At 42.7% G+C, this 288,358-nt stretch overlaps 2 protein-coding genes across 11 annotated transcripts; one reads left to right on the plus strand and one right to left on the minus strand.

Annotated features, from left to right (window-relative positions):
- Window positions 1-8,948: 8,948 nt before the first annotated feature.
- GADL1 (glutamate decarboxylase like 1) lies at window positions 8,949-134,445 on the plus strand. 7 transcript variants are annotated; one of them, XM_043508991.1, is made up of 16 exons: window positions 8,949-9,310; window positions 10,625-10,792; window positions 43,164-43,336; window positions 44,232-44,358; window positions 46,772-46,862; window positions 48,494-48,600; window positions 50,696-50,811; window positions 57,276-57,355; window positions 57,467-57,521; window positions 61,236-61,352; window positions 66,447-66,511; window positions 66,773-66,854; window positions 75,827-76,026; window positions 85,636-85,687; window positions 88,909-88,998; window positions 131,120-134,445. In XM_043508991.1, the coding sequence occupies exons 1-16, from the start codon at window positions 9,304-9,306 to the stop codon at window positions 131,291-131,293; spliced, it is 1,704 nt and encodes a 567-aa protein (XP_043364926.1). In that variant the 5' UTR covers window positions 8,949-9,303; the 3' UTR covers window positions 131,294-134,445. The 7 variants fall into 7 exon arrangements, with proteins under 7 accessions (XP_043364926.1, XP_038248245.1, XP_043364928.1 ...); XM_043508993.1 differs by lacking the exon at window positions 131,120-134,445 and adding an exon at window positions 127,443-127,550 and having other exon boundaries at window positions 9,064-9,310; XM_043508992.1 differs by lacking the exon at window positions 131,120-134,445 and adding an exon at window positions 125,615-125,711 and having other exon boundaries at window positions 9,064-9,310.
- Window positions 134,446-141,734: 7,289 nt separating this feature from the next.
- TGFBR2 (transforming growth factor beta receptor 2) lies at window positions 141,735-219,386 on the minus strand. Of its 4 annotated transcripts, none has more exons than XM_038391372.2 (8): window positions 218,970-219,386; window positions 211,068-211,187; window positions 188,550-188,721; window positions 186,402-186,592; window positions 161,349-162,139; window positions 157,106-157,247; window positions 146,857-146,984; window positions 141,735-144,232 (listed from the first exon to the last, which is right to left on the minus strand). In XM_038391372.2, the coding sequence occupies exons 1-8, from the start codon at window positions 219,064-219,066 to the stop codon at window positions 144,053-144,055; spliced, it is 1,821 nt and encodes a 606-aa protein (XP_038247300.1). In that variant the 5' UTR covers window positions 219,067-219,386; the 3' UTR covers window positions 141,735-144,052. The 4 variants fall into 4 exon arrangements, with proteins under 4 accessions (XP_038247300.1, XP_038247301.1, XP_038247302.1 ...); XM_038391373.2 differs by having other exon boundaries at window positions 161,349-162,136; window positions 218,970-219,355; XM_038391374.2 differs by lacking the exon at window positions 211,068-211,187 and having other exon boundaries at window positions 218,970-219,383.
- Window positions 219,387-288,358: the final 68,972 nt, after the last annotated feature.

The following is a 288,358-nucleotide window of genomic DNA, read 5'->3' on the forward strand; positions in this document are numbered from 1 at the left end:
ATTTAAAAATTCCCAGTTTTAATTCAAATTTTCCTATCTAAATTTTTTCCTCCCTGTCATGTTCACTCATAATTTTCCTCATCTTTGGTAATTAAGCCTTTTGAAGCACCAAGTACATATATTACTGGTTGGGACTGTCCTCTGTTTACCTACATTGAATGTACTCAAATCACAATCACTGGTCTCTAAGCAACAACTTGCTTCCAGTCCAGTGATTAATTCCTCTTTATCCAACATAGTAAGGTCCAAAATCATTACCTTGTGCTGGATACCTTTTGTGTTAGAAAATTATCATCTATAACTTAGAAATTTTAAGGACATTTTACTATTGGGTACATTGAAGCTAGGCAATGGTTATATTATTTTGGGTTTTTTTAGCAATGCAAATTAGGATACTGTATATGAATAAATGTGCAATTCACCTCTGGAGATCTAAAGAACATCTGAAAAATCTTTGCCAAAGTTTAATTCAGCATGAATTTTAGTGAAAAACATCAACTGGTAGGGGATTTACCAGTTAAGTGTTTAGATACTGTTCCTGCCTCCTTACTACCACAGTTCTAATAGCCTGTACCAGACATAGCTTGTTTTTATTTTTTTGGAAAGGTGGCAATTCTTATGGAATTAAAAAGATAAGTTTACATGAATTCACATGTAGGGAAGAATGGGATCAGTGGCCTGAAAGGAACTAGAGTAATGTGGTCAGACACAGTTCACTCAGCAAGGGCCTTAAAATAGCCCTAATGGCTGAGCAGAGTATGCCATGGCATTTTTTAGGCTGCTGTCCCCTGAACATATTGGCATTTATCTCACTCCATTACAACTTCATGCAGCAGTGGCTTCATCTTTCCAGAAAATCACAAAGTGGAATCACTCCCCAATGTCATGCAATCTAGACTCATTTAAATGGAAAAATTTTTCATTTTGGATCAGCGTTAAAGGCATTTAAAAAAAAATCTCCCTATTATGAGGAAAGCTTTTGCTCTGAGCATGTGTGCATCCTGGAGACACTGAACATCTCCCTCTGAAGTTTTTTGAAATCTCCTTGATGTACACTGTCACAGTTTGGAATAATGCCCTAAGTGCCATATTCCCAATTTTCCACCCCTTTGTGCCTGCTATTTATACCCACAAAGTCTGATTTTTCTCACTTCCCATATCACTCCATTGATTCAAATGGAGTTACTCTGGCGTTACCTTGGTGCAATTCACAGCAGATCTGACCCTGCAGTAGCTCAACCCGCCCAGGCCTATTTATATTTTCCTTCCTTCCTACAAACATCATCAAACTTAATTGCTTTCGCTTTCATTTAGGGAGCTCTACTCATTTTGCAATATTATTTAGGTGGCTAAAGAACCACACACAAAACAACAACCCACAACCAACCAACCAACCAACCCAGTGTTTTCCCCAGTAATTGAAATTAGGGGGGGGCTGTTTGAATTTATGGGGGAAGGGGGGTCAGGACCGATGAGGGGTGAGACCATGAGGGTGAAAGTGGGCTGTGTGGCACAACAGTAAAAACTGAAAAATGTTTCATGACCATTTTATTAGATTTAACTGATGTTTTTAAATTATCACACAAATTAAAGTTGGGTACTCAAGCCCTTCTATGAAGCACTACATCTACATCCTTCTTGGTTTCTTGTTATAATTTTGCACAACTCTGTTAATTAACTTTTTGAATGCAATGTGTTCATCTTTGGTGGCTTCTCGTGTATCCAGTACTTCCATTCCTTCAATTGATATGCTCATTAGTTCATTCACATGATCAGGCAGAAAACAACATCTTTCAAAAGACAAAATTCTATTCAATGACGAAAAGAACGTTCAACTGTAGTTGTTGTGACTGCGGAGTAGCAAGAGATGAATTTCTACTTCTTTCATCACAGGAAACATAGCACAACGATCGGGTCGAGCCACGAGTGATGATAAAAAAGAAGTTGAAATCAAATCTTCATTCATTCATCATATCATATTCCACTCTGTGTTCAAATTCTCTATTCTGTCCTGAGCACATGGCAGCCCCATTGTTGGTAGTGCCTCCCTCCACTTAACTGTCGGTGTTTTATAGGACAGTGATCTGTAAAAGCTACATAGAGGTTGAGTAGAATCTAGAAGTCGCTGTTGTAGATTTTTAAGAATCAAGTCTGTGTACTTTTTCAGTTGTCTTAACAAACACTTCTTGTTCTCTTCACTTAAGGATTCAGTACAAACACCTTCATTAGTCAACTACCGGACTGAAGTCTTTGCTTCTTCCAGTACTTTTTCAATGGATAGCTCTCTGATCCAAATGTAGCTTCTATTGCTGGACAAAGATCTACTGTTGTAGCAGATACCTGGATGGCATTGTTTAATGACCCAAGTGGTTTCAACAGTAGACTTAAAAGAGAGAGAATGGCAATAGTCTTCTCTGAACATAGTAGCAAAAGTAATCCACCAGCCTCACTACTTAGATCCATCCTATCTTGGTAGATACTTTCCAAAGCTAGTAATAATGGCTGGAGTAATTTTAAGACAACAGCCAAGGATTGCTCATGAGAAAGCCAGAGGGTTTTCCCAGGTTGGACTAATTTGAACTTCAGTCCCAGTGTATCTTCTATATTTTCCACGATATTCAGTCTTTTTGGACTCTTGCTGAAAAAAGAATATAAGGAATACATTAAATTTATAGCTGTTTAAATGTCTTTTGAAGAGTCTGCAGCTCATACTAGCGCTAGTTGGAGTAGATGGCCTCTGCAGAGCATATAGGAAAGATTAGGGTTACACTTTTCTCTGAGCAAATCTTGTACTCCACTATCTCTTCCAGAGAAGTTTACAGCTCCATCAAATGCACAAGCAGCCATCTGTTTGAGGTCCAATTGACAAGCATTTAACTCTAAGATGAGGGTTGTGACAGATGCAGCTGATGTGTCTTCTAGAAATGCATCTACTGGCCTACCAGTGACATCAAGATAATGTACACCATGACTTAATACTTGATGCCTATTTGCACTGGTGCATTCATCAGCCATGTATGCAAATTTTCTGAATGCAGTGAGAGAGTTCTTCACTTTTTCAATTATTGAGTCTTTCACTGTTGCACCACATGCTTCTAGCCAGTCAGTTGAGTTTCTTGCAGAAAGATAGTGAGCATTTGCCGGTCTTGTTCGGAACCGGTGTTCAACTTCAGGATGAACAAATGACAATGCACTTAACATTGGCCTCCAGTTTGTAGTGTGTGGTATCTCTTGCTTAAATAGAAAGTATGATACCACAGCCATGTTTGTTCACATGAACTGTGTTGTGTCTCCAGCATTCTTAACAGCCTCATTAACGCTCACTGGTGTTATCCTTGGACAGTGGAGACTCAGAGTTCAGAAGTGCTTTCACATGAGTTCACCTCCCAGTTAGGGGGCAAGAAGGCACCTTGCTCATTCCTCCAGGTGCTCACTGTTCGCTCTGGCCACTGTTGTTCATTGTTTCAGAGTAGCAGCCGTGTTAGTCTGTATTCGCAAAAAGAAAAGGAGTACTGGTGGCACCTTAGAGACTAACAAATTTATTAGAGCATAAGCTTTCGTGAGCTACAGCTCACTTCATCGGATGCATTTGGTGGAAAAAACAGAGGAGAGATTTATATACACACACACAGAGAACATGAAACAATGGGTTTATCATACACACTGTAAGGAGAGTGATCACTTAAGATAAGCCATCACCAGCAGCGGGGGGGGGGGGGGAAGGAGGAAAACCTTTCATGGTGACAAGCAAGGTAGGCTAATTCCAGCAGTTAACAAGAATATCAGAGGAACAGTGGGGGGTGGGGTGGGAGGGAGAAATACCATGGGGAAATAGTTTTACTTTGTGTAATGACTCATCCATTCCCAGTCTCTATTCAAGCCTAAGTTAATTGTATCCAGTTTGCAAATTAATTCCAATTCAGCAGTCTCTCGTTGGAGTCTGTTTTTGAAGCTTTTTTGTTGAAGTATAGCCACTCTTAGGTCTGTGATCGAGTGACCAGAGAGATTGAAGTGTTCTCCAACTGGTTTTTGAATGTTATAATTCTTGACGTCTGATTTGTGTCCATTCATTCTTTTACGTAGAGACTGTCCAGTTTGGCCAATGTACATGGCAGAGGGGCATTGCTGGCACATGATGGCATATATCACATTGGTAGATGCGCAGGTGAACGAGCCTCTGATAGTGTGGCTGATGGACACTAAGCTATCTAAACTACTATATGCCACAAGGGGCCACAACAATGGTTCCCGTAACCCACCCAGCAATATTGTTAATCTATCCAACTATAGTCTTAGCCAGCAGAAGAATCTGTCCTATCTCGGGGCCTCTCCTTTTGCCCCTCCACCCCCACGAACATGATACAGTTCTGTGGTGACCTAGAATCCTATTTTCGACGTCTCAGACTCAAGGAATATTTCCAACACACCTCTGACCAACATATTAACCCACAGAGACCTTCCTGCCAACACTACAAAAAGAAGGATTCTGGGTGGACTCCTCCTGAAGGTCGAAACAGCAGCCTGGATTTCTACATAGACTGCTTCCGCCGACGTGCACGAGCTGAAATTGTGGAAAAGCAGCATCGCTTACCCCATAACCTCAGCCATGCAGAACACAGTGCCATCCACAGCCTCAGAAACAACTCTGACATCATAATCAAAAAGGCTGACAAAGGAGGTGCTGTCGTCATCATGAATAGGTCGGAGTATGAACAAGAGGCTACTAGGCAGCTCTCCAACACCACTTTCTACAAGCCTTTACTCTCTGATCCCACTGAGAGTTACCAAAAGAAACTACAGCATTTGCTCAAGAAACTCCCTGAAAAAGCACAAGAACAAATCCGCACAGACATACCCCTGGAGCCCCGACCTGGGGTATCTATCTGCTACCCAAGATCCATAAACCTGGAATCCTGGACGCCCCATCGTCTCAGGCATTGGCACCCTGGCAGCAGGATTGTCTGGCTATGTAGACTCCCTCCTCAGGCCCTTCGTTACCAGCACTCCCAGCTATCTTCGAGACACCACCGATTTCCTGAGGAAACTACAGTCCATTGGTGATCTTCCTAAAAACACCATCCTAGCCACTATGGATGTAGAAGCCCTCTACACCAACATTCCACACAAAGATGGACTACGAGCCGTCAGGAACAGTATCCCCGATACTGTCACGGCAAACCTGGTGGCTGAACTTTGTGACTTTGTCCTGACCCATAACTATTTCACATTTGGTGACAATGTATACCTTCAAATCAGCGGCACTGCGATGGGTACCCGCATGGCCCCACAGTATGCCAACATTTTTATGGCTGACTTAGAACAACGCTTCCTCAGCTCTCGTCCCCTAATGCCCCTACTCTACTTGCGCTACATTGATGACATCTTCATCATCTGGACCCATGGAAAAGAAGCTCTTGAGGAATTCCACCATGATTTCAACAATTTCCATCCCACCATCAACCTCAGCCTGGACCAGTCCACACAAGAGATCCACTTCCTGGACACTACGGTGCTAATAAGCGATGGTCACATAAACACCACCCTATATCGGAAACCTACTGACCGCTATTCCTACCTACATGCCTCTAGCTTTCATCCAGATCATACCACTCGATCCATTGTCTACAGCCAAGCGCTACGATATAACCGCATTTGCTCCAACCCCTCAGACAGAGACAAACACCTACAAGATCTCTATCATGCATTCCTACAACTACAGTACCCACCTGCTGAAGTGAAGAAACAGATTGACAGAGCCAGAAGAGTACCCAGAAGTCACCTACTACAGGACAGGCCCAACAAAGAAAACAACAGAACGCCACTAGCCATCACCTTCAGCCCCCAACTAAAACCTCTCCAACGCATCATCAAGGATCTACAACCTATCCTGAAGGACGAGCCATCACTCTCACAGATCTTGGGAGACAGACCAGTCCTTGCTTACAGACAGCCCCCCAATCTGAAGCAAATACTCACCAGCAACCACACACCACACAACAGAACCACTAACCCAGGAACCTATCCTTGCAACAAAGCCCATTGCCAACTCTGTCCACATATCTATTCAGGGGAAACCATCATAGGGCCTAACCACATCAGCCACACTATCAGAGGCTCGTTCACCTGCGCATCTACCAATGTGATATATGCCATCATGTGCCAGCAATGCCCCTCTGCCATGTACATTGGCCAAACTGGACAGTCTCTAAGTAAAAGAATGAATGGACACAAATCAGACGTCAAGAATTATAACATTCAAAAACCAGTTGGAGAACACTTCAATCTCTCTGGTCACTCGATCACAGACCTAAGAGTGGCTATACTTCAACAAAAAAGCTTCAAAAACAGACTCCAACGAGAGACTGCTGAATTGGAATTAATTTGCAAACTGGATACAATTAACTTAGGCTTGAATAGAGACTGGGAATGGATGAGTCATTACACAAAGTAAAACTATTTCCCCATTGTATTTCTCCCTCCCACCCCACCCCCCACTGTTCCTCTGATATTCTTGTTAACTGCTGGAATTAGCTTACCTTGCTTGTCACCATGAAAGGTTTTCCTCCTTTCCCCCCCCCCCCCACTGCTGGTGATGGCTTATCTTAAGTGATCACTCTCCTTACAGTGTGTATGATAAACCCATTGTTTCATGTTCTCTGTGTGTGTGTATATAAATCTCTCCTCTGTTTTTTCCACCAAATGCATCCGATGAAGTGAGCTGTAGCTCACGAAAGCTTATGCTCTAATAAATTTGTTAGTCTCTAGGGTGCCAGCAGTACTCCTTTTCTTTTTGTTGTTCATTGTGCCACCGTTCACTCCATCACTCTGTTGACAATGGCCTTGCACCGTCACCTTCTGCTGCCACCGTGACCTCTGCGAGTTGGTGTCTCGAGGTTCCACCCAGCTCTCAGTGATTTCAGTTGAGCTCTCAGTGGGGGAACCTTGCTGCTAGTGCAGACTAGGTGGTCTCTTCTACAGAAATACTGTCCCACAGCAGGTCTAAGCACTTAGACCTGATTATCAGTGATTTCAGCTGTAGTGGTCACTTAACAAAACAAAAGACTATCTATGGAGCCTAATCAGCTCTGTCTTTAAACAGTGAAAAGGGGCAGGTGAAATAGTACTTGTAACTCAGGCAGACCATCAAGCAAAACACCTGTCCCCACCCTCTCTCTTGATGCCCTCAATTAGCACAGGCTAAGTACAGTTTTACTGCCCTTTTCTCCTACAAGAACAACATCCGATGAAGTGAGCTGTAGCTCACGAAAGCTTATGCTCTAATAAATTTGTTAGTCTCTAAGGTGCCACAAGTACTCCTTTTCTTTTTGCGAATACAGACTAACACGGCTGCTACTCTGAAACCTAAGAACAACAACATTTCATTCCCCCCTCCTCCCCCGCATTCAAGTAATTTGTAACCCAACCCCAGCCAAAATCTATTACTTGGGCAACACAGTTCTGGTTGCTGGATTCCTAGGTAGATTAGGTGTGAATTAAATATAATTTGGTTCTGAAGCCTTTCCCCCCAGGCCATCACTATCTGTCAGGGAGACCTCTTTTAGACTTTGCTTACAAATCATAATTTGAAATTATTAGGTTGGCCAACGTCACTGAAATGAATGCACTGACATTGTAATAAAAACAACATTATAAGGAAGCTTGTCTATGTTCATACTTTTCACATCTATTATACTTTTTCAGATATATACATTTTATCATACACTTTATATGCTTTTAACGTGTGTATTAATGTTTCAACTTCAATTCAAATTTCCAAACAATCACTAAATGGGCAACACTGCATGTAACTAGTTCACAAAACTCAGGGAGGGGAGGGTGTTGGGGAAATTCAGGGGGGGCTGCAGGGAAATCCCTGGTGTAACACAACCCAAATATACAAAACACAAACTCTCCTCCCACCCCACTTTAGGCTGAAGGATTTTGCAGCACGCCATTCCCTGAGGCTGTTAAAACCTCCCAGACAAGGCGAGAAAAGGAGGACTTGTGGCGCCTTAGAGACCAACAAATTTATGTGAGCATAAGCTTTCGTGAGCTACAGCTCACTTCATCGGATGCATTCAGTGGAGCTGTAGCTCGCGAAAGCTTATGCTCACATAAATTTGTTAGGTTTCAGAGTAGCAGCCGTGTTAGTCTGTATTCGCAAAAAGAAAAAAGAAAAGGAGTACTTGTGGCACCTTAGAGACTAACAAATTTATTAGAGCATAAGCTTTCGTGAGCTACAGCTCACTTCATCGGATGCATCCCGAGCACTGTAGCTCACGAAAGCTTATGCTCTAATAAATTTGTTAGTCTCTAAGGTGCCACAAGTACTCCTTTTCTTTTTATAAATTTGTTAGTCTCCAAGGTGCCCCAAGTCCTCCTGTTCTTTCTGCGAATACAGACTAACAGGGCTGCTGCTCTGAAACCAGACAAGGAGGTAGCTCCCCACCCCGGGGATTAATTGAAAGACAATCGCTCTCTTCCCCAGGCAGGGTTTTGCGGTGTGTGTTTCCAGCAAATGCATCCGATGAAGTGAGCTGTAGCTCACGAAAGCTCATGCTCTAATAAATGTGTTAGTCTCCGAGGTGCCCCAAGTCCTCCTGCGAATACAGACCAACACGGCTGCTGCTCTGAAACCTCTCTCCAGTGAGTAACTCCCATCTCGCTCCCTTATTCAAATGCTTCCTGCCCCTCTCCGCATCCCGTCACTGCTGCTCATCAGTAACCGAGCGGCAACACCGAGGACTGGGCCCGGAAACCCCCTTCCCGTTGCGCGTGAGAGGGACCCCAGCAAAGCCTGGGGAATTGGAGCAAAGCGCGTGCGGGGCAGGGGGCGGCGTGAACAGCCCCGCGCTTTCAACACCTCCCCTGCCCCAGCCCCAGCCCCAGGGCCAGGCGCGCCCCGCCCCGCCCCCGCGGGGATTTATCGCTCTAGGGGACGGGGGCCCGCTCCGTGCGCTGCGTCTCCTCGCGGCGCCAGCAGCTCCCCGCCTCGGCCAAGTAGCGGGCAGGGAGCCAGCAGCGCCGAAGTTATTAACGAGGGGCCGGGCGAGGAGCGGCGGCGGCAGCTGCTGCTGTTGCTGCGGGGGGAGGGGGGCAGGTCAGGGCTGCGGAGGCTGCGCGACGGGAGCCGCTCGCCTCGCCGCCTTCCAGCTGCAGCCATTTGCCGAGGGCGGGCTGCGGCGCCGGGCGAGAGACCCCCCCCCCCCCCGAGCCGCCGCCGCCGCCGCCGCCGGGAGAGCGCTTGGGTCGCGCTCCGCACGGGGCGCGTCCGTGAAGAGCAGCGCCGACGCCGGAGGCGAGATGGAGGGTAAAGGCGACCTGGGCAGCGCCTGAGTTCTGGCTCGTCCCTGTGGCGGGAGCAGGGCCGGCTTCTGCCTCTCCGCGAGCGCGCGCGCGCGGGGCTGGGGGTCCGCTCGCTGGCCACCCCTCGCCCCTTTCAGGCCGGTCCTCGGCTCGGTGGAGCTGGGGTTCCCCGGGGGGCGGGAAAGGTGGGGGAGGGGGTGTAGCTGCTGGGGGCGGGGCTTTGCCACGCGTGCCCTCTGCCCTGGGGAAGGCTTCTTGCCCCGGCTCTCAGCACAGTGGCTTCCTTAGGTTGCCAGGGCTCAAGCAATATTTTTTGCATTCATAACTGATGCGGCAAGCGCAGGGGTGCCGGGGCTATGCAGTGCTGAGGCTACCAGGTGCCCGGGCTCAGGGTGACACCTAACTGTGGAGAGTGGCGGGGGGGGGGGGTAATTGAAAGTTTCTATGGGGACACGCGACCGCCCCACCTGTTGCCTCTGTCTCCGCTCCCTGAAACTTAATATATAGGGAGACAACAGGCACGAACAACTACCTCCTCTTGTTCTCTGGCTGCCCAGCCCCTCGCAGAGCTTGTGGGCATCGCTCCTTGCTGGAACTATCCTCTGTCCATTAGCAAGTGTCAAAACAGGACAAACAAAAGGGGCAACATGGCTGGGGTGCACAGTCCTCCATGTGCCATCAGGCTGGGCGTAGGTGGTGACTGCATGGGTGCTCCGGGCCTGGAGCACCCACGGGGAAAACTTAGTGGGTGCTCTGCACCCACCGGCAGCCAAGCTCCCCCCGCCTCCTCCCTTGAGCGTGCCACATTCCTGCTCTTCTCCCTCCCAGCACTTCTGCCTGCCGCCTTGAAGGTGTTCCAGGAGGGAGGAGGAGGGCTAGGGACACAGCGCACTCAAGGGAGGAGGCGGGGTGGGGACTTGAGGACAGGATGGAGGCGGAGCAGGGGTAGGAAGAAGTAGGCCGGGGGGTGGGGACTTGGGAGAAGGGGTGGGGTGGGGGTGGGGGGCAGAGGGGGGTTGAGCACCCCCTGGTGGGAGCGGAAGTCAGCACCTATGAGGGTGGGTGGCACCACAGTGGGATGGCGCTCGGGGTTTGAGCATCTCAGTTAGGAAGACACTTTTTATTGGAGGGGGGGGAATATGATGCCCCCACAACACTTACTTGATAGGCACATTGGAGGCTGCAGGGTCTGCATCTCCCTTTACCTACTCTTTCTCCCCCACCCCCAGCCTGCTCCCTGGGGCTCTCTGGCTGGATGGGGCTCCACCTGAGCTGCCTGGCGTTGAGTATTATGTAGCAGGTCCTTTTCCCAATCTAGAAGATGCTCGCCTGACTCACTTCAGTGGATGGTCTGCAAAGCCGGCAGCGGGAAGCACTGGGACTCCAGCTGCAGGGAAGGGGAAGCAGTCCCAAGTAGCAGCAGGGAGCTCAGCCCCCAGCCAGCTGCCCTGCTGCTTCCTCCCTCCCTGTGTTGTACAGACACATGGTGAGTGCTGCCACCAGGCGGAGCCACTACCTCCTCATTGCTGGGTATCCCAGAAATCGGGGGGGGGGGGAGGGAGGGAGAGAGAGAGAGACAGACAGACACATGACCCTGTCTGTTCCCCACCATACATTGCCTCTGGATTAATCTTTAATTAAAGATTGTCAGGTGATGAAACCTCCACAAATATGTCCAACCAAAATTGGCAACCCTACTGAGTGCACCTTTCCCTGCCTACCCACACTGAAATATCATCTGCCTTTGGAGCTGGGGGGCAGTGCCTGGAATGAAGGCATCTTTGGGATGTCACGGGGGGGGGGGGAAAGCTGGGAGCGTTCTGAGGCATTTCCTTGGGATAATGCTGTGAAAGGGGGTTTGCTGTTCTCCTTGATGTATTCCTCCTATAGCAGGAACTTTCAAATCAATTTATGGAACCCATCAAAATGAATGGGTATTGGATATAAATAACCTCCCTTTATAAAAGTGCTCCAGTAATGTACGGAAAACCCTTTAAGATGCTATAGTGTTTTGAACAAGTACTATAGAATATTGTAATATAGTATTTTTGTTAAAATAAGTGCTCTTTAAAGAATAATACGTAGCCCCTCCAACCATCCCTTGCTCTGGACATAAGTATGCACAGAAACATAATGATGCTCTTTGAAGCAAGTATCTTAGGAAAAGAAAAATAAACCTATTTTATAAATGCATTAGTTATTACACCTGAAAGTTATTACAGTAGTACACTGAGCTATATTAAAAGGAAGAAAGCTTAAAACGTAAGTTTATAAAAGTTAGGAATGAGACCTGCTTTTCATATAATTGTGGTACCATTAGTGAGGTTTGACAGGATAACTGTCAAGAGCATATAATTTGGTGCATTTATACATTTAGCTTACTGCTATACCATTAACTTGTAAAAATTTAGAAATGTGCAACTTACTGGTTTCTTGAGTGGAAAAAACTATTCATCATCATCCTTTCCTTTCCCCAGTGCTGAGGTTGGATAGGGCCAAGGTTATGAGCAGATTCCATCCACATCTGTTTTGAACCACTGTTTGAGCCTGATTGTTCTGAAAATCAGGTGCTGCCTGGATGGTTTTGAATATGCAAGTTATACCACTGTCTCATTGACGCCTAGCAACATGGCCAAACAATTGTAGTTGGTGCCTTTTGATGATTGTAATCATGTTCTGTACTTTTAGTCTTCTATAGAGGGCTAGAATGCGTAAAGGCAGATCTTTACAACCTGCCAGATCGGCGGGTAGTGATCGATCTATTGGGGATCGATTTATCGTGTCTCGTCTAGACGCGATAAATCAATCCCCGAATGCACTCCCCATCGACTCCGGAACTCCAGCTTGCAAGAGGCGGAAGCGAAGTTGACGGGGGAGTGGCAGTGGTCGACTTGCCGCCGTCCTTATGGCCAGGTAAGTCGACGTAAGATACGCCGACTTCAGCTATGCTATTCACATAGTTGAAGTTGCGTATCTTAGGTCGACACCTCCCTAGTGTAGACCAGGGCTAAGAAATGCTATATCACATCTATGAAATAGTGCAGACACCTCATTTCAGATGTTTACAGCTTTTGCTTCAGATACTTTTTGTCAGTACCCATGTTTCACAACCATTAAGTAATGTGGGTACAATGACCATTGTGTATTTATCTGTTGTAGACACTGATTTAAGGTTTGAAACTCTTTTATTCAGGCACATGAATGTTCTGCGGACAGTAGCTATCTGCTTGTTCATGTCATCTTCATAGCGATTGTCCCATGTTATGATGGAACCCAAGTAGCAGAAGCTATCTACTTGTTTGATGTCTACAACATTAATGTCTAGGCTAGTCTGTTTCTTGATTTTTTACATTACCATTAGTTTGGTCTTTTGTTCATTCATTTTTAATTCCCATTGGCCCTGATTCTATTCTATTCTGTTCTAATCAATAAGCTGTGTTTGCAAGAAATCAGATAGTGTAGAATAAAGTTGTTGTACACAAATATGTTTATACTTCATTTAAAAAAAATGGGGGAAACTACTGCTAGTCTGGAAATTTTAAAAAAAGGTACTTCCCATAAACTCAAGAAGAATATTCTAGGTCAATGCAATTTTTTTTCATACCATGACCCTGTTACAGCAGAAAAAAGGTTTTGGAGCCCCCTTCCTTCCAGTCATAAAGTAAGGGTTGCTGAGACCCCCGAGACCTGGTTGCAACCCACAAGTTGAGAGTTTGTGGCCTAGATTCCCACCTCCCAGGATCTCAACTTTTTTACATTGTTTTGGGGTTTAAATCTTGAGCATTTTATTTGTGGGGAAAAATTGTAAATTAGCAAAAATACCAATAAAATATACTTTTAAATGAAAGCTCTGGATTCTTATTATTTAAGAACCATGATTTTTTTTTGTTTAGATTCCCATAAGTTAAACGAACGTCATAAAGCTGCATGACATTTCTGGTATGTTATGAAATATGCTGTAGTGTACACTGTAATTCCAGACATCCTACTATGTGAGAGATACCCACATGGGACTGAGCATCCTTGAAAATTACTGATCTCAAACAAATTTTTAATTTTCTTTACCGAGACAAAACTCCAAAAAAACTTTTAGTGAACACTGATTTATGTGTCAGACTCAGTCAAATGCACAGCTAGCAGGCCCTGTGTTCCCTTCTGCTGTGCAATGATGTTGGTGTTTATAAAAAAATTTAAATAAGGGGCTCCCTCTAAAATGATGGGCCTAGTCAACAGTGCACATGACATTCCTTGTGTAAGATACTTCTGTGCTCTCTCCCCACCTCTCTCCTCAAAAAATATCTGCAACTTTCATATTTTTTCCCTATATCCAAGAATCATTCCATCCTTCATCCCTCCACCATCTTGCATAGTACTTTTTGACCAGCTATGTGTCCCTCTGCCCATTACTTCACTGAAGGTCCTCTAAGTGGTTTCCCTATCTGGCAGGTGTTCTTCACAACAGCAGTGGTGGTGCTAGGTGGGTGGCTCTGTGACTTCTGCTGGTGGCAGTGGTTTGCAGGCATGTTGTCCTGCCGACTTAGGTAGTTGGGGTTGGTCAGGTGGGCAGTGGGCCCCGCAGTGATGGGTTGGGTAGTCAGTTGGGGAATGGGTCCTCTCCAGTTCTTGAGGTGGGCAGATCTCCCCTGACTGCTGGAGGTCTCCTGTAGCATATGTGAGTTTTGAGAGCTGATCTTTGGGCTGATGCATGGGTCGTTCTCCTCTGGCTAGTGGGAAACGGCTCCATGTTCCTTTCCAGTACCAGCTCTTAATACTCCTAGTAGGGCATGTGCAAGCACAAGTGGGAGGAGAAGTGGGGTGCAGTGACTACAGGACTCTCACTCAGTGCAGCAGTAGTATGGCTTTCATTTTGCACTACTGCGGTGCTTGGCAAAGTGGAAAGAGTTGCAGGGGTGACATTGGTTCATCCCTGGTATGTATCTAGAGCTCTCGCAGCAGCTACTGCAGTCACAGCAATAGTGGGAGCTCTCAGAAGGGGCTGAAAATTTTAACAAGCAGGGCCACACTTAGCATTTTTTTGGACAGGCTGTGAAACAAGTTCAAACCACTTGCTGTCAGTTGTAGCCCAATTTTTCTCCATAAATTATGACCCATTATGAACAGGGCCAACTTAATGCTTGTGGGGAGGATCCGCAAGATGATTCTTTGGGATACACCCCTACTTCAGATAACAAGTTGTATGTAAAAACTAAATGTTTATGTGTGCGTGCATGCTCACATCAATTAACTTTTCACAGTCCATCTTGGCAAGGAACAGGCCCAGAAACTTACATATTTTTAATAACATAAAAGCTGAGATCTTCCTTCATAGACTCAGCCTTTAGAGCCCATTCAGAAGAGTCTCATACGAACCGCTTCTAGCTCATCAAATAGAGCAGAATAGAATCGGTGCCAAAAATTACAGGGGACAGGGAGCACAATTTATACAATATGCTCTCTTTTAATTTTAAACTGCTGGCTGCTCTTCTATGTGAATAGTGCATGATTGGGGAACTACACTGTAGCTGCTACAGGCAGAATGGAGAGATGAGCCAGAGAGCATCTATTTCATGCAGGATGCTTCCACCTAAAATTGTGTAATGTACAACCTAGCAAATGCAGCAGAAATTAAGGTTGCCTAGTAGTTTGACCAGAGTAAGGACTGCAGGATAAATCCCTTTCTGTGTCTTAAAATCTCATTTGACAAGAGAGACATGCCATCGTATGTTAATATCAGTTACTTACAAGAAAAGAAACCTGTTTGGAAAAAATCAAGATAGCATAGAATAAAGCTGTTATACACAAGTGCATGCAAACTTAATTAAAATTACAAAGATTTTTCTCGGCATTTAGAGAGTGTTTAGTAAAATAGCTTAACCTGACATTTGAGAAGTATGATAAATAATGTCTTATTTAATTAAGATACCTTGTCAATTACATAGCTAAAAATTGTCACATTATAATGCACTGGGAATCTTATTGCACATTAACTCTGTCCTTATTGCTTATTTGACAATTTATATTTCATATGCCTAAATTCCTTCCTGCTTAATGTAAGCTGTCATCTTATTTGAAGGGCATTTAGATTTCCATCAACATTTACAGTATGTTTAAACCTGAAGCATGGAAAAATTGAAATACAGACAAGCATTTGTGTTCCTTTTAAATATTCAAATGTAGGACAGTAGCTTTTTAACATATGTCCAAAATATACATCAAAAACATTTTTGCTTGCAACTTTACAATAACAAAAAAAGTTAACTTTCCAGCAACTCTTTTTGTTTGATCATTTGCAGTCACGGACTGCAGAGGTTGTTGGAGGCAATTTAAAAAAAATTGGCTGGACACAGTCAAGTTGTGCCAATATTTCTGTTTGGGTTTTTTTTTTGCCCTCTGTGCACATGGGCATCTCTTATTAGCAATAATGGGGTTTATGTGTGTACATGGAGGGAATCTTAGCGGTCTATACACAAATGCAAGGAGAAGGGAGAGTAAACAGGAAGAACTGAAAGTATTAGTACATAAGCTAAATTATGACTTAATTGGTGTCCAGTCTCATGACTGGAATATTGGTATAGAGAGATTCAGGAAGAACGGGCAAGATAAAAAGGGAGGTGGTGTTGGATTATGCATCAAGAACATATACGCTTGTTCTCAGGTCCCGAAGGAGGGGTGAGAGAGACCACATGAAAGTCTCTGGGTAAAGATAAGGGGTGGGTGGGAAGTAAGGGTGACATCATGGACCACCAAATCAGGAAGAGGAGGTGGATGAGGCATTTCTGGAACAAATAGCCTAAATATCCAAAACACAAGTCCTGATATACTGGGGGACTTTAACTACTCAGACATCTGTTGGAAAAGTAATATGGCAAAACACAAAATTTCCAATACGTTTGTGGAATGTATTGGGGACAATTTTTTGTTTCAGAAAGTGGAGGAAGTAACCAGGGTCACAGCCATTTTAGATTTGATTCTGACCAAGAGGGAGGAATTGGTAGTGAAGATGGAAGGCAGTTTGAGGGAATGTGATCATAAAATGATTAATTCCTTATAATCACAAAATCTAAGGGGTCTAATTCTACTTTGAATGCACATGCATCACTGAGTTAAGTGCATGGGTAAAAAGAGAAATACACCTCTGAAAATGTAATGAGATCCAAACAAACAAGAAGTAAATATTTAAAGAGACATTTTTAGTGTCCCCAGTTTTAAAAATATGCTTGTAGAAAATTCAAATTTTTTTTAGTAAGGAACCATCTTATCAAACCTAGAGTAGGCACATTTGTAGCTAACTAGCTGTTTTTCAGTAAATGTTTTTGATTATTACTAAGGCTGTCAAGCAATTACAAAAATTTATTGCGATTAATCTTGCCATTAATTGCACTGTCAAACAATAATAGAATACAATATAATTTAAATATTTTTAGATGTTTTCTACATTTTCAAATGTATTGATTTCAGTTACAACACAGAATACGAAGTGTATGGTCCTCGCTTTGTTTTTATTACAAATATTTTCACTGTAAAAAACACAGAAATCGCATTTTTCAGTTCACCGAATACATGTACTATAGTGCAATCTCTTTATCATTAAAGTTGAATTTACAGATGTAGAATTAGGTACAAAAAACCTGCATTCAAAAGTAAAAGTGTAAAACTTTAAAGCCTACAAGTCCACTCAGTCCTATTTCTTGTTCAGCCAATCACTTAGACAAACAAGTTTGTTTGTTTACAGGAGATAATGCTGCCCGCTTCTTGTTTACAGTGTAACCTGAAAGTGAGAACAGGCATTTGCATGGGACTTTTGTAGCCGGCGTTGCAAGATATTTACATGCAGATGCGCTAAAGGTTCATATGTCCCTTTATGCTTCAACCACCATTTCAGAGGACATGCATCCATGCTGATGATGGGTTCTGCTTGATAACAACCTAAAGCAGTGTGGACTGACGCATGTTCATTTTCATCATTTGAGTCGGATGCCACCAGAGTGTTGCTCTTAAGACTTCTGAAAGCATGATCCACACCTCGTACCTTTCAGAATTTGGAAGGCAGTTCAGATTCTTAAACCTTGGTTTGAGTGCTGTCACTGCCTTTAGAAATCTCACATTGGTACCTTGTTTGTTTTTTGTCAAATCTGTTCTTAAAATGAACATGTGCTGAGTCATCATCCAAGACTACTATAACATGAAATATATGGCAGAATGCAGGTAAAACAGAGCCAGAGACATGCAGTTCTCCACCAAAGAGTTCAGTCACAAATTTAATTAACACATTATTTTTTTAATGAGCGTCATCAGCATGGAAGCATGTCCTCTGGAATGGTGGCCGAAGCATGAAGGGACAAATGAATCTTTAGTGCATCTGGCATGTAAAAATATCTTGTGACACTGGCGACAAAAGTCCCATGCAAATAGGGTGACCAGATGTCCCGATTTTATAGGGACAGTCCCAATTTTGGGGGTCTTTTTCTTATGGAGGCTCCTATTACCCCCGCACCCCGTCCCGATTTTTCTCACTTGCTGTCTGGTCACCCTACATGCAAATGCCTGTTCTTATTTACAGTGTCACCAGAAAGCGAGAAGTGGGCAGCATTATCTCCTGCAAATGTAAATAAACTTGTTTGTCTTAATGATTGGCTGGACAAGAAATAGGACTGAATGGACTTGTAGGCTCTAAAGTTTTGCATTGTTTTGTTTTTGAGTGCAGTTATGTAACACAAAAAAATCTGAATTTGTAAGTTGCACTTTCACAATAAAGAGATTGCACTACAGTAATTGTATGAGGTGAATTGAAAAATACTATTTCTTTTTATCATTTTTACAGTGTAAATATTTGTAATAAAAATAATATATAAAGTGAGCACTGTACGCTTTATAGTCTGTGTTGTAATTGAAATCAATATATTTGAAAATGTAGAAAAACATTTAAAATATTTAATAAATTTCAATTGGTATTCTATTTAACACTGATTAAAACGGTAATACATAATTTTTTTAATCACGATTAATTTTTTTGAGTTAATCACGTGAGTTAACTGCGATTAATCAACAGCCTTTATTATTATTATTATGATGATGAAAAAATTACTAAATACAGGCAAGCAACAATAAAAGATTTTTTTTTTTTAAAACTAAGGATCATATGTTTTTGCACACCATCAAAATTACTAGGTGTTGGTAGTCCTTGCTGAGCAAAAAAATTATTTATTTATTCAGATAGCAATAACTCTATGGAGGGATCAGCTAAGTGCTGGTTTGTTAATGACTCTGCTATCTCAGAATATCCCTCTGCTTGCCCTAGGTTTGTGTGCGCTACTCTTTGCCTTATCTCCGTAGCCCAGTCTTATGCAACATTGGGCATCAGTCATAGATGTGATTTCCCCTTTACTAAAAAATGGCAGGGTCTTACCAGGCACGGTTCTCTCCTTTGATGCTTCCTCCCCACCCCTGACTATGTGAGCTGTTTTGCCAATGTGCGTCTCCCGCGTTGACTCTGTCAGTCTTCTGAAACCTCTTTTTCTGTCAAGAACTACTCAGTCATACAGTATTGTTGCTGTCTTTGATGCAAACATATGGTATTACAGAGCTAGGAAATTTGGCAAAATGAGACACAGCAGGCAACACGCACATATAACTGACATTCATCTAGTCCAATGCAGAAGCTGACCTGAAATGACAAATTATGCAAGGAAAGCAATCGGAATGGAAAAGAAAAGCCTGCACTCATCCTGCCCAGGGGCAGCTGGGAAAAATGTGAAAGGTAGGTCACAAGTACAGGGTGGGAAATGCTGAGTATCAGATGTTTTAGAAATGTGTACCAAGTAATGGAAAAGAACAGTACAAGAGGCGGGGCTGCGGGTAACAAGTTGAAAGACAAGGCCAGAAGATTTTGGCTGGACTGAGGACTAAACTTTGGCTGAGCTAAGGACTAATGATATAAGCGGCACCTGAGAGTCTTTACCACCACAAGATAATGGAACCCAAAGATAAGAATGATGAGAACATTGGGTGATAAACAACAGAAAAGGAATAAACAAGTGCTGTGTATATATATGGCTGTGGGAAGGGAAATAAAGTGCTTTTTACCAGCAACTGTTTCAGTTGTCCTGTAAGCCAGCCTGCTAACAGCAACAAATGGTGACCCCGAATTCTGATAGTGGTGATAGAATTCTGTGAATTTGGTACCACGGACAGAGGAAGAAATAGCAGGGACCGCCGCTGCCGGTGTCCTCCGTTTGGGTGAGGAACCGGGACGCCCAACTGAGGCGGGGGGAGCTCCCACTGAAAGATGAGCGGCGGGGAATATCTCTCATAATGGGAGCGGCAGCATCGGCAGATGAGCAGGCCGTGTTTAAGGTCTTAAGCAATCTGCTTAATAACCAGGGAGAAAAATTTTCCCCAGAAGCTCTGCAAAAATTGCTTCGGTGGGGAAAGCGACGGGGTTTCCTGGTTAATGCAAAGAATGTGTTTGACTCTTCGGTGTGGAAAACATTGGAGGAAGACCTGTGGGACTCTGTGAGGGTCGGAAATAAAGAAGCTACTGCCTTGAGCCCTATCTGGCGGACTGTTCATCGAGCCGTTACCACCGCAGCGGCTCAGGCAGGGGCGCGTATTGCCTTACGCGAGGCATTAGAATCATCAGCGAAAGGGGCCTTCACGGTAGGAGCGAAAGACTTTTTTGGTAAAACAACGCCTATGATTCCTTTGGCGCCGTTGGACCCCAGTGAGGTACCGTTGCCCTTGGAGGATGACGACTCAGATCAGGGCGAACCGATGGCCGTGGATCAGCCGGTGTCGGGGGAATCGTCATCGGGCAATCCAAAGAACCCGTTACAAGGGGGGTCAGGATTGCCGCCCGCGGTTGTGCCACCAGCCCCTCCCCGACACGTTCGGATTACTGACTTGCCTAAAACTGGAGAGTTTGATAACTTGACGCAGGACCAGATAATTCGGTGGTTATATAAGGAAGGTATTGCAGCTCAACAGATGATGGATGAGCTGGATAGAAAGGAAAACAGACCGCAAGGATCCTCACGATCGCATCTGCTACAACAGCTTCAAGAGCACGGCATACCTGACCCCTCACATTTGCCCCATATTTGTAGGTTGTGTGGGTATTATGGTTGTACGGAGCACCTCACTCCCGAGGGAGAGTTGCGACCGACAGCAGAGGAAGAATATCGCAAAATTTATGCCCCCGTTATGCAACCGGTTCGACCAAAAGTGAAACCTCCGCCACCTACGTGTTCTTCAATTGGACAAGGGCAAGAAGAACGGGGGACAGGGGTGATTTGGAGGGATGGGGGGGAGGAGCGGGATCTCCTGACCCAATTAAGCGCTGGCATGGATTGATAAAGGATGCTATAATTGAAGGGGAATTTTTGGATGCCATGCCGGCTACTTTCCCGGTATCGGTATCAAGGGAGGGGGTTAAATCTTGGGTGCCGTTAGACTGGAAATTGATGAGGGAGGCTCAGAAAGCTATTGTGGCATACGGCTTGAAAAATCCGTATGTACAAGCGTTATTAGAACAAATATTCTCGGGGCAAGCGATGTGTCCCTTTGACGCCCAGAAAGTTGCAGATATGTTGTTAACACCTACACAGAGATTATTATGGAAGGATTCATGGAGAAAAAAGGCTGAGCACGCGGCAGTGCTTAATTTAGATAGACCCCAGGACGACCCTCTCCATGTAGCAAATATAGACATGTTGTTGGGACAGGGGCGATTTGAAGAACCTCAGCTACAGGCGCGATTGGTACCCCAAATATTACAACAGTCTCAGCTTCTAGCATTGGAGGCATTCAAAGAGCTCCCTGATTGGGCGCCCCGTCACCTCCCTATTTAAAAGTCACGCAGGGAGTGAGCGAATCTTTTGCCCTCTTTTTGGACCGCCTAAGGACGGCATTGGATAGGGCCTCTAATTTAACACCAGACGCCAGATCAGCACTGGGGGTAGATTTAGCCCTTCAAAATGCTAACCCCACGTGTAAGAAGATTTTGGTGACTTTACCAAAATTGGCCTTCCTAGTCGACATGATTGAAGCCTGCACTCGTGCTCCTTTGGTGGAGGAGGAGGATAAGGCAAAGATTCATGCACGCGCCTTGGCGGTAGCCTTGAATACCTCCAAGTCGAATTGGCGTAGAGGAAGGGAGGGGGCGTGTTATCAGTGTGGAAAGATGGGTCATTTAAAACGGGATTGCCCCAAGAAAAGAGGTCAGCCACAAAACAATGCACTACCCTCCCCATTTTCCGGGACATGTAATCGATGTGAAAAATTCGATCATAAAGCTACTGAATGTCACTCCCGGTTTAAAAAAGATGGGACCCCTTTGTCGGGGTCGGGAAACGCCTCGCGGAGCACCAGCCGGCAGGGTGTGAGGACAAACAATACGCCGGCTGCTTGGACAGCCTCCGCGGGGCAACTTCCGGCAGTGCCGGAGTTGATTTGGCCACCGCCGCCGACGTCTCCCTAGAGAATGATAGGGTGATGCTCATTCCATCGGTGGCATCTGGACCGTTGGGGCATGGGTTAAGCGCATTGTTAATAGGTAGATCATCCGCCTCCTTACAGGGGCTTTTTGTGCTTCCAGGGCTAATTGATGCTGATTATAGAGGGAACATTGGGATTATGGTACGAGCTATATGCCCGCCTATTACAATAATGGCCGGAACCAAAATTGCACAATTAATACCCTTTCGTGCGAATGTTCCTGTGAAGTCATCCCAGATAAGAGGGACTGGAGGCTTCGGGTCGTCCAGTCAGGTAGACCCCACACCACTAACAACGGCATTTGTTTTGTCAGTGGGACAAGATCGTCCCACTAGATTAGTTCAATTTAAGGGCCCAGATGGTGATTCTTTCGAGCATCAGGTCCTTATCGATACTGGGGCAGATGTGACGGTGTTGCCCCTGCAGGGTTGGCCAGTGACATGGCCACTTCGACCATTAACCACACCTCTTCAGGGCATTGGCGGACAGTGTGAGCCCATGCTAAGTGACTTTTTTATTGACATTATTGATGCTGCCGATAATGCATTGAAGGGGTCAGTTCGCCCTTACCTTGTCGATACAACTATTTGGCTGTTGGGGAGGGATTGCTTGAGTCAATGGGGGGTGGTGATCAGCTCCCCCCCTTTGTAGTAGCGGCCACTGAGGAGCGGCCAACCCTGGCATTGGAATGGAAATCCGATGAGCCGATTTGGGTTGCTCAGTGGCCGCTGCCAACAGAAAAACTTGCCGCATTGACAAAACTAGTAGAGGAGCAAGTACGTCTTGACCATCTAGAACCCTCAGTTAGTCCATGGAATACACCTGTATTCACTATCCTAAAGAAATCAGGAAAATGGCGCTTGCTCCAAGATCTGCGTGCCATTAATGCTATTATGGTCGACATGGGTGCTTTACAGCCCGGTTTACCTGCCCCATCCATGCTCCCATCGGGGTGGCCATTACTAATCATTGACCTGAAGGATTGTTATTTTACTATTCCATTACATCCGAGAGACAGAGAGCGCATTGCTTTCTCTATTCCGATGGTAAATCGTGAAGCACCTTCCGTACGGTATCAGTGGAAGGTTTTGCCCCAAGGAATGAAAAATTCCCCTACCATCTGCCAGCTCTTCGTTGCATGGGCAATACGCCCAATCCGAGTGAAATATCCCCAATGGAAAATATATCATTACATGGATGATCTTTTATTTGCGGCACCAGTAGCCTTTGAACCCATGATTATAACACAGATCACCTCCACGTTAGCAGAAGCTGGTCTGTTTGTGGCCCCAGAAAAGGTTCAAACTAAAGCCTCTTTTTTGTATTTGGGACTTCGGATCACTGACTGCACCGTACGCCCCCAGCAGTTGAAAATCTCTCCTCATGTTCGCACACTGTATTATGCACAGAAACTGCTAGGTGAACTGCAATGGCTTCGCCTCCTTTGTGGCATCACAAATCAGGATATAACTCCTCTTCTTCCTTTATTAGAAGGGGGGAGAGCCCCTGGAGATAAACGACAACTGTCGGTACTACAGAAGCAAGCATTACAACGAATAGGATAGGAGGTGGGGGAGGGTTATTCCGGGAGATATCGGGAAAACTTACCCTTCGTGGTAGCGGTCTTTAGCCTAGATGCAGTATTGGAAGCGCTATTATTTCAGTGGGATACAAGGGATAAAGACCCCCTAGTCGGTTTGGAATGGATATTTCCACCGTGTAAAAATGTGCGTACGGTAACTTCCAGAATTGAAGCAATAGCCATGCTAATAGTGCAAGCGCGGAAAAGAGTAACTGTAATGACAGGAATTGATCCGCATCAGATTTTGTTGCCATTTTCAAAAACGATGATTACACATCTGTTGATGTATGACACTGTGTTTGCTGTTGCCCTAGCAAATTATCAGGGACAATTGAGTTGTCATTACCCTCCCCACCGCCTGTTTTCTTCCCCGTTGCAGTTGGAAAAACACCTTATGAGACAGAAGAATCCAGTGACAGGAATAACAGTATTTACCGATGCGGCGGGGCGAACAGGGAGAGCAGAGGTAGTCTGGTGGGATGGACATACTTGGGCCCATAAGAAGGTTATTAGTGAGGGGTCGGTACAGATATTAGAACTCCTAGCTATACTTTTGGCATTCGATCACTGGAACCAAGAAGCGCTCAACGTGATGAGCAATTCTAAGTATGCCGTGGGGTTAGTAAACAGGCTGGAGAGAGCTATGCTGGGAAAGGTTCATAATCCAGCATTGCAACAGATACTCTTGCGCCTTTGGCATCGACTCAATGAAAGAAAGTATCCATATTTTGTAGGCCATATAAGGAGCCATACTGGCCTGCCTGGATACTTAAGCACGGGCAATGATCAGGCGGATGCACTGGTGGGATCTGAAGTAGTAACCAATCGATTTGAGCAAGCTCGCCTGTCTCATGGATTTTTCCATCAATCAGCGAAAGCTCTAGCGCGACAATTCTCTCTACCTATATCCCAAACCCTAAGTATTGTAACCTCTTGCTCAGAATGTAATAGGTTGACACCCACCTTTCCCGCCGGGGTTAATCCCCGAGGTCTAGAGGCTTTAACATTATGGCAGTCAGATGTCACCCAATATAACCAATTCGGAAAGCAGAAATACATCCATGTGTCAGTAGACACCTTCTCTGGAGTTATCTGGGCTACACCCCACGTGTCCACGGGCAGTAAGGATGTGATAAAACATTGGCAGGCATGTTTTGCTGCATTAGGGGTGCCCCGATCGATAAAAACAGACAATGGAGCTGGGTATGTGGCCAGGCGCACCGCAACCTTTTTGCAAATGTGGGGGATAATACACAAAACAGGAGAGCCAGGCAATTCGACAGGCCAGGCCATCATTGAACGATCTCATGGTACTTTGAAAGGAATGTTGGATAAGCAGGCACAAACTGGACAGGATGCAGTAGTTCAGACACCAGCTGGGCGATTAGCTAAAGCGGTATATGTCCTTAATTGGTTGCAACCTAGTAGTGCTGATAACAATCATGTTCCAATGCAAAGACATCTAGGAAGTATTGGGATAGAACATGAGCAGAAGAAACCTAAGGTGAAATGGTTTGATTATGCGCCTCAACAATGGAAGGGGCCAGCACAATTGCTAACCTGGGGACGGGGTTATGCTTGTGTCTCCCTTGATGAGGGTCCTCGGTGGATACCTGCTAAGTGGGTGCGGCCGTGGCTACAGCAACCTCGCTCGCCCTTGAACCCGGCGCCTGGAGAACAAGATCCCGCGCTTGGAGGGGAAGCATCAGAGGAGGTTGTGCTTGTGGCCATATCCTGTTTATTTCCAGAATGAGGATGTGGGTTATCGATATTGTTATAGTGTTATTGCTTGGGTTACAGGGTGGTTGCCTTCTTTGGGGTGGCTTCGGCAATTATTTGGAATTATAGTTTTTGTATGTATTGGCCTTATTTGCCTATGTTGCTGTTTGCAATGTCTCCCCTCCTTGTTCAATATGTTCCGTGAAATGCATCGCTCCGGGCCTGTTGGGTCGCCCCTGCTGATGAATGAAAATTGGATGGAACTATGCAAGTAGCCGGTGGTTCGTGTGTCATGTAATAATAAGGGGGGAGATGTGGGAAGTTGGGAGCACGGTGAATTTTTAATGAACTTTTGGTGAACTATTGAGATGTAGCTACAGGCTGACCCATTTGCAGCGTTTTTTGCCTTTGGTGTTGCTATTACGGAAAATGCTTTTAATTTAGAGAAGTTAGTGTGTTGGAGTATTAAACAGTTTAATCTAACTTTTGAAATATTAACTGAGTTATTAATCAATGTAGATAGTATTTGCCATGCAATTTTATATAATAGTGCTGCAATTGAATTTTTGTTATTAGCACATGGACACGGATGTGAAGATTTTGAGGGTATGTGTTGTGTTAATTTGTCAGATCATTCTCACTCTGTTCATGAGTTACTTGCAATATTAGAACAAAATATGAATAACATCATTATAGCACACTCTTTTATTAATTGGTATCTGTATTGGTATAATTTGTTTGTGTGGTCCATATATAGTTCAATGTATGAGTTGGGGAATGTCACGGATGATTCAAGCTGCTTTTAAACAAAAAGGGGGAGATGTGGGAAATGCTGAGTATCAGATGTTTTAGAAATGTGTACCAAGTAATGGAAAAGAACAGTACAAGAGGCGGGGCTGCGGGTAACAAGTTGAAGGACAAGGCCAGAAGATTTTGGCTGGACTGAGGACTAAACTTTGGCTGAACTAAGGACTAATGATATAAGCAGCACCTGAGAGTCTTTACCACCACAAGATAATGGAACCCAAAGATAAGAATGATGAGAACATTGGGTGATAAACAACAGAAAAGGAATAAACAAGTGCTGTATATATATGGCTGTGGGAAGGGAAATAAAGTGCTTTTTACCAGCAACTGTTTCAGTTGTCCTGTAAGCCAGCCTGCTAACAGCAACAGTACAGGAGAGTTGAAAGCTGTGTCCTGCCTTTACCTGTGGCTGCATTTTCCGCTGTCTTGAACCATGTGATCTCTGTCCAGCCAGTTGGTGATTTTAGCATGTGTGACTCTCCTGGTTCTAGGCTACTATGACCCTGAATATCTCTCCCTTGAGGGTTGTCTGGGTCTGGCTGGGAGCCATTCATGTGCACGGTCACTCACCATTCCTGCCTCTTGAAGTTCGGGGAGGGGTACTGCAAAAAACACACATGTATGCTAAATAACTTAAAAGCATAGCTGGCCCTATGCAGAGTAAGATCTATGGAGTCCAACTGGGGTCCCAAACCATGATTGTGCCCTGCTTGTCAGACTAGCAGTGTTGCTAATGGTGCATGGAATGTGGGGCTTCCCCTAGTTGTGCCCAAAACTTTATTTGACAAGAGTCTGGCGTAATGAAGCTGGAAGACTGAAGTTGTGAATTCTAATCCTGGCTCTGCTATGGACCTGCTTGTGTGACATTGTCTCTCTGTGCCTCTCTTCCCATTTCCAAAAATAGGAACAGCTACACTATGATTATTTGTATACAGCGGCCACAACTGAAATCTGGGCCCTATTGTGGGTTAGGCACTCTACATATACACAGGAGAGATGGTCCCTGCCACCAAGAGTTTATAGTCTATGTAGATATTATAGGTAAAGGTAAAAAGGATAGATATTATCATCCCCATTTTACACGTGGGATATTGAAGCAGAGAGATGAAGTCATTTGTCCAAGGTCAAGCAGGAAGTCTGGTAGAGCTGATAGACTTCCATTCCTTACAGGAATTTAGGGAAGGTAATGTGATAAATGTAGTTAGCATAAGGACTAAGATTACCGCTGTTAAAATGTGCTTTGTTGCAGCAGAAATTTTGTAAAATGTACAGTATGAATTTTTTAAAATATCAGGAAACAGTTATTTTGGCTGCAAGTAAATTAATAAAAAATAACCACATAGAGAAGTAATGTGAAGTTTCCTTTTTAATTATATACTTCTACGTTTGAACTTGTGTTGATTCATGAGTGCTGTTTTACTAAATGACTGCTTCCTCAGCTGAATTTGCAAAGATTGCTGTTTAAATATTTTAATGTTTTTAAATGACCAAAACAAGAATACAACACTTGTATAAAATTAAAGGCTGTCATGCATTGTTTTAAAATCATGTAGGAAGACCTCCATTTAAAAGGACCTACGTCCAGTTTTTCTCATGATGTTCTAGTGAATAGCATAGGAGTCTAGGTGATTTGGGACCAATGGATAGGAACCACCAATCAAATTTTAGCTATTTGAACATCTTATGGACCTGAAAATATCATATGCAGTACTTTTCTTTAATCACATCTGATAAATATATATCTGCTTTTCTACAAAAAGGAAAGAGGACAACACTGGTTGCTCAGCATAGGGTGACCAGACAGCAAATGTGAAAAATTGGGACAGGGTGGGGGGTAATAGGAGCCTATATAAGAAAAAGATCCAAAAATCAGGATTGTCCCTATAAAATTGGGATATCTGGTCACCCTAGTTCAGCATAAAATATTCATTATTTTATGGAGCGCTTTTCTTGACCTGCTGCTCACAAACCGGGTAGAATTAGTGGGGGAAGCAAAAGTGGATGGGAATCTGGGAGGCAGTGACCATGAGTTGGTTGAGTTCAGGATCCTGACGCAGGGAAGAAAGGTAAGCAGCAGGATACGGACCCTGGACTTCAGGAAAGCAGACTTTGACTCCCTCAGGGAACAGATGGCCAGGATCCCCTGGGGGACTAACATGAAAGGGAAGGGAGTCCAGGAGAGCTGGCTGTATTTCAAGGAATCCCTGTTGAGGTTACAGGGACAAACCATCCCGATGAGTCGAAAGAATAGTAAATATGGCAGGCGACCAGCTTGGCTTAATGGTGAAATCCTAGCGGATCTTAAACATAAAAAAGAAGCTTACAAGAAGTGGAAGGTTGGACATATGACCAGGGAAGAGTATAAAAATATTGCTCGGGCATGTAGGAAAGATATCAGGAGGGCCAAATCGCACCTGGAGCTGCAGCTAGCAAGAGATGTCAAGAGTAACAAGAAGGGTTTCTTCAGGTATGTTGGCAACAAGAAGAAAGCCAAGGAAAGTGTGGGCCCCTTACTGAATGAGGGAGGCAAGCTAGTGACAGAGGATGTGGAAAAAGCTAATGTACTCAATGCTTTTTTTGCCTCTGTTTTCACTAACAAGGTCAGCTCCCAGACTGCTGTGCTGGGCAACACAAAACGGGGAAGAGATGGCCAGCCCTCTGTAGAGATAGAGGTGGTTAGGGACTATTTAGAAAAGCTGGACGTGCACAAGTCCATGGGGCCGGACGAATTGCATCCGAGAGTGCTGAAGGAATTGGCGGCTGTGATTGCAGAGCCCTTGGCCATTATCTTTGAAAACTCGTGGCGAACGGGGGAAGTCCCGGATGACTGGAAAAAGGCTAATGTAGTGCCCATCTTTAAAAAAGGGAAGAAGGAGGATCCTGGGAACTACAGGCCGGTCAGCCTCACCTCAGTCCCTGGAAAAATCATGGAGCAGGTCCTCAAAGAATCAATCCTGAAGCACTTAGAGGAGAGGAAAGTGATCAGGAACAGTCAGCATGGATTCACCAAGGGAAGGTCATGTCTGACTAATCTAATCGCCTTTTATGATGAGATTACTGGTTCTGTGGATGAAGGGAAAGCAGTGGATGTATTGTTCCTTGACTTTAGCAAAGCTTTTGACACGGTCTCCCACAGCATTCTTGTCAGCAAGTTAAGGAAGTATGGGCTGGATGAATGCACTATAAGGTGGGTAGAAAGCTGGCTAGATTGTCGGGCTCAACGGGTAGTGATCAATGGCTCCATGTCTAGTTGGCAGCCGGTGTCAAGTGGAGTGCCCCAGGGGTCGGTCCTGGGGCCCGTTTTGTTCAATATCTTCATAAATGATCTGGAGGATGGTGTGGATTGCACTCTCAGCAAATTTGCGGATGATACTAAACTGGGAGGAGTGGTAGATACGATGGAGGGGAGGGATAGGATACAGAAGGACCTAGACAAATTGGAGGATTGGGCCAAAAGAAATCTAATGAGGTTCAATAAGGATAAGTGCAGGGTCCTGCACTTAGGATGGAAGAATCCAATGCACCGCTACAGACTAGGGACCGAATGGCTCGGCAGCAGTTCTGCGGAAAAGGACCTAGGGGTGACAGTGGACGAGAAGCTGGATATGAGTCAGCAGTGTGCCCTTGTTGCCAAGAAGGCCAATGGCATTTTGGGATGTATAAGTAGGGGCATAGCGAGCAGATCGAGGGACGTGATCGTTCCCCTCTATTCGACACTGGTGAGGCCTCATCTGGAGTACTGTGTCCAGTTTTGGGCCCCACACTACAGGAAGGATGTGGATAAATTGGAAAGAGTACAGCGAAGGGCAACAAAAATGATTAGGGGTCTAGAGCACATGACTTATGAGGAGAGGCTGAGGGAGCTGGGATTGTTTAGTCTGCAGAAGAGAAGAATGAGGGGGGATTTGATAGCTGCTTTCAACTACCTGAAAGGGGGTTTCAAAGAGGATGGCTCTAGACTGTTCTCAATGGTAGCAGATGACAGAACGAGGAGTAATGGTCTCAAGTTGCAATGGGGGAGGTTTAGATTGGATATTAGGAAAAACTTTTTCACTAAGAGGGTGGTGAAACACTGGAATGCGTTACCTAGGGAGGTGGTAGAATCTCCTTCCTTAGAGGTTTTTAAGGTCAGGCTTGACAAAGCCCTGGCTGGGATGATTTAACTGGGACTTGGTCCTGCTTTGAGCAGGGGGTTGGACTAGATGACCTTCTGGGGTCCCTTCCAACCCTGATATTCTATGATTCTATGATTCTATGATTCTAATGTGACCATTTTTAATTTAAATAAGAACCATTTTGTGTCTGATACGCTCGTTAGATCATTTGCGACTGTTAAATGTTAGAACATATAGGCAGGCTGCATCTCATTGGGGTCATGGAGTTAGGATTTCTATTTCATACTCCACACCTGCCATTTCTTAGTTTCAAATTAAGATGAATTCCAATTTTCTTCAGCCTCTTTTCCTAATTGGAAATATTATAGCATGAATCACTCTTTCAGTTACTTGGTTGGGACATCAAAATGTCATTCTTAAATATTAACATCCACTCCTGAGCTCTGGCTACAGTGTAGAACCCTGCAATTTTGTTTTTGGTTGGTTGTTTTTATTTCATTTTTAAAATGTCCTGCTTGATCCCCCCCCTGCTGTTGGTGATGGCTTATCTTAAGTGATCACTCTCCTTACAGTGTGTATGATAAACCCATTGTTTCATGTTCTCTGTGTGTGTGTATATAAATCTCTCCTCTGTTTTTTCCACCAAATGCATCCGATGAAGTGAGCTGTAGCTCACGAAAGCTTATGCTCTAATAAATTTGTTAGTCTCTAAGGTGCCACAAGTACTCCTTTTCTTTTTGCGAATACAGACTAACACGGCTGCTACTCTGAAACCTGCTTGATACTGTCATGTTTAGTAAGCACTCAGTGAGCAGGGTGGTTGGGCAGAGGCATAATGCTTTGTAAGCACTCAGACTGCATCTGTTCAGGATTCTGGAAACAACGAGGGGCAGGACGTGGCTCCTGATGAGGTTGCTTCGTGTCGGTCTGCCACTTTAGCTGCCTGACAACAGATTACCCAGCAGAGAGGAATCTTTGTGAGGCATATGGCTGGCATAGCCATGTCCATGCTACTTCCTCCTAACCCTTCCTGTCATACAGGGCAAATCAGGTATGTCTGAGGGTAAAAAGGCTTGTTTAAAGCATAGTCCAACTTCAGTGATTCCTGTCTACTGGAACAGGGACTGTTGCAGCCAGGCACAACTTAGCATAGTCTAGAGGCTGCATTATCCTACATCTTGGGCCTAGGTGGCTTCTTGCCAACTCTGGGATTTGTATGTGTTTGGTAAAAGGTCCTCTGCACCATAAGGTTCACCTTTGCACTGTTACAATCGTGGGGCTGCTGTGTGCAGGGATGGTCTTTAGATATAAGTTAGAGCATTCCAACAGCAAGCACTCTGTCCATGCCCCCTTTCCTCAGGCCATGTCCCCTTATAGAATCATAGAATCATAGAATATCAGGGTTGGAAGGGACCCCAGAAGGTCATCTAGTCCAACCCCCTGCTCAAAGCAGGACCAAGTCCCAGTTAAATCATCCCAGCCAGGGCTTTGTCAAGCCTGACCTTAAAAACCTCTAAGGAAGGAGATTCTACCACCTCCCTAGGTAACGCATTCCAGTGTTTCACCACCCTCTTAGTGAAAAAGTTTTTCCTAATATCCAATCTAAACCTCCCCCATTGCAACTTGAGACCATTACTCCTCGTTCTGTCATCTGCTACCATTGAGAACAGTCTAGAGCCATCCTCTTTGAAACCCCCTTTCAGGTAGTTGAAAGCAGCTATCAAATCCCCCCTCATTCTTCTCTTCTGCAGACTAAACAATCCCAGCTCCCTCAGCCTCTCCTCATAAGTCATGTGCTCTAGACCCCTAATCATTTTTGTTGCCCTTCGTTGTACTCTTTCCAATTTATCCACATCCTTCCTGTAGTGTGGGGCCCAAAACTGGACACAGTACTCCAGATGAGGCCTCACCAGTGTCGAATAGAGGGGAACGATCACGTCCCTCGATCTGCTCGCTATGCCCCTACTTATACATCCCAAAATGCCATTGGCCTTCTTGGCAACAAGGGCACACTGCTGACTCATATCCAGCTTCTCGTCCACTGTCACCCCTAGGTCCTTTTCCGCAGAACTGCTGCCGAGCCATTCGGTCCCTAGTCTGTAGCGGTGCATTGGATTCTTCCATCCTAAGTGCAGGACCCTGCACTTATCCTTATTGAACCTCATTAGATTTCTTTTGGCCCAATCCTCCAATTTGTCTAGGTCCTTCTGTATCCTATCCCTCCCCTCCAGCGTATCTACCACTCCTCCCAGTTTAGTATCATCCGCAAATTTGCTGAGAGTGCAATCCACACCATCCTCCAGATCATTTATGAAGATATTGAACAAAACGGGCCCCAGGACCGACCCCTGGGGCACTCCACTTGACACCGGCTGCCAACTAGACATGGAGCCATTGATCACTACCCGTTGAGCCCGACAATCTAGCCAGCTTTCTACCCACCTTATAGTGCATTCATCCAGCCCATACTTCCTTAACTTGCTGACAAGAATGCTGTGGGAGACCGTGTCAAAAGCTTTGCTAAAGTCAAGAAACAATACATCCACTGCTTTCCCTTCATCCACAGAACCAGTAATCTCATCATAAAAGGCGATTAGATTAGTCAGGCATGACCTTCCCTTGGTGAATCCATGCTGACTGTTCCTGATCACTTTCCTCTCCTCTAAGTGCTTCAGGATTGATTCTTTGAGGACCTGCTCCATGATTTTTCCAGGGACTGAGGTGAGGCTGACTGGCCTGTAGTTCCCAGGATCCTCCTTCTTCCCTTTTTTAAAGATGGGCACTACATTAGCCTTTTTCCAGTCATCCGGGACTTCCCCCGTTCGCCACGAGTTTTCAAAGATAATGGCCAAGGGCTCTGCAATCACAGCCGCCAATTCCTTCAGCACTCTCGGATGCAATTCGTCCGGCCCCATGGACTTGTGCACGTCCAGCTTTTCTAAATAGTCCCTAACCACCTCTGTCTCTACAGAGGGCTGGCCATCTCTTCCCCATTTTGTGTTGCCCAGCACAGCAGTCTGGGAGCTGACCTTGTTAGTGAAAACAGAGGCAAAAAAAGCATTGAGTACATCAGCTTTTTCCACATCCTCTGTCACTAGCTTGCCTCCCTCATTCAGTAAGGGGCCCACACTTTCCTTGGCTTTCTTCTTGTTGCCAACATACCTGAAGAAACCCTTCCTGTTACTCTTGACATCTCTTGCCAGCTGCAGCTCCAGGTGCGATTTGGCCCTCCTGATATCTTTCCTACATGCCCGAGCAATATTTTTATACTCTTCCCTGGTCATATGTCCAACCTTCCACTTCTTGTAAGCTTCTTTTTTATGTTTAAGATCCGCTAGGATTTCACCATTAAGCCAAGCTGGTCGCCTGCCATATTTACTATTCTTTCGACTCATCGGGATGGTTTGTCCCTGTAACCTCAACAGGGATTCCTTGAAATACAGCCAGCTCTCCTGGACTCCCTTCCCTTTCATGTTAGTCCCCCAGGGGATCCTGGCCATCTGTTCCCTGAGGGAGTTAAAGTCTGCTTTCCTGAAGTCCAGGGTCCGTATCCTGCTGCTTACCTTTCTTCCCTGCGTCAGGATCCTGAACTCAACCAACTCATGGTCACTGCCTCCCAGATTCCCATCCACTTTTGCTTCCCCCACTAATTCTACCCGGTTTGTGAGCAGCAGGTCAAGAAAAGCGCTCCCCCTAGTTGGCTCCCCTAGCACTTGCACCAGGAAATTGTCCCCTACGCTTTCCAAAAACTTCCTGGATTGTCTATGCACCGCTGTATTGCTCTCCCAGCAGATATCAGGAAAATTAAAGTCACCCATGAGAATCAGGGCATGCGATCTAGTAGCTTCCGTGAGTTGCCGGAAGAAAGCCTCATCCACCTCATCCCCCTGGTCCGGTGGTCTATAGCAGACTCCCACCATGACATCACTCTTGTTGCACACACTTCTAAACTTAATCCAGAGACACTCAGGTTTTTCCACAGTTTCGTACCGGAGCTCTGAGCAGTCATACTGCTCCCTTACATACAGTGCTACTCCCCCACCTTTTCTGCCCTGCCTGTCCTTCCTGAACAGTTTATAACCATCCATGACTGTACTCCAGTCATGTGAGTTATCCCACCAAGTCTCTGTTATTCCAATCACGTCATAATTCCTTGACATCACCAGGACCTCCAGTTCTCCCTGCTTGTTTCCAAGGCTTTGTGCATTTGTATATAAGCACTTGAGATAACCTGTTGATCGCCCCTCATTCCCAGTATGAGGCAGGAGCCCTCCCCTCTCAGACATTCCTGCCTGTGCTTCCTCCCGGTATCCCGCTTTCCCACTTACCTCAGGGCTTTGGTCTCCTTCCCCCGGTGAACCTAGTTTAAAGCCCTCCTCACTAGGTTAGCCAGCCTGCTGGCAAAGATGTTCTTCCCTCTCTTCGTAAGATGGAGCCCGTCTCTGCCCAGCACTCCTCCTTCATGGAACACCATCCCATGGTCAAAGAATCCAAAGCCTTCTCTCCGACACCACCTGCGTAGCCATTCGTTGACCTCCACGATTCGACGGTCCCTACCCAGGCCTTTTCCTTCCACGGGGAGGATGGACGAGAACACCACTTGCGCCTCCAACTCCTTTATCCTTCTTCCCAGAGCCACGTAGTCCGCAGTGATCCGCTCAAGGTCATTCTTGGCAGTATCATTGGTGCCCACGTGGAGAAGCAGGAAGGGGTAGCGATCCGAGGGCTTGATGAGCATCCTTCATCAGCAGCAGGGAGGAGATGTGGTGTAGGAGCCACTATGCCAACTCTGCAATGCTTGAGGATTTTTTTTGCACTTGGGTGATCCACCCAGGGCACCAAAGCAGCTGTATTACACCATTCCGACCCCATAACATTGCAACTTTGAGAATTGTATGATCCATTCTAGCAAACTTTTCGTCTTTCGTCTCTAGCTGTTCCTTAGTAGCAGGCCTGAGAAATGGGTTTGCTATAAAACAATATATTTTGTCATATCACCAGACCAGCTTTATTTTAATCATGGACATTTACAAAGCAATTATTTTTTGAAAAAAATCTATATCATGATTGAATTCCCTGGCATACATAACAATGATCACATAGCCCAGCACAGATTAAGTTTTAATATTATAACGTGCAGCATGACAATAACAACAAAAGAGTGTACACTGGAGGGTGGACAGTTCAAAATTGAATTTGTCCATTTGTTTTTAATTCACTTGATACAAAAGATGCAGAATACTTTTAGTATTTAATACAAGAAAGAATTTTTACAATTTTGAGAGGTTGAATCCATGATTTAAAATTAAAATCTATTTAGGATGAATGCAGATGAAGTTAGTGAAATTAATTTGTTACAATTTGTGATTTACTCTTTTGGGTCAAATCCCGCTCTTCTTACTCACTTAGTCATGAGACTATTTCATGAGTAATCTGAGCAGGATTTGGCGCTTTATATTTAGACAATCTTTGTCCCTTACAGTGCAACCTCTTACCCATCCCCCTCTTGTTCTGTGCCTCCTGTAAGTAGTAAATCTCCCCATGGCATTTTATTCTACTCAAATAAATGCTGTTAGAATGTGTCAAGCACAAGGCTCTAGTTTAGTTTTGCAAAGTAAGAATATAGCAGCAAAGGTTTTTCTATTTTATGCAAACACAGAATCACATATTTCACTGTTAGTAAGGCTTGTATAGTGAAAAAGATGGTAACATCAGAGTATTTTGTTTTTGTGTGTATTGTTTCAACTTTAGGTGCTCAAATTTTATGCTTGCATTTCAGGAGAATAATATTGATTGTAAAAATGGAATGCTGGTTTGAAAATATTAAGGTTTTGAGATAGAATATTGTACTTTCAGAATTATGTACTTGATATGGCTCCCACTGAAGCTAATGGCTAAATCCCCATTTGCCTTGAATGGGAGCTGGATCAGGCCCTCTGTTTGTCACAGGCCATCTTGAACAGTCAGTAATCCTTAATCTCAGATTTAGAGCACTTCCATTTGCTAATGTTTTAGTATTGCTTCTATGCTTGAGCCATTTACCTGAAATTGCACTTGCTGGTGCACTTTCTGTGTGTGCCTTCTCTCTGACTCTGCTTAGAATGCCGCTTCTAGCTTTTAAAATGCAAAACAAAGAATTTTGTCGCTATCGCACCATCTGTAGATCATGTGCCTATTATTACATAAGACATGTATGGGAGAAGATGCTGTTTTAGCATGTGGGCTACTTGTGAAACACAAAGGGCTTTCTTAGACCCAATGTGTGTGTTTTTAAAACTCAGTTGTTTAGAAGGGGTTTTGAAAGCCCACTAGAAATAGAGAATAAAGTAATGCTATTTTGACCATGATGTTTGGAATAGTTTTTAAAAGGAAAAGTACAGTTAAAAGCTTTGGGTCTTCATACAGTTTTAAATTACATAGTTGGCTCTGGGGCTTGGAAAAACAGGTATTAAGAGCACACAATTTAAACCAGCTACCATGTCATTTAAAAGTGAAGACTAAAGGTTGCTTCAAGTCCAGTATTGCCAATCCAGAACATTTAAAAAAAACAAAACAAAACAAACCACCACCATGAGTTGGGCCCCCAGAAGTGAGGCCCTACTAAATTCACAGTCCATTTTTGTCAATTTCACAGCCCAGCTCTGAAGGCAGAGCCACTGCCAGCAGCAGCACAGAAGTAAAGATGGGGCATGGTATGGTATTGCCACCCTTACTTCTGTGCTGGTGTGCTGCGGCCTTCAGAAGTGTTTGCCCAGCCAACAACCGCTGCTCTCCGGCTGCCCAGCTCTGAAGTTAGCACAGAAGTAAGGTACCAGTACCGCAACCCTCCTACAATAACCTTGTGACCCCCCCAGGACCCCCAAATTGAGAAACGCTGGTCTCCCCCTGTTAAATCTGTATACTAGTGGGTAAAAGCACACAAAAGACTAGATTGCATGAGGGGGGACCAGATTTCAGTCTGTGACACATTTTTCATAGCCGTGAATTTGGTGGGCCCTAGTTATAAGCTTTGCTTAAAAATTGTGAGATTTAAAAAAAATAAGTTTTGGGGTTTTCCTGGCCTTCTGTCTTTTGAACTTTTAGAGTACATTCTGGTCATGTTTTCAAGCTTTGTTCTGTAACCATGAGGGATACAATTTACTATAAAAAATATTAAAAAATGAAATCTCAGATTCTCATGTAAGAGTAGCAAATGGGGCTTGAAGTAAAACAGCAAAGTTTTACAGCAAATCTTGTGATATTTTTAAGAGTCACAGTACTTTAAGTCCACATTTTGGTCTGCAAAACTCAAACCCAGCCAACACAGAAAATTCATGTACTTAGGGCCAAATTCTGCTTTTGGATGCAAAAATTTGTAGTTCCTATTAATTTCCATTGAAGCCACATCCATATGGTATATTCCAGGCTAGAATTTGGCTCACAGGCCAACATGGAAGTCTATAGCCAAAAGCTACTGAAAAATTGATTGAGTAAATGGAGAGCATGTTGTTCTTCTGACTAATTTAAGAATGTACCGAGGGCCAAGTCCTACCTTCCTTATTAAGTCCTTAAACAAGTAAACTCCCATTTAAATGAATGGGAGCTTACCTGAATAAGGACTGAATAAAAACTAAGGGCCAGATGTCCCCTGTGATCTGCACACAAATGTAATCTTTTCTGTGGGGTTGGGGGGACAAGCAGGAAAGAATCAGCTGTCTCCACAGTGTTCTTCTCTGCCCCAGGATCTGCAAATATCTGTTTGGGGGCTAGTAACCTGTCTTTGCAAAAAGGCAAGGCTGGGAAAGGGAAGGTTGTTACCCTACAACCAACCCCATGGGAAAGTTGGTGCAGAACAAGGCTGCACTAACTTTTCCACAGAGTCCCATGAGGGTTTGTTCTATGGGCAATAGAAGAGGAGGAAGTCCTGGCAGCAAGTCTCCATTTGAGCTAGGAGATCTGAGGTAGGACTGGTTCAGTGACACAAGGGTAGCCTTATGGCTTTGGCACAGCCTCTGTCATCCAGGCCTATCGAGACAAATTTTGGGCCCCCGTACATCATGTTTGCTGGGGCCCCAACCCTCCCTTTTCACCCCAGTCACAGATTGTTTGAGGGGCCTCAATACAATTGTCCGCCCCCTTTCCCCACAGCTCATCCACCCTGCTGACATCTGCAGGTTCTGGGAACAGAATAGGAACTGCCCTCGCATTCCCTGGCTCCATTTTTTTTTCTCCATGGATAAAATCCTGTTCTCCCAAAAGAGCAATCGGGACAACTTTGCAACAGCTGGCATCTGAGCTATACTGGTGGTGTGCATCCCTTTTGTGGCCTCCTCAGATCCTCGCCCTAGTCCCATTCCCTGCTCTGTAGATCTAAATGAATGGTGCTGCATGTGAAGCTCTCATCTGTAGAAGAGAGAGGGACAGTATTTTCCCTTGTGTGTGCAAATTCTGTTAACATTTATGGGAGGTCAGACGTACATCAAAGGGAGAACTGAATCTAAATCCTGAAGTAATCCCTAATTCACTGTTCAGTGTGCCCAAAGAGCAGGTAGGTGTCTTCCCGTTCCTCACTAAACCCAGGTCCTGCAAATCTTCTGAAATCTATCTACTTTGTTTTCATAGAGAAAACCCCCTGAGATTTTTCAAAGCTGGAAATTGTGTACAATGCTTCTGCTGAGTTGTACTCTAAGGCAAGATGGGAATTGACCTATGTGGATTTCAGTTGAAGAAGGGATGGAATATTACTTGCCTGTTAGTGAGGTTCTATGTTGGATCTACAAAAGAACGTGTATCTTTTTAATTAAGATTAAAAAGCTTAGTACATTAAGTTTGGTACAAGAGGCTATGCTATCAACATAAATTTACAATTAAGAGTCATATTCTTCTCTCAGACAATATTAATAGTAAAAATAATAGTTTTATAGATGCGCATACTAGCTTCCATTAAAGTTGGTAGTTCATGGGAGGACTAACTGGCCACTTCAGGTCAGAATTTGATCTTATTTGTCCTAATAATGAGAGGAAAATTGAGTAGCTATTTTGTGCCTGCAGAAAGTTAACGTCATGGGATTGAAAAGATTTTTTTTTTTTTTTTTAAAAGGACCTACAAACTGCATCCGTATTTCTAGGCTATATTTTGTATGTCTTTTGCTTCCTCCATGTGGGAATGTGGATTGTGACTGATATCCAAAGTGAATGTGCTTCATGCTGTCAGGCAGCATGCTGGAAATAGGCAGTCATTTATTTAGGCCAACATAAAGGGTCACCTATTTGCTTCTGCTAGGAAGTGCAGAGAGGAGCAAAAAATTTAAAAATTGACCAGAGAGTTAAAAAGAATGTGAAGAGGGAGAGTGGTGCTTCCACAGTTTTTTTTTTCCCCACTCCACCGAAGCCTAGACAAGCCCTTCTATGGCAACAATGCAGGATCCTGGCTAGAAAACTCTTGACCATGCCAGGGTGAGACCAGTGAACAGCCACTGCTTGTAACCCAGTGAATATTGGCACATAAGTTAATGTTGCCCCTTGCAGCATTCACTTTTGTGCCATGCCTTTAGTTTCCTTGTCACTTTGGAGAGGATTTTTTGATTTTACAGCCACAATCAAGAGAGCCAGTGATAGCACTGCTCCTTAAAGAGCCAAACTGTTGATGGGATCACGGAGCAACATGTAGGAATAGCTCCTTTGTGGAGCCAGAGCTTTCTTTTCTACAGATTCCTTCAGTAATATGTAGTGATCTAATACCTCTGAACACTGGTCTGAATTAATAGATCTCTGATTTTAAACCAGTGTTTCTCAATTTATGTCCGTGGAATTACTCCTGCTTTATATAGATTCAAGATCAAAATCAAGTCCAGATTGACAGACTTGACCTTGGATTTTCTTGCTTTTTTGTTTTGTATGATTGGAGACAAAATAATCATAAGGGATCATAGAGTAATGATTTATCCTAATACATCATGAGCAGGCTTGGAAGGATTGATTTTTATTGGTAAATGCTGGTAAACGTTGATTTCACTGTACACACACAAAATCACGAAAAAATATATTTGATAATAAAAATTTACAGATAGGCAAAATAAGAAAAATGCTGCTTGCAAACTTACTGGAGTTTGATTTAAGGATATTTACTTTGTATATTTTGATGTGATGTTGTCAGCCCATTTGTGTTTTAAGGATGACAAAGCTTTAACTTTTTTTGAATCTTCTAGTTTACTGTAATTAAATAATTATTGTCTAACACCCCTTAATTTCTCAAAATTGTGAATATTGAAATTAATAAAAATAGTGAAAAAAGTTTAAAAATAAACATCCAATATTACCTGTTGAAATTATAAAAAAAAAATAAAAATTGAATTTTGTCAAGACTAATAATGGAATATTGTTGCATAAATCAACTTCATGCCCTACCATTCCTTCTCATGGTAAAGTCAATAGTGGAAGGGATAATGAACTCGGAAAACCTGGCAGAATTTTTCTCAATGCTTCCTACATGTGAAAGAGTGCTGGGTGCAAAGGGTGAAGACGCTATATTTTGCCTGTCTCTCTGACTACCCCTCCTCCCCTCATCCCTTTTCCCCCTTCACCTTCAAACTCATAGAATGTGCAGTCTACAATCTTTACCCCGAGTTCCTCTCCCCCAACTTCATCTTGGATCCCTCTCAAACCAGATTTCTGTCCTCTCCATTCGACCAAAACTGTTTTAATCAGCGTCTCTTATGACTTCTTCCTACTCAAATCTCAGGGTCTCCGCTTCATTCTCATTTTCCTTGACCTCCTGGCTGCATTTTGATACTGCTGACCACTCCCTCCTGCTTGAGATGTTGTCCCCTCTTGCCCTATTGAAGTACCAGGTTGCTTGCCACATTTCTGGCTGTACTGTGTGTCTCTCTTGTTTGGTAATATTCCCCTTCATCACTTTCCAATGGGAGTTCCTACAGGGCTCTGTCCTAGAACCTCTCTTCACTTCATGCTCCCTATCTACGGGTAACCTTATCCACTCACATGGCTTTAACTACCACTTCTGCACCCACGAATAGCCGCAGAACTACCTCTCCACTTCTAGCCTGTCTTTGTTCAAATCTCACATCTCAGCCTATTTCTCTGACATTTCCTCTTGAATGTCTCACCCTCCACTTTATGCTCCTCTCAGCCAAAATTGGACTCCTGGTCTTCTCTCATGAGATAAATAAGTGAAGTAGGTAAGTAGATGTCTTAGTCAGCTAGTTTCCTAATGATATAAAAGCAGTGTGGCTTCAGGAAGAATCTATGTGAGGGGATGATGAGAAGGGCTTTGTGGCCACCTCAGGAAGTGCATCCAATGCATAGGGTGGTAGGGAAGAAAACATTGAGATGATTGTGGGAGAAGTGGACAAGCAAGATGAGGCATCATTGGAGAGCAGATCAGATGTGGGGTGAAATGATGAGACCAGGGCAGAAAGTAGGGAGGAGTAGAGTTGGGAAGGGGCTTTGACAGCAATTGTGAGAAGCTTGAACTTAATGCAGTGGAGAAGGGGGAGCCAGTGGAAGAATTGAAGGAGAGGGACAAAGGTGGTATGGTCAGAACAATCAGGCTAGATGTTGGGATGGAGGGAGGGAGTTAAGGGCATAAGGACGCTGGAAATGATGCTGGAAATTGTTCCATGAGGAAAGAAAAAGGGCTGAATGGTGGAGGAAGGGTCAGAGGACAAAGAAACCTAGTGTGCTTAATATGGAGCTAATAAGCCAGGTGCTTGTCACCTCCCACATCTTTTTTTTTTTTATTTCAGGCTGTGTGCTCTTCAGGCCTGGGACCATGTCTTCCTCTGTATTTGGAAGGTCCCTAGCATGTTTTTGGATGTTACTACTTATCTAAATATTCTGCAAAAGATTTGGGTGTTGTGATGGATAATCAGCTGAATGTGAGCTTCCAGTGTGACGCTGTGGCCAAAAGAGCTAATGTGATCCTTAGATACAAAACGGGTGACTCTTGAGTAGAAGTAGGGAAGTTATTTGGCGCCGGTGTGACTGTTGCTGGAATATTGTGACCAGTTCTGGAGCCCATAATTCAAGAAGCATGTTGATTATTTGGAGAGGGTTCAGAAAAGAGCCGCGAGAATGATTAAAGGATTAGAAAATACGCCTTATAGTGACACACTCAAAGAGTTCGATCTATTTAGCTTCACAAAGAAAGGGTTAAGAGCTGAGTTGATCAACTTATAAGTACCTACATGGGGAACAAATAATTAATAATGGGCTCTTCAATGGGCAGAAAAATGTATAACATAATCCAAAGGCTGAAAGTTGAAGCTAGTCAAATTCAGACTTGAAATAAGGCGTAAATTTTCAGTGGTGAGAGGACTTAATCATTGGACCAATTTACCAAAGATTGTGGTGGCTTCTCTATCGCCGACCATTTTAAAATGAAGATTGGATGTGTTTCTAAAAGATCTACTCTAGGGGAAGTTCAATGGTCTGTGTTATACAGGTGGTCAGATCAGATGATCATAATGGTCCCTTCTGGCTGGCCTATATATTGATCTATCTAAAAATTAATGAAATTAGATAATTTCTATTTTTAAAGCTGTTTCCTTCCTATTCTAGGGTTTAATTCTGCATTCTTAATGCATGCAAAGATCCATGGCAATTGTTTCCCTAAGGACTTCATTAATTACACTGGGCTGTGTGTACAGAGTTTAATATATTGTTAGCAGTGAGAGAGTGCTTTTTTCCACCTTACGATTTAGCTCAGTGGGTCTCAACCTTTCCAGACTACTGTATCCTTTCAAGAGTCTGATTTGTCTTGTGTACCCCCACATTTTACCTCACTTAAAAACTTACAAAATCAAACATAAAAATACAAAAGCGTCACAGCACACTATTAATGAAAAAGGCTTACTTTATAATTTTTTACCATATAATTATAAAATAAATCAATTGGAATATAAATATTGTACTTACATAGTATACAGAGCAGTATAAACAAATCATTGTCTGAAACTTTAGTTTGTACTGATTTCAGTAGTGCTTTTTATGTAGCCTGTTGTAAAACTAGGCAAATATCTGGATGAGTCGATAACCCCCCTGGAAGATGTCTACGTATCACCAGGGATACATGTACCCCTGGTTGAGAACCACTGATTTAGCTGATCAAGCATCACTTTAACCAAGTCATATTTCTTTTACAGTTGATAGTAACAAACAGGAAATATTCCAGAGGAAGAAGAATGCTGTCTTGGTGAATGGTGTCATTCTGAACGGCCCGATAACAGATTCAAAAGCTGGAGAGAAATTTGTAGAAGAGGCCTGTAAGATCATAATGGAGGAGGTCATACAGAAAGCTGCTGATGTAACAGAGAAGGTAAAGCCTTGGAATCAGTTTGAAAATATATGGTAATAGATATGAGTGATTAAAAACTTCAGCTTTCCAAGTTAGCTGAGTTTTATAGCACATAAAGGGCACAATTTGCTTTTAGCATGTGGTTAGGTTTTGAAATAAAATATAGCTGTCTGGATTTAAAAATGTGGCTTCATGAAACCTTTTAATAGCATAATTAAATTAAAATATACATTTGCAAGAAAATGTTCCCTACATTACTTTGAAATGCCTTTTTGGGGGGGGGGGTCTTGGGGCCAAATTTACCCTTGAGCTTGCTGAGCCTGCAGGAGCATCTGTGCCAGAGGCAGATTCAACCCTGAGGAAGGGTGGCTATGTTACCACTGGAGGAGGGCAGCATTACAGACTTGTCTAGGTTCCATAGCACCCTTATTTGCAGAGGCTATTTGAGAGAGGTGCTGGACAGGTAGGCCTTGTCCATTTGTGGGCTGCATGAGCCATCTCCTTGCCCTTGGCACAACAGCATTTGAAGACACTGGGATATCATGGGGGTTGCTGAAGGCAGAATTTGGCTTACAGGTTTATTACGCCTAATAAAGATATACAAACCAGAAGCAACTCATCTTGGTTTCCAGATTCCAGGATGAGTTTGCAGCTCTGGCAGTTAGAAAAATAATCTTTTTGCTTTTAACCAGAACAAGTTTGAGCAGGGAATCCCTGAGACACAATAAAAATAGGATCCCATGAGGCCATTTTTACAGTCGCTGTTCAGAGTAGTGCTGCACTTTTAAGTGCAATTTTCTTACTTTGAAAACCATTACATTACAGAATCCATTGCTGAGTGAGATTTTATTACCATAACATTTTGTCTTCACCTCAGCCAACATGTATTCATTGCTGGCATTTCCCCCATCATTAGGTTTGTGAATGGCAGCCTCCTGAAAAACTGAAAAAACTTCTCGATCTGGAAATGAGGGATACCGGAGAGCCCCATCAGAGACTCTTGCAACTTTGCCAGGACATTATACGATACAGCGTCAAAACTAGTAGGAATTTGAGTTCTAATTGTGTTACCTTATTACCATCAAAAACTCTGAAGTCAGGGTATTTTCTCCTAAACTTTGTTACCCTTCAGGAAACAAGGTGATATTTTGCTACGTCAACATTTTCTACCTGCCTGTAACTATATGAAGGCATATGAATGCTTTAATTGGCTGTTCTATAGCTGTTTGAGTAAATGCTGGCATAAGTAATTCTTCTCTCCTTCATATCTAGTCCTTATTGTAAAATGAGAGTATCATGCCTGCCAAGCTACCTGGATCCTCACAGTGATCAGATGGATTTCTGAGGGGGACTAAAATCTGTATGATGACATTAAAAAAATTCCTGCGAGGGATTACCATTGATGTTAATGGGAGACTCTGCTATTCTAAAGTCTCCTGAAAGACACCTTTGGCCTCTAGACAGGTATGGAATATGATATAACAATTTACCAAATCAGGCAGGAGAAAGACCTTTATGAATCCCCAAGACCTTTGCATAGGACTTCCTGCTGTCTGGTTGGTGAGTAGTGATGTCATAGTCACTGCCATTTAATGCAAATAAGGCAAGGATAAGTCAGGCTGTTGGTCAAGAATGGCACTGCGTTTACTGTTAACGTATAGCAAACAGTCTGTTTGCAAAAGGAAAATCAAAACCTTAATGCATGCTTTAAATCACTTTTTAAATGTAATCAGGTGACTGAGTGAGGTATATACTGGCTTTTTTCACAAGTGGATACAAATGTCACCTGGAGCATAATCCTGATACGTGCTGAGTATCCCCTTGTAAAATGCTGATCAGCCAGAATTCCTGCTTAAGACAATGGGGAATGAGTGCTCAGCATCTCAGAAAAGGCACCCAGCACCTTGTAGAATTGGCCCCATGCAGGTAACTGTGATGAAAAGCATTCTGTATAACCAAATATCAACAGAAAGAAATGAATAACATCTGTTTAGGAAATAGGGCGGTGTATCAAAAGCCTAGTTAGAATTTTAGAAGCATAGCTACATATCTTATACTCACAGTGTATTTGAGAAGGTGTGAAGGGCATTTGATATAAATTACTGGGTATGTTTCCTGCTAAAGATGCTGTTGCTACAGAATAAAAAAAATAATTTTGAGAGTGAGCATATGTTTTTGAAGAACACAGAAATTAGCAGTGCTTATCTGAAGAGTCCCAGGCAATATTAATATGCAGATGTCATTACAATGTCAGTGGAATATATCTTCATTTTGTAATTTTTCTTTACATTTTCATTTGTTGCACTGTGCCACCCTAGAAAAGGAATTAAATACAAAAGCAAGATGCACAGATAATGTTACCCTAACTATAAAAACTAGCAAAAGCTTCAGATTTAAGGCTTCTAGTCTGTCATGAATTCACCCAGTTTTATAATATGTAGTTACAATGTGATGAACTATAGTCCAGATGGTAGAGGACCCTGAATTGAATTGATTTTATGATGAGAACTTTTAGATTACTTTAACATAATTTCTCATTATTGTTATTTATTTAATAGTGCAGAACCCCAAAATGGTGCCGCTTATATTAAGGTAATAGGGTAAAAGACGGTTTCTCTTTTTCTCGGTATCTCAGACATTCTGGTAAAGGAAAGAAACACAATTTTAAAGAAGAAACATTTAGAAAAGCATTTCCAGAGAGGTTGGTTCTTTAAAGTAATTTAACAGGGAAATTTAAAAAACAAAAAACTTCCTCTCAACTTGGCAGGGAGGGATATGAAAGAAGAACACTGGGATAGATGAAAGTTAAGTGCGGGGTTAAAATGGAAAGTGAAATTTAGGAAGCCAAATGTAGAGTGCAGAGTCAGACTGCCCTCAACTCCTGCCTCGCACGATGAGGCTGTATATTCTGGTCTGAACTGGTCTGAAAATGGTGGGGGAGTTTTCAGCAGAAAATATAAATGAAAATGAGAAAAATTGTGTTTTGTTAAAATTTTCAGTGGAAATTTTTTGGGGATCAAAACTGAATTATTTATTTATTTATTTATTTATTTGGTTTTCAACAAAAAGCTTTCAGTTTTCCAATAAAAAATTGAAAATGTTTGAGGAAAAAACTTGTACTTTCTATGAAAGTTTTTGTTTAAACTAAACCAAATTTTCCTTCAAAAGTTTCAGCAGGAAGTTTTCAAGCAGCCTTAATAAATTCACCCCTATGAAGAGGCTATTTAAGTCCCAGTTGTGAATTTCACCCTTTGTGAGAAGTTTGGCCAATCTGGGGAAAGAAGAGAGTCACATGGACACAAAAGGGATAATAAAGTAAAATGCTGCTGTTTGACCATGTAGAATGTTTTAATCCTATGTACCTGCATCCTGTGGTCATGCAGTAGAGATGCTGTTGTGTTTATTTTCACTTGTGACATATACTGGAGTACTTACGTTTCATTTTTAAATCTGCAGATCATCCAAGATTTTTCAATCAGTTGTATGCCGGTATTGATTATTACTCTTTAGTGGCTCGTTTCATTACAGAAGCATTAAACCCAAGTGTGTAAGTATCTCTCTTTTTTTGTACTCATTGAGATGACCCTGGAACACTATTATTATTAATCCAGATTTTTAAAAAATTATGAATACCCACTTCAGGTTTCTCTTTACATTAACACAGAGGACTTTTAGCAGTAACCTGGGGATAATAACAGAGTTTGGTTCTGCATCACATAACCATATACTTCAACAGAAATTTGGCTAAGCTGTTGGAGCCTTTTTCAGTCTGTGGGTCTTAATTTTGGAGTAAAGATTCCCCACTGAAGGGCTTTTGTTTGTCATCCCTTTTACCTGTAAATTTGTTCTTATTTAGGGGATCTAGATATGTTATTTAGATATGCTTTTAAAAACAAACTTATTCAGATAAACGTTGTGCTCTCAATGAGCAAGACTTTGATCGCACTTTCACCAATGTAAATCCAAGGTAACTTCAGTGGTGTTTGGGATTTATGTCATTATAACAGAGATTCAGTCTGCTCCTGGGTGTTCAAGGTGCAGCTTGTACAAATGTTATTTTTTTGTTTTCATTGTGTTTGTTTGGTATGAAGTGTTAAATTGTTCCATTTTTCTTTCTTGTCCATGGCATTCCAAAGTTATATGCCCTTAAATAAACTTTTTCCATTTTGGGACTGGTATTTTAAAGTTGATCCAAAGTTAGGACTGATGTTAGCTGAACTCTTGTAAGCATGCCCAATGGAGTTCTTCAGCCACCTTCAGGATTTGCCCCACATAGTATTAAGTATGAGCACCACAATGAATTTGAACAAATGTTGTATAGGTATATATACAAGCAATATGGGAAAGATAGAACTGAAGTCTAGGGTCCAAGTACAATTGCTTTAGGTAGGGAGAGCCTGTAGTGTTTTGGGTGCCAAACTATAGAAGCAACAAGAGCTCCTACAGTTCAGCACCCACAAAAAATTGACTAGTTACATTCATGGATGTTATATTTTCATACACATTTTCAACCTGAGTGACTTTTGTTTTTGATGAAGAGAACAATACAATAAAAATGAACAAAAGTAAAGTCTCCATGAGAGAGCACAGTGTGTATATCTCCTCTAAAACAGTCTGCACTGAACTGAACACAAATGGCTTCCTGGTTGGGCAGGCAGATGTAAAGGTGTAGTAAACAAAAGGATAACTTGCATAAAATGGGTAATTTTTCCCAGGAGCATATGGTTTTATTAGCTGTTATTCACTTAATCTAAATCACATGACTGAAATCCCTATGTATTGCTTTGAAAATGTAAAGGTCAGTATTATGATGCTGTTAGGAACAGAGGAAATTGCCATACTGGATTAGACCTTTGGTATATTGAAATCCAGCACCAGATGCGTCAGAGGAAGGTGCAAGAAATTGCACAGTAGATTCATGTGGGATAAACTGCCACCGAGGGAAGTTTCCTCCTAAACCCTAATAGTTAGAGATTGGCATAAACCCAGAAGCATGAGATTTTATCTTCCTCCCAAAACTTTTTTTTATCATTAACATTATAAACTCTGGATATTCTTGTTATCCATATAAATCTCCAGTCCCTCTTTGAATCTTGCTAAATTCTTAGTATCTATGACATCCTGTGACCATAAGTTCTGCAGTCTATTGCCAATCATGATACTTTTATATTTATTCAGATATACATATGAGGTGTCCCCCGTGTTTTTGTTAGTGGAAGAAGCAGTTCTGAAGAGAATGATTGAATTTGTCGGCTGGAAAGAAGGTGATGGCATATTTAATCCAGGTAAGAAAACAGCCTTCCATCTTCTGAATTTCAAACTAATCTATAGAAACTGCAGAGAGCTACAGATTAAGAATTTTGTGATTATTTAACTTGTATAGTGTACTCAAAAAAGCATACAAAATCAGATGACGCAAGGACTTTTGGCTTTAATAAAGTTATTTTACCCAAGCTTCTAGACCATCATAATAAAAATCCTATGAATCTGTATGGTCACATGAAACGAAAGCAGCTGTATGGATCAATTAACAAAAAAATTACACAGAACAAATTCTAGAGTCCCTGGAATTGGAGCCCACCCAGTTCTCATTAATATCAATAGTAAGATCACCTTTAGTGACCTGAGTGGGCAGCAGTCTCAGGCTCCAGTTCTACGAGTATGAGCTAATTAACTCAGACTGAATTTGGAGTGAGATTGCGTCATTTAAAGTGGTCATAGTTTGAGGCCCACAAGTGCTTTACAAAATACATTGCAGGAAGCCTCCAAGCAATGTAGTAGCTGTTATGGGCCACATTGTGTAGTTTACATAGAGCCCGGCGCTGAGATGTGGGGTGAAATTGTACTACCTCAGAGGGTGATTGTGTCTCTGGAGCATGTAGGAGGGGTGCATATACTGCAGTACCCTGCAGTGCTCCCTTCTGTACTGCTAGCCAGCTCCACTGACTGCTATGAACGGGACAGCCTTTGAGCTGGTTGTCAATCTTTAGCACAGGGCTGTGATTGTGCCTGTCCCTTGTGCAAGATGCCTGACCCATGCACCCACACTAGGGTCAGCCGCAATGCACCCCTGCACTTTACATCTTTATATCAGTGTGTATCACATGTACAACTTGTGCTCACCATTCCCGGTTACTCTTCTCTTCTGTCAGCATCTTTGTAACTGTATGCATGAAAGCCAGTCAATGATGTGACAGGGTACACCTCTGTGTACACTGTCTACATTTTGGGTGTCCATGTTTATCTTAGTAGGAATGACTTGAGCAAACTCCTTTTGGTGTGATACTGTTTTGAAATGATATGAGCAGGTAGCCCATGAAATATTTCTGGGTTAATTTTTTTTAAAGGCTACATTTTAATACTTTATTTTTTTTTAAAGTAGCAATATTGTCAATATATTTCAGCTGCAGGTGCACAGGGAGAATGGAATGTAACAGTTTAGCCCCAAAGTCTTTCTGTACCGAATTATTAGCATCAAGAAACCAAGCTGTAAGATTCTCCAACCTGCTTCCTGTGAAAGAGAAGCAAATGTTAAAATATAGTTAGTGGAGGGGGTGAGAAATAGTTAATGTATCCCACCAATAAGTGGTAGAAAAGTAAATTAACCATAATTAAAGACATGGGAAATTGTACCAAATTTGTGGATTTTTTTTTTTTTTTTGGTTGTCCTAGATTCTGTGCATATTTTTAGAAAAACCTCTGCATATTCGGCAGATTTTTTTTTAAAGAAAATTTACTCAAAAATATCTGAGGACACTAAAAGGTTCTTTAGTACATTAATTGTATCTTTATTTTCTAGCTTCCATAAAACTGATTTTTTTTATATAAGCCAATCTTGCCTTAAAAAAATCCCATTTGTCTCCTTGAGCTCTTCCATTTCCCTTCCATATCTTCTCCTAGAGATCTTCTACTCCTTCCAGTTCCTCCTCGTTGTCTCTTTTTCCCTTTCTTCCCTAAATGGATTGAGACCTGGTGGCCTAAGGGACCATCTCTCTCTTTCTCCGTGGTGTACTGCCACAATTGAGATCAGCAGAGGCCCTGGAGATCCCACAATGTATACCAGAAGGAACTGGTGCCCAGGCATTCTCTTTGGGGACTTCTTAGTTTCCGGAATCATTCCCCTGCCATTTGGCCCACTACAGCCCAGATCTGTTAACCTTCCAAGCAAGCAGCAAAGCCTCCTTTTCTTCTCTCATCTCTCAGGCTGTTGAGTAAGGACTGGGCTATGATGGATGTAGTTACAGGCTAGTTTTGTGGTTTTAATTTATGAGCTAGGCGCCAACAGCACAAGATGAGTGCCAAGAGTTACTTGTTTGTTTGAATTTCTAAAATATAATAAATGAATATGTTGTTTTGTATGGTTTTTTTGTTTTTTTACAGGTGGCTCTGTTTCTAATATGTATGCTATGAACTTAGCTAGGTATAAATATTGTCCTGACATAAAGGAAAAGGGGCTTTCAGGGTTGCCAAGACTGGTCCTGTTTACATCGGAAGAGGTAAAGAAATTGCACCCATATTCATTATAGACTTTTAACTAATGAACTTTTTTTTTTCTTCTGCATATGCTGGTACGTTTCCATTGTTTGATTGTGTGTTGAATGCTGTTTCAAGCATAATAAAAGGGTCATCTTCATACAGTGGGGAACATGGTGTGTGGAGATGACTGGTGGTGAATTCCCCCTGCACAGAGAAACTCTCCACCTCCTGCCTATCTCTGGCATTGGGAGAAGAGGAGGTTGTGTCGGGGGCAGGATGGGGAAGGGTTGTGGTGAAAAAGAGCTCCACTACGTCTGATTTCCCACTGACATAAGGTCTAGCAGGAACATCCATCAGTAATGTAAGTTAAAGCTACTATCCTGCATCTTAAGCTTACGCTGGGGCCAGGCAGTCAATAGTCAGAAAGCTACAACTGGCTCCCTGCAGCCCCCCTTCTCCATTGGCTCTGAGTATAGCTTGGCTGGAGTGGAGAATCAAATCCAACAAAGAGAATCCTAGCAAAACCTTTCACTGAAGCTCTCTAAACAACGCTGCTTTAATAACCTACTTTAAAGAATCTAAAAACTTCTTCCTGTTTTAAAGCTTTCAGACATAACATATGCAAAACTCAGGTAGGAGACTGGAGTAGGAGGGATGCCCATGGGCACTTCAGAGCTTCAGCCTTTAATTAGAGCCTATTTTCTCCCACCTACATCTCTGCCCCTTGGGCTTTGTGACATTCACAACCCTTTAAATAAACTAGGTTTAGTATAGTTGTGTTTGAGATTAGATTGGCACAGGTGGTGGGTATTATTATTACTTCTGTTACAATAGTAGCTAGATGCCCCAATGGAGATCTGGGCTGCATTTTGCTTGGAAATGTACACAAATACAGTATTAGTACAGTCCTTGCCCTTAAGTGCTTACAGCGCCCAAAAGCTTACAATGTAAATGAACAAGGCAAAGACTTATCATTCCATTTTTTCAAATGGGAACCTGGACACAGGAAGATCACATGGCTTGCCCAAGATCAGAGAAAAATTCTATGGCAGTGCCATGCACTGAACCCAGCTGTCCTGAATCCCTCTTTATTGCCTTAACCACAAGACCATCCTTCCTCTCTCTCGTTGGTACCTACATACCCAGTACTTCTACCTGTGCCCCTAGCATTTGTTGTAATATTTTTAGTTATTTTAATTAGCATTGTACAGAAGTGCTAGAATTTTTGTCAGTTTAAGAGGGAGGAGACATACATTTGTAGAGATTCTAATTTTTGAACCATGTTTACTTCTGTTCCACCCAGATTTGGCATTATCTCACTTCTGTTTTTCAAAATAGTTTGCCTCAGATATGATTTGATTATTGAGGTTATATGAAAAACTGCTTAAACTCAAGATACACCATAATTCCAACTTTGTTATTATTTATCATGTTTTGTTTATTTGCATTGAACAGTACCTAAGGGCCAGAGACCCATTGTGATGTACAAACCTACAATAAAGAGATGGTCTCTGCCCTGCAGATCTTACCATCTAAATAGAGACAAGAAGTGAATAAGACAAAGAGATGGGGGAGCACAAGGAGACAATGAGCTGATACTGCTCAGCATCAGCAGTGGTCAGAGCATACTGACCGTTATATGGCCCTCATTTTATGGCTTAGTCTCAAAACCATATCTTATATTTGAGCTTCTAGCACTGTAGGAGGTGGTCTGTTAGTGTTGCCCAGCAGTGGTGTTCTCAGGCAGGCACTCAGTGTCAATGTGGTACTGTTTTTCAGGAGGTGTTAGACTGAGGGCAGGTCTGTACTCCCGCTTAAGTTGACCTAACTTACATCGCTCAGGGGTGTGATAAGACACCCTCCGAGTGATGCAGGCTACAGTGACCTAAGCGCTGTCTCCCGCTGACATAGCTTCTGCCTCTTGCAGAGGTAGAGTAATTATGCCTATTTACCAGACTGCGCTGATGTAGCACTTCTAATATAGACCTACTCTCAGACGTTAAGGCCAGAAGGGACCATCATGATCATCTAGTCTGACCTCCTGCACATTGCAGTGCACAGAACCTCACCCACCCACTCCTGTAATAGACCAGTAATTCAGCTAGAGATTAGGAAAGTCCTCAAATCATGGGTTAAACACTTAAAGTTACAAAGAATTCACCATTTACACTAGTTTAAACCTGCAAGTGACCTGTGCCCCCTGCTGCAGAGGAAGGAGAACCCCCCCCCCAGGGTCTTTGCCAATCTGACCCAGGGGAAATTCCTTCCCAACCCCAAATGTGGCGATCAGATAGACTCTGAGCATGTGGGCAAGACTTGCCAGCCAGATACCTAGGAAAGAATTCTCTGTAGTAACTCAGAGCGCTCCCCATATAGTGTCCCATCACCAATGGTTGGTGATGGGACATTTGCTGCTAGCAGTCACAGGTTGGCTACATGCCATTGTAGGCAGTCTCTGCTCTTTTGCTGTAAGGTAAAGTAAGTTTAGATAACATACACTCTAACTCAAGAAGATACAAAATCCTTTGATACTTGAAAAAATGGTGGTTTATGGAGGAAACTGCACATACCTTTGCTGGACAGTTCCTCGGTGACACCTGAGGCAGCAGCAGCCACAGAAAAATTATTAGTATCCTGCCTTCCTGAGTTTTAGTTGGTGTTTCTGAACCTATAATACATAACTGAGTACAACTCAAGCTACAGTCATTAACCACATTTTTATCACTTTCCTTTTCATTATATTTGAGTCTTATCTGATTTTGTTCGGGAATAAGAACATTGTGGTGGACCAGAAAGATGAGAATGCAGTGAAACTGAGAATAAGAGAAGAAAAGAAATGCATGAGAAATTGCAATGGAATACTTTAATGCTGGTAGTTTTTTGGTGTGATGAAATGGAACCCCTCCGATGTGACTTGATCATACACGTAAAAAAGGGGTGGGCAAACTTTTTGGCCCAAGGGCCACATCTGGGTGGGGAAATTGCATGCAGGGCCATGAATGTAGGACTGGGGTTGGGGTGTGGGAGGGGGGTGCAGGGTGTATTCGGGGGCTTGGGGCAGAGGGTTGGGGGGCAGAAGGGGGTGCAGGGTGAGGCACGGGGTTGGGGCTCAGGGCAGGGGGTTGGGCTGTGCGAGGATGTGCAGGGTGCTAGAGGAGGGGGCTCAGGGCAGGGGGTTGGGAGCAGGAGGGATGCGGGGTGCTGGAGGGGGCTCAGGGCAGGGAGTTGGGGGGCAGGGTGCAGGGGGGGCTCAGGGCAGGGAGTTGGGGGGCAGGAGCGGTGCGGGGTACTGGAGGGGGCTCAGGTCAGGGGGTTAGGGTGTAGGAGGGATTCGGGGTGCGGGATCCGGCCCAGCACCGCTTACCTGGAGAGGCTCCAGGGTGCCAGTGGCATGCACCGGGGCTAAGGCAGGCTCCCTGCCTGCCCTGGCCCTGCGCCGCTCTGGCACCATGTCCCTTTGGCCCCTGGGGGAGGTTGGGGAAGAGAGCTCCAAGCGCTGCCCTCGCCTGTGGATACCTCCCCCGAAGCTCCCATTGGCCACGGTTCCCTGTTCCTTTGTCAATGGGACCTGCGGGGCATGGCGCCTGCAGGCGAGGGCAGCACATGGAGCCCTTGGTGCCCCCCAGGGGCCACAGGGATGTGGTGCGGGAGCGGTACGGGGCCCGCAGTGCCATGGGGGTGGCAATCCCGGGGGCTGGATCAAAAGCCCTGATGGGCTGGATCCAGCCTGCGGGCCGTAATTTGCCCACCCCGATGTAAACTAAGTATGAGAGTATGATATTAAGCAACTCCTCTGATCTGCTACTGAGATTACAATAGACATAATGAGTAATAAAGCCATCTCATAATAACATAGTTGCTTTATGTGCTCGGTTTCCAGAAAACTTCAAAAACAAGAAAATATTAATTTTTTTATTCTGTCTTCATGAGTGCAGGACAAGGTTACATTGTGTTTGGAATTATAAAAAAAATACTAACTTTCATTTCCTAGTCAAAATAATCTCATATATTCTCCCCACACCCCATTTTAAATGTACCGTATTCAGTTTGGTCTTGTGCTTTGAAAAGGTTTCTTTTTTCAACTGGAATGATTACAGATATTATATCTTCCTCAAAAGAAGATTGCAAAAAGCTTACTTAAAATGGGAACTCTAAGCACTGTTATAAATGGATTGACACTGTAGATTGACTCTAGTTTCTGTAAATACCTGTGTATCTCTTGCTAAAATGGTGCTATGTAACTTATTACATTAGAGTGTTTGGGAAATAATAAGAGAGATCTTTGAAGCCAGTATATTTTGGAGACTACTTTTTCTTTTAGTCCAGTGATGGAAGCACTCCAAAGCTATGCTTTAGCACAACTCTTATCCTTTTTACAGTGATAGCTTCTGGCCATACACTTAAGGCCTGTTTTTGCTCCCATTGAAATCGATGGCACAACTCCTATTTCAATGGAGCAGATTGGATTTAAAGTCCAGAAATGACACATCTACATGTTGTTTTTCTTGGGGATTCAGTCAGTTCCCATTTTTTTTTGATGTCTCTCAGTATCTCAAATGCTGAAGCTGTACTTATGTTCTTCTTCCTTGCCCTTGTCCACTGTGATTCGGTGATCTGCTTTTATCTACCAACTTCGAGACTTTGCAGATCCATTGCTTTCTGGAGCAATTTGATTATTCCCAGTGATTCAGGGGATGCTTTTCATTTGAACCTAGTGGTAAAAGTCAGTGGTATAAGCTAGCTTTTTTTAAATTGCTGGTATTAATTATTTATTTAATCATTCAGAAGTAATTTGAAACTCTCTGTTGCTGGAGTCTGAATCTCGCATGAACAAAAAACATTTCAGATCTATAATATATTACCAGTTAGTGATGTAATTTGATGTAACACGACTAATTGTCCACCTATATATATACTGCTGTTCTTGCAATAGTCTAAATGAATGAATCCTAAAGGTTTTGTGAATATGTCATGTTAGAAAATTAAACATTTTTAAGATTGACTGACTGATATCAGCTGTTAGTATTTTGTGTTCATTTAGTTGAAAGGAAAAAAATCTTCCTGGTTTAAAGAAAAAAGAAAAGAAAACCCTTTTAGATGATCCATCTCATCAAAATAAGCACGACAGGCTTGAATACCCTTAATATATTCATACCCACACATTAAAGTGCTGTACATTTTTCATAATTATGTTCTTCTGTAACTGCATTTGTGTGAACCCTCTGGAAGAAAATGGAATTAATTAACCACCTGGCTTCATCTCCTGTATGCAAAGAAACAATTCTAGATGTCTTCAGGGTTGTTGGAATGTATGTTATTATAACCCCTAAAATAATAACATGAAGGATTTGCTTCTGTTTTCCAACAAGAGCAATTTTAAAATATCCTTTCAGATTTAGGGCAAGCCTTAATGCTGCAAGGTACTGAGAGCTTGTGTGAGATGCTAAGGACCCATCAGTATCCACTAGCTTCTATGGGAGACGAATGCATTTAGCGTCTTGCAGGTGCTTCTCAGTACCTTGCAGGATCGAATCCTCAAGGCTTGTCTAAACTTGAAGGTTAATTTGGATTAAGGCAGGGTGTGAATTTAAAGTGCAATAGCTAACTGTGACTGTGAACTAAAATAAACCAGAACAAGGCACTCTTATTTTGGAGTAAGTGTCTTCACATGGAGTTACTTTAGAATAACTCCATGAGTAGTCAAGCCCTAGGTCACAAATACGAAATTTAGAAATATGGTAAAATATGAAACTTTGAATCTTTGCATTAAACAGAAGAAAAACTGCAAACTACAGTGCAGAGATTGTTAACTTGATTCTTATTCACACTAAGGCCACTTTATACCACTCTCATAATGTAAATACCCACCTTAAAGCCCTTTCACACTGCTAGAGTGGTGTAAAGTGGACTAGTGTATGTTTACTTCTACTTTTATGGCCCCTTTGTGCTGAGTACAGTGGTTCTCAAAGTTTTGTATTGGTGACCCCTTTCACATAGCACACCTATGAGTGCGACCCCCCCACTTATAAATTAAAAACACTTTTTATATATTTAACACCATTATAAATGCTGGAGGCAAAGCAGGGTTTGGGGTGGAGGCTGACCGCTCGCGACCCCCCATATAATAATCTTGTGACCCCCCCTGAGAGGTCCTGACCCCCAGTTTGAGAATCCCTGCTTTAGTATAAATGAGAAGCAGGTTTTTTGTGTTCACATTTGTGTGAAGATATTGTTATGGTATCTTTTTATCAGTATCTTAAATGTCAACCACATTACTCTTTGCCTCATTATCTACTGTACCATTCAGTGCATGTCATTTGACTTTAGCTATCTTGTTTCTGCACAGCATTCACAATTTGTTGTTTGTATTATGAAATATAGTCAGTGTTGTGACCCTGGTCAAATATTGATGTCATTATGCGCCATGTCAAGCTTTTTTAAAAATTGCTTGTTTACTTTTTTGATGCCTTTTTCATTTACTCAGTGTCATTACTCCATGAACAAGGCAGCTTCTTTCCTGGGCATTGGCACGCAGAATGTTTACTTCATCACAACAGATGAAAGGTAAAGAAACTGAGCCACTGCCATGGTCTGATCCTTTTAAAATGCAGTAGTGCTGTAAGTAAGTAACCTCTTTGAACATAACTGAAATAGTTTTAAATCTGTGTCCCTTAGAGGTAAGATGATACCTGAGGAACTGGAGAAACAAGTCCAGCGGGCCAGGAAAGAGGTGAGAGGTGGGGAAAGAGCGAGCATGCAGGCTGCGCACTTGTGCATTTGAATGAAAGAAAGGGGAATAAGAGTGAGCGAAAGTTACAATAGGGCAGTTCATATACACATGTTCTTATGCGTGCAACCTGCTTGCCACAAATTGTTCAGTAAGCCAGGAATTCCGGGGGATTTGCTGTACAAGGCCATTAACGTTTCCCAAGGCCTTTGCTCGTGTTAATCTTAAGATTAAGTAATGCTGCTCTGAAGGACTCTAGTACATCTTTTCCGCTCACAATATTCCGTTTGCCCTCAAGCCTTCGTAAATTGACATGATGAATGTATTGCTTTAAACTGTTGCTGCTTTCTTGATTATAATGTAACAATCTTAACTGTAGCAAAAGCTATAAGAGAAGAATCAGCAAATGTTAGGAAGCATGTGGAATAAAGGCCTGTTGTCTTAGCATGAAGTACCACGTTCCACCCCGCTCATTGCAGTGACAGGGATCAGAGACTCCATCCAGTGTTTGTTCCTCCAGGGATCCTGCCATCCAGGAAGGTGGGTGGAGGTAGCATTTGCAGGGATAGGGTAATGCACCGTGGGATGTATTTTGCTGCTCCTTTGAGCAGCAGCAAAGTGTGTGCTGACAATTTGCCAGCTAGCACTTGTTACTGACAGTAGCTTATGAACTTGCTAGCTTGGGGGCCGGAACATGATTCTTAAAATGCAGATCATCTCTCCTTGGGTTGGCTAGCTGGGCCTTCCTCTGTGCACCCAACTTGTGCATCAAAGCAGCAAGGGCTGGGATTGAGCCCTTAGTCCTCAATCTGGGAATTGCATACGGACAGCTGGTGTGTCATCTAGGATGTTAATGTGCTGGACCACACACAATGGGGCTGACACTTACACCTACTTTGCAATGAAGTCAGAAGTGACAGTCCCATCCTGCTTTGCACCATCCTACCTTGCACACTGAGTAAATGAAAAAGACACTGAGCTTTCAATAAGGGCTGACTTACAGGTATATCCTTAACCAAACCTAACAGTTATTTCCCCACCGTGTACCATATTTAGTTGACTGACTACTGATTTACTGTGGGCCTAATTGCATAGCAAAACAAATTCCTCCTCCCCCCCACTCTCCCAGACAGCTGAAGGAGAAGAGCTACACTTCACTCATTTTGAGCAGGTAGGAGAAAGCAGAAGTGAAAATAAAACTGGGTAACTAAAAAGCATACATTAGCTGGGCTAATAGGGAAAAATTCCTTGCTCAGGTAAGAAAAGGACTTTCCTTTCTTGGCCTGTGAATGAGCTGTTGATGGATTTCTTTTTGGATGATTTTAAAGAAAAGCACCTAAAATAAGAGTGGGCTAGATCCATTTGTTTTGCTCTGATTTTTATAGGAAAGAAAACCTTTTCCATATTAAAAATGTTCTGGTTACAGATTTGCTTTCTTTGATGAATGTTTATTATTGTTTCATTTGCCTTGAAATGGGAACGACAAGCACTTTGAAAGGTTCTCTCATTTCAGTTTAGGTTCTGTAAGTACCTCTCTTCTTGATTAAATGCCATTTTATACTTTTTCCACAGCAATATGTCTCAGTGAATCTCAGTAAATATTCTTAACACACCAGAGGACTATTTTTTCTTATTCTGCAGTGGTGGAACTGCATGAGTGTTCTATAAAGCATAACAAAGAGACAAAGTGGGTGAGGGTAATATCTTCTGTTGGACCAGCTTCTGTTGGTGAGAGAGACGAGCTTTTGAGCTTCCATAGAGTCCAGACGTGAAGAAGAGCATTGTGTAAGCTTGAAAACTTGTCTCTCACCAACAGCAGTTGGTTCAAAAAAAAGATATGATCTTGCCCACCTTGTCTATCTAATATACTGGGACTAACACTGCATAAGGCATAATAGACAAAAACTCTAGGCCTCTTTACTAACAAGATACAACTATACCTGGTACTTAGAGCAAAAAGGAAAAAACTCAGAAAAGAAGATTTGCTTAAATATAGTGGCAAGCAGAATAAAAACATGCTTCCCTTACGAACTAAAAATGTTATGGTCATTATCAAGAATTCATAGAGGACCCAATCCTGTTGGCCTAATTCAGGCAAACCCCTTGTTGGCTTCAGTGGGAGTTTTGCCTTTGCCTGTCCATTTACTGTGGGAGCAGACCAGCAGGGATTCTTTAATTATTTTTTGTTAAATGTAATCAATACATAGAGTTATTGCCATGGCGGAAGTGTTGCTTCACTTGGTACTTTAGTTTCAGGCTCTTTTGTTGTGTTTCAGATTAGTTGACTTGTTTTAGACTGTGAGAGGAATGAACAAAAGTTCAGAGGGACATTACAGACTGAGATTTTTGTGAACATATGGGCCTGAGTCTCATTTACACTAAGGCCACTTTACACTGCTCTGGAAGTGTAAGTAAAATTGACTCCCCCGCAAGGCCCTTTGACATGGTTAGGTGTAAGGTTGTTTTAGTGTAATTGTGAATGAAGCCTATATGTCTTCAATAGATGTTTAAAAGTAAGTGATAGTTATTTAAAATTGGTCTGGATTTCATTCGAAATAAAACATCACATTGCCAGATTGTCAGCTGCTATAAATTGAAATGAATGGAGCTGCGCTGATTTACATCAGCTGAGGATCTGGCCCTAAAAATAAATCAGAGAGAAGTCCCTCTTGTTAGCCTAAAATTAAGCATGTAGTTGATGAAATCCCAAATTTAACAGTTTTAATACCAGTTTGGGCATGACCTTGAGTGGTGCAGAGGACTAACCGCTCCCATTGACCTGAGAATTCCATCGCTCAGTGCTGCTTGGGATGAATTTACCTTCTCTAAGTAATTGCAAACCTGGTTGCATGTGCAAGTCTCACTGACATCAGTAAGAGCTACAAGCTCGTATCGGAGGGTGGAATTCCGTCTACTATTGTAATCACCCTGCTAGGATTAACTAAACAGGAAAACTTTGCCGCTGAGGCCAAAAGGGAAAGAGAGAATTGCCTGAGATCTCAAAGCTGCCAAAAGTTTCACTACTCAATCTATCTAATGTGTCTGAGAGAGAGATGGAAGAAGATCTCACTATATGTTTAACCACTGCCTATAATCCTTACTATTTTTAGAAGAGTAGGACAGACACAGTGACTTGCTGTGGGCCACTGACATTAGGGTTAGTGATAATTGTTCCAGCTTTAGAATATGCTGGCACCTGCTAAGGCAGAAAGTGTTACCAAGCTGTCTTCCTCTGCACTAAGCAGGGTGAAGAATACAAGCACTGCAGGGATAATGCAGGTGGGATCCCCTGATAGATGAGGAGTCACTTACTTGCCTGATAGTTGAGCTAATGGTGCCACCAATATTGGGCAGAACTGCAGCAAACACAGTAGTGAGAGGGAAAGGATTGTGAAATGACAATTAGAGTAAAAAAAAAGAGAGATGTCAACTATCCAACATGCTTTCATCTTTACAGGGCTCAGAGCTGTCAAAATATAGTCTGCATCTAGTGGCTTCCAGCCCATAACAATATGTCATCCAGGAATGCTGGTTTTTGAAAGTCAGCACTTTAAAATACAGTACCTCATATGTTAGCCTTTTACAGCTGAGAAACTAAAATGTAGACACTGTTATACCTGCCCTATTTTTCTAGACCTTGTTATATTTTAGCTCAGCATGCATATTAGAGGATGTGAACGGTGCAAATGACATTTCTTGTTTTGGATCATTTCACAGGGGGCAGCACCATTTCTTGTCTGTGCCACAGCTGGTACAACTGTGTTGGGAGCATTTGATCCTCTGGATAAAATAGCTGATATCTGTGAAAAACATGGCCTTTGGCTGCATGTGGATGTAAGTTAGTTTATATACCATGTAGTTTGTTAGTATTGCTTCAGCACTGTTGATGCTTTCTTCGGCTGCTGTGATATGTCCATGCACTCAGAAATTAGACAGGAGTTTAATTCCATTTGCCATTCTTTGCATGTGCAGCAGAAATGCAGCCACTTTCTCTCCTAAGTTCTGGTTGTTGAAAATCAGCAAACAAGTGGGTTTTGAAACCTGGTCAAAGTCTTTTTGCAGATTGCCAGATTGTACTTTAAGAATGCTTCTAAACAGCCTCCCACTCCTTCCTCCCACCCAAAAGACACAACAAAACCCCATGCAGTTTTGAAGAGGAGAATTGTATAGAAATATTCCTTCAAATTCTTTCAATTTCTTAATATGGGCTGGCTATAGCATAATTGCTGTTAGTTGGGTCAAAGTCAAATGTTCCCAGTGAGACTAGCAAGACGTGTAGTCAATGAGTTTATAGTGGTCTAAATGAGAGCAAAATCTGCCTTGATCGCAATAACTGATGGCTGTCTTGCATTCGTGGATTTGGCTTTCCTGTTGACCTGCTTACATTTTCCTGGGCTGCTCAGAATAAAATGTTCTCTAACCCTTTTTTTCATTGTATGATAAGGTTTTAATCTATACAAATGAAAGGTTGGAAAGTTGAATTTATTATCTCTGTCTGGAGTAACCATTGAGTTACTGGTATGAACATGAAGAGTTAATTTTTTAAAGTTGTTTAATCTAAAATTAAATCTTGTAGCCCAGATTCTGCTTATTAATTACACTAGTATAAATTCCAGAATAACTTGACTGAAGTTTATGGAATTACTCAGGATTTATACCGATCTAATCAGAGGAAAATCTGGACCTAGGTCTATAGGGAAGATTTAATTTTGTTTGTTTTTGATTTTGAACACTTTAAGATTTTTGCAGTGGAAATGGCCTGAATTTTAAATAGAAGCTTTTTTATATTTAACCTGATCACGCTTCCAATTGAGTCAGTGATTTTTGCCATTGATTTGATGGATTGGCCCTATTCGTTTAATAGAAGTGCTGGAGAAGTAGCATGGCTAGGGCATTGCTTATCAAATCTAATACTTTTCATCTGATAATTGTCCTAAGCCTGTAGTTCCTAAATTGCAGTCTGAGAGGGACTTGCTAGTGGCCTGCAGAGAGCTGGCTTTTCTTGTTTCCAGCTGATAAATCATATTAAGAAGCTAAAAATAATAATTTAATATTAGGAAAATTTTACTTTTCCATGTGTGCAATTGCTGTAGTTGCCTCAGGGATCTTACTTGATTTCCAGAGGAAGGGCAGGTGTCCTGCACAATTATGAATGGAGGATATTTGGTGAGCACGGCAAGTTTGCTATTAAGATGTGGCCCACATTATGAAAAAGTTGAGAGTTCTTACTGTAGGCTGATAGTGGAGCTTTGGTTTATTTATGCTTTTAGTGGTAGGTATTTGTATGTGCATGTAGAGGGGCTGTAACCCTATATTTTATTTATTTGTATAGCCATATATATCTATTCAAGCTCAGTAATGTGGATGGTTACTCTTGTAACTGCAGAAAAGAACTCAAGTGATATTCATAATATGATCAATGATGAATATAAGAAAGAGAAACAAGTAACACAGGAACTTGTAATTCAGAAATAATCTTTAGGAATCATGGTGATCAGAGGCCATTCTGAAAAGAAACGGCAACCCCATGTACACTAAAAATAGTGTTTGAAAGCTAAAAGCCTAGTTCTATGCTGATTTATGCATTGTGTAGTCCAGTGGTTATCAAGAGAAGACCGAATATGGCCTTGTTTATAGTTTTGAAAAAATAAGAATAATTTAGTTAAAATCAAATGATTTGAGTAGATGTAAGTGCTCTATACAGCAGGGCTATAGTCTGATGTCAGTTACACTGGTGTGAATCAGAGTCACGCCCTTGGCTTCAGTCCCAAGAGCTTTTCACCATGCTGTCTAAAATGAAGTCAGCAGAGTTATTCCAGATTTACACAGTTGTAACTCAGTTCCAAATCTTACCCTATGTCAAACAATACTAGGGAAACTACATATTCATTAGATTTCCTTCTCCAAATATAAAAAAACACACTTTAAATTATAAGTTTGTGTTGTGGATGCAGAACTTTTTGTGGTTTTTGTGTGGTTTTTTTTTTTTTTAAAGAGTTACGCTGTATTTCAAGAGTTAACTTGTTGATTATGAAATGCAGGGCCTAATGTGATGATGATTGTCTGTCTTTATTGTCTAAAGAGGAACTCTGAATAAAATGAAAAGCTCAGTTTATCACACACATAATTAAAGTTGTATTGTCTTAGAACCTGATCTGACTTCCACTGAATTAATGGGAGCTTTTCTGTTGACTTTAATGGGTGTTGGATCAGTCCCCTAGCCAGTGAGTGGGCATTTAGCATAAACGAAGTTTATTTGCAGCTCTTCCACAGAATGCTGTGTGATCTTGGGGAAACTCACTGAACCTCCTTGTACTTCCTTTCCCATTTGTAAAATTGGAATAATAACTATTATATTATAAGGAAGTTGTGGAACTTTGAGATTCACAGCTGGAGTATTATTATTAAAATATGATTCTTCCTGTATGAGAAAAAGAGTAATCCAGTGGTGAGGCACTAGCCTAGGACTCGGGAGATCTGCATTTAATTCCCTATTTTGCTGCAGACTTACTGTATGATCTGAGAGACAAGTCAGTTATTCCCTCAGTTCCCCATCTATAAAATGGGAATAATAGCACTTTCCTACTTCATGGGTTTTCTGAGGATATATACATAAGTACTGTTTGGTACTCAGTCTGCCGTAAAGTGAGCCATGTAAGTGCCTGTAAGACATTATTTTAACCTTTCATTCCCTGGTGTGCCTTCACTGTTCCTATCTCCCACTTATGACAGATACCATTTCTAGCCTTTTGCCTCTGAAACAGATACTGATCTTAATAAATTATAGACCACCTGATGCAACTACCTCAGTGCAGCTGCTCCTCTGAATATTTGCATTCCCATACTTGTGTCCTGAAAACCCGGATCCAGTATTTCTACTTTATTACACTTATGTTAATAGAAATTGTGGATGCTCCAGTACTTCTCAGGATCCAGTCTTGGCATTTCCTTTTTGTGGACTTCAGTAAGAAGAAGGCACTGTGCAGTGTGGGTTGTGCAGACATCAGCACACAGTTGTGCCAGTGCACCTCAGCCCTAATTTAATAGTATGGCTGGGACTGAGGCCTCTCTTAGGGCGAGGCTAAATATAGTGTGCCCAACTTGTGATGTCTGGGGACCAGACTGAAACTACTACATCTAGGTCACTTGCTGTGGCCTAAAGTCATATTTTAAATCAGGTCTTCATAAGTGAAATGCTACCACAATGTGTTAATCCTCTGAGTAATCTAATTTTATGAATTTGTGCATTTTTGGAGCTGAGCAAGTGCCTGGTGACTTGAATCGGGCCAAGATTTCACCCTTAGTGTGAAATTCACATTTCCCTGAAAAAATTGGGCCACAGTGGGATAGAGGGGCCTCAAATCTCCCCCCCCCCCAACATAAGGTATAGCACCTAGAGCTATCCTTGGGCTCTAGTAGCGGCCATAGCTCAGTATGCCCCACCCCTGTGTGGGATTCATTGCTAATGAATCTAGATAATTTGATACCCACGGACCACACCCCTACCACTCTTCTAGTCCACCCCAATCCCCTGTGCATTCTTGTTGAGTGGAGAACATTTCGCTTGGCTCTTCAGCATGAAGGGGGCTGTGGAATCCTTCTAAATGGCCTTTCTGCTTTCTGGCTTCGTACAGCAGAACAGCCGTGGTTCCACTTCTTTTGATCATTCCAGAGCTGTGCATGGATGGGAACCGAGCTTTCACCCAATCCTATCACATGGCTTTTGGCCTAACTTCCAGTCAGTAACAGTATATCCATCATATAACAATTGCTTCATAAATATGTATAAAAAACATTTTATTTGCATTACCCATTCAGAAAAAATATTGATCTTTAATAGGACTCTTCTATGAGGCTTTCTGAAAATTTTTTTTTTTTTTTAGTTCCTGGAAAAATGTTCCCAATTTATGCAGAAATCCCTGCTAGGTACATTTTAACACACGTATTCTGCATATGCATTTTTAAATCACTTGGGTCCCAGTTCTGCAATGGGTTCTGCATAGGTGAGTCCCTGTACCTGTGTGGATCCCTGCTTAAGTCCCTGCTCTGCACAAGCATGGATTCTGCCAGAGCTCTTTGCAAGATCAATGCCTTCAACATTTTGAGCCCTTTTCTTTTTTACTAGTAATAAGTTCTTACAAAGGTTTTGAGCACATTATGTGATGTGTGCCCCACAATCTCCCTTTCCATGCATAGCTGCATGGAAACTCTTCATTAATGTCTGAGACTTATAGATTCATTGCAGCTATTAGATAGTTGGGATCCAATCCTGCTCACATTGAATCCATGTTAAAAATTCCATTGATTTCAGTAAAACAACGAGGAGTCCGGTGACACCTTAAAGACTAACAAAAATTTATTTGGGCATAAGCTTTCATGGGTAAAAAACCCACCTCTTCAGATGCATGGAGTGAAAATTAGAACTGGACTCCTCATTGGTTTTTGTGGATACAGACTAACACGGCTACCCCTCTGATAATTGATTTCAGTGATGCAACATCAGACCCTAGGTGCTGCTGTCACAAACTTGCAGAGGTTGTATTCTATAGTGGAAGTCAGTGGTCCAAATTCTGGGCTCGACTCTGCAACTTACATAGAGTAGCCTTTACTTGAGAGAGTATTGTCATTGAGGTCAATGGGACTACTCATGTAAATGCTACTGAGAGCGAGTGAACGAGATTTGCAGAATTGGGCTCTCTTAGACACTAGTGCAACCAACTTGATTTCAATATGATTGCATTGATGTCACTGAGTGTACAATTGGGTACCATGAGCAAGGATCACACACTTTTAAAACAGAGTATTGTTTTTGGATAAGATGGATTATTGAGGCTTTATAAAATAATGCAGTGGGCCTTAGAATATACAAATTACAGAGCCTTAGAATATACAAATAACATTATCTTGGTTATGTAAATATCTCAACAGGCATCTTGGGGTGGCTCAGCTTTGATGTCAAGGAAGCATCGCAAGCTTCTGCATGGCATTCACAGGTAAATAATTTAATGGCTCATGGGAACACCTAGGAAGGGCATTAATTGGGAAGGGCAGTGCTTAAGAATCACTTTGGGGTTTGTATGTCCAAAGTATTTTTTTAATTGAAGAGACTGCAGAATTTATAGGTGGGGACAGGGAGAAGATTCAGAAATCTGTTATAGGCATTTGTACTATACATGGGCATTTTTCACGATCTACAGTTGTGATTATAGGGTAATCATTTGGTGTTTTTTTTTCCTCTTTCCTTGATTCCCCAGGGCTGATTCTGTTGCCTGGAATCCCCATAAAATGTTGATGGCAGGAATCCAGTGCTGTGCTCTTCTGGTGAAAGACAACTCTGTAAGTCCTCCTGTTATCTTTTAAATGTAACTTAAAGTTGGGGTGTGTCGTTGCTGTATTATGGAAGTGGAGATAATTAGGAAGCAATTGCAAGTTATTTTTACTACATTCTCCAATGCAAAGTAGAGAGTTGTAAAAAATGTATACAATGTCACAAAGGACAAATAATATGGGACCAAATTCACCCATGACACTAAACACAACAGAGTTTTATACTAGGGTTGAATTTTCATGTGGTGTTCCTGTAACTTATTTGATTTAGATCATGAATAAGCTGCTCAATCACTCAGATGTAGGATGAAGTGATCTCCAGCATTTGGAGACTGATCTTGCTCCCATCAAAGTCCATGGCAAAACTCTCATCCATTTGGATGGGAGCAGTATTTAGTCTTTAGGTGACATTCATTAAACAGTTAGGGCTAAATGTTTCCTTCCTTTGCACCTAAATTTTAGGTCGACTTGCAACCACTGCTCCTTTGCCTCTCCCCATTGTTCAGTGCATTGTGCTGGTGTGTTTCTTTCATCCCTTTCATATCTTCCATATGGTTTGGTGACTTCTCTGTCTGCTTGTCCCGGTGAAGTGTTATGTTGCATAAAAATCAGTTGGACTTAGTTCGTGCTGTCACAGATTGACAGGAGGTGCTGTGTTCAGCAGAATTACTTCTGCACATTGCACTAGTGCATCAGCAGGATAGGTGGATGGAAAAGAGATGGCTCACCGGTATTTCTGGGGAGGTATAGATGGGCAATACTTCTCCTGTTTCTGCTTGCATATACTGATAAAGTGAAATAAGTTTCATTTTTACCCCCCCATGAATTAATCACTCTCTCCTCCTGAGTAACCTTCCCAGGAATTAGCATTTACAGTAACTCCTCACTTAACGTTGTAGTTATGTTCCTGAAAAATGCGACTTTGCGTGAAACGATGTTAAGCTAATTCAATTTCCCCATAAGAATGAATGTAAATGTGGGGGTTAGGTTCCAGGGATATTTTTTTTGCCATACAGTACAGTACTATAGTTGGGAGGTGCCCCGTCTTACCCCACACAGGTACAGCCCACTGGCACTGGAGACTATGAGGCAGGCAAGGAGGCTGAAGGTGCTGTAGGCTAGGAGAAGCACGTTGCACAACAGCAGCGGCAGCTTCCCCTACTCTGCAAGCACCAGGGGCCGGGGACTCAACCCTCAGCCCACCCACTCCACCCTTCCCCCAAGCCCCACCCTTAACCCACCTCTTCTTCCCCCTCCCCCTTTACTCTGCATCCGGCGTTCTCGCTCCCCCCCCCCGACTCCTGCCTGCGGCAATCAGCTGGCTTGCGGCATTCTGGAGGGAGGGGGAGGAGCGAGGACTCAGTGCGCAGGCTCCCCCGCCCTCCCCTGCTTCCTGAATGCTGCAAGCCAGCTGATTGCAGCGGATGGGAGGGAGGGCGGAGACGCGCTGCATCCTCGCTCCTCCCCCCTCCTCCTGCCCATTGCAATCAGCTGGCATGCCATGTTCAGGGGGCAGGAAGGTGGGGGGAGGAGCGAAGACTTGGTGCGCAGCCTCCCTCCTCCCTCCCCTGCCTCCTGCCCATGGCAATCAGCTGGTTTGCGGCGTTCGGGAGGCAGGGGGGGAGCGGGAGCCTGTGCGCTGAGTCCTCGCTCCTCCCCACTCCCTCCAGAACACCACAAGCCAGCTGATTGCCACAGGCCGGAGGCGGGGGGAGGTGGGGGAAGGCGCTGATTTGCGGGGTCTGCCAGTGGGTGGGAGGCGCTGTGGAGATGGGGGTGTAGGGGAGCTGATGGTGGGGCTGCCAGCTGTGGATTAAGCAGGCAGCCAAACGGCGTTATAGTGAAGCATTGCACAACTTTAAATGGAGCATGTTTTGTAATTTAGCAGGGATGTAAGATCGAAACAGCGTTAAGCGAGAGGACATAAAATGGGGAGTTACTGTACTCCAAGTTGATACTTTTTAAACACCTGCTGTGTTTGTAGACTGACATATTCAATTATAAAGCTGTTCAGTTCTGGTTATAGCGATTTCTTCTTCGAGTGATTGTTCATGTGTATTCAACAATAATGTGTGCGTGCTTGCCACATGCACCAGTGCCGGAAGTTTTCCCCCTAGTAGTACCCATGGGAGGGGAGCGCCCTCCGTGACCCCTGGAGTGGTGCCTGCCTGTTGCGGTATAAGGGGAGCTGCATGCTCCCCCCCACCCTCAGTTCCTTCTTGCTGCCAGTGAAGGTGCGTTGGACTGCTCTGCACTGCTCGTCCTCAAGGAATAAATATCGGCGGGACCGTGGCGGGCTTCACCATCAGTCCTCATCTCTGAGAGGGTACCGCAGTTGATCACGGCACAGTTGTTGATGCTGTCAACTCGGACTCCCGCTCCAAGTCTCCGCCAAGACATTGCAGCCCTGGGCATCGATCACTGGCTTTTCACTCGCGGGTCTGCCTGTTGAGGCTGTTCACGGAGCAGCTGTTACCGCCAGTACCGGTCCTCCACATCGAGATCGCGGGCCCGTGGTCATCATAGATCCCAGCACCACTGCTCCTCCCAGTCCAGAGACAGCAGCAGATTTTACGCCAGCCCGGACTCCGTTTGTAGCCGTCCTTCGATGGGCCAGTCCAGCCAACCCGAACAGCTGGCCATGCTGGTGCCACAGCAGGTGCAGTGGCACCAAGTGTCGTGGCCGGCCCAATGGTACCAGTGGGCACCATCGCCAGAGCTTCGGAGGCACCGTTGGCCTCCCTCTCCGGACCCCCAAGAAAGGAGGCGGTGGGATGTGTGTCCTCTGCACTGTGCTCAGAGTCTGACCAGGTGGTGGACCCTCCGGTGCCGGCTGACACCCAGAGCACCGCACTGGACTCTTTGCCTGCCCAAAGGAGGTGATTGCGGCCCCGCCCCCACTCCGTCCCGCAGGAGGACTTCAGGGCCCACCAAGAACTCTTAAAGAGGGTGACAGCAAGCCTCCACCTCCAGGCAGAGGAGATGGAGGAGTCCTCAGACTCCCTATTTAATGTGTTGTCCCCATTGGCACTGGGTAGGGTGGCCTTGCCCCTCCATGAAGGGGTGGCTAAGATTTCAAATGCCCTGTGGTAAACACTGGCCTCGTTGGCCCCCATCTCTAAAAGGTGGAACACAAGTACTTTGTACCCGCTAAGGGGCATGAGTTCTTGTATACCCACCCGGTGCCCAACTCCCTGGTGGTAGTCAGTCAACCACAGGGAACGGCAGAGTCAGCCAGCCCCCACCCCAAAGAACAGAGACTCTGAGACTGGACTCTTTTGGAAGGAAAGTTTTATTCATCTTTGAGCTTCCAGTTATGAGTGGCAAACCATCAGCTCTCCTGGGCCGGTATTCAATCTGTGGGGCTCCCTGCCCAAGTTTGAGGACTCCCTCCAGGAGCGCGATAGGATGGAGGTCAGGGCATTACTGGAGGAAGGGACAGCGGCTGCTAGGGCATCCTTGCAGGCAGCCTCAGATACTGCGGACATGGCTGCACAATCAATGGCCTCCGTGGTGTCCATGAGATGGGCATCGTGGCTCCTGCTCTCTGGGCTGTCCAGCGAGGCGCAGTCTTCCAGGCAGGATCTCCCTGACAGGAAAGCTCTGTTTGCAGAGGAAACAAATACAGGCTGCGTGGCATGAAAGACTCCCGCACGACCCTCCAGACTCTGCCCTCTCCCAATTCAGCCTCTGCCCTCTGCCGCGAAGCCCTCAAGCTGTGGGACTTCTGTATAGCCCACGACATCCACTGGAAGACCTTCTACCTACTGGGCGCCCGGAATGAATTGGCGGATCACTTGAACAGGGACTTTTCCTCGCAACACGAGTGGTCCCTCCACCCGGAAGTGGCCCACCGGCTCTTCCAAAGGTGAGGAACTTTCCAGGTGGACCTGTTCATGACTTGGCAGAACTGGCGATGCCCCGGTTCTGCTGGGGAGGGGCGCTATCTCCGATGCCTTTCTCCTGTCCTGGTCAGGCCAGCTTCTCTACGCCTTTCCCCCGTTCCTGCTAATCAGCAGAGTCCTGGAGAAGATAAAGACGGACAAGGCCTGGGTCCTCCTGATTGCCCCGGCTTGGCCCAGGCAGCATTGGAACGGGACCCTCACTGGCCTGGCAGTAGCTCCGCCGTGGCCATTGCCACTCCCCCCGGACCTGCTCTCTCAGGACCAGGGCTGCCTCCTCCCTCCCCAACCTGAAAGCTCTTCACCTCGTGGCGTGTCTGCTCAGTGGTTAGGTGGAGAGGAAAGGATGTGCTCAGAGCAGGTTCAGCATGTCCTCCTCGAAAGTAGACGGTCCTCCACTCACTGCACTTATTTGGCAAAGTGGTCCTGGTTTTCTAGGTGGGCGGTGGACCAGGGTGTCTCCCCCCGGTGACCGCCCTAATCCAGCTTATCCTTGATTACCTCCTCCACCTGAGGGCCCAGGGCCTGGCACCCTCGTCAGTCCAGGTACACCAAGGTTTATCAGTCTTCCATCTGCCAGTGCAAGGACACATGGTATTTTCCCATGCTATGACTAGCTGGTTCCTTAAGGGTTTGGACTGTCTTTTTCCGTATTCTGGACCCCCGGTCCCGCAGTGGGACCTAAACCTGGTGTTGGCTCGTCTCACAGGGCCCCTGTTTGAACCACTGGCCATGTGCTCCTGGTCTCACCTCTTGTGGAAGGTGGCCTTCCTGGTTGCAATCATGTCGGCCAGGCGAGTCTCGGAGCTCAGGGCCCTGACCTCTGAGCTGCCGTACATTGTCTTTCATAAAGACAAGGTCCAGCTCCGTTCATACCCCGCGTTCCTCCCGAAGGTGGTCTCTGCCTACTTACCACATGGGTCAGGACATTTTTCTACCAGTCCTCTGCCCCAAGCCTCATGAGTCCAGTGAGGAGCGCCGTCTCCACATGTTCGATGTGCGGCGGGCTCTGGCTTTCTACCTCGAGTGGACCAAGCCATTCAGAAAGTCCTTGCAACTGTTTGTCGCCTTGGCTGAGCGTGCCAATTGGATCACTTCATGCATTCGTTCCTGTTATGAGCTGGCGGGTGTCCCCCTGCCACCCATTGTGAGGGCACACTTGACTCGGGTGCAGGCCTTGTCGTCTGCCTTCGCGGCCCATGTCCCCATCCAGGACACTTGTAGGGCCGCCACGTGGTCTTTGATTCACCTCGCACTATGCGATCGTCCCCCAAACCAGGGATGATGCCAGGTTTGGCAGGGCTGTCCTCCATCCTGGGAACTTGTGAACTCCTACCCACCTCCAACAGATATAGCTTGGAATCTCCTATTGTGGAATACACATGAGCAATCACTTGAAGAAGAAAAGACCGTTACCTTTTCCGTAACTGGTGTTCTTCGAGATGTGTTGCTCATGTCTATTCCACGTCCCACCCTCCTTCCCCTCTGTCGGAGTTGTCTGGCAAGAAGGAACTGAGGGTGGGGGGAGCACGCAGCTCCCCTTATACTGCGCCAGCCAGGCGCCACTCTAGGGGTTGCGGGGGGGGGAGCTCCCCACTATGGGTGCTGCTAGGGGAAAAATTTCCGGCACTGGTGCATGTGGTGAGCACGCACACCAATTGGGAAATAGACATAAGCAACACATCTCGAAGAACACTAGTTATGGAAAAGGTAACTGTCTTATCTCAAGTGACCTTTCATGGCTTGTAGTAACATTACACACCATGTTAGGTCTTTTTGTGATAGACATCATTATTTCCCATAGGAAAGAATGACATGAGGGGAACTAATATCCTCTGATGCTCTCTGTCAAAGAGAGGGATGTGGATGATTTTGACTGGTGGTTAGAGCAAGAGTGAGCCCTGGTGGCTACAGCAGGAGCCAGAAATCAGTAATTGGAGCCATCGGCCAGAACCAGGTTACATTGAATGAGGAGAAACGGGCAGGGCTGTTTCTAAGCCAGAAGCTATCACAGTCATGGGCGAATTCTTTGAGCAGCCAGCAAATTGCTGCTGCTGGGTTTAAGAACTGGTCTGTTGACTCTTATTGCCAATGAGGCAGCCTACCACAGGCCTGATCTGCTCCTCAGATTGCCTGGAGTTTGTCTCTGCTGCAGGTTCTGATTCCTTACACCCTCTGCAATGCAGCTATGTTATATTCATATTTTGATAACGCCGTGTCCATACCTGCCTCACCCTCACAACTGAAACACTATAAAGAATTGTGAAGCATAGTCCGTAGGAGCCAAACCAAATAACACACTTTTTTGGAATACCACTACTTCTTTTTCAAACTGTAGCACTAGCCGTTCTGCTAGTTGACTTAGATGTCCACCCATGAGAGTAAGCTTTCTTCTCAAAACTGACTTAGTGTGATGCAATGGCTGTACAGGTAGATTACCGTAGCTGGTGTGTGGCCACTCAGAAGAACATAAGACTATAAGAAACTTTAGGGATTGGAAAAGGCTCAGTGTCTGACCTTTTGTTTGAAGATTCCATCTGCTTGCCTTTGTCACCATGACTTCCAATCTCCTAAAAGGACAGAGGATGCTTTCTTAAATCTTACAAATGTAGGGCCCAATTGTGGTTTTCCAGCCACTGCTCCAACTTGTGGGTATGGAGGAGGAGCATTACCATTCTGAGGAGAGCAAGGGAGAGCAGCTATGGTACCACTTTTTCCAAGGTGATAGCATGAGCTTCCTCCCTACAAGGTCAATTTTGCTGGCCAGTATGGAGGTGAGACAGGGTAGTGATTTGCTGGCCCTTCTGGGAAGCTAGTGGTATTGATAGTGTACAGTCCACACACACACCACCTTGAGTGCTCTCCCTTTTTGTGCCCCTCAATCAAGTCCATAGCCCAAAGTTTGAAGGGGAATTGAAGGAACAAGGAAAGGAGGAGGAAGACATAGTGACTTGAAGTGAGGAATTTAGTTCCCTTTTATTATTCTCTCATCCTCCTAATGGATTTTATTCTACGTATGTCAGTAGGTAACTCGTATCACTTTTATATCCCTTGGATTTTGTCTTAACATATTTTCTTCTATTTTATTACCAGTTCAAGAGAGTTATCTGTGATGTATTGTAATGCAGATTAAACCTGTACATTCTGTTACAGAAATAGAGACTTTTATTAAAAGTTTTGTCAGACACCTTGTACCATTTCACAATCAAACTTGCAACAGATGTAGAGAAATGAAATATGAACTATACCTTTAGTCAGGCCACACTGAAATTTAAAAAATGGATAGCGCTCTTTATATGAGATGTTCAGCGAGGTTTCATGTTTATAGGCTTCATGATCTACTTAGAACACGTGCAGTATGGCTGCCACTTAAACACACAGTTGCAAATCCAGATTAAATTCTATAGCCAAGCTTTTTTTCTACATGCATTCTTAATTGAATGGTATTGTTCAGCCAAAATCCTCCCCTAGTTCCACCCCCGCTCAATTATTGACAACTCCACTACCCTCCCTTGTCATCTAGGCGCATAACCTTAGGGCTATCTTCAACTTCTTTTCCACTTCCTGCTACATCCTGGCTTTTGCCAAATTCTTCCTTGCTTCTTCCTCTGCAATATTTATCAAATCTGTCCATTCCTCACTGTCTCAACTGCTGCAACCTTCTCCTTTCTGCTTATCCCTATCTCTATCGTCTGTGGACATCCAACCTTCTGCCTTTAAAATCATCATCTTCTCCTGTTGCTCTGTGGCACCCATCCTCGAGACATTTCACTAGCATCTTGTCTCATTGCACTTTAGTTTTAAACCCCTCGTCCACATCTTCCAGGCTCTGCTCAGCTCTGTGCCTGCTGCATCTCAGCTCTTCTTTCCGCACGCTTCCCACCTTGTGACCTACCTTCTTGCAACTCCCCTCTCCTTTAATGCTGCCTTTGTTCCCTTCCCCCCCATTTGTAATCTTGTGTCTTTTGTTGTATTTTGTACCCCATAATCCTACAACAACCCACCATCCTCTTATGAACGATGTGGCTTCATTCTTCTTCAAATCCCTCTACAGAGCTCATTTATTGTGGCTTCTTTTTCACCACTCATCTCCGTTTGGACAGTCTCTACTGAATTAGTCTTGAGAGTCAGAGCATGCGAATTTTTGCATAAAATGCTTTCATTTGAAAACTGGAATGAAGATGTAGTAAAATAATTTCCTGCATGCTACTTTTAAGTGTGAAGAGTGGCAGAACTCTGTTAGGAGACTGAAAGTGGTGCTGTATTGATACTCTGCTGGGTGCATTTTTATTGTACCAAATGAATAATCTATACTTAAATCATTAGAGATTCTCCAGTGTTTTGGGATGGAAATCTGAAATTTGGGGTGAAATCCACCCCACCTTATAATCCCCAAGTAATTGGACTATATGTAAGGAACTCTGTTGGAGCAGGACAGATTGGATCCTACCCCTTTATCCACAGGCAGGCCACAGGGCTGCAAACATAGGTGCTGGGGGTGCTGACACATCCTCTAGCTTGAGGTGGTTTCTATCCTACTCAGGGTTTGCAGTTTGGATCAGTGGCTCTCAGCACCCCCACTATACAAATTGTTCTATCACTCCTGGCTGCAAAGAACCTCCTCTGTGACTGCTCTTCCAACCTATGACTGCAACTCTGGCAGCAGCAGGCCTCCATTCTATGTATTTGGGCAACTAGTTCAGTGTAAATGCAGATCCAGGGGCGGCTCTTTTCACCTGCTCCCATGGCCTCTTTGGGTCTGATACAGAAAACTCTTCCACAGCCCACAACTCTTCATTGACAATATGGGGTGACATTCTGGCTCCATTTGGGTCAATGGCAAAACTACCATTGGCTTCATAGGGGCCAGGGTTTTCATCCAGGGTTCTTAAGCAATAAGGAGGGTCTTGCATGGATCCTCCATGCTTGGGTTCATTCCATGTTTTTTTCAGTAAAAGTTTGGCACAAAGAAAATAGTGCAAGTGAATTTCCTACTTGTAATGTTGATTATGAAACACAAAGGGTTTTTTTAAATGCACAGCAGCAGTCTAAACTTTTATTTTTTTTTTTTTAAAATAGGACCTGCTTAAGAAATGCTACTCTGCCAAGGCCTCCTACCTGTTCCAGCAGGACAAGTTCTATGATGTCAGCTATGACACAGGAGATAAGTCTATCCAGTGTAGCAGACGACCAGATGCATTTAAATTCTGGATGACATGGAAGGCATTGGGAACTACAGGACTTGAGGAAAGAGTAAACCGAGCTCTTGCCTTAGCTAGGTACCTGATCTCAAATTTGAATGTGTTTTTGTTTTAATTGACTGAAGCTTCCAGAACAATGTCACAGCGCACTGTCTATCTCAGGGGTGGGCAAACTTTTTGGCCTGAGGGCCGCATCGTGTTTCTGAAATTGTATGGAGGGCTGGTTAGGGGAGGCTGTGCCTCCCCAAACAGCCAGGCGTGGCCCGGCCCCCCCCCCCATCTGACCTCCCTGCTTCTTGCCCCCTGAAAGCCCCCCCCAGGACTCCTGCCCCACACCTCACCCCTAACTGCCCCCAACCACCCCATTCAACCCCCCTCTCCTTCCTGACTGCCCCCCCGCGGGACCCCTGCCCTATCCACCCCCCTCTCTGTCCCCTGACTGCCCCCCGCCGCCCCATCCAACCCCTCCTCTCCTTCCTGACTGCCCCCCGTCGCGGGACCCCTGCCCTATCCACCCCCCTCCTCTCCTTCCTGACTGCCCCCCCCCACGGGACCCCTGCCCTATCCACCCCCCTCCTCTCTGTCCCCTGACTGCCCCCCACCCCCCCATCCAACCCCTCCTCTCCTTCCTGACTGCGCCCCAGGACTCCTGCCCCCATTCAACCCCCGCCCTCTGACCACCCTGACCCCTATCCACGCCCCTGATCACCCCCCGAACTCCCCTGCCCTCTATTCAATCCCCCACATCCTGCCCCCTTACCACACTGCGTGGAGCACCGGTGGCTGGCAGCGCAGCTGTACCAGGACAAGCAGCCGTGCCGGGCACCGGGTCAGGCCGGGCTCTGCAACCCCGCCGCCCAGAGTATTGCGCCATGCAGTGGCATGGCTGTGGAGGAGAGAGGACAGTCTCCCGGGCCAGGAGCTCAGGAGCCGGGCAAGACGGTCCCGCAGACTGGATGTGGCCCGCGGGCTGTAGTTGACCCACCTCTGGTCTATCCTGAAACCAATTAAACCTTTGTAACTTTAAAATAATCTTCTAATAATTGATAAATTGGGGATAAAATAAAGTGCAGGGTCCAAATTAAAGGGAAACCATCAATCTGTATTAGGCCTAATGGTGATCTTCTGGAAACTGATGTGGGCCAGTGAAGAACACCCTTTTTATTTCAGATATCTAATTTAGAATCAGCTCTGCTGTTTTTCATTAATACCAAAACACAGTGGGCCAGATTCTGTGCTGTATCCAGCTGGAGGAGAATTTACCATTCTCCTCCTGCCTTCTTTCATGCTCCATGCCAGAGACAGTGTATGCTGGGGAAATTCCCTGGGGCCACTGCAGCCCCTTTATGGCTCTCTTATGCCACCAAATTGGGGCTGGCACCTGTAGGGAGAGTGGGTTTTCCTCCCCTTCTCCTAAAACTCCCTGGTGCAGACAAGGTTTCAGTGTGTAGAGTGCCATCGTTTTTAAAGTGTTTAGCATCTGTGGCTTCTCTCCTTGCAGCAGCCAAGAAATCCCACCACTCTAGCATTTGCAAGTGCTTCCAAGAGGCATTTGAAATTAATGCTTTGTTTTTAAAATATATGTTTGAGTATGAGCCATAATGTTCTTGAAAGTCAGGTGCAGAACCTGTATTTAAAAATTAAGGTTGGGATTACTATAATGGATCACAAGTGCTCCATCAAGTCCATACTCCATTGGTGGCCTGTATCTTGTGCCTCAGAGGAATGTGCAAGAAACCCTACAGCAGGATTTTATAGGATACTTGGTCCACATGGAATCTTTCTTTCTAAGCCCCATTAATTAGAGGTTGGCTTCTTCCCTGAAGCATCCCTTCAAAACCTCTCTACTAGTATATCTTTGCATGTTCTTGTTATCCTTATAAATTTTCAATCCTTTTTATTTTGAACCGTGCTAAGTTCTTGATCTCTGTCTTGTATCAGTAAGTTCACAAGCTCATTGTGCACTGTGTAAAATTCTCCCTCAATGAGCACTTCCAGGGTGGTGTTACCAGAGGCTCTTGGAAGAGAATTATTTATATGGGTTATTTTGCATGGACACTGATCTTTTGAAATAATTTGTTTAAACAAAATATCCTCTTTTTCTTGTTTTTTGTACAGCGCCTAGCACAGGGTCCTGTTCCATGACGGGGGCTCCTTGGCTTCAAAATACAAATAATAATAAATAATAATACTTATCAGACCTATGGTAATATTTAATTTAATTTGATGCCAAATACCATGTCAGAGAGAGTAATACCCTAGCGTTTACAATGGTGCAAGTTAAAGGGGCAGTTTCTCTTCAACATTTCCATATAAAGAAAAAGCTAAAACATTAATTGCCTAAAAATATAGTAATACAGAAAAAAGGTGGCGCTAGATGGAATTCATTAAAAACTAAATCCACTGTTGTGATTCTGCTGCTTTAAACGTCCCTAGAGTCTTCTGAGTAAATTGCAGTCTTGTGTGCACTTCAGGGCCCTCTGTTTACATATGTATACAGAGCGCTTCAGTTCCTTCTGCTATCAGTAGAAGGATTCAGCCACATCAGGGTCACCTGCACAGGTCATCTGACTGAGAATGTACAGATTAATGGTGGGATCAATACCCTCTTTGATAGTTAGAATTTAGCTGGTGGTGTTTCTAAGTGACAGTGTGGGGTTTTTTTTGTTTGTTTTTTTAATGAAATTGCCTTAGTCAGATAACAGCTACCAGTGATATTCTGTACAGTAGCTGCTTTGCTATCTTGATTTTGCATGGGCATAGGCACTTGGGAGCTGAGACATCTGTTTCCCTGGGCACTAAAACAGATTTCATAACTATACGACCAACTGTGCAGCCTTTTTCTTGCTATGTTACAGTAGGGTTTACTTTGATGCTGTAGAGATGATATTTTAGTGTTCCTGAATATGACTTGGAGCTAGTCCATTGACCTTACAATTTGAAGGTGAGAATTTTTCCACTGCCAGGCAGAGTTGCAAAGGTTTTAATCTGATTGCAATTCTGTACTCCCTTTGCATCAAACTCTGCCCATTGGCCGTTGCATTGATTCTTCTTCTTTTTTTTTTTTTTTAAAGAGGTGAATCATGTTTTCATAGCATTCATTTAGATCAGATCAGAGTGCTCCTGAGCTATTTACTTGAAAGGACTTATTTTTAAAATACTTATGATAGAGTGCTCAACTGATCACTTTAAAGATTATTTGCTTTACATTTAGTCCTGGTGGCAAAGAATTAGATTCCCTTATTGATTTATGGAATAAGCTGCATTTTAGAATGTCACAAGATTGCAATCACATCTGGATGTTGTTAGACCATCATCTCCACAGTTCGTGTCACTTCTGTCTGATTCCTTTTCTAATTGCACCCCTTTGCCTGAAACCTAGCTTCATTCACTACTGGATCCCCCTCATTTTCTGCAGTGTTAATAATTTCAAATACTTCTTGTTTTTCTGCTCTTTTATGAAGTTGTTGAACTAGGACTCTGCCTCTTCTGTGATTCCACAGTCAGGGGATATTAATAATACAGTTCCACTGTCAACGATGGAAAGATGTAGGATGAAAATTACACCACTGGTGCCAAATGGACCATACATTAGATATCGAGAATGATGGATTTTCTACTGGCTCCATTTTTTGGCCATGAACAGTGGTCAGAGAAATGTCAGATGTCAGCAACACGCCACTTTTAATCTTGTTTCAGTGGGTGGTTTAAAAAAAAAGGACAAAATGCTAGCCACGGGGGAGAGAGCTATTTACAGTGCAAACTATCTTGCTAACACTATTTTAAAATTGCTAACCTCTTTCAAAAACAAGGTGATCTCATTTTAGGTCATCCAAAAAAGGGGAGTGTGGTGTTTTTTGTGTAAAGTTTTGTTTTAAATGAATTAGGGAACACGGGCTATTCCAGTCTAGGATCTCTTCTGAGCAGATTGTTAGTTGTGCTCGGTGCTGTAGTTTTATGATATGGACAAATGTCATCTAGCCAGTAGTCAGGGTCACCAAACTTGTTTCACTTAAGTCCACAAAAATATCTCCTCCAGAGGCATGGTGGGTCTTTGCCCAGTTTGTTAACTGGCCATCCCATAATAAAATCAGTCTAATCCTTGGTGCAATAATGATAAAGCATCTTTTTTTATTCTATGCTTAGCTTTGTCAGCCTGAACAGTACTGTGGTTGATCATGGTGACCAGGTGGCAAACTATAATGCGAACAGAACTGCTGATCTAAATGGACATTGAAAAAGAGATTCAATGCTGGCTTCATTTTGATAAGATGGGTGGAAGGATCTCAGCAGCATGCAGTTAGATACAGCATTCAGAGCAGACATCAGCACTTTGTCATGGCAATCAGGTTATATGGATATACACTAAGGGTAATGAGTCACATGCACAACCACAAACAACATGACAACTCCCCATGCTCTGCTTTGAAAAATGTATGCTCTCTAAGGTATTCTTTATTGAGCCCCTGGATAAACAATCTCTGCAGGATCTCAGCTAAGTGCCAGGCTGTGACAATGAAACTGTGCTGGTGGTGCCCATATTGGGACTTTCCTCCGGCAGGTACACAGGGCCCAAAGTTGGTGTTTTGACAGATTTCTTCTTCCTCCCTCTATTTGTGCTCACTGTATGTGGCAATAACCAGTAAAAGCAGTTACAAGCAGAAAAATGCCGAAGTATCACAACGAACGGACAGATTTCTTGAAATATTCCCGGACCCTGGCTAGAATCCTGGCAAAAGGACTTTTATGGGGTCTGATCATGCTGACTGCACACACACACTCATGCTGGCATTACTAATTTTCAGTTGCTGACGGAACAAACCGGAGATAAAGTACCTTCAACAAATGCAGGTAGCTAGATGTGTGGAATGTTGCTGTGTGTGGAATGGGACATGGTGATTTAACAACAATACAGTGCCACGGGAGCAATATTCTCCAAACGCCAGGCCAGTGCCATGGAGCCGCTGTAGTTAAATAAGACAGATAGGAGTATGCAACCACTCCATTCACAGCAAGGGCCGCAAAAAACCATTTACCTAGTGCCTTTACTCAGGCTATCGCTACGCTAGAGCGCTTACACCGATGCAGTAGTGCTGCTGTAAGCTCTCTCGTGTAGCTGTTCTAAGCTGATGGAAGTGCTCTCTCCCATCAACTTCATTAATCCACTCCCAACGAGTGGCCGCATCTGTGTCGGCGAAAGAAGCTCTCCCGCGTCATAGTGCTATCAATGCTGGTGCCTAAGTCGGTGTAGTTTGTCGCTCGTGGGAGGGGAAGGGAAGGATGGCTTATTCACACCCCTGAAGGACATAGATTATGCCAACATAATTGATAGTGTAGACGTAGCCTCAGAAGCAATTAAATAGGCCTGACAAGGATTTAGCTGCAACCTTTGCAGCTGGGGCTGTGCATGCAAATGTCATATGTAATTACTTTGTGTGAATATGGCAACATATAATTTCCATAGAACCCAGTTTATCCAAGCCTCTGTTATGTGGCTCTTCTTAACAGAACCACCCACGCGCACACAAGATCATGGGAAATTGACATCACCTCCATAGTAGTGTTGGCATGCCATGTTTTCAGTCTTGTAAAACGTTTGACACTACTAAGCAAAAACGTGTAGTACTGTCATTGAATGCTAAATTAGAGATTATTAATAAAATTTTAAAAAGGAGTCACTAGCAAAAATAGCCCAAAATTATAGCATTGGGAAAAGCACAGTATTGGACATCAAACACAATGCAGAGCAAATTCTTAAATATTGCATGAATAACTCGATAACTCTGCATACTGGAAGACCATGAAGCAACCGAACGATGCTGGTCTAGATGAAGCCCTTTATCTGTGGTTTATACAGGCAAGAAAGAGAGGCATTCCTATTAGTCGTCCTTCATTATGTGAGAAGGCTTTCGTCAAGGTTTAGAAGGGGACCCATATTTCTCTGCTAGTCAGGGATGGCTCAGTCAGTTTAAAAAGCGTCATGACATCCGACAACTAACAGTCACCTGGGAAAAGCTGTCTACTGATTCAGGAGTTATTTCTGACTATCCCAAAGAAAAACAAAACAAAAAAAAAGGCAAGTATCTTAGCTGAGCATAACTTGTCTCTGGAACAAGTTTACAACTGTGACTGGACTTGCTGCCAGAACGGAAAAATCTCTGCCTGGCTACAAACAGAGCAAAGAATGTTCGACAGCCCTGGCCTGTGCTAACGCTAGTGGCACATACAAGCTCCCGTTAATTATCATTGGTAAAGCAATGAATCCGCGTGTGCTTAAAAATGCAAAAATGGAAGCTTTACCAGTCATCTACAAATCACAGGGAAAAACATGGATGGACAGTGTTTTGTTTTGTGATTGAGTTTTTTAAAACTTTTGTTCCAAGCATGCAAGCTCATTTGAACAAAAATAGCATCCCATTGAAAGCTATCTTACTGCTGGACAATGCAGCTGCTCACTCTGATGGCTCACCTCCTAATGTGACTCGATCTTCTGGGTTTTTTTCTCCCTCCAAATGTAACATCTCTTGTGCAGCCTATGGACCAAGTCGTCCTGGAAATTCTAAAACAACGCTATCAACAGGATCATCTTAAGCGACTACTGATGTCTGATGAAGCAGCTAAGAACAAAGGCAATATGTTGCAGCATTGGGGGAAAAAAAACAGTATCAAGGAAGCTATATACGGGGTTGCAGAAGCATGGGAAGACACCTCCAGGTCAACCTTACAAAAATTGTGGAAAAATATGTGGCCTGAAGTTATTGACACTCAGAACAGTGACCTTGCAGCTGCAACAACAGCATTGGCAGCTGAAGAAGAGACGAGTGCATTTGTGGATCTCCTCCACAGACTTCCTGGCTGCACAGAAGTCGACAAAGATGATGTTGCAGATTGGCTTGAAAATGATAATAACTACACTGGCCATCCCTTACTTGATGATGCCAAAATCATACAGACTGTACTACATACTGACAGCGACTATGCAGCTGAAGAGTCTGCTGAGGAAGGATTGATGGAAAAAATTCTCACTGCGATGCTGCAATAGCAGGAAACCTCTTCCTTCAGTACTTAGAGCAACAGCCCGATACCGACCCCCTGAACTGCTGTTGATGAAGCAACTCCATGACCGCACAATGAAGAAGAAAACTCTCATCTAAAACACAAACTGTCAGATTTTTTCCAGCCATTATAAATGTGAGTGCTGCTGTACCTACCATTGTGCTGTGTACTGTACTTTCTGCATATTATGTGTTGGTGTTACCATTAGTATTGCTGTTGTTGCAACTTAAAATGATCATTTCTGCATTTTAAAAAACTGGTACTCTTTCCTAGAATTAATTTTTGTGTACGCTGTAAATAAGGAAGGGGGGCTGTTTTAATGCTTTGTAATGATTATCATTTTTGCATTTTTTTTAAATTGTACTCTTTGTGATGTTGTGTACATAAGCTAAATAGAGATGGTAACTTTTGTGTAACATTAAACAAACTTTGTAGACCAATGTTTATTGATCACAGTACGGGTTTAGGAGGTTGCAAGTATAGAGCCATCATTAGGGGGTGGCAAGCAAGGCAATTGCCTGGGACCTCATGCCACAGCAGGCCCCGGGAAGCTAAGTTACATGCTTCAGCCCCAGGCACGGGGTTCCAGCTGTCAGCTGCGGGCGGCGGAGTGCGGGGCTCAGGTTGTCAGTTGTAATTTAAAATCTGATCCCAGCCTGTAATATTTCAATAGTTAAAATTTTCTAAAGTGATGTCTCAGGCAAGGCCTGACTCAAGGGGCCTAGGGGGAAAAAAGATTTTAAATGTCCTAAACGTTCCCTAAATCTGCTAGGGTTGCTCCTCCTAACTTCAGAAAATCAAATACTGGGTGACTTGATCACACACTCCCACTCCTTATTACAGTTATACTGATTGAGTTAGGGCACAGAAACAATACCATGTGGCTAAGGTGACTACTTGCACAGCAGTAAAAGTGAATAACAAATACAGGCAGTGAACAACTTTCAAAGAGCTCATATGCAAAAAAATTTCAGCCTCAATAGTTTGAACAATTATGAATAACAAATGAAACTCTGAACAATTCACTAATAGGAAAAAAAAAGGCAAAATGTGGACAAATTGTTCACAATGAATAGTTTGACCATCTCTACTCCCGGTGCATTACTCCTAGAGCCAGTCAGAAAAACTTTGATGGAACCATATTGCATTGGAAGATGCAGTTCTGTTGAAATTCAAACATGTCGCAAAATCAGGTTGATTTTACCACTGTTTCGTTTCAGAAGAAAAATGTGGAAAAAAGTTCCGACAATAGTGAGATGTCCCATTTCAACATTTTTGGAAGAAAATGTTTAGATTTTTTGTTTTGAAATGATCTTGTATTATAACATTTTAAAAAAATTAAAACAATACAAAATAGCCAATGTTGCAAAGTTTCGATTCCAATAAAATGAAATGTTTTCATTGACCCAAAACAATTTTTTTTTAGATTTTTTTCCTTTTGGAGAATTATAAAATTTTCAGTTTTCCTTATAATTTGAAACAAAGCCAAACTTTGAAATCCTTTGCAAAATGGAACCTGCATCTTCCACACACAGCTCTAATTATTACCTTTATGACTAGAGATGGAACTGAGCTGCAAACTTTGGATCCACACCCAAAGTCTTCTGACAATCAGATGGGGTGAAATCCACCCTTTTTGATTTAGAATTCTGTAGAGACCTATGCCTGCTGTAATGTTTGGGTCAAGATCCAAATATTTCTGTAATTTGAGGGTTTTTTGGATCCAGGATTTTGGTTCAGATCTATTTTCGCTTGTTACATTAGTGTGTTTCTGCTGCTGGTGAAAGAAATAATTTTTCTTTTAGTGCACTGTTGTTGGAGAATTCCTAGGGATTATTGTGCATCAGTGATGTATATTGCTGTGTAAAAGTGGAATTGTGAAGATACCGGGGGTTGCTGAGAGAGAGAGAGAGGCCCAGTGCACCGGGGCATGCTGCTGAAGAATAGGAGAGAGTAAGAGAACTGGGGGCAGTGGCAGGACTGAGATAAATGTCAGAAGTAGGCAGTGAAGTGAAATGAGATGGCAGCACAGAGCTTTTAGCTGTGGAACAGAAAGTGAGTTATTAATGGAGAACAACTCAGGCGTGGTCTATACTAGCAACTTGCGTTGGTATAACTATGTTGTTCTCGGGTGTGGAAAATCTGTACCCCTGAGCGACGCAGTTATAGTGACCTAACTCCCATGGCTTTTCCCGTTGACACAGTTACTGCCTCTCGGGGTGGTGGAGTACCTACACTGTCGATGTAGATAGTGTCTTCACTAAATGCTACAGCGGTGCAGCTACATCAATGTAGCTACATTGCTGCAGCATTTTCAGTGTAAACAAGCCCTCAGTGTTGGAAAAAGGAGCTACATTGGTGGATCAGTGCAGCTCACAATTCTAATACAGGTAGGCCCAGTTTCTGCTCCCACTGAAAGTGTGCAGCATTTGGTCTACACCATCACTCACCACTTGGCACTTACTTATTTTCGGGAGCTGGTTATCCCATTAACTGTTGTATTTTTACAGCAGATAGAAACTGTTTTTAAGCTCTGCTGTTAAGAAATCTAAACATGTTCAAGACAATTTTTTGCTACCTGCATATCCTGTACTTTTGTTGCATCTTTTAACATTGTGTGTTTACTTACAGATATCTAGTAGATGAAATTAAGAAAAGAGAAGGATTCCAGCTTCTGTTGGAGGTACGTGACTATAGAACTGAGTTTGTATTTTTGTCAAATGCCAGTCTGTATTTTGGGTGCATATTTAAATAAACTTGGTAAATTGCTGGTGCACATAAGTGTTAAACCACATCATATTGTTCATATTTCACATAGTCTGTCCATTTCCCTTGCTTCTGCGGTTGTGTAGGCATTGGGACGTACGGCTTGATTAATCCCCTTGTATGGCAACTGGTAGGGTTGCAAAAGGACCACCCATGCTAGAGCTATGGCCAAGAACTAGAGTTGGTTGGAATTTTTCAGTTAAAACTTTTTTGAAAGTGGACCCTTCATTTAACCCCCCACCCCGCGCTTCATTTAATCCCCCGTTTCTCCCGCACTCCCAAATTTCTAGGGCAGAACAACTGGCACTTTTCAACCAATTCTACTGATAATTTTTTTCCCTTCCAAATTACTCCATGGCAAAGTAAATTGATGAAGATCCTGTTTGCAGAGAATGTGCTGAGCAGCAGGGGTCTCGGCTCCTGCCCCTGCTTAGCTCTCTGGCCAATGAGATCAGCACCTGGGGACATCGAGGGGAGTCTATTTAGAGGAACTCTGTGTGTGTGTGTGTGTGTGTGTGTGTGTGTGTGTGTAAGTGAAAGGCAGCAATGGCAGAAGGAGCAGAGTAGACAGGAAGATGAAAAATAACAGGATGGCAGAGGCAGGGGGGAGAAAAAAGGGGCAGGAGGAGGAAGGGGCAGCAGACCCGTGCAGAGCGACAGGGTGGAAAGAGAGAAAAAAAAAAAAACAGAAGCGAATTGTTTAAAATTAAAATGTGGTTTATACTTGTGCTGCTTTTTTGTTGATTATCCATTAACTATCATAGTTGGAGTGGAAGCGGGAAGAAACTCTAAACAAATTTTTCCCAGTAAACTTCTGCTGATTTGGAAAGAGCACATGGGGGGGATTATCCTGGGTAATAAGGGGTTCTGAGGAAGGTTTTATGGCTTATCTCAAGCCTGTTTGAGTGGCAAGGCGTTCTGGAATTTGTAGGCCAGAAGAACAATTGTAAACAACTTGGCAGCAATGTGTGCTGGGAAAGGGAAGGCAGGGATGTAAAAGAGCTCAGGAAAGAGTCAGATCTGATGTGAAAAACCTGGAGAGAGCAGTCATAGCTGCTGGTGAACTTCTCCAGAGACGGGGTGCAGGAGTATGGGTGGGACTTGCAGAAAGTAGCCAAGGAGGGGCTGTGGGAAGGAGGAACGGATGGGAAGAGGCCTGCAGAAGAATAAGAACCCTAAGGAGGAGTAAGCTGCCCATTTGGGAAAAGGCTGCCAGTGACCCAGAAGTGTCAGTCCTGCACCGAGGGTGAAGGTTTTAGGTTTGTGCAAGGAAGCCCATGAAGGAAACTGCCTGGGACAAAAGAGCCAGATGGCGGGATTGGGCAATTGCTTATTGTTTAGAGGCCCCAGGCTGGGACTTCTAGAGAAGGTAGGAGAAAAGCTTTGCCCTCACTTGCTGCATGAAGGGATAAGATTGTTCAGGCCCTGAGGGAGGAACTGGAAACTAAGTGGAACCAGTTTTTCTTGGACTTCTGTTGACTCTGGAAAAGGTAGAGGTTTTTCCTCACATAGTCAGAGGGTTAACCTACCCAGTGAATGAAGGGAAACTGAGGCATGGCTGCATCTGATGAAGGGAAGATAAGCCACTGACTGCATGCACCCTCTGCCCTGAAACAGAATTGAGATTAAAACCCCATATTAGTCAGCTAGAGCTTCAGCTCATGAGGAAACTACTATATGTCCGGGGCTTGATCCATTCCTATTAGAGAAATATGAGACTTTTAGAGCTGAACTTAATTTCATTCTTTGGCAGCAGGTGGCAAGTCTGCTGAGCTCTTTCTGCTGATAATTCTCCTTGCTGATCAAAGAATATATTAAATTCAGTTTAAAGTGAAGCAGCGACTATAAATAGTTCCCAGTTCCCTTTCATGAAAGAATTTGGCATGGTCTAGGTAGTCTTCACTTGCTTGTGAGGTCTGGGACTACCAGCAGGGTTTGCACTGGGGCAAAATGATGGTGTGATCTAGCTATCTTCCTCCCTATTTCAACATTGTTCCTTCTTTTTCAGCCAGCATCAGTGAGAACTGAGGGTATAGTAGGGTTTAGTAGTGGGGAGGTATGTTCTAATCCTCTCCATCCTTTGCCCCCCTCAAGTAGAGCACTGAATTGCAAAGACATGACAGATCACTGTTAAGGAGGTGGAGTTTTTTGGGAGAGTTTGAACAGAACTGGAATGCATTAACTGTTTCTCTAGATGGTACTAGGTGTCCTTCATTTGTCCCAAAAGAGACTGGGCTGAATCTGTAGGGGCCTATTAGGAAAATTTGTGAATCCTACGCGCAGAAGCCTCATAAGTATGAAGTGTCCTAATTTTAACCAATTGTGAATGGTCGTTGTTGTTGGGAGACTCACAGCAAGCTCTGAATTGAGCATAAAACCTAAGAGAGATACTCGGGAGCGGGGTGGAAAAGTGGAGTCTTCCTTTGTTCCAGAGTCACATTCAGAAATTTTGAGAGACTGTCCCTGGATAGGACATGTACATCACCCCAAGGAGTTTGGGACTCTTATTGAACACATGGAATTCTGTCAAGTCCATCATTGTACTGTAGGAGTACCAGGCTGTCAAAAAAAATTGCCATTATAAGGATTTTTTTTTAATGGTTTTCTGAAACCAAATTTTTCAGATTTTTTTGCATTATTATTGAAATAATGCAAAATTATTGAAATTTTGATGAAATTGATATTTCAATTTTTTTCACTTGAAATGAAAAATTAAGGAAAAATCAAAATTTAAGTTTTAATTTTGAAATTGTGCTAAATGCTCACCACCTCTCTGCTTCCCTTCCTTCCTCCTTTTTCCACTGGAAAAGGAAGGGGTGTGTGTGTAAGTAAGTAAGTAAAAAAACCTTGAAGACTCCCTTCCCGTCTGGGGTGGGGAAAGCGGGAGTGGGTGTAGGCATTGTAGAAGAGTAAAGGGGGTGAAAAAATATAAAAGTCAGCATTTGGGGTTTTTTACTATGGCAACTTAACAAAAGCCCCTTCAATCTGATGAGGTTTTTTTGATGAAACTTTCTAAAGCTCAAATGTTTTTAGCTGAAAAATTTCACAGAAATATAATAGAACTTTTTGACCCACTCTTGTGAATATGATGTGACATGAGTGAGAGAGAAATAAGCAATCATTTTTTCTCTTACTCAGCCAGAGTATGCGAACATTTGCTTTTGGTACATTCCATCAAGCTTAAGAAAAATGGAGGAAGGACCTGAGTTCTGGGAGAAGCTCCATCAGGTGAGTAGTACGTGTATGGCTTACTGGTTATTATGATTATCCCTTCTGCCAGGGAAGAAGGAGAAATAGCTCCTGGATGTGCCACCATTAACTCATCTATAGAATGTTGTTTAATCCTTAGATAGATGTTAGTAGGATTTCTAAGTTTATTGTGCTCTCTATTTAGGCAAGGCTAAGTAAGTTTCTTTCTTCTTAATGTAACAAAAGCAGATTATGCAAGTATTCAGTTTACTATCAAAACTGTTAGATGATGGAGTTGAGAGAAGAGGAACAGTATTGTCTGTATCTTTTGTCTAGACAGAGCATTCATTACCTATTTCATACACTTAACATTGTCCTTGGGACTTGTCTTGCATTATCAGTGGATAATGTAAGGGAAGAACTGCTTAAGAATACATTTCTGATGTTAAGCAACCCATAAAAGGAAGTAGGACTAGAATGGGGAAAAAAAAATAATGGTGAGCCTTTTGGTAACATTTTGTCACTCTTATGGAAAATTACTAACATTTTGAAAATGTACTAAATTCCTTGATCAGAGTAAATTATCTAAAGAGGAGCCAACAGTTAAAATTAATTAGAAAAGTAATGGAAACTGGGATATCTGTGTATTCTTGACTAAAACTCTGCCACAAAGTGAGCCAAGCCGATTGTTGGTGGGTGGCTTGTTCTGCTTTTCCTTTTAACATATGTTAACTAGGCAGTAGAATTTCAAGGTGGCATGAGGATATGTAAATCCTAGACACAGCTAGGAAATCTTTTCTGCAGAGCCCAGCTCTTCTCCCAATGGTGCACACAACACAAAAGACCCCCTTTGAATTAAAGCAGGATATTTCTGTCTTTTGGGATGAGATCTTCTCCCCCAAATATATTATTGTGGGGGGAAAAAAAGTGGGGGGGGAGGAAAAAAAAATTTACCTATTACCTTATCATATTACCTAACATATTTACAAACCCCATAAGCAAAAATGGGTCAGGTACTCAGCTGGTAAAAGACAGCAGAGCTCCATTGACTGCAACAGAGCTATGCTGTTTTACATCAGCTGAGGATCTGGCCCATGGTCCCTGTGCCAAGAAGCTTATAAAGTACGTTAGGTGCTCTATGGCCCCAAGCAGGGTGGGGGGGAAAAAAGAGAGGTTTCCATATTCCGTATCGCAAGACACTGCTCATGTTGGGTCAGATCATGAGGACCCCTTATCGCAAGATGCTTCCTCTCCCCTCCATACACAACTGCCAATTGCCTATCACTGTAACAGTGCCTGTGCCCCTCAGGGAGCAAGACTCTGAAAATGGGGCAGGGAGAGCATAGAAGAGGGGAGATGATGGCCCCCCACCTTTCTCTGTGCCCACTTGTGTAGAAGGGCTAGCGCATAGGGAGGAGGGAAGGAGTAGAGATGGAATAGAGTGAGCACCTTAAGGCACACAGAGAATGCCTTCCTGAGTCTCCCCAGTGCTTCCCCTGGAGCAGTGCAGCTCCATGCACCACCTATTCGGGCTGTGGTGTAAATACCGTAACATATCCCACTCTGTTAGCTTGTTAAGTTAGCTTTTATAAGTTTGGCATGGGACTGGGCATCCCAATAGAAGGTAGGTTGTAAGAAAGGATTTGAAGGAAGAAAGGGAGTTTCTGTACAAAGGAAGGGAAGAGTGTTTTCCTTCACCTTCCCAATAATTCAGGGAGCATCTCTGTGGTTATTTTATTTCTCCATCCCCAACAATGCCGGGGGGAGGGAAGAGAGGGGGGCAAATGTGGGACAAAGACTCTCAATGAGAGAGAGAAGCAGAAAAGAATGTAGCTGAAAGATTCCAACACCTGGGAGTTAATGTCTTTAACATCAGTATAATTTAGTTCCATGATTCAACGTTGTTGATTTAAATAATTTACAATAATTAATCTAATAATTAATAATAAACTAATTAGTAAAAAGGTGGAAGAAAAGAGGGTAGTAAGGAGTGCAATCCTTGCCAAGAGGCTTAAGACCTAGGTAGTTGAAGATTTAAGAGGCTTGTTGCATCATGTCATCATAATTCAGTGTAGGGATGTATACGATTTTCTTCTTAACTGCTGGCACTTCCTGAATATCTTCATTATTTCACTAAAACGAACATTAAAAAAATTAATTTACAATATCTTTTCATACTATATTTAAACACAGTAATTATTCCATTTAGACAAAGATCAGTCATCTACTTTTTGATGATCTGTAAGTCTGTGAATAATTGAGGATGTATGTTAGAAATTCTTTGTGCAGTTCGCTGATTTATGACATTGCATATTCAGCAACAGAACTCAGAATTATACATGATTTTCTAAGGTTATTTAAGCTTAGTGCTTGTGAAAGATGCTAAGCTAACAGCACTGGGACTATATACTCAGCCTTGCTAAGGGGACTTTGTGCCATTAGAATGGTGCAAAGTAACCTTAAAGCTTACCTGCATGTTGGCTTTACTCCAGACTTCACGGCCCACATGGTGCAGGGCATGAGTCAGGACTGGCTGAGGCCATGGCGTGATCTGATTATGATGTCACAGCTATTGTTGTCCTGCACAACCTGTTATCTCTCTCAAAGCATTTTTCTGTTTAATGCTTACTGTAAATTTGTACAGAATATAAAACTAGAATGCAGGCTCCTATAAATGCAAAAATCTGTGTGTGGGTGGGGGAGGAGGAGGAGGAGGAAGGGGAGTGGACTTGCTATACCACTAGAAGCAGACATGATACTGTCAACAGTAGATCTTCATCAGAGTGTATATTGGGGCATTTTAAAGAGCAGAAGACGATGGTGGAGGGGAAAAATAAGGTTGCCAGACATTAGTAATGTAGTGAAATGGGCTTTATTTGGAATATTCAGCACTTTACCTAAAAGACTAAAATATTTTCAAGCTTACAGTAGCAGCTAGAGGTCCTATTGAAAACCAGGGCCCCATTGTGCTAGGACCTGTACACATGCACAGTGTGAGAGAGTCCTTGCTCTAAAGAGCTTATATCACCTTAAATGCCTCTTGAGTTCCTGGCACACAGCACAAATGCCAGAGCAAAAATGAATTCAAACCAAATGCTTTAAAACAAGATTCTGAAAAAGTAAAAAGATGATGGGAGGGATTTCTTTCTTGGGCTTATTTAAAAAAAAAAAAAGTGGAGCGTCCTGGTAAATGGGAAGCTTTTGTTACAATCAAATAGGAAATTAGTGTGGATCTCTGTATGCTTCTCACTGCAAAATAAAGGAAATTGCTTCTAACCTGGAATTGATGTAACTCATTGGATAAAGTGACAAGCCTTGAATAGCTTTGTTAGTACCGTACATGCCCCCTGGTGGTTTTTTTTTTTTTTTTTTTTTTGCTGCTCATTCTTTTATGAATGCACTGTAAATAGGTATGATTTAAAACAAAGGGAGCCAATGGAATATAGAGCTAACTAAAGACATGATGAAGAAAGAAAACTGTAATGCTCCGTACACATGGGAAGGTGAGGAAAAGGAAAGTGGAAATTTAAACCCAGCCCCCTCTACACTTCAAATGGTATCATTTCATAACTACAGCTATCCATATGCATTTGTGTTCATAAAGGGGTCAGGGTCTGCCTCCCGCACCACCCTGCTCTGTTTGCAGGGCCCCAGCAGCACAGAGGAAGGAAACTGGTTCCATCACTGTAGCTGGGGATTACTGCTGCATGAGAGAATCCCCACAAGGCATTGAAATTGCATAACTGGTTCCTGGTCATGCCACCCCTGCAGCCTCCTGTCCAGGGATGTGTTGGGGAGGAGAAGGGGTTTGTCATGGGTGCAGCTGGAGCATGTTGCTCTCCAGCTCTCCTCTACTGACCAATGACATTGCCAGCTGGTATATTTTAGAGGAGATTGCGGGCTGCTCCAAGCTCTGCTGGGCCTGGGACAAGCATAAAACTAGCACCAAGAAAAGGGAGTAGTAACTTTCTTCTGGTTGATTCCCTATTCTACTGGCCCATTGGAAACTGTTCTCAGAAGAGGATATTGGCCATAATTTTGTGTGTTCATGTAGGATGAAATTTATCCCAGTGCAGAGGACCAATGGAACATACTAGACACCATGTAAGCCCAGAAAGCCAGATTTAAGTGATGTAATTGACCTTGTGATGGGTCCTTTGCACTGGGGTGAATTTCATCTGTATTGTATTTCTGAATATATGTTCACGCATCATATTCCTGTCATGTCTATATGGCTTCTATACAAAATTATTTTAGTTCTGATACTGGCCATTCAATCTGAAAGTTTATTTGGATTTTGCCTTTTTGTGTTTGGATGCTGTCCTTTATAGGATTTTTTGGTCAAGTTTTACAAAAATTAGTTTGATTATATTTCAATGACCAGAAGGCAAAGCATTTTATGAGTGTAAGATACTTTTTCTGCACTCGTATGTAGCTGTGCTATAAAACCTAAACGTTGGTGTGTCATTTCCCCCTTTATCCAGACTAACTCCTTCCCCACTCCTACCCACCTTTGGAGAAAAACATGTTTCTGGTTAGCGGGTAGCTAGGTTGGTAAAAGAGCCTATCACACGAGTAGTGTTCTGATACATTTATAGACTGAAAAGCTGTATATCAATGCAGAAATGTAAGGGGGTTGAAATAGGGTTGCCTTGGCAACTTTCGAGTCATGTAGTACTAATCAAATACAAATCAAGGGCCCAATTCTGCACACCCAAAATATCCATTGACTGCAATAGGAGTTTTGAGTGGGCAAGAAATGCAAGACCTAGAATAATCTGGATGACTAGTATTTGCCCCTTCATTATTTATCTTAGGACAGCAAAAAATTAATGGCACAGTTCACAGCTGCTACATTAAACAAGAGGACCAAGTTTTTGCACAGCCAAATGGCCCCTTGGTATCACTGTGAGTTTTGTCTGCATATGGGATGCAGGATTTGGGCTCAGAGTGTTCTCTTTTACCCCATCACTCTCTTTACATTACTTTACATTTCCCTTTTCCTCATTAAGAAATTTGACTTTAAAAATGTGTACTTCAGGAGAGTAGGTGTTGCAGTCCTGATTCTGTAAACTACACGAGTAATTCTTAATCTCAGCAAAGTCTCATGGGCTGTAGAATCAGTCTGCGTGAGCCAAAGAATCCCCATATAAGGACTCATCCAATTCCCATTAAAATAAATGGAGAGATTTGCACTGAAATCCCTGGGAGTTGGATTGACCTGACAGCCATAGCTATGATGGATTGGGAGTTGCTCTGTAATAATTTATTAATACTGTTTGTCGGGGTGTTTTCTGCATGACTATAATAGTTTAATGCAACTGGAGAATGTCTTCAAAAACAGGCAGGAAAGGAAAGAAAGGCTCCAGATAAGCCACCCCTTTGCTTGAGAATTGTTAAGGGACAATGCCAGGGATACTAGCTTTAAAGAGTATGTCTACACTCGCAAGGTAACATCGCCGGCGGTTACATTGCCGCTCAGACATACTTCTCTGCAACCAACTCTTCCCCTCTTCCCAGTCCTGAGACTGACCAGACCTTGTATGCATTGCTGCTGCGCTTGTGCATGTTCCTTTATAAACTCTTGTGGACGCTTCTGCTGCTCAGCCTGCCAGGCAAGGAGGGACTGTTGTTCCACCTAGTAGGATGCCTGGAACAATTGCATAGCCTTCTGCATCTCCATTTGTTGCTCCGCTAACCATTGTAGTGTCTGCTCCATCGCCCAAATGCTGTCTCTTTGCACCGGCTTTCCCTGTCCAGTCGTCTGTCACCACAGCTGGGGGAATCACAATCCTGGACAACCTCCCCATGTGTAACAGGGGCCAGTCTCCACTCCTGTCCTCTTCCCGTAGAAACCACACAGGTTCCACCTGGTGTGTTCTCAGTGAAACTGTCAGTTTCTCTTCACCAGTATCACCACAGTCCCATACCTATGTACACTATTAGCCAAGCTTTAGGCCCTCTCAGCAGGACCTGAGGGCAGAGAGGCCTCCCCACTCTGAGGCCCCTGAATGACTAGACTCAGCTAGCCCTGTTCCTCCCTCTTCTGACCCCCTCCACTTCCTTCCTGTGCCTGTTTTATCAGCCCTGGACTGATGGGGCCAATTGAGTTTTTATCCCACCCAGCCCACCAGCCTGATCAGATAATTATCCCCAATCAGCTTCTCCTGGGGCACTAATTAGCATCTAAGTGATCAGAGTGCAGGCTCTCCTATTCACTCCCTGCACTCTGTCACAGTCTTAGACTGTGGCAAAACCCATCATGGCCAAAATGGTCATGTAAGAGGGACCTGTAAGGAAGGAAAACAATCAGGGAGGATAGAGACAAAGAGGAAATTAAAACACCAAGGTTGGGGAGAGTGGCAGAAACAAAATGAAAGACCCACCCCCTAGGGAGGAGCTATAGTGTATAACAAGGCTGGGACTTTTGTGGGGTGTGTGTGGGGGGAAATAAACCACTGCAGAAGGCATTGCTTCCACTTGGCCTGGGCCTTCTAAATCTTTATGCAGCCTTAGTAAAACCTTGAAAGGTCCAATTTGTTCATACTTCATTCCAGATGTTGAAAGAACACTTCCACAGCACATGAAATACTGTTTGCAGATGATTAATCTTTTGTTTAAAAAGCATTGAATTAAAATAAACCCTCTCAATTTCAAAATATCTCCATGTGAACAGCTTTTATGGGGTGTTTCCTGGGGAGAAAAGAGGGTAAAGAGGCCATTTTTTCCCTCCCCAAACTGAAGGACTATAGACTCCAAGGATTCTGGGGCTTGGTAGGGCTGGATTCTTCATTTCCCTGCCTTGTGCCATTCCAAATTGTGTGCCTGATGGAAAGCACCTCAAGCTGTGGACTGGCATTCTCCTATGGCTGGCTTTTCTCTAAGGGCTTGTCTTCACTTACAGTGCGACAATGGGGCAGCTGCATTTATGCAACTGGGCCTCTGTTAGTGAAGGCGCTGCTACGCCGATGGGAGAGCTTCTCCTGTCAGGGGTAATTAATCCACCTCTGTTGACATAGCGCTGTCTACGTGGGGGTTAGCTCGTATAACTACATTGCTAAGCGGTGTGGATTTATCACTCAGGGGTGTGAAATAGTTCTGCCAGGATAGGTCTGCAGTGTAGGCCTGGCCTAAATAAAAACAAAATAGCCTTTGTGTCAATTTGAAATGGATGCAGCATTTTACTAGGTCTGAACAATAGAATTTTGCCCTCCCTTTACTCAGGGGTAGAAGTAAGGAAGAAGAAAATCTGTCTCCACGTATGTCCCGGATAAGTGAGTTCTCAGACAGTCTTTGTCTCTTTGCATAGGAAATAAGGCCATGGTAGAAAGCCTATGACATGCTTTTATGAGCTATGATATCCTCCGTCAATGTGTTTGTGTTGACAAAGAGTTAGAAAGGTAGACTTCTCTAAGCATTCTAATAAGGAAATAACAGTGGTTTTGATTCACCGGCTTTGTTACTCCATTGCTTTCAGTAGTTACAGTGGTGTAAAACTGGAGTGCCACAGTGGTAATCAGGCTCTGAGTATTAGGAGTTATTTGAGGAATGGAGAGAAAATAGTCACGAGCAGAATCTGCTGAAAAGAGGAACAAAGAAGAAATTGGCATGTCTTGGATTAGCCAGCCCTCTCTACCATGCAAGTTGAACGGTGCAACACCACCCAGCCAGAAAATAGACTGTATTTTTTAAAAAAAATTGCTAGTGCTGACACGATTTTAAAAGCATAGGAAACTAGTGGAAATTTAGGCTGAATGTGTCTCATTAGCTAATCCTGAGTACACCCTTGAGAGTTAGGTAATTAATGAGGTAGTATTTTACCAATGAGGAAACTGAGGCTAAGAGATTAAGTAGTTCGCTCCATAGATGGAGCGGGGTTAGAACACGAGTTCCTGACTCCTACCCCTGCATGCATGCTTTTACTGATTCATAATATTTGTTTCAAAATAGCTCAATAATAGCAACTCTTGGACATGTTTTGCCATATTCAGCAGCATTGCAGAATCTGTTCACTATTGCAGTAGAGATTAAATGGAACAAAAATTACATGTTTTGCCACAGATTCCAGGAGGCTTTCAGGAATTGCTCATCACACTTTTCAAATATAATGATTTTTATCAGACTTATCTAGAATAAACATTACTGTTCTTTAAATGTCTGTGGTAGAACTAGGTTAGGACTAATGGTGACTCTCTCTTGGCACTGAGTTAAACCTCAATTTTTAGAAAAAGATGTTGGATCATTACATCTCCTCCTGCATTTGCCAGTTTCTCTGTGATAAGCATAGTCAGCGCCTTGCTGCTTATTTTACTGTCAGCTACTTAACCCCCCCCCCCAAAATTAGGGCTCCCAGGCAGCAGAGAATTTTGTGTCTGCAATATGATTTTTGCAGAAAGTAGTTTTTTTCATTCCTGCCCTATTTTCCATCAAATATCTTAAATTCTGAGGCTTACGTATTAGCCAGTGAATGGTGATGCACTCTGCATAATCGGTCAGCGTCAGTTAGTGTGTCTGGATCCCTGACTCCACCCGGCCCCTTTGAACAAACAGCATAATTTTTGCTCTGCTTAAATCTGAGTACTTACTTTCTATTCCTTCATTCCCTTTTGAAGTTTTAAAATATCAGTTGGTATTTAATATGATCTTTTATGCCTGCTCTAGTGGGTTTTTTTCCCCTGGGAAGATGGATTCCAAGGTTCAACAAGAGGTTAATTTTATATTACTTAGCTCAATTTACTTCTGTACAGTGCTAGACACTTCTTTTATAAAGTGTCATTGTGTTCGTACATCTCTGTGCACCTCTTCATTATGCAGTGTCTTTCTCCATGCTGTACACACATTAATAACCAATGATGGAAGAAAAAAGAGTTTGAGTTACATGCTGAACTCCAAACTACAGTTTTTTTGAATGTCATAGATCATGTTTAATAGACTAGGGATCAAAATGAAACCTGATATATATCACAGGGGAACTCAATAATTGAAGCATCCCAAGAATGTCTAAGTATTGGAATCTTGAGCTCGCTAGAAGCTTTATTCATTCAATGCCCAGATTTTACCTGACTAAAGGCCTTTTCTTCTCTTTTAACAAATATAGATCAGATTTTAACGCACAGAATTAATGGCAACAGCTTGCATTGTGCCATCTCCAGCCATGCTCATCCCTGACTGTTCAGAGGAAGGAGACTAGATCCTCTGCCCCCAATATATTGGTGATGGAGAAATCCCTTCCTGGTCAGCTGAAGCATGAGCTTTTAGGAAAATAAGACATAAACCAAAAGTGAGCCCCAGGGGTGCTGAGCCCTGCCCCTACCATCACAAGTAACCCCATCATATAATCACACCCATACATTTGTCCAGCTCTCTTAAAACTAATTAAGTTGTTTGCCCTCATAACTACTGTTGGGAGGCTGTTCTAGAACACCCACTGAAGGTTAGAAACCTTCTAATTTCCAGCCTGAATTTGTTCATGGCCAATTTATACCCATTTGTTCTTGTGCCAATGTTGTCCTTTAGCTTAAGTAGCTCATCACTCTCACTGGTATTTAGTCCGCTCTGATGTATTTACAAAGAGCAAGCATATCTCTTCTCAGCTGCCTTTTTACTACACTAAATGAGACTTGGTCTTTTTGTCTGCTTTGATAAGAGAGGCTCTCCATCCTAGTAGCTCTTTGCTGCACCTGTTTTAGTTTTGAATGTTTTTTTTCTTGAACATGGGTGACTAGAATTGTACGCAGTATTCATAAGGTCTTGTCAGTACCTTGCACAAAGGCCTTATTATTTTTCTGGGTGCTGGGGATTTGAGAAGAGGCACATAGGAAACTGAACATGTCCTTTGCTCAGCACTTCTGCATTGACTCCTTGAGAGGGGGAGCCTGGCGGGATATCTGGGGCATGAAACTGGGTCTTCAGTTACATGTGTCCAATATTTATAGTCCTGGGTCTGCTTAGGCAACATGGACCCTTTCTCAGTCCAGGAAATCAAAGAGCAGTTACAGAGGGGTTGCAGAGATGCCCAGCTCTCTGCTTGTGGGTTGGGGAGTGGATTCAATTCCCTCAACTCTCCTGTAGTCCCCGCACAGAAATTCTGCCTACTGACAAGCATGCATGTCTGGAGGTGGGAGGGGAAAGGGGCTGAACTTCACTGAGGGAGTTTTTTAAAGAGAATAAGTGAAGAATAAATGCTATCTAGGAAGAGTTTGAATTAAAGAGGGGATTCATAGACAGGGGAGGTAAATGCAGCAATGATGATGATTCTGGGTAAACACTCTTTTTTGGGTCAGTGTAACCCTTATTTTCTGTTCTTGAATTATCTGCAAACACACTGTGACTTACTGATTTGTTCACTGTTCACAATTGCTCAACAGATATTTTTTGACAACAAAGCCTGTGGCTTTTCAACTGTTGGCTGTGATTATTCCTTCTAAAATTTAACATTCAATATTTCAACTATGAGGGGCTTAAATGGGACTTAAGTGATGCCTGGACCTTGTGTAGCCTTTCTGCACAGGATAGATTTCATCCACAGTGAAAAAGCAAACATGGCTGAAGCAAAATTGTAATTAGCAGTCACTTAACTGTTAATGAATAATTTTCCTCACAAGGATCAGAAAGTGTCTGTGTAATACAGATTGCAATGGTCTTTGTTTGCCCAGTTTAAAGGCAGTTTTTCTTACTGCCGGTGTGTGGTAACAGGCGTGTCTTTGGTTATGTAAAATATTTATGAAGTTACTTAAATGTCAGAAGTAATAATTGTTGTAAATCACAATCTTATAAATGAGTAATGAACACTGGGTTGTCTATTGGAATTGGCTTTATGAACAAACCTTTTCTACAAGAAGAGATGTTGTCTCTGGTTACAAATCTTTTCACCATATTAGTGTTGTCATTAATACTGCACTGTAGTGTTCATTCCCATTTATACTAGGAATGTAAAATGTTAGCTGCATAAGCAGTAGTCTTACCAGTTAGCTGGCCTTAACTGTTAACCCTGGGCTGGCGGGCTGGCAGGCCCCAGTGGCCAAGATCTGGCCGCCCAGTCCACCAGCCCCAGTGGCCCCACGCTGTCTACCTGGTCCGCTGACCCCAGCCGCCCTGCACCACCTGGCCGGAGTGCTGGAGCAGCACCTCCAGAGCAGCGCTCCCTGGCTAGAGCAGGCCCAGCGGCGCCAGTTGAATGGGCCCCAGCCGCTTAATCGGTTAACCTTTTAAATGAAATATTTTTAATCATTTCAATGGTTAACTTTTTAAACAGTGTTTACACCCCTAATTTATACCTAACCATTCCATTACTACCCGGTCAGCTCAGCTGATTGTGCCGCTCCTTGTCCAGGGTAACAGGCACCAGCTGTGTGCTGCAAGTGCCTGGTGCATCCTAGCATTCTGCTGGTGTCAGTGTAATGTTAATGAATGATGACAATGTGCCCGGTATGGTGGAATGCCAGTGATGAAAGAAGTAAATTACACGATGATCTGGACAATTTATCTTCTCCTGGATAGAAGCTGTGAGGTTCTTTCACTTGTAAACATGGAACCCCTCGGGTCATCTGTTTGCCAGAGGACCAGACTGGACTCCCTTTTGGAGCTTCTCCTTAATCATCCAGAAAACAGTGACTGTTTAACCATGTGAATGTTCCCTTTGGTTTTCCCCACCTCTTTGGGGGGGATCTACCATGCTAGCCCAGAAAGTGAGACAAAGTTGGGCCAATTTTGCCGCAGTAACTCCTTTGGGGAAAGACTCCATTACACCAGGGATGAACTCGGTCCTGGAAATGGTCCTGTTGCTCATGTACAGTATTGCAGAACACTGGCACTAGGTCGCAAGACTCAGCTCTGTTATGGGGAATTTTTGAAAGAGATGGCAAAAATATACCCAAGTTACTCATATAATGGGAAAGATGGTTTAACTAGGTATTGCATAAAGGCTGCCAATATAAAGGTATAGCTAGATTGCTGCTTTAAGCCACTGTGTGGAGAGTATGCCGAGAGACCACGAAGGAGTAGGGGGTTCTGGAAGCATTCTGCCTGAGCAGCCAAAGAGTGCCTCTGGGAACTGTTGTGGAGCAAATACCAGAACAATAGCTCATCTTCCACCTTTATGCAGGGGGTGACGTGCATTCTCTGCTGGAGGCTTCAAAAGAGGAATGGGATGCATCCCCTTTGAGGTGTCTAGTGTTGGCAGCAGTTCTAGGTTGCTACAGTGCTTGTGTCTTTACTCTGACAATGAAGAGACATGATGCATGGGAGCGTGTGGGAAGGGGAGGAGAAGGCAGACAGTTTTTGTGCCTTGTCCCTCCTTTGGCAGTCTAGCAGAGGGGAGACGGTCACACAAGCCGTGTGAAAACAGACTGTTAGTAGTTTCAACTCCTTCCACTTGAAAGTTTGAAGACTCCAAGAGATGGAGAATCTCCCACTTCCCTAGATAGTTTGTTCCAGTGGTTAATCAGCATTATTGTTGAAAATTTGCATCTAATTGGAATGTGTGTAGCTTCACTTTGCAGCTGGGAGGTCTTGTTATGCCTTTCTCTGCTAGATTGAAGAGCCCTTTGGTACCTAATATTTTCTCCCCACAGAGGTACTTATGCACTGTAACAAAGTCACCACTCAATCCTCTTTTTGGTAAGCTAAACTTATAGAGTACTTTAAGTCTCATTGTGAGGCATTGTCACCAGCTCTTGAATCAATTTTGTGGCTCTTGTCTACACCCACTCCAATTTTTCAACATCCTTCTAAAAATCTGGACACCTGAACTGGACACAGTATTCTAGCATGCCCTCTTCCCTACTTCTACTCTTCTCCCCTGTTTATACATCCAAGGATCACATTCGCCTTTTTTGCCACAGCATCACATAGGGACCTCATGTTGAGGAGTTTGTCCATTCTGACCCCTAGATTCTTTTCAAAGTCACTTCTTGCCAGGACACAGTCCTCTATTCTGTAGTTCGGCCTGCATGCAGCCTTCTTAGATGTAACCTTTGCATTTGGCTGTATTAAAAAGCAATTTGTTCCAAGGAGCAGAGCTTACCAAGAGATTCAGATCATGCTGTCTGACTGCACTGGCCTCCTCATTATTTGCCACTCCACCAATCTTTGTGGTACCACTGTAACTGTACATAGAGCCACACATGCATTTTGGAATGAACTCTGCAAAATTCTGCTTAACAAAATATCTGAAGCCATAGCTGGTAGTGAACTAGTAAGTTCATTAGGGGGCACCAGAACAACAGGAATAGGTTTGAGCTACTAATTAGCATACACACTGTTAATGTCTGCTGGGTGCAGTCATGCAAAATCTATTGCTAAAAAGAAAAAAAATATTTCTCTTCAGTTTTTATATGAACATAATTTTTACCGATGTGTCCACAGTGTGCTCTTTTCTAAGAAGACAAGCTGTTGTTAGGGAAGATCTTACAATATGTGTGAATTTTCTCCAACCTTCCAAGGAGCAATTGCTGCTGTCCTTTTTTTATAATATGTAACTTTATACAGAGTATTACTTAAGATTTAGAATAGAAAGTATATATTTACTTTGAATGTAGTTATCACTGAGAGGTTGGTGTTCAATGAAATGTGAAAGCATGTTTGTAAGGATATACAATCCTATATTCACGTAGCATGTATATCCACTGAGAACTGAATCCACAAATGTTTGAGAAACTAGTATATACTTTCAACTGAAGACATTTGAACTGTCAGTTATCCAAGGAAGAAACTACTCAGCCTTGTGAAGACTTAAAAGGATACATGGAGAGGTCCCTTATGCCCAATTGCTATTATGGCTTTCAGTCTGGGTAGATGGTTAGAGCCCTGAAAATCTGCGAATATCTGCTTTATATCCGGAGATATCTTAATCTGTGGACGCGATTGCGGTTGTGTTGTTTAACATCTTTGCAGATTGGATGTGGATCCAAATTTTGGTATCCATGCAGGGCTCTATTAGTGTGGTAGGGGGCTGGTGCAGATGCAAATACGAATGTGGAGATATATATATAATATATATAAAAAGGTGGAGTGCAGATCATGGGTCGGATACAAGTTAATTATCACAGATGCGGATCCAAATTTTTGCATCCGCCCAGGGCTCTACAGATGGTCTGTAATTATTCCCTTTGTGGCCATGGGGAACTGACATGACATGGCATCTAATAGGAAGCAGGGAGGTAAGTACTCCCTGACTTGGGGTATCTGTGGATCAGGAGCTCTGGAAGCTGCTTTTTTATATGGAAAGATATCGGCATCCTTCTTTCAGCCATTCTTGGTTCACTGCAGGGCTGAGGCCTTGAGCATTGTTTTGCAACTTCTTGGGATATTCCTTCTCGATTTTGACCAAAGTTTTGGACTACTATATTGTTGTTCAACATTGGTATCTAGCACCATAATACTGTAGGTGAGCTTGGTGCTTTGTACAGGGAATTGGAACAATCATAAAAAGCTGTGCCCCGAAAGAATATACCCCAGTTTTCATGTTGAGCCCAGTACATCCCGAGACAGGACTTTGGAGAGTTCAGTGCATGCTGTGAACCCTCATTCACAGCCAGCATGATCAAAGGAGCTCTTAGGTAATGATTTTGCCACTGAGTTTCAGTGCTTTGATTGGTTTAAGGAGTCCCTGGTAACATGTTTTCTGAAGCAAGTGGCCACTGGCCAGAACCTAGACCTACTTAGCCAACACAGTCCAGGGTTAGCCAAGCTTGCCTGACTCACCTACATCACTGCTAAGCCTAAAGCGGCCAGGGACTGTCACAGTGAAATTGCTCAGAGGTCCTTTATCAGGTTTGTTGTGTTACTGACACACCGACTGTGAGATAGATAGTGTCTCTGATGCACAGATAAGCATTATAGATGATGTGAAGCACAAAAAGGACACACATTTTTGATAGTAAAAACACCCAACAGAATGGATTTTAGAAGTGAAAAATATATCAAATATATATTTCCAATAGAATTTTGAGCAAACATTGTATAATGAGCAACGAATGTAGCAAAGAGATTAGAAAATAAGCTCATTGCAGAACATCTGGCTTTCATCAGACAACCGTGGCCATTTGGAAATTCCTGCTCTTTCAAGCTTACTCAGTCTTTTGTTGAGGGTTAATTTAAAACAATATAAAGAACAGCTAATTGTACTGTTGCTTAATTCCAAATCAGGAAGTCACTCCCTACATTCATGCAATTCTTTAATTCACTCACTAGATGGAGATCAAAAGCAATTCAAGTTGTGTTAGTCCCTTCCCTAAGTTACCACTGTCACAGCAGAAAATGAAAATACATGATACTATTTTCCTTGACAAGCTTTGAAACTTTTTTTTTCCGTCCTGGAATGATTGATCTTTTTTCCAGAATCATCTTAGAGAGTAAAGAAGAAGCAAGGAGTTTGAAAGGTTCTGTGGAATTGGTACATCATTACGCGATTGTTACTGCAATTATCAAGTTATTTGATAACACTAAGGAAATGCTTCTGCCACTGTCATTACCAGATATCCATGAAATGTCTCATGAGTTAAACTGGCATCAGATTAGTATTTTGTCACAATCAAGGAATTCAAATATACCAGTTCCAATTTAATTGCAAAAGCCTGAAACCCTGTCTCTGACTATAGAAATCTACTATCATGTGATAAAATACGTAGTGCTAGGTAATAAGAGGAAATGTGAAGTTCTGTTCAGAAAGTTTGAGGGTAGATTTTGGTAAGACTCAAATTGAACTGATTAACATTTTATACTGCCAGATCCAAAATTATAAAAATCATCCCTATAATAACTCTCATCCCTGTATCTTGAGAGCATTGCCAATTTCTAAGGGAAAGAATGTAAGATGAATTTTAGATTATATAACTGGAAAATGTGTTTTATAACAAAGAATCAGCCAAAGATTTTCTTTTTGGTAAAAGCTGGAAAATAACTTTCAGGTTTAGAGCTTGTGGAAGGAGTTCTGTGGGATGGCGCGGGGGGCTGGAGGGGGGAAGACTAATAAATACCGTCAACCATTGAAAATATCTAGAAAAGGTCAATGAATACTGTGTATGTGTGGTTACAGGAAAACACACAACATTCTGGACTGTAAGATCAAGAGGGCTACATTATGGCCTCCACTACAGCCCCAATGTGCCTCTCGAGAGGAACAGAGGACCCATAAAATTCCGCTAAATGGGAAGATGGGAATTTCAGAATGGCTAAGAGTTGGTGTAAACAGCTCTGTATAACTCTGATGTGCTGAAGATGAGAGTGGGTGTGGCAGTGGCTGAAATGTGGTGATCTCATGTCATCCCTTGTTTGTGTAATGATCCTGAGAGGATGTTAGTGTGTGCCATTGAACTGTGACTTTTTTGTGCTATTTTAGCAGGATTATTTCCTGGCCATTTTCATGGCAGTTCTTGGGACAGGTATGTTGGATCATTTTATGTAACTTTGAGCAGTTCTGAGGCTGCTCTAAATTAGCATGCATGCTGAGCATAATTCTGGTACAGCTGAGGATCTAGTCCAGAAACTTACTGAGTGGATGGCGTTTACATCTTTAAAATAACTGAATCATAATCATAATCTCTGGAAAGGCCAGCAATTAAGACAAGGTTTGTACAGGGAGATCAGCAACATAGGTGAATTGGCTGTGCAATGTGATAGAGATAACTGATAAGTATCCACTCACAGATGACTGTAGAATTTAAAAATAAATAAAAGGAAACTGGGATGTGTATACAAAATATTTTAAAGTGGAGATCTATGTATAGGAAACGCCGTGTCAAGCAAGATTCCAAGCTGCTGAGCACATGATATGATTAATACACTAGTTTTTAAAATTTAATCTGGTTATAATGAAAATCATCTGGGGTTAAAATAACAATTTAGAGTTTCTATAATGTTAATAGGAGAGCCTTATTCTGTAGCCACTCTACATGCAGATTTAAGAGTAGCAGCCGTGTTAATCTCTATTCACAAAAAGAAAAGGAGTACTTGTGGCACCTTAGAGACTAACAAATTTATTTGAGCATAGCTTTCATGAGCTACAGCTCACTTCATCGGATGCATGCAGAGTAGCTATGTAAGTGCCCCATAGTACTTCGGGTATGGAGAGGTTATGCCATGTAATAGTTGTTTTTTTTTAATTGGGAGTCCATCATGGGTCAGATTTACAAAGTTAGATCTGCGCTGTTGCATGCTTACATTTGCATGTACAGAGTATATACATTCAAATAGTCTGTGTGCATGCACACAGCAGGTACTTGCAGGTGACCAGCTTGGCAACTGTAATGGGTCATTTGTATGCCCCAAATTTTGTAAATCTGTCTGTGGAAATGGAAAGGGAAGTGGGCATGGGCTGCTACATGTTCCCCTGAGCTGTTCTTCCTGCTAAGAGATGGTCCTCAGACTCAAGTTGACCTGTAAACCTGATGTTGATTCACTTTCATTATTTTAAGTTAGTGACCTTTGATATGTGAGACTTATAGAACACCTGATTTACAGAGCAACTCATCTGAAGCTTCTTTAGTGCCTTTGGTTTTTTTTTTCCCTTGTGCTCTGGACTCGTTTTGCATTTAGACCTCTTGAGTCTGAAAGGCACAGTTGTGTGGTGTGTATGGGGCTACGTGCTCTCCTGCCACAGTCAAAGGCAGAGTACATGTTACATAAAATGTTCCAAAGCATCAGTTCCAAAAACTGCAATGAAAAAGACCAGGAAATAACTTGCTGGCTAAAATACTACAGGAAAAGCATTGGAAACATCAGTTCAGTGCACACATTGGCTGTGCTTCCATGATGCACCATGTTTCCCCAATCTGTTTGACCTCCACACGTGTTGCCATTGGTTCAATAGATTAGTGACTTTGGCCCATGCAGTGTGTTCCATAGTTTGCGAGTAGCAGGCTAATATGGGCAATAGCTGCGCTGACGTAGAATTTCCATACCTTGCTTTCAGTTGTGAGGGAAGCGCGTAGTGTCTGGCTCTGTGAAGCTGACTTCTCCCACCTGGAGGCTTTGCACAGCCTGTTTGAAGAGTGTTGAAGGTATAGTGCAGCATACATATTAATGGTAAAATTCTGCTATGAGTCAGTGTAGCCCAACAGATAAGGCATTGGCTTGGCAACTGGGTGCCCTAGGTTCTGTTCCCAGCTCTGATGCTGATCTGTATTTGACTGTGGGCAGCTTAACCTCTATGTTCCTTAGTTTCCCCATCTGCATAAAATGGGGATTAAGAAGCACATTTGTAAAGTCCTTTGGGATCTACAAATGAAAAGCACTAGAACATGGCCTAAGTACTCAATTTTCACCTTTGCTAGGGACTTGCTGCCTTTTTTTGGGAAGCAACTTCCTATGCATTTGTCCACCACCACCCCACCCCACCCCCAACCCCTCCATAGTGCCTAAAAATGTAGCTTAATCTGGCTCCAAGAGTTTTAAGGTTTAAATCTAATTAGAGATTGACAATGGTGTAAATGCATGGCTATGCTGCTGCTGGGGTTTGAACAGAAGGATCATCTGCAGTAGCATGAAGGGGGAACTCAACTCAGGGGACCCAATAAAATGTACAAATATAAAATTATAGTAGCAAAAATAAGTATTTTCATCTCCTAGCATTTAGATTAATTATCAGAAGTCTCTGCAATAGTAATGAATATTGGCACAGAACTCATGAGTACACTGAATGTAACTAGTGTAATTAGGATGGATTTTATAATACACAGATTAACATCTATTAGAGTCAGATATCAAGATTCATTGTTTGAATAAATATTGACCTTTTTGCTCTCAGGTCAATAAATCTTGAGTTTGGCCTTCATTTAATACACACAGTAGCACTTCGTTGTTCCCTGTCACCAGTATCGGAGTGTGTGGAGTTCAATTGCCCTTCCGCTTTGCTGTAGTATATCGGTGGGAAGCACTATTTCCATTCCAATTACAAAAAAGGATTGGGGTCTAATCCCTACATCCTTTACTCAGGCAAAACTCACATTAGGTTTGCTTGTGTAAAGGATTGCAGAAATATTCAAAAATCATTGCTAATAATGGTGGAAAAATTGGTACTGCATGGTAGTTTGCATCTGCGTATTTGTTTCATGCTTTTGTGGTACACACCTCTGCATTGAGAGATATGTTGTGTGTATGCTGATGATGATACCTGTAATGTTTTTTCAGAACCATCCAGCTTTCTATTGTGGACTGAGATGTAAAGTCTTCTAGAACTTCGGATTTTAGTATTTTTAGGACACCTAAAAATAGATCCCTGTTTAAATAGAAGTAATTTCTCAATGGGATTGAAATGGAATAAGTTTCTTCCCCACGAACATACAGTAGATGTAGATGCAGATGTAGGGGTGTATGTATGTATGTATGTATGTGTAGATCACTCTATAAAGAAATCTGATTAGTCAAAAATATTCAGAAGTCCTATAATTAGGGCCCTACCAAATTCATGGACCATTTGGGTCAATTTCACGATCACAGGATTTTAAAAATTGTAAATTTCATAATTGCAAATATTTAAATCTGAAATTTCATGGTGTTGTAATTATAGGGGTCCTGACCCAAAAAGGAGGTGTGGGGGTGGGGGTCGCAGTATTGCTACCCTTACTTCTGTGCTGCTGTCGGCAGAGTTGGGCCCTTGATCAGCAACTGCCACTCTCTGGCCACCCAGCTCTGAAGGCAGCAACTCAAAAGTAAGGGTGGCAGTACTGTGACCCCCTTAAAATAACCTTGTGACCCCCCTGCAACTGCCTTTTGGGTCAGGACCCCCAATTTGAGAAATGCTAGTCTTCGCCGTGAAATCTGTTTAATTGTGTAAAAGCACACAAAAGACCAGATTTCACGGTCTGTGATATATTTTTCATGGCTGTGAATTTGGTAGGGCCTTACCTATAATACTTAATATGGTTATAACCAATAGGGATTCTTGTAAAACATATAGAACTCACTAGAGAATTATATCTTTTCAGCAGAATATTTAAGCCATTCTACACAATTTAATAAAGAATTATGTGGGATTTTCAAAAGTGCTCAGTGTTACTCTGTTCCTATAAGTCAGAGATGAAACTACCATTGCTTCAATGGGAGCATAGTTAGGCCAATGCAGAGTCACTGTGAAAATCTCATCCTAAATCACTGATAAATAGATTGGTTCAAAAACGCTACAGAAAGATTATTGTTCTCTATTAAATTGTACAGACCTCTTCGATAAAGGAAGGGAAGTTTAGCAGATTATCAAAGGCAACTTCTCTAAACTAGGTCATAACTACTTTAAAAGATCATCCGATTGTTCAGGCAGTCTTGCTCACACAGGGTTTTTTTTAATTAACATAGGAATTTTGGAATTTAAAAAATGGCTAATAAGGTAGGTTACTCAGCCAGAATAATGCATGGTGTTTCTATTAAGGCTTGCTTTTATCACAGCATTCAATAAAAATACAACTTCAGTGCAGAAACTCGGCAAAAGCAAGAGTTTGAAACTATTTTACCTTTTGTCTCTTTGGTATCCTACTGCTGACAAGTAAATCACAAAGGCCCTGATCTAGCAAAGCACTGGGGCCCAAAGCTAGACAGAATTGCTTGTATGAAATTTAGAAAATTACTGCATTAGTGATTTAACCAGCAAAGATGTTGGTAGTAGAGCTAAAACTTTTGCATGAAATTGGCAACTTTTAAGGTTAAAGGCAACCCCCAATTTGCAGAAGGGTTCAAGTCCTCGGTAAGCATGCGAAGGGAAGATTCCTTGTGTTGTAAGAGGGCCCTGTGGCACTGCCAATGGGAAAAAGCTAGACAACATTCAGTCCAGTATTTTCTGCCTCACTGAATGTGGACTGAAAACACTGGATGAGACTATTGGGGATGGATGAGATGACACCTCTACATCTCCCAAACACTGTGATGTTCAGATACAAAAGCAAAATTTGAGCGAAAGTTTATACCAACCTGCAGGTGGAAAATTATCAAGAATGTGATTCCCAAAGTTTTTCCTGCTTGAGTTCTCACCTGCTCCTACTCCATAAGGCCAGCACAGATTGCTCCACCCTGGGTTTTTCCATCCTAACTATAGAGCCTTCCCATCTCCCCATGTCTTCCCACCAACCTCACCAGCCCGAAGTCTGACTTGGTTCCTGAGTCCCTGAAACTCGGCACCCTATCTTTGCTCATACTCCTGTTGTGCAGCTGCACAATGCTACTGATCCACTCCATCACCTGTAAACACCTCTGTTTCCAGCCCTCCTGTCACCTGATAGAAATCTGGCTCTGTTCCTATCCTCTGAGTCCCTCCCATTTTCTCACTCCCTCCCCCATCATTCCAACCCTGATATTCTATGATATGCCTATAAACCTGGCTTTCTCCTGACAGAGTCTCTTTCCATCACAGCCACCTGCCATCACCCAGCCCAGCTTGGCTCCCTTTCCAGTTTCAGGACCATCCCCACTGTGCCGTGGGATGTGAGAGGAACCATGCCGATGACTGGAAGGGCTGTTTGGCTCTTTATAGAGCTTCCACAATTTTAGCAACACTTCTGCATAGACAAAAGTTGTGAGAGGGCAGAATACTTTACAAACTGTGTCTTTTGACCCACACTCATTTCTGACCCATGGTCTTGGCCAGAGAAGCACTAGGCCCTAGAGTTTTCAAATAAAATACAGAAGTCACAGAAAATCTCAGACAAGATTGTTCCTTGTCATCCTCCAAACTCCACCCATCTCTTCAAAAGAAGGTGATTTGGTATATATATTTTAAAAAGAATGTTACATGTAAATTTTAATTCTGTTAATATAACAGATACCAGAGCAGGTTTCAGAATTCCTTTGGACCTTCAACCCTGGGAAATGTGCAAGGAAAAGGGGATTCTTGCAATCCTGTCTCCAGACTGAAGTGTTAGCACAGTGAACTTGAACGCTGCATTTTAAAAATATTCATTAATATTTATTTGCCTATATGGAGTACTAGAAATATGAAAGCTTAAAGCTTTTGCTTGCTTAATTAAAATATTCCTATAACAATGCTCCACAAAACGAAAAATGTTGTTACTCCTATTTATAGTAAAGCGGTAAAGACTTTATATGATCAGTTATAAGGTATTTAATGAGAAGTACATAACTGCATTTAATAAAATTGCTTGAGAGCAATAACAGTTATTCTGAAACCCATCTGGTGGCCAGTCTCTCTACCTTTGCTACAAGAAATGAGCAAGATGCCCTTAGGTCCAGTCCTACAAACCCTTCTGTGAGTAGCCTCAACTCACACAAATAATTCCGTTGGCACCAAGGAATAAAGATTAGCAGGGGGTTTGCAAGTATGTCAAGGTAATTAAAGTCATGGGGCCAAATTCATTCTTAATTCAACTCAAGTAAAGGTGATAATACTACACCAGGGCTAAATGTTGCCCTCGCATAGTTGCTATAGGTTGCTTATGGCAAGGAATCCTACAACAGATCTAGAATTTTGTTAGCTTTATTATGTTTTTGTTAATGGTTTCCAGACATCTATACAAAACATAGTATGGATTATTAATGATAAGTACACAGCTTTTGATGAGTACAGCATACAGCATTTGTTAGAACCATTTTTCCGCTGAAACTTATGGTTGCATTAGGGTTATTTTTCTGGTGGTACATTTCAGTTACGTTGACTGTGGTGTAGATTGTAGCACTTAGCTGCTGCCCATAGTAAAAATCTAGTTCACAGACTTGGAGAAACAAAAAAGTTTCTGGAGTTCTCCCATTTCACACTCCCAAGTGTAAGTTTCTAGGCCCCATTATGGGATGCCGCTCACCTCCCCCTCACCCCCACTTCTTGGCCAGCCACGGCTGCTTCCTGCCTATTTTCCATGCATCCTCACCCACCTTCAGGTAAGCTACTTGCAGGGTATGGGGAACATCTTGTTAGAAGTCCCTGGAGGGCAGAGGTTGCAGTTTTGGCCAAGGCCTTACATGGGCTGTATAGGAAGTTTCTTCCTCCCTCTCCCCCTACCCACAACTCAGCTGTGTAAGGGCTGCCACAATCTAGCCCCATAGGATTAACACTATTGACCAGAATTTCAGAAGTGCTTGTGCATCTTTAGCTTACTCAGTTTGTGAAAGGCTGCAGGTGTAAATTCTTATTTCAGCAATTCCTCTTATTCTCCCCCGCCCCCCCCCCCCCGCAACACACACACACCTACCCACTCATGCCATGAAATCTCATGCATTTGTGGGGTTGTTTTATTGTTTCAAGTCCCTGATCACGCATCATTTTAAAGCATAGAGACTTTGTAACATTTCTCATTTCAGTCATGAAGAAAAATGTCAGATACAACACACCACTGATAGCTGAATATAGATAGGAGATTAGGAGAAGAGGGAATGGTGTGACCTTAGCACAATCTCGATCCTGCAATGAGATGCATGTGGGCAGACCCTTCTGCCTTCTCGGAGCCCTTTTGACTTCAGCAGAGGTCCATGGAGAAGGAGGGGTCTGGCAGTGCCCATTTCATGTCAGGATCAGGGCTTGAAACATGAGTCTGAGGAAGGTAAAAAGAATTACCGGTGAGGGATAAAATCAGGCACAATTATTGATTTTGTTTTTTGAGGGTGAGTAATGTGTTCTCTGTTAAATAGGGTGATCAGATCAGACAGTCTTGCCTATGGTAACAGTCCACTTTTTCCCTGCAGAGAAACTGTCAGCAACCTCCATGAAGGTCATTACTCTCCTTTACAAGATAGAAAAGGATACAAAGAACCTGGCTTTGTTTTAATTCTCATTTTGCCTTTAGATCCAGTGTAAAAAGATGAACAAAGTCTCATTGCAGCTCTCTGATCTTTACTGTAATGCAAATACAGAATGTTGCTACATATGTACCTTATGCCAGAAGCTGGCTCGTGCAAACGGAATAAGAGTTCTTAACCATTCCAAATTTCTGAAGAGACATTTATTTTTTTACAGGAGAAGTGTGTTGGGTTTTTGAACTTATGTCACCAAATAATGTAAGTTGCTTACTGTAACATACACCTACCACACACATTGCATTGTGATTTCCTTTTCCCAGCGGAGAAGGAAAACACAAGCTCTCCCTATGCATACAAAGTAAAAAGGAATGTTTTTTGTTGATATCTCTTTCTTTCAAGATGACAAGCTGTTGTTTCATTCCTGCATGGAACCTTCCTTTGCCAGTATTGAAAGATAGGAAAACCTAATCACTAGTGCTGTCAAGCGATTAAAAAAATTAATCATGATTAAAAAAGGTTAATCATGATTAATCGCACTGTTAAACAATAATAGAATACAATTTATTTAAATATTTTTGGATGTTTTCTACATTTTCAAATATATTGATTTCAATTACAACACAGAATACAAAGTGTACAGTGCTCACTTTATATTTTTGATTACAAGTATTTGCACTGTAAAAAACAAAAGAAATATTTTTCAATTCACCTCATACAAGTACTGTAGTGCAATCTCTTTATCATGAAAGTTGAACTTACTAATGTAGAATTACGTACAAAAAAACCTGCATTCAAAAATAAAACAATGTAAAATTTTAGAGCCTGCAAGTCCACTCGGGCCTACCTCTTGTTCAGCCAATCGCCCTATAAGGTTCCTTCTCCACTCTGAACTCTAGGGTACAGATGTGGGGACTTGCATGAAAAACCTCCTAAGCTTATTTTTACCAGCTTAGGTTAAAACTTCCCCAAGGTACAAACTATTTTACCTTTTGTCCCTGGACCTTATTGCTACCACCACCAAGCGTCTAACAAAAATAACAGGGAAAGAGTCCACTTGGAAACGTCTTTCTCCCCAAAATCCCCCCAAGCCCTACACCTCCTTTCCTGAAGAAGACTTGATAAAAATCCTCACCAATTTGCATAGGTGAACACAGATCCAAACCCTTGGATCTTAAGAACAATGAAAAAGGTTCTTAAAAGAAGAATTTTAATGGAAGAAAAAGTAAAAGAATCACCTCTGTAAAATCAGGATGGTAAATACCTTACAGGATAATCAGATTCAAAACATAGAGAATCCCTGTAGGGAAAACCTAAAGTTACAAAAAGACACAAAAACAGGAATATACATTCCATTCAGCACAACTTATTTTATCAGCCATTTAAACAAAACCGAATCTAACACATATCTAACTAGATTGCTTACTGACTTTTTACAGGAGTTCTGACCTGCATTCCTGCTCTGATCCCAGCAAAAGCATCACAGAGAGAACCCTTTGTTTTTTCCCCCCTACAGTTTTGAAAGTATCTTGTCTCCTTATTGATCATTTTGGTCAGGTGCCAGCGAGGTTATCTTAGCTTCTTAACCCTTTACAAGTGAAAGGAGGCCAGGAGGGATTTAAAGGTGTTTACCCTTCCCTTTATATTTATGACATGCCCGGACAAACAAGTTAGTTTACATTTGCAGGACATAATGCTGCCCACCTCTTGTTTACAGTCTCAACTGAAATTGAGAACAGGCGTTTGCATGGCATTGTTATCTTGCAACACCGGCTATATTTACATGACAGATGCACTAAAGATTCATATGTCCCTTCATGCTTCAACCACAATTCCAGTGAACGTGGGTCCATGCTGATTATGGATTCTTGTCGATAACAATCCAAAGCAGTGCAGACCAACGCATGTTCATTTTCATTATCTGAATCAGATGCCATCAACAGAAGGTTGATTTTTTTTTGGTGGTGATTTGTGTTCTGTAGTTTCTGCATCGGAGTGTTGTTCTCTTAAGACTTCTGAAAGCGTGCTCCACACCTCATCCCTCTGATTTTGGAGGGCACTTCAGATTCTTAAACCTTGGGTCAAGTGCTGTAGCTATCTTTAGAAATCTCACGTTGTTACTTTCTTTGTGTTTTGTCAAATCTGTTCTTAAAATGAACATATGCTGAGTCATCATCCGAGACTCCTATAACATGAAATACATTGCAGAATGTGGGTAAAATGGAGTTGGAGACATACAGTTCTCCCCTAAGGAGTTCAGTCACAAATTTAATTAACAAATTTTTTTTTAATGACCGTCATCAGCATGGAAGTATGTCCTCTGGAATGGTGGCTGAAGCATGAAGGGGCATATGGATGTTTAGCATATCTGACACATAAATACCTTGCAATGCCGGCTACAAAAGTGCCATGCAAATGCACATTCTCACTTTCTGGTGACATTGTAAATAAGGAGGACAGAATTATCTCCTATAAATGTAAACAAACTTGTTTGTCTTAGCGATTGATTGAACAAGAAGTAGGACTGAGTGAACTTGTAGGATCTGAAGTTTTACATTGTTTTGTTTTTGAGTGCAGTTATATAACCAAAAAAAAGTCGATGAAAGTTGCACTTTCACGGCAAAGAGATTGCACTACAGTACTTGTATGAGGTGAATTGAAAAATACTGTTTCTTTTGTTTATTAGTTTTACAGTGCAAATATTTGTAACAAAAATAATATACACTTTGATTTTAAGTACAACACAGAATACAATATATATATGAAAATGTAGAAAAACATCCAGAATATTTAATAAATTTCAATTGGTATTCTATTGTTTAACAGTGCGATTAAAACTGTGATTGATTAATTTTTTAAAATCATGATTAATTTTTTTGAGTTAATTGCGTGAGTTAACTGTGATAAATTGGCAGCCCTACTAATCACTAAATGCTAGCTTAACACAGTCCTCTATAGTAGAACCTCGTGTATGCTATAAAATCTTTTTTTAAAATTATTTATAAAAGCCATAGCACAGAACTGACTTGCTACTGTTTAAACAAATCAGAATGTTTTTGTCCCTGAATTATACATTAGTGGCATTGCTAACCTGTAGAGTTTCACTCAGTGCCTAGACTTTACACGTGGCTTGTTAAATGAGAGGATGATAAAGCAACAAATACAGACGACCAGGAATGTGTAAGAAAACAGTAAAGGATCTACACAAATTACCTTACAATGGAGAAAAGTTCACATAAGTTATGACAAAAGTGGAAGTGGGAATGTCCCCCTGGGAAACTATATTGTTCACCAGTGTGTGTTTTAACTGTAGTGAAAACCGTGCACCCATCTGTAAGTGCTGAGTCAGTTGCACTGTCTCTCCTGCCTCATCCTTTTTAAAAATGAGTACCATAAATTTAAATCATTTATCTGAAAATGTAAATTGAAATGAATCCCTTCACATTAAATGCTAGATCTCACCTTTGTAATGACTAGGGCCCTATCAAATTCGCAGCCATGAAAAATGCTTCACAGTCCGTGAAATCTGGTAGTTTGTGTGCTTTTACCCTCTACTATGCAGACTTCATGGGGGAAACCAGCATTTCTCAAATTGGGGGTCCTGAACCAAAAGGGGCTATGGGGGCTCACAAGGTTATTGTTGGGGGGGTCGTGATATTGCTACCCTTACTTCTGTTCTGACTTCAGAGTTGGGTGGCTGGAGAGCGGCAGCAATTGGCCGGGCAACCACTTTGAAGGCAGCACCCCACCAGCAGCTGTGCAGAAGTAAGGGTGGCAATATCATACCATGTCCCACCCTTACTTCTGTGCTGCTGCTGGCGACGGCTCTGTCTTCAGAGCTGGGCTCTCTGCCAGCAGCTGCCGCTCTCCAGCTGCCCAGATCTGAAGGCAACGCCGCTGCCAGCAGCAGCACAGAAGTAAGGGTAGCAGTACCCGCAACTTCCACCCTCTCCAATAACGTTAAGACCACCACACAATTCCTTTTTGGGTCAGGACCCGTACAATTACAACACTGTGAAATTTGAGATTTAAATATCTGAAATAATGAAATTAACAATTTTTAAAATCCTGACTGTAAAATTGACCAGAATGGACTGCGAATTTGGTAGGACCCTAGTAAGAGGATTGGTTGGGAGCCCTTTGTAAATATTGTGGTTTAATCAAGGATAAGTCGAATGCAATATTGGGTAGAGACACACAATAAAAAGGTGATGTATTAGACGGCTATAATCATTGCATAAATGAATGGCTAAAACAATTGAAGCAAGATAAAGCTTAGCCAACCTGCCATACCTTATTGGTCAAGAAATCTTTATAATTCATGTTCCTGGTCACAGAAAGTAATGAATGGGAGGAGGGCACACAATTCGTTTTATGGAAGGTGTAGCACCACAGCCCCCAGATCAAAATGCACAGAGAACGTCAGTGGCAGAGCAAAAATACAGACGCATCCATTTCTCGCTTTGATTCTCTAGTACCTCTGAAGAATGTGGAAGTGGTTTACTGTTACTTTGACAAATGTATTTATTTCTCTGTTTGTTGTATGGTATGACATGAGGGAAATGCTGGCGCAGTCATGTTTTGTCATAATTTATTAGTGGGTTAGGGCTGTGGGCCCAGAACAAATTCTAGACAAAAGAAAAACATGTTTGGGTTTTTACAGAGTGCCTTGGCTACAGGAACAAAGCTGTGATTGGGAGTGCAAACATTTGGTATTTAGCTTGTCCCACTTGGGGTGACATCTGACAAATGGTCGGGGGTTGGTTTTAATTATCACCAAAAAAGAAAAAGCTTTCATTTAAAGTCTGCAACCAATTTTCCAGCACAAAGACAAGAAGTTACTGAACAATGGAAAATATGTTTTCTTAGTTTTAAAATATATTGAAAGAGCCATTGCTTCCATATATTTATGGTGAGGAGTTAGCGTAGTGATTATAAACAACCAAATAAAGTTGTTTGCTTACTTGTATACAGCGGTCAATATATCAACAGTTAATACTCCATTGGTATCTTTGGTTCCATAGTCATCGTCTGTATTTAGAATAGGAAAAAAACTGACAGCTGTGGTGTGGCAACTAGTTGCAAGATTTGTTGGTAAATGTTGTTGTTTATGTTCTAGTAACATCCAGAGAAACCATGTGATATTGGGGCCCCGCTGTGCAAGGTGCTGTATGAACATCTAATAAGAGATAGTCCCTGCTGAGAAATCTCAGACAAGATAGTCCAATAATGAGGGTGAGGGAAGAGGAAATTATAGTTGTTCCCACGTTACTGATGAGGAACTGAGCCACAGGGAGACAGAGGGTATGTCTACACAACAACAACAAAAAATACCTTCTGGCAGCGAGTCTCAGAGCCAGTCTCAGAGTCATTCTGTTGTAAATATCTGTGAATTTGGTCCAGCCAATTCTAGCAGCAAGCAGTTTTTCATAACCAAAATGGCCAAATACTTAAGGCAAAATCATGAATCAGGAATGCCTCCTTTGTAGCCAAAACAGATTTTTGTGGTCAAATAAGACTGTTTCATGTACAAACTTGTCTTCCGTTTTGCAAAATAGCTAAGGCAAGAATGGAAAATGGTTTACATTTTTATAAAAAGAAAAGGAGTACTTGTGGCACCTTAGAGACTAACAAATTTATTTGAGCATAAGCATTCGTGAGCTACAGATGCATTGCATCCGATGAAGTGAGCTGTAGGTCACGAAAGCTTATGCTCAAATAAATTTCTTAGTCTCTAAGGTGCCACAAGTACTCCTTTTCTTTTTGCAAATACAGACTAACACGGCTGCTACTCTGAAACCTACATTTTTATGAAATCGTGATTTTTCTCAAGTTTTATCAGCAGGGAGATTTTTTTTCTTTCCACTACATGTCTACTGCCAAATTCTACTGCAGTGTCCCAAACTTTGGAAAGCGGCAAAGAGTCCTGTGGTACCTTATAGACTAACAGATGTATTGGAGCATAAGCTTTAGTGGGTGAATACATGCATCCAACGAAGTGGGTATTAACCCACGAAAGCTTATGCTCCAATACGTCTGTTAGTCTGTAGGGTGCCACAGGACTCTTAGTCTGGATCTGTAAAAGCGGCAAACATGGCTACCCCTCTGATACTTGAAACTTTGGAAAGATTCATCCTCTGAGCAGCTGAAATCCTTAATACTGTAGTTGATCTGCCAGTGTCCTGCGACCTTCCAGAAAGTGACTCTGGTGGATCCCTACAAAGTATATGGATTTCACTACAAGTGGTTTTTCCTAGTTAAAGCTAAAATCTTTTTGTAAGCTACCATCTTAATTGCAGATCTGGAGAAAATTTAGATAGCCAGATTCTGCTCCCATTGAAGTAAATGAGGAATTTTGCCACTGATTTCAATGGGAGCAGAATCTGGTCCAGTGCATGTAGGTTACTATTGACATAAATAGGAATAGCTTTGGAGTGAAGCAGAAGCAGCAGATTCACTTGGCTATGTTTTAGCCATGGTGGTGTGTCGAATGGCCTTCCATCTTGAATGGTCCCTGGCAAGTTGTCTTCCTTTGGCAAGAGTCATCAGAGGAGGATTTAGGCTTTTTAAATCCCCCCAAATTGCATCTTCCAACTTCATTCTGCTCCCTTTTTAACCGCAGTGGAAAGAATCCTTGGTAGAATTGTTACAACCCTGTCATGTTCTCCAAATAGAACATCCAGAACAAGTGCTGGCAGAGCAGCAGCTATGTTTTGTAAGTAGAAGGTCTGCTGTGTGTACCGTGATGGGACCTGTCCCCATCCCACTGACAGCAAGCCTAACGAACGTCCCTGCACTCAGGCAATGCCAATTAGGTGCACCTACAGAGCAAGTGTTGCCTGGAAAAGGGGAGCTTAAAAAGGTGAAGCTGGCCATGGAGCAAGATGGGAAAGTTTTCCCAAGTAGAGAAGTTACTAGGGAAGCCTGATGGCCAGGGGACCCAAGCTCAAGGCAATGATTAGCCTTCCCTTCCCTCCACCACATTTTGTTTAGGGCAGACAGACACTGCAGCCCTGATAGGGTCTTTGGACGTCTGCTCTCCATCAGTGTCCTGTTGCTGGACCTGTAGAGCAATGCTGTGGACCTGCAATAGACTCTGAAATGGCCCTGGGAGTGAGCCCAACTCGCACAGGGAACGATGAGCTTGCCCAGGAGTGGCAGGTCTTGAGGGTACCTGGGGGCAAGAGATGTAAAGAGATGACAGCCAAGCCCAGGCTGAGAATGTGCCTGAAGGGAAGGCAACACTTCAAAATACATTGGGGGGCAGTCCTTCGTTGATGAATGAGCTTGCAGTAAATTGGGAACTGTCTGGTTTATCTGAAAGATTTGTAAAATATTATTCAGCCAAGATACGAACATTAACCTTAGTACTGGAGGACACTGCGTCTTTGTGAAATTCTTTAGACTAATGCTTATTACAGTATCTGTGAAATTCCTGGTCAAACTTTGCAGACAGGACAAGTGCATCAGGAGTTTTCTGGTACTTTATGCTTTGATTTAGGGTGGAAATTCTACCAAAACAGTTTTTCATAAGCTATTCCAACATTTTTCTTCCCATTTATTCATCAATTTATAAATGATCACTATTGCCTTAGCTCTGGAGTGCCTGACATTAATTACAAAATAAATTTAAAAGTCACAAAATCTAGGTCTCCAAATACACTCTCTTAAAAACTCCCACTGTTTTGAATGGGAGCTGTGGAAGCTCAGCACATAACAGGACTGGGCCCATAGCATATAAAACTACAGCAGTTCAGAGGCGCCTTTGGTTCTGAATGAGCAGAAATAGAGGGCTTTCAGAGATGGGTGATGAGAGTGATTTGAGACAGGAAAATATATTGGAGATAGAATAGATTTGAAAATATTGGACAGTGTTGTCTAGAGAGGAGTCCCATAAAAGAAGTATACAGAGTAAGGAGTAGTGTAGAGAAACTAATCAGGCACTCCTCTTTACTAAGAACCAGAGAACAATCAATGAAATTGAAAGGGGATATAGCTAAAGAAATGATAATAATGAAATATTATTAATTAATATTAATAATAATATTATTATTATTATATTATTTCAATAATGAAAGAACATTCTTTTTATGCACATTTTGTCCAAGTTTATTAGGCTTAAAAACTGTTAGCCATATCAATGAGAACATGCACAGTTATTTTAGAAAGTGTATCCTTTATCATTGGATATAAATATTCATGTGTCAGAACATAAGCTATGGGTTAGAAAGAAACTTCCATTATAGGCGGGTTATTTTATAATTGTCTAATATGGGGCTGTCTGGTACTTGTCATTGTCTGAGACAGGATACTGCACCAGAAGGAACGCTAGTCTCATCCAGGCTGGCCATTACTCTGCTCTTGTATAGATGTAAGAGGTGTTACATGCCTGTTGGGGAAATTCTGACCTGTGAGGACAATTTCTTTCACTTTTTACAGATATTCACCCACAACCAAGGAATGTTAATGCAGTGGGGATATTCTGAACAGTAGCCTAATGAATCTGTCTAATCAGAACAAGAGAGCTGGGTTACTGTTCTCTGTAGCCCAAACATATCGAATATTTTGCAACCAATAAAATAACAGAATCACAGTCTTGTAATAGGGGGCCACTCCTTTACTACTTATTTATGAGTCAATGTGATTTGGAATGATTAGTACAGAACATCTGACCAAGCCCCTTTATTTAGATTTTGTTTTATTTTTCATTAGAATAAACCTTCATTAAGTTTCCATATTGTAGAGTATGAGGCTGAGTGACTTAAGTGGGACCCTAGCAATCCAGCGTGAGTGCTGTGGTTAAAATATCAGGTGTTCAACCTAGCTACTTTTGTGATTTCCCATTGCACGGAAACAAATGCCTGAGTCATTCCTCCATGAGCCAGGAAGTTGTTCCAGGAGTTTGTATTGTTCATATAACATTGTCACTTTGAAGTGACACCTACTACACCTTGGTAGTTGGTATAATAGTGGATGGCTTTGAATGGACATTTCTTCAGCTTCTTTTGGAGGATCCTAGTGTCAAAACTCAGGGATTAATCCTCAGAGATGCTGAGCACCTGCATCTCTTACTGACGACTGCAGGATTTGCAGTTGCTCGACTCTTCTGATGGCTAGGCCTTAATGCTGGTGGCTGAATAGAGTTTATTTGTAAGTCACTGTACTTGAGCTCAGATGGGAGTTTTCACCATTCTGAAGAATATTAAATACCATCAAGTATGCCAGTGAAGGACTAGATTGTGTTTTTTAAGGCACAGCCCTGCATTGGGGTCATGCAGAGCTACCCCATGTGAGAGGAGAGCTTCAGGGAGAGAGAGTCATTCCCAGAGCACCCTGATGCACATGAGGAGTTTGCAGACTGCACTGTCCTTATAGGCCCTACCTCACTGCTCTCTGTCCCCCGTGGGATGCATAGAGGGAGTTGTCTTGCCGGCTGTGCAGGGCAGGATGATCCTTGCATGCACTTCCTCACAAATATGTGCAAGTGTCAGCCACAGTCTGGACTCTAAAATGCAGGCAACTAAAACCTTAATGCTAAAATTTCCCCAGTGTGAGTAACAGGGCTGGGTGCTGGACAACTTTGGAGGAGGAGCTGTACTACTCTGTGGCTGCTAACCCAGCCTAATAATTGGATTGCTGCTATGAGTTAGGAGAAGAATACAGGTTGCAGCAGATTCTTCTTCCGTATCTATCCCCCAGCCTAGACCCCCAAATTCCCCAGTGTAGCAATGCCCTGGGAGGGTATGCAGAGCAGAGGGTGTGCGCTCCTTGTAATAGCTTCCCTAGCACCTGCCTTTTCTTGCACAGCAGACCTGGAGCAATTCCACTGCCAAAGGGCCCAAGTTGAGCTGTTGAGAGAGCTAAAGAATTTAGGGCTAAGATTGCCTTTCACTTACCATTCTGAGACTATTCCTCTGAAGTGCAAAATAAAGAATTGGATTTATAATTTGAAGTAAATCCAGTAGTAAAATAATTGGAAAGGTGAAGCAGTCTCACTCTTACCAAACTGCTTTCCTACGGGTCTATTCTGTTAGGTGCTGAGCAGCTCCTGCCAGTAGTTTAGCACCCTCTGCTCCCATTGACTTCACATTGATTTCAGTGGAAGTTCAAAGAAAACGAGTACTTGTGGCACCTTAGAGACTAACAAATTTATTAGAGCATAAACTTTCGTGAGCTACAGCTCACTTCATCGGATGCATTTGGTGGAAAAAACAGAGGAGAGATTTATATACACACACACAGAGAACATGAAACAATGGGTTTATCATACACACTGTAAGGAGAGTGATCACTTAAGATAAGCCATCACCCACAGCAGGGGGGGGAAAGGAGGAAAACCTTCCATGGTGACAAGCAGGTAGGCTAATTCCAGCAGTTAACAAGAATGTCAGAGGAACAGTGGGGGGTGGGGTGGGGGGGAGAAATACCATGGGGAAATAGTTTTACTTTGTGTATTATCACAGGTTTCAGAGTAGCAGCCGTGTTAGTCTGTATTCGCAAAAAGAAAAGGAGTACTTGTGGCACCTTAGAGACTAACAAATTTATTAGAGCATAAGCTTTCGTGAGCTACAGCTCATCCGATGAAGTGAGCTGTAGCTCACGAAAGCTTATGCTCTAATAAATTTGTTAGTCTCTAAGGTGCCACAAGTACTCCTTTTCTTTTTACTTTGTGTAATGACTCATCCATTCCCAGTCTCTATTCAAGCCTAAGTTAATTGTATCCAGTTTGCAAATTAATTCCAATTCAGCAGTCTCTCGTTGGAGTCTGTTTTTGAAGCTTTTTTGTTGAAGTATAGCCACTCTTAGGTCTGTGATCGAGTGACCAGAGAGATTGAAGTGTTCTCCAACTGGTTTTTGAATGTTATAATTCTTGATGTCTGATTTGTGTCCATTCATTCTTTTACGTAGAGACTGTCCAGTTTGGCCAATGTACATGGCAGAGGGGCATTGCTGGCACATGATGGCATATATCACATTGGTAGATGCGCAGGTGAACGAGCCTCTGATAGTGTGGCTGATGTGATTAGGCCCTATGATGGTATCCCCTGAATAGATATGTGGACAGAGTTGGCAACGGGCTTTGTTGCAAGGATAGGTTCCTGGGTTAGTGGTTCTGTTGTGTGGTGTGTGGTTGCTGGTGAGTATTTGCTTCAGATTGGGGGGCTGTCTGTAAGCAAGGACTGGACTATCTCCCAAGATCTGAGAGAGCGATGGCTCGTCCTTCAGGATAGGTTGTAGATCCTTGATGATGCGTTGGAGAGGTTTTAGTTGGGGGCTGAAGGTGATGGCTAGTGGCGTTCTGTTGTTTTCTTTGTTGGGCCTGTCCTGTAGTAGGTGACTTCTGGGTACTCTTCTGGCTCTGTCAATCTGTTTCTTCACTTCAGCAGGTGGGTATTGTAGTTGTAGGAATGCATGATACGTAAAAGAATGAATGGACACAAATCAGACGTCAAGAATTATAACATTCAAAAACCAGTTGGAGAACACTTCAATCTCTCTGGTCACTCGATCACAGACCTAAGAGTGGCTATACTTCAACAAAAAAGCTTCAAAAACAGACTCCAACGAGAGACTGCTGAATTGGAATTAATTTGCAAACTGGATACAATTAACTTAGGCTTGAATAGAGACTGGGAATGGATGAGTCATTACACAAAGTAAAACTATTTCCCCATGGTATTTCTCCCCCCCACCCCACCCCCCACTGTTCCTCTGACATTCTTGTTAACTGCTGGAATTAGCCTACCTGCTTGTCACCATGGAAGGTTTTCCTCCTTTCCCCCCCCTGCTGTGGGTGATGGCTTATCTTAAGTGATCACTCTCCTTACAGTAAAAAGAAAAGGAGTACTTGTGGCACCTTAGAGACTAACAAATTTATTAGAGCATAAGCTTTCGTGAGCTACAGCTCACTTCATCGGATGCACGAAAGCTTATGCTCTAATAAATTTGTTAGTCTCTAAGGTGCCACAAGTACTCCTTTTCTTTTTGCGAATACAGACTAACACGGCTGCTACTCTGAAACCTGATCTCCTTACAGTGTGTATGATAAACCCATTGTTTCATGTTCTCTGTGTGTGTGTATATAAATCTCTCCTCTGTTTTTTCCACCAAATGCATCCGATGAAGTGAGCTGTAGCTCACGAAAGCTTATGCTCTAATAAATTTGTTAGTCTCTAAGGTGCCACAAGTACTCCTTTTCTTTTTGCGAATACAGACTAACACGGCTGCTACTCTGAAACCTGATCTCCTTACAGTGTGTATGATAAACCCATTGTTTCATGTTCTCTGTGTGTGTGTATATAAATCTCTCCTCTGTTTTTTCCACCAAATGCATCCGATGAAGTGAGCTGTAGCTCACGAAAGCTTATGCTCTAATAAATTTGTTAGTCTCTAAGGTGCCACAAGTACTCCTTTTCTTTTTGTGAATACAGACTAACACGGCTGCTACTCTGAAACCAGTGGAAGTTCAAGACATTGAATTCCTCACTGAATCAGGTCCAATAGACTAAGGGTCTGGTTTCCAGGCTGTTGAGCACCGGCAGCTCCGAACAGTTATGGATGGTTGGCACCTCTGAAAATCAGGCCCTACGTGCAAGCCAAACTTTAATGCCTATGTTCTGAGGCTTGTGCTTAGAGTTTGTGTGCATGTTCTGCTCTTTTTTTTCCCAAGTGGAAATGATCTTGGGTGAAATTGTTACCACAACCCAGCCCTGTTCCTTCAGAATACCTGATGGCAAACGAGCAGCTGTGCTTTGTAAGTAGAAAGTGCTTGGCTTCATAGTGCACAAAGGGAAGGAGACACTTAAGAATGTATTGTGGGGACAGGCCTTCATTTGCAGCATGATAAACTAGTTAATATAAGAGATTTTCTACCTCCTATTTCCATGAGACCAGCATTGCTGTAGCATAGTATATTTATCCCAGTATTGCTGATGCTGATGCTCTCAATGTTTCTGCTTTCACAATCTCTGTTTGTACTACTGCACAGTTTGAGGTGGCGAGTTACAGAACGCATGCTGGAACGGCACTCAGTGAGATGAAGGGAATCCATTTCAGGGTACAAAAGAAGAAATAACTGATAGAACATCAATAAATATTAAAATTGCCCATGACATTTGAATCTTGAAGGAGAGCCTGAGGAAATTATTATAATAAGGATGCAGGTCTGCCACTGTTACACCTTTGTTCTATGAGGATGTCCATTGGGACCATTTGTGGGGTAAACCAGCAGTTGTCTCTCTCCTGTATTCATGTGGCAAGCAGCACACTGTAGCCCCAGTCTTGATAGGGGCTTTTGAACGCTACCGGAGTACAAATAATTACTCCTGAGTGCAGTATAAAGTAGTGGTAAGAGCAGAACAGCTGAACTGTTATTAACTTGATGTAATGGTAAAAGGGACCAGGACATTCAAACCAAATTGGAGCATGAGAATATCCATCATGCCAAATATATTCTGTGTCTGAGAGGACATATTTGGAGCAAATAAACCTGTATGTACAAGCTCACAAAACCCTACCCTGTCCAACTCGCATTTGAAAATTGTACAAGGTCAGTTCAAAGGTCCAAATTCTGCCCCAAGGTTCACACTACGTGACAGTACTGAAATGGCTTTGGTCCTAAGCGTAGAGGCAGATTCTGCCACCGTTATGCCGGGTAATACCTACCTGCAGTGTGACTAGCAGAGGAAAGTGAGTAAGGATGGTTCAGGTGGCACAGCCATATCCAGCAGTCCTTAAGTGGAAGTTTTTCTTGTCTAATGACTAAATGAGGTTATGTCTACACTAGGAGCTAGTGCTGTGATTCCGCTGCTTGTGAACACCCATCTCACACTCGCTGTCAGTGAGCTAGCACAAGTATAAATATATAGCAGTGTAGCTGTAATAGCACCATATCTGCAATGGAGGCACGGCTGAGCCGTGCCAAATACAGACCCATCGGTTCCTAGGGGAAGTTTGTATTCAGTACGGCTCAGCCAAGAAGCAGCCACTGCTGCTACACTGTTGTTTATACTTGCACTAGCTGAATGAGAGCTAGCATGAGTTGTGTACACCAGTATGGGAATCACAGCACTAGCTTGTAGTGTAGACAGAGCCTGAGACGAGCATAATGTAGCTCATACTATAAAACAACCAAGGTCGGCAAGTCCTTGGGGTTTTTGTCACGCAGATAAAAACCCAGGTTGGGAGGGTGGTGGTTTTGCACATATTATATGGCAGACCTGTCTTTGATAACGTTTGTTTCTAGAGACTTATCTACATGGTGCATTAGTCTGCACCAGAGGGGTATAAATTCTAGTGCTCATTAACATGTTGCGTGCTAACTGGACCCCTTGGCCCCTGCTTGCGTGCACTAGAAGTTCCCTAGTGCACGTTAATGTAGTCCTGTTTGAAACAGATATACGTTGATGGGTCACTAAGGAACTTCCAGTGCCTGCCACCAGGGTCCACACGGGCCAGTTAGTGTGCAACACTCTAGTGCACATGAGAATTTACACCTCTTTGGGCAGACTAGTGCACCGTGTGGACAAGTCCTAAATTACACACACATTGCAGCTACAAACTAGTACTGTGATCCCTCTGCTCACACTGAATAGTACCTAAACCATGAGTAGTCCCATGGGCTTTTACGGAACATGATGCAAGATTCTGTTCAGCATTAGCAAGGGGATCACAATCTGTCTTTAAAACTTTTGATGCCATGTTGAATTTTCAAATTCTCATTGTCAGGTTTGTTGTGGTTATTGTCCTCTGTCCCCCAAATCTTTATTAATGCTGATTTCACTACTTATCTCTTTCTCTCTTGTTTGTATTATTAGGCAAAAGGCAAACTTCTGGGAATAGACTGAATTCTGCATTGTTATTCGTTCTCATAATGTACTTCGTTCATACTTACGTCACGTTGTGGACTTTAATTAAAATTCTAACTATCAATTTAAAAAAAAATCCACTAAATAAAAAAAAAATAGATTTAGTACAAAGACAACAAGGAGTGGCAGAGACAAATTAAGCCAGAGCAGGGGTGGGCAAACTTTTTGGCCTGAGGGCCACATCTGGGTGAGGAAATTGCATGCAGGGCCATGAATGTGGGGTAGGAGTGCGGGGTGCAGCAGGGGGCTGGGGGCTCAGGTCAGGGGGTGCAGAGTGCATGAGGGGGCTCAGGGCTGGGGTGTGGGATGGGGCTCAGGGCAGGGCGTTGGGGTGTGGGCTCCGGCCTGGTGCTGCTTACCTGGAGCGGCTCTGGGGTGGCAGTGGCGCGCAGCGGGGCTAAGGCGGGGTTCAAGCCTGTCCTGGCCCTGCACCACTCCACTCCCGGAAGTGGCTGGCACCGCGTCCCTGTGGCCATTGGGGCGGGAAGGGGGCTCTGTGCGCTGCCCTTGCCTGCAGGTACCTCTCCCGAAGCTCCCATTGGCCACGGTTCCCTGTTCCCAGCCAACAGGAGCTTCGGGGGAGGTACCTGTAGGTGAGGGCAGCGCGTGGAGCCCTCTGCCCCCACCAGGGATGTGGTGCTGGCTACTTCCGGGAGCAGCGTGGGGTCAGGACAGGCAGGGAGCCTGCCTTAGCCCCACTGCACCATGGGGGTGGCAATCCTGCAGGCCGGATCCAAAGCCCTGATAGGCCAGCTTTGGCCCGTGCATAATTTGCCTACCCCAAGCTAGAGCCAAAAATATTTTCTTTAAATCCAAAATTGATTTTAAGCCAAGATCATCATGAGGATTCACAGCTAAACTAGCGTGGTAGAATGGTATCTTGTAAAATACATTGACTAACCATGAGATGTTTATATCAAAACAAATTGCTTGAGAGTTACCTAGTGAAATGTGTGTGCATACATGCCATGTAGAAATAATGCTATTAAATAAAGGTTGGCACCATCATTTTTCTTTTCTGGATCCAGTAGCATTTTCTGCCACCGGCTTTTAGAGCTGAAATAAATTACTGCAGGAACTGAAGCTGGATCTATAGCTCTATTTGCTAGCTTAAAGCCAAAATCTCACCAAGAAGGGGCTGTTCTGAGGATATGGTTGAATGTAGAAAATGTTCAAAAAATTTAAAAATGCCTAAAATATGAATCATAGAAGATTAGTGTTAGAAGGACCTCAGGAAGTCTAGTCCAACCCCCTGCTCAAAGCAGGACATAACCCAAGTAAATCATCCCAGCCAGGGCTTTGTCAGGCCGGGGCTTAAAAACCTCTATGGATGGAGATTCCACCACCTCCCTAGGTAACCCAGTCCAGTGCTTCACCACCCTTCTAGTGAAATAGTTTTTCCTAATATCCAACCTAGACCTCCCTCACTGCAACTTGAGACCATCGCTCCTTGTTCTATCATCTGCCACCACTGAGAACAGCCAAGCTCCATCCTCTTTGGAACCCCCCTTCAGGTAGTTGAAGGCTGTTACCAAATCCCCCCTCACTCTTCTCTTCTGCAGACTAAATAAGCCCAGTTCCCTCAGCCTCTCCTCATAAGTCATGTGCCCCAGCCCCCGATCATTTTTGTTGCCTGCTGCTGGACTCTGTCCAATTTGTCCACATTTTTTTTGTGTGTGGGGGGGGGGGGGGTCCAAAACTGGATGCAGTACCCAGATGTGGCCTTACCAATGCTGAATAGAGGGGAATAATCGCTTCCCTTGATCTGCTGGCAGTGTTCCTACTAATGCAGCCCAATATGCCATTAGCCTTCTTGGCAACAAGGGCATGCTGCTGACTCAATCCAGCTTCTCATCCACTGTAATCCCCAGATCTTTTCTGCAGAACTACCACTTAGCCAATCGGTCCCCAGCCTGTAGAATCAGGCCAATACTTTGTCATGTTCATAAAGGGCTTGGTCCTGCCAGGAGCTGATTGCTCTGGTCTCAGTCCAGCACTGAATGTAAGCACGTGCTTAACTTTAGGCATGTGAATAGCTCATTGGACTCAGTGGCTCTACTCACATGCCTAAAGATAAGCATGTGGTGAAATACTTTGCTGGTTCAGAAAACCAGACCTTATTCAGCAAGTCTTATTCATGTTTACTTTGCAATGGGGTTACTTGCAGGGTAACATGCTGCTCACGTGAACAAGTGTGGCAGCACTAGGCACTAAGAAAACAATAACGGCTAAGGAGTGAGATCCTGGTCCATTTAAATCCATAAGAGTTTTGCCATTGACTTCAATCTTCAACCTGGATGCTGCACTTAGCTGCCTCTTATTCAGCTGTGCAGGGGGTGCACACAGAGAGCAGTGCCTGCTCCCCAGATACGTCTTCTCATAGCGAGTGGTTGGGGAGGGGGCAGAATCTTAGCTCAGTTTCACTAATCACAGACTGGGCACGTGTGGGAGCTCAACTGTGACCTTTTGAGGGCTGCAGTAACTTATTTCTCCTTGTGCCCCACACCCTTCCCACACACAGCACGAGGGGGCTGGTGTATTCATGTACCAATCCTTGCTCAGGCCTGAGCCTAAAGGCACAGGCTAGCCCTAAAAATTGAAACTCAGGGCAGGTGCTGAGGGATTAATGACCAGCTTGGAGAAGTAACCAGACTGGTCATAAAGGCCCCAGGAAACTGTGTGGCTGAGTTATTGCTATGATATAAGATGAAACAGGCATGGACTGAAACCGTAAGGTTGTGGGCCAGATTCTGCTCTTCATTCACACTCATTTAAATCCAGAGTGACTCCACTGATATCAAGGCCTGGTGGTAGTTGAGATCAGCTAATGAGATTAGCTAATGTGCAGGTGGCTTGAGTTATTTCTCAACGTTTGTTTCAGTTTATAATAAAAAAAACGATTACAAAAAGCAGTAGCCAGAGAGGGATAGGTTCTAGCCTTGATTTTGATGTATTACTCATTGCAGCATTTCATACTGCTGATTGATAATGCAGCTCTTAAGTAAGGCATTTGGTTTTGGTAATCATCATTCATCTACTTAGGTCACACACCAGAAGTGTAAAGATTAATTAGTCGGTGTTTGCACAGACCTTTGAAAATGTAAATTGTGTTTTAGATTCATGAAGGATAGTTCCATCAATGGCTATTGGCCAGAGTCCCTAGTCTCTGTTTGCCAGAAGCTGGGAATGGGCGACAGGGGATGGATCACTTGAGGATTACCTGTTCTGTTCATTCCCTCTGAAGCATCTGGCAATGGCCACTGTTGGAAGGTAGGATTCTGGGCTAGATAGACCTTTGGTCTGACCCAATATGGCCGTTCACATGTAGATAGAGAGATGCATAGGCCCAGTCTTGATCTCCCTTATCCATGCAAAGAACTCTTATGTGGGTTGTACCATTGAAATCAGTGGGCCAGTTCACGTAAGTAAAGGGTGGCAAGATCTTGTCCTAACTCAGTGGTTCTCAATCTGTTCCTAACTGGACCACATTTTCCATAGTGGGGACCCTCCCTCCCATTTAGCGGCAAGGCAAGGTGGTCACAACGTCCAGGCTGAGAACCCCGTCCTGGTGCTAAATATGATTAAAGGTTACAACTTTAAACACCTGTTCTCTTTCTCCACTGTAGGTTGCTCCTGTAATCAAAGAGAGAATGATGAAGAAAGGGAGCATGATGTTAGGGTATCAACCCCACCGTGGCAAAGTCAACTTCTTTCGCCAGGTAGTGATCAGTCCCCAGGTGAGCCGTGAAGACATGGACTTCCTGCTGGACGAGATTGACTTGCTTGGCAGAGACTTGTAGTTGTAGTTCAGCAGCACCAGGCGCTGCTTATATGCATGATGTTTACAAGAATGTTTTCAAGAATGTTTGTAGCATACTGGTATTCTATTTTGTAACAGGTAGTTGAAAGTTCAACAAGTAGCAATACTAAGGATTTCGCAGGTAGAGTACCTCTGGACTTGAGCATCTGTTCTTACAAGTGGTCATAGCTGTGCCACTGCTTACAGCAGCTGCGTAAATGTCACCATCACTACTGTTCTAAGAAGCATCTTCTGGTGATGCTTCTGAGAATGATCTCCTATATGCTAATAAGGCAGGTATTTGGCAGGTACTGGTGGACAGACTGGGCGAGATTGGCCATTGACATAAGTGAGCATGATATCATTAACTTCAGTGGAGTCATGCCTGCTAATGTCAGCCATGAATTTAGCTCAGTGAGTATTAAAATCAAAGCACATCTCTAATACATTAAGATTTTAGCCTGGCATGCATTTAAGGATAAAGGCCCAGTTGGTGATTGAACTAGTAAGACCTCATGCTAGGGGTCCTGTGGCTCTCTTAATGAAAGCCCCTAAACCAGCAAATTTCCCAGCACAAAATGGGCCCAATCAGCGTTTGACCACACATAAACCTATCATAATTTTAGCAGAGCTGAGAATGTTGGAATGAGGAGAGTATCATTTTTTAACTTTGTCAACAGGAGATGTGTATAGTTTCTGAACTACTGTTCATATTTCCTTTCTTTTTAAAGTGTAAACAGTTCTTTAGCAGCTTTAGACGCATGATAAAATTTTAACCAAAAAGTTAGAAAAATATATTTATCTTAAAGGGGTGTGGTTTTTATGCAGGGTAGATATTTATTAAGAATTGATGTAACAAAGCATTGCATTTCTCATGGTTCCTTATAATTTTCCTACAGATTTAAAAAACGCTAGCTCTTGTGTGATCAGTGTGTAATTCTTTTTTGGTGTTAAACTTAAGCTGCTGTACAAGCTTAATCTGCTGTCTGTGATTTTACCATATGCACATTGTTAAAAAAAATAAGTGAAATACCAAAATTAAATTCTAACCTTTAAAGTTATTCAGAATTACAGCATATTTTGACAAATAATTTTGTGAGTGATCTAGTTTAATTTTTTCTATCTATAAAATGATTGTTTCAAGCATAAAAATAGAAATCATAAATGTATCTTTGGGTGGGAGTTCTAGCAGTAAATTTAAGGAAATGGCCACATTTTTCACTTCTAACTTGTGACACTAACTTACTTTGATGTTTTATTCTTTGTTCCATAATCTGTCTTTGAGGAAGCACTGACCAATATGAACTTTTTTGTTGTAATGTATCTGTATTGCTGAAAGCTGTCTTTAAATGCAGTGCTGGATGTTTTCATTTTATGTATTGTAGTAGTATCCAGTATTGTAGAACATTCCCATTTTTAGTCTCCAAGACACCAATGTGGAAAGTTCATCAGTATCAGTCACACTAGATGGGAACAAGAGCTTGATAGATCTCTGTAGAGTATATGGGAATGGATACTTTTGAGCCATGGTCCACCATTGATATTATTGGGGAGTTCTTGATAAAAATCATTGGCATAACCTAACCTTTTGTTTTTGCCCTGTAATACTTACTGGTTCACATCATCAAACACTACCTATGATTAAGGCTCTGTGTTTGTCATGGAGGTCATGGAAATCACAGATTCTGTGACTTTCTGTGACCTCCATGACTTCTGCAGCAGCTGGTGTGCCTGCCTGCTGCTGGGGCAGTCTCGGGCCCCCCGACCCTCCAGCAGCAGGAAGGTTTGGGAGGGGGCTCAGGACTGGGGTATTAAGGTGTGGGGCAGTGCTTACCTGGAGGGGAGAGGGCTTCTCACCCTCAGCTTCTAGCTCCACATGCTGCATCTGCCTGCAGGCACCACTCCCGCAGCTCCCATTGGCCGTGGTTCCCAGGCAATGGGAGCTGCAGAACCAGGACTTGGGGCTGAGTGGAGGCAGCAGCATGTGGAGCTAAGGAGCCGGGTAGGGAGCCTGTCCCAGCCCCGCCAACCCTCCCCCACAGTGCCCCCCCAAGCACCCGAGGCGCCCCCCCCCGGGCTCCATCCCCCTCCCCAGTGCCCCCGCTGGAGCACCCGTGGTATCCCCCCTGGCCGCTCCCCATCCCAAGCACCTGTGGTTGTCCCTCCTCCGGCCTGTGCTTCCCGCATCACCTCCCGAGCTGCCCCCCCAAGTTTTAGCCAGGGTTATACAGTAAAAGTCATGGACAGTTCACAGGTCATGAATTTTTGTTTACTGCCCGTGATCGGGCCGTGACTTTTACTAAAAATACCCGTGACTAAAACGTAGCCTTACCTTTGACTTCTGGGTATACCAGCCATCATGGAAACATAATTTAAAGCCCTGATCCAGCAAAGGACTCGGGTACCTGCTTAAAGTTAAGCACTTGGCGGGTCAGGGCCCAATTGCTCTGATCGACAGCCACCCCCCCTCTTGACTGGTGTGCAGAGTACCTAGAGAGCTCTCAGTTGCTTTGCTATTGCTTCTTGAGATAGATACTATAGAGTAACCGTTCTCCTTTTTTTGGCTTAGAAAGAAAAGTGTCAGCATTTTCTGATTCTGCCCAGATTCTCAGCTGATAAAAACCAACGTGGCTCCATTCACTTGAATAAAGCTATCCCAGCTTACACCAGCTGACGATTTGGTCCTCTGTATTACTACTAGTGAAAAGTGTCACCCTTCGATTACATTCATCTTAACAAATTACTGCTTTCCTTTATTTCCAGTGATTGAGACAGTCACCGTACACTTCTGGTTGTCTGTCTGAAACACCATAGTTCTAATTCTGTCATAGCCATAGCTGTATTTTTAAACAAAAGCCAAATTGAACTTTTTTTGAATGTTTGCACAAAATATTTCTTGGATTTACACTTGCACTGTATTTGCTTTCTTGAAAGGTGAAGGTTAACCTTACAGTATGATGGAATTAACTTATTTGAGCTCTGTATTTTCTCTGTTGCCGTCCGCTCCCTGTAATGCCTAAGGTATGTAATAAGCGGGTCCTTCTTCAGGATTGTAACAGCATTTTCCTACAGTAGCTTATTTAGACCTAATAAATGCAAAATGTCTATTTTTTAGTCAATGATTTGAATAAAAAGTAAAGTAAATGACACTCTTATAAAGGGAGGCTGTGCTTGTCATTTGTAAATCTAAAAACCATGTCGCCTTTAAAGAAGGGCAAAGGGTGAGTGCTCCAGATGGAAGAAGCAGCATGGGTGTGAGAATGTCGGGTGCGCTCTACCCCTGGTGCAGGCTATGGGTGATTAATATGCGGCGACAGAAGAATACTGCCCACATTATTTTTGATAAACAGCTGGCATAAGGAAGTGTTACAGTTTTACTCCTCTTCTCAGTTAAACTGTCAAATGCAGAAGTTAAACAGTCTTTGCAGCAAGTGGTAGTGTTAATTTTCTGAAATATCCCAGTTGAAAATGAATGGATCACTCAACTCCTCCTCTTCTGGTTAGGGAATTACCATCATTCAGAGCACTGATCCAGATTCTTCCAATGCACAGATATAACTCAAGACAGAATTTGACTCACTGTCTTTGGTTTTCTTTCTAATAATTACTGGTGTCTCACTAGCCAAACAGTTTTAGATGTGTGCCTTTTAGGATTCACATGCGTGGATTTGGTATTATGGTGTTATCTGTCATAAAGGAAGTTCTTAGACTGAGGGTACAATGAGCCAAATTGTGCCCTCCCCTATGTGTATGCATATTGCAATAATTTGGAGCATAATTATTTTTTGGGAATTTTGCCTCTCTCTCCATCTGCAATTTCACACACATAATATAGGTACAGCACATGCAGGAGAAATAATCTTGGACTATAGAGATCCTGCTAGTAAGAATTCCTCTATAGGATTGGTGTAGCGTCTGATCCTGCAAGCTTTGTATGCATGAAACTCCGATTGACTTCAGGATAAATCTTGTGTTTGGAGGGCTTGCTGGACTGGGCACTGTACGTCATAGCCCAAAATTTGGATTTTTGTACTACGAAGAAGCTGCTTTGATTTGTCAATGCTGTAGTATATGTCTGGATAGAATTTTACAAGCAAAGGGTGCATATCCCCCATAAAGCAAAGAAGATTAACTTAGTCTAACCCTAAGAAATGTTGTCATACCCTTTCTCATGCTGGGTAGCACCATAGTCTACCCTTACTTCAGTGGGTCTGCTCATGGTGTAGTGTGAGTCAGTGAGTACCAGAATCTGGCCCCTAATGCTGCTAGTATATTTAAATGTGCGTCTTGCAAGTACACAGAGGCTAAAGAGTCTCCTTGGACACAGGGTTAAGTAATGATTCTTAAAGTATCCATTTACAAATTTTTGTACTCCGCAAAATTGTTTAACCACTTTAAGTCCAGTCTGGGTCTTCATCCTGTTCTGGGGAGGTGATGGAGTCTGGGTCTTCATCCGGTGATGGGGAGGTGATCTGTATTTATTTATACAGTTAATAAAGCTCATTTGTGCTTCAGGAGAATGGCTGTCTACTAAATAGTGTACAGTGTCTATAAATGCCACCCCTTATTTCTGGGTTATTTTAGAAGGGGCTACCTTGGTGAGGACAGAATCTGTCATGTTCTAGAACATTGCCGTTTTAGAGGTATGGACTGCTTCTGCTCCTAGAAAAATCACCTGGGAGTGGTTTTGTGTGTCATCAAAAACTCTTTTTAGCCTGCCTAGGGTGTTGCTGTGCCCTGTCTCAAGCTGTGTAACAGTCAGACTAGCTAGGTTTATCTGCCCTCCTTAAACTTCTCTTTTGAAGGGATTGAAGTTTATCCTTATTGGCGTCACACAGAACTGAAGTCTTCTCACTTATAACCCTAAATGCTACATCAACATACTCTCCAAATAGCCTATGACCCTTAAAGGGCAGAGCTCCCAGTTTCATTTTGCAAACTCAGTAGATCCCCTGCATCCAAGACGTAAGACAGAGGGCTTGTCTGTCCAGAACATTAAATGGGATGCTCTGACAAAGAATGGTAAGCGTCTCTAGCCACAACATAAAAGTAATCTGCAGCCCGGTGCCTAAGAAGAGTTAGTTTTTCTTTCTTTGTTTTTGGTGCCGGAGTTTCTAGCCAAGTCTGTCTTGCTCCATGCTAACCTGAGTGGAAAATGCTCCAGACAACAGAGGAGTGATGCCAAAATTGAATATTCTATTGGCCCATCTGCCATCACTGGAAATTGAACCTGGGTAGCCATATTAGTGGGACTAGTGGAAAAAAATGGAGTTGAGGCTCAGTTTGGGTTGCATTGTCACCACGTAGGCCTATGTTTGCTCTTTAGTATTGATCCTTTCTCAGCTCAGTCAGGAAGATCCCAACCTACAGCTTCTTCTTTAAGCATAGCCTACTTCCTCCTTCTGCTTCCTGGCCTGAGAGGTGTGGTGGCTGGACCTGACAGCAACAGCCTGAGGAGAAGGGCTATTTCATGGTGGAGTGGGATTTACTGCAGACAGAAGTCTTCCCCTAGTTTCTAACTTATACGTACTCTTGTGGATCCATCCATCCATAACATGCTTGTCCCTCTAATTTCTGAGAGCCTCCTTCTCAGAGCCCCAAACCGGTCCCAGCCCTTTCTCCCCATTCCCTACCCCCATCGACTCAACAAGACACTGGGGCGTTATCATTTTGCGAGATGCACAGTGAGGCACCTGGCTCCCTGAAATTAGCCAACCCCCAGATATCTTTCACCAATGAACAGTCCAGTTTTCCTATAGGTGAATTGGTTGATGTTGGTAAAGCACTTGGAAAATATCAGCAATGTATGCAGTAAGGTAAATGCTAAAATGTTATTACATGCTGAAATAATGCAATTGCACATATTCATTATGTCATAAGTGCCCACGCTAATTGCAGGTTGGATGCATTCAAAACAGCTCTGCTTGGTAAATGCACTGCGCAACTCATGAGAAATCGTGGTGCACGGTTTTTCTTTCTTTAAATTGAATCTAACTCTACACAATTAGATGTTTTTGCTTCAGATATACAATTAGATGGTATTATGCTAATTCTATAACTACACAATAATCAACCAGAAATTACACTGAAAAACAAAACAAGGAAATTTGCACAGCAAGAGGTACAATAAAAAGAATATGAAAGGTTTTGTGACAAACCCATGAATGGAAACAATTTCAGGGTGATGGTTAAACCTCCATTCAATGTAATGTTTATTAATTAATTGTTGTGTCTTGTGACTATTATTATAAAGCACCATTTGAACAATGGAGTTGTGAACTGATAAGTACAATCAATCTCACATATGTAAATATTTATGCATCCTGACTGGAAAAAAAATATAATGGTCTGTCTATTTACTCTGGATGAGCCCTTTGAAGGGCATAATTTCCCTTTGCATTATGGCAATGTTTTACACACATCTCAATATAAAGCTCGTTTTAAAGCATTCGAAGAAAACATGATCTTGGTAACTGGGACCTGATTATAAAATATTATTGAAAATGTGGTCTTGGAAAAACTCTAATGCCAATGAAGATGTTAAAGCCTTTAACAGAAACCCTGTAACTTGAGTTGGTTGAAATTTTTCAAATATTTTTTAAATCAAATATTACCCTTTTTTTTTTTTTAAATTGGAAACTCCCCTTGCATCCCTCCCCCCGGAGTTGTTTCCCACGTGTTTCCCCCAGCCACTGATCAGGTGGCCAGATATCCCCCTTCAAATGGGAACAGCTGCTGGCTTGGGAATTTAGTCCAATAAATGCCCTTTTCATCCCCAAATTAAACTCTAACTATTCCAGGAATTTGAAGGAAGAGAGGGTGATGACTTCCCAAACAGGGTGCGGATGTGAGTTAGCAGTGGTACATAAAACAAAGACAGCACGTGCCTTTTAACTACCTGCCCTGATAGGAATTCTTTTTCTTAGCGTGCCTTTCTGGGAATTGGCACTTTAAATCCAGCACACAGCAAGAGCTGGAGCCTTAAAGTGGCCATTTTAGGAGTGGCTGCTGCCTCTCCCTCTCTTCCAGGTGGTGAGAGTTCTTTAACTAACTCCTCTTTTTTGCTTTTCTCTCATACCTGAGGACAGCACATTTTTCAGCAGGAGGTTGCTCCATGCATTGAGGCACTGTCAGAAAGGCACAGAGGTGAGACTTGGAGAATGAAAGGAAAATGGGCTCAAGGCTGGCACAAAGATGGAGCAATTTTTTGCAGTTTTGCCACCTTAGTCTTCATGGCATCATTCGTTAGCCTACTACATTTATGGCAGAGGTTTTAATGTAGCTAATAACCAATTTTTAGGCAGAACCATGTAGCCACGAGTGCAGTACTGGAGTAAAGAGTACTGTTGTTTACTGTGTCCTTTATATTTAATATATTCCATATACAATATTTGGAAGTGAAATCTTTGTATGCAATATTGTGTGTTTTTACAGGAGGTTTTTGCTTTTTATTTATTTATTTTATTGGGGGAAGTATGGTTGACAATTTTTGCTACTTCCTGATGAGTGTAAGAGCTGTGCTAATCTGCACTTCTGTATTATTTTATATTATTTGTTCTTATGAGAGAAATTAATCATGTTGGCCTCAGGAAAAGTGGGCAATTAATTTTACAGCTGAATGCTTGTGGAGAGTGTGGGTCAGGTGCCTGTGCCCATCTTTGTTTCAATTCCTTTCCTTTATGTGCTCCCTATCTCATCCATAATTGGAATGAATTTATTTTTATAATGGGAATGACTCCTCTAGCAATGCTAATGACCTATTTTCCTGACTGAGCCACAAACCTTGAACAACCTGCAAACATTTGGGATTCTGTTTGTCTAGACTTTATAGTATGAATTATATTGTTAAATAGCTGAGTGAATTGTCAGCTACTGGCAATCAGGATGAAATTGCGTCGTTTGGGAGTTGCGTGCAGTGCTTTGAGCGAGCTGGCAATTTTTCTGGATTTTGTTTGCTGGGTTTAACTTTTTGTATTCAGCTCTATCTTAACCTATATTAAATACCAGTTCTGGGAGTATTTGCCGCTACACCATTAAATAGCAGCAACTTCCAGTGACAAACAGATACATCAAAATAAATGCGGGTGGCACTTTTCATCAAGAAAAGCGCTAGATAACAAAAGGCTGGATTCATACTAGCTTTAACGCCATTGATTTCAGGGGTGATATAGCAGGGATGAATTGGACCCAAGACGTGGCACTCAGATAACAATGATATATCTGCTGAAATCTCAGAGAAACGCTGCGGCTTTCAGCCTAAACCCCTAATCCTGCACCTTCAAGCAGAGCTGTGCAGGGAGTGAACGCTGAGAGCAGTTGCTGCTCTCCAGATATGCCTCCTAATGAGGATTGGGCCCAGCCACACCCTTGGCCAGCCTTACCATTGAGTTACTACCCTAGGCTTCCCCATTATGCAAACTTGCTTACCGCAAGCAGCACCATAAAGCAGCAAGAAAGTTTAGGCAGGGTCCATACTAGACTAGTTTAACGTGTTTTTTTAAAAGAAGAGATTACAGCTGAACAAATAATTTCTTACAGAATTAGTGGTAGCAACACATCCAGTTCTGCGGACAGTTGTACTTAGTTACATGTTGCCTGTTTGTCTATCTGGGAACAGAGTAAGCTTTTCTCAAATTTATTTGTGATACAGTAGGGTGGCGTGTGCTTTCTGGGCTTAAGCCTGCGATGGACCACACAGCCTCGCCTCAATCACTTACGCCATCTTGACATGCGTGAGCAGTTCTCACAGTTGAGCATGGTCTTAAGCACTTTGAGGATTGCGCCCCTTCCTCCCCATCCCCTTAGCCATCATGCTAATGAAACTTGCTTACATAAACATTTGCCCAAAGAGGCCAGAAAAGGGTCATGAACAAGGCCCAGTGCATTCATGACCCATGTAGAAAGTTTAGTATAGTACTTGTTGTCAGTGGCACCTGCAAAGAAAGCATCCTTAATTATTCTTCAATATGCCATGTTTTATCACAGCTGAAACTTCAACCAGAGGATGACTTCCTTTGCCTTGTCAGCCCCCTGATGCTGGAACAAACTTTTGGGTCCAGGCACAGGCTGCTCAAAGTTGTGTTAGGAGTCTGCTCTTTCCCAAGTCTCAATGCCACTTTCCCAGCCTACCTCCTGACTTGCAGTCAGTACAGCTCAGCAGCTGGGCCATGCATTGTTATTGACTACTTGTTTTCTACTAGCCATAGGAGCCCTAAAAAAAGACATAAGACCCCCACTGTGCTAGGTTCTGTACAAACACAGATACTACAGGTTCTGTAGTAACACAGATGACTGTACTCAGCAATTTTTTACAATTCTGTATTCCTTCAACAGCAAACCAAAGGCCCGTGCTTTGTCCTCTACAGGTGAATTCTGTGTGCTTTTGTACCTTGGCCTTAAACTGTGATTGCTTGGCTAATTAAGGTTACTAGCAGAAGAGTATTGATGGCAATTTTTAGGATAACACAAATGGGTGGGGGTTAATTGGCACACATTAAAAGCATAGTGCTTACTTTCTTTAGAGCTGAATGGTCCTTGAGGTTTTCCCTGCAAAGGTATCGGCTGTGCTTTTTGGTTTGTTTTCACACTGGTTTATGCCACAGGCTTTTTGATTTTAAACAGATTTTAGTGGCTGGGCAGCTTTGACACTACAAAGCTGAGTGGGGGAAGGGGGGGTCTAACAGTGCCAGTATGTTTTTGTAGGGTTAGAGCAGCCTATGAGCTCCTCTACAGCCCTGGAAAGGCCACAGCACTGAGCATTCAGAGTCCCTGTCAACCCTGACATCAAACCACTTGAAGTGCCACAGAGGGGCTGGAACCTATTTCCCTTCCACCCCCCTGGGTACTTTTAATAACTCTGCAGATGAAAGAGAAACTATGGCACTCAGTGTCAATTTTTTTCCAGGCTCAGGCCTGTCTTCCACCAAAGGGGCATCATTCCCAAGTGGGACTGGCAGGCTCAGACGCCTGACCAGTAGCTGCAATGGCACAGCCCAACTAATCTGACCTTCCTCTAACCTGGTGCTCAGGCTAGCTTCTTTCTGGGTTACTGCACTATCAGACCAAAACATGGCTGTTCTAATTAAGGCCTTGGCTGGGATTCAGCCTTCAGTTTGAAACTGGGCTAATTCCACCCACACTGGCAGCAGGGGTGGCTGTGCTATTGATGTGTGCAGAAGTTATCAGTTATGGGGCAGGTTTAAATGTCCATAGGCTATTCCCCCCCCACGAGGCCATGACTGTGGCCTGGATATGTTGGGAGTAGCCATGAGGTCAGCAAAGCAGCTGTGCTCTGAACTTCACACGCAGGCACCTGGAGTGAAGGGATGACTATGAATGATAGCAGCAGAGTGAGGATTGCTTTCTCTGAGGAAACATGTTTCCCCAGCAAGGTCACTTCCTCATTCTGGAAAATTTGTCTGGATAAAATCCCAATGGAAAAAAAAATCTCTAGTTGTTTTATTTGCTCTAATAAACATTTGATTTATACAAAACAAACACGGTTTAAAATGAAAATAGGTGCATGAAACATTTGATAAAGAAGCATATATCTCCACATTCCTATTTCATACATGATGGACAGGTGAAATACTCCTTAGCAGAATAAAAATTTCCCTTTACATGTAGTAGTAAAAATGTCAGTAGTGTCAGGGACTACTGGATGTTGTTCCTTGGCCTCTACCCTGGAGTGAGGAAAAACAGGCCACAATCTTATGCTACTATCCAGTTTGTGAAAAGGGTTTGCTTTTCCTCTCCAGGCAGTTACTAGAATGCATTCTCCACACCCACCACTAGAGGTCAATGGGCCACAGCTCTGCATAGAGGACACATCAATGCACCATAGGGCATTTATAGTAACAATGGTATTGATGTTTGCAACACAAAGTAGCTAAGCTGTATTTTTTGTCCATAGCACCACCATTCAGCTAAAATAGTCCCCCTATAAAATCCGGCGTCGTATTTTCTGAATTCAGTTTTAGTTGTTGACTTTCTGCACCACTCTTTAAATATCTCTATGTAGTTTATTATAAAAGCAGATACAAAAACATTTTAAATAAAATATTTTCACCATAAATCTTAACTTCTATATGAATAAACAAGTTTCCTATTGATTTATAGCGCAGTCTCCTAGAAAAATATCAATGTCAGTCTGACAAAGGCTTTTATAATTGCACAGGATACACCTCTTTCTCTATATTTATTAATGGAGAATTGTTTTGTTAATTTCAATGGCACATTTTATTCCTCTGTGAGAAGAGCACAGAAGACACCTGAAGACAGAAATGTTAGGAAATACTGACCGCTGAAAGCTTGACTTTAAAGTCCAATATGAGACCAACTTCAAATCTAACCCTACTGAAGGGCTAAAAGAATGTAAGCAATGTCTGGTGGGTGAATTTTGGAATGCACATTTTGGTAGTCATACTGAATAGCTGGGAGCAGCTCTAACTACTGGATAGGTGCAGTACACTCTAACACAAGAGTGTCGTGTTCAATCTGCATGGGAATTCAGAAACTGAGGACAATGACATTCTTTCCTAGCTTTTGCAAATAAGGCATGAAACAGAGTCTGAACTAAGAAAAACTGAAAAAAGAACTGGATAAGTTCCTGGAGGCTAGGTCCATCAACGGCTATTAGCCAGGATGGACAGTGATGTTGTCCCTAGCCTCTGTTTGCCAGAAGCTGGGAATAGGGGATGGATCACTTGATTGATTACCTGTTCTGTTCATTCCCTACGGGGCACTGGCATTGGCCATTGCAGGAAGACAGGATACTGGGCGAGATGGTCTGACCTCCCTATAGCTTTTCTTGTGTGTCAAGAAATTAGACATGCTGTGTATAAAAAGTTTGTTTTTATATCAATACATGAAGAGTAAAAAAAGTACTGCCTTTCATCAGAATGTACAGCAAATGCAAAACAGCTGGAGTATTATCAGCCTTCCCTGATTTCATAGGGTGGGGGGGAGGAAATGTGTTCCTCTGATATTTTGCAGCCTGCTAGCATGAAGTGTAAATTCAAAGTAATAAACGTATAAGGGAGAATGTATGGAGAAACATGTTAACACAATCCCTATTTTTGGAATATTTTGAGGAACATAGTTAAGCATCTGAGCGCAGTGGTGACCCACTGAACAATACATACTAAACCTTTTGAAACCAGCTGCAGAAATGATTGCATAGTTACTGCATAACAAACAGATTCTGAGGCCAAATCTATCTGCTGTGAACAAGCTCTCTAAAATACAGAGCAGCAAGATATGTATAAGTATGTGGTTTGAAAGCCACTTTTCTATTGCCTATTGTTCCTATGCATTTGGTGAGGTGCCTAGCACATGTTGCTGGTATCATGAGAGACCTCTCCTTTTGTTTCCTTAATGGGCAGGGTTCTCTTTAGGTACTAGTAGTTTCCTGGAAGCACATTTTACTCTCTCCAGAGTATGGCTGTATATATAAGATAGCTCTTCGGTAGTTATATACAGGCATTAATAAAGTGCAAATATTATTGGCTATTGAAAAATCCTGAGGAAGTGCTAACACAGCTTAGCCATGACAAGATCTAAGGCAGCCACGGTATGACACCAACTCCCTATTTTTGGTTCCCACAAATTCTTGTCCCTCTCTGTAGACACCACTTAAAAGGAGTGGCAAGATCCTCAGTACTACAAGAAGCAAGTCCAGGCGTTGATTAGGACCTCTTCTTTTTCCAAGCTGCATGAGTTCAGGAGCAACCTCCCTCCTTTACGCAAGCCTGAGCTGTTTCTACTTGCTGGTGGTCACAGAGCAGTCTTCTGGGATTTTCTCCTCTGAACAACTTCTTCCTGAGAGTCTGTCCTGGTGCTCAAGCTCATTGAAACGCTCAGCCACGCACTGTGCAGTGAGTCGGGCTTCGGGGTCGTGATCCCAACACTCAATAAGAGTCTCACACACCATCTGGATACCCTGCAACGGGCACAGAAACACAGCAATGAATGCCTTTACAGGACAGTTAGGTCTCGGGCAATACAAACACTTGTGTGTGAGTAACTTTGTGCAACTTCTTGGGTGAGCAAAGTTACTGGCGTACGTAAGTGTTTACAGAATTGGTCTCATAATCATCTGATGTGTAGGGAGAACATTATATAAAAATACTGCACTGTTTCCAGCAGAGTTACTACAGGTTTTGGACCATTACTGTAGAATAAAATACAATGGACCATTACTGCAGAATCTAGCAATGTGTTTCAGAAGTTTGCTATGGTACATGATAACCTCACTATTACTGGTCAGCTGATCATGAAGAGGTTAGTGGGAAATCCAAGTGAAATCTGGAGCAAAACTAAGTATCAGACCCCAGTTCAAGTCCTTGTGGCTTCTTGGCTCTATGTAGAAACATAAGCCCTGATCTTGCAGACACACAGGTATTGGGGTATAACTGCAATGCTGCTGCACATGTTTATTGGAAATAAAACCAGCTGTGTCTTAGCAATATCTTTATAAATGAGATATTTGCCAGGAAATTGTGTGTTTTGCTTTCTGACACTAAAGACCATTAAGAAGGATTTATATTAACATTTTTATTGAAAAAAAAACACTTCACAACACCACATTAATTATATAATTTCCCTAATTGGTGATGTTGACTGATGTCAATGTTAATAGCAGAATGTTACTGTCTGTATACAAATAACATTCATTTTCTGCTGGCATTGAAATTACAAGCAGTAAATTAAATTAAATTAAATATTAAACATTAACTTGGAATCAATAGTGCAACAAGTCCCATTAAGGGGGAAAACACTGCAATATGTAAATCTATTTCAGAATGTTATCACTATGAATAATGGGTTCATTATCAAAACACAACTGCAGATGAAGAAAATGAATATGAAGGAGCCATTACAGTAAGAGCAACTTTGACTGATTTCAAAATTACTACTAAAGAATTCTGGGGGTAGCTCCCCACCTTGGATAAACTGATAGCTCCACTGAAGTCAATGCCCTGCTGAATTTTAGGTGGCACTGCATGAAATGTTGAAAGGATTTATAGGGTGGGAACCAAAACTCCTTTTATTAAAGCTCCTTATCAGTGAGATCAAATCCAGTGCTGTCAATTTCCTTAAATTATCCTTTTGATTAAACCTCATTTATGGCCAGATTGTGCAGAGCCCCTGCAAGTACAGAGACTGTGCTCTTCCCAGTTTGCAGTTCTAGGGGGCCTGTTGGATAAGCACCGGCAGGCCGCAATCTATCCATAATGGTATAGCTAGGGAGCAGCAATTATCCTGCCACCTGATTCCACAGGGCAGCAACTAGAGAGAAGCACTCGCCTGTTGCCAGATAAGGGGCAAAGTGTCCTGAGGGTTCTCTAGCAATTGCTCTAAGGCTTATGGGGCATCTGTAGCTCTAGTGCTGGCAGCAGAACTGGAGTGTTTCCCTGAGACAATCAGGCTGGTTCCTGCCCTCATTTATTTGGCCCTACTTCGTTAGTGACTGGCGACTGTGTTCTTCTGTGAGCAGCTGTCAGTTTATTTCACTGATGTGATCAACAGGCTCAAGACTGCTTTTGTGGTACCAGCCAGAGCAGGCATTGAGAAATACACAGCCTTGCCTGGTTTTCAGACAGTTTCACTCAGGACTTGTCTGCACAGTCACACAGTCCCGTCTCCCGGGGTGTGAACTGTACAGGGCACTCTTACTGCACTGTGTAGATTCCACTGGCTCAAACTACAAGGTACCTAGTTTGCATTGACATAGTCTGGTTTCAAACAGGACCACATTAACACACACTAGGCACCTCTGAGTCTGAGCCAGCAGGGTCTATACAAGGCAGTCAGAGCGCTCCACAATTCACACCTGTGTAGTCCAGACTGTGGCAAGTCCCTACTGAGGTTTTGACTGAGATGAGAGGGCTGTGACTAACTACATGTGAGACGAAACCATATTCTTCAGGACTGGGTAAGGCCAACACAGAGGTGCAGAGCTCACAACTGAAGAGGATTGTTAATGCTTCCATTGCAAACCCTGAACGAGCTGAGAGACTGTCCCTCCTCTGTTGCCTTAACCCATCAGATCAGCTGGCGTGCTCTTGCTGATGGTCCCTAGAGAAAAATTCGGAGTCTGACAGCAGTTATTTCTCAGCTGAAGGGAGCTGCATATGGAATTTTCTCCCCTTTGATCCATCAGAGCCTGAACTGGGAGTGCTTTATGGAGCAATATATTCCACTGAGATTTGGCTGATTGATTTGGGTTTGGTTTCTAGTTAATGTGGATCATTTAGGGTAGAGACTGTGTCTTCTGAAGCCACGGGTGCAGTAGAACTTCACTGCCCTGCACTAATGGGGTGGGGTTGGAAGAGGAAACCCAGTGCTGAACAATGGGGTGTGTGATTTACTAAGGATGTGGATGGGCAGGGGCACGAGCACCGCCAGCCAATTAAGAAACTCTCACCCTTTTCTTAACAGCTGGTGCAGCCTGTTCAGCCCTCTGGACACCAGGGCACTGGATGAGGGACTGTGTCTGGACTGAATCATCCCTACTCAGGGCAGTGGCTGAATGCTACAGTCTCTTGCATGGCATGTTCTTACCTGATGGTTGAGCCAGGAGCTAGGGATCTCTGGACGCCCTCTATCTCGCAAGACATTGTCCTTCATGCTTTCTACACAAGGGTGCTCTCGTACTTTAGAACCAAATGGGGGCTCGTAGTCTTTCACTTCTGCCAAGGGAATAAGTAAACACAAAGAGACTCAGATGGGTTTGCCTGTTATATTGGTGGCAAGAGCCCTTTACAGAAGTAGGATCAACTGCTTAACTGCCACAGCCCATGGTGTACCAGCTGACCAGCTTCAAATAAAGCCACACCTGTGGCTTTTTCTAAAATGTAAGTCTATTTTTTTTTCTTTTTCCTGGCAGGCTCATTCTATGCCTCATTTGCATTATGCCCCAGTAATTACTCACATTAACAGCAATCATCACATCATAGTGACTCTCAACAATTTGGGAGTCTGATCTAGGAGTCCACATTCAGGGAAGAGCTTTGCCTGAACAGAAACTGCAGGACTGGCCCCTTTGGGCTGACCTAGTTTGCAAATCCAGGGAAAACACTTTGAGGGTGGGCATCCAACTGAAATCTGTCTAGGGTTTACCTATGAATGTGACTGGTCTCTAAAGGATAACAGTTGCTTGAGAAATTCAAAGGTGAATCTTATTAAGGCAAGAAGCAGTGCTGAAAGGTGGAGTACAGGCGGCCCTGGTCACTACAGAGAAATGATCACTGGGAAAACGGAGTGTACTTTTTTTTCCTCTCTCCAAAATATTAATTTAAAAAGGGAGCGGGGGAGGGGGAAGATAGATTCTGATCTATTGGAACTATGTAGTGGGCCAGAGTCCTTCCACTCTAGTTTGTGTGTGTGTGTGTGTGTGTGTGTGTGAGAGAGAGAGAGAAGGACTAAGCCCTATGGGACCTTTGGAGAAAATTCAAGAAATCTCTGGGAGCGGCAATATTACAGTAAATGCTGAAACAATGTAAAAAAACTCTGTGGATTCTTTAGAAACAGATGGAGAATTTACTCCCAGGGACATGCCTAATGACATACTGGTACTGGATAAAGATTTATGAGGTTGGCCTGTTCTATTGCCTATTGTGTCATTCCAGGAATTAATTGAGGGCACTTTGAAAATGTGACATATATAAGAAAAACTGAAATGTAATCGACAAGATATTCTATTGACTGCATTTCGATACCTAGAAGATGCACAAGAAGAAATGGGATGAAGAATAAGGGCATTATAATAATGCTATAGGATAAATCAATGGTACTGCCTCAGCCGGAATACTGTGCAGCACATCTTGCAGGCTATTTCAAAATTTAAAATTGTTCAGAGAAAGACAAGACAAGAATGATCCAGGGCCTGGGGAAATTCTTGTATGAAGAGAGATTGAACCATTGGAAACGTTTACATTAGAAAGGAGACGAATAAGAGGGGACATGATAAAAAGTGCTTCATATAATGAATGGTACAATAGAGAAGTAGAACATGAACTTGTGTTATGAGACAGGGAGAACAGAAGAATAAGGAGACATTCAATGAAACTGAAGGGTGGCAAATTCACTGGATAAAGGAAATACTTTTTATACAATGCATAAGTAGTCTGTGGAACTCATTATCACAGGCTGTTGTTGAGGCCAGGAATTTAGCAACATTCAAAGAGGAATTGGATATTTATATGGATACCAAAAATATCCAGGGTTACAACACTTACTGATAATGACAATTTATGGAAGGAATATTAAAGCTCATACTTCAGAGCTTAAGCCAATCTCTAAATACTGGAGATCAAGATGAGATCTAATATGGGGGCAGGTTATCCTACATATGCTTATGGTGGGGTGGGGTTCTTGCACCTTTCTCTGAAGTGTCCGGTACTGTCCACTGTTTGAATACTAGATCAATTGGACCACCGGTCTGATCCAGCATGGCAGTTCCTAAATTCTTAGGAGTACGTCACTGTCTTTAAGTCTTGAATATAATTAAACAAGCACTCAATTAAGGGCCAGAGTCTTCCAGTCTTGCTCCTGCTGATCAGTACCTTGTTCCACAGATAGTTCCACCAGCAGAGTAAGACTGCTCAACAGGAGTATGGCTAGCAGAATGTAGCCCTTAAAACCAAATGGAAACTGCCATCTTGACAGTCTGATGCCCATGAGTACAATGCAATGCCTGCACAATGAAAAAGCAGAGACATTCAGTTTCAAAGTTGTTGCAAGCTTTAACCATTAATAAGCAAATTAATTAAAATCAATATCAGAACCATGCAATACCTTGGACAGTGTTCCGTTTTGTCATGAATTCTAATGGGATTGGTGTTCCCTGACTCCTGTTACTACTATTTATCATTTGAAAATGGCAGTGCCTATGCACCCTGGTCAAAGGATCACGGCCCTATTGCAATATGTACAAACAATAGAGAAGACAGTCCCTTTCCCAAGGCGCTTACAGTCCTAGTCAGTCAGGACATGATAGGAAGATAGAACAGATGAAGGCCGGCAGGGGAGGGAGGGAGGGAGAGTAGGAGGATGAAACCATTTCCTGCTGGAAAGTATCAATAAAAAGGCAGCCTCATTAAGAGATACCAGCACCATCCACTGTTATGGGGGATATAATGACACAGTTGTTTGCAGAGTTGCTGTAGCCATGTTGGTCCCAAGATATGAGAGAAACAAGGTAGGTGATGTAATATCTTTTATTGGGTCAACTTCTGTTGGTGGAAGGGACAAGCTTTTGAGCTACACAGACATGGAGGCTCATGGTTCAATGCTGGATACTCTTAATTTTTATTTGTTAGAAAATGGCGAATGATGCATTTCTCAGCAGGTGATCAAGAATTTTTACTTATGATTCAAGTTAAGCTCTATGCGAATGGAAATTCAGATTCAATTAAATATACAAAAACATTTTAACTTTGTTAAAATAAAACTACCTTAAATGTGCTGGATACACAAGAAAAACTTTTTGATTAAACTTTTTGATTAAAACTTTTGATTAAAAACTAGAGCAATATAAAATTAACATGGCAGACATTAAATGGATTACAAAATGTCCAATTGATAGGTCTCAAAATGGGAAATTGTCATTGAGTGGGTGTGTTCCAGTGGGGTCTTGCAGGGACTGGTTCTTGGCCTTATGCTATTTAACATTTTTATCAATGATCTACAAGAAAACATAATATTGTCTCTGATAAAGTTTGCAGGTGACGCAAATTGGGGAATGGTAAATAATGAAGGGGACAGGTCACAAAGAATGTAGGCCATATGTACAGAATGGGGGACTCCATCTATTTAAGAAAACAGACACTCTTAAAAAGATATGGGGGGCATGGTGGATCATCAGCTGACCATGAACTCCCATGTAAGTCTGTGATCAAAAGAGCTAACAGGGGAATCTCAAATAGGAGCAGAGAGGTTATTTGTTTGGCACTGGTGTGACTATTGCTGGAATACTGCATCCAGTTCTGCTGCTCACAATTCTAGAAGGATGTTGATAAATTGGAGAAGGTTCAGAGAAGAGCCAAGAGAATGATTAAAGAATTAGAAAACATGCCGTATAGTGATAGAGTCTATCTATTGAGCTTAACAAAGAGGTTAAGAGGTGACTTGATTTCAGTCTATAAGTACCAACATGGGGTACAAAAATTTAATAATCGGCTCTTCAATCTAGGAGAGAAAGATATAATTCAATCGAATGGCTGGAAATTGAAGCTAGACAAATTCAGACTAGAAATAAGATGAAAACCTATAATAGAGTAATGAACCATTGGAATAATTTACCAGTGGTCATGGTGGATTCTCCATGTTTAAATCAAGACTGGATGTTTTTCTAAAAGATCGGCTCTAGGCATTATTTTGGGGAAGTTCTATGCCCTGTGTTTTAGAGGTCGTCAGACTACATGATCACAATGGTCCCTTCTGGCCTTCCACTCTATGAATCTGTAAAAGCTTGTCCCTTCCACCAACAGAAGTTGGTCCAATAGAAGATATTACGTCACCCACCTTGTCTCTCTCATAGTGAAACTGTGTCAGGTATTCCTAAAAGCTTGTTTGAATATGTATATGTCCATCACCCTGCTCGTTGTCTGTCCCTCTGTGCAGACCTCAGGAGTCTGGGGCATGGAAGATGATGCAGTGGAGGAAGTGGATTCCCTCGCATTTTGCCTGATCAGAAAGTCCACTGGAGTTAATGAAAGACTCCCATTGGTCTCAGTGGGTTTGGGATGAGGCCCACTGGGACTACAGGGTGAGATTGGGTGTGGGGACCCTCCCCGCTGCACACTGGGATAAATGGGCCCTGTTTATTTAACTGTCATTCCAGTGTTCTGTTATTAATCACTGTGTTTTTTCTTTAACACTTAAATAAAAATGCCCAGCTCTTACAGGTAGATCTTCATCAGTAGATCTCAAAGCACTTTAGAAAGGAGGTCAGCATCATTACCCCCATTTTCCAGCTGTGGAAACCGAGGCACAGCGAGTCAGAGTCATCCAGCTGGCCAGGTAGAGCTGGGAATAGAACCCAGATCTTCTGAGTCAGATTTCAGTGCTCTATCCACTAGACAACACTGCCTTCTCACAGATGCTGGCTAGCCTGGTGAGGGAAAAAGCTGATCTACATTCTTCTAATATTTCCCCAGACTGAAATTACTTCTCTAGTATACCCAAATCAAAAGGTTGAACAGACTTTTTTTTTTTTAAAGGGGGAAATTTAGGTAAGATGCCTGTTCTCATAACCAACATTATAAGAACCCGCTTCCCTTTGTTAAGCTAAACAGCTTGAGCTCCTTGAGTCTATCCCTATAAGGCAAGTTTTCTAAAAGTCTTCTCTGAGCCCTCTCCAATTTATCAACATCCATCTTGAATTGTAGGCACCAGAACTGGACACAATATTCCAGCAGTGATCACACCAGTGCCAAATACAGAGGATTGCATTAGCACTTTTGGCCACAGCATCACACTGGGAGCTCATGATAATCCAACCTGACCTGCAAATCTTTTTCAGAATCACTGCTTCTCAGAAAAGAATGCCATCCTGTAAGCATGGCCTGCATGCTTTGTTCCCAGATGTATACAGTTATATCTTAGCCCTGCTGCATTGCTGACCAGGAGCTACCCGAGGTAAGCGCACACTCCAACCCTTTACCCCAGCCCTGAGCCCCCCCCCAAACCCGGAGCCCCCTCCTGCACTCCAAACTCCTCATTGCCAGCCCCACCCCAAAGCCCTCACCCCCTCCTGCACCCCAACCCCCTGCCTCAACCCGCAGCCCCCTCCTGCATGCCAAATCCTTCAGCCCAAATGCCCCAGCCAGGACCTACCTCCTGCACCCCAAACCCCTCATCCCTGGCCCCAGTCCAGAGCCTGCACCTCCAGCCTAGAGCCCGTACTCCCTCCCACACCCCAACCCCAACCCCAACCTGCAGCCCTCTCCCACATTCCAAATCCCTTGGTCCCAAAATCCCTCTGTTTCAACCAAAGTTGTGGTGCTGCTCCGGAGTCAACCTCCTCCCCAGGCAATGTAATATTTCCTGAGTACCCCAAGCAATGTCAGCCATGCGCTGGGGTGTCTCTCTCCTCCCCACTTCCCCATATTGTGTTTGAGAAGAGTTGCACCTGAGCACCCCCCCCCCCAACTGATGGCAGCTCCATTCCTAAACACAGATGTTTTCAATTTCTTTCTAGAAGGCTGGCAGAGAAACTGCACTTGCCGCTCTCACACCAAAGGCAAGACTTTGGGAGGAAAATTATATTTTTTGCAACATGCAGCATCTGGTGCCCAGCTGTCGTGCTGATTGAAATACCAAGTTAACGGTGAAGTGGGGTAGTTGGTTCTTCCAAAAGCAGTGTTGCTGGGTTTCTAAATATGCCCTCTAAGTTATACTCCAGTGAAAAATCAGACAAACGTTATCTACATCTCTGCCTTCCCCCACTCCCCCTTGTGCTTCTCCATATTTAACACAACAAAACAATAACACTGAACAGCAGGGCCTTTGCATAAAGCTGAGACACACCTGCACCACTCTTTACAGTGAGATGCTGCTGCAGCTTCCCAGTACAGATGCAACTGCTGGATTTTTAAAAAACAAACAAAGGCTGCCTAGAAAGGATTCACATCCTAAAGAGACTGTGTTTGACAAAGCCTCTGCAGTGAAAGGCCCTGCCATACAACACCTCCCACGCTACGCAATCCGCCACACCCACAAAAACATTCTCCAGAGAAATACAGAGTTCCCTTTGATAAAGAAACTGCCATTCATCGGGTCAAGATACAATAACTATTAGACTCACCTGCTTCCCCAGCAAGTTGTTAGCATAACTGTTGGGACCTTACATTGATTCCTCCTGCTTTTGAAACTCCCACACACTTTCCATAGGGACAGGATTACTGACACTGTAATCATGTCTTTGCTGGAGAGAGAGAACTATTTTGGATCTCTAAATTCCAAAGGCTCCCCTGGACATCCCAACTATATGCACCAGCATCAGTCACATCAACCTACCAAGGTCAAAATTAGGGGTACTTTCTCATATATGGGATACACAATCCAACAAGAGAGGAAGAATGTATTCCTCATGCACCAAAGAAGTCGTGCCGGTAGGAAAGGAACTACTTGTGATGGTGGCAGAAGGTATCAGCGAGAGAGATGGGGGAATGATAATCATGAACGCTGTCAGGTAATCTGGGTGCCAGGGTGTCTGAGGCAAGAGATGATCTTTTAGAGACACATGAGAAAACCCAGTGACTATGCTACTGCTCTCTGTGAAGAGGGACCCGGGGCGCAGAGGGATAGGAGGGGGAGCGAGTTGGGGAGGAAGCCAGCTCCAGGCTGGGATGGGGTATCCAAGTAGGTTCTACTGCCAGTCCTAGGCTGGTGTCCAGTGCCCCATGTCCCAGCCCCCTTGGCGGCTGGTGCAGTGTATGCGGACAACCTCCTGCCTAGGTGCAGGTGACCTGTCCAGTCCCCTCACCCCATCTCAGCGACTGGCATATATGCTTCTGCCCCTCCCTGAGGCCAGATATCTTTGCTGGGACCCAGGGTGGCTGGTCATTAAAGTCATTGGGCCAGAGAGGAAAAGCAAGAATGACTCTACAGTTCAGTGGTTAGGGCCTGGGTCCAGTCCCCCTGCTCCAATGAGTCTTTCGTTATTTATCCACAGTGGAACAGCTTCAACAGGAGAGACTGAGGGGGTCCTCTGCAGGCTATGCCATAGCCTAGTGGTTAGAGCATTCTCCTGAGAGGCAGGAGACCCTGCTCTGTTCAAATGCTTTCTCCCCTTTAGGCAGAGCAGGGAATTGAACCTGGGTCTCCCACATCCTAGGCAAACACTCTAGCCACTTGACTAGAAGTAATAAGGTTGGCGGCACCACCACCAGCTACTGTTGCCACCTGTGGCATAAGGCAGGTTCCTAACTCCTGTTACAAGAAACAATTTAGGTGCCTAAGCCATCTGACTCCAAGAGAGGTATTCCCCATCTCTTTGGCATCTCCTATTGGCTAGCTTAGGTGGCTCCCCACCTAGCGTGCACTGGTTGTTGTGGATCCCATTCTTAGGCACCTCTCTCTCCTCATGTGTTGGATAGGGACCCTAGGCACCTAACTCAGGCTTTGTGGATCACAGTGTGGTGCCAGTTTTCTAGTTGCCTGAAAGGGCTTGCAACACTCAGTGTCCCAATGTTTAAATCCCTTTGTGGCTCTGGGCCCAAGTTCTGGGAGTTATACTTCAAGGAGTAGGACAAAAGCTTAAGGCTTGGCTCTATCCCTTGTGACTAAAAGGTCACCCCAGATTGAGAACAGTAAAATCTTTATGTCATACCATCATGCTGTAGAATTACACTTCCTGGGAAAATGACTGAAATCAGGAAATAAACAAGTTCAAGAAGTCTGTTTTTGGAGACAAGCAGTGATTGAGGGGTAGGATGAAAAAAAGAAAACCAGGAAGTGGGGTTAAGATCCAGCACGAAAGAGCAGGGATGTTGGGCCAGATAAGAAATGTTAGGAAAAGGAAAAGTTTATGTGCTTATTCTAAAGGTTATAATGGGTCACTCTCTTCTAGCTGACAAGCAGATGATTTTTCTTCCTTATGAAACTATACTCATATCCTCTTTTAAGCAGCTGCCTTGTGAGCAGAGCTTCAGTGAGGCTTGCTTTCACCACAAGCACCACTCCACTGTACTCAGCTAATATCAACAGGAAAGGACCTCAGGCATCAGCAAAAGGATGAAAGATTCCTGACCAAACAGCTCCCATATATATATATATATATATATATATATATATATATATATATATAAACAGAGAGTTGCTAAATGCAAGAAACAGACAGTATTCAAGAGACAGAGCAAAGATCCTGTTTTTCTGCTTTTAAATTTCACCATCGTTTATGAAATACAAATTAAAAAGGGCGAGTGGCATCAATAAATGGCCTCTATTTATAAATGCACAGCACCACAAGAGAGTTAAATTAGGATGGGCTTGTCTTTAAAGATGCAAGCTTGAGGTTAAATTATGGAACCACAAAATGTTTGTCAAGCGATACTTCCTTGAAATATTGGAATAGTTTTTGGAGGTTTTTTTTTAATGCTTTGAGCCATTGCATATTTGCTTTGCAGGTTTCCTCACATAGTTGTTCCAGGGGTGAATCCATTACCCAGAGCCCAAGCCACATTGCAGAACTGACTGCTCAGCAGATACATAGAGAGGCTAGAGTGGAGGAATGCTCTTCCGACCTCCAACCAGAGGTGAAAGTAAGCCGGTATGCCCCGGTATGGCGTACCAGCAAGAGCTGGTGCACTGTACTGGGGCAGCCCGGGTTCCCCAGGGGGCAATTTAAAGGGCCTGGGGCTCCTCTGCTTCTACCACCCGGGCCCTTTAAATAGCCACTGGAGCCCCGCAGCCGCTACTCCAGGGCTCCGGGGGCTATTTAAAGGACTGGGGTGGTAGAAGCAGGGGAGCCACGGGCCCTTTAAATAGCCCCCGGAGCCCTGGGGTAGCGGGGGCTCCAGGGGCTATTTAAAGGGCCAGGGCTCCAGTTGCCTCTGCCCGGGCCCTTTAAATAGCTCCTGGAGCCCCAGGCTGCTGCTACCCTGGTGGGGACGGGGCACTTACCTGACAGGGTGGGCTGGGGCTCCCTCTGACCCCCTCAACCCCGCCCCTTCCGGGGGCCAGAGCTGGCTCCAGAGTACCGGTAAGTCACTTGACTTACTTTCACCCCTGCCTCCAACCATGATGCAGCTGTGAAGAGACCGTTCCAGCTCAATAGTAGAGAAGTCTTCACGGACAAGAGGACCCATGAAGCAGCAGATCTGCAGCCTGATCATGTCTTCCTCCCATTCATTCATCTGCACATTGCTGTGCAGGAATCCCCACATTGTGAAACTCTGCACCTTGCTAGGTTGTCCCCTCTCCATGCAGTCCCTTGAAATACTACCGCTCTGGTTCTGCTGGACAAGGAGACCCCATAGTTTTGGAAGAAGTGACAAAATTTCTTCCTAATGCACATTTGCCATAATATCTGTCAAACTTATCTGCAACACCTCTGTTACTCAGTCCTGCTGTGCAAGTACCAAACTGGGCGGAAGCTTTAGGATGGACACAAACGTTCCATCATGCTATGTATTATGATGACACCAGCACATTTTACTTGTAACCTAGACCAGATGGGAGACAAAGCCAAGGCCCTGTGTATGTCATAGCACATTGCATATAAATTCTGTGGCCAGTCTCCTGGTTTCTATGCCATACATAGCTTCATACTGAAAATTTTGGGGAAGCTTTAGGTATATCAGAAATGGAGATTTAGTTTTAATGAACTACATCTGAAAATGAGTAACACAGTAGACATTCCTTGTGATATTTATTTTGATGTTACATTCAGTTTATTTTACTCTGTCCCTACATCTTCAATATCCCTTTGTTTTTTATACTTACAATGTGTTACTGTATTATAGAAGTTGTCAGGAGTGCAGCTGAGCTTTTGGCACCCATTTAAGGTATGGGAGAAAGATTAGGATTTAGGGATTTACCCAGGGATGTTTCTGCTAAAATAATCAGTCATAAATAGGGTTCAGAGTGAACACTCCAGGGAGGTGAGGGGGGGCAGTTTACAGACCTATTGCTTCAGACTGTATTGTATATAGAATAAGCTCAGAAGAAAAACTATTAAAGAGACATACAATGCCCAGGGGCTGCTGGATAATTCTACAACAATTAAAGAGATAAAAATTGTAACGGTCATTCAAGCATATCGAGCCAAATCATTCCTTTAATAATAAAACCCCATCGCACGTACCTCCAACACCATTACAACGAGACGTCATTTCCCACAGGACCAAAGCCATAGAATACACATCCGTTTGCTTGAAGGATTCGATGTTGTCCAAATTCATCCTGGATTCCAGGACTTCAGGGGCCATGTATCTCGCTGTGCCAACCTGTAGCCAGGTATAAAAGGAATAGCTCAAGCATGGAAATTGTAGTTCACGTTTTCCATTCTATTGCAGTTTTGCTTCCACTTCAACCACAGCTACATTATTTGATTTTTAGTAAGGAATACGGACCGAGTTCTTTGTTGCTCAGAGAATTTGGCACTACATAGACCACCAATCTTCTTGCATCCCTGTGAATGAGTGATCTAAGGTTCTAAAAAAATACCATAGTGGTTTTCATTGTGAGATTTCACCAATGACTTTTCCTTTTTGCTCTTTGGATGTTTACAGAGGTAAGCCCGACTACTCAAGAGTTAACATTTTTTCCATACATCCAGTGCCTTTCTATGGGTTTCAAATGAATATGAAATATATTATGTTCATTCTCACTGCATGTTATGACACTAGCTGTTCCCTTTGCTGATGATGGCACAGTTTAAAAAGCAAAGTATAAAAGATATGCAAATATTTAATGTAGAATCAGGTATCTGAATCAAAAACAGAAGCTGAGGCTTTGTTTGAAAACCCCATATCATAAATTTTATATGTGTCTAACAATTTTCAGATTTCTTCATCTTTGGCATTGCTTGGATTGTGACCATGGTATGCAGATGGCAAAATATTGATTATAGCTTTTATCAGAGGGGAGGACTTTGGAGGTAATTCTTAGATATCTCAAGAGTTACTTGCAAATTACAAATTCTCTATTGACTTGATATCTAAAATCTACCCTGAAAAGCCCCTAACACATTAAGGCCCTGATCTTGTAAAGACAATCTCCAGTGGGACTACTCACATACTTAAGCATGCAGGTAAGTGTGCAGGATTGGGACCTAAATTAGCTATTTGAAGACTGACATACAGCTATAACTGTACAGTTCAGAGGTGGTGACAGTTTTACATGACACAACCAATCTTGAAACCTATGCAGTGGGGCTGCTCAACATTATTTCAAACACTGATTTAATATAAAATTAGACTGTAATATTGGAGGGCATTACCCTGCACACTGCGGACTTAATTCTCTGTTGCCCGTCAATGTGTGTAGCCATTTATACCACTGTTCTGTGCCATTCTGATCTGGCAGCACTTCACACCCACTTATCAGAACTGCAGATGACTACAAGGATGCATGGCAGTGGAGAATCAGGCCCTATAACTTAACTGTACCACCTAACATGTAGATGAAATAAAAAACCTTAATTCACATAAAACCAACCACATTTCCTTACTGTTTAACATTTATCCTCCACTCTCCAACCCCACTGTTTACTGTCCTTTGTCTAAATTTCAGTTCTAAACAATCTGAGTCAGGGACAGTCTTTCTATGTCTGTGGAGCACCTAGTGCACCATGAGAGCTACTGGAATACAAATAATAAACTCAATCTATTTCCAAAATCCTATATGTCAGTAATGTTTGTTAAAGAACACAAGGAAAGCATGTTGGCAGAGAAAGCAGAAGTGAAGGCAATGGTTGTTAACCAATCTGCTCACTAAAACTCTCCCTCCTTTGAAAGGGAGTATGCCTGCCCATACGTTGACATATAATTAAGGCTAGTTTATGTCATGGAGGTCATAGAAATTACAGAATCCCTGACTTAAAGAGACCTCCATGACATTCTCTGTGTCAGCCCCAGGGGCTGTGGGACTCTGGAGCTGGCAGCTACCGGGGCCCTGGCAGGGTTCCAGCGACAAGTGACAGACTCCTGAGAGGACCCTCCTCGGGGTTTCAGCGATGCATGGCAGGGGGACACTTCGGGTGAGCAGCCGGGGGTATCCCATTTTCTCTTTGGGAAATATGGTCACTCTGTAGCTTCCAGCTGCCCTGGGCAGAGGGGGAACCCCACAGCTCCAAGCCACTACGGTGGCAAGGGAAACCATGGAGCTGCAGTGGCAAAAGTCACAGACAGGTCACGGCTTCTGTGAATTTTTGTTTACTACCTGTGACCTGCCCGTGACTAAAAATATCCATGACAAAATCTTAGCCTTGCATATAATGAATACACCTTTCTTTGGTGAAAACTGCTTTTCTTTTCAATTCTTTCCTGTACAGAACTTCTAAGATGGTGCTGACATTAACACCAGAGGAAGGCTCAGAATCAAGTGTTGACAGTAAACCTCTTTTGTCTCCAAATATTGCCTACAGATAATAGGTGGACTGAAAACTGAATATAAAGACTACAGAGGATAAAGATGGTTTCTAAGGTCATTTGTATTATATATATTCAATAATAGCTAAATCCATGCTATACAGCTGGTGGCTGGTTAGATGAGAATTAAGTCTGCTGTAGGTTCACCACACTTACAATGACTTTGCAAAGTACACTTCGCCTCAAACATTACATCCCAGAGCTGGTCAGAAAATGGGAAATATTTTCTACAAGCAGTTTAGAAAGAAACAAAAAACTTTTCCTGAATGGAAAATTTTGGCCAATTCTATCACAAACCTTTAAAAATTGGACTTTCTGGTAGGAAAGTTCTGAGTCTATGGATTAAATTCAGAGGTGATGTGTCCAGTGGAGTAGTGTCCTTACATACACATTATCTTACTTTCACTGACATTCCCTTACACTTCCCATACATTGACATATAATGAATACAACTTTCTTTTGTGAAAACTGCTTTGCTTTTCAATTCTTTCCTATGCAGAACTTCTAAGGTGGTGCTGACATTAACATCAGAGGAAGGCTCAGAATCAAGTGTTATTAGTAAACCACTTTAATATCCACTTTATTGCGGTGTAAGGGAGTCTATGTCAAGGAGCAGGAAGAAGTAGGGTGTATCTACTTTATGGTATCTTATACCTTCTCTTTTTATCTCTTCTCAGTGTGTGAATGACACCAACTCAGAGTCCTTTACACATAGGCAGAGTGGAGGTTAAGTAGGTCTAAGGGACACAAGTGTAAGGGGCTCTGAGTTACACCACATTACGCATCACTTCCAAATGTGGCCCTATTGGGTAAATTCTGCTGTCAATTATGCCAGTGCAAAGATGATACAACACCACTGAATTCAGTAGGCTTACTCTAGTTTTGCTCTACTATAAAAAGGAGTGGAATTTGATTCTATACGTAGACTTTTTTGTTTTGAGATCACTCCTCCCAGCTTTGAATAATAATCCCAATCCTACTGAAGAAAATGCTTAAATGCCCATTGATATAAATAGGATTAGGGCTGTTATATATTGACTTTAAGGGCCAGATCCTCAGCTGGTGTAAAGCACCCAAACTCCCTTGACTCATATGGAGCTATGCTGATTGACTCTGAATACTCTCTAGCCAAGAAAGAAATGGTCCCTACAAAGTAAATTATAGTGTGAATGAGTACACTTTTCCTTTGCCCAAGCATACAACCTGTGGAGCATAAACTGTTGAAATCTCACAGAGTCCATTTACAATGAAGGAAAATTCACGATAACAACGGATATTTACAAAAACACTTATATAACCTCACCTTCAAAATACTCTACAAACATTAAGTAATCCTCCACCAACCCATGTGAAGTAAGTAAGTGTTATCCATATTACACAGTCATACATAACTGTGGAATTATAGCACTTGGGCAATTTCATATTTGCCTGCATTTGGAGAAAGTACCATAATCCTAAAAAGGTTTCTCAACCGTGTTTTAAAGTTATAGCTATCGATTGATCTCTGGGACAGGTTCTGATCTTATTTACACTGGTGTAAATCATAAGTAACTTCACTGAAGTTTATGGAGTTTCACCACACAAAACTATTTTAAGATCAGAATCAGGAATTGTGGCACAAGATTTCAAGAATTTAAAACGCACCTTCCTAATATTTTTTGCAGCAGCCCAAACAGTAGCCAAGTAACCCATATGCACTTCAGTGTAAGTTCACATAGGATGATTGTACTGTATATGCATAGAGTACTTGATCATAACAAAACTGCCATATGGCATTACTCACACTACTTCCCTTATGTCCAGATTTGAGCCTCTTTATTTATGAGTGCTGTCATGTATTTCTAATAATTATTTAATAGCTATCATAGCAGTAATTTTTCCTCCAGTCCCAGGAAGTGACTCAGACTGACACACTAACACACACAATATAAGCTACTCTTTAACATTTTAACTCACCTGCCCACTGTTAGCCAGATCGTCCACAGACAGAGTAGGATCAAGCCTCAGAGATAACCCAAAGTCACAGAGGCAGCAGGTTAGATCATTTTTCACTAGGATATTGGAGCTCTTTAGGTCTCTGTGCACAATGGGCGTTTTGGGTCGACCACAAGGAGTGTGGTCACTATGCAGGTGGGCAATCCCTCGGGCCAAAGACCCACCTAGCTTCCATAGGTCTTCCCAGCTGATGATGTGCCGTGTGAGATATTCCTGCAAGTTTCCTCTAGCATGGAAGGCGGTGATCAACCAGTATTGTTTCCCTAGCTCTGTCTTACGCTCTTCTGCTGTCAGGAACTGGAGGATGTTCTCGTGCTTGAGGTTTATATCTGAAAAAATGTCTTTCTCTGTCTTCCAGGAAGCATACTCTTCATAGGGGAAGATCTTGACAGCCACGGTTTCAAACTGCTCAGATGTGTTTTGCTTCAGCTTGGCCTTGTACACTTCAGCAAATCTGCCTTTGCCCACGAGGGTGTCTAGCTCGATGGGCAGCAGTTCGGTGTTGTGGTTGATGTTGTTGGCACAGGTGGAGCTGATGTCTGAGCGGTCGTCATCTATCATAATGGCACAAGCATCACTGCAGTCCTTATGTTTCCTGGGTTTTACATTCTTCTCCCATGCCTTGTTGAGCTTCCTTCTCCTATGAATACGGTAGCCGTAAAAGATAATGTTCACAGCAATGGTGATCACGAGTAATGGGATGAGACTTTTAAGCATCACTGTAACAGTGTCATCTGTGTCTGGGGAATCTGCTGGAAGGAAAAGAAAATCCTGGTTCAGATTTACATACTAGGAAATAATAGGTATGGCACCTGGTAAAGTGCAGTTTAAACATACTAAAATTAGAAATGTGAGTGTTTTTGTTTTTAAAAGAGGACAGGTGTGAGGAATTTCACAAAGTTTCATCAATTTCCCCCCATTTTTTAATTTAAAATTTCCAAATTCAAAGTTTAGTTGAAATTCCAAACATCAAGAACTATCAACCAGCTCCAGTTAAAATAAACAATCATTATGGTTTCTGGGGCAAGTTTATGAGGGACCTACCATTTTATTTGTCTACAGAGTATGATGCATAACCTCCTGCACTGTTTATTTGTAAACAGGGCTCATTTGTTTTACGAACCACCGTATTTTGGACTGGCACAAAGAAAATATAGTCATTAACAGATCTGTTTTTTAAGAAGTCATTTTTCTTATGCATTTTGGATGAATCCTGGCCCTGTTGAAGTAAATGGTAAAACTCCCATTGAGGTCAATGAGGTAGAATCTCACCCTTTACCTTTTGGCACCATCTAGCACACTGGAAGCTTATTCTTAATAAATCTATCCACTTAGCAAGTAATGACTTTAAAATATTTCTTTTCTTTTTTTAAAAGTGGACAGACTCGATCAATGACCGATTTCAGCACCTGTCTCCGAAAGGTTGCCAGTTCACATCCAATAGCTATTGGTAGGGCCCTACCAAATTCATGGTCCATTTTGGTCAATTTCACGGTCATGGGATTTAAAAAATTGTAAATGTCATGATTTCAACTACTTAAATCTGAAATTGAACGGTATTGTAATTGTAGTGGTCCTGACCCAAAGAGGAGTTGAAGGGGGGGGGATCACGTTATTGTAGGGGGTGTGCGGTTCTGCTACCCATACTTCTGCGCTGGTGCTGGCAGCAGCACTGCCTTCGGAGCTGGGCTACTGGAGAGCGGTGGCTGTTGGCCGAGAGCCCAGATCTGAAAGCAGTGTCCCGTCAGCAGCAGCACAGAAGTAAGGGTGGTGATACCATATCATGTCACTCTTACTTCCACACTGCTGCCTGCAGAGCTGGATGGCCAGATAGTGACAGCTGCTGATGAGGGCCCAGCTCTGCAGGCAGTAGTGCAGAAGTAAGGGTGGCAATACCATACCATGCCCTCTGTGCTGCTGCTGCTGGTGGCTCTGCCTTCAGAGCTGGGCTCTGACAGCAGCAGCACAGATGGCATGGGATGGTGTGGCCACCCTTACTTCTGCACTACTGCCTGCAGAGCTGGGCCCTCATCAGCAGCCGTCACTGTCTGGCCGCCCAACTCTGAAAGCAGTGCAGAAGTAAGGGTGGCATGCTAAGTTCCCTGCAAGCTGCACAGCCATGTGGCCACGCAGCAAGCTATCAAGGGCCGCACAGGTGGGGAGAGGCACCCCTCTCCTGGCTCAGCCCAGGCCCACCGGAGCTGCTGGGGAGAGGTACCCCTCCCCTGGGTTGGCCAACCCCAGCCCTGCAGGAGCTGCTGTGGCTGGGGAGAGACGCCTCTCATCCAGCCCCGAGCTGCTGAGGTGAGAGAGGGCTAGGGGGAATTCTCTCTCTCCCTGCCGCAGCCCCGGGAGCAGCCTGCACCCCAGATCCCTCATTCCAGGCCCCACCCCAGAACCCGTACCCCCTCACACTCCAACCCTCTGCCCCAGCCAAGCCCCCTCCCACACCCCTAACCCCTCATCCCAGGCTCCGCCCCAGAGCCTTCACCCCTAGCTGGAGCCCTCACCTGCTGCACCCAATCCTCTGCCCTAGCCCTGAGCTCCCTCCCAAAACCACTCATCCCCAGCCCCACCCCAGAGCCTGCATCCCCAGCCAGAGCCCTCTTCCCCCACACCCCAACCCTCTGCCCTAGCCCTGAGCCTCCCGCACCCTGATCCCCTCAGCCCCACCCCCACCACACATTACCTCCATATTGGTGCACATACCAAAATTCATTCCTCACATGAATGTAAAAAATTAGAGGGAACACTGGATGGTATGGTATTGCCACCCTTACTTCTGTGCTGTTGCTGGCGCATGCTGCCTTCAAGCTGGGCACCTAGCCAACAGCCACCACTCTCCAACCGCTCAGCTCTGAAATCAGCACAGAAGTAAAGGTGGCAATACCACAACCCCCCTAAAAATAACCTTGGGGCCTCCTGCTTGCAACTCCCTTTTGGGTCAGGACCCCCAGTTTGAGAAACACTGGTCTCCCCTGTGAAATCCGTATAGTATAGGATAAAAGCGCACAGAAGACCAGATTTCATGGTCTATGACGTGTTTTTCATGGCCAGGAATTTGGTAGGGCCCTAACTATTGGTAGTGACTACCTGAAATAGGTTTTTCAGCCAGGCTTCCTCTTGCATAGGCACAAAATTGCACATGCATGAACACCCACTTGCAGATGCAAACACCAGTGCACACACTTGAAAATGTCTAACACCAACACATACACGCATGCACTCACAAACCCCGTTAGGACAAAGGTGTGTTGCAGGAGTGAATTCTAATGCTTGCACATACATAGGTGTTCAATTTTTTTTTTTTTTTTACATACACATTCAGGTATTGGTTGCTGCATAGTAACAGTTTATGAATTTCTAGACACACATATGGAGGTTGGTATTGAAAATGTATTTCAAAATGTCATTACCATGAACTGGTTGTACAGCATCCTACATGGAATGAGTGGTGGGGGACTCAGTCCAAATTCCTCAGCTGATCTAGTCCACATCACATCACACAACTGGTGCTAACTGATTAGCTTTTTAGCAGTCTCAGCAGATGTGACACGACTGAGCTACCCAAATAGTTTTACACTGTTTACAATACAATCTGAATTTAATACAAAATATGTTAAAACCCTAAACTTCTTATAATTTAGTTTGTAAATGTGAAACGTAGTGACTAGAGAAGTTTATATTTCCAAAACATTTAAGGTTTTGTTTATTAAAAATAAATTTTATATATTGTTTGGGTGTGTGTTTAAATTCCAGTTACCATCCTCTGGCAGCTTGACATGAATCAAGAGGCAAAAAGTTAATTATCTAGTAAATAAGCAATATATTATTTGCTATTTTCTAACATACTAAAATGTACAATAAGAATCAAAATATTAAGCTATATAATTGCTTAAACAAATGTATATGGTTATAGTGTACCCTCTTAGGCAGCAAAAAGATATACCAAAACTAGTATAAAGGCTCCATTTAGTTGAAATCAACATATTTTAATGGTTATATCAACCAGTGAGACTGCATTTTTCTTTAGAAAATAAATTAAGAACAAATGGAAAACTTGGGCTTTCCACTTGGTGATTTAAATAGTCTTGATTTTAATCAATCCACCTTGTCCTCTGTCCCCTAGAACTGAGCACTCTGGTAAGAAGGGAAGCTTGCACAATCAAACCGCCTGTTATGAATATACTGAGAAGGCAGCCTTCGTTTTATTGCATGCCATTGGATTTCTATGCCTGGTTCGGTGCACAGAAATGTCTTCTCTGATCTCATTTCTTTCTTTGATAGAGCTCATATGAACGATGTTTTCTCACTCACTGATTACAAGAGTCCCTGGGAATCCAATACAAGGGGATGAAGATAACCCATGAATGGCTTGCATTGGCAGTGCAACTACCTCAGATTTCATATACCATGGTAAATAAATCATTATGAAAAAGAAAACCAGCATAGGCTCTGAGAAAAAGATGCCACTAACTATGCAAGAGCTAGCTACTTTTTCTCCACTTTCTCCACACTGTGTGATTGATAGAAAAGCCTCTCAAAATGACATCCTGCAATGTGCAAAAAAGGAGCAGTGTACAGTTAGAATGAGTGGAACATGCAACCCAAAATCTGACCAAAATTCCATCCTATGTCATGGATATAGATTTAGTAATAAAGCAGACAGGAATCCTCAGCTGTTCACAAGGCAGTGAGTGACAGAAATATGAGAAGACTTTTAAGAAGAAGAGCAAATTCTCCTGTATTGGAAGACCTGAATATTAAGCATGGCTCTGTTTGAAAAGTTTATCAATCAGGTGTAAACTGAGTAACTCAATCCTGGATTGTCTGATAGGGTTTCAAGTAAGAGGAAGCTTATTTCCGTCTAATATTGACATTCTCACCTATCAAAAGTCACTAGTGCATTATTACAACATGTACATTTATCAAAAGACAAGAATCTCCTTTTGTATTTGCAATGGGTTCTTCTAGCCCATGAGCTGGTCCAAGAAAGAATAAAGAAAAACAAACACCGGGACAATAGAACCAAATACTATGAAATTCATTCCCTCAACAAAAATATTGGCAGCATGTGTCTATACTGAGACTTCATTGCACATTGAGTTCTTCTGCTTCACAACATACTGCAGAGAAAACTGGAATTTGTTATGGAATTTATTGAAGAAGTACATTTAGACACTACCATCCCACTGTCAGTAAACAGAAGTTCCATGTTGCCCATTCCCTTGTGTGTTCTGTGCTCTTAGAAAACCTACCATGTAAAGATTTAGGGAAATCTCCCAGTAGGGATAACTGAACTATTCAGTGGAATGATTTATTCCTTGGATTTGGCCACAAACAGACCACGATTTTACAAATACTTTGTTATTTGTAATTATCAAATAGTTTTGATGAACAGATTTGGGCTTACATTTTTTCCCCTTGTTTATAGTGAGTATTCATTATTTGGACTCTGCTATTTGAGTTGTGAGATGAGACACCTAAGTAATATGCTATGATTTCCATAGAACCAGAGATATGCAGGCAGAGGACATTTTAGGAGACTTTAAACCTTTCCTATCCACTTTTGAACAGGAAAAAGGATTATGCTGGGCTACGGCTGAGGACCCTCGATGTTAAAATATGGGTTCCACCTTGGTGGAGGCAGGCAGGTCAGGTTTATTTGCTGTCTATATTGCCAAATTTCTCACCATATCCATGAAAATAACTGAGTACCCACACAGTTCTAGTTGTGAAGACTGTGGCTTGATTTCTTCCCTGGCTTCGTCTAACTTCCTTAGGGTCAAAGGCTACCTACCTAAAGGGCTTGTATTGCTATCCATCACCGTATCTCAGTATTGCCATCTATACAAGTTAAACTGGCAATGGAGAAGTCTCTAGTAGATGTCACGGAGACCTTGGCTTTTCTCCATTTGGGGGATTGTAGAAAATCCTATTTGCAGTGGTTTATGGGTACATACGTATATGGTGGCTAGCAATAATTTCCAGCACGCATACCGTATTTGAAAAGCCCATCTGCTTATGAATACTTGTCTGTGAATCAAAACCCCACAAATAAAAGCCCCCTCTTCCCTGAGTATGAATAAAACCCAGTCACACAAATGTTTGTGGAAGAGTGCAAGAATGGTTAGATAAAACAACCATTCAGATTTCACTAACGTGTTCTCAAATAATTTCCCCCAGTTGAATAATTTCCCCCAGCCCTAGGATTTTCAGTGCGATCACTATTTCTCAAGCATCAAAAGAGCCTATTCACATACCTGTAGAAAATGCTACCTAAAAGGAATCTTCCTGTACGTGGTTAAGATAAGCATAAGCCATCACCACAGCTCTTGATACTACCTTAAACTTCAGGCTGTTGCAAATGTCATTGTGGTGCCAGGAAAAATGGAAAAATTGCAGCAGCCTGTGTTAATAGTCAAGAATCTTCAAAAACCCTAATTTGTTTCACTGGGGCAAATGTTGCGTCTTTTATCGTGCACCATCAGCACTTAACTACTAAGGGACAAAGTAATACCACAACATTAGGATCTCTGCTTTAATGTAGACAAGAGAAGAGATTCACAATAGCAGGGACAGCACTGGCTCAACGCTGATAGCTGCTTCCGATATTTATGAAGCTGATCACCTATTTTCTGATGGTGATGCCAATCCACGCAATGGGACAAGGGAATACTCCAGACTGTCACACCTCAAGAATAATCAATCTAAAGACCACTGACTATTGTTGGAAAATGGAACTTGCCCATTTCTCAAAGGCATGTCCTCCAAAAAGAGGTCATTTGCAAAATATAGACCAAGTCCTTGGCCCTACCCTAGCTGTCTTGCACTGCTCCAGCAACACAAAGTAGCATTAATCCATTTTAACTGGTCCCTCGAGGATTCCATATGCACAGGTGGTCTGGAGCTATTGTAGTGGCTCCTATAACATTCCCCCACTTGGGTGCTCCTCACCATCTATTGGCATGGGGCATAGATTCAGAGATATTTAAGGCCAGAGGGACTACTATGATCATGTAGTCTGACTTCCACTATGAAGAAGTCCATAGGATTTCACTCAGTAATTCCTGCAATTGAGAGAACTATTTTTCCCTACTACTTAAGTGAAAGCTGTTGAGACCAATAATCTACAATTGAATTATAGCATCTCTTTTAGTCTAGGGAAAGGTGGTGTTTCCAGGTCATCCCTATGCCTGGTAATCCCAGATATTGAAATGGTCCTTCAGGGGGTCTGGCAGCCAGCATAAGTTAATGTGACTAACTGGTAGTCAGATGGCCCCAGGACTGGAAGGAAGGGCAAAATGGTTACTTAAATCCACCTTCATAAACTGCCAAGCATTGCACCTTAGAATCTGGACCCTTATTAGGCTTGTCCAAGTGTGAGGAAACTCGCTCTCAACCTTTTGTTTATTTGCTAGCCTACATGCTTGTCTGTCCAAAATTTCATTATATAACTGATAAATTGTAGAATAATAGAACCAGAGGACCTGCAGGGATCTGGAGAGGTCATTTAGTCCAGTCCTCCGCGCTCATGGCTCGATTAAGTATTATCTAGAACATCCCTGACAGGTGTTTGTCTAACCTGCTCTTAGAAATCTCCACTGATGGAGATTCCACAACCTCCCAAGCAATTTATTCCAATGCTTACCTACCCTGACAGTTAAGACATTTTTCCTAATGTCCAACCTAAACCTTGCTTGCTACAATTCAAGCCCATTGCTTCTTGTCCCATCTTCAAAGGTTAAGGAGACTAATTTTTTTTCCCTCCTCCTTTTAACAACCTTTTATATACTTGAAAACTTATGTCCCCTCTCAGTCTTTTCTCCAGATTAAACAAACCCAATTTTTTCAATCTTCCCTCATAGGTCATGTTTTGTAGACCTTTAATCATTTTTGTTGCTCTTCTCAGGACTTTCTCCAATTTGTCCACATATTTCCTAAAAATTTAGCACCCAAAACTGGACACAATACTCCAGCTGAGGCCTAATCAGCATGGACTAGAGGAGAAGAATTGCTGCGTGTCCTGCTTATAACACTCCTGCTAATACATCCTAGAATGATATTTGCTTTTTTTGCAATAGTGTTACACTATCAACTCATATTTAGTTTATGATGTCATTATCATGTCTGGGCTAGCCTGCCTGAGTGCCACTGCCTGGGGGGAGCAAAGGGAGCTTGGGGAGTCGGAGCAATGGGAAGGGGGTCCTGAGGGCACTGGGGATGGGATGAGGGACTAGGGAAGGCAGCAGGGGCCTGGGGGAGGTAGCAGGGACCAGAAGCCATAGGGATGGGTGGGGAGGCCAGGATGGTTATGTGGACATCTGGGGGAGGCAGCAGGACCAATGGGAGGGGATTATGTGGGTGGCCAGGGGAGGGTGTCTGGGGAAGGCAGCAGGGGCCAGGAGCCATGGGGATGGGTGGGGGACTGGGGAAAGCAACGGGAACTAGCGGGGGGCGGAAGGGTGGGCCTCTCGGGGAGGCAGCAGGGCCAGGGGGGTGGAAGGGTGAGGAACTGGGGGAGGCAGTAGGAGCCAGGGGAGCCACTGGAACAATGGGAGGGCCAGGGGGATATGTCAGGGGCTGGGAGAGATAGTGGCAACTGGGGCAACGTGTGGGATGCTGGGGAGGCAGTGGGAGATAGGATGCCTGGTGAGGCAGCAGGGACCATAGGGGCATTGAGGGTAGGTGGGGAGCCTAGGGAAGCAGCAAAGGCCAGGGCAACGTGTGGCAAGGCCAGCAGGGACGATGGAGGATGGGGGGATATGTTGGGAGGCAGTGGGTGTCAGGGGTGGGTATCTTGGTGGGGGGGCCATGGGATAGTTGGGTGGGGTGCTGAGGAGGCAGCCATGAGGGCAATGGGGAATGTGAGGAGGCAGCGGGGGCCGGGGCAATGGGGGGAATGGATGGGGGAGGCAGGGGAACCCCTTCCCCTTAATAATTGTTCTCACATGACTAACTTTTATAGCCAGTGTGGCATTTGCGAAGGTGTTCATTAGGCCTGGGAATTTTATTATACTTTTTTCCTAGTTTTTCTGAAAAGTGGTTTGAGGACAATTTACATTTAAACTGATTTAATTTACTAATGTTCCCAGTATTAGCTTTGCACAATGGTGAAAAGACAATTAAGTCTGGAATTTTTTTACATGAAGAAAGCTAAAATCACCACCACCAAGTATATCAGGAACTGAACCTGACTCTTCTGGAGTTCAGAATTATGTTTACAGCAGCAACGAGCGTTACAATGAGACTCCGGATTCCAAATCAAATATTCATACAGAGACTAGTGCAGCTTTCCATAAAGGAGACCCTTGCTTTGGAACAGATGCAGCTTTAGAATATATTGAAGAAGGCCCATATCAGCCTGTAATTGATTTTGCAGCCAGTGCCTGTAGGAACAAAACCAGAAAATTCAGAAAAGTGTGGTATAATGAATATAAAAGGCGTGAATACAGTGTCCGTGATGACACAGCTTTCTGCTTTTCTTGTTGAACATTTGGCAATGGGCCAGATAGTGAACCAGCTTTTTGCATTACTGGTTTTTAGAACATGGAAAAAAACAAATAAAAATTTTTGCAAACATTTGAAGTATGAAGCCCATCTAGAAGCTGTTGCTAAAAGAAAGGATAGGTTGCAGTCCTGTAAAACAGGAAGTGTTGCATCCCAGCTTGACAGTCAAAAAAAAGTGGAGGACAACCGAGCATATTTAGAAACCGTAAGAGAGAGTACTTTATTTTGTGCTCACCCGCATCTACCTTTGAGGGGATGGGATGAGGGAACGGATTCCACAAATCAAGGCAATTTGCAGAAACTGATGTATCTGTATAGTACAGACAACGAACTGATTAAACGATTTATGGTTAACCAACAGATATACTTCACCTATCTACAGAACTCGTGTCAGAATGAAATAATGGAGATTGAATCTAGCACTTGTGAAGCCGTAATCGTAACTGAAGTCAAAGAAGTTGGAGTGTTTTCCATCATTGCAGATGAAACAATGGATCTGTCAAAACATGAACAAGTTGTTCTCATAGCATGTTACATCAACCAGACATTTGAAATACAAGAGCAGTAGATTGGCTTCTTCTTCGCTGAAGACGGATGGTGCTTCACTGGCCACGCTGATCAAGAGTACCTTATCAGATATGGGACATGATATTTCAGCTCTAAGAGACCAATGATATGATGGAACCGCCAGGATGAGAGGATCCTATAAAGCTATGGCCACATGGATACTTAGTAAGCTAGAGAATTTTCGCTATGTTCACTGCTATGCTCATATATTAAATCTGTGTGTAATGGACATAGTTTCCTGAATTCCAGTTGTCCGAAATGCTTTCAGAATTCTCCAGGCTCTACAAACTTTCATTGAAGTAAGTACAAAAATGATTTCAGAAAATATTTTTAGGGGTGGGAGGGCAACAACTCTTAAAATCACTCAGTGACACTCACTGGAACTGTCGAGTTGAGGCTACCAGAGCTGTTTTGGAAAATATCAATGAAATAGTTCACGCTCCGAATGAAATTGCACATGGGGGTTTGAAAGCTGAAGTTGAAGCTTATACATTTCTCAGAATGTGCAAGACTTCAATTTTCTGTACTTCATGTTTTTTATGCAGACAGTTTGCTAATACAAACAAACCACCTATCCAAACTTCCTCATTCAAAAGACTTTACATACACAGCTATAGTGATGGCTGAATACAGACACTGTGGATTTAAAGAAATGATTCTGCATCTCTAACCTTTAATCACATTAATGAACTGTGCCAGAAAAAATGTTATCCTGGCCCTTGTGTGCCTCACAAAGGGGTTATTCCCACAAAACTGGGAGGTGCTGAAAAGTTCTCTTTTGGGAAACCCCTGGACTATTATAGAAGTGAAACATTGTACTGAACTCTGGATATCCTTATTAAGGAGGTAGAAGGCCACTTTTCTGAGAATGACCTGATCATTTAAGTTCCTTGCAGACATTCTCTCTTCCGAGAGCCCATCAGATGAAAGTGTAGGTGCTATTTCCACCACTTACAGTATTGATCAAAATGATCTGAACTCTGGAATCAAATTTTTTTCCCGGATGCTCAAAGATGGCAATACAGACAAGAGTAATGAGAAAGAGGAGCCTATTCAGCTCAAAAAAAAAAAAGACAACAATTCTTTTGTGAAATGGCACTGTGTAACACCCTCCCAAATCTGTTGAAACTCTACATTCCTTACTTAACTATCTCAGTGACTACAGAATCGGCTGAAAGAAGCTTTTCTTCCCTTGCAGCAACTGAAAACTTACCTGAGGACTACAATGCTTGTGTTTCTAACTTGGTAATATTACAGATCAAAGAGGACAAGTTGTTAACATAAAGGACGTTATTACAAGGTTCGCAAGCAGTACACCACTCACAAAAATAAAGATTATAATAGGATTAGGGCATATTTTTGTTAAAGCATTCCGTATTGGAAGTACTAAGGTGGCATATATTTATTATGAATGGAAAGTTAGCATCTGACAACCCTGAAACAGGAAGTTACTCTGTTTTCTTTCAGATTAAGAACACCAGTTAGTTGTCTCAACAATACTGTGGTGCAGTTGTCGCAGTGTGTTATTTTTTGCAAAAGCCTGCTATGTTAATAAACTACAATATTAATAAAACTGTTTCAACAACGTCTAAATTACACTTGCCAGCGATGTGCAGTAACAACTGCATTTTTATATTTTATCTGAAGTCATTTATCTAATAATTTATATCCAAGAGATTCAGGTACTTAAAACCTAATGGGTACCTGTGCCAACCTCTACACAAAACATGTATTTTTAAAAAAAAAAAAATTTTTAGTATGGGAAAGAAATGCAATTATGCAAACACTGTTATTTCGCTCCAAACAGTGTTTTTATTAAAATAAATATGGATTATTTTTCAATCAAACTTTGGTTTGTTTGTAATAATAAAGCAGTTGTGGTAGGATTATATTTTTCACTTTATTCTAAGGTAGGAGTGGGCACACCAAAGAAGCAAATGACAGAATGCACAAGAATTTCTGTGAGCGCTCTCTCTCTCTCTATTTAAAAAAAAAAAAAGACTTCATTCACGTATGAATCGGTCTTAACGCTTTACCATATACTAGAACAACTTTTTAAAGATTTTTAATGCACATATGAATGATACAGCAGTTTTCTTCATGTGTAATTCTGTTTTAGAACTGCTCCATCTGCTATTACATGTCATAAAACATTACAGCAAAAGTAGCTCTAGAAACCAAAATTCCTTCATCTCTTGAGTACCTGCCTTGAACCCTGCTGCAAACCACCATAATCTTTAAATTAAAGGAGTACTTGTGGCACCTTAGAGACTAACAAATTTATTAGAGCATAAGCTTTCGTGAGCTACAGCTCACTTAGCTCACGAAAGCTTATGCTCTAATAAATTTGTTAGTCTCTAAGGTGCCACAAGTACTCCTTTTCTTTTTGCGAATACAGACTAACACGGCTGCTACTCTGAAATCTTTAAATTGTGTCCCCCACTATCAGCAGTTACCAGTTGCCTGTTTGTCCTTATTGAACTTTATCCTATTTACTTCAGACCATTTCTCCAGTTTGTCCAGATCATTTTGAATTTTAATCCTATCCTCCAAAGCACTTGCAACCCATCCCGGCTTGGTATCATCCACAAACTTTATGAGTGTACTCTCTATGCCATTATCTAAATCACTGATGAACATATTGAACAGAACCGGACCCAGAACTGATCCCTGCGGGATCCAACTCAAGAGGCCCTTCCAGCTTGACTGTGAACTACTGATAACTACTCTCTGGGAACAGTTTTCCAGCCAATTATGCACCCACATTATAGGAGCTCCATCTTGGCTGTATTTCCCCAGTTTGCTTATGAGAAGGTCATGAGAGAGAGTTTCAAAAGCCTTACTAAAGTCAACATATACCACACTCACTGCTTCCTCCCTATCCACAAGGCCTGTTACCCTGTCAAAAAAATTACTAGGTTGGTTTGACATGATTTGTTCTTGACAAATCCATGCTGAAATTGATTGCTTAATTATTTGTTCTGAGTATTGAAGTATTTTCGATTGTAAACAGAATTTCTCCTTTTAAATTGAGTGCCAAGTATTCTATTAGAGCTCAGGAGGCTTAAGAAACTCAACATCAAAGAACAAAGTGTTCACGTTACTTTTATTTATTTATTATTAATTATTATTAATAATTATATATTATTAATTATTATTATTATTATTCCTGGCAGTAAAGTGTCATTTCTATATCCTCTGACATAGCAAACAATCTTTTAGAAAAATCTTACATCCGATCTTGCTTCCTATTTATCCCCTCCATTTCCAACTCTTGCTCTCATTATGTGTGCATGCACACATCTCTCTCTGACATCAATGTTCACAGCAGAGCTTTCTTACATTGTTATGAAAAATAATACTCTCCCACTTACGTGGTTTATCCTGGATTCTATTATGAATGCTTCAATTACACAACTCAGTGTCTGTTGCTGTTTGCTAGTGATTTTATTGAACATATCAACCTCTGTCGCTTCAATATGTTCCAGCAGATGCCACACATAAAACACTTTTATTTTAAGCCCTAGTTTCACATTGCCAAACTATCAAAATATTGGTATTGCCAGTGTTACAGTGTATTTCTGTCAGTAATTATTAAAAATCTCTTCCATGACAACCTGATAAAAGGTGGGCCACATTCCTACACTATTCAGCTTTTATGTGATACAAATCATAACAAATATGCCAACCAGGACCATCATACCTGCCTATTCTGACTTTACAAAAATAAATAACTGAGCTTGGCAAGGTTAGTTTTCTAATGAGCAGATAATGGTTTTAATAAAACAGAACTCCTCTTTATTTCTGTTTCTTCTTCCCATTCCAGTTTCCTTCCTATCCTTCTAAGTGATTCAGACACTTAGTGTTATGGAGGCTTTTCTTTGATTACATACAACTGCAGTCCCTGGTTAGGTCACTGTTGCTGCAAATGCCTAAGAGAAAACATGGAGAACAATGCCAATACATGAGTGGTGAGGGGCTCTATGCAATGTTATGCACTGCAACTGACCTCTTTTATGGCAGAGCTTGAACACAATTACTTTCTGAATGAGTTAGTTGAATGGGAAAATAGATTCATGTTTGCTAAATTCCTCTGGAAGGATGCAATTCAACTGTAATGATGTCTTTTTTTTGTTGTTCTTTGTACATAAATGTTTGTGGAGTGGCTGCTATTTGTTTGCACACAGGTATTCTTCATGTATTGCATAAGCATACTTGCATGATCACTTTGTACACAAAAATATGTTGTTGTGACTAATTCTCAATCTGGGGTCCATCTATGAAGCCAGATATAATCACTGGGGCATTGAAGAGAGGAGAGGAGAGGGGGAATTGGGAAGGGAAGAGGGAAGCACTTTAGAGATCGGAGAGAGATACCAGGCTTAGAAAACATTGGAACATTTTCAATCTTTTCTTGTGCTCTCTGCAAAAGACAGAACAGCCTTCTGTTTATATAGTTTAGGTCATCCAATCAGGAAACAAACAATACCATGTCACCTAGGTGACCAATTGTACACAATGAGTAATCATAGCACTTAATACTCAAGATAATCCATAGGTTGTAATTTGCTCAAATGATACAAAGAGCTATGATTAATGAACAAATATGGGGAAATTATTAATTTGTAATAGCTGGCAAAAGAAAAAGAATGCTACATTAATCTAAAAAATTGTTCTTTACAAGTAGTTCACACAGCTCTGACACTGAAGTTTTGAACTCCATTTCAAAGCAACTGTTCTGATGAGTCAGTCTAAAATGTAAAAAAGCTAAGTATAATTATGGTTGGCACTAAAGGTTTCTTCCACCTTATGATGACACATGTATGGAATGTCCAAAACAATGATCTAATCTTGCAGCAGAAGATGGAAAAAATTCCAGTTGTTCACAGTAAAGGTACAATACCCAATACTCCCACTGAAGCCTGAACTCTGTAAGATGGTGAACCTCACAAATGTTCAGATAGGGTAGGTGATGTTTTCAGAATGGTGAAGTAAGAGAAATGTTCCAAACAAAGCAAAATTAAATACACAGAAGAAACTGAGCTAGTGATGTGGTACAAATTATTGATCTGTTAGCAAGCCTCTGCATTTTTACTCCAGTTCAAATTTGAGGCCCATGGTTATACCTGCATTTATTAAGATAGTAACATGCAACAAGATGTCACTTAAAGGCTCTAATTTTTCAGATGCAATCTCTAATATTCTGAGTACCATTACAGGCATCCAAACCAATGAGGCTGCAGGTCAGGAAAGGGGAGATTGTCCTCCCCATGGACTACATGCTGATCTCCCACTTCCTTTGCAGAAGTGAGAGAAACCAGCCACCTGTGCATCACCTGCACAGAGAGAACAAGTTAGGCCTGAGGCTGGAGGGAGGAGTGCACAATGCACATTATGCTCCCACACTTGGCAACCAATGAGGAATCTGTGCAAAAGATAAGGGTCAAGGATCTTTTAAGATTGAACTTCAGCCAGCCACTCTAGCTTAGGGCTCTGGCATAACATCTTCTTCAGCGAGGTAGAACGCTCCCACTCAAATATTTTGACAGGGTTAAGGAGACTGGGAAGTGGCATAGTGAACGGAGAGTAGGGAAAACGTAGAAAAGACATTGGCAAAATAATGAAAGAAACTTGTATTTTTCCAAATTCTTAGCGGTAGTTTCATTTCTTCAGAATGATTTAAGTTGTGGGAGGGGAGGTGCAGACATTTTTGTGAATAATTCTGGAATGAACTATTGTGATGTGTGGGGCTATGTAGCTAGATCTCACCAGGGTAAAACCCCAGCACCCCAATCTTGTTCCCACTGAACTCAACTGTAAAACGCCCATTCTCTTCCATGACAACAGCACTGAACATCTGGCAAACCTTTTTCCAAGCCGACTGTTTTGGGGCAAGTCTTTCCCAATGTTTTTGCTCCTGAGGATTGCTTCTGGTAACATTGAAATTAGACATTTAAATAAATAATAATTAAAATAGCATGACATTGAGTTTTGTTTTCAGGAGCAATTTTCCACCACAAACCTCTGGTTCAAAATTCAAATTGGTGTGGATAGTTTGCCAGTCAGCCACAATTTTGTTTGGCAAAAAAGAATGCAAGCAGAATAAACCAAAGAGTTTCATAGTGGTGAACTTGTTCCTTTGATCTTTTTTCCCCACCGAGCTATAGGATATTGTTTTATATGATCACGTGCATAAAAATGTTATTCTTCAGACTGATTCCTCAAATATTAATTGAAATGGTAATAGCAAAAAGCACCACACAGCAGTAAAATTACATCTGTGTAGTTAGATGTATATCTGGTTTCAGTGTGTGTGTTTATTCTACAACTTGGCAATTTAAAATTAAAATCCACAAAAGAAACAGGCATTTGATTTGGTTTTTCCCATTCTAAATATTTGCAAAGCCATGACTGAGTGAGTCACAATACCTACCACTATCCACACTTTTTTGATTTTCATGTCTTAATACAGTGCATTATTCAGAGATTGGGGCTGGGAGGCTAGCCATTCACCATGAGATACTGATAAAGGACAAGTTTCAGAGTAGCAGCCGTGCTAGTCTATATTCACAAAAAAGAAAAGGAGTATTTGTGGCACCTTAGAGACTAACACATTTATTTGAGCATAAGCTTTCGTAAGCTACAGCTCACTTCATTGGATGCATTCGGTGGAAAATACAGTGGGGAGATTTATATACACACACACAGAGAACATTCCATAAACTGACTTGACTACAAGATAGAGCTGCTTAGCTGCGATTCGTTGGAGCCTAGTAACTAACCTCTTTATGGAAATTAGAGCCTGCCGCTACAGCCACAGTTTTCTGTCTCCTACCTCAGGCACATATTTTTAGTAGACAAGGAACTGAATCTGGTTTGCCTTTTAAATCTTGCATGTGTACCAAGCAGGAAGAAGAGATTGGGAGCTGATCTCTTACAGCAGTAGGTACACAGCACAGACATTGATTATCAGCTGTAAGATTATGATTTTTTTTATTATCTAAATTTTATTGCTGTTAATACATAAAGAGTGCTTTGGAGGCCTGAGCCAAAGCTCACTGAAGTTAATTCAATCAGCCTTTAGATCAGGTCATAGAAGGAGACCCTGTCTCATTCTCTCACCAAAAAAAAAAAAAAAAATATGCAAAGGAATAGCAAAATACACACTCTACTATACAAGAAAAAGTAGTATTCAAAAGACAAGAGCAACGTACAGAATGGAGCTGGATGACAGTCATTCCAAAGGCAAAATTATTATAGGCTATTATCTAGTTGTCTGGAGGAGCAGTGGACTAGCCGGCTGTGATGTTCTACTCAAAGTTAAACACAGACAGGAAACCGCATGTCTGATACTGTAAAAATCGTTTGTCTTCCTTCCATGGCTAACCAGGCAAGCAATCCAGCTGGGCTGTTTTCATTTAAAAGAAACACTAATCCACAAGAATAAAAAAGGAATGACAAAGCCTCAATTTTTTCCCCTTGGAGGTGTTTGTGAAAGGATTGGAAATGTTACCAATTGAAATTTTGTATTATTTTATTTTTCATCTGAACTACTCTCAGACTACAGGCAATTGCTGCATATAGCTTTCACAGTTATATGCTTACAATGGGACCCTACCCACAGGGAAAGTTCTGAATCTACTTACTTTTAAGAATGAAAGAAATTAGAGTAGTAAGTCCAGATTCTCATTTGCACTAAGGCCTTTTTACACAACTCCAGCAATGTAAAGGGGCTGTAGTGTAAATGAGAATAAGGCATTCAACGCTGATTTATGGAATGGTTATCATTATAACCATTAACAGAGAAGACATGTTTGATATCCAAATTGCATTTAATTATATAACCCCAGGAGAAACAGTTCTAACATGACTAATTTATAACAAGTTAGCCAAAAGCCATAGGGGTGTATAGAAGTCCTAGACAACTGATGGATGGTAAGTTGTTTGTTGCCTTTACACCGGGAACACATTCACTTCTCATCTAAATAAAATCAAGACTCTGATTAGTATTGGGGTCTGATTCTGCATTCTCTGTTCACGCGAGTGGTATCATTTACTTCAATTACTATATTACTTTTGTGAGTAAGGATTACTCCCATAAAGCACAGAAGGAGTGGATCCCTTATTGGGTAAATGTAGACATTTCAGAAATACAAGGAACTTCTTTAATGCATATATTTGAGCAACATATGTACGTGCACAGCATGCAGTATTCACATGGAAAATGGATGCCCAAACCAAGCTTCATGTGCACGTGTAAGACTCCAAATTGTGTTTGAGGCTTGATAGTAAGTTATTTTATCATAGGGTCTGATCATTTGCTAGTGAGAGAAATTAAATAGGGGTGTGTGTGTATGTTTTCAGGAACTGGTACAGTACCTGTAGCATCAACTGCTGCCATCCATGATGAAAACTTTGTTTCCATGCAGTTTGAGGCCTTGTCTACTCACAAACTTGCACTAATTTAATTAAACTGGTTTGGTTCAACTGGTACAAAACCTGTGTGGACACACTTATTTTGGTTTAAGAGTGCTTGCTTTTGGTTCACTTTAAATCTGTTCCTACTTGACTTCAGCTAAACCAAAATATGCATAAACAAGGGAACGATGAGTAGGAGTAGAAAGGTTATATTACCTCTGTATTTAGCTCTGGTGCAGCCACTACTTGAATACTATGTCCACTTCAGGTGTCCACAAATCAAGGGTGTGACTTGATCACAGTCTATAAAGGACCAGATTTTTAAAGGTATTTAGGTGCCTAGTGGGCTTTTCAAATGCATCTAGGTGGCTAACACGAACTGAAATCAATGAGTTTAAGGTGTCTATTTGTTTTTGAAAATGCCTCAAGGTTTCTAAATAGCTTTAAAAATTTGGGTCTATGTATGTACCTAGACAAATTCAGACTGGAAATATGATGTAATTTTTAACAGTGAGAGGGTAATTAACCATTAAAACAATTTATCACAGGTTGTGGTAGATTTTCCACTATTGGTTATTTAAAAATCAAGATGGGATGTTTTTCTAAATGATATGCTCTCTAATTCAAACAGGAATTATTTTGGAGAGGTTCTATGGCCTGTGTTACACAGAAAATCAGACTAGATGGTCACAGTGGCCATAGAATCTATGGATTGGTCTACACTTAAAACTTGTATGGTCGGTCAGGAGTGTGGAAAAAAACCACACTTCCTAGAGACATCACTATGCCAAAAACCCTCTCCCCTTTCCCCGACCCTGACATAGATGCAGGTATACCTATACAGGAGTATTTCTGTCAACGTAGCTAACACCATTCAAGGAGGTGGTGTTAAAACACCTTTTATTGGCATACGATGAGTCCACCCTCAGGAGTTATGCCAGCACAGACTCTGTAGTGTAGACATAGTCTATGAAAATATGCCCGGTTTAAGCCAAAATAAGCATGTCTAAATAGCCCTTTGCACCCGTTTAACAAAGGCCTGGTCTACACAAAGATTTTGTACTGGTATAACTGTGTCAGTTGGGGGTATGTTTTTTGTTTTTTTTTTTTTAAACCAAAATAATTACACCAGTACAACATTTAGTGCAGACACGGTTATACAACTATAAAGGGAATTTAGACTGGTACCATTACTCCTTTTCCTGTACACAAATAGCTATACTGGTATAAAGCACCTATTCACCAATATAAAACTGTGTCTACACTTGACAGTTAAGGGCATTGATACACTTACAGATATAGAGCGCAGTGAGTTAAACCAGCCCTCGTAGACTGCAGCAGGGAAAGTGCCGCAGCATGTTCACACCATCAGCTGCAAGCGCACTAGCGTGGCCACATTTGCAGCGGCATTGGGAGTGGTGCATTATGGGCAGCTATCCCACAGAGCACCTCTTCCCATTCTGGCGCTGTGGCTGGGTGGGGGGGAGGGCGGGGCATTCTGGGTCCTGTCCCAATGCCCTGTGATACATCTCTTCGCATCCCAGCAGTCCCTGTGCTTCTGTCCACATTTGGCGCCATCTTTCAACATTTTTTGTACTGAGCGCACTGTCTTCCCTTTTGGTCTGCGGGAATGGATCCTGAACTGCTGAGGAATATGCTGATGGGTCTCGCCAGCATGTCACGAATTGCAGTCGAGTTACTTCTTAAGCTACAAACTAACAGCGAGGAGTTCAACAATGTCAACTCACATAACACATATGACACAAGATTGCTTGTGGCATACATGGACATGCTCACCACCGTGGAACACCGCTTTTGGGCTCGGGAAACAAGCACCGAGTGGTGGGATCACATCGTCATGCAAGTCTGGGGTGTGGCTGCAGAACTTTCGGATGAGGAAAGCCACTTTCATGGGACTGTGTGCTGAGCTTCCCCCCACCCTGCGGCGCAAGGACACGAGATTGAGAGCTGCCCTTGCACTGGAGAAGTGGGTGGGTATTGCTATCTGGAAGCTGGCAACTCCAGACAGCTACCAATCAGTCGCTAACCGGTTTGGAGTGGAAAAGTCGACCACTGGAATCATGTTGATGCAGATTTGCAGGGCCGTTAACTGCATCCTGCTCAGAAGAACAGTGACTCTGGGTAACATGCATGACATTGTGGCTGGCTTTGCAGAAATGGGTTTCCCTAACTGCGGAGGGACGATAGATGGGACACATATTCCAATTCTAGCACCAGCCCACCTAGCCTCCGAGTGCATAAATTGGAAGGGGTACTTCTCTATGGTTCTCCAGGTGCCTGTGGATCACCATGGGCATTTCATTGACAATAACGCAGACTGGTCTGGAAAGGTGCATGACACGCTTCTTTTGGAACACTGGCCTGTTCAGGAAGCTGCAAGCCGGGACTTTCTTCCCAGACCAGAAGATCACCGTAGGGGAAGTCGAAATGCCCACTGTGATCCTTGGAGACCCTGCTTACCCTTTAATGCCGTGGCTCATGAAACCCTACACAGAGAGCCTTGACAGCAGCAAGAAGCGGTTCAACAACAGGTTGAGTCGGTGCAGAATGACTGTGGAGTGTGCTTTTGGCCATTTAAAGGGCCGCTGGTGCTCTCTGTATGGGAAGCTGGACCTGGCCGATGACAACATCCTCACGGTTAAATCCATGTGCTGTACCCTCCATAACAACATTTGTGAAGGGAAGAGTGAAAGATTCGCTCAGGCATGGAACTCGGAGGTTCAACACCTGCTGGCTGAATTTGAACAGCCAGAGAGCAGGGCTATTAGAGGGGCCCAGCGTGGGGCTCAAAGGATTAGGGATGCCTTGAGGGAGCAATCTGAGGCTGAAAGCCACCAGTAACGTTTGGTGCCCTGCACGGGAGTGAAGTGCAGTGGTTCCACTGTTAGCAGGAATCTGTGTTTGCTACGAATGATACACTGACTTGCAGTGCCTGTTGCTTTCCTGGGCTACGGTATCTTTTACTTAATGCAATATTAAAGAATGTTTTCAAAGCCAAAAAATTCATTTATTGAAAAGAAACACAACTGCTTGGGAAACAGAAAGGGCACGACACATCTGTGCTGTTTGGGATTAGGGAAGGGGGTAGGATGAGAACGGGCCAATCACAGATTTGTGTATGTCCTGTTATCATACTCAGACTTCCTGTCTGGAGTGCTGTGCAATGAGTGCTGCACTTCTGGCTGACTAAAATGCATGGTGATGTGGGTTGAGTGCCGTGGGTAAGGGTTGTGGTTTGCAGGGCTGGGTGGTGAAGCTACAGATGTTGGAGGCAGCTGGTGGCGATAAGAACCCGGATGTTGTGGAAAGTGGGTTGGCAGTGACATGGGGGCACAAGGGAAAGAGTTTTGGGACAAGGCTGCAGGCGGTGGTGGGGGCGGAAGTGCACAGCCTGCACTGCTACGAGCAATGTATCAAGTCCGCTTGGAGCTCCATGATGCTTAGCAGCAGCTCCGTGCTTTAGTGTCGATGATCCGCATTCTGCTAGCGGACCCTCCTTTCACTCTCCCGCCACTCCTGCATTTTTTGATTTTCATTAAGGGACTGCTGCATTACTTCATGCAGCACGTCCTCATTGCTTCAACGCGGCCGCTTCCTGATTCTTTGGAGTCTTTCAGCTGGTGGTAACAAGGACGGCTGGGATCTCAAGGTTGCAGCTGTAAAGCCAAAATGCAACACTTAACAGAGGCAGCATTGTTCACACCAGACAGAGCAATGATTCGACTGTATTTAAAGACAAGCACAGTGTACACAATAGCAGAAATTGCCCGTCCCAAGGCGAGCGCACATAACCCACAGGAGCCCCAAAATGGTGAGTAAGCACAGGGGCAAGGGGGACTGATTGTTTCACACCCATACTGTCCTCTGGGGTTCAGTACCCTGGGACAGCCAACAGCTGCAGGGGGCCCCTATACTAAACACTGTCCCCACATTTTCCACAGGATGAGTTCGTCCTGGAAGATATCTTGCTGCTGAGGGTTACCTGGGAAACAAGGGAGGGTCTTCTACTACAATGCGGCTTCTGCCCTGGCCCATATGCAGCTTGCCTGTGTGCAGCAATGGGCCCCCAGCCCGTCACGGCACAGTGTAACGGACATGTTAGCCTTACTGGGACAAGGAGCACAGTAGTTCTTCCAAAGAACCTGTGCAAGTGGATTGCCCAGCTTCTGCATGAGACCTTTGAAGAGATTATTGAGGCGGATTAACCACGATGTGAGAGCACATCAACGCCCTTTTCTGCATCTAGGCATGTATGCAGCCCTAACCCTCCTTGCCCCAAGAGTCCGCGCGGAACAACTTTCTTCCCTGAATAAAACCACTTACTGAGCACCTCCTCTGCTGTTCGTTCTTCTGCAAGCACCATCCACTGCAACTGGCTACTTTCCTCCTGGCTTGAAAACAGCTCCTGGCTGCATGCATCTAGGGATGTCCCGGTTGTCCCACTCCTTCTCAGCATCCTCGCTCCTGCTTTCCTCCTCCTCTTGCCTTATTGAACTGGGCTCTGAAGCGTCTATGGTGGTCTTTGGCGTGGAGGTGGGGTCGCCCCCCAGTATTGCGTCCAGCTCTTTGTAGAAATGGCAAGTTGCGGCAGCAGCACCGGAGCAGCGGTTTGCCTGGCACGCTTTGCGGTACACATTCCGCAGCTCCTTAACTTTAACCCTGCACTGCAGTGTATCCCTGTCATGGCCCCTTTCTATCATGTCCCTTGATATCTGCCCGAAGGTATCGTAATTCCTACGGCTGGAGCGCAGCTGAGACTGGACAGCATCCTCCCTGAAAACACTGATGAGGTCCAGAACCTTGCCATTGCTCCATACTGGGGATCGCCTGGGGCGTGGAGCCATGGTCATCTAGAAAGATTTGCTGAGAGCACTCCATGCCTGGCTGAGCAAACAGGAAGGGAATTTTCAAAATTCCCAGAGAATTTAAAGGGCGGTTGGTCACCTGAGGGCAGGGCAGTAGAGTTCAAAGTGATGACCAGAGTGGTTAGAACAGGCATTGTAGGACACTTCTGAAGGCCAATCAGAGCACGTTAGTAGACCAGGGCGTCCACACTGGCACCGCGGTGCTCCAGCCAGGATGCAGCAAGCGTTAAGCTTCTCGTGGAGGTGAATTAGCAGGAGCGCTCCAGCTGCGGAGCCCAAGCGCTCTACGTGCCTTGCCAGTGTGGACACGTCACGAGTTAGGGTACCTGGGGCTGCTTTAATGCGCTCTAACTCGCAAGTGTAGTCAAGTCCTAACTAATCACTGTACTAAACAATAAAGGAGAACAATCTAAACACCACTAATGCTCTTGCTAAGCAAGACCAGATGCTCCAACCAACCTTCATGGTCGGTAAGAAGGAACTGAGAGGGCATAGGGCTGGTGGCGCCTGATATACTGCCACATGAGCGTGGCACTCCAGATGGCACCATAGCCGGTCCAACAGAGACCTCTAAGGCAGAAATCTCTGACAAATGTACACGTGGGCACACATACCTAGAATGGAATTGACATGAGTAAGCACTCGAAGAAGAACTGTGTCTACACTAAGAAAGCTGCAGTACCTTGGGGAACTTGGGGAGGGATAGTGCCTTTAAGATGATGGACCCTGGACCCTGTGGTGTGGCTAGGCCGCACTGCAAGGGGCTTGATGCAATGGAGCCATGGCCCCCTTCCCCCTTTGGAAATTTCCCCCCCTTGGGGGGTGTACATAGGGAGAAACCCTTGTGCTCCCAGAATGCAGGAACTTTAATTGCTCATGGTTATAGAAGTTGTCCCTAGGATGGGGCAGGCATGCAAGAGTGACTCCTTGTGAGCTCTCCCCTCAGACCCTGCCTAAGAACTAGGTGGCATACAGCCAACTTTATCCATCTCCAACTCTGCCTCTGCCTGCAAAACTAAAGCGGAACTCATCCAGACCCAAGGATCTGGCTCCAGATTTCTCACTATACGGCATGGCATACAACTGAAATTTGGGATTTTAAATACCCAAGTATGCAAAATTCTGTCTGTCCCCCATGTCTCTCCCCCCTCCCCCCAAAAAAAATTTGGAACAACTTTTAATAGCAAATAAATGAGAGGAAAATTACAAGATCTTCAGACATTGCACAAATAGACAACAAGGTAAAATTAGCTGCAAATATTATTGGTTATGGATTATTTGATTATCTCCATGCATGAAATGGAATGCAAACTTAACAGAGTGACTTTTAGTAGCAAACCAACCATATAATTAAGGAATGAAGTTATGGGTACTCCACAATGTAAGATTTCCCACTGGATGCGGTAGGGTTGAACCTGAAAGCACTCTGGCTCAGGCATTGGGTGCAGCCATCGGGGAGCCACAAATTCAATTTAATGAAATGTACGGAACTGCATTGCTTCTTTGGATTCTCCTCAGTGGCTGAGGCAGCAGGATTTGGCCCAACAGGAGGTTCAAGACCACAGGAAAGTCCTAGAACACGAACCATGTTGCCTGGCAGCAGGAGGGATGAGAGAAGAGAAATTAAACTGACCTTCTGAAAAGATGATCTCATCATTGCATTCTTCCTCTTTACAGGAGCACATGAACAGCAGTCCACCAGCTGCCTTCTTCTCTTTCATAACACAGGTTTTTGAGCCAGGGTCCTCCAATTTCTGTCCAGAGACTGGCAGAGCAGGATCATGACATATTGTTTCTAAAGTTGTGTTTGCATCATTCTGTCTCCTAAAAATGAAAAGGAGAGTTAAAAACCAAAACCAAAAGGAGACAATCCTCTCAAGAGAATAGTTAGGACTCTTTCTGGGTAAAATTCACCCTGTTGTGAAAGTTATACAGTCTTACTGTAGCCTCATTGCACAGGGATGAATTTCACCTTCTGTGAGCTTGTCTACACTGGGGATTTCTGCACGGCAGCAGCTATCTCGGTATATAACCGGTGGACTTCAATTGGAGCAGAGTTAGGCCAGCGCTGAATGCTTTTGAAAAACAACACCCTAACAATTCAAACTAAAGTTAAACTGAACTGCTTGGAAACCCAAAACAGACTTGGTTCAAATTTGAGGCAAAAGTAAATCTTCCTTTCATCTGAACTGATTCAGTGCTGTGTCTTGTTTTTGTCTAGTTCCTGTTTCTTGACCTTCCATGGTTATCAAGTAAAATGTGCTAAGCACTGGATTCTTATAGCAGTCTCATGGTGAAGAGATCCCTTTAAAAAAATCCACCCCCCACAACATTGTTTCTATGGTTATCAGCAAAGATGCCAAAAATCTTTGGAAAATTTTAATTAAAAAAAAATTAATGATCTCTGCAAAATCTGTGGAATTTCAGGGTATTTTTTCCCCCCAAGATAGTTTTGGCAGTGCGTGAGTATGTATTTTAAAAATATAGGGCTGTTACAAACCAGTTAGTTCCACTGACTTCAACAGAAGTGACATCAATTTACACCAGCTGAGAATCTGGCCCATACTTTTGATGCTTTTTTGGTCCACCTCTAACATTTCATTATGCAACATAAGAGATGAAACTAGAAGGACAACTCAAATGTATTTATTGACTCATTAAACTGGCTTGCTTTTGCTGTTTCTAAACACAGTTGCATTAACAATCCAGAGAATCTCGAATTGCACTGCAGCCACTTTGTAGCACACAGAACATTTATTTTACTCGTCAGACACAGAAAAAATATTTAATAGAACATTGCACTATTTGATGTGTCCATGTTCATTCATGCTGGACATCTTTTCAAGTGAATGGATGTAACCAAGTCATGGGCCTCACAGGATATTTCTAATGATTGATCATTTTTTCACCTAAATGTTCCTAATTAGGCTTCGGCATTAACGTTCAGTGACATATACGGAAGGTTTGCAAGTTTTCTATGCTGTTGCTTTTGCCTGGTTGTGAACTGAAAAAAAAAAAAAAAAAAAAAAAAAAAAACAAGAATGTTTTGGTTTTCATTGTCAAGGCTGGCTTCATGACTAGAAGGGCAAGAACCATTTAATTCTAAATATGAACAGAAAGCTTAGATTCATCAAACACTTTAGGAAAGCATCACACATCACTGAATTTTACATGCCCATGGTTTTTTTTGTCTCAGGTATAGTTAAATAATCTCCAAGAGTCACTATATTTAAATATGAGATAGAACAAAGGATTCCCTTATGTATACACTATTATACACATAAAGCACTTCCGCCCATACACTGTACATAAAGCTCCTGTGATAGGCACATATAATCTAAATGATAGTGTCAGTTTGTTGTTTAATGGTTTAACTTGAAACGTTGCTTTTCTCCATTCACAACAGATAACACAACCATGAACTACTCTTAAGAGTCTCAAATCTGTTTCTACTTTCAGTGTGCTGTGGGTGGATGCAGTTTAATGGGCTGAGGAAAAACATGACTCTTTTTCAACAGCAGCATAAATTGGAGCAGAACTGTTTTAAGAAACAAAAACAAAACAAAAACCAACCTTACACATTTCATATCCGAATTTTTGTTAACCTCAAGCAATTCTAGCACAGAGAAAAGTCAGAGGCGAGAGAATACAGTTTGTCATGGTGGTTGCACTTAGACTGAATGTTCCAGAAGAAAGTTTTGAATGTCTTGACAGTAAGAGCAACTTCTAAATGATAGAAGTAGATCATCTTCTCCTAACCCATAAAAAAGAATGAACTTACCATACTGCTACACAGACTTCATTCTCCTTCTCACAGATGGAAGTGCGGTTGCAGTTGCTATTGCAGTGACCTTGCTGTGTGCAGGTTGTCACCTCCACATCACAGAATTTACACAGAGCATGCATTTTGTATCTATTTTCCTTCATTTGTTCCACAGGCAAGATACCGTCAGCTGGAGGAGAGAGAGAAATAAAACACCGTAGTAACATCAGCATATCAGATTGCATTAGAGTTCATCACAATGGGCAGTTTTACTATCAGTAGCAAACAGCCCCCCCCACCCCCGGTAAATCAGGGATATCTCAAATTTGCCCAACTGGAAGATCACTTCAGCATCATGCCAGGAGCCATTGGTGTTCTCGCAAGTCCTGGTTTCCCTCAACTCATGTTGACTTCAGTGGAAGCGAAGGCACTCTGTGCTAGGAAGGATTGAGCCCAGTTTGAGTTTCATTTGAATAAAAGAAGAAAGTTGCATCTACCCTTATTTTTAATACAGGGGTGAGCCAACATACAATATGTTGCAACTTTGTTCTGAGCAGCTTGGCAACAGAGGATGACATAAGCACGGCATACTGGGAAAGGAGTGTACTAGGGAGACACCATCATAACTCTAACCCAGGGTGGACACTATGGGCTTGTCTTCATTACACTGTTAGCTTGAGTTATAACTTGAGTGTTGTCCCTACCCTGATTCCTGTCCACACAAAAATCCCTAGCTCGAGTTAAGTGGTGCTTTCAACTTGAGCCAGCTGGCCCTTTGGGGGCATAGGTTGAAGCATGAGTACTGATGATATTTGTGCTGATAATGCAGGGAGGACTCATCTACTTTGTGCTGCTAATCCAATCATCTTGAGCGAACTCTGCAGTGAAAACACTCTGTAAAACTCTAAATTCCAATTGACGAATGGGCTGAATTTTTGGCTACTGCTCCTTTACACAGTCACTGTTGGGATGGGTAGCAGTAAAGGAAGATGAGACAATTCATCCCATTGAGGCCCCAAATATGATTTTCAGGAAGCATATTTTTAGTTCAAATACTATTCTGAGATTCCAACATGTCTTGCAAAGAACAGAAAATGCCTATGTAGAGACATATTTACTTAAAATAATATGCAACTATCTGAGATGGAGAAGACTGACTGCAATAGTTTCAATACAATTCACCCATAAAAGTACGTAGAGCCAATTTAAGCAGATATCAGGTTTTATTGATTACAATGCTTTCATTGTAGCCACCTGAAGATGAAAACTATATTAATTTGATGCTACATGTCCAAATGGTGTTAGTCAACATACAATAGGAGATCGGAGATTCATAAAATTCCTGCTCCTCCACAAGCACTACAATCAATATTGCCCCCTAGAATTTGAAAATATTTACTACGTTTAGAAACACTTTTCAATAAGAATTAAATATACTTGGCTGGATGCCAGAAGAAAAAAGCACCTGTGCTACAATTTTCAGCAGATTTTTGCACCACTGTAAGAGGGTCAGAGAAAGGGGTCCCCCACTCTTCCTTCCCTCAGCCAAGCAATGCCTCCTTTCTAAACACGCTGTGGATTTGACCCTATGGCTTTGGTCCTACTACCATTAAGATCAATGGCAAAACTCCCACTGATTTTTAATAGTGCAGGAGAAAGCCCTATGTGCAGGGGGAAAGGATGGCATGAGCTGACTGGGAATTTTCATTAGGGGAGAGCATGCTGGCAATATGTTACAAACTAGCTAGAATTTAGGCCTTAGATAAACATTCATCTTATTAATTACTTGTATTGCAATAACTCCTAAAGCTTGCAATTAGGATCAAAGCCCCATTGAGCTGGGTGCTATACAAACACAAAGGAACAGTCTTCAGCAGCTCACAATCTAATGTAGTATAATAAATCAAATCTATTAAAATTAGTCATTACAAATTTTTTGCTCATCTCTGTCTGTGACAGTGCATCTCACTTAAACATGCACGGTACCTTATTAGCACTACTTATTAGCAGGATTTAGAGTAGCTCCTAGATGTCCCAACTAAGATTAAAGCTCCCTTCTACTGGGGGCTGTACATACACACACTAAAAGTTACTCCATGACTCTAAAAGCCTATGTTTTAAATAGGCAAGACCAAAAAGGAGGGAGAAAGGAGGTATCACTATCTCCATTTTACAGATAAGGAACTCAAGCACAGAGAGCTTAGGCTCAGATTTTTAAAGGCATTTCAGTGGGAGTTAGGCGCCTAAATACCTTTAAAAATCTGGCCCCAAGATGACTTGCCTGAAGTCTTACAGGAAGACTGTGGCAGAAACAAGAACTGGACTATGTCAAGTCCAAGCCTTCACTGCAAGGCCATCCTTCCTCTCACATGACACAAAAATGCTCCAACTTCAGAGCTCACATTTTAGGGCATGTCTCATTGTACTGTTTTTTTGAGATATAACTTCAGCATTGCCTCTAACCTGACTTCTGTTCACACACAAGCTCTAGCTTGAGTTAAGTGGTGCATTAAACTTGAGCCAGATGGCCCATCAGGTAGCGTGGGTTAAAATCTTGAGTGTTTCTGATGCTGGAGCTAGGAATGCAGTGCTGACACAGCTACCCTGTGCTCCTATTACACACACTCTGTGCTGCATGAGTGTTGTTCTTTCACTTTAGCTAGGCTAACTTGGATTGTAGATAGAGCTAACACTGCAGTGAAGACAAGCCTTTAGATACGCTGTTTCAAATACACAGTGTTTGATGATAGACAGGGCCAGATTCAGCCAAGCTTCTGCTAAGATTCACCCCCCTGTAACAAACCAATGACAATGTCTCTGGATTCACCCCAAGAAGGGAATCTCCATTCCAAGCCACCTGACTTAAAACAATCAGTTCGGGGAAGCAGCCCATTTTAAAGTACAGTACATAGCAAGGGCACAAATCTAAAACAAGAGAGTGTCCTAGGCTATGATTCAGTTGTTAGCGAGGAATCAAAGGAAGAATTCTGGATAGTCAATGTTAGCTCAATTCAGGAGCCAAAAAAAAAAAAAAAAGGAGAGGGGGAGGGGTTAGGACATCCAGTCTGACTTCATCCTTTTCAAGGAAAATTCAAAGTGGTGATAGAATCTAGGAGTCAGTACTTCAGTCACTATTCCCCATACCATTCCACCCAGACAGATGCAATGGAAAAAGATGGGGCAAGGGGCAGACATTCCTATTCAAGTAGAGGCTGGTTTGAAGTGTTAGCCCTTAAAGATAGACTATGTTTTTCTTGATATTGTTATGCAGCTCTAGCAGGTGTCTATGTGCCATTCATTGCTTTAGCTCTGCTTTGGCTACCCTGAAGGCTCAGATTAAAGTTTGACTTTCCCCAATTGAGCATTTATCGATATGTTGAAATCAAACTGGTGACTTTTAAACTGTGCAAAGGGACATGAACCAAAATCTGCATCCAGATGCAAACTTGGCCTCTAGCATGCCTCCCTCTCTCCTGTTAACAGGCTATACCAAACCCCTGGATGTGAACACACCTAAAACTCCAGAAGAGTTCAGATCTGCTTCCAAGCTATGTAGCTCAGGGCTGTCTCCAACAAGTTTGCACACTGGTTGTAGGATGCAACATTGGTAGGGATCTCCTTGATGGGAATGCATTGATCACTCTCTCCCTGCTTCAGAGTAGCAGCCGTGTTAGTCTGTATTCGCAAAAAGAAAAGGAGTACTTGTGGCACCTTAGAGACTAACAAATTTATTAGAGCATAAGCTTTCGTGAGCTACAGCTCACTATGAAGTGAGCTGTAGCTCACGAAAGCTTATGCTCTAATAAATTTGTTAGTCTCTAAGGTGCCACAAGTACTCCTTTTCTTCTCTCCCTGCTGTACATCACTTGACTTACTTGATTGCACCATTCCCAGGTTCATGCTGTTACAGTCAACACTCTAAGGCTTTCTTGTATTCAGCTGAGCAAACACAGTCATTTGGTCTTTTTAAAAGCAGAAACGGCCTCTAATTTTGTATGAATGAAACTATCCATGTAACTAATATTTGCACACACAAAATTAGAGATTATGCTGAAGCCATTCTAAAAGTTCTTTTCAAGGCAAGTATAATCTCATATGATCCTGTAATGTTTCTCTTATTTAGACTCACAGATTTATAGGACCAGATTTTTTTCTCTCCCTTGTATTTTTGCCCTCCAAATAGGTCCCAAACAAGGGGTAGCGTTTACTTGGCCTCCTGTATTCTGGTTGTCCCTGGTTCTTTCAACAGACCCAATACAGCACCAATCGCTCATGCCATAAGCAGATGGCTATAGGTAGAGACAGAAATTCAGATTAAAATACATGCACCATACCTATTGATCCCTAGGTCTGACCTGGGACAATCCCTTCACAGCTCAAGACATGAAAGGCCTTAGAAATATCAGTTCTGTGTGTTTTGGGGAGCAAGAATCGTGGAACAACAATTTTACCCCTTGGCTCACTTCCCAGCTGCGGCTTTCCAGACACACATACGCAGTACACCTCATCCAGAGTCTATTGGCTGTTTTCACATTGAAAGACACAATGCAAACATGTGTGAGAGTCTAACTTTCACTGAGACCTCAAGCTAGTTTATGTTCCTTTTATTTGTTGAGTATTGTGAGCTAATAGTAGAATTGTGAAAAGCCCATAAAATGTAAACTAAAACTAAAACTAACATGCTTTTTTTTTTTTTTTTTTTTGGAATATCTACATTGAAAACCTCACTCAGGCCTCAGGGAAGACTTTTAAAGCATTGGCAAACTCATCCTGCTCATAACTTGTGAAGTATAATTGCTGCCATTTCTCTTCTCTCATTCTTTATTACTTAGGATTTAGACACAAAATAGTAGCTGTGAGCTGGACTGCCCCGCTTTAAAAAAGCCTGCTGGGAGAATGAAGGGGAAGCCAGCAAAACTGAGGTTTAAATACTTATGGAACTATCCTGTCTGCTGGGAGAAGCATGAATTTGGGACCCCAGCCTCTCCCAGGCCCACAGACCTTGGGAATTTGCAGGAAGGAAGACACCTTTATCAAAGAGACAGGAGATATTATGTAGAGAGAGGTGCATGTCCCTCTCCTTCCTGGCAGCACAATTCCAGAAGGGCCTGCTGTCTCTGGCTGGGCCCCTTTGCAGCCGCACACCAGCTGCTATAGAGGAGATAAAGCTCTTTTGCTTCATGCCTGGATGTGGGCATCGAAATCTCCAGGCTTTGCCGGGGCCAGTGCTGCAGAGAGCACCTTCCCTGCTCTGCCCTCTCCACTCCACCGCCCTACCCTTCCCCACAGCAAAGCTCCATTTGGGCTGAATGCTACAGCATCCACATTGTGCAAGGGAGCATGGTGTCAGGGAGGTAATACTCCTTCCTTTCTAGGCAGGCCTTCCAAGCACTGAGGATCCCTGGGTGAGGGAAGAGATGATTCCAACATTTATTCTGAACAGTGAAAACATAAGTTATTTCAAAAAATGGGTTCTTTTTATTTGCTTTCTGGTTTCGGGGTCTTTAGGGTGTACTTGAATCATTTTTTCAAGCTTCTCTACAATCCTGAGTTAGAAACTTAGTGTTTTTAATCAATGAAAACAAATTCCCATGTAATCACAGGACTCCAGGAGCTGGGGCCTTAAGAAAAACACCAAATATTGTAAGACTTCTGATAAAATCATGAGAGTTGGCAACACTGCACCAATACTTGATGCTAGACCTAGCACTGAGTCACAATGTGATGTCATTGTGACCCAGGCCGTGGGAGCCTGGACTGAAAATCACTATTTAAACAAAATATTTATATCTTAAAATAGTAAAGATTTAAAGTTTACTCCTGTTCATTAGGAATCTGTTTATATTCTTCTCTATTTAGCTCCTATACGGTCTGCTACAAATGTGTGTCACATTTGACACCAAACTTCATTCAGCAGTAGGCTCAGAAATGCCAATTGGGATTAAAAATGTCTTTTAAAAATAATTCAGAGTTTACTCATCATGAGAAGTTCTCCTTAGATTGTGAGATTTCAAAATGCTGGAGTCAGCAAAATGGTGCAGCTATCCTCAGTATTAGCCCCCATGTATGACATCACAATTGGCTGCTTTTGAGGTCATAAAGAGCATGATGACTTCAGGTGGGAAACAGGCAGCAGGAGCAGATAAACTCTGAATTAGATTCTCTTTTCATGCAACTATTTCTAGTTGTGCAATAAAAAGGGAACAGCTCCCTTCCCCCAGGAATTTATGACATAAGTAGAGCTGTTACAACAAAAGTAGTCTTCAATATTTCTCATGAGGTATCACTGGGTTTTTAAAAGGTTTCAGCTGTAATATCTAGATATTCATGTACTCAAGAGTTGAGAATCTGTGGTTTGATATGTGCAAGGGGCTTGATCCAGCAAAGTGCAGGTGTAGAATGCTATGTATATAGGCACAGACAGTTTGATTCTGCACCAATGAAGTGAATGAGACTTAAGTGATGAGCAGGAGAGGGAGGGAAGGAGAACCGGCACTGACCACATTGTTTAAATGTTTTGCAGGAGCATGGCCAGAAGGCCCAAGACCTTGCAAGAGCAACATTTTAATTAGAGCACTGCTGTGCAGCCAAGCTACTCTTGCTAATAGTGGAAGAAAAGTCAAGGAAGGGAGCATGTAATTAAGCATCTCATTTGTATTCTGAGAATAATGCCTAAAACTATGTCTCCTCAGACACAACCATTCCTTTTCTTCCACTGCTTTTGAGTGCGCGCAAGCAGGACACAAAATGGACTTCCACTCAATGAGGAAGACTGTGCTTAGCCTCACAGTTACAGGGCTAACACCACTTCCTGGTCTCCCCAAGCACACCCTGTCAGGTCAAAGTCTCTTAGCCATCTCCGGTATCTTAAGGTGGAATCACACAATTCTCCCATTCTCAGACCAGGCCCTGGGTTGCAGTCTCCCATGTATCAACCATGGTTTACTTTAGCAGGACTAACCTAGGCAAGTTCTGTTCCCTTCAGGAGCCATGAGAGTGGTTAATGCAGTGACCAAATAGCCTCCTTAAAGCAAACTATCATTTAGTGTTAGAACAGAACCATTTAAGAGAAAACTTCTTAAAAACAATAAAACTGACTACGTACTACTAGCTTACCAGGGTTGAACCATCTTCCCCGCAAGGCCCCTGGAGTGACCAACTCCTTATAAAGCTCTTCCACAGAGCCTCTCTCTGTATCCGTTTGTCTCCCTGTCAGAGCTGACAACTCCCTAGACAGCCCTGGCAACCCCATCCTCTTCTTTTCCTCAGAAGGCTTTTTAACTGTTCAGGGTTCTTTTGATCTCCCGCGATGTTCCCTCTAATTTTTGACAGGCTGTGTGCGCAAAAAATTTCTTCTGTGCAAATTTTTGTGCACGGGGTTTAGGATCTGTGTGTGCATGCACATGCGCACAGCTTAGAGGGAAAAATGATCTCCAGGCCTCACAAAACAGCTGTCTCCCTTCAGCCTAAAGCCTGGAAGCATGCCACTGTCTTGTAATTGCCCCTGATGTTGGCAGAGAAGCTGCTTATCTAGGACCACTGCCCTCCTGTTTATTCTTCCCACCGCCCCTCTTAAGCTAGACAAATACATTCATACAGGAGATTCTTATAATCTCAATATACAATAACTTCACTTCAACAACCAGGTCATATACCATGTTCATAAAATGGTTACCTCTCAGAGCTCAATACATTCATGCTGCAAATCAGCTGTCTGTCACATTTAGTGCTTATCCTCCATAGATAATTTTTAAAAACTTGCACCTTTGTGTAACCTGCTCATTCTCCTGCTGGAGCACAACATTGCACATCCTGAACCACACTGCACAAGGATCAATGCTACAAGCAGAATGATATCTTCAAAATGGGAAGGCACTCAGCAGCATTGTGAGAAACTAACAATATCCTGGGCCAACCTTATGGAATTAAGATAAACTTTACTGAATTAAGTTAAACCTTATGGAATTAGGTTTAAAATCTTTGGGGTCCATTGTGTTAAAAATGCAATTGTGTATATGTTAGTGTGTGTAACTCTTCTAGTAGGAGGGGGACACTAATGTACTTCCTCCATTAGCAACCCTTTGAAGCTACCCCTGGAGAGGTGTGCAGATACTAGTTCAGACTAGATTCTCCAGGGACCAACAGACAGACGGTTTTTGGATAATATCCTGGTTTCAAACTGGCTCAGGGCCTCCTTCATGATCCAGCAAACAGACAAGACTCCTGGTCCATGGAAGGCCCCAGTCCTTAGGAAAGGTTGGTAGGACTGACTAGGCTAATGGAGGTCCCATAAAACTAAGTACTTGTTTGGAACTAAAGCTACGATGAACTCAAAACCACAAGGAAACCCTCTGGGTGTTGAAGGGCTGCTCCTGCAGAGCCCACATTAGGTTGGGGTGATCTCTGGTAAGCTTAGTAACGTGTGGGTAGATTCTTTTATTGTTTTCTCTGTAGTGCTTTTACCTTAAGAATAAAATAGGGTTGCATAGGGAGTGCTGCGTGGTACCATATAATTGTGGACAGTCACACCATTAATGGTGACGGAAGGGAAATGAAGCCGGTGTGGTTGGGCAGCCTGTCTCAGCTGGGAATAATTCAGTGAAGACAGGGAACTATTTAACCTGGAGATACCCGGTCAGAAGGGGGAGAGAGATTTTTCTCCACCTAAGAGAGATGATGGCCAGGGGAGTTGGACACCTGAGAGTGGGTGCCCTTGCTGTACCAGAGGGAGGTGAAATACAGGTGCCATGAACAGCGACAAGCATGTTAAATAGCACCGTAAAGTGGGGAAAGATGCTATTTCCAAAGGTGTAGAACAATGATAATACATGCAGAAGGAAAATAGAAAAGAGTATGGAACAAGGAGTCAGAAATTTCAGTTAACTATTGTGTGCAATGGAAGAATCTCTCTATTTTAACAGCATATAAAAATGGTTAAATTTTAGTTAGAAGCAGAACTAAGTATGACAGGAGTGAGTGGGAGGGAAAGAACTGGGCTATAATGGCTCCCAAAGGAAAGTGTGCAGACTAAGGGTACCTCTACACTGCAATAAACAACCCACATAACTGAGTCTCAGAGCCTAGGTCAATTCACTTGGGCTCACAGGGCTATGGGGCTAAAAATAACCATGTAGACGTTTGGGCTCAGTCTGGAATCCAGGTTCTGAGACCCACCCCCTTGCGGGGTTTCATCCCAAACCCAAATGTCTACACTGCTATTTTTAGCCCTGCAATCCTGAGTCAGCTGATCTGTACCAGCTGCAGCTGTGCTGCAAGTCTTTTACTTCAGTGTACATGTACCTTAAGAGGACTAAAATATATATTTAGCTGGATAAGCAATATGCTTTCACAAATGCTTGACAGAGTATTTTACAAATGGTTAATCTAGCTCAGATTATGTCTACACAGGATTAAATACTGCTTATTTAAGAAACTAAAGGAGACCCCCTCTGGTCTCACAAACGAACAATATGCATTTTATGACCTTTCTTGAAAGTTAAGCATAGGAAATGAAGCACAAACTCCTATATTCTACATTAAGGCTGTGATAAAGCACAACAAAAGACAGGAAATTCAAAGCTATGGCTGACACCCCATCCTTAATAGGGCTGGGTTGCTTTGTGAATGAAAGGGAACGCATCAGTCATATTCGAATTTCCTGGTTTATTTGTTTTGAATCATATATATATATATAATGTTATTGAAGCAAAGTTTCTCCGCAGCCTTTGGAAGAAATATGCCCATGCAGCTCTCACTGGTGTATGTCACACATCAAGCTACATGATACACAGTGGTTTCAGTCTGAAGACTTCAGAGTAGCAGCCGTGTTAGTCTGTATTCGCAAAAAGAAAAGGAGTACTTGTGGCACCTTAGAGACTAACAAATTTATTAGAGCATAAGCTTTCGTGAGCTACAGCTCACTTCATCGAATGCATCCGATGAAGTGAGCTGTAGCTCACGAAAGCTTATGCTCTAATAAATTTGTTAGTCTCTAAGGTGCCACAAGTACTCCTTTTCTTTTAGTCTGAAGACTGTCCTGCAGTTGTACTCATTCTGTGGGTACATTACAGTTTTTGAAGACTGTACTAGGTACAATTTTCCATGCGCTGAGAGCACTCGTACCTTTGTGGCGCCCACTACAGAAACAGAAACACACACACACACACACACACACACACACACACTTACACATGTATAATGATACCTAATTATAAAAAAAAATATTCCTTTTTGATTGTAGGAAATTGCATATTGTGAGAATAATTAAACATTTCCCAGGCGTCCTTCTTAGGAAGCGCTCATTGGCTCATTTCTCAGATATTCCAGAAAGAGCTCACCCAGCATAGAGGAGAGGAAGGGTGTTCTTGTGGTTATGGCACAGGACTGAGAGTCTGGTGTTTGGGGTTCTGTTCTCATCTCTACCACGGACTTCCTGTGTGACCTGGGGCAAATCACTTAAGCTAGCATTTTTAAGAGACTTTACTAATTTTGGGTGCAACAATTTTTGGATAACTATCTTGAGGCACCTACATCCAGATCCTCAAGAGATCCCTAAATACTTTTGAGGATCTGGGCCTTAGATTTTCAGAGACGGTAGAGAGCTGCAGGTCTTATTTACTTCCACTGCAGCTGCAATTGCTAAGCACTCTGGAAAAAAATCAGACCCAAAGTGTCTCAAGTTGGTCAACCAAAATTACTGGATGCATTTGAAAATTTTGACCTGAATGTCTTTGTGTCACAGTTTCCTTGACTGTAAGTGGGAATAATAGATTTCCCTACCGCACAGGGATTTGGAGAAAGGCTCATGCATCAATGTTGGTAAAAATATACTCTATTTTCTTGATGAGAAGGTATAATCTAAGGGTATGTCTTTACTACGTGCCGGATCAGCGGGCAGCGATTGATCCAGCGGGGATCGATTTATCGCGTCTAGTCTAGATGCAATAAATCGACCCCCAAGCGCTCTCCCGTTGACTCCTGTACTCCAGCGCTGCGAGAGGCACAGGCCGAGTTGACAGGGGAACGGCAGCAGTCAACTCACCGCGGGAGAGACACCACAGTAAGTTGATCTAAGTACGTCGACTTCAGCTATGTTATTCACAGTTAGACCAGGGCCAATAGAAAAGTACTGTGTTATTAAGTGGATCTATTTCTCTCTTCCAAGTGTTTTGGTTAGGGTTGCCAACCGTCCAGGATTGGCCTGCAATCTCCTGGAATCACCACTGATCTCCCGATGATAACTGAAAGCAACGTGGGAGATTTTAATAGGATATTTTAAGAAAATTATATTATGTCATGCTGGGGGAAAAAATCCTCTGGAATAGCTTCAGTCAGAGTTGGCAATCCTAATTTCGGTTTGGGTGAGGTGCACCCTATGAGTTTGGCGTGCACATGTGATGTCAACACAAAACAGATAAGGTGGGTGAGTTATTCCTCTAATATCCTGGGATTGACAAAGCTACAACAACACTGCAAACAACATATAAACACGATGTAATTTTAAACTAAACCACCAGTTCTGCCTTGCTTTATGGGAAAAACCTTGTGAAACTTGATGGCTCTGCAGTTTTCACCCAATGCCTGATGAAGATTTGCTTGAAACTTGCCTGGCCAAACAGTTGGTGAACTCTGGTAAACACTGCCTGAGTTTCAGTTTTTGTTATGAATATTTTTCATAGTTCTAGTTCCAGGTCAGTGACATTAAAGGGCCTGATTCTGATTTCACTTACACCCTAATACTATGGGAGTAAGTTCACTGATTTAAATGAGATCAGAATCAGGCCCAAAAGACTGGATGTTAGATTTTTAAAAAAGAAAATCAAAAGGACTCTTAAAATATAACCCTGAGTAGGCTGCATCTGTTCCCATAAAACTTAAAGTGTCGCATTCCTGCACTGATAATACTTCATAATTATGAAGCACCAGACGCATAAATGGCACATGTAAGACTAAAAAGGTTTTGGCTCAGATTATGCGGTTTAGAGTAAGAAAATTATAGTACTGCTGTTTAACTTTTTTTTTTTTTAAACTCTGATAGAAGAGTGCATACTAATGTTTCTAGATTTTTTTCAAACCATGATTCCTCATTGAGCTCCTTCACCAATGCACCCCAGAATCCATGGTGCCAGTTTTTGCAGCACTTCTAGGTACTGACTCGTGTACCTCCTTTGATTTATGGGGTGCTTCATGAATCTGAGGACTAATTTATTCTTTGTCTGATGTAATCCATCTAGTCATCTATGATTGGAAGTGACCAAACAAATTTACTACAGCAAAAGGAATAAGGGGGGGGGGGGGAATGTGATTCACTTGTTGAGAATCTCCACTATTCCCATATGAGACATATGTATACGCACATGCATATCGTTGACTAACCCGCCTGAAACTTTTATAAAACTTTCCATAAACATCCAGCATATCCATGGGACTCTCATTTATCAGTTGCACAAATCACTGTTGTAAAGACCCACAGGTGCCAATGAAAAATGAGTATTTAAATGCATTAACCAGGCAATTGTGCTTCTAACCTGGCAGTAGTTATGCACACATGCATATGCACTGATTTATACACATGTGCAAATACTTACTTTCCATATGCAATGAGTGTATTTGTATTTTTGTGGGTGCACTGTTAACATGTTTAAAAATCTGATCTTCCCTTATTTTAAAAAAAGTGGGCTCCCACTACAAAATTTGGATCCAAAGTTCAAGGACTAAAATTCAGTGGTGCTTGTTTCGGGGGCGGAGGGGGGGTGTTGTTTCAGCTCAGTATAAACATAGGGACATTTGCAAAATTTGGTCCTTTGCTTAGATTTTGAACTTCTCCAAATTTCAGAAGAAGTGGGGGAGGTGAGATCTAGAATTATATTTTGGGCACATTGCTAAAAACATTCTTATAAGGCAGGGGTTGGCAACCTTTCAGAAGTGGCATGCCGAGTCTTCATTTATTCACTTTAATTTAAAGGTTTCGTGTGCCAGTAATACACTTTAACGTTTTTTAGAAGAAGGTCTCTCTCTATAGGTCTATATATTACATAACTAAACTATTATCATATGTAAAGTAAATAAGGTTTTCAAAATGTTTAAGAAGCTTCATTTAAAATTAAATTAAAATGCTGATCTTACACCGCCGGCCCGCTCAGCCCGCTGCCAGCCTGGGGTTCTGTTCACCTAGGCCAGCAGCAGGCTGAGCGGGGCCTGTGGCCAGGACCCTGGCTGGCAAGGGGCTGGCAGCCAGAACCCCAGACCGGCAGCGGGCTGAGCGGGGCCAGCGGCTGGAACCCGGCAGGCAGCAGCGTGCCATTAAAAATCAGCTCGCATGCCATCTTTGGCACACGTACCATAGGTTGCCGACCCCTGTTATAAGGTACTACAGCATTGGTCTAAAACACTAGTTTGCAATACAATGAATTGTTCTAATACTATAGAATTCTATACAGTTTATTTTCTAAAGGCTGTATGTACCTCTTTTCCTGATCCACCCTAGTTAATCTAACTTGGAAAATTAATTGTATTGGAATAAAGACTTATTTTACCAAAAAGGAAATTCTCTGTCAATCTCTGATGGGCCAACAAGCTTTTGTGGCAGCTCTGTTCAGATCTTGTTGACTGTAAGAAGCCATTTCCCTGTGAAAAAATTTTGCGAAGTTTCATTGATACATAACAATGTTTGAATGACAGATTCGACGTGAATAGCATGAGAAAGAAATTACTCACTTTCATAATCCATCAGCTCAGTTAAAATAGTAAATCGCTCTCCTCAAAGTAAAGTTAGACTGAAGCTTAATCCTTTGGGAGCAAAGTCACTTTGAATGGATTTGGGAGAGGGAAACCTTCTCAAATTCAGCAGCATGGATGCCTATATTTGTTTCTGTCAGGTTGGATGCATCTAATTCCCACCATTAATGGAAATTATAAACAATGCATTGAGAAGAGGACATAGCTCATAAAAACAAGTTTTTGAATGATATCCAATGGACCAAATGGCCCCGTCACTACCATTGACTCTAGAACATGAACACAAGGAAGTTACATTTGTACACCATGTTGTAAAACTGCTTTCTTCTAGGGTACATTATCACGTAGATGCCTGTGGAATCCGGCATACATGACATTCGCATTTAAAGGCTAGCATCATTCCGACTCTAACAAATATGAATACGTACATACAAGAAAAAACACTCTTTACTGCCTGAAGTGGATTCTTTTAGTCACTGCACAATGTGCTTCAGTTGTCTGCACCAAAAGGCCTGGCATTAAAGCATGACGCAAGGATATTCTCAAAAAAGAGAGAGCTCAGTGTGAAGGAACTTGCCAGGCTAAAATATTTAGTCTACCTGTCTGAAAGTGTGAGAGAGAAAGCAGGCTGTTCTAGCTTGGTTATGAAGTACAATACTGGATGTTTAGGCAGAACAACACTGTAATTAAGCTCATACTGTGAACTGTATGGATAGAGTTGTTGTTTTTTTTAAAAAAATATCTACCTGTGTGGAAAATACTTAATGAAAAAAGCATTCTTTTATGATGGTCACTGTTTCCATAACCCACTGTCTCCTGCATGCCCCAAGCTTAAGATAACGGCTATCTCCTACATACTCTTAAGACTACCTTAACAGTTCTTTCTCAATAGCCCAACAGTTCTTAAAGTCAGCATGTGCATTTTTCAAATGTCTTTTTAAAAAGAAAAATTCCAATTAGAAGTGCAAGGGAAAAACCAACCAAAAGTCTGCAAAAAACAGTTACTTCTGTAAAAGGAGGTGTTGTGCGGAGAAAGGAGGATGGGTGTAAGACTGAGAAACACACACCACTTGCTCAGATGAATCAGGAAAACCTTTCTTGGAAGAACTCAAAATCAGACACGCATTCCCTCTGACTCATAATTTTTGTTCAACTCGCTTTTCCTTGCAACAATTAAAAAATTTTAAAAGCAAAACGTGGCTACACTTCCTGAGTTTTTTACATGGTATAGTTCAGCTAGAGACATGATATAGTACTAGCATATGGAAGGTACCTACTTTCTGTGGTATCTTAGAAAGGATTAATGGGACTAGATCTTCAGCTGGTATGAATCAGTGTGGCTCCACTGACTCCCATGATGCTACACCAAGTTATACTAATTCAGGATCTGGACCAATACATCTATTTGAGGGTAACTGGATTGTTCCAGAGGCTGGCCGTGGCACATATTAATCCTTCATTTGTAGATCACGGATTCAAATCCAGCTGTGGTAAAGTAGCAACTGGTGGTGGAGTAACATTGTATATTAATGATAAGGTAGACTGTAAAGAAATTAGAAGTGATGGAATGGATAAGACAGAGCCCGTTTGGGCCAAAAAGTATGTTGCAGGAGAAAACTACTAGAGGTTCCCCTGGGAAACTGCTTCCCCCAGGATCAATTTGGACAGGGATAGAGACCTCTTTAATGTTTTTAATTAAATAAATGCTACTGGGAATTGTGATTATGGGAGACTAAATTCTTAGAAACCAATTGAAGGATAAGTGCTACTAATAGTAGGGCCCAGATTTTCCTGGAGATCATAGCTGACAATTCTTCACCAAATAGTTGCCAAATCAACAAAAGGTGATGCCATTTTAGATTTGGTATTGGCGAGTAGTAAGGACTTCACATAAGAATTGGTTGTAGGGGACAAGCTTGATTTGAGTGACCATGAGCTAATTCAGTTTAAACTAAATGAAAGATCTGCAACTAGGGTCCTTGATTTCAAAAGGGCAAAAAAAAAAAAAAGGGGGGGGGGGGGAGGGAATTAGTTAGGGAAGCGGACTGGACTGAAAAATGCAAAGTAATGCCAAGCCTCCTCCACATTCAGACCTTTAAGTCAAAGTTGCAGAAACTATCTGAAGCCTGAATCCCAAGCAAGAGGAAAAATATTGTGGGGAAGGTTGCTCATCCAGCTTGATCTGCAACCATCTCAAACAGGTGATTAAGAGAAAGCAGAAATCCTACAAGGAATGGAAGATGGGATGGATTAGCAAGGAAAGCTACCTCTTGTAGGTCAGAAAGTGCAGAGGAAAAGTGAGAACAGCCAAAAGCCAAGCAGAGTTAGACCTTGCAAAGGAAATTAAAACCAACAGTAAAAGGTTCTATAGCCATATAAATAAAAAGAAAACAAGGAAAGAAGAAGTGGGACCGCTAAATGCTGAGGATGGGGTGGAGATTAAAGATAATCTGGACATTGCCCAACACCTAAACAAATACTTTGCCTCAGGTTTTAATAAGGCTAATGAAGAGTTTAGGGGTAGTGGCAGAGTGGCTAACGAGAACAAGGATATGGGAGTAGAAATTACCACGTCCAAAGCGGAACTCAAACAGCTTAATGGGACTAAACCGGGGCACCTGGATAATCCCCATCCAAGAATATTAAAGGAACTGGCACATGAAATTGCAAGTCCAATAGCAAGGATTTTTAATGAATCCATAAACTTGGGGGGGTCATACTCTATGTCTGGAGAATCGCTAATATAGTTCCTATTTTTAAGGTAGGAAAAAATGTGAGCTGGAAAACTACAGGCCTGTTTGACCTCAATTGTATGCAAGGTCTTAGAACAAATTTTGAAAGAGAAAGTAGTTAAGGGCATAGAGGTAAATGGTAATTGGGATAAAATACAACATGGTTTTACAAAAGGTAGATCATGCCAGACCAACCTGATCTCCTTCTTTGAGGAGAGAACTGATTTTTTAGACAAAAGAAATGCAATAGATCTAATTGACCTGGATTTCAGTGAGGCATTTGAGGCATGGGAAATTATTAGTTAAACTGGAGAAAATGTGGATTAATATGAGAATTTAAAGGTGCATAAGGAATGGGTAAAGGAGAGACTACAACAGATCATACTGAAAGGTGAATTATCAGGCTGGAGGGAAGTTACTAGTAGAGTTCCTCAAGGATCGGTCTTGGGACCAATTTTATTTAAAATTTTTATTAATGATCTTGGCAAAAAAAAGTTGAGTGTGCTAATAAAATTTGTGGATGACACAAAGTGCATCCGATGAAGTGAGCTGTCGCTCACGAAAGCTTATGCTCTAATAAATTTGTTAGTCTCTAAGGTGCCACCAGTACTCCTTTTCTTTTTACAAAGTTGGAAGGTATTGTCAATACTGAGGATCAGAATATCACATAAGAAGATCTGGACAATCTTAAACTGGAGTAACAGAAACTGGATGAAATTTAATAGTGCAAAGTCATGCACTTAGGGACGAACAAGAACTATGAGATGCCAATGTGATGCAGCCATGAAAAAGACTAATGAAGTCCTAGAATGCATCAGGCGAGGTATTTCCAGTAGAGAGAGAAAAATGTTAGCACCATTATACAAGGCACCGGTGAGACCTCATCTGGGATACTGCATGCAATTCTGGTCTCCCGTGTTTAAGAGAGATGAATTCAAACTGGATCAGGTGCAGAGAGTGGCTACTAGGATGATCCAAGGAATGGAAAACCTACCTTATGAGAGGAGACTCTAAGAGCTTGGCTTGTTTAGCCTAACCAAAAAAAGAAGGCTGATGGAAGATATGATTCCTCTATACAAATACATCAGAGGGATAAATACTAGGGAGAGAGAAGAGTTATTTAAGTTAAGTGCCAATGTGGACAAGAATAAATGGATATAAACTGGCCATTATTAAGTTTAGGCTTGAAATTAGATAAAGTTTTCTAACCATCAGAGGAGAGAAGTTCTGGAACAGCCTTCCAAGGGGACCAGTGGGGGAAAAAACTTAGGCTTCAAGACTGAGCTTGATAAGTTTATGGAAGGGATGGTATGACAGGCTGCCCACAATGTCATGTAGCCAATCTGCAACTGCTAGCAGCAAATATCTTCAATGGCCAGTGATGGGACTCTAGATGGGGAGGGCTCTGAGTTACTATAGAGAATTTTTTCACCTGGTGTCTGGCTGGTGGGTCTTGCTAACATGATCAGGGTCTAACTGATCACCATATGTGGAGTTAGGAAGGAATTGGGTCAGATTGGCAGAGACCCCGGGGAGGGAGGGCGGGGGGAGGATCCCCTTCCTCTTCAACATGGGGCTTGGGTCACTTGCCGGTTTGAACTAGTGTAAATGGTGGATTCTCTATAACTTGAAGTCTTTAAATCATGATTTCAGGACTTCAGTAATTCAGCCAGAGGTTAGAGTTCTATTACAGGAGAGGCTGGGTGAGGTTCTGTGGCCTACAATGTGCGGGAGGTCAGACTAGATGATCATGATGGTCCCTTCTGGCCTTAAAGTCTATGAGAAACTGGAAACTTTTTCTAAGCTCTTTGGTGGCCTACATGAAATGACTTGACGGTCTCCATAAAGTTCATAGCGGACTAATGATAAGATCACAGAAACACCATTTCAACTGATACCCATAAGGAATGGAGGCTCAGCATTAAATGAACATGGAAGCTGAAAAACTTGTTCAATGTCCGGCAAATCACAGTGTGGGGAAACATGCTCTGCTGCTACTGTATGTGTTCACTAACAACAGGAGTTGACTCTCTGGAGCTGTCAATCTGGCACTTTTCACAAACACTGCATTAACTGAGAACATCCATTTAACAGAATGGTCCTTAAAACACAAAAAATGTCTAAGCTTTCCAAATTCAACATCATGGTAATTTAAGCAAAAAGAAACTCTCCATGGGAAAGGATACATTTGTAAAATTCCATGGATGCAAAATTTTATAGCCCATACACATTTGAAATGTCCTTTATAGGGGTTACTCAGCAGAGTGACTTAACTCTTTGTTGCTTCTGGAGATACTAATCCAAATTTTGTCTTAGGACACAAGTAAAACCAGCTTTTGGTGCTAAACAAATACCTGATGAGTCTCAGGGTTTAAGGCCCGAAAGGACCATTCATCTCATCGGACCCTCCTGCATAACTCAGGATAGGAGCCAAACCCAGCAGTTTCTGCATCCAGTCCACAACTTCTGTTTGAGCATTGTTTACCTTTTAAGAAGATAGCCAGTGTTGATTTAAAGATTTCAAATGATAGAAAATCTATCCAGTCTCTAGATAGGTTGTTCTAATGTTTAATTATCTTCACTGTTAAAAAAAAAATTTGCACATTTCTATTCTGAATTTGTCTAGCTTCAGCTTCCAATCATTGCAACGGATGCTTGTCCACTTCAGTGATTCTATACACAATCCATATTGAGCATCAGTCCAATGATACTCTACTACTGGCCCCGTGCCCACCTCCTTACCCCTGTCTGGGTTCCCCCCCTGGAGACACAGCACTGCTCCCAGCCCCAGCTGGGGGGTGAGGGGGCTGGCTTTCAGCACCTGCACTATTAAAAGGGTTCCAGCGCCACTAGGGGTATGCACTAGTCCAAATTATCTGTTCCTCCATTTAATGAGCACAAAATGCATGATTTTTTAAAATAAAGTTCATATTTTATGGGAAGGAAGACAGTTATCTTGGTGGGTATGGTCCATGCCAGACTACAGCTGGGGAGGGGCGGGGGGGGAGAGAATGTAGATGACAGTTTCTTCTACTTTGATGCATGTGGTGAGTGGTAGTAGTAGAGATGTATCAACATTAGCTTTGAAGGTTAAGATACTTTATGATGATTGCAAATGAACAATGGTCTGCTTATAGCATTCACCCCCCAACCTTCATCAACCAGGACAGAGACCAGTGTTTCCAATTTGACACCACTGGTAAGCACATGTGACAAAACACACTGCACTTCACACCTGCAAAAATAGCAAAGTTTGAGGAAGTACAACTCAGCTGCACAATACAATATCCATCAAAAGAGCCATGATAGAAAAGAGCCATAAAATGGTCAAGTAACACAAGGTGGGGCCACCTTGCACCCTCACTGCTCCTTGATGACTCATAACACATCGAAACTCTTAACTAGGGAGAAATGGGGAAAAAGATTAGTCCTGTGTCTTGTTTAACTTAGCATACTATAGGAGAGGAGAAACAATGCAAGACTGACTGGGCTTCCTGATGGCCTTGGGGCTCTCATCCAGAAATTCTGTTCAGGAATTACTGTGCTCAAAATTCTTTGAACCCAAACTGACACACAGTGAGGGGCCATCCACCCACATACATCACCCCATTTCCTTGGGGAAGTAGGAGAATGCCACCACCATGGCACCATCCTTCCCTCCCTTGGCCAACAGGGATGCCGCCCATCAGAGATCCACACTGATGGAGCTCCATAGGATCGAAGGGGTGGAGGAGGAAGGGGTTACAGGGTTACAGCAGGGCAGGCGCTGTGCTCCATAACACAGTCCCCTCCAGAGCGTGGTATTTCCTTGTGGAAATATGAAGAGGAAGGAAATTATGTTGGCTTGAGCTGTGAACCAATCAATGAAAGGTAAATGAGACAGTGGAGCAGCAGTCACCTCTGCATGACAGCTCTTCTCCATCCTCATGTATTACGGCATTCCTGATCATGATCAATAGTGTTGATGAAGCTGTGGCCTGCAAAATCCACAGCCCACCGTATCACTCCCATAAAGGGTATGGTTCAAGAAAAATTCACAAGGTAAATCTCAAAGATTTCCTTCTCTGATCATGGACCCATCCTATGGGGCTTTCAGCAGGCACTGTATGTGTGTGTGGGGGGGGAGGGGGAGTCTGGCATCAAGACACCCACAGCAATGCTGCAAGATTTCCATGGAGTCAAGTTGGGAATATGCCTTTTAGAATATGTTCCCAGAGGAAAAGGGCAGGTGTGGGGGGCAATTACAATGTAATCACTGAAAACATAAAGAAGAAAAATCATGTTCTTAAGTCTTTTATATTGCTTCACATTTTGGGCCAAAGGAAAAACACAAGTCACCCTGTAGTCATGTAATGCCTTACTCAAAATAACAGAGAAGTGCTACTCTGGGCTAATTACTAGCTCCAGAATGAATGGAAGCAAAATTACTGTACTTTGCACCTATCAAGATCAGCCTCAAAATTGCAAACTTGGAGCAATTTCCACCCATCCAAGGAATATTTTAGAAGACTAAGCAATTTGAGAAAAAACTAAGTGAAAAAGTACTAATTACACCATATCATATTTCCCTCTCCATACATCTATTTTTTTTTTAAACGCAAATAAAATACTTAGACATACCAACAAGCACTTCAAGATCTAAGGGGGAAAGTGCCAAGTATTATTATTATGATGGCTACAGATGTACTCCAAAACCAAAACTCGCAAACAAGTTCTGTGAAGTTGGTAGATAGAGATTTCTCTTTCATGGGCATAAAAAAATATATATAAATAAAAGGACCAGTCCTGCTGGGCATTAAGTGATTTCAGCTCCCACTGAAGTCCATGAGTATGACTACACAGCAGCTGGGAGCGAACCTCTCACCCCGGGTACATATATTTGCAGCTAATGCACTAAAAATAGCAGTGTGGACAATGCTGCATCAGCTGAGACTCAAGCTATCCACTTGAGCTCAAGTTCATGCTACCCCATGGCTCTGAGCTCAGACGGCTAGCCTGTGCCTCCCCCAGTGTGGCAACATCTACACAGCTAATATTTAGCACGCTTGCGCAAGACCCACTATCACAAGTCTATCTACCTGGGCTGGGAAGCTCACTCCCAAGCTGCAGTATAGACAGGTCCTAAGGGGTTTTCTAGATTAATGAGCAACAATTGTCGCCAACAATGTCAAAAGTCACTAATGGCTTTGGATGCTTGACGTGAGAAACTTTGAAGGGTATAATTTTCAGAAAGTACTGAGCCATCCATCATCTGGAAATTAAGTCATTTCAAGTATCTCAAAACCACACAAGGTGTTAAATGTGGAGGCACCCAAAATCATTAGTCACTTTGAAGAACCTTGGTCAAGAGTTTCTATTTTTGCCCCTGAAAATGGCTGAATTACTAGTGGGTTATGGTTTTCATCTGTGGACTGTTCCAAACTTCACTTTCTTGTACAATCTGTAATACTAAAAATTTCATTAAAATGCACTTACTGTAGTTAGTGAAATGAGCTAAGAAAATTCTTACCCTCAACCTCTTCTCATCCAGAAATCGCAGACACCCCAAAAGTCTGAAAACAGGTATGCGGACTCATACACTTTTAGTGCTGGAATTCTGAGAGCAGGAAAATTGATAATGGCTTATCTACCCCTCAAGTCTGAAATACCTAGACTCAATGGAATCACAGGTTAATTTCTGGCAGAGCTGACTCAGCCCTTCTTTCTTCCAAAGTAAACAAAATTAGTACCATGTTTTTTGTGAATTGTCTCTCTTTTGGATGAGACCTATCAAAAATCCCCTGGCACAGTTTGGATTAACATTTATCCATTTATCTTTGAAAAGTCTTTGTCCTTCACTCCACCTTGCTAATGCCTACCTCTCAAGGGTGAGGTGCCTCTTATGCTTATATAATTTTTGAAATGATGAGTTGTTTGGAATGAAAGGCAATTATATTAATGTAAAATACTATTAAAGTATTTTGCTTCTCACAGCTCCCTTTTCTGAGTCTGCCTATTCCCCTATCTGCAACATTGCCATAATTCATTCTCCCCTTGGTTCTGCCCAAGTTAAAAGCCTTAATCATACCTTTGATCATGTCCCAGCATTCTGGAATTCTGGAAATTCCCTCTTCCTGTGGCCTCCTGAAATCTTTACTCTCTAGGCTCCAGGGAGTCCCAAATGCTGCAGCCAAATTACTTTCTTGTTCTGGGAAAGAGAACTGTATCATTTTGGCTCTTGTAAGATACAATATCACAAAGGTCTGCTCAAAGGAATTAGAGCCTCATAACTCACAGTTGCCAGTTATTAATTCTGTGGGGCAGATCCTCAGGTGATATAAATCAGTGTAGCTTCATTGTCTTCAGTAGAGTTATGCTGATTTATGCCAGATGAGGACGTGGCCCTAGATGTACTTCGCTTGCACAAAGGCTAGTTTTCCAAGGAGTCTATTAATGTGCCCTGTGCATGTAAGAGCCATACTGTGGCAAGTTGCTTTGAAAAAGTGACACCTTCCTACTTCACAGACCTGGTCTCTGGGTATATTCTGTCAAATTCACTCACTTTTCGAAAAAAAATAAATTTATCTTCCTTTTTACTCCTTGAAAGAGGCAATACAATCATGGGAGAGCGAGATGGATTTTATTTTGGCACCTGCATCAACAGAATTTTGAATTCAGTTCAATTGCAGAGCCAATTTATGCCCTCAGTTACAACAGTACAATGCCTCAGTGGGGTTATACAGGTGTAATAGGGCAGAAATTATCTTTCAGAACCTCTTATCACTGGTTACAATGCATAAGCTAGAAAAAGCACAGCTTGACTTACAAATTACAGGTTGAACTTGTGGCAGTTAGATACGCTTATTTATTTATATATATATATATATATATATATATATATTTTATATACACACAAAGCACAAAATTTGATCTGGAATTTACTGAGAGTCAATAAAACACAGTTATAATACAATGTCATGTTTACAGTTACTTTTCAAATTAGGATTACTCTAACTTCTCAATTTCCCCCTCTTTAAAAATCAGGATATTAGTGCTTAACCACTTTTATAAAAACATTTTGAAATGTACAGAGGAAAAGCATTCTATAAGTACAAAGCATATATTAATAGAGCATAGTGCTCTCCTACTTTAGAATATTTCTCTTCAGTACAGCAATACAAATAATAAATTATAATAGTATATTAGGGTCACACAATGCAAAGGCTCTAAAGGACCGTTACATTGTATTATTTGATGTCAATGTACATCTGTTTGGGGACAGGGACCATCCCTTACTAGGTGGTTGTACAATGCCTAGAATAACGGGGCCCTGCTCTCAGTCGGGGTCTCAAGCTGTTGCTGTAACACAAAGAGTAACAATAAAAAATAATAATTTTGGAGCCATTATGATCACACACAATATCCATGTTAAAATCAATTGGACTCCAAATATTATCACCTAAGTCCTAACAAAAAATGTGTGCAGATACCCCCCCAACCCATCCAGCTAATACAAGTGTTTACATGACTTCACAAACAGGATGAGCCTGATTCACCACCAGCTGGTATCTTATGTAGTTATTTGCACCTGTGGAAAGTGAACCTTCTACTCTCAGTCATGATCATAATGTAACACACAGTGCAGTAAAGGTAGATGAGAATCGCTGGATGCATTGTCTCAAGGATGTGGCGCTTCTGTTAAGACCAAAAGAGAGAGTCCTTTGATACAAGCGGAATGGGGGAGGTCGGGGGGAGATAGCATTTGAATAGCTATGGTTTCAAGTTAGCTTGTGAGTTAAATGCAAAACATTAACCCTTGGTGTGGATGAAGGTTTAAAATAAAAAATGCTTTAAATATCAGGAACCAGATGCTCCTGTGAGTTACAGAGGTGCATCTACCCTTGCACTCATCCCATCTGGCTGCATCTGTGGAGGACTGAGCCCATTTCTCCTCTCACTCACATCAGTATCACTTTAGAATGACTCCATTATTTCAATGGAGTTGCTCTTGACCTACTCTCAGGCAAGTGTGTGAAGAACTGGACCAATGAACACTGGACTATTGGACCAGTTCTAAATAACTATGGTTTATTATATACAATATAACAGTTTGTTTTTATTATTATATGAAACAGACTAGAAACTCCATTCATTCTTAATGATGCCACTCATCCAAAAAAGACACGAGGAACAAATGAAGGAAGACCATCCTAATCAGGGTAACTTAGGGATGGATGCCAGCAGGAAAAGCTTGCTAACTGCCAGCTGTTTCAGCAAAAGAATTTTCCTCAACTATCATTCCAGGGGCGAAATTGGCTCTAATATCAATATAAAGGGAGGAGCTGGGATGTTACTGAAAACTTAGATAAAATTATAACAAACTGCAATTACAAGAAGACAAAGATGAAGGAACTGGGATATTTAAAAACACACACAGACAGAAGTAAAAAAAAACAGAACTAGGAATTAGTCTTTTTCCTTCAAATGCCACCATTTCTTACAATTTTGAACTGTTGCTAAACTTTGTTATACGGTAACCAAAGTAATATTAGGACTGATTCAGGAAAGCATCTGAACTGAGACTTCACTTTAAACTCATGCTTAACTTTAAGGATTGCTAAATCCTACCGAAGTTAATAGTGTTTAATCATGTGCTTAAATCCTATCACAAATAGAGATAGAATTAAGCACACACACAATGGCCCCTAATTAGAAAAAATGTTTCATTGTTCTATTATGTTTGAAATAGTCTGTTTTTCTGTATATAGCTTTTTGTCAAACCTAAATTTCGTTTATTACTTACAGTTGCACCATTTCAGACAGTGGGCGATAAGTGGGTGCTACATTTAACTGATATCATTTCTGCTGTCCTGTCTATGTACTGGAAAATACACCCAAGAAAAATACTAATTGAAAATTGGGTTTTCATCACTTAAAGCCCACTCATGCAAACATTTAGCGTGGAGTGTCTCGTTCACAACACCAAATAGTGCCTTGCACTCTGATATAGCTGCAACACCCATCTCAGTTCTTACACTCACGTAAGCAGGAACTTCAATCGGACTATTCACATAAACAAAATGCTCAGAAGTAAGTTGTTTGCAGGATTGGGCCCTTAATTTCTTAAAGTAACTCTTATCCCATTGACTTGGAGCTGAAAGTCAAAAGGGACTAGCTGAATAACCTATAGATAAGCATTCTTTCTAATATATTTTGGGCTATTTTCATCCTCTAGGATTAGGCTTGTTCAAGTAAACACCATCCACCTTTAATTTTTATTCTTGCTTACAAGAACTTGTAAATTCTACTTCTACTGTCTAGTAGAAAACAATATACCCCTGACCAGATTTGAGGCCTAAAACCTATTAAGCAACCTAGATGAAAGCCAAGGGCATTGACCCTTTCAAGGCAGGGCTTAAACAGATTTACTATTTTGCCACAGAGGAACTGATTCTCCACTGCTTTGCATTAAAAATGCCATGTTGGCATTTACAGCAGTACAAACTGAGCCAGATACTCAGCTGTATCCCACCTGATCTGCACTGCTATGGAGTTGCAAAGCTGCTGACACCCAAGGGATCTACTCAGTTGAGGATTCCCCTAGAGTGGAGGAACCCCTGGATGGTGTAGAGCTAACACACAGCTGGCTATTTTTCAGAGTCTATGTTGCCTTTACCCCCTTTGTAGGGGGGTGTTCCTGGATAAAGGTAATATTCTCAACATACGTCTCCATTCCAGTGATCTGAAACTGCAAGAATGGCCCCAAAAATGAGGATAACTTACAAGTAGCCTTGAGAATACCCTAAATTATGCTAGATGCCAAGAGCCGCTCCAGATGGGCCCAAGTGTTTCAAAGCTTTTGACTCCACAAACTCAGCTGAATCGAGTGAGCCTTAGCTACAGATCAGAATCAAGCCCATTTTTCACTCACTTTGCATAGACACAAATAGCTCCACTAGGTGCAAGGCAGTAAAGAATCAGGCAGGAATTAGTTCTGCTCATTTACACCAGCATCAGTTGGTCATAACTCAATAGCTGCCAATGGAATCATAGTGGTGTAAAACAGGTGTAACTGCAAAGAGAACACATGGCGTTGCAGCTGTGATACAGCACTACTAGGAAAAATTGCTCATACCATGAATCTAAAAATATCCACTTAAAAGTGTCCTGCAGAGGAAATCTGGGAAATTTCATCAATGATACTGAGCTCTTTTTTTTTTCTTGACAGAAAGAGGAATAGCTGCTACATGACAAATGTTTACAACACATAGATGGAAATCCTCCCTAAAGGATCAATAGTGCAAATAAACATGAATAATTTTCTTCACATGAAAAAAGGAACATGGTTTTGAAGGACCACCGTCAGATTTAATTTAGATGTATAGTAATAAGTTTTTACAAAATCTAAGTGCAAAACAAAATAAAACCTAAAAAGCAACATAAATGGTTCCATTAACTTTTTAAACATTCCATTTGTAACAGTATCCAGATCCCCAGTTTGTGTAAATCAGTGTAAATCCATTGATGTCAATGAAGCTACATCAACTTGCAATAACTAAGGATCTATTTAATCATTGTTAAACAAATACATGCTCCTAAACAGCATTTGCCAACCAAAGATTGCAGATTGCAATAATACAGGAGAACTTGAAACAGAATTTGACTAGAAGTTCAAGTAAAGTTTGCTAGCCTATTCTCATGGTCCAGGTAATGAAAAAATCAAAGATGCAACACAATTAAAAGTAACTGGAATCACACTATGGCTTAGCTCCTACTCCTACTGAAATAAATAGAATTTTGCCATTGGCTTTAATAGAAGCGGGATTGTTTTTATAATATACACAGGTTTCCCTACAATATTAAAAAAAAAAAAAGGTGCAGGGGGAATGTGTCATGTAGACTATTCTCATTTGAGAGACTATGAGATGGCATTAGAACAAGTACATAAATAATGATTGGAAACGTACTTAGATGTTTTTTAAAACTAAGACAATAATATAAAGTTTAGCTGGATTGAGGGGCTGAGCCTTCATTCTACAGAACTGAAGGCTGATGTGTGACAAAACCCCAAAACATAAATTCAGGTTCTTCAAGAATGGAGTGTGACTTTTCTATTTTGAGTTCTACTTGTACACAGGTGCAGATTTATCACACATACCTGGCCCACTGTCCATCATCAGTTAAACTTGTATTGTGGCATTCATAATAATTTCAAAAATATTTCTTTATTCTTCCATGTGGTGAAGATATTATAACTAGCTATGTTGAGCAAAGGCCTTTTAGTCTATAGATAATAATAGAGCATCTTTTTTAAAGCAGAAACGTTTTTAGTTTGGAAGTCCACCTGCTACAAATATTATTAAAATTCTTATGAAATCCCAAGATCATTACAAAAAAAGGTATTTTCAACAAACTTTGTGATGCTTAAGGAGTAACCGAATATGAAATGATAATATTTCAGATACTGTAATAGTCTAAATTTTAAACAGTATATTAACTGTGTTCTGAATATCGTTTTTAGTAAAAGTTTCTTTTGAGTAAGCAGAAAACAGAAAAATGTTCTTAAACTATCTCCAGTTTTTATCCGTTTTTTAAACTAAAACTGTCTAAATTGGTTTTCAGAAAAATATAGTAAAAAAGAAACAAAGTAGAAGATGAAAAATGATGCATTGCTTTTTCACCAAGGTTTTGTGTCACAAGAACCTACCCAGAGCAACTTTTATTCTGATGATTAAATGCAAGTTACCATAATCATCATTTATTGGGTTTTGCCACTTATTAGTCAAAAATGATATAACTGTAAACAAAATTAATACAAAGCTAAACATATCGCATTTAAAACTCTTACATTATGGTCAGCCCTCAGACAATGAACTTCTTCAGGACACGAACTTTATACTATTTTTGTATATTTATGCCTTAAACCTACAAACAGTTATACACACAAGTAATTTCACACATATTTGGGACTTCAACAGGATTACTTGCATGGACAAAGTTACTCAAGTGCCAAAGTATGTGTAGGATTGAGACTTTACATGATAGTTCTCTTTGTAGTGTATTTTACCAATATGGAACAATTCTCCAGTTTTTGCTGGTCTCTATAGACCAAATGAAGGAATCTGAGGACTCAGAGCAAAGCTTTCAGAAGCATTAAGCAGTCTGTGCAGTGAATACATCTTAAAGACCTAAGAATAGATGTTTAGTGCTAACATGCACCTTGGAGGTTAAATCAAGTTAGAAGCTAAACGTTTAGAATTTTGTTCTACAGCAATCTGAAGTCTTTTATCCCTTTATTAATGGACCCCTCACAATTAATAGGCAACACCAGTTTCAATAACATGTTCTAGAGCCTAATCCTCTGGACACTTACAGATAACTTTACACATGTGAGTAGTCCTGCTGAGATCTCACCGGGATAAGTATTTGTGGGATTAGGTCCCCAGTTTGCAAGTTTTCAGACCAGCAAACCTTGTTTTCACATAAGTCTGTAAGGCACTTTGCTCTCTCTTTGCACAACATAAAATAATAGTAATATGAGCCATGGCTTTAAAAATATCCAGAGATGTACAGAGCAATTAAAAATTCCCAGAACAGAGATGCGAAGTCTAATGAAAAACCACACAAACCATGCATTAACTTTTAGGAATGCTTTGAATACTGAAGGAGTGCTTGAAGTTTCATAAAGTTTAAGGCCATCAGTTCATCTGGCCTGATCTCTTGTATATCACAGACCACTGAATTTCACTCCGATATCCCTATATTAAGCCCAAAGCACTTCAGTCCTCAGGAGACTAAACTGTGTGCGCCAGAGGCAGAATACAGGAGAGACCAAGGTGCCAGCAATGCCCAAGGCCTCTGCAATGGCAGGAAATTAATTAAGTGAGAGTTCTCAGTGCAACTACTCATAACCAGTGCTTAATTCTCAATTGCATGCAGTGACTGTACAAAAAAAGAAAATTCAGTAACTTTTAAGACACTGCTGCATGCTTTGCAAGATCAGTTTACACAGAGCTAGGCCCATGGCAAGGCCCAGGCAGCAAATCGGGGATACACACTGTCTCTCTGTGTGTGCTCCAGCCTAATAATACTCTGGGGGCCTTAATAGGATCTAAGATTAACTCACTCAGTTTGACAGGTTTCAGAGTAGCAGCCCTGTTAGTCTGTATTCGCAAAAAGAAAAGGAGGACTTGTGGCACCTTAGAGACTAACACATTTATTGGAGCAGAAGCTTTCGTGAGCTACAGCTCACTTCATCGGATGCATTTGAAGTGAGCTGTAGCCCACGAAAGCTTCTGCTCCAATAAATGTGTTAGTCTCTAAGGTGCCACAAGTCCTCCTTTTCTTTCCACTTAGTTTGAGTGCCACTTTCTGAATGCCCTTTACCTGCATGCCAAGTGTCAGGTTCCTAGAACAACAGTGCCGCCTGGGCTCAGAGAAGCGCTTTTCATCCCCAGAGGGCAGCACACAGGTGAGCGGGTTAATCCTAATCAAACTGCCCCACACAGCCCGAGAAGCAAGACGGGGGGGGGGGGTCCGCTTTGCTCCTGCGAGGAGGGCCCCCAGCCCCCTTTGCGGAGGGGCACCAGCAGCCGCAGCTCACCGTGGGGCCAGGTGCGGCGGCTGCCGCTGCGCGCCGCCCGATAACCCCGGGACAGGCAGCAGCCAACTTCCGAACTACGCTTTCCCCGCGGCCCGGGCGAGGCTCGCCTCAGAGCAACCCCCCGCGCGCTTCCTGCCGGCTCCCGGGCCAGGGCGCCTCGGGCGAGCCCCGACCCGACCCGACCCGCCCAGCCCCTCCGGCGAGCCCCTTTCGGCGAACACCCGAACTTCGCAGCCCCCCCCCCCCCCCCCGCCGGGGCTCGCCAGCGCCGCTCCCCTGCTGCCTGCAGCTGTCAAGCGAACGGCGCCGCCCCTTGCACAGCCGCCTGGAGGGTCGCCGCCGCCCCGGACAAAGAAGGGGAAGCGGGGGGACGGGACTGCGACTTACCTGAGCCCCGCGCCTGAGGGGGGATGGTGCTGCCGACGAGCGCCCAACACGAGCAAGCGTGCAGCAGCCACAGGCTCCGGAGGAGATCCCGGCTCATGGTCTAGCCCGCTCCGCATAGGAAGCCGAGGCGAGAAGTGGGGCGCCTCTGCTGGGGGCGGGGGGGCCGAAGGCTGCACCCCGGGCCGGCCGGGGAGAGAGGCGAGGCCGCCGCAGCGGCAGCGGCAGCAGCTGCAGCTGTGGCTGGGCTGGCTGCTCCGGGGCGCCGCGCGGCTGGGCTGGGCTGACTCACTCCGCTTCGCTTCAGCGCCGCGAGGGAAACAGGAAACCTTAAAACTTCGCAAACAGCTGGGCAGGACTTGCTAGCTCCGACACGAGTTCCTTCGCCCCCTGGCTCCCCGCCCCCTTCCTGAGCCGCCTGTCACTCAGCTGCTCTGGGCCCGCCCCTCGCGGGTCTCGGAGCCACCGCAAACGCCCGCCAGCCAGCCACAGCGCCTTGTCTGCATGCCCTGCCTAGGAAGCAAAGAGGGGAGAGTTTCCCCCCCTAGCCATGTGATCAAGGCTTGCAATAGCAACCTGTTATGGGTTTATGGGGTGCGCCTATAGGCAGCAGCTAGATTGGGGTCCCTTGTGCTGGGCGCTGCACAAGCGGTAAATGGGCCCAGCCCTGAAGAACTTAAAAGCTAGGATCCAGATGGTGCAATGCGTGCCAGGTGGGCAGACTGCTCCCCCGCACACAGGCCTGCTTGTTGATTCCACTAGGTCTCCCCTGGTGGCACTCCACGTGTGTGTTTCACATTGCTGTGTCAGGGCCGGAAAGAGAAGACATAGCAGGCAGGTGACATAAACAATGGGGCAGGGAAGTTGAAGTGACAGTAATAACAGGAAATGTTAGTACAGACCTAGCTTGTGCTCAGTTTTTAGAAGTAAGCCAGTGGGTAGCAGCAATCACAGTCATAACAGTTTGTCACCTGCCTCTCAGGTATTTTGTTCCAGAATTGAAAAGAGGCTGCAGGTGTTGCAGAAAATTGTCAAAAGGGGAAATGAATGAAAATTTGCCTGCAAAAGGGGTCAAATTGCTAGGGAAATTAAAGCAATTTTCTCAAGCAATGAAAACGGAGAAATTCACATTGTTGTATCTTTTTGATGCAAAAATCTACATGCACAGGTGCAAAATCACCTGAAAGAAAATTGTGAACATTTTCACAAATATGTTCATGAATATTTTTTCAAAATGTGGAACTACCCTAAAACATACACTCTAAATAAGATCGATGAAGCAGTGACTACCAGCTGCGATGTATGTGTTGGGTGGGTAGCTTTAAGATGTGTTGATGTGCTTATGTGTGCACTTGCACACATACTGTTCTTTAACAGTCTCAGGAACCTACTACATCATCAGTAAGGGAGCATGACTTTGAGATGTTTCACATATATTGTGGATATAGAAGATGGGTAAAACTCATCAGCTACCTTCCCTCACCAAGCCCAAGTAACCAGGCTTTTTTGAAGGAACCAGCGTGAACAGAAAATAACATTCTAGGGATGGAATCAATGCAATGGAATGATTCTGCGCTGCCTATATAGCAACTGCAAACCATGAGATCTACTGGAAGTTTGCACTGAATAGGCACTGCAGGTCACTAAAAATGCTGCCATGGGATATGAAGTAACTTTTTTTAGTATATTCAGTTTTAGTACATGGGCTGTTGACATTACAGTAGAACCTCAGAGTTACCAATACCTCAGGAATGGAGGTATTGGTAACTCTGAAATGTTCGTAACTCTGAACAAAACATTATGGTTGTTCTTTCAAAAGTTTATGACTGAACATTGACTTAATACAGTTTTGAAACTTTACTATGCAGAAGGAAAAATGCTGTTTTCCCTTTATTTTTTAGTAGTTTATGTTTTACATGGTACTGTACTGGCTTTTATTTTATTTAATTTATTTTGGCTTCTGCTGCTGCCTGATTGTGTACTTCCAGTTCCAAATGAGGTGTGTGGTTCAGTGGTGCGTTTGTAACTTTGGTGTTCATAACTGTGAGGTTCTGCTGTACTCCCCTCTCACATATGCAGCTGTGTATGGACTGGAAAATAAACAGCTGCACATGGAGATAATTTGAGAGTCTTTGTTGTGATTTTGGTGATTCAGCTGAGTCTTGATTACAGCACTTGATATGGATGCAGAACCCAGGTATTTCAAAAATGGGGACTGAACCCTTAGGAAGAGGGTGGGTGTGCGTGCAAAATGCACCATATCAACTATTTATGAATTTTGAAAGGTATTTAATTGGTGAATAACTCAGGCTTCAAAAATCTCATGTTTGTTTGTAACTTTGGTTTTAAAAACATATTTGCACAGTGCCATCAAAGTTTATGTTGTGAATTCTCAGACTTCTCTAAGAGGTTTTTCATTTCGCTTTGTTTACTCAAGATTCCCTCAGACAACTGCCCTCTTGAAGTTGGGGAAAAATCTGCCTCAGTAACACTTAAGTATAGATGTGGGGTATTTTTTATCAATTAATAGCGTAACATCACTGTGCTGCAAACTGGCAATATTTTTAGTCACTTAGTGCACATTATTTAACACCTTTTATTATATATTATAGCAATGCAGTTCTCTAGCTGTGGATCACAGAGCACTTGCTGGTGGACTGGAAAGTTGGTTAGTCACATGACATAGGCTCTTATCCATTTCCTTGTGCAACTTGCATTATTACAAGAAGCTATAAATTCATTAAATACATTCCTAATGTTACTTTTCCATGTAAGCAATTGCTATAGTTGCCAAAAGAATGTTGCATGGTTATGAATAGGGGAAGGGGAATAATGGTTGTAGGTCAGGTAATCCATAAGACTTTTTTTTTTTTTAAAAGATAGGGGCAACTCTTTGATAAAGCTTGTGGATTCCTGTCATAACATAACGAATTCTTGCTTGGATCTCTCTAAAGGAAAAGTAACTAACTGGACTAAAACTGATCCAGCTTTCATAGGAGGTGAAGCAAAAAACAAGAGCAATTCACAGTTGTACTTTCACAAAGATGTACCTGAGTTGTGGCATACTTACACACAAAGGCTCTGTTTCTGCATTTCTTGAGCACCCAAAGCTCCCATGCTTGGACCCAAGCTCAGTTTAGTCAGGATTTCCTGGACAACTGAAAATATATAAAACAATGCTAAAGCTGGTTACTTTGTTCCAGTTCCTTATTAACAGTTTCCATTTCCTTATTCACAGACTGAAGTTGCCTATTTATTTCTAAATCAAAATGGTGAATAATTAACTTCAGCTGGATATAGGTGAGGGAGAACAAATAATGCAAACCTCAGATGAAGTTAGAAGAGAAGCTTAAGAAGTTTTCATAATTATCTCTGTTCAATGGTCACAGCTGTTGTTTTCTGCAGCTGTTGTATATACGGTGCTATATGGCACAGGAACAAAATGCCATAACTGAATATTTTTTTAAATGTTGTACCTTATAAATTGTTATGTTGCTTTTGGAGAAGTAGGTTATAATATGTAATGAAGTCTGAGCTCCTCTTAAAGGAAAACTGCAGTGACTCTTTGATACCTTAGATAGCAACATCAGTATGTACTAATTAAAAATAAGTACAGTATATTATGATATCTGTACAGTTTGCTGTGACAGGATCTGTCACTGGAAGGGGAAATATGGCTTGTGGGCTGATGAGTTGCTAAAACATTATAAAAACAACAAGGAGTCCTTGTGGCACCTTAGAGACTAACACATTTATTTGGGCATAAGCTTTCATGGACTAAAACCCACTTCATCAGATGCATGGAGTGAAAAATACAGAATGCTCTGTGTGTGTGTTTGTGTGTGTGTGTGTGTGTGTGTGTGTATATATATATATATATATATAGCACATGAAAAGATGGAAATTGCCTTACCAAGTGGAGGGTCACTGCTAATGAGGCCAATTCAGTTAATGTGGAAGTGGCCTATTCTCAACAGTTGAGAAGAAGGGGGTGAATATCAGGAGAGGGAAAATTACTTTTTGTAGTGACCCATCCACTTCCAGTCTTTATTCAGGCCTAATTTGATGGTGCCCTCCTAGCCACTGTAGATGTAGAAGCTCTCTACACCAACATTCCACACAAAGATGGACTACAAGCCACCAGGAACAGTATCCCCGATAATGTCACAACAAACCTGGTGGCTGAACTTTGTGACTTTGTCCTCACCCGCAATTATTTCAGATTTGAGGACAATTGATACCTTCAAGTCAGCGGCACTGCTGTGGGTACCCACATGGCCCACAGTATGCCAACATTTTTATGGCTGACATAGAACAACGCTTTCTCAGCTCTCATCCCCTAGCACTCCTATTCTACTTGCATTACATTGATGACATCTTCATCATCTGGACCCATCGGAAGGAGACCCTTGAGGAATTCCACCAGAATTTCAACAATTTCCATCCCACCATCAACCTCAGCCTGGACCAGTCCACACAAGAGATCCACTTCCTGGACACTACAGTGCAAATAAGCGATGGTCACATAAACACCACCCTATACCGGAAACCTACTGACCACTATACTTATCTACATGCCTCTAGCTTTCATCCAGACCACATCACATGATCCATTGTCTACAGCCAAGCTCTAAGATACAATCAATCCTTCAGACAGAGACAAACACCTACAGGATCTCTATCAAGCATTCTTAAAACTACAAAACCCACCTGGTGAAGTGAAGAAACAGATTGACAGAGCCAGAAGGGTACCCAGAAGTCACCTACCACAGGACAGGCCCAACAAAGAAAGTAACAGAACGCCACTAGCTGTCACCTACAGCCCCCAACTAAAACCTCTCCAGTGCATCATCAAAGATCTACAACCTATCCTGAAGGACAATCCCTCACTTTCACAGACATTGGGAGACAGGCCAGTCTGTGCTTACAGGCAGCCCCCCACCCTGAAGCAAATACTCACCAGCAACTACACACCACAGAACAAAAATACTATCCCAAGAACTAATCCCTGCAACAAACCCCATTGCCAACTCTGTCTGCAGATCTATTCAAGGACACCATCATAGGACCTAACCACATCAGCCACACCATCAGGGGCTCATTCACCTGCACATCTACTAATGTGATATATGCCATCATGTGCCAGCAGTGCTCCTCTACCATGTACATTGGCCAAAATGGACAGTTTCTACGCAAAAGAATAAATGGACACAAATCAGACGTCAAGAATTGTAAAATTAAAAAAACAGTAGGTGAGCACTTCAATCTCCCTGGACACTCAATAATAGACTTCAATGAATGTGGCAATTCTTCAACAAAAAAACTTCAAAAACAGACTTCAGTGAAAAACCGCAGAACTGGAATTAATTTGCAAACTGGATACCATCAAATTAGGCTTGAATAAAGACTTAGAGTGCATGGTTCACTACAAAAAGTAATTTTCCCTCTGTTGATATTCTCACCTTCTTGTCAACTGTTGGAAATGGCCAACATCCACCGTGATTGCATTGGCCTCGTTAGCACTACAAAAGTAATTTTCCTTCTCGATATTCACCCATTCTTGTCAACTGTTGAGAACAGGCCACTTCCACCTTAATTAAATTGGCCTTGTTAGCACTGACCCCGCCCCTCCCCCACTTGGTAAGGCAACTCCCATCTTTTCATGTGCTGTGTATATATAAATATATATATACTGCTTACTGTATTTTTCACTCCATGCATCTGATGAAGTGGGTTTTAGCCCATGAAAGTTTATGCCCAAATAAACGTGTTAGTCTCTAAGGTGCCACAAGGACTCCTCATTGTTTTTGCTGATACAGACTAACAGGGCTACCACTCTGAGACCTAAAACATTATAGTTTCTTTTTTACTCTCTAGTAGTGTCAGGAGCACACAAGATCAGGGGTGACCATGTGAGGTCACTGCCTACCATGCTGACCAATATTGTCTCATTGTTTCCTTTTATTTCCCTGTCAGTTTGTTGTTTTCTTATGTATTGTCTTGCTTTTTGTAGATTGTAAACTCTTTGGGGTAGAGACTGTCTTTTTGTTCAGTGTTTGTACAGTGCCTAGCACTCTGGGGTCCTGATTTAAGACTAGGCAGAATGGTAATTCAAATAAGTAAATAATAATAATAATAAATAAACATTGAACCCAGATATTTGAGACCAATTTCTTCCTTAGCCTTAATCCTGATAGGCACCCAAAATACAAATAAACTTAATGCCTCACATCACTCAGATTCTTCTATTAAAACAAAACAAACAATGACTAGTACTCCAGGATAATCTCTTACTGCAGTGTAGGCTGAAACTTTATATAATTTTAAGAGTCCAAATAAAAACTACCCAGGACAAAGGGTTTTTCTCCCCTAGCCCAACGCTCTTATATCATTTTATTCTTATCACATGCCAACCAAACTATTACACAAATCTCACTCAGGGTATGTCTACGCTACCCGCTGGATAGGCAGGCAGCAATCAATCCAGCAGGGATCGATTTATTGCATCTAGTCTAGATGCAATAAATCGACCCCCGAGTGCTCTCCCATCGACTCCTGTACTCCACCGCCACGAGAGGCACAGGCGGAGTCAATGGGGGAGCGGCAGTAGTCGACTCACCATGGTGAAGACACCACGGTAAGTCGATCTAAGTACATCAACTTCAGCTACGTTATTCACGTAGCTGAAGTTGCTTAACTTAGATTGACCCCCCCCACCCCACCCCCAGTGTAGACCAGGGCTTTAAGAAATGTTTTCCTAGCATCCCCATTCCTCAAGTTTCAACAAGAGAGCACATCAATGTTACAACTGTATTGATAGTGCTGTGAGACTTTTAGCCCAAACTCATCGCACCCACACTGATGAGCTGCTAAATTACCCAGCTAAGCCACTATTTTCATTAGCTTTTTGATAGGAATCCTGTTACATTAAGTTAACCAGATCCACTGATATACAAAAATGATGTTTGTACAACTGCACCTACAAAAGACATTGTTTGTGCCGAGGTAGCGTTGGCGGCAGCATCAAAGATGAAACTTCCTAAAATCTGTGTGTGTTGTACAATCTAAGATATATGACATTTTCTTGACTGATAAATCTCAAAAAGATCAATAGCACAAGTATGATCATAGTTGGTGTGACCCAGGGGCTCAGGCATAGAACTGGTTGGAGAAACCTCAATATGTCGTTCAGTCAAAATAGTTGATTTTTCCAGAATTTCATTTCAGAAGAACACTGGGTAAAAACTCCTGACAATGTCAAAAGGTCCTGTTTTGACATTGTCAGAATTAAACATTTTGATTTTTCATTTTGAACCTACTTCTCATGTTGAAAGATTTTAATTTAGTACTACATATTAAATTACAACATTTTAAAAGGTCTTAATGATATTTTTTTCCAGAATTCTCCTTCATAGATAATTTTGAAATTTTCAGTTTTCATTCCAATTTGAAACAATGTCAGATTTTGAAATCTCAAAACCCTTTGTGAAATGGAACCTCCATCCTCCTCACAGCTCTAATCAGGAATCTAGGTTTATACCAGCCTGCTAACTTTCAGAATCTAAAGCCTGAGCATGTAACACTGGCCACTCAGCACACTTAAAGATCTTTCGTACAACTCTGCCTGCCTGCTGCATCACTTATTGCTAGTGAAACACACATGGGCCATGTGTGTCACAAAAACTTAATACGAATGCCTGTTATTGTAACTCTAAGCACTCCTGTATTTACATCCTATCCACTATTGTAATAATGTCTGTATAAAACATGCCTTTTGAGGTATCATTTGAACAATAATAACTTGATCACCTTAATCAATCGGTCCATCAGCCCTCACAGAGAGCATGCTGATCACAACATGTCATTTGTGTTGTTCTAGCCAGTTCTTCAGCCATCCGCTGGCCAGGCTTTCAGTGGCACCAGACACTCAATTGGCATAGCGCACCACAGCCCAGAACCCCTGAGTGATCCCCCAACCTCAGCCTCCGAAGTAGCTGGAATTACAGGCATGCACCAGCACATTTGGTACTAATAATTTACTGATCATTAATATTCTTGTGTGATGTATGTACTTGGTGGGTATTCAGAGTTATGGGTATATGCTAGAATTATAACTAAACTGTGTTTTAACGAGGGATGCCAGAGCGACTCAGTAAACAGATCTGCCCTCACACAAAGGAGTAGGTTTCCCCACCTGGGATTACATCCAAACTACTTTGAAAGACAATGAGAGTATATTTTCATATTGTGTAAACAGACCCATCAAGCTAACAAAGATTTGAGGCAAAACTCATACTAACAAGTGGTGGAGAAGACAGCATGGCTTCTACAGGCAGCAGGAGTGGAAAGCTTGGTCTGGGTTGTACTTTTCATCCTGCCTCTTGAAACAAAGTAATTGAACTCTGGAAGATATAAGCAAAGACAGAAGCCAGCTTGGGCATCCATCACTAGACAGACATAAGAGGCCAGAGCTCTTGCAAACTGAGAAAGATGGCTCGTTCAACCAAGGCGGGGCAGGGGTTAATGTCTCTGGAAACTGAATATTGGTGAGAAACCTACTTAGGCAAAGAGCTTTCACTTAGGAAGACAAGGGAAAACAGCCCCTTGTGCTTTTGTGGAAGGTCCTGACTGAGGGAAAGTCCTACATGGCTGGGAAAAAGAGTGACTGGTGAGAGAAACCATCTTGAACAAAGCTTGTATCTTGCTTGCTTAAGTTTTATACTGTTAGAAGTGAATTTGTTTCTGTTTTACTTATAACTCTATCTTCATTCCTTATACTTGAACTCACTTAATCCCATGTGTATTTTGTTAATTAATTTGTTTTACGTTCACTATAAACCGAGTGCTGTGTTTAAAGGGAAGAGTGTATTCACCCCAGTTAAGTTAATAAGCTGTGATATGGGGTGGGGGTTTGTGTTTAGAGGAACAAATGAACCATATTATTTCTCTGAATAATAGGAGAAGGCCAGGCATTGCAAAGCACACAGTTTTGGGAAAATTTGGGACTGGGAGTGTGTTGGGGTGACTCTGTAAGTATCAACATAGGCTGTGGATGCTACAATGGGGCTGTAGACATGCTTCTGGGGTCAGAGCTTCTGAAATAGGGCCGTTTAGCACACAGACACTCAGGGTATGATCAGCATGCTGGTAGACTGCGATTGTCCCAGGTTGGGAGCTTCAGCAGCAAAGCATTGTGAAGCACCCAAGCTTACAGAGCAGGCAGTGACACACTCCCTCACTGGTCTGGATTGTATCCCACATCATCACAATCATGCTACCTTTTCTGAAGTGATCAGGAGGTGCAGAGTTTTAGCCCCTATTAAAACGCAAGCTTTTTTCCTTTGCATAATCATCTCTGCTACTGTGGACTTGTTTCTAATAATTCATACATCACTGTAAAAATGTGCATCCTCAAGCAATGGCATTTACAAAAGATTACACTAATTGCAAAGTTTTATGAAGGACTAATTCAAAGTGTTTGGACTTCTCATTGCATTATGCTTATCTCCCAGATATAATCAAATTAAAACATCTTCTGTGTGTAATCATTCATCACAAGGAGGCGATCAGTGTGTTATCAATCCCTGAATAAATCAGAGGAAACAACAATTACATTATCTTCAACATTTATCTTACTGATACGTTCTATACACAGGCAAAACTCCTGAAAGTCACTTTGCTAAATAAAGTTTTGAAATATTATTAAAATTAACATTACACTTTTAAGCATTGAGGCTTCTAAAATCCCCATGTGACTTTCATCCAAACTCAAGCCAAACCTAATTGAGATTCATTGAGTTTCTCTCTCTTCTTTTAAAATATTTTCATATTAGGATCCCTAACAGGGAAAACAGAAATGTTGAAATACCAGAAGATTACTTTTGCAATATTTCTGGCAGGACCAGAAGCAGAAAGTACCAATAATCTTACAATAAGACCTATTCAATGAAGAATCCAATCCAAATTTGCAGCAACAAAGAGGTTGGAGAATTCTCTTCTATTCTCTTCAGGCTCTTAGATTGCACCCATCACCATGGTATCTCTGAGTTTGGGTAAAATCCTGAATCTTTTGGGATTCTTTTAACAGCACTAGCTAAAAATGTTTATATATTTCTTCTTTACAGTCCACTGCTTTGCATTTGTACAAGGGACCAACAAAACAGTCAGCCTAGTTTAAGTGATTAAAAAATATTGAACCAAATTATTCTGGAAAATTTAGGAGTATTTTAAGGTGGATCCTCAAAATTTGGAGTTGCCCGGTGGTTCCAAGGGCAAGCTACACTGTATTTGTATTATTTGTCATCAAGTTGTCTGTTATTGTAGGTTTCTAATTAGAAGTAAGTTGAATGTTGATTGCAGAGTCTCTGCAGCCCTCCACAGCAATCAGAGGATCTAAGTATATTCTAACACAACATGCCATGATTTTCCTGTTCTGTCACCACTGAAACGAATGGAAACTGTGAGGATATGGGGATTGAGAGTGTATATCCCTAAATCTAATCTGAAAGTGTCTCAATACTTTGACTTTGACTGTGAAGCGCTGATCTTTAGAAACTAGCCTCTCAACCCCCATGACTATTGTGGAGAGAGAAGTTATATCTTGCCCGATGCTCATTCAGGAATGTACCACACAGCGATGATGTTAAACTGACTCATCTGACCAGGATGTCATCTCATGGTAGAGGGCTTTTAAAGGCATATTTACAGTAGCACAGCTGTTCATCTCTAAAAGGAGGTGCATACTTCTTCCTAAGTCCTATAAGTACTTCAAGATCTGTGGTGACTGTGCATGCATGGTCAATGAGCTTTGATGGTCTGAAGCATTCTGTGTGACAGAGTTAAAACCACATAGGAGTTGGAAGCAGTTGTGACTGGAATTGGAGTCTGAACCAGGAATGAAGTTGTAGCTTGTAAATAATTGTCCTGAGAGTCATGTTTTGCCATTGTCTTTTCTTGTTGTTGATATCCTCATCCATTTTATCACTGGGCCTGAATCTTAGGCCTCTTTATACTGACAATCTAAAGAGCCATTAAAGTAGGGATGAATGTAATTTATGCCCCTTTTATGGTCTTTTTACAATGCCAGAGTGATATAATGGGCTTCAGTGTTACTGACAATCAGGTCCCTTGTAAATAATTAAGAAGGCACAATCGGTTTAATTAAATATAGAGAAATAACACTATCAATCTTCTATTAAGAGGCATTTCTGGGCTGTAGCTTCATACGGTCAGTTTTCTTCTGTGTCCATGGATTGAATGTGAGTAGGAAACACATGACCTGTGCTTCTCTCAGCAATGACTGTCTCAGACTATCTCCTACTTAGTGCTCCACATACAGGTGTACAAAATCTCACCCTGGGTTTTGCCCCATTGACTCTGGATGGCTAAACTGATCTGGGAATTATCCAGTTTGGTACAAGTAGGGATGTGATTGAGGTTGCTGCAAAAGAACAGTTTGGATGAAGGATTGAGTGGATATTTGTTGCATTCCCTGCAACTTCAACAGCCCCAGCCCTATCCTTGTGATTCTTCCCTTCAGGATCTGTTACCTATGAAATCTAATTGCAAGAGCCCGCTGGTCTATGACCTAGTCTATACTTAAAAGTTTTGCTGGCATAGGTATGTTGATCAGGAGTGTGTATCTTTTCCCCCCAGCCTTGATCCACATAGCTATGCTGGCAAAACTCTAGTGTAGACACAGCTACACGGACAAAAATGGTCTCCCCTGTGTGGGTTGCCGGGATAGCTCTACTGGTGTATTGGCAAATCTCTTTCAAGTGTAGACAAGGCCTACATCTCCATACAAACTGATGTCTGAGCTCTTCAAACTGTGCATGGTTCTGGGGCCTAGTGGAGGCATTATACCACACCTGATGCCACAAAACTGTATAACCTTTGTGGAGTCTGAGTGCCATCGGTGAGATAGCCCAAAGTCTTAGTAGGTAAGAAAGCTTGAGAAGAGAAGGGGAGGGGCGTTGTCCAGGAACGGGGGAGGGATGGTCATGAGGGAGTCAAGTGAGCCTGTTGAAGTCATAGTGAAGGACAAACTTCAATAATTCCTTAATTTGAGCTTTCACAGTGAGGCAGACTCCCTGTGTGATACTAGCTTTTTCTTTTCTAAAAAAACCTCCTTTACCTTTTTAAGATTTCTGATCTGCTTTAAAATCTGACACTGCGAGAAAGATGAACAAGCTGCTTCTACTGTAATGGTTGTGTGTGAATCATTCATTTAGAAATTTTAGATTGTTAACTTGGAATCAACAACAACGATTTATTTATCGTAAATCCATTCTGGTTTAGATTGTGGCATACAATTAGTCACACCCAGCGTAAGGGGCTCTGTGGAGTCACACTGACCCATGGTAGGCACAATAGCTTCTAGAGCTCTCTGTTTGCACTACAGAGAGCACACACTGTGAAACTCCTTTAAGGCATTCAGTACAGTTCCACTCACGCAAGTTCTACTAGCCACTCCGTAAGGTGGGTAATGGGTATAGCCACAGCTCCGTTTAAATCTTACCCCTTCCTGCCCCCTTTCAAGAGCACTGCTCCAAGGGAAGGTAGCATCTTGGCAGCAGACCCCTATGCTTTGCAAAAACAACCCCACCCCCTGAAAACCAGGGACTACAATTATGGCTAGCCCTTACATGGGCCTTTCAAAGGGGGAAGGCTCCTTACCTTCCCACACCCTCTATTAAGTGGTTGCATACAAGTCAATCATAATCCAGCACTATATAAGTATATACACTAGTACTGGCACAGTGAACATGCGAAGATCCCAAAGTGAGACACAATGAGTGGGAGAGACCTAAAATGAGCAATGCAGGAATATTTTTTATATGGCAAACAAACTGACAAAGATTAATCCCTTTGGGGTGACTCTTTATGTAACCTATGTTTCATATTATTTTATGTCAATCATTTTCAAACATAAAAGTGAGGAGACTGAGGGGCAGGTGAGAGGTCTGACACTGAGATAGAATAGATGTGATAAAGTAAAATCTGCACAACATATTTTTGATGAGCTATAAAAGTGAGAGAGGGATGGGAGTGCTAAGAAAGCCACATGTCAGAAAAGCCACTTTTTACACCAGTTTAACAGATACGGCGGGGGGGAGAGGGGTATGTGCGGGGAGGGACTAGGGGAGTTACAGATGCAACTACAACAGGGCAAGTCTTCACTGCAGAGTTAACCTGGGCTCTTATTTAAGTGTTGCCCGTAAACCTCTTCAGTTTCCCCCACAAAATCCTCTCACCCAAGTTTAGTGGGGCTTTCAACCCAGGCTAGCTGGCACAGTGAGGGCCCTGGGTTAGAGCTTGAGTTCCACTTTCATTCAGACTGGTAACCTGCCCATTTGGCAGTGAGAAGACAGGCTAAATCACTCAAGTGCTGACAGTCCTTCAGTGTCCACCCACAATTGCCTGTGTGTACTCACAAGGACAGCTACATTCTCCCATAATTCACTGGGAAAGAATCATTCAACTGTTCAGCTCACTGGAGCACAAAGAACAATGGGATATACCCTCCAAAGTCCTAGTGACACACACAGTGACAATTCACGGTCCATGACTTGTACTATATACCCCTGACTAAATCTTGGGGGGAGGGGTGGCCCAGGGGACACCACAGATGCTCACGGGGGTAGTCCGGGGTGGGCCGTGAGTATTTGTGGGATACGGCCCGGGACCCCTGCTGGTTCTGGAGGGGGGGAAGGGGGGCAGTGGCACATGGTCTGGGATCACCGCTGGTGCTGGGAGGACAAAGAGTTGGCAGGCTGGCAGACTCCCTATCCAGCTCTGTGCGGCTCCCGGAAGTGGCAATATGTCTTTCCCTCAGCTCCTGTGTGGAGGTGTGACCAGATGGCTCCACAAGCTGCTTCCGCCCCAAGCGCCGGCTCTGCAGCTCCCATTGGCTGGGAACCATGGCAGCGGCAGTGTCTGAAGGTGGAGGCAGTGCGCAGAGCCGTGTGGCAGCGCTTCTGCCACCTAGGAGCTGAGGGAAGGACATGTCGCCACTTCTGGGGAGCCCCCGAGGTAAGCACTTCTCAGAGCTGTCACCTTCTCCCGTGCCCCAGCCCTGAGCCCCCTCCCATACCCAAACTCCTGCTGCTGCTTGGGGAGGATGATGCAGTGGCCCAAGACTGCCGCAGCAACAGCCAGGACTCAGGCAGCCCCCGGGCCAGGCGCACCAGCTGCTGCAGAGGTCCTGGAAAGTCATGGAATCCATGACTTCTGTCATCTCCGTGACAAACTCATAGCCTTATCTATGAGAACTTAGTTCACTTGGGAGCACTAATGACCCAAGTCCTGCATTCAGATGTTCATGAGTAGGCATCACACCTGCATGGAATCTCACTGAAATTAATGGAACACAAGGGTCTGCTGTCATGAGGTGGTCTGTAGGCTCAAGGCCTACATTTATACAATGCCTCGCATGATGGGGCTCTGGTCTCCGGTGAAAGGCTCAAGTGTCTATTATAATGTAACCAATAATATATAATTAATACTTCATAATAAATTTGATTTATTTGAGCTTAATGCTATCAGTTATCACCTAGCCAGAGGGAAGGGAAAGAATTGGCATCTAGAGTCGTGATGAGATATTTCCTCCTCTCTGTTCTCTTAAAAATAAAAGCACAACACTGTTGACATTTAAAAAAGGCATTTTGTATGAGGCAAATTAAGACTGGGCCTAATTCATCCCTGACACAACTCCATGCACTCTAATGGAGTTACATCAGCAATGAATTTAGCCCACTGAGACTAACCTAGAGAGATTTACACTATGGTCCCATCCAGAACTAATAATATTGGGCCAGATCATTTGCCAAACTGCACACACAAAGCATAAGTTTGAGGCCACACAAAGGTGGGTTTGAAGCTCACTTTTGCACTGCCCTCATCCTGCTGATGCCGTGTGCGAGGGCCAGTCCCCTTATGCTGAGTCAGAGCAGTCTTTTCGGGTATGTCTACGCTGCAATAAAGGGCCTGTGGCACAGCTGTGGCTGTCCTGGGTCAGCTGGCTCAGGCTCACAGGGCTTGGACTGTGGGGCTAAAAATGACAGAATGGACATGTGCGCTCCAGGCCAAACCTGAATGTCTACACTGCAATTTTTCTCCCCACAGCCCAAGCTCCATGAGTCCAAGCCAACTGACTTGGGCTCTGAGACTTGATGCCATTGGCTTTTTATTGTAGTGCTAACCTGCTGCAACCCATTGTGCTCTTCCCTGAGTTCAGACTTCTGCCCTCATCCGTTTGTTGGAAATACAGACTGCTTTCAAGGGAGATGGCATTCATTCAAGCAAAAGGCCAGCATGGTGATAAATTATGACAACAAAAGCAATGCATTAGGTTTTTTCCTTACCTTTCCCCATGCTATGCAAGAGGAAGTCTTTCAAGCCAGAGATTTATCCCTCTTTAAACAAAGAAAAGAAAAGTGATATAATAAAATGACAATGTTGTTAAAGTAAAAAAGGCTCTCATTTTGGGATATGGGGAAAATTATCATCATGAGCAGATGCAGTGCATGCACGTGTCTTTAAACTCTGAATTGTAAATATACTGGGTAGCAGAACTCAATGTGTGTCAGAGCTATTTAGGGTATCCCAGAAGAGTATTGCCCAAGAGTCAAAATTCAGTCCCTGATTCCATCCATGATACAAGGGGAATGTGCCAGGACTTCCCAGCCCATGCTGGTTCGGCTGGTACATTTAGGGGGCAAAGTCAAGGCTCCACTCAAACCTCACCCCTGTCGGCCCACTCTGTCCCCACTGCATGGCAAAGGGAGTATTGGCTCCATGGAGTCTGATCTCCCCTCTGCATTGCAACCCATAATTGTTGGGATTCTTTCCAAGACTTTTTCCACTCAGCTTATCCAGAACACCTTGTCCAGTTCTGGGAGAACACTTCATCCTGTTCTCTGGGATCCAAAACACAGTCAATTCGAATCTGGATTTTGTCACTCACATTCCTTTATTTAGCATACAGCAAAGCTATGCTGAGTTGATCAGAATCAAGGGTAGGGAGTGGGTATAGGGCATACCACACATGCAAAGTTACACAGACAACCTCCTCCTTTATATACATTACATTGCATTTGCTATACATTAAATCACACATTTTTGGATTGACTTGGTTACTTTGAAGGAACCAGTCCTTGTACAGCATGCTCTGGAACCAGTGTGGTTGGTGGGTGCTGAGCACCCCCTATTTTTTTTCCATGGGTACTTGAGCCCCAGATCACCCATGGAGTCAAAGTCCATGCAACAGATGCCAATTTTAGACTGGCAATTTAATCAGTCAGGCGCGAAAGGACTGATAACAGAAAAGAACTGGCAAGAGCCAACGGCGTGTGTAGCAAACACTAGATAAGCAGGAGTCAGCCTGAGAGTACAGCTCTGAAAATTAACTTTGCAGAAGCTGCTCAGGAGATGATACTGCATTTCCAGCCCTAGACAGGAGTTATAGGTAGTTTTGCAGTAGCTGCAGAATATCACTCTGCTATGGCACCATAAAGAATGTGTGGTACCTTCTGCTTTTGCAAAAGAGGCAGCTTACCACGGGCTTTCTAGTCATGGGCTCCACTGTAATGCCTATTTCTGCTGCACCACACCACAGAATAAGGACGATTCTCACTTGGGCTCCAAGTGTTTGATAGAAATAAATTTTAACAAGCATAAGATTTTAAAATAGAAGCTCTAATGAAGCAGGCACTGTCTGAGGAGTCCTGCATTGCTGGCCTGACTTGCATGGTACATAGAGCTGTTTGGGGAACTCATTAATACCATATCTGCTTTTACAATCAGTATTTTCTGGCCGTTGTCTACGTCTTTTTAGAGAGGGGCCCCAAGCTGTAAAGTTTGGCTCTGGATCCAAATGCAATTTTTCCCCAAAGTTCAGAGGAGTGTGTGTCCAAGGTTTGGCTCAGTCCATTTGAATCAAATGCCAGCAGCAAATCTACTCCAATCAAAACCTTTCCATAATTTTAGGATTTGGAGCCAAGGTTTCAGTTCTGGCTCATCTCTTGACTTTTTCAAAAGTACTGTACCTTTAAAATTCCAGGCCAGAGCCTTCTCCCATTGAAGTCAATGGGAGACTTATTTTCTTGCCATTGACTTCATAAAGAGCAGGACTTGGTATTTTGGGTAACATTTTCTAAGCTATTTAGGTGCCTACAGATAAGAATCTAGTGGGATTTGCCTAACTTATTGGGAAGTTAGGCACTTAGACACTTTTGAAAATACTACTAGGCGCCCTCCTATACCTTTAGGCACCTAAATACCTTTAAAAATCTGGCCATTGGTTTACAATTATTAACCATTAACTCTCCTAAACACTTCAGAAAGAAGTCCCCATTTAGTATGGTGCTGCACAATTAGGCAGTGCCCGCTAGGGGGTTTTGCACCTTCCTCTGATAGATTCAACACTGGTCACAGTCAGAGACTAGATACCAGACTGGATCATTGGTCCATTCCAGTAGGACAATTCTTATGTTCTTGTTATTTTGCAAAAACAGAGCCCGATCTTTCCAAGTGAAGTTCTGCACCTTGTAGAAGGCACTCAACACCTCACAGGAGAATTAATTCCAGAGACTGAAGAGCTAGGAAATGGCGTAGACAGGCAGAGTTTCTTGCAGAGACTCCCCATTCTCACATAGTGGATTTTAGGATGGCTCTTGGATGTAGCTCTATCTTGGAATGGGTTCGGGAAATACGCTTGCTTTAAGAGGATTTTTTTTTAGAAAAAACATATATTATTAATTACCTTTTTTGGACTGAATTAAATTGAACAGGCTGCCCCTGCTGAGTGGCATGGAAGCACCAATCTGCTCCAAATTTGTTCCGGCCCAGACACCCTTTGGGCAACTTCCTGTGTTTGTAAGGAATGTGATAAAGGTTATTTGTAAGAAAACAGATATTTTCAAAATGTTCAGAAAGTATCACTTACCTGAAGCCCTAAGAGGCCATGTTCACATCTCTGTTCACTCCTCTCAACCCCCCCCTTGTTCAATGTCCTGAGAACAGAGAGAATTTGGGACCCTAGAACTCTCACCAAACATGTTGGATGTTGACCTGATGTGTGTCAACCTGGCTTCCATTTGTTGAGTGCTAATCATAAGTGGGTTTAATTTTGTGCAGTATAATTTCTGCACACACATATTACACATGCAACAGTACATTAATGCTCAATTTGTACATGCAGAAGTATGTTTGCACTAAATTCTAATTTTGTGTACAACTGGCACCAAGTCTACAACGATCTCTGATTTTTATGGTTTTCTGACATCTGTTAAGGTGAAATTTACCAATATCTGTCTTGTTGGTGTCTCCTAAACTCTCATGTGTTAGATGAATGCCACAAAAATGTGTCTAACACTTGTGTGTGAAGTAAGTCTGCAGTTGAGCTAGTACTGTAAAGTCCCATCTATATTGGCCTTACAAGAAAGTTTAAAAAACCACTTGTCAAATGAGGTTCCGATACTAGCAAGCTTTAGCTGGCCAGAGAGGATAGGATTAAATTGTATAAAGCATGTGTACAAACCACTGCTCAGGCTTAGGGCAAAACTGCTCTAACTGTGCACCCAGGAGCTGGGACATGCCAGGGGTTTCTGTTCAGTGAATAGGATGTTCTACAATATGCTGTGAGAGGTAAAACTTTGTACAGCTATAATTTAATTTCTATGCCCTAAAACACTGTATCCACTGACTTCTGGTTTTATAAGTTATGAAAAAGTCATAAAGGCAAAACGTTGATCTTTGAGATCTGAACCCATGCACAGGAGATATTTATGGATGTGGCAGCACAATCCACCAGTGAAATTCAGTTTCCACTGGATTTATCGTTGTTTGTAAATGGAGTGAGGATGATCTTTTGGTTAAGGCATTGGATTGTGACTCAGGAAACCTTAGTTCTGTTTTCAGTTCTGTCACAGAATTCCTGTGTATCCATAAGCAACTCACTTAGGGTATGTCTACACTGCGAACATTTTTTGACCCTGGCAGTGAGTCTCAGAGCCCAGGTCACCTGACTCGGGCTTACGCTACGGGGCTAAAAATAGACATTCCTGCTAGGGCTAGGCACTGAGACCAACTCCCTTTGTTGGGTTTCAATTAATGAAGGCAATTAATGGAAGAATATTCTTTCAACCACTAGAACTTTAAACAAAATGCATTTATAATTTAAAAGGTTTGTGAGCCTTCAGAGACCTTGGGAACCATCTGATATTTGGAGATCATGTTCCTCTCACCAACCACACTTCATTGCTCTTCACATTTAACCTATTTTCTTTCCATTGTCCAAATGTTCTTTGAAACTCTTGGTACATATTGTTTACTTGAGACAATGTGACTGAGAGAAAATAATACACAATGGAATTGTTTTCATAAGTGAGGGGATTGCTGAAGAGACCTCCAAAGCAACTGGAAAAATAATCTTTCATCATGCAAAGATTTTTTTATAGAGTTAAATATAAGATTTCATAGTGTAATGTTTTGGCACCATATAATATTTTGTTTAATTGCAGGGGCAAAACCTATGAGCAGCAGATACACCTAAATATGTTGCTTAGAGAGATCAAAGCAGGGAAAACAATTTTTACTGGTGATAAACTAAAAAGAAATGCCCCACAGCCGACAATAAGCATGTCTTCAAACATGAACAGCTTATACATTCCGATCAACAGAACTAGTAAGCAAGTCTGTAATTGCACCATCTGGCAAGTCTCAATATTTTGACACAACCCTTCTTACTGAAGAAGAAAATGTATCAAGTTTACTGTAACCATAAACTCAAGATTTGCTCAAAGCAAAATTTCAGAAATGCATTGTTTACATTTATGAATATTTTTAGTGCAATTAGTATTTCAACTGCTCAGGTGATCAGCAGAGATAAAATACTATGTTTCTTGGATTTTCTGTGGACTCTGCCAAAAAATGTATAGTATGTTCCATAGTATTTTAGTCCTTTTCGTTGAACAAAACTGGTATCTGGTCAGAAATGGAACTTCTTGGGGGACAATAAAGACCAACTGGATTAATTTTGTGTGATTTAAACCCTATATCTTATGTTCTTTCCTGCACTCCCTAACTGCAACAAATTGAAACTCTGAGTTTTTGCCAGAAGCTGGGAATGAGTGACAGGGGATGGATCACTTGATGATTACCTGTTCTGTTCATTCCGTCTGGGGCACTTGGCATTGGCCACTGTTGGAAGACAAGATACTGGGCTAGATGGACTTTTGGTCTGACCCAGTATGGCCATTCTTATGAGTTGAATATGGCTTTGCCAGTGCCAAGCTGCAGTTTACCATCAAGATTTTATGCACACACAGTCTTTACTTTCTGGAGAAGAGTTAAGGCTTTAGTGTTCCTTTTCTAATATTTGGACCAGTGAGCCTGTTCTTCATTGTGTCTTTAATACCAAGATATAACAGCAAATCTCTTGCCCTGTACTTGCACTTTTCTACTCCATGTACAGCAGGGTGAAATTTTTCAGTCAAATCTTCGGCAAAAAATATAGGGTTGGCAACATTGAACCATTTTGTGAATGTGTGTTGCTTTCAGCAAATTATTTCTGTTCGGAAAAAAATCCTAAAAATATTCCAAAAAATCAAAACATTTCATTTTGACATTTCTGAAATAAAACATTTTGATTTTTTGGTTCAAAGTAACTCTTCATTTGAAAATTCCCTTTAACTTTATTTAAAAAACAATCAAAAGCTTAAAACCAGTAAAAATCAAAACAAAATATTTCTATTTTGTCAACATGAAACTTTTTGTTCAAACCAAAATTATTTTATTTCTACGTTTTGATTTGAATTTTTTTTTTTTTAGAAAAATTGGTTTTTGGTTTGACCCAAGACAAGTTTTTTTCAGAATCGCTGGCAAACTGAAAAATCCATTATTTGCGCAGCTCCACTCTAAGGTGTTCTGAACAATCTTGTAATTTCTGATTGTAGTCACCTTGGAACAACAAGTCTTTCACCTTTACAAAAATCCAATAATCCGTAACTGTTAAATCTTCACAGAATATCATGAATCCTCTCACTCGTAGCTTAAACCAGTGATTCTCAGCCTTTCCAGACTACTGTACCCCTTTCAGGAGTCTGATTTGTCTTGCACATCCCAAGTTTCACCTCGCGTAAAAGTTACTTGCTTACAAAATCAGACATAAAAATACAAAAGTATCAGTGCACACTATTACTGAAAAAATGTTTCCTTTCTCATTTTTACCATATAATTATAAATAAATTGATTGGAATATAAATATTGTACTTACATTTCAGTGTGACATTTGAAGCTGTTTTTCACTTGTGAGCCTGGTCTGAAGCGTGAGCCCCAGGCAGCGGGGCTCAAGTATGTAACTTAATTTCGTGGGGGCCCGCTGTGGCGTGGGGCCATGGGCAGTTGCCCTGCTTGCCACCCCCTAATGCTGACCCTGCACTTGAGATCCCCCTAAACCTGTCCCATGACCTCCCAGGGACTGCAACCCCCAGGTTGAGAATCACTGATCTAGGTAAAAAGAAAAGGAGTACTTGTGGCACCTTAGAGACTGGCTGCTACTCTGAAACCACTGATCTAGGTAGGTTGAGTATCCCCTGGAAGATCTCTGTGTAACCCTCCGCCCGGGGGTATGTGTACCTCTGGTTGAGAATCACAGGCTTAAACAACATTTTCAGACTTTTATTCTTTTGGCCAACCAGCAATGATATTTGCCAGCACTGTGGGTCACCAGGAATCTTGCTTAGCTGCAACCATTAGTTCTGCAATTTTCTTGTCTGACACATGTGACAAATGACTTCCCCACATTGCCATGCCAGCCAGAAAATATCTATTCAGAGGAACAGCAACTGTAATATCTTTTCCTGATCTGTGTTAAGCCACATTGTATTTCTGCAGGCACAATTTCATTCTTTGTAAAGCTGGCGGTGCGGCTGCAAGGGGTGGGGTTTTTTTCCACAATTGTCTCCAAAAGTTATCGGTCAGACTCTCCTGTAATCTTCCACATACCTAAATACATATTGAAAGTGCTCATAGCCAAATCCAACTGCATACATCTCTTTTTTGATCCACAGACAGATTCTTTCTAAGGTGTGCGAATCCTGGGGGCATGACGAACTGGCTTCCCTATCTTCAGTTACGGAGCCTCAAGTCCTCATTTGGATGCATCCGTCTGAACTGCTACTTCTTTATTTCTGTCCTACTGTACCAATGTATCTGCACCAGCAATTGAGCACTTCACAATTGGAGAAGGCTGCATCTTGCTGGTCTTCCTGTAGATTCCTTAGTGGTGGTGACATTTCCGCAAGATGTGGTAGAAATCTGGCAAGATAAATCACCATTCTCCAATATCTTTTCCACTTCACCATGATAAACTGGTGCCCTCATGGGAGTGAATGTGGCCAAGTAGCTAGAGCTCCGGACTGGGACTCTAGAGAACGATTCCAAGGCCAGAAGGGATCATGGCAACCATGTAGTCTGACCTACTGTATAACACAGGCCTACTGTACCAATGTATCTGCACCAGCAATTGAGCACTTCACAATTGGAGAAGGCTGCATCTTGCTGGTCTTCCTGTAGATTCCTTAGTGGTGGTGACATTTCCGCAAGATGTGGTAGAAATCTGGCAAGATAAATCACCATTCTCCAATATCTTTTCCACTTCACCATGATAAACTGGTGCCCTCATGGGAGTGAATGTGGCCAAGTAGCTAGAGCTCCGGACTGGGACTCTAGAGAACGATTCCAAGGCCAGAAGGGATCATGGCAACCATGTAGTCTGACCTACTGTATAACACAGGCCATAGAACTTCTTCAAAATATTACCCAGAGCTTATCTTTTAGGAAAAAAATCCAACCTTGATATAAAAATGGCACATGATGGAAAATCCATCATGACACCGGGTAAGTTGTTCCAATTGTTAATTTCTCTCATGGTTAAATATTTACACTTTATTTCTAGTCAGAATTTGTCTAACTTCAACTTCCAGCCACTGGATTGTGTTATAACTTTCTCTGCTAGATTGAACAGCCTATAACTAAATATTTGTTCCCCATGTAGATACTTATAAATTGTAATCAAGTCACCCCTTAACCTTCTCTTTGTTAAAGTAGATTGAGCTCTTGGAGTCTATCACAATAAGGCAGATTTTCTAATCCTTTTATCATTCTTGTGGGTTTTCTCTGAACCCTCTCCAATTTTTCAACATACTTCTTGAGTTATGGACACCAGAACTGGGCACAGTATTCCAGCAGCAGTTGCACCTGTGCCAAATATAGAGGAAAAATAACCTTTCTACTCCTACTCAAGATTCCCGTTTATGCATCCAAGGACCTCATTAGCTCTTTTGGCCACAGCCTCACACTGGGAGCTCATGTTCAGCTGATTATCCACCATGACCCCAAATCTTTTTCAGAATCACTGCTTCCCAAGATAGAGTCCCCATCTTGTAAATATAGCCTCCATTCTCCATTTCTAGAGATATACATTTACATGTAGCCATATTGAAATGCATATTGTTTGCTTGGTAAACTTGGCACAAGCAATCCAGATTGCTCTGTATCAATGTCCTCTTCCTTATTTACCACTCCACATATTTTTGTGTCATCTGCAAAGTTTATCAGTGATGATTTTATGTTTTCTTCCAGATCACTGATTTCAGTAATTGCTGATACTTTTGTAGGGCTGAGTTTGACCTCCTTTGGTAAAGGAATGTTCCAAATATTTCAGCAGCTCAGATGATGCATGCTCTGGATTTAACTTGGCCTCTGTTTTCTAGAGTTTGGAGTGCAGTGTGTAGTTCTTTAGGTTCTGTCATAGTAGCTCCTAACACTAATATGTCATTCACAAAACTATGCATTGGTCTCATCTTTCCCTTTGAAGAATTTTTTGGGTTGAATGAACCCCAAACAGTGAGTGGAGACTTTTCATTTCCCTTGAGGGGCATTACATGTGGTTAGCAATGAACTCTCTTTGTCCAGTTTTTTCTGCTTATATCTAGATTGGGCATACACTGAAAAACTGGCCATCAGCTAATTAACTCACAACATCAGAAAACATGAGGATCTAGTAAGGGTCTCAACTGGTTGCTTCCTTCATGTCTTGGGTGTCTGCGACAGTGGCTAGCTCACCTATGTGAGGTTTCTCCACCGCCCTATTGAAGTTTAACTGCTTTGTATGAATATCTTCCTAGATAAATTACCCTCCATTTTCCAAATTCAAAATCACTATATCTAACTGGACTTTCAACAGAACTGTGCTTTTTCATGGAAACTGTGTTATAGGATCTATTATGCTAACTACTTTAGTCTTGTATTCCTTAAGGGAGTCTCCTAATCTATTAAATTAGAGCAGATTGAAAACTGGTAAAGATTTTTTGTGAACAATTTCAGAATCATTTCCATTTTGTGTGTTTTGATAGGGAACAATGTCTCTTACTCGAAATTTTTAATGAAAAATTTCCTTTTGAAAATTTCAGTCTAGATAATTTTCAGTTTTTCACTTTTTGATTCCCTTCCTCTTTTCCCCCAGTCCACCTTTTTTCTTTTTCCATTTTGCTACTGAAAAGGGAGAGTGGGGAGGGAAAGGAAAGAGGGAAAACCAGAAAACAAAAATTTCCCTGGGGAAAAAAAGTGAAAAAAAGAAATTCTCATTAAAATGTTCAAAATGAGATTTTTTTTCAACAAAAATACAATTTTATAATCTTTCATTAAATTATTTGGCTTAGTAAGTCTCAGGCCATGCCTACTCTTCGGCAATTACAGCAGTATAGATACATTTGCATAACCCTGTTACGTAGATGCAGCCTACAGTGATGGAAGGTTTTTTTCCCATTGCTTTAGAAACACAACCTCCCCATGATTCAATGATTCTATGTGATGGTAGGTAGGTCTTCCATTGACCTAGCTGTATCTACAACAGACGTTACCATAGCTATGGATTTTTCACACCCCTGAGCACAGTAGCTATGTTAACCTTAATTTTAAGTGTAGATCAGGCCTTAGTAGCACTTGCAATGTGTGGAACTTTAAGAATTATGGTGACTTTTTTGTGTGTGGCAGAGTTCAAAAGACTTGTCAGTTAGAAGTAGTTGTAATAGAAATAAAAGTTGGAGACTAAATCAAAGAATGAAGTGGGGCTACATATAGTTGTAAATAACAGACCCTCTTGCCAGGTTAACTTAATTGCTTTGTTCATTTTTTTCTTGTTGATGTTGCACAGATCCAATTAAAATAATGGCATTCAATTTTAAAAGGCATGGTTAGCTGATTGGATTTGGGGAGATATCCCAGCTCCAGTGCTGTGTTTATTTCCCACTGTCATTAGCAATTTGATCCATTTAAGATCTATGTTTTGAGACCAAACAGTAGCTGTTCATCTTCGTTTACAATGTAGACTTTTTACCAATTATTATTACTTGTATTACAGTGGAACATAGACCGCCAAACTGAGATCCGGCCCATTGTGGTAGGTGCTGTACAGACAGATACAGAAAGGCAGTTCCTGTCCTGAAAAGATTACAGGCTAAAAGACAGGATAAAGGGTGAGGGGGAAACAGAGGCAGTGAGAGGAGTGACTCGCCCATGGTCACACATCAGGTATTATTTATTGTTTGTATTGCAGTAACACCGAGAGGTCCCCAATCAAGGAGCAGGGCCTTTGTGTGCTAGACAAACATACAAAACTTGGATCTGTTTAATTAAAATCACTTTTACAATTGATTTAGCCAGTGATGAGCTGCCAGAAGCTGAAGAACCGGTTCCTTCAGTCGCTCCGAGCCTTTGGCGGCATTTCGGCGGCACGTCCTTCAGTCGCTACGGGTCTTTGGCAGCACTGAAGGACCCACCGCCGAAGTGCTGCTGAAGGCCCGGAGTGACTGAAGGACCCGCCGCCGAAGTGCCGTCGATGGCTCGGAGTGCCGCCGGGTGAGTAAAAATTCACAGGGGGCCTCCCCAGCTGACAGCTCAGGCAGGACGGACAGAACGGTCCCGTGGGCCGCCGGAGTTTGCCCATTCCTTTAACAACCAGTTCTAAACCGGCTTCAAAATTTAACAACTGGTTCTCGTGAACTGGTTTGAACCGGCTCCAGCTCACCACTGGATTTAGTCAAACCAATCCAAACCCCTATGTGGGCACTCTTAAATAGGCGAATGCCACGCTTAAGCCCAACTATCAAGTAACCACAGGAATGTGACCGAGAAGAAAGCAGATTGAGAGATGAACTGATTACAGTGTGTAAGTAAATACAACATGTAAGCACAACTTGGGGAGAAAATACAAAGTACTAAAAGGCTCTTTCATCTAGCAGATAAAGACATAACAAGAACCAACGGCCGGAAACTGAAGCCAGGCAAATTCAGATTAGAAATTAGGCACAAATTTTTAACAGGGAGGGTAACTGACCATTGGAACAAACTACCAAAAGAAGTGGGAGATTCTCCATCTTGAACTCTTCAGTTCAAGACAGGATGCTATTTTGTATGCTATGCTTTAACCAAACACAAACTATGTTTTAGTCAAACACAAACTATGGGGCTCAGAACAATGGTAACTGGGTGAAATTCATGGCTTGTAATAGGTCAGACTAGATGCCCTTCTGTCCTTAAACTCTATGACTCTGTTAAAGTGAGTGAGAGGAGCAGCAGAGTGAAATTGACAATTATGGTCATAAAATGGCTGAAATGTAAGGCTCTCCTATTTCTTTCATTATTATTACTATTACTGTTATGCATTTGTATGACCGTAATGCCTAGGAGCCCTAGTCATGGGCCAGGGCCACATTGTGCTAGATCTAGTGGATGTTCTGCGGTGGAATGCTCTTCCCTCATTAACTCATGCATGCTGGAAAGGAGAGGTTCCTTTGGCTATTCCTCTTGGCTTATTTCCCCCCTTTTTTAGTGCTTCCCCCCCTTCACTGTGCTTCCTTGTCTCTCTCATTTTCACAAATTTTGCTCTCTCCCTCCAGCTGAAGTAAAGAGAAATGGACAGGATTACAGCCTTGTAGTACTGAGATTGTAAGCTCCCTTGGGTGGGGACTATCTCGTTGTTCTAGCTTATACAGCACCTAGCACAATAGGGTCCTGGACCATGACTAGGGCTCCTAGATGCTACAGTAATACAAATAGTAAATAATAATAATACTTACTCAGGAAGTGCAGGGACTGGGTAGATCCAGTGGTTTACTGTCATTTCACTGTGGTGGGTATAAAGGATTTTGTAGTTATAACATTTTCTGAACCATTACATTGACTTAAACCTGAGTACCCAATCTGACCATTCTCCCCATCTGTAACCTCTGTGAACAACTAGTCATATTGCTGAACTGAAAACTGCCCTTTCCTTGGGTTACTTCTTACAGGACACAGAGTTGTAGGGCCCAATGCAGTGAGAGTCTGAGTATCCTCATTTCCCATTGGCCTCCCTGGATTCTACTGCACACGCTTTATAATATATTTTTCCAAAGAATAATGTGCATGTTTGATGTTATATTCCTGTATGTCAGAGGTTTTTTAGACACATTCTTTGCTACCTTATGAATACTCCCCTTTTTACAGTGGTTTGACCTATGCTCCTTTGGATTTAGTTACTTGTCAAAATAATCCTAACTATTAAGCTTTCAACATTTTAAAATGCAAGTTGGAAGGAAAGCAAGGAGTAAGAGAAACAGAATAAGGACAATGGACTTCAAAATAGCAGACTTTAACAAACTCAGAGAACTGGTAGGTAAGGTCCCACAGGAAAAAAAAATCAAGTGATAAAGGAATTCAGAAAATAATTTCTCAAAGAGACAATATTCAAGGCACAACTGTAAACTATTCCAATAGGAAGGAAAGATAGGAAGACAAGTAGGAGGCCAATATGGCTCCACCATGAGCTATTTAATGATTTGAAAATCAAAAGTGAATCCTACAAAAATTGGAAATATGGACATATTACTAAGGATGAGTACAAAAGACTAGCACAAGAATGTGGAGACAAAATCAGAAAGGCTAAGGCACAAAATGAATTACAATTACTAAGGGACATAAAGGTAAGGTGCTTTAAATATATTAGAAGCAAGAGAAAGATGAAGGAAAGTGTAGGTCCTCTTCTTAGTAAGGAAGGCAAGCTAGTAACTATGGTATCAAGTAGATTGAGATAATTAGTGACTAATTTGTATCAGTCTTGAATAAAAACATTAATGGTGACCAGATGCACCATAATTAATATTAACATCAATGGAGAAGGAACACAAGTCAAAATAGGGGAAGAAGAGGTTAAAGAATATTTAGATAAGTTAGCTATATTCAGTTGGAAGTGCCTGATAAAAGTCATCTAGGTTACTTACAGAACTAGCTGAAGCAATCTTGGAACCATTAGAATTATCTTTGAGAAGTCATGGAGGACATGTGAGGTCCTAGAAGACTGGAAAAGAGCAAACATAGTACCTATTGTTAAAAATAGTACCTATTGTTAAAAAGGAGAACAAAGAGGGCTCTGGGAATTATAGGCCAATCAGCCTAACTTTCATATCTGCAAAGATACTGGAACAAGTTATTAAACAATACATTTGTAGGCACCGAGAGAACAGTAGGATTACAGATAAGAACCAGTGTAGATTTTTCCAGAACAAATCATGCCAAACCAACCTAATTTCCTTCTTTGATAAGTTTGCTGGTCTAGTAGATAGGGAGAAGCAGTAGACATGATATATCTTGTTTTTAGTAAGGCTTTTGACACAGTTCCACATGGCATTCTCATAAGAAAACTAGGGAAATTAGGGTCTAGATGAAATTACTATAAGGTGGGTGCACAACTGGGTGAAAGACCATACTCAGAAGAGTAGTTATCAATGGTTCTCTGTCAAATTGGGATGACATATCAAGTGGGGCCCTGTAGGGGTCAGTCATTGGTCCAATACTATTCAATATTTTCATTAATGAGTTGGATAATGGAGTGAAGAATATGCTTATAAAATCTGCAGATGACATCAAGTTGGGAGGGTTTGCAGGCACTTTGAATGACAGAATTAGAATTCAAAATGACGTTGACAAATTGGAGAACTGGTCTGAAATCAATAAGATGAAATTCAATAAACACAAGAGCAAAGCACTACACTTGGGAAGGAAAAATTAAATGGGCAACTACAAAATGAGAAGTAACTGGCTAGGTTGTAGTACTGCTGATAAGGATCTTGGGGTTAAAGTGGATCACAAATTGTCAACAGTGTGACGCAATTGCAAAATAGCCTAATATTCTGGGGTATATTAACAGGAGTGATGTATGTAAGAGACGGGAAGTAATTCTCTTGCTCTACTTGGCACTGGTGAGGCTTCAGCTGGAGCACTGTGTCCAATTCTGGTTGCCAAACTTTAGGAAAGATGTGGATAAACTGGTGAGAGTTCAGAGAAGAGAAAAAAAAAGATAAAAGTTTTAGATAAAGGGTTTAGAAAACCTGATCTAGGAGGAAAGGTTTTTTAAAAATTTTGGCACTTTTAGTCTTGAGAAAAGATGACTGGCGGACTGTTATAAAAAGGACTGTGATCAATTGCTTTCCATGGCCACTGAAGGCAGGATTAGAAACAGGCTTAATCTATCGCAAGGGAGATGTAGGTTACATACTAGGAAAAACTTTCTAACATAAAGGTATAGGAATAGGCTTCCAAGCAAGAATGTGGACTCCACATAGTTGGAGGTTTTTAAGAATAGGTTGGACACACATCTGTAAGGAAGGTCTAGGTTTACTTGGTCCTGCCTAAACACAGGGGACTGGACTTGATTTTTCAAGGTCCCTTCCAACCCTTCATTTCTATGATTCCCTCACTCTTCCATGATGCCTTTCAATGTTTTCATTTTTAATATTTTCAAATCAAAATAGTTACCTTTCCCTGACCAATTCAAACATTTTTGCTGTCACATCCAAAATATAACAGAACAGATGCCATAATAATTGCAAATTTAAGGGGCAAAATAAGTTTGTGTTCAAGCAATTTAATATTGTTTGAGATCCAGCACAAATAGCCATAGGAAGAAAATCTGTAGCTCCCTGCACTGACAGAGAATAAGTAGTCATGAAAATCATTGCCTGGATTACAATTACAGCAGCATTCATAAATGAAAATTAACATACTACAGCTTTGTCATCAAGACACTTCACTGAAAGAGGCATCAGTGAAAGAACTTCTGCAATCTCTTCATTTTAAAATCAACATTCTTAAAACGTTCCATCGCCTCCTTTAAGATCGAGATAAATACAATGGAGGGCAGGCTGGAGAGAGTTGAAAAATACATGCAGACAATTGAAACCTCAAATCGCAAAAAGAGAATCACAAAGGCCTAAAAATTTCCCTTGCCCATTATGTAGCTATTTATAGGAGACTAGAATCTCTGGATTATCAATAGTGTTGCTCACTGTTAAAGTGTCATGGGTCACAGCGGGTAGCAGACGTGGGGGCAATAATAGCTCTGAGGAAGGTTGGCTGTGAGAGAATGGGCACTGTAATTACATTTGATCAAGTTGTCTGAGCCCTAAAGCAGTGGCCTCCAGCCTCTTCAGAGCTGAACACATTATTTCAAAAAGATCAAGAAAAGAACTGAACTGGTCAAAAAATCTCATTTTTCAAGTTTACTATGGAAAAAAGGGACAAGTTTTTCATGAAAGTTTTTGCAAAAAATGTTCTCATTCTCTGACCAGCTCTAGTCAAAAGACCAGCTCTAGTCACAATCCATTCATCAACTACTTCTTTAGGCTTGGACAGAGCCAGCTGTATTATTATCCTGCTCTCCTCAGGTTCCCATCGCATGGCAGAGATGCAGGCTAGGAAACTTGCCAGAGCGATTCCTTCCTCTCCTGAGATGTAGCAGGTGGCCAGCAGGGGAGCTGCTGAGCATCAGGCAGTGCTAGTTTGAAAATTAGGACCCATGCCTTAAACTGGCATTGGAAACTGACTGGGAGGCAGGGGAGGGACTTGAGCACAGCCTAAGCCACAGAGAGAACAGGTAGCCACATTTTGTGGCTGTGCATCTTCCTCAGATCCAGCTTCAGTGACAGTAATCCTGCCTGGAGGTGACAAATGGATGGATCACTGTGACCAGGTCCTTGTCTTGGAGGAAGCAATGAAGTTTCCTAGCCTGATGGAGATGAATGAAGGCATTTCTGGAAACGGATGGTATCTGATCATCCAAGTTTAGTGAAGAGTCAACCAGGACCCTCAGGCTTCCCACCACATTGGCGAATGGGGATGGGGACAACATCTTGGTCAGCTCTTTGAAGCTTTTCCTCTTTTTGACCAGCACTTTGGTCTTGCCTCGATTCAGCCTGAGTCAGCTGCTCTTCATCTAAGAGCTAATTTCCTGTTGGCATTCTGACATTTTAGTAGTGGTGGTGGCAGCATCAGTTGAGGATGAGATATACATTTGTGTCATCAGCATATTGTTGGCAGCGAAGTCCATGGAATGTCACTATCTCCTCCAATGAGATTGAAAAGAAGTATTGATAGTATGGATCACGAAGAGACCTTGCAGGTGAGGGCCTTCAGGGAAGAGGAACAGATACCCATTACCAGTCTCTGAGTTCGGCTGGAGAGAATTGATTGAAGCCACTGTTGTGCTGGACCAGCTACTCCTGCTATGTGACATAGGCAGGTTAGCAGTACCTTCTGGTCCACTGTGTCAAAGGTAGAGGGGGTCTGGCAGTGTGAGCATGTCCATGGCCAGGAGGAGGTCATCCTATAGAGCTAGAGCCATTTGTGCTGTGCTCTGGTCTGAACCCTGATTGTGAGGTATGCAGGATGTTGGCTGATGTCACATCTTTGTAGCTTGGAAGTCACTACTTTCTCAGTTATTTGTCTCAGGAACAGGTGATTGGAGACAGAATGATAATTTGAGAGCTCTTCAGGTTCAAGTGTGGGCATCTTGAGGATTGGGTGAACTGTTGAATTTTTTAAGGAGCTTGGTAGGTGTACTTCACTGAAGGAGGCATTGATTATTTCCATATTACTATGCACAGTTTTGCTTCTACTGTTTGACAACCATTTTTCTTCACTTTTCACCAGTTTTTGTAAGTTTTGGTCCTATAAAGTTTGCAGAAAGAAAATGTTGGGCATGTTGCCAATATGTTGTTTAATCACAACACAAAATTAGTTTTGTGATGAAAAGAAATGTATTTCTGAGGGAGGTGTTTGGAAAGAGAAAAGAGAGACAACAAAAGGGAAGGCTTAGAAATCAAAGACCTGAAAGCCTGACATGTTCATTTTGCTTTAAAATATATTTTCCCCTCTTGGTCCCTCGTGCCCTTCCGGAAAAGATCTATGGAATTTAATAGAGGTGAAAATTGTAGAAAATTGATTCGGTTCTCTAGGCACTAGTCTAAATTCTACCAAATTTGATAAACGAATGGCGAAACTCCCACTGACTTCAGTAGGGCTAGGATTTCACTTTATAGGTTTTACAAGCAAGCTAATAAAATTCTATAGAAATGCTGGACACACTCAGGCCCCAGGCTCAGCAACTCACCCCAGGCAGTTAGCACCTCACAGGAGGTGCTCAGCACCTTGCAAGATCACCTCCGCTCCCCCCATAGTGCCAGATTTTCAAAAGTGTTCAGCACCTACAATTGTGGCCAGATTTTCAAGAGCTCTCACCTCCAATTTAGGAACCTAAGTTAAGTGGCCAGAATTTAAAAACAAATCACAAAAAAACCCTCAGCATCTAGCGGCTTCCATTGAAAACAACAGGAGCCGCTGGATGCAGAGCACTTTTGAAAATCTGGTCAAACTTTTCTGAAAATCAGGTCACTAATTTAAGTGCCTGAACAGCAGCTGAGCTCCTCTGAGAATCTGGTCCTGGTTGGGAGTGCTGAGCCCTTCTGAAAATTTGACCCTAAGTTTCTTTATAATATATTCATTAAGGGACAGATTGTGGCCTGTCCTGTGTGCTTATGCAAGAGAGTCAGAGAACATAAGGTATCCCTTTATCCACTGCACCAGTATATTACCTATGCAATTGACATGATAGTGATTAATGTTTAGAGTGTATTCTTGCCCAGCAATGTGGCTTAACTAATTTAAACTAATAGTGAATCTAACACAGCCACCTATGCAATAACCTGGTTGTCTATATACTTGTTTGATACTCTTAGATTGATTACACTTGGCATGCATTGCTGCTGCCATTGAAGTCAATAGTTTTGCTACAGACTGCAAAAGATGTTGTACCTGTAAACGATCAGAAGTTAAGCACTTGGCAGTGCTAGCAGAATTGTCAAACAGAATAATGAATAAAAGTAGAGTTTAAAAATAATGCATTTGCTGGTTCTCCTCTGTGCAGCATCAGCAATGGTAGATGTGTGGGAAATACATGTTGCAAAATACAAATGTACTAAATAAACCAGATTTTTTTGGTTTTGTCTTTGAATTTTATTATGAGCTTGAAAATGGGCCCACTTTTGTGAAAAAAAAGTGCCAAGATATGTGGATTTCATTGAGCAAAAAACAGACCATTCCCAAATCTCAGCCAAACAGGTCCATATTTCATCAAAGACATATTCGCATGTGCTCCTAAATCACTATTCTAGTTGCTACCAAACTCCTTAACTTCCATTCCATTTTCTTTTGCACATCTTTTGTTTGATCTTCTATTTAGCTATTCCTTGTACATATTTATGTAGCACTAATCACAATAGCTTCTAAATTCTTCACTCAAGAAACTCCAATTCAAGGTCCTCATTCAATAAAACATTTAAGCATGTGCATAACTTTAAGCACACACTTAAATTCCATTGCCTTCAATGAACTTAAGTACATGCTTAAGATAAGCAGGTGCTCAAGTAACAAGATCTAGTCAATAGGTGTTCTGTAGGTGGAGTGCTTACAGGATTGTGCCTTTCCTTGGTTACCCATGGTGGACTGAAATATAGGATTTAACAGGCATACCCACCTTGCATCTCGGGCTGGATTCACAAGGGGATTTAGGCACCTGTTGGTAAGTGGAATCCACAACCCTGAATTAGGTGCCTAGGCTACCCATGCAATGCATGAGGAGAGCAGATGCCTAAAACAGGGATTCACAGAAGCCAGCATGCTGAGTGGAGAGCCGCTTAGGCTAGCTATAGGAATTGCTGAGGAGACATGCAGGGGTTACGTCACACTCCTCAAAGCAAGGAAGGAGCCTAACTATGGGCCAGAGGGAGGTGCCTGCCTCCACTCGGGATTCACAGCTGTGAACCCTCTCCTGGAGTTAGGTGCCTAAACCAGGTCTGCCCAATCTCACAACACAGTCACTCTCATTCTCTTTGGCCCAACAAATATTGAATTATTTATACAAAGTGGAACAACTTCCACAGGGCAGACTGAGAAAGGTCCACCACAGAATAGCCTGTAGCCCAGTGGTTAGGATGCTTACATGGGAGGTGAAAGACCTTGGTTCCAGGTCCTGTTCCAAATCAGGCAAAGTAGAGATTTGAACCTGGATTTGAACCTGCGCTCTATCCACTGTGCTGTTGGGGGGAAACTTTCTCTTCAGGAGCCTTTTGTGCAGGTTAGGTGAGCTCAGAGCACATCTATCAGATCTGGCCCCACAAATGGAGCCTAAATGTTGGATTTAGGCCCCTAAATCCTCTTTTGAATCCAGCCCCTGAAGTCTTTTGGGTTCTTAATGGTCAATTTAGCACCAAAACCAGAGCTGGGAAATCCACCATATAAAGATGAAAAACCCTCAATTTTCTAAATGCCGGGAAATGTACATAGATACATAGTCTCTGTAATTTTTTAATGTTTCAACATGCGTAGGCAAGAGAGAGAGAGAAAGGACAGATGATGGAGAGCTGAAAATACTTGCATTACATTTCCAAAATTCCTTTCTCAGTAACTCTTTGAAATTGTACAGCTGCTGCCCTTTCTGTTTTATGACTCCTCCAGCTGTGCAAAATGCTGCAAACTACTTTGTGACCTGACGTTTAAAATATTTTAAATTAACGGATAACAATGGCACAGAGATTTCTTCACTGCATGATATTACCCAGCTCTTTAGTGGGTGCAGATAAAGAGATGGAGTTGATTCTTAACCATTGTCAGTGGTACTGAAGTGGGTGGGATACCTATTCTAAAAAAGAGAGAAAGCTGTTTTATAGTTTATCCCATAAAGACATTTTGAGAGTTCAGAAGATGGTTTCAAAAACTTTCTATAGGAATCAAAGCAACAATAAGATTTTTTCCCACTGTTGTCTGTTTCCTAGTTTTCATCAGAATATTATTTTCTAGCCTCAGTAGTCTTTGTCTGATCCATGGTGATTTGTTATAGTCAGTTCAAAGAAAATTCTTTCAACCTCCTCATATTTGCCTTTCACTAGAAGACAATATATATCAAGGAATAAGGAGTATAGCATCTAGCTTGAACCAAATATATGTTACTGGCCTTTAAAATATCTGATAGAGTGATAAACTGTTTCCCTCCCCAACCCTTCCCAAAAAAAGAAGCTTGACTTCATGTCTCCACTGAAGAGCTTTTGCTTTTTAATGTCTCATAATACCTCAACAAGAGGTCAAACAATGAAACAAATAACATGAAATGCTGTTTTACTGAGGTATGTTGTCAGCCTGTTAAATTCATTCATTTCCACAGGAGGTCTTTACATTAAATACTGTGGCTAGAATTTGAATAGAGCTGGATAATTGTAAATAACTTTAGTTATGCACACTAAGATATCAAATCATATGCTTCAGGGTGTAAGCTGATCAATGCAGGGATCAGGAAGGAATTCTCTCTCACACACAACACATGTACATTTGGCTAAATGCATTCTGAAGGATTTTGCTTTTATTTGCAGCATCAAATATTGGCCAACGTAAAATGTTAGGCTAAAATGGGTAGCTACCCATCTGAAATTTGGCAATTCTGCTGCTGCTAGCAAACACCCACAAATTTCCCAGGCTGACTGTAAAACAATGTTGACAAGAGGCAGAAAACTTGGCAAGAGAAACTATTGCTTAATAAATTCCTTTCCATTTTAATTGTCACTTTCTTTAAACAGCACAGTTCACCACATTTACAGGAATTCTTACTGGTGTCAGATTTTTACTTCCCATAGGGAAAGGTCACCAAGCATCTGTTATTTTAAGAGGGAAAACTATTATTTCCAGACATACTCTCCATTTCAAAAAATACCAGTACTCCATTAAAACTCAGAATCTGAAAGGCATGGCCTTTAGAGATATTTAATCTGAGTGAGATTCACATTCCACTATATGACACTGTATTACAAATTACGATGGGATTCAGTGAATGAACAGTCACAGTACAGTAATCCGATGAAGTGAGCTGTAGCTCACGAAAGCTTATGCTCTAATAAATTTGTTAGTCTCTAAGGTGCCACAAGTACTCCTTTTCTTTTTGCGAATACAGACTAACACGGCTGCTACTCTGAAACCTAGGAATAACAGGATAATACTGGTACACTATATCCTTATTATCCCTCACAAGCAGCTCCTCTTGGCACACTTTGTTGCCAACACAGGCATGACTGGAGCTTTAAAAAAGAACCCCATTTATTCTCGTTAATATCAGAGGCCACTCAAGGCAATCTGCTGCTGTAGGCAACACTTCCACAGGCCGCCTCCCGTACCACTTCAGTTTGACCCAGCCTCTCCTCTGTTGTAATGGATGGACAGCGAGGCCAAACTTGAGTGAGTGATGTTGTGACATGGCACAGGGGATCACAATGCCACTCAGGTTTAGCCCAGTCTGTGGGCCAAATCTGCCATTTTAGGCAGCTGCCTAGCTTGCCGGTAGGTAGAGCGGCCTCTGATTAACACTCCTGATTCTTCTTTAAGCTCACTCAATCAGCTTTTCTAGCAAAATATTAAAGGTTCTTTATCTCCTAGAAAATCAAATCTGGAAATAAAGCTAGGTAGTCTGAGAAATAAAACAAGCTGTAGCTGCCCACTTGCTCCCCAACACAACACAGCCACAAAGGCATAATGAAAAAAGAGATTGTAGGAACCCGCCTGGGGAAGTGTGAACTCTCTCAAACCTGGCAGATTGGAAATCCTAAATTTTGTTCATCTTTGTCTCATTAGGGTAGGCTGGAGAAGGGGAGGGGTGAGTAATAATTATAGTGAAGGGGACAGATACACAATGGAATCTTCTTATGCCTTTTTCCCTCCCCTCCTCATGAAAATTGTCAGTGGAGGTACAATGCAGAGAGCCAGAACAAGTCTGATGCACCATTTTGGGCCTCAGGCCTAAGCCTTGTACATGGCCTTTTCACAGGGCTGAATTTCACCCTGCAAGCAGAATGTCACTGTAGTAGTAGAGGGCCTATGAAGTAAATAGGCCTATGAAGTAAATAGGCCTCCTGTCCCGCACCTCAGGAGAGGTGGCACATCTTTAGTGTAGAGGGAATTGGCAGCTCTGGTACAGCTTCTGGGAGGCTCTACTTTCACTATGAAGGTGAAACAGGAGTAGCAAGATTATTCTGACACCTCTATCTTCCCTGCTGGATCATCTACAGCAAAAATCACAATGCAAGGGTTGCTGCTTGATCTTCCTCTCCCAAGACAGAGGCAATTTCTCTTCTCTTTCCCCTCCATTATTGCTGTATTCTGGGGGGGAGTAGGAAGGGGGGAAAGAAGCTGTGATCAATGAAGAAGAAGAGTGAAAGTCCACTGAAAGAATTCTCTACTTTCTCTCCACTGAGACAATATTCTCTCCCAGCTTCTCAGCCAGGCACTGGAGAACTCCATGGTGTTGGGGGAAGGAATCTTCCCCTACAAGCCATGAAGCAACAGCAGCCTCACTCTACAGTGGCCAGTCCAGCCCAATGTCTGGAGCAGCCTCCATAGCCCTACCACCTCACGAGGCAGAAGGATATTCTTTTGCCCTCTGTACCTCACTCATCCTTGCACAAGCCGGTAGGGAATCCCTGTGAACCTGGGCTCCATGCTATTCTGGGTTCTGCACAACCTGTGAAGTCATCCAAAATCTCCCTCTCTCTGCTGCAGGAGGGCAGCAGGATTTGCTTTTGCCCTTGTAGACAGAGTTTAACTGTAACTGAGTTTGAGCGAAATAGATGATCTATATGGTGTGACTGCAAGGGTGTGAATTGCAGCATGCATTAGCCTGCTGTTCTGTAACTCCCCCTTGTGGGCACTACTTGTGTAAATTAAAAAGAACCCAGGTCGCAGTAATGTAGTCCTCCTTTTTAAAAGTTGTCTAAGATTTCAGAAGCCATGAACTTTTTTTGTCCACACCACACAATCCTGTTCCCAAAGACTGAAATTAAAATGACATGGGACACTGTAGACGGGTCCTTTAAGAGAGAGAGGAGCAAAAAAGACAGAGTCACTCCCACCTTCACATTTTAGCTGTTCTCCAAAACAGTTTAATAGGCAAAATTCTGACATGAGTTACCCCCATGAAGAGACTAGAGTTACAACAGGTTTAGTTTAGGACACACTGGGGCCTGTTGCCTCTAATCTCATGTTGGTTTCCACTATTCTTATACCTTGTTTGCAGTGTTGTAGCTGTGTTGGTCCCAGGATATGAGTGAGACAAGGTTGGTGAAGTAATATCTTTTACTAGACCATCTTCTAGTACACAGAGTTTCACAGAGCTGACAGATTTGAAGAAGAACTCTGTGAAGCTTGAAAGCTTGTACTTGCCATCAACAGAAGATGGTCCAATGCAGTTATTACCTCACCTACATTGTCTCTCTCATTTATAAACCCTTCCATTATTGTTTTAAAGCTTATTGGAACAAGCCTGAGCAGCTGTGAGACTATCCTGGTGATGTGGGTTAGGAAATACTAGCATTTGAACTGATTAAGGCCAAGCATTCCATTTGTCTTTATCTCATTAAAATGTAACAGAGTGTGCAGTATAAACAAACAAAAAAACCACCTAAATCACACGCTTACTTTAAGAAGACTAATTCTTGACAACTACAGACACCAGTTCGCCAACAGTCACCTGGGATTAATTCCCATATAGCACAATACATATGCGTTTCATAGACGTAATAAAACTAGGATTAAGATTTCAACCCTTTATTAAGGTACATGGCATATTTCCAGCATGGAAGAGTGAAAAAACGGGGCCTAATGGGAAAATGAAATTTACGATGCAAGATAATTGTATCTGGACTGTGGATCCAGCATGATATTTTGCCAAGAACTGTATATTATTGTAGCTCCAATATTCCTGCTGGTACTCTTATTCAGAATAATTTCTTAATATATACTGTATGTTTCTTATGTGCAGGATATAAAGAGACAGACATCCAACCTACTCTTTACCTCTTATGTTGTCTTTTCTGTGGTTCACTGAAGATAAAGGCAGGAGGGACTAGACCAGCAGCATGAGCCGGTCAGATACTTAATATCTTCGTTAAAGCCAAATATTTTTTTCCCCTAGACTGGAAGTTATACAGAAATGCTGCCTTGATGAAAAATATGTTAAGAAAATGACTGACTGAGCAAATATGCCTGACCAAATGCATGCCAGCATATACTCCAGTGAAACACACGGAAATGACAAAGGTCTCATTTCACAATGCCAGACTAGTATGTAGGTCTGCCTATGTGCTCTCTCACTCCCCCGCCCCCACTTGGATTGCGCCCACTGTCATAGCATCTAGACACCTTACAACTCTTAAAACCACAAGACATTTCTGAGTCAGCCCAGTGGTTAACTTAATAATATTGTTGCCCGCAGCTAGCACAGGCCACTAGTGTATATATGCTTGTCATGCTTCAGTTAAACAAATTGGTTCAATCAGGATTTTCTTCATAATGCCACTATATAAATCCATGGTATGCCCACACCTTGAAGACTGAGTGCAGTTCTGGTCACTCCATCTCAAAAACGATATATTGCAACCGGAAAAAGTACAGAGAAGGGCAGCAAAAATGATTAAAGGTATGGAACAGCTTCCGTATGAGAAGCGATTAAGAAGACTTCTATACTGAACAGTCCCAAAGAGATGAGTAAGGGGGTGAGTCGGTCCCCATGCACTGCTACAAGCTGGGGACCAACTAGCTAAACAGCAGTTCTGCAGAAAAGGACCTGGGGAATTACAGTGGGCGAGAAGCTGGATATGCATCATAGTGTGCCCTTGTTGCCAAGAAGGCTAACAGCATATTGGGCTGCATTAGTAGGAGCATTGCCAGCAGATCGAGGGAAGTGATTATTCCCTTCTATTCGGCACTGGTGAGGCCACATCTGGAGTATTGCGTCCAGTTTTGGGCCTCCCACTACAGAAAGGATGTGGACAAATTGGAGAGAGTCCAGTGGAGGGCAACGAACACGATTAGGGGGCAGGGGCACATGACTTATTAGGAGAGGCTGAGGGAACTGGGTTTATTTAGTCTGCAGAAGAGAAGAGTGAGGGGGGATTTGATAGCAGTCTTCAACTACCTGAAGGGGGATTCCAAAAAGGATGGAGCTTGGCTGTTCTCAGTGGTGGCAGATGACAGAACAAGGAGCAATGGTCTCAAGTTGCAGTGGGGGAGGTCTAGGTTGGATATTAGAAATAACTATTTCACTAGGAGGGTGGTGAAGCACTGGAATGGGTTATCTAGGGAGGTAGTGGAATCTCCATCTTTAGAGGTTCTTAAGGCCCGGCTTGACAAAGCCCTGGCTGGAATGATTTAGTTGGGGTTGGTCCTGCTTTGAGCAGGGGGCTGGACTAGATGACCTCCTGAGGTCTCTTCCAACCATAATCTTCTATGATTCTATGATGAGAGAGATGAATGATGCAGAGAAAAAATGTTATTTACCTCTTCACATAACACAAGAACCAGGGATCACCCAATGAAATTAATAGGTGGCCCCTTTTTAAACAAACAAAAGAAAGTACTTCTTCACTCAACATGCAGTCAACCTGTGGAACTCCTTGCCAGGGAATGTTGTGAAGACCAACTGGGTTCAAAAAAGAATTATATAAGTTCATGGAGGATAGGTACATCAGTGGCTATTAGCCAATAAGGCCAGGGTCACAACCCCATGCTCCTTAAACCTCTGACTACCAGAAGCTGGACCTGGATGACAGATGATGGATCACTTGATAAATTGCCCTGTTCTGTTAATTCCCTCTGAAGCATCTGGCACTGGCCACTGTCCAAAGATAAGATACTGGGCTAAATGAACCACTGATCTGACCCAATATAGCTATTCTTATGTTCTTTTTCACTACAGCAAGGTGGCTTGTGCCTGTTGTGAGAAGTGATATTTTTGATTCGCCTATTTGGCTGACTCAGCTATTGCTTGTGGGTCATAAGGAATCATAAGGAGCTTACATGCCACGATTCCAGGCACAACATAAGGGTGCAGAAAGATAGAGCACTCCCCAAAGAGATGGCTAGCACCACTTTAAGTCTGCTTTGTATCATTCAGGGACAGGCAATGGCTAAAATTTCAGATCACTTTAATATGGTCTCTAAATTTGGGCATACAATTACATGTGTGTACAAACTGGGTCCTAAGGTCTTATCTACTTAAAATGTTCATTTCTAGGTCTGGGAGGGCTATAACTGCTGACTCACATTTTGGAATTTATTTTTTGTGATAGCTAGTCATGAGAGCCAACAAGGAGCAAAAGAACAAGAGACACAGAGAGAATAACTGTTTTGTTTCTAAGTCATATCATAAACTCACGTCACATTTCTGCCAATAACAGCAAAAGGGTGAAGAATGTATCGGCGGAAAGATGGGGAGACAGAATTCAGAAGAGTACATTAACATTTAGATTGCCCACAGAAGCTATAAAGGACTTGGCATACCATATTATAGCTCCATTTTATGAGAGCATCCAAAATACACTTATTTTCCATTTCTGTAGAAATTGGTTATACCACTTACAGGAGGGTGTGATGGTTAAAAACATTTATGTTATGGTGGGAAGAAAAGGGGAGGTTTACGGCAGACGTTACTGCTTTTTTCATGGCACCATGGCTTTTATTTGCATGGCTGACTTACAGCCTTTTGTTCTGACAACCACACACAACCAAAAAACCCCAAATATATGGCTAATGGATTAGGTGAGGGACCAAAGGTATGGAATGTAGCCATTTGCCAGCTTCTTCAACTTCCAGACACAGGCATAATTTTAAAAGTTTAATTAGGACCTTCAACCCTGGACAACTTGGCCCAAAGTATTTTGTAGATAGCGTGAAAAAAAGAAAAGAAAAGCAATGTAAGTGATGATAGGTTACAAGGAGTTCTGTGCAAGCATCAAGGCATAGAGTAAGCAAGCTGCATCTACCCTCATTGTATAGGTAGATGGAAAAATAAAGAAAATAATGGATTTTAAGTATTGGGTAGCGTGGCATAGAGGGGCCTATGCCTTTAAGGGCTGAGCTTCCAAGAGAGAGAATCTGGGTAGGGTGCTGTGCAGCTCTTATTGCTATGCACAGCCAGTTGGAAGGAACAGGACTTGGAGTAAAACAGAGCTCCTGCAAGCATCTTAAGCAATGTGTGAACAATAAACGTCTCAGGTAAGCCTCAATCTTGCAATCAAACCCACATAAGTGAAGTGCTGTGCCCGTGCAGAAACCTTTGGAATCCTACAGTGGGGCTTCACATAGATTCGGGGTTCATTTTAATGGATCCAACTGCAGGATCAAGGCCTGAGTTACCCTTGTCCCCTTCCACATCCAGAATGGATTTATGCCTTATGTATCTCTGAGACAGCTATAGCATGGGAAACAAACTCGATGTGTTTTTGGTCTAAGATACCCTATACATTTGCCTCACCCATTAGAAAGGTATGCACCCAATGTTTTTTGGGAACAATCTGCCCACTGCAGAAGAATAAACCTGCCAGTCACATGAAGTCATTTGGTCAGTGTTTTGCATGGTATTTTCTGCATGTTTTCTCTATTAGATCAGCAGTCATGCCCTCGTGTTCCACATTATCATCCTTTTTCCAGCCAATGTTCCACATTAACAAATCAGCCAGCTCAGGGATCCTCACGTTACAGTTTTGTATTTTTATTTTTTTAATTAATAGGAAGTGGCTCTCCATTATGCATTATTGCTGATAAACTGTTTCCTTTCTTCCTTTGCACGCCATCCAGGAATGAGACGATTGTTTCTTCAGTGGCTATACTCAAATCCTGCCAGGAGGAAGGCAGCCGTGATTCACAGAGGATGAACACTGCCATGATGGTATAACCATTCTGCTTCTACCAACAGGGGAGGCTTTGCAACGAAGAGCAAGAAGGATTTGAAATGTGTATTGCCCTTATGATGAGCCCTTTGCTGTAACTTTCCCTGTGACCTAAAGCTATTGTACTCTGTGCCTAGCCACATCATTTGAATCCTGTTCTTTGCATGCAATTTTCTTTGCATTTTAGTCTACAACTGACTCTAAGCCCCTCTTACTTTTCCATTTTGCTGTTATGACAAGCATCCTTTTCATGCCTCACTGTAAAGAGTAGAGCTAGGTATATCCTTTGCAGCAAATCATTTAATCAATTAAGTGTACTTTTTTTCTTTCCGTTCATGAATTGTCTGTGAAGAGATTTTGATTTTCTCAAATGTGTATACACTTTTCAAAATTATTCAATGATTAAATTCAGCAAATAATTCTCAGTCTATAGATCATTTACAGGCAGCTGGGTGAGAACATTCAATATTCATAATTCAAGAAGTGTGGGGTGGCTTTGACTGGACTCATATGGGACATGTGGTATTATTTTCCTGTTCCCTAATAGGATAGGTACAATTCTAAAACACAGGTTACTAACGACTGCTTATGAGTTCAAAATTTGCTTTTTGCAAATATTCACTTAAAATTCACTAGTTCTGGATAGTAAATTTGTAGGATATTCTGAAATGAAAATCTGAACAGGGCACAAACACAGTAAAAGCACCTTCAAAATTTGGGAGGGGGCAGAGAGATTCACTCAGCCCTAATAACAATTTTTAGAAAAACACTTGCAAGATTTGCATCTTCTTTGCTCTAAAGTGTCCAATTTCTCTTCAGGAAAAATATGGACAATGACTTGGCTCCCACTGGTATCTCAGAGTGTACATGGGATTGGACATATAACCCTGATTCTTGCTCACATGCACAAGATTGAACAGAGCTCCAGATTTGGGCACGGGGAAGCAAATTCCTCACAATGACATGTTGTCAAGGATCTTTTGGCAGGACTATTTCATCTTCTTCTGTAAACAGGGATCCACTGCTAAGATCAGCTGAGTGCATACCACAAGATACTTCCAGGAACCACAGTGTGTTGAGCCCTGGTAGTCTAAGATTCCTCCTGTCTTTTGATCCGCCCCTAAAGATTATTTTCCCTTTTCACTTGTATGAGTCATTGCACCTGTTAAAGTTTATTTCTCTGTTATATGTCTATGAATTTCAGTTTGATTTTATGACTCTCTGTATGATTATACACTTGGTGATGTCTTTCCCTATCTAATGTAACAGTCAGGTTGGATTATGTCATCCTTCTTGTGCTATGGGGAGGGGAAAGGGTTTGGCACTTAGGTGTTTGTCCCTGGATGGGGAAGGACCATCAGCAATTGAATAACCTTGTTCAAGCAGGACAATGGAGACTACCAGACAAAGACAATTTGCTAATGACACTTATGTGTTGTAAGGAAAACAGAGGGTTGGAAGCTACAGCCCAGAGAGGACTGTAGAATGGAAGACATAAGGTGTTAGAAACTGCTGTTAAAAGGAGACTCTCTCTAGCAAGTAGATACCAGGACTTGAAGACAAGACTGGGAAGGAGGAGAAGGAGTACAGGAGGATCATGGACTCCCTGGAAGGACACTGACTAAGAATCCAAAGGGCCCTCCAGTGTGATGAGGATACTGAGGGAGGGTCTTGCATGCAGGTGTTATTTTTTCATAGATGTGTATACCTCCTGTGCTCTATGTGTAAAGTGTGATTGGTTTTAAAAATTATTTTTCAAGTTCTGTGTGTTCCTTGCTTTAAGAGGTCCCTGAAGGGTGAAGCAGCAATTCAGAATACTGACTAGGGTGGCTCTCTAGGGAGAATGTGCTTAAGATATTGGGAAGACTTGGAGGACGAGCACTGGTCTTAGGAGCTTGGGCAAGTGGACCCTAAGGTCCCACATCCAAGAAACAGGGTACTGGATGGGGAAGTCTCTACCCCAGGAGTGTGACAGAGGCTGGACTTGGAGATAGTCCTGGAGGCTACTCAGACCTATTAGGCTTAAAAACGCATGGGATCCAAAGGCTGGGTCCAGCACAGGAGTCTGGTGACCATACATAAGGGAACTCAACCAGGACTGACACATTCTTCTCTCAAGAGCTTTTTGTGATCTTTTTTCTGAAGGATGCTATTGCACTGTACTGCATTTTTTTCATAAAACTCCTAGTAGACGAGATGCTTTAATAATTCCTTTATAGTCGAAAGGATCATTAACACTGTATTCCCACTGGTGACTTAGCAATACTGCTGCTGCTCACAAATACCCACAAATTTCTCAAGCTGACTGTACACAGATGAGCACAAGGGCCATGTAACATGGTTCTCACCTCACTGCTAGTGTGCCTCCTTGTGTCTAGTCCTGGGAAAGTAGCTCTCAGAGCATCAGGTGCCCGCCTGCTCTCTATGATAGTCTCTCTTCTAGTAACTTGCCCTCTGGTGAAGACCCCATTTAGTCCACAGTCCAAATGCCTTCTGCAGATAGTGTTCAGCTCCATAGAATCATAGAATCATAGAATATCAGGGTTGGAAGGGACCCCAGAAGGTCATCTAGTCCAACCCCCTGCTCAAAGCAGGACCAAGTCCCAGTTAAATCATCCCAGCCAGGGCTTTGTCAAGCCTGACCTTAAAAACCTCTAAGGAAGGAGATTCTACCACCTCCCTAGGTAACGCATTCCAGTGTTTCACCACCCTCTTAGTGAAAAAGTTTTTCCTAATATCCAATCTAAACCTCCCCCATTGCAACTTGAGACCATTACTCCTCGTTCTGTCATCTGCTACCATTGAGAACAGTCTAGAGCCATCATCTTTGAAACCCCCTTTCAGGTAGTTGAAAGCAGCTATCAAATCCCCCCTCATTCTTCTCTTCTGCAGACTAAACAATCCCAGCTCCCTCAGCCTCTCCTCATAAGTCATGTGCTCTAGACCCCTAATCATTTTCGTTGCCCTTCGTTGTACTCTTTCCAATTTATCCACATCCTTCCTGTAGTGTGGGGCCCAAAACTGGACACAGTACTCCAGATGAGGCCTCACCAGTGTCGAATAGAGGGGAACGATCACGTCCCTCGATCTGCTCGCTATGCCCCTACTTATACATCCCAAAATGCCATTGGCCTTCTTGGCAACAAGGGCACACTGCTGACTCATATCCAGCTTCTCGTCCACTGTCACCCCTAGGTCCTTTTCCGCAGAACTGCTGCCGAGCCATTCGGTCCCTAGTCTGTAGCGGTGCATTGGATTCTTCCATCCTAAGTGCAGGACCCTGCACTTATCCTTATTGAACCTCATTAGATTTCTTTTGGCCCAATCCTCCAATTTGTCTAGGTCCTTCTGTATCCTATCCCTCCCCTCCAGCGTATCTACCACTCCTCCCAGTTTAGTATCATCCGCAAATTTGCTGAGAGTGCAATCCACACCATCCTCCAGATCATTTATGAAGATATTGAACAAAACGGGCCCCAGGACCGACCCCTGGGGCACTCCACTTGACACCGGCTGCCAACTAGACATGGAGCCATTGATCACTACCCGTTGAGCCCGACAATCTAGCCAGCTTTCTACCCACCTTATAGTGCATTCATCCAGCCCATACTTCCTTAACTTGCTGACAAGAATGCTGTGGGAGACCGTGTCAAAAGCTTTGCTAAAGTCAAGGAACAATACATCCACTGCTTTCCCTTCATCCACAGAACCAGTAATCTCATCATAAAAGGCGATTAGATTAGTCAGGCATGACCTTCCCTTGGTGAATCCATGCTGACTGTTCCTGATCACTTTCCTCTCCTCTAAGTGCTTCAGGATTGATTCTTTGAGGACCTGCTCCATGATTTTTCCAGGGACTGAGGTGAGGCTGACCGGCCTGTAGTTCCCAGGATCCTCCTTCTTCCCTTTTTTAAAGATGGGCACTACATTAGCCTTTTTCCAGTCATCCAGCTTGGGGCTCTGTGCCATTATACCAGTGGCTGGTAGGGGAACGAGCCCAGGGATTCTATAACCAGCAATCCAGGTTTGCTCATTCCCTGTTTCCGTTGATATTTCCTGGGTTCCTTCCTACGCAGCCTCTTTCTCTTCCCTTGCCTGTTTCTGGGTTTAACACAGGAGTCCACTCTACTCCCTGTGGCTACTTTATCCCCTCCAAGCCTCTTGTTAGACTCCTTACTCCAGGGCAGGATCTCAGGGATTCTTTTTCCCTGGACTTCCCCCTTGTCCCCGATCACTTCCCTCATCCCAAGGAATGCCTGAAGCTTCCTTCCCCTGCAGCCTCATTCTGCTTTCAGCCTCCTGGCTTTATAATGCTGCCCCAGCTGGTCTTCACTCTTAACTAACCTTGGCTTTCCCATTCCTGAGTGACACCAGGTAGCATGATTGTCCTCTCAGGCCTTCATCAATCCCATCATGGCTGGTGTTGGGAGCCTGGCAATTCACCCTATTGCTCAATGTGTTCATACCCATTTTACCTGTCAGATTCTTCAGAACAAACTTTGTTTTACCATATTTACAGAAAGTTTTTGGTGAGACCCTTGCCTCCTGCAGTCAGAGTTTCTTAAAGATCCAGATGCTTAAGGGAGAAATTCTTTCCAGGAATACTTCTCCTTTTAAAAGAGTATCTGTAAGAAAACATCAGAATTCAAAATCCCAAGAAATTCCTTCTCTCAAAAGATCCTCAGCTCCCTCCAAAGCTCCACTTCCTACACCCAACCAAGATGAAGCAACTACATGAAGTTTCTTAAATTGACTGTTGCTTTTTAATTTGCATGAAAAAAGTACAAAGAAAAAATCACCACTTACTAGTAGGAAGAATCAACTTTGCCCCTCGTCCTCACTAGAAATAGATTGCATACAACTCTAGAAGGAAAGGTGAGATTGTGTATCTGGCCCAAATTCTCAGGGAAACAAAAGCCACTCATTCCTGGGAACAGTAGCTCTGCCCCAGCCTGACCAATCCTCAGGATTGGAGGAGGAGGTGTGGGACATATTTTCTCTGGGGGACCAGATGGCTCAGGAGACTAATAAAGTAGTTCTGAGCTTTTCAGCACCCGTTCATCAGCTTAAATATGGCCTGTGCTGGTAGTGAGGGAAAGATGTCACCACCACCTGATGGCAGATTCGTAGTCTATATGGGATCAATTCTGCTCACACTAAAAAGTCAGTGGCAAAACTCACAATGACTTGAATGGAGGGAGCTGGGTCTATGAGTAATGAGTGTTGGTGGTGGTCTTAATCCATTAGCTACAAGGCAAAGATTTCATCCACACGAAGAACGAGAAAGAATCCAGTTAGTTCAGGAATGAAGTACTGTTGTGGGGCTGATCTGGAAAGCAAAAGGAGTGGGAATGCACCTGTTCTGGGCAAAACAAATAACCAGTTTCGAGGCGTTTTTCACATTCATTTGGATAGTTAAAATAAAATGGGGAAGGAGGAGGCCTTTTCATGCATAGCACTGTAGAACATATGCAACCCCTGGAAATGGGTCACACTAGGAGAACGCTTATGATTAAGTTTTTAAAAAAACAGTTTTAGTCTTTTTCACCCTATTATTGATCTAAATGGTCCAAGCTGGGCAAATTTACAAACATTTCCATAGATATTCACACAGGAATTTGCTTCCACTTTTTACTTGCCTATTGGGTGAGTTTCATCCCTGTGCAGAGAGCCAGCACAACAGCGAATGTCACCCTCGGTGAGTATTAGAACGATTGACTCTTACAAGCATGAAAGTTAGATGAGAAGGTTGGTCTGGTAGTTAAAGCACTGGCCTGGGATTTAAGAGACCTGATTTCTACTCCTGAGTCTGCCACTGATTTTCTGTGTGACCTTGGGCATGTCCCTTAATCTCTTTGTGCCTCAGTTCCCCAACTTTAAAGTGGGGATAATAATGATTCAGTTAAACTCTATGTTGGGAGTTACGTTGTTCGATAACAGTGAATATGTATTAGGAACACATCTATAAGCAGGGTACTGGCCAGAAATTCCAAATATATTAATTAAATATTGTCAGACAGGCCAAATGCCCCAACTATGAAGAATCCTGCATGGGTGGGAGAGCTCACCAACATTCACAAAGCTACCTCTTTACCACAATGCCTCCTAAAAGCTTGGCAAGAGTTAGGCCACAGGTGTGCTGAGATCATAGACAACTCCCCACATGTCTCCTCCCTGCCCTGCCCCCGCTCCCCGCATTCTCCCCCCTGCCCATTACCTATGAGCGGGGCGCTCTGTCCTTCCGCTGTGCCACCTCCCTCGCAGCATGTTCGGCTGATCTCCCTGGCAGCCAGGCTGGGGCAGGGGGGTTGCTGCTTCGTGCAGCGTAGCCAGCTGCCTGGGAGAGCACCTGGCTGGAGAGGGGTGGCAACGGCAACCTGCTCCCTGCCCAGGTTCGGCTTCTGGGGACAGGAGCCAACTCCGAGCATGCCAGGGAGAGCAGGGGCCCTCCAGCTCACTCGGCTGCTGTCCCTGGAAGCCAAGCCTGGGCAGAAGGCAGCCCGCCGCCACCGCAGCCAGGTGCTCTCCCAGGCAGCTGTTCCAGTGCACTGGGCAGCATCCTACTGCAGCCGGCAGAGGCTCTGGACCCACCCCTTCTGCTCCCCACCTGGGCAGCTGCGGGGGGCAGCAATGGGACACTTCACCCTGCATGCCCCCCCAACACGTCACCTCTGGCTGAGATCACTGCCTACCATCCTAATCAATACTGTCTCATTATTGCGCACCCCCTCTTTCTGTACACATCTGTGGTCTCTTATCCTTTACTTAGATTGTAAGTTTTGGGGGGCAGGGACCAAATCCCCCCCCATTTCTGTACAGCGCCTAACATAATGGGGTCCTGTTTCAAGAGTGGGGCTCCTAGGTGCTATGGTAAGACAAATAAATAACTAATGCCCCCTCCCTTCCGGACAAACAAAATCTGTGCAGAAGAGGAAGTGAAATAGCCACGTATAAAATGACCAAAACAGTTTTGAAATTAGCTCTGAAAATCAGCCAGTGTCTCCCGCAGACTTTCTCAGGGATGCCCAAGCACTGATGAAGCCCTGTCTCTTTGCTAATCAGATGTTCCCCTCAGGATGACAAGCAAGCACAATGCATTGGATGTCAGTTACACAGGCAGGCTATAGGGCGAATGGTGCTTTTCATGGCCCTATATGCTCTGCAGACATGCCACCTGGATTCTGTGACATCCCAGTGCAGCAGACTGGAAATTATGTGGCAGCTAATTTCAATGAGAAAAGGTAGGTTTTCACTGAATGAAATATGAAAAGGATTTGTACAATCATACGATATTAAACTCTATTTTTTTTATGCTAGGCCATATTTTCAGGTTTTTGTACTGGCAATGCAACACAGAAGTGGCCAAGTTGCCAGTGGGAAAGCTGAAAGTTTTGCAAGCTGGCTAAGGGGCATGTGGGGCTTTTGGCAACTTAGAGCCTTAAAAAGGCTCTGGTTGAAAAGTATAGATGCACAAGTAGAGCTATACCAGCAAACTCCTTGGTGAACACACCCAGTACAGCTTAAACCAGTTCCCAGAACAGAAGCTATACCACAAGGGATTTTTTGCCAGTATAACTGTCTACACTAGGATTTTTTTGAGCATAGCTATGCCAGTTGGGGATGCGATTTTTTTCATGCCCTGAACTAACTTAGTTATGCTGGTAAAACTTCTTAATGTAGACCAGGCCTAAGAAGGTGAGGAACATAGTCTGGGATTGTGCAACACACACACACTAACTTGATTTGTTAAAATTAAATGTCAAAACCATTAACTATTTCAACAGTCATCCGAGATTCTGAGCTGGATTTCATCAAAAAAGATTAGAAGCAGGTGGGCCTTAGTACTCTGTCTGGGACAGATGAAGATAGCAGATGCTTGCACAATGACCTGACCCCAGTTGATGGGCTACCGGGAAGATGATGAGGATGAGGATTTCATTGAGGGGAATGGAGCAGTTCACTCCTCTTAGAGCTATTGTTTCAGCCTGTCTGCAAACTCAGTAATTACATTTGCATTGGTCTACATTATTTTTAAATGAAAGCTTAGATTCTGGAGCACAGTTCTGTGGCAAGGGGCATATTCTGTGGCAAATTCCATGCCTGTAGAATTGCAGACTACTTGATGCCCTGATATTCAATTAAGTGCTTGTTTAACAAGCAAATGTGCTGCTCCCATGGTCTCAAAATAGCCTACATTACAGTAAAACATTTAATTTTCAAATACTAAAATAGAATATCATTCAGTTACAGTTTTCTTCAGTCTTTGATCTTTGTTTATTGTTCCAGGTACCGTTTCTATTTTGGGGTCAGAGAGCGAGTCTGAACGCATCCAACCGTACCAGATAATGCAGAGAGAATCTTAAGGCTAGAACACACATCCAGCAATGAAAAGCAGTGGACAGAATGCCAGAAGGATTATAAAACCGGTCATGTGGTTTTTTAAATCTGCAGGACAGGTTTCAATTAAGGCAAGCTGGGTTCAACAGTAACAGAAATCAAAGCCAGGAAGTCAGGGCCTCCCAGCTCACCTCCCCCTATCTTTTTTATGTTTGGGCCATATATAAAAACAGCATTTAATCATGAAGTTCAGAAAACTTTACAACCCAGGTAAGGTGAGAACTACTCTTGAAAGAATTAAAACTCACAGATGACAACATATGAACTTGAACATGCTGCTGGCTCATTGTCAAGAAGATAACCTACTCATATTCTGAAACTCACCAGTGGTATATAGGCAGGAAGATGTTTGTATTTTACCATTGTAGGGTGACAGACTTTAAGCCAAAATAAGCCCTCAAAATGAATATACAGTTTAGCATCTAAAACACTGCAGTGTTCCAACTATGGTAAAGGAAAACACTTTTTTCCTGTTGCTATGTACATTGGCACATATCCTATCCAAAGAATTGTGCTTAAAGTCTTCTGGAAACACCTGCCAACAGACTACTTGGGAACGTTATTTAAACAAGCATACCTGCCAACTTTCCAGCACTGTTGACTTTGCAGTACCAAAAAACGTGTACTATTTTAAAACATACTTGATGGATGACAGGAATTAGGCCATAAGGATGAGGCACAGAATGTGCTCAAACTCCTGTTTATAATTTTCAGAGCTGCTCAAATCATGTCAGTCTAACACAGAGACATTTCAGTTTGTAGCAGTACGCAGTGGTTGGACTCTTGACAGGCGAATATACATGATAATGGTTCAGATGGAGCTGTGTGAGGGAGGGAAGGATACTTTTTCCCCATGACACTTTGTGCATGCACGCACACAAACACACACACAGTCTCCACTCTATCGCATGAGATTTCATGCCCCTAAACAAGCAGCTCTTCAGGACAATAGATACTTTTTACATGGATTCAGGGGGAAAAAAATCATGCAAGGCCACTTTCATATGACGTTTTTGTTCTCAGAACATTTTGTGCAGAAACAGAAATAGGATGGTGGCTGTGCAATGTGTTCTTTGAGTGGAGGGGAGAGGCAGGGTGAGAAAAAAGCATTATTTACAAAATACTCACTATCGCAGGGCAAGTACACTGTCACCCTTTTGGGGCAGGGTGAGGGCGTTACAGCCTTGCAACTAAGACCACCTGCCCACTGTTGGCCTCAGAGCAGTCTGGTTTAGTGGTCTGAATCAATCTGGCTGCCTTCCCTTGCAGGGCTGTGCAGCGTAATGGCCAGATGCAATATGGTTGTCCTCTCTCACAGGGTTGTGTGGCCGAGCAGCTGGAGTCAATATTGATGCCCTCTCCCTCAGGGCTGTGTGGCCTAATGGCCAGAGTCAATATTGGTGCGGTTTAATGGCTGCAGGGAGGATGAGCCATCATATGGCAGGGGGGCTGGAATAGGAGGGCCCAGGCCCTCCCTACTCCACTGGGGTCACAGGCCAAGGCCCTGTCAGCGGCAAGTGTACTCATGACTGTATCAACAGGGATCCTACCAAAACACGCTGACTTATCGCTCACATCTACAACCGGATCAATGTATAGTCTCCCTTGGGCTACTTCCTACCCTGGCTCTTGATGTGGCAGTCTGGGCATCTTTGGGGTCTCTGGGTTCCTCGGCCTGTACAGCTCTCTGCAGCTCTGCTCTCCCTCGGGCGTTCTCAGGCAGCCAGGTATCAGCCTGAGTCTCGGCGGGTCTGGCCTCTGTAATCTGGGGTTTCAGCAGCTCCCGGGCTGAAGCTGGCAATGTGCATCCTCCCTGCTCAGCAGCCAGTCCTTAATGAGCTGAGCTGCTCCCTTTTATACTGGTGCTCAGTTGGAGCATGCCTAGCAGAGGTGAGGGGGCATGGCTTCCTCAGCTCACAGTGCAGGGTTAACCCTTCCCTGTCCAGTGTGAGGCGAGTATACCCTGTCACACATATATTGTACAAACATACAAAAAACATTTTTGACAGAGAAGGGGATGGCTGGGGAGAAGCAGTGAACACAGACGTTATGTCTACACTACGAAATTAGGTTGAATTTATAGAAGTTGGTTTTGTAGAAAGCGTTTTTATAGTCGAATGTGTGTGTCCCCACACAAATGCTCTAAGTACATGTAGTCGGCGGACTGTGTCCACAGTACCGAGGCAACAGTCGACTTCTGGAGCTTTGCACTGTGGGTAGCTATCCCACACCTCCCGCAGTCTCCACCGCCCATTTGAATTCTGGGTAGAAATCCCAGTGCCTGATGGGACTAAAACATTGTCACGGGTGGTTCTGGGTACATATCGTCAGGCCCCCATTCCCTCCCTCTCTCCGTAAAAGCAAGGGCAGACAATCATTTTGCACCTTTTTTCTTGAGTTACCTGTGCAGATGCCATACCACGGCAAGCATGGAGCCCGCTCAGCTAACCGTCACCGTCTGTCTCCTGGGTGCTGGCAGACCATGGTACTGCACTGCTACACAGCAGCAGTTTATTGCCTTTTGGCAGCAGACAGTGCACTATAACTGATAGCCGTCGTCGACGTAGTCCTGGGTGCTCTTTTAACCGGGCGCCTGGGCAAACATGGGAGTGACTCAGCCAGGTCATTTCCCTTGTTTCATCTCATGGCAATTGAGTCCTACCGGCAGTGCACTGTCTTTTAATTTGCAGCCAGCAGAAGACGATGGCCAGTAGTCATACTGCACCGTCTTCTGCCGAGCACCCAGGAGGAGACGATGGCTAGCGGTCGTACTGCACAGTCTGCTGCCAGCATGATGTATAAAGATAGATGAAGTGGCTCAAAACAAGAAATAGAGCAGATTTGTTTTGTATTCATTTTCTCCTCCCTCCCTCTGTGAAATTGACGGCCTGCTAAATCCAGTTTTGAGTTCTATCCTTGAGGTTTTGAGTTCTATCCTTGAGATGGCCATTCATTTTCTCGCAAAGCCACCCCATTTGTTGATTTTAATTCCCTGTAAGCCAGCCCTGTAAGCCATGTCGTCAGTCGCCCCTCCCTCGGTCAGAGCAACAGCAGACAATCGTTCCGCGCCTTTTTTCTGTGCAGAAGCCATACCACGATAAGCATGGAGCCCGCTCAGATCACTTTGGCAATTAGGAGCACACTAAACACCACACGCATTATCCAGCAGTATATGCAGCACCAGAACCTGGCAACGTGAAACCGGGCAAATAGGTGACATCAGCACGGTGACGAGAGTGATGAGGACATGGACACAGACTTCTCTCAAAGCATGGGTACTACCAATGTGGGCATCATGGTGCTAATGGGGCAGGTTCATGCAGTGGAACGCCGATTCTGGGCTCGGGAAACAAGCACAGACTGGTGGGACTGCATAGTGTTGCAGGTCTGGGATGATTCCCAGTGGCTGCGAAACTTTCGCATGCGTAAGGGCACGTTCATGGAACTTTGTGACTTGCTTTCCCCTGCCCTGAGGCACAAGAATACAAAGATGAGAGCAGCCCTCACAGTTGAGAAGCGAGTAGCAATAGCCCTGTGGAAGCTTGCAACGCCAGACAGCTACCAGTCAGTTGGGAATCAATTTGGTGTGGGCAAATCTACTGAGGGGGCTGCTGTGATGCAAGTAGCCAATGCAATCAAAGATCTGCTGATATCAAGGGTAGTGACCCTGGGAAATGTGCAGGTCATAGTGGATGGTTTTGCTGCAATAGGATTCCCTAACTGTGGTGGGGCCATCGACGGAACCCATATCCCTATCTTGGCACCGGAGCACCAAGCCAGCGAGTACATAAACCGCAAGGGGTACTTTTCAATAGTGCTGCAAGCACTGGTGGATCACAAGGGATGTTTCACCAACATCAACGTGGGGTGGTCGGGAAAGATACATGATGCTCGCATCTTCAGGAACTCTGGTCTCTTTCAAAAGCTGCAGGAAGGGACTTTCTTCCCAGACCAGAAAATAACCACTGGGGATGTTGAAATGCCTATAGTTATCCTTGGGGACCCAGCTTACCCCTTAATGCCATGGCTCATGAAGCCATACATAGGCAGCCTCGACAGTAGTCAGGAGCTGTTCAACTACAGGCTGAGCAAGTGCAGAATGGTGGTAGAATGTGCATTTGGACGTTTAAAAGTGCGCTGGCGCAGTTTACTGACTCGGTTAGACCTCAGCGAAACCAATATTCCCACTGTTATTACTGCTTGCTGTGCACTCCCCAATATCTGTGACAGTAAGGGGGAGACGTTTATGGCGGGGTGGGAGGTTGAGGTAAATTGTCTGGTTACGCACAGACAGACACCAGGGCGGTTAGAAGAGCACAGGAGGGTGCGGTGCGGATCAGAGAAGCTTTGAAAACCAGTTTCATGACTGGCCAGGCTACGGTGTGAAAGTTCGGTTTGTTTCTCCTTGATGAAATCCCCTGCGGTTCACTCTACTTCCCTGTAAGCTAACCACCCTCCTCACCTCCCTTCGATCACCGCTTGCAGAGGCAATAAAGTCATTGTTGCTTCACATTCATGCATTCTTTATTAATTCATCACACAAATAGGGAGATAATTACCAAGGTAGCCCAGGAGGGATGTGGAAGAGGGAAGGACAAGGCCACACTGCACTTTAAAAATTTAAAACTTATTGAATGCCAGCCTTCTGTTACTTGGGCAATCCTCTGGCGTGGAGTGGCTGGGTGGCCGGAGGCCCCCCCAACACGTTCTTGGGCGTCTGGGTGAAGAGGCTATGGAACTTGGGGAGGAGGGCGGTTGGTTACACAGGGGCTGTAGCAGCGGTCTGTGCTCCTGCTGCCTTTCCTGCAGCTCAAACATATGCTGGAGCATGTTGGTTTGATCCTTCAGCTGCCTCAGCATTGAATCCTGCCTCCTCTCATCACGCTGCCGCCACCTTTCAACTTCAGCCCGCCTCTTACTCTCTTCAGCCCATCACCTCTCCTCCCGGTCATTTTGTGCGTTCCTGCACTCTGACATTGTCTGCCTCCATGCATTCGTCTGTGCTGTCAGTGTGGGAGGACAGCATGAGCTCAGAGAACATTTCATCGTGAGTGCGTTTTTTTCGCCTTCTAATCTTTGCTAGCCTCTGGGAAGGAGAAGATCCTGTGATCCTTGAAACACATGCAGCTGGTGGAGAAAAAAAAAGGGACAGTGGTATTTGAAAAGACACATTTTATAGAACAATGGGTACACTCTCTTTCACGGTAAACCTTGCTGTTAACATTACATACATAGCACATGTGTTTTCGTTACAAGGTCGCATTTTGCCTCCCCCCCACCCCCGCGTGGCTAACAACAGAGAACATTTCTATTCAGCCATAGGCAAACAGCCCAGCAGGAACGGGCACCTCTGAATGTCCCCTTAAGAAAAGCACCCTATTTCAACCAGGTGACCATGAATGAATTCTCTCCTGAGGATAACACAGACAGATAAAGAACAGATGTTGTTTGAACACCAGCAAACATACACTGCAATGCTTTGTTTTACAACGATTCCCAAGTACATGCTACTGGCCTGGAGTGGTAAAGTGTCCTACCATGGTGGATGGAATAAGGCTGCCCTCCCCAGAAACCTTTTGCAAAGGCTTTGGGAGTATATCCAGGAGAGCCACGAATGCCGGGGCAAATTAATCATTAAGCATGCTGGCTTTTAAACCTTTTATAGTATTTTAAAAGGTACACTCACCAGAGGTCCCTTCTCTGCCTGGTGGGTCCGGGAGGCATCCTTGGGTGGGTTCAGGGGGTACTGGCTCCAGGTCCAGGGTGAGAAACAGTTTCTGGCTGTTGGGAAAACGGGTTTCTCCGCTTGTTTGCTGTGAGCTATCTACAGCCTCCTCCTCATCGTCTTCCTCATCCCCAAAACCTGCTTCCGTGTTGCCTCCATCTCCATTGAAGGAGTCAAACAACACGGCTGGGGTAGTGGTGGCTGAACCCCCTAAAATGGCATGCAGCTCATCATAGAAGCGGCATGTTTGGGGCTCTGACCCGGAGCGGCCGTTCGCCTCTCTGGTTTTCTGGTAGGCTTGCCTCAGCTCCTTAAGTTTCACACGGCACTGCTTCGGGTCCCTGTTATGGCCTCTGTCCTTCATGCCCTGAGAGATTTTCACAAATGTTTTGGCATTTCAAAAATTGGAACATAGTTCTGATAGCACGGATTCCTCTTCCCACACAGCGATCAGATCACGTACCTCCCGTTCAGTCCATGCAGGAGCTCTTTTGCGATTCTGGGACTCCATCATGGTCACTTCTGCTGATGAACTCTGCATGGTCACCTGCAGCTTGCCACACTGGCCAAACAGGAAATTGAAATTCAAAAGTTCGCGGGCCTTTTCCTGTCTACCTGGTCAGTGCATCTGAGTTGAGAGTGCTGTCCAGAGCGGTCACAATGGAGCACTCTGGGATAGCTCTCAGAGGCCAATACCATCTAATTGCACAGTACCCCAAATTCGACACGATTTCATTGCTAATCCCCTTGTCGGGGGTGGAGTAAGGAAATCGATTTTAAGATTTTTTTAAGTCGAAAAAAGGGCTTCGTCATGTGGACAGGTGCAGGGTTACATCGATTTAACGCTGCTAAATTCGACCTCAATGCCTAGTGTAGACCAGGGCAGAGAGTGGAAAGCAGGCTTTGAATGCAGCTGTCATGGAGGACATGAGGACAAAGAGTACAAGAATTGGCAATCCTTGGATGAGGAATGGGCCTTGTTATGTTAAAGTAAGTGCAGGGAGTGTGGGATAGTGATTAGATGAGGTACTGGGCTATGTAAAGGAGTGAGAACAATGTGAACAAACCAGAGGTGACATACATCCCAGTGCAGAATGTGACTACAAAGTCTACGTACACTGTAAGTCCTACTTAACCTGACTTTGAAGATTTCAATGTTCTCTTCTGTTCTGGTTCATATAACAGGCCCATCACTCTGATATCTTTTCACCAAGAAAAGTGAGACTGTCCTCACAACTGACTTGAGACAGACCCTTGCTCCGAACACCCACCGGGGATTGATTTCTGGGAGAAGGAGGGAGTGATTGTCCTCTATCCCCATGCAGTGTCTTTGGTAGTGGCAGGCTCATTCCTCCACTTCTGTCTTTTGGTGCACGTTGATTCTCTCCCATGAACCCGAGAAAAAAAGAAGAGGGTCAATAAAAGCCATATTTTAAACATAGGGCATAGGCTCAGCTAATCAGTTCAGAAGAAATACTAAGACTTCCATCATGCTGAGAAGCTCATCAAATCCAGCTTCAAGACCAAAAAGGCACCAGGAAGAGCTGGACTGGTCTTTTTGCTGACACACAGATGGAGCCAATGTCATGTTTTCATGGAGCATCCACCAGCTCAGAACAGGGCACAATTCAAGTGTTTTTAATTTTCTGATGAATATACTCTGTCTCACTGAAGTTATGAATCCATCTGCCACCTGTAATTTGGTATTTCATGAGCTTTAAAAATGTGTTGTTACCAGCTACAGCACAGGACTATGTGCTCAACTGTGCTCTATGTGCTATGTGGTCAACGTGCGGCTATAAAGAAATCCTGTGGGTTATCACAAGTACATAATTTCATCTTGAAATATTTATATCTCTATAGGCCTTTTTCTGTCCAAGGAAAGTCAATGGAGCTTTGCCCATTGACTGTGATGGGAGCAAGGCTGGGCTCTTACAGCTTCATCCAACTTCTACTCAAGTTAGTGGAAAGACTCTCATGGAATTCAGTGGGCGTTGGATCAATCACAAATCATTAATCATGAGGCAAAAGGCTCACAAGACTGAGCCACAGCAATTCCATGCCTAAGCACTAATCTAACATTTTTATACAATCCATCTCGTACCTTCTTCTGCTATAAAACAACAGTGTAGTGTCTTCTTTAACATTTTTAAACTCTTTTAAAATAGCCAGAGCTGGTATTTAGGGTTGATTGTGAAAAGATTGCCCACAAGCATATATGCCTAATACCCACCATAAATGTGCATATAAGTATATACATTGTACAGTACCATATTTACAATGGTGCCATGGTGCTGGGCCCACATGCAGAAGGGGCCCTGGTTCCCAGACTGTGGCCCCACCCCACATTCCACCTGTACTCTGCCCTGAGGCTCTGCCCTGCTCGGCCTCTTCCCCCTGAGGCCCCGCCCACCACTTGCTCCTCTCCAGCCCCTCCCTCCATTTGAGTGGTGGGCAGGGCCTCAGGGGGAAGAGGCCAAGTGGGGGAGGGACCTCAGGGAGGAGTAGCGGGCAGGGCAATGGTCTGAGTGCCAGGCCCACAAAAGATTAATCCACTCTTGACATTATACACACAAAGTATGTATGTGACAACAGTATGAATTCTGTGGAGTACTGTGGGTGACATGAGAGCAGTCTATTGGCTTTTGCTTAATTGTGGCCATTAATTTACATCAATCTTTCATATATTGTACATTTGGGGGGGGGGCGCTTTGCATCTACAAGAATACCAAAATGTGTGGAAGGAGGCCATGGAAAGCTCTTTGTACAAGCAACTGGAATTTTAAATTGCAAAAATGTGCACTCCTTATTCTCATTCTAGTTGTGCAAATTCAGAGTGCCCTCTGTAGGTTACAGAGATGGTGCTTGTAAGGCAGCTCAGCCTCCACTGTGTACCCTCTGTGTACTGTTTAGTGGGAAGTGATCCAGTTTTAAATGGATCTTCTCTGTTTTCAAATGACGTACATGATTCTCTCTGTTTGTTATGATAGCCCTACACAGTGTAGCTTAGTATTGTCCTGCTCTGTGCTTTATTTCTCTTTGCATGACATCTAGAGAAAGTTGCTATAAATTTTCTGGGGTTTTGGCTTCTACTTCATCTGATTTTCTTTCTTTTTTTGAACAACATAGAAACCCATCACATAACTGTGTTGCACAATAATATTTTTAGAAGAATTACTGCTTTAACAAGATATTTTAAAAAGCCTCTATGGTATTTTAAAATGGTTTAGTGCACAGAATACATATGCAGTGCTGTGATATTCTGTAAAGTTCAGAACTCTGACTCCATGGGAGGAAATCTTGTTTAGATACTGTGAACTCTTTTGCCCAGAACTTGTTTTCTGTATTTTTGTATAGGAGATTCAATAATAAAATTAATTAAGGTAGGAAGTATATTTTAATAGGATCACTTTTTCATGAGGTAATTTTTGTGGTGAGCTGTTCTGTATTTGACATTTGGTAGTCTTTGCATTACCTTTTGAGTCTAAAATGTTTGATATTGGAATAGGATTTTTTTTTGTTGGGACAGCAATCTCTAAAACCAACTTGAGATGTTTGTCTAGAACGCATTATCAGTATTTTTTGTGTATGCAAATCATCAGGGAAACAAGCTAACAAGTTTTATCTGAACAAATGCTCTTGAGTTCTGTATACAGTATTTAGTGCTCTAGCTGCTGAAGTTAGTCAATCAAATTGTACCAGTTAGGAACTCAAATAGGTTTTAAATTTTGCACCTGCATTTAACCACTTACTTATGCCTACAATGTCAATTTCATTCTTTTAAAAATACAGCCATTTTTTTCCATCGTAAGCAACATTGCACAAGAACTTTAATAAATGCATGAACAATTCTTTTTGCAGAAGTAGTTATGAAAACTTAGATCTAAGATCTAATACACTGAAATTCTCTGAATGGAACGTCAGGGAATATTAAGTTGGGATCCATAAGATGCTAAAGGTCATTGTACAGATAGAACCTCACAGCAAAGCCAGCTTTGAGATTGTGGAAGTACATTCATGGCTATTCTTGGTCTGCCTCCATCATTTCAGTCTGTCTGTTGCATCACAATCCACCCAGTTTTTTCTGCTTCATCTTCTCTTCTGCCACAGTGGTCCAGGCCGAGCTACCAGAACTTTAAGGCCTGGTCTACACTAGAAACTCAGGTAGACGGAAGCTGCCTTATGTCAACCTAATAACGCACATGTCTACACTCCCAGGTCCCTTTTACTCACCTAACTCACCCGTTACGTTGACTTAATTACTCCACCTCCATGAGGCATAGTGCTTAATTTGCTGCTGATGGGTCGACAGAGAGGCAGTGTCGACACAGTGTTGTGTAAGTCTACTGAGTTGGCTTCCAGGAGGTGTCCCACAATGCTCCACTGTGACAACTCTGGCGAGTGTTTTCAACTCCGCTGCATGGCAGCCAGGTACACAAGAAACTGCCCCTCCCCTCTTAAAGCCCCAGGAACTTTTGAATCTCCATTTCCTGTTCGATCAGTGTGGAGAGCTCAGCAGCCCAGCTAGTCATGGAGACTCAATGCCCCAAATGCGCTCCAGCCTGGAGTACACAGGAGGTGGTGGATTTTATTGGGCTGTGGGGAGAAGAGTCTGTGCAGGCACAGCACTGATCCAGCCACAGAAATGTTGACATCTACAAAAAGATCATGCAGGGAAAGGTGGAGAAGGGCTACACAAGGGACATAGAGCAGTGTTGCATGAAAATTAAAGAACTACGGCAGGCATACCAGAAAACAAGGGAGGCAAACAGTCATTCTGGTTCTGCTCCACAAATCTACATTGAGCTGCATGTGATTCTCGGCAGCAACCCCATCTTTACCCCTAAACACAGGGTGGATGTGTTTAGACCCAGGAGTCTGAGTGCAGGGCCACCTCAAGCAACAATGAGGAGGACATTGTGAATGAGAAAGAAGAGGAAGAGGAGAATGGAAGACAGGAAGCAGGAGATTCATTCTCCCTGAGAGCCAGGAGCTATTTTTAACCCCGGAGCAGTCCAGCTGGTTGCAGGACAGTACTGTGGCCGAGTGTAATGCCAGGGAAGGCACCTCTGGTGAGTTTGCAATTCCAATCAAACTGTAGGGGTTATAAACGCCTACATTTCATGTTCAATATGAAGAAAAAGTGAGGTGCGGTGGGTATCTGATTCACAGTGTCCATTCCAGCTATGCAGAGGGAGTCACCTGGAAAAGAGTGTTTATGTGCACAGGGATGGCCCGGGAATCCTCCCTGGCGAACTCCAGAAAACTTTTATGGAGGTACTCTGCAATTCTTTGCAGAAGATTTCTGGAGAGGGCTGCCTTATTTCTTCCTCCATAGCAGGACACTTTCTCATGCCACTCCAGTATTAACTCTGCCGGCATCATTGCGGTACACAGCATAGCAGCATAAGGACCAGGTCTATACCCAGATGCTTGCAGCATCTGCTCTCTTGCTGGCTCTGTTACCCTCAGGAGACTGATATCATAGGATCACCTAGGGGAGATGGTGGACATTTTCATTACAAGGGTTTGTACTGCAAACAATAGAGCATGTGATCCCCCATCCATGGTAATTTCTGGGTCTCTCAATCATGATTTCCCTAACATGTTAGGGGGTTGGGTGACAGGGATCGGCATTGACCTCAGAATCTGCAGGCCTACCAGCAGCATTGGGGGTGGTGGTTCTGTGTTCTCTCGAGGCCACAACCCCTACCCCAAGAGCCACTATGGATGAAGATCGCAGTTTGGGAGGCTTAACTCTGGTTCCTGGTCTCCAAGCACCATCCATGTCACCAAGGGAAGGGGGCACTGTCCACCTGCCCACCTGTGCTTCTGACGTGGATTGTCCACAAGTTGCAGCACAAGACCCGTCACCCATGACTCTGGGCCATACTCACCATGGCTGGAACAGCAAACTGATTAATTGAATAGCTAGGGATTGTGATTATGTTCTGGCTTGCACTTCAGGGTAATAAGGGGAGTGATTTTAAAATAGCACCTTTGAGCTAGACCAAGGGTATGCATAGACAATGGTTTGTGCTTTGCAGTGGAAAGCTTGGTCTTCAGCACAGCCTTCATATCGGTGCAGAGGCTTTCGCAGATTAGAAGACGGAAAAAGAGAACGTGTGATGACACATTCAATGAGATAATGAACACCTCTTGGACAGCTGACATGGAGCTAAGATCCTGGAGGATTTCATTGTCTGGAAAAACTGGACACAGACATAGATAGCCGGAGAGCAACCGTGGAGCATGAGCATGCCATGCAGGATGAGATGCTGTGGATTATGAAGGACCAATCAGACATGTTGAGGTGTCTGGTTGATCTTCAAGAAAAAGAGTTTGAGGCTAGACTCCCTCTGCAGAACGGCTTGCAAATGTTTCCCTATTCCCAATTCCCTACCCCCAAACATTCCAGGAGGTGCAGGGGAGAGGGAAAGTGCAATATCCCAGGAGGCACTGGGCGAGGGTACTAAGAACAAAAGGCTACCATTCAAAGACTTTTGATGGGCAAGACTTCTATGCTTACACAGACAGTCTGACTTAGATTCTCCCTTCCCAGAAGTATCACACCATTTGCCCAAGGTTGAATTATTTTCCTGGTCTTTCAGTTTCTTTATGCTTGTGCAAAAAAAGTCAATTTTTTGAGAATGAAACACTTTATTTATTCCCAGCATGAGGGTTGAGGGGAGAAAGAAGGTGCAGAGAAACTGATGCGATGGAGAGGATGGTATGGGAAGGCACAACACAGATAAGTGGTGCACATTACTTTTGGCTCACTATTGAAATGGGTTTTCAAAGCCTCCTAGATACAGAACTCCTTGATGGGCTCATTTTATGGCCCTGGTATCTGGCTGCTCAAAATTAGCTACCAGCCTATCCACTTTCCCATCCCACCCCTGCGTAAATTTCTCTCCCTTTGCCTTACAGATAATATGGAGCAGACAGCAGGCAGTGATAACAATAGGGATATTGCTTTCATTGAGGTCTAACCTAGTAAGCAAACTGTGCCAGCGACCCTTTAAACATCCAAAGGCACATTCCACCATCAGTCTGCACTTGCTCAGCCTGTTGTTGAACAGCTCTTTACTGCTGTACAGGTGGCCGATGCATGGCTTCATGAGCCATGGGAGCAAGGGGTAGGCTGGGTCTCCCAGTATCACTATTGGTACTTCTACGTCATCAATGGTTATTTTGTGATCTGAAAAGAAAGTCACTGATTGCAGCTTTCTGAACAGGCCTGTGCTCCTAAAGATGCGTGCGTCGTGCACCTTTTCTGACCATCCCACACTTATGTCAGTGAAACGCACCACTTGATCCACCAGTGCTTGCAACACCATTGAAAAGTATCCCTTTTGGTTTCTGTACTCTTTGGCAATGTGGTCTGGTGCTAAAATAGGAATATGTATGCCATCTATTGTCCCACCACAGTTAGGGAACCCCATTGCGGTAAACCATCCACTATGTCCTGCACACTTCCCAGAGTCACTACCCTTCTTATGGAAGTCAATTAATGTCCCTGCAAACTTGGATGACAACAGCTTCCATGTTGCATTTACCAACTCCAAATTGATTCCACACTGACTAGTAGCAATATGGTGTTCCAAGCTCCCACAGAGCAATTGCCAGTTGCTTCTCCCCTGTCAGAGCAGGTCTCATTTTAGTGTTGCTGTGCTTCAGGCTGTGGAAAGCTCTGCACAAAGTACCTGGAAAGTGGCCTTCCGCATTCAAAAGTTCTGCAGCCACTGTTCATCATCACATAACTGCATAATGATGTGATCCCACCTGTCAATTTTTTTCCCCTGAGGTCAGAAACAGTGCTCTACCATGTTCAGTTGCTGTATGACTGCCAGCAGCAACTGGGAATTGTTTCATTCTATGGCTTGCAGCAGGACTGCTTGAAGGACATCATGAAGTTGCACACGACAGCTCTTGTCTCAGGCCTGGAAATACTACAGGATAAGGCGTGAAGTGTTTGTAATGCTCACAACAAGAGTGCACAGGTGAGTGGGGTCCATGCTTCTCAGACTATGGCGTATGCACGGTTAAGCCAAACTTTTGAAAAAAGGTAGGTAAAAGCAGGGCCATCCCTAGGGGGGTGCAGGGCCCAGGACAACCCAGACCCTGCTCCCACTCCATTCCTTCCCCCAAGCTCCCGCCCCTGCTCTGCCCCTTTCCAGCATCTGGCCCCTCCCCCAAGTGACGCTGGAAGCTAGCGGGGTAGAGCGGGGCGGGCTGAGGTCGCTGCTGCTGCTTCCTGCCGCTGAGTGTGGGTCCGACCCCTGCTGCCAGCACCAGGCACCCCCCTAACTCCCCCACACCCTAATCCCATCCTCCCTGGGCTGGCGTAGTGCCCCCCGCATGACATGCACACAGAACCATCCCTAAGATATGGCAATTCAGGGCGGCTGCCATGGATCCCCCCAAAGCATCATGGGATGTTAAACCATGTTCCCATATCCCCTGCGACAATGTTTTGGTCCCATGAGGCAGTGCAAGACCTTCCCGCAAACCCCTGCGGCTAGTTGCACTATGGGATAGCTATTCATGGTGCACTGCTCTCTGCACTGATGCAATTGCTGCTAGTGAGACAATTTAGGAGACAGATAGTGTATGATTCAGATCAATTTTTTTTGATTTGCCATTCACTAGGGACTGCTGTGGGTAAAAGTATGGGTTGTTTGCCATTCATATCATGGAGGGAGGGAAGAAATTGCATCTACCAAGACAATGAGTGTGGTGGAGTGCCCAACCAACTTAATTACTGTGGCGGCTAGATGTCGACTTAAATTAAGTCGAGTTAACTTTGTAGTGTAGACATACCATAAGTCAATTAATCCAAACAGCAGCCAGACCTCATACCCAAGCATTTCATTTGGGACTAACCTGTAAATCAAAGCCCCTGAAAATCAGGCATACTCCTATCAGCCCCAGACCCCAATTCACAAAAGCTCGCTTAGTTTGACAGCCTCAGTGCTACAGATAGAGTCAGTCTGTAATAAGTCCAGCTGTTAGGAAATGTGAAGCAGGTTGCGGGGGATTAACCAGTAAAATTGTGTTGGATTTCTTTGTGCATGACTGCATTTACTTCCAATACAGCTGTACATAAAGGTGAGCATGTATAAGGGAGGTGGTACTGAAAAAAAAAAGGCAATGCAGAGCCCTTCAGGGTAGTTTGGTCCGATCAGAAGACATTGATATCAACTGTATGATGATCTGCTCAGCATGGCTGCAGTGGGGTGGCTTGATTCTCTGCTCCCTTATGCCAATATTACACTAGTGCAGTTCTACTGATATCAGTGGAATAATGGAGCAGAGATCAGGCCCAAATTCTTTAACCATTGTAATAATGAAATAAGAAAACAATGGAATGCAATCCTTAAAAAGCTTTAGGTAATATCATCAGGTACACAAAATATTTTGGAGGGAGGAGTGGATTAAGACTGTGGTAGAGCAAAGAATTTAAACACATGCTTACATTTTAGCATGTGAGTCAGTTCCACTGACTTCACTTTGACTATTCACATGTTTAAAGCTAAGCATGTACTTAAGTGCCCAATTTGTTGAAACTTTCTCAGTTATTTTGACTAATTAAAAAGTGGTAATTCAGTTATTTTTAGCAACCAACACAAGTGGTAGTAATCACCATTTCATTCATTGCAATTGATCTTCCCTCTCAGAGAAGATACCAGTTAGCAATCTGATGCTTTTGTAATAGTCTCACACTTCACTCTTTGAAATATATATATCCCCTGTGCAAACATGAGATTTAATCCGTTCTTTGTTTATAGGTTTCATATATTTAGCACTTCCACTATATACTATATTCTGACAGGCAGCATATTAACATAATGTATAATGTATACAATACCAGAGTCTTTAAAATGATCGTGTCTTTTAATGCAGATACTAATCAATGTGGAAAATGGCTAAAGGGAATTGGTTCTTTTGACAAGGATTGGAATGGAGATAGGGAAATAACAGAAGAAATAGGTATAAAAATATACCATTCTTGTGCTCTTAAATTTCCAATCTCCTGGACCTTTTCATAAGCTGAAGTAAAAGAAAAACCTAGCAGCTGCTGCATGCACATTTATGCATTTTAGATTAATATGAATATTTATGCTTTCAGACACAGACATTATTTCTTACCACTATTTTCTAATTGCAGCCAATATACACTTTATGTATTTCTTGGCTTCTTCATTTGGACAAGACACAGGGATCTAAGAGAGCTCAGGACTGCATTAAAAAAAAGTATCTACTGCTACATATTGAGGGGGTTACCAAACCCATGGGATATCAAGGAAACAGATAGGCCAGCTCCCCAGTGCTCCACCTCTGGGCCATAAAATCAGGAACATTTGCTGTCCAGGACAGGACCACTTTATTGAGGCAAGCCTTATGTGACTAGGTAGCAAAGAACACACTGTGCTTAAGCAAAGCCAATACCCAAAACCCATTTTTCCATAAACAAGAGTCAGCTATGGAGACATAACTCTTTTTAATGCTGTCTGGATGACTTCATTTGCAAAGTATTCCAAAGCTTACCATAGATCATGTGATTTGCCCAGCTTCATTCACTCAGGAAACTGATCTGTCCCTTTGCTTCTGTAGTAGAGAGGTCATTTATGAAAGCCTTGTGAGGGGTTGCATGAATCTATTGGGTCACTTACATCTCAGAAGGTGTATTTCTTCTCCCTAAGAATTCCTTCTCCATTTACTTTTATTGTTATTTTTTTTAACAGCTCCAAACATTTGCAACAAATGTTAGCAGGCATCTAATACAGCCACTGGATACAGTGTTGGAGGGTTTGACTCTGGGAACCCTGTATTAGGAACATTTTTTATTTCTTCCATATACTAAGTTATGGGTACATGCTAAATACTTGCTTCAGATAATTTTCATAAAGCTCTTTGTTCTTTATTCCCTTTCTGTTTATACTTATACACTCTATGAAATCTGTGCTTTTATTTTTCTTTAAGCAAATTTCAAATGAATGTAGTGCTCACAAATAGCACTGGATTGACAGCGCTATAGAGGGAAGTCCTTTCTCACAGAATAGGTAGAATTGTGCAAGCGTTTCCACCACTGCCCCTCCTACTTCATCTGGACTGGAGGGATCAGAACTTGGTCTGAGAGAACTGTTCAGATTTCCTGGGTAGGTCTACACTGCAGCAGAGAGCTTCCAGCCAAGGTAGATAGATTCATGCTAGCACCACTTGAGCTAGCACGTTCAAAACAGCAGTGTGGATGTTGCAGCACAGATGGTGGCTTAGGCTAGTCACCCAAGTACAAGACTGCCTGACCCTTTGGGTCTGAGTTCAGATAGCCACAAGCTGATCTCCCCAAGATCTGCATGAATTGTAGGGTTAAAGATACGGGGCTACTTTTCTCATGGAGGGGATCAGAGGGAAAACAAACACCACCTCCTAGAGACCTCAGACAGGAGCAGGGCCCTTTGTGGTAGGTTCTCAACCTTTTTCTTTCTGAAGCCTTCCCAACATGCTATACCAGGGGTAGGCAACCTATGGCATGCATGCCAAAGGCGGCACATGAGCTGATTTTCAGTGGCACTCACACTGCCTGGGTCCTGGCCACTGGTCCAAGGGGCTCTGCATTTTAATTTAATTTTAAATGAAGCTTCTTAAACATTTTACAAACCTTATTTACTTTACATACAACAATAGTTTAGTTACATATTATAGACTTATAGAAAGAGACCTTCTAAAAATGTTAAAATGTATTACTGGCATGCAAAACCTTAAATTAGAGTGAATAAATGAAAACTCGGCACTCCGATTCTGAAAGGTTGCCGACCCCTGTTCTATACAAACTCCATAGCCCACCTGTGCCATAACAACATCTGTTTTTCTGCATATAAAAGCCAGGGCCGATGTTAGGGGGTAGCAAGCAGGGCAATTGCCTGGTGCCCCATGTCACAGGGGGCCCTGAGAAACTAAATTACTCAGGCTTTGGCTTCAGCCCAAGGTGGCGAGACTTGGGAGCCCCAGGCTTCAGTCCCAGGTCATGGGGCTTTGGCTTTCTGCCCTGGGCCCCAGCAGGTCTAATGTCAGCCCTGCTTGGCAGACCCCCTGAAACCTGCTCGCGGCCCCCCAGTTGAGAACCT

This window comes from Dermochelys coriacea, chromosome 2 (assembly GCF_009764565.3).
Source record: "Dermochelys coriacea isolate rDerCor1 chromosome 2, rDerCor1.pri.v4, whole genome shotgun sequence".
NCBI classification, from domain to species: Eukaryota; Metazoa; Chordata; order Testudines; family Dermochelyidae; genus Dermochelys; species Dermochelys coriacea.

Excerpts from the sequence above, each read along its gene's own strand:
- GADL1 (XM_043508991.1), top strand. Across the intron at positions 44,359-46,771 it reads ACGATACAGCGTCAAAACTA|ATCATCCAAGATTTTTCAAT; the intron begins GTAGGAATTTGA and ends TTAAATCTGCAG. Across the intron at positions 66,855-75,826 it reads TTCTGGTGAAAGACAACTCT|GACCTGCTTAAGAAATGCTA; the intron begins GTAAGTCCTCCT and ends TTTTTAAAATAG.
- TGFBR2 (XM_038391372.2), bottom strand. The coding sequence starts at position 219,066 with ATGAGCCGGGATCTCCTCCGGAGCCTGTGGCTGCTGCACGCTTGCTCG. Across the intron at positions 157,248-161,348 it reads ATCTGGCTAACAGTGGGCAG|GTTGGCACAGCGAGATACAT; the intron begins GTGAGTTAAAAT and ends ACCTGGCTACAG. Across the intron at positions 144,233-146,856 it reads GCTCCTGGCTCAACCATCAG|GGTATCCAGATGGTGTGTGA; the intron begins GTAAGAACATGC and ends TGCCCGTTGCAG.